Source organism: Copadichromis virginalis, linkage group LG20 (assembly GCF_057382275.1).
Source record: "Copadichromis virginalis isolate Kocher_CV1m ecotype Utaka linkage group LG20, C_Virginalis_male_GT1.1, whole genome shotgun sequence".
In the NCBI taxonomy this organism is placed as follows: domain Eukaryota; kingdom Metazoa; phylum Chordata; class Actinopteri; order Cichliformes; family Cichlidae; genus Copadichromis; species Copadichromis virginalis.
The window spans coordinates 21,478,120-21,720,292 of NC_140637.1; the positions used below are offsets into that span (position 1 = coordinate 21,478,120).

Sequence of the window (242,173 nt, forward strand, 5' to 3'; positions counted from 1 at the left end):
GTAATTTGATCCATTACTGAATTTGTAAGGTTGCTCATTTCCCAAGAAATTAACAGTCAAAATTTAATGTGGATTTTGTTTTAGTGGAGTGAGATGGGATACAAAAAATTTCGAAAAAATATACCATTACACGAAAGTTTTACGGTAGATAGATTTGCATGTCAGTGAGTGAAATTAGTATTTGACGCCCTACAACTCAGCCACAGTTCTGGTGCACGTGCATCGGCTGTGCTCCAACGTAGCACAGTGATATCAATCAATCAGTCAATCTAAGATACTCCTGATCTTTACTCGTGTGTATAAATCGCACCCATCCAAAGAATCAATTTCTCCCATTCCAATCTCTCCAGGCCAAAGAGCCGTCAATGGACGTCAAGGACAAGATTGTAGAGCTGCACAAGGTTAAACTGGGCCGTAAGACCATCAGCAAGAAGCTTGGTGAGAAGGTGGTGGAATCATTTGGTCTGGAGCTATATGCAAGATCTTGTGTTAATCACCTAAAGGCAGTTGGGAAGACAGCCACCAAGATCACCATTGAAGCGCCTTGAGGCGACTTTTGTTGTGATTTGGCGCTATATAAATAAAATTGAATTGAATTGAATTGAATTGAACATTGGCTGACTTGCAAATCAATTTATAACATATATTTAATGTTGGGGTTTTTTTTCTGGATTTTTGATTGATATTCTGTTTCTATTTATTAAAATGAACCAAACTTGATATGATGTGATCAAACTTGATAATTCAGCAGGGGAATAAATAATTATTTACCTCACTGTTTAGCAAACTGCCAACCTGAAATACCAAAGAAAACCCTTGAATGTGTAGTTTAGCATCTAGCTCTTGATGCCAAAGTGACCCGTTTGTAAACAAATATTGCACCTCATCCAAATCAAGATTTAGCTGATGCGTCTTTGTAAACAAACTATTGTAAGTTTATGTGGGCATGTCTCTATCAGATCTGTACATCAAGGTACTTTCTTACCATAACCTGAAGGAATAAGTCCATATGACTCTGCCGCTCCATAAATGTTGTTCTTTTAATCCTTTTTTGTTTTGGCTGTATACTTTGCTCACGTACACATCCATGTATCATAATGCAGAAACTATATTTATTTTGGTTTGAAGTGTTTACACTAAAGATGTGACCAAACTTCAATGTGAATAGTCTGTCTCGTTCTTCTCCCACAAAGCTGTCATTAGTGTTGGTCCAGGTCAACTGCTGTATTCACCGCTTCTCCAGTCTGACCCTCAGAGGCTTCCTTCAGAGTTGCCACAGGTCTTTGGGCGTCTGTCATAGCTGGTGTTCTTTGAATTGATTTATCAGATTTTGACACACCGTTTGCTTACTGCTGCCACATAAGCTTTTCATTAGTTTAGTAACGGATTAGACTCACATGCAATAGACTGGCAACCTGTGCAGGATGTAGCCCGCCTCTCGTCTCTCTCGCCTCTGGGACTGTTGGGATAGTGTCCAGGTTCCCGCTCCCCATTTTGATGAAATGGATAAGTGAGTGGATACTTGCTTGGATTCCAGGTGGTACTCACTTCTAAATGTTTGCACATTATTATCCTTGTGCTTTTCAGTTACATGTTCCTTTACCTTTATTGTGTAGGTTATGTCTTAATAGGCACTCTGCAGGCGTGGACCTCCATGATCAAAGGCAGGGACAGACTTTTGTAACTGTTACGGCCAGGCGGAGAACTACAATGGAAGAGAAACTGGTGTCTCATTAATGTTTTCAGAATCAGAATCAGAAAGACTTTATTTATCCCCAAGGGGCAATTAAGATACAACAGAGCAGCATGACGTTGAAGATAAGGACAGGGCATAAACAGGCTATAAGTGTGAGATAATAAATGCACACAGAATATACAGTATACACACAGTTTTAAAATTAAAGTGACTGAATAGGTGAATAAATGACTTTAAGTGACTAAAAGTGAATAAAGTGTCGGCAGTATAAAAAGAGTGTAGAGTAGTTGAAGTTTCTGGTGTGGGAAATGGTCTTATCGGCTGGAGAGTGGCTTCGGGGACAAAGGTGGCTCTCCTCCTCTCAGTCCTGCAGGAAATGCAGCGGAGGCGGCGCCCAGAGAGGAGCCATTGGAATGCAGGGTGAAGAATATGAGAGGGGTCGTTTTGGTTTTGCTTCCTTCTTCTGGTTTGTTTATTTTTTACCATTGTCATTTTCTACTTATATATACATACATATATAAAAGTGCCCCATGGGCTCTGATGCTGTGCACCAACACCACTTCTGCATGCCTTCCATCGCTCTATAAATATTCTCTGTGGTCCACTTCTTTCCTCTCTTGTCCCCCCCCCCCCCATAACTTTGATGCTTTTCCAGTATTTTTACTTACTGCAGTTGACAGCAATAGTTGTCTCAATGTGCTTTGTATTGTAAAGTATATAAGTCCTGTGATATTAAAAGGAAGGCCCCAGCAATTCCTAAAACACTTGGTGATGGTGGAGAGGAAGATCTCTCTTTTAATAGGAATATATCTGTGATAGAACCGGGCTCAGAGAGCAGCAGGCAACTGCTGAGACCTGTTGGGAGGTGAGAGGAAAGAGAAGTGAGACAAAGAGTGCATAGAAAGACAAGCAGGAGGCATAGGAGAGAGTAGACCAAAGCTTATGACATGCAGTGCTGTATGAATATAGGGGAATGGAAAGAAAAAGAATAAGGGAGTGCTTATGCAACATGGAGAGGGATGATTTAGGCTCACTTGATCCAACCCCAACTATAAGAGTTAGAAAAAAGAAACGTTTAAGGCCTAATGTAAAGTAGTGAAGTTGTTTGAAGTCTCTGTCTCCCACTGTACTTTTAAAAAATAGTATTTTAAAGTTTTTACGTTAAATTCTAAGGTTGACTGGATTTTCTTTGATACTACAAATTGTTAGTTGCCATAAAAACTGTTTTTATTCAATTTAATATAAAGTGATAAAACAGAGGCGACTCTCCATATCAATTTCTGAAAGCAGTGGATTATCCTTAAATATATATTTTGATATAACGCCGGGATTACTACAAGCAGCTCTGTGCGTATTGTATTTCAGAGTGAGCATCATCTCAAGTGTCCCCATTCATCTGTAAGACTAAACGCTTTTTTTCTCACCCCGCGGTCTGGGACTTTAATGAGAGGCGGAGCTGCGGTGGCAGAGATTATTCATGAAAAAACACTGACATTTTTTCAAACAAACGCCTTCGGGTTTTAGTCATTTGCCAGTTAGTGGCGTTTGAGAACACAGAAAAAACAAGCCGACTCCTTTTTTTCCAGCTGATAACCCCACAGGCAGATTTCATGAAACTCTACGGCGCTCTGACGCCAGACAGCAGGAAACCTAACAGATGAGCAGAAAAAACGGACCGCTTCGTGATGACACGACGCACTGGCCCTTTATTGCGCGAATATTTCAACTTCAATATGTTTTATATTCGTAAAATACATTTTCCCGCCGCCTTTACAATTCTTTGCTTCTTAGTGTCTCCGGTGATGCTAAAAGATACCACAACGTGTCGGGTAAGTTAAACACAGAGCGCACTACAAAAGCGAAACGAGCAGGATTTATTTGCGTGAAATGACTGTAAACGCTAAATGAGAGTGTATTATTATTATTTCCAGTCAAATTAATGAGTGTACTTTAATCTTTTGCTTTTATTTTGTATGTTTGAACATCGGTTCAAGTTGCGCAACCGTGTTTACAGAGAGGAAATGTAAATTAAATCAGAACACAATGATTTAAGAATCATTTGAATGACTTATTAAATTTATAACAATGAAAACACACGCCAATCAAAAAAACCAAGACAAAGAATCCTCCCCAGAGACCAACAGTTTCTTGCTGTGACTGATCAAAAATGGGGGACTTTTTTGCTCACATCTTTGACTCTTTATATCGGAGTCACGCTTTTATGTGCAATACCTGATTAATGTGGTTTGAATTAAGCTGACTGAGACTGTCATTGGTCTGGATGGCAGCATATGTTGCCCCCAAACCTGTATATCGCTTATTATAGCACTAACAGTGCCCTCACAGATATCCAGTGGGCCATTTTTCTTTTTAAAATGACATAAATGTCTAAATGTTCTTCCTTATTTCTAAATATTTCCTAAACATAATTTTTTTTATCTTTGTTCTCCTTACTTTAGATTGGAAACCCAAAAGGTAAGTTATTTAATTTCTTTGACTTTTCTCATTGTGAAAGCGTGTGATAGCCGTCCTAACGCTCTTCTGTCCCTGCACAGATCATGTTGATGAAAGATGCCCTGTGGAAATGATAAGTTCTACTATCACTGGGAAGGCTTACTCTGAATGTGTTTCTGTTTATGTCTGGTTGAAAGCTGAGGGTACGGAGTGCAACCATGCCTTCAAAGTTCACATATCCACTTCAAACACACATGTGGATGTATGTCACCACCTATAAAACTGTTATGTGGCACAACTGACAAAGTTGTTTTCTTCCAGATTTTAACAAGAGCCCAAAGCTTAAAATTCTCAGTCCAATTAAGAAGACACTTAAGCCTACCCTGAAAATACTGCCACTGAAAATACAGGTTGGTGTTACCTTTGCAGCTGCACCGAAGAGTGAGAAATGTCAGTATGACTATGCAGTTCATGATGTTAACAGGTACAGTGGTATCATCTCTCATTCTCTCCATCTCAGCGTGAGAATAAAACACGTAAAGGTGAAAAGTTCAGCTGTTGCAACTGTAACATACCGCAATTACCAGAGAGAAATACCAGTCGTCCCATGGTAAGATGGCTTTTTTCCTTTGAACTGCTAAAATATTAAGCATAGTTTTATAGATAAATATAACCTGATTGTGGCTGTTTTTTGTTTTGTTTTTTCATTTGCAGTGGGTGCTTGAATATGACTGTGTCAAGGCGAACACTGGAAACATTGTTTCTGTGCTCTACAGCACAAAGTCACTAAGCTGCAATGTCACTTACAGAGTAGAAGGTAAAGGTGATCTGGAATCTGAAATACAATCTGTGCATTTCTCTACTGGATAAATAAACTGATTGTTTCCAGACAACATGGTGTCATTTGATATTTTAATTGTGGTTGTGAACAGAGCAGTGAACATATAGATTTAGGTTGGTGGCTTCATGTAAATCACATAATTTCCATAGTCATCAAAAACACTTAGTGACTCAACATCATCCAGTTTTTCAAATATTCTGTGGCTTGTTTTGTGTGTGACAGAAAGCCCAGACTTCGATCTGTCTGTGGATTCGTCATCTAAATCTATCACTGTTGATATGAAGAGAAAATCCATCAACGTCACCACGAAGAATGAATCTTTTACTGTTACCATGAACACTGAGGAGGTCTATGTCAGACACTGTTACAAAAATAAAAGGACATGCGCGGGCGAGACCAAGCGGCATCCCCTGAAAGTGAGTATTACGGGCAAGTTTACTTATTACCTTGTTTTTGGTAGTGTTTGCACACTCGTGTGTCATTCTGTCTGTGAACACGATGGCTCGAAAAGTTTTTAAATAATTCTGATGTTAACAATCCAACAAAATTTGGGTTACGTCCACAAGGTCAACCAAATGACCGATTGGTTGAAAATGGGCAAAAAAGAATATAATTTAGAAACTATTACCCTTACAAATGTGGTGTGTATTGTCAAAATATAGAAAGGACCGCATTTGACATTTTACGTCTCTTTCAAGGTCAATATATTTATCTAAAGGTCAAAGTGGTGATAATGCTCTATAAAGCTATTTCACATGACAATAATGTGTCAGGATGGGTTACTTTTTGAGTATAGTTAATCGTAAGTATAGTTATTATGGTGTTGTTACGTAGGTTACGTTTAACAGGTTATAACTGTTTAAATACATAACATACTGAATACATGTACAATGTGCTCAAATAAGTATTATTGTTTGAAAACAACATACACTGGTGATTAAAATCTTTTTTCACTTGATATTTACTACTAAACATTTTAATTAATTAAGTTAACAATCCAATGAAAACTACAGATGCGCTATATTCACATAAATTAAAACTAGTTACACTCCAAATGAGGTAAAGTATATTAAAATGGGTTTCAAGTGGGCAAATTATTGGCCTGCACGTTGCTCTTGTTTTTACTGCACTGCAAACGTCTTAAAATATGTTTAAAAAGAACAAAAAAAATTAAATGGAAACATAAAAAAAAATACAGTTGAATTCCCGCAATACTCACTTTTTAAAAAACAGCAATAGGACTGACCAAAAAATTGTACAGTAACACCAAATATAAGAAACAAACAGGCCAGAGTTAAACAGAGTTAAACAAAACACAAGTCCCTAGAAAGTAACCTAAAATCACAGAGAACATCTCACACTGGGGCAAGGCCGAGGACTCAAAGTGGACTCAAACGTAAATATTCCATAAGAGAGTGAGCTCGGCGCGATTTGTTTTGTAATGTGTTTGTGTGTGCTTTACAGATTGATACGTCCCAGTCAGCTGTTCTCAACATCTCTTACCTGCTGCCCTGTGTGTGCATAGAGGTGAGCTGAGTGTAATCTTCAGTGGAGCAGTATTTTATGTTGTCAGTATTCTTTCTTACACCAGGTCTTGTTTGCATTGGCAGGCATATTACACCCACACCGACGCAACGCGGCGTAAAAAGTGCCCCATTGAAGAGACGGGAGTCATGGGTGAGTGTGACTGAGAACGTTTTTAGGCGTTGTGATGTTTAGAAAGGGAGACAAGAAACTTTTGAATTGAATTCTTTTTTAAAACGCAAAATGTGAAAACAGGACAACACCAAGCAGATGGTCCTCCGATTACATTAAACTATAAGTAAGTAACCAGGTTTTAGGGAAAGAAAGAAAAAACTGCACACAAGCCAGAGGGACGCACTTCTGTTTGAAGACAGCATTAAAACCGCGCACAAGCGAAACATTCTTCTGCGTGTCTGTGTTCACAGCATGATTCAGATAACTTAGGACCTGAATTTACTGGTTCCTAGTTATAGCTGATTCAGTAGTGACACAGATTCTTCAAGATAAGGCAGTTTAATAAAGTAACAAGTCAAAGAGAATAAAGCCCTCAGGGAAATGAGAACTCAAAGGCTGGCATGCAAAAATGAGTCCCGTCACAGTTTCATGGCAATTGAGAAACCAAATCCCATAACTTCAGAGCCCGAGCTTACCCAATACTTCTTATCCAAAATTGACTTTTTGAATAAGTATAAGGGTGTCGTCATTTTGCCCCTTCTCAAACTCCCTAAGACCTGGTAGTACGTCCTCCTCTGAGCTCTCTCTCTCTGATGTGTGGCCCTCCTCCACCTCACATCCTCACAGCACTCAGTGTGACTCCACTTCCACATTTCTGAGTAAAATCCTGTCTGCGTCACTCAGCCCTCTATCATACCATCCATGGTCATTGTTAATAGTGGGGAGCCATGACCTCACAAAACAGGTTTATGTGAGAGTTGGGTCTGCAGAATGGAGTTTAAAAAAAGAAGCTAGACTCTGACAAGTTATTTGTTAATATGATGTTTTAGTAATCAGACGTGTTTCTGTCATCTAACTCTTTTAATTTTCATAAAGTAAAACTTTTTTAGTAAAACTAATTGGAAACAATGCATCACATCATTCTGTGATCAAACAACAACAAAAAACCCAGAAAACAAACAAACAATTTTGAGGAAAAATTGAAAGATGTAACATTTAAATTTGAATTAATGAAATAATAAATAAATATCCAAACATTTTTTCTTCTGGCTCTCACGAGGATATGCCAGTCCTCTAAAGCTAGGACTTCTGGCTTAAGCCATTTCTTTGTATTTGCTTTCCTGTCCATTAAACTTATCAAGAATCAAAGTAGGTCGTTATTTTGTAAACTTGCAGATGGAGAATTTAGAAATTCATAATTGTACAAAACAAAAAAGAAATATGTTATTATTTGTCCTTAATAAAGCAACTAATTCTGCAAATAATAGTAATGTGTTCAGTTTTGGACACGTCCAAAATATGTGGTAAATGCCGGCTTTTTGGAAGCCACAGTTTCTCCAACAACAAGAAGCTTTGGAAAAGGAGCGCTCTACAGCTTTTAAAGTGCTTATCTGTGAAATACTTGATAAATACAAGGCTCTTCATCATTCCCCTTGTCTTACAATCTTTCACAATGCCAAAAAATGCAAACCTCACACAAGCTACAATATCACACTAAAACAAAACAAACTGACTCTTGTAATGCAGGATTCTGCAGCGTACGATGTTGCAGATTTCCGTAAGCACATCTGTGTCAGTTACTCCCATCCTCTTCCATTGTTGTGTTCAAGGAAGTTTTATTGCATTACCAGAAAGTGCTGCCAACTTTTTGTTGCAGTTGCAGTGGTTGTGTTCTCTAAAGTGGTTGTGTTTCATTCATTTAGATTGAATACATATTAAAGAGATTCATTTTTATCCGTATGACAAATACACGTAATTACCCACTTAATTAACTGATTGAACTTATGATCTGAGCTTTGCGACATGATGCGTTTCCTGTTGGAAGCAGCCATCAGAAGATGGGTACAGTGTGGACATAAAAGGGTGGACGTTGTCAGCAACAATACTCAGGTAGATTGTGATGTTTCAATGATGCTCAGCTGATACTAAGGGGCCCAAAGTGTCCCAGTAAAAGGGGCTTCACACCATTACACTCAAATTCTGACTGTGATCCAAAGGTCACAGCACAAATCGAGACTCATCAGATCAGGCAACATTTGTCTGCCATTCTGTTGTCCAGTTTTTTGTTCTTAGCTGACAGGAATAGTATGCTGCTGTAGCCCATCAGCTTCACATCTAGATGTGTTTTGCATTCAGAGATGCTCCTTGGCATGCTTTGGTTGTAACAGTGGTATTTCAGTTACTTATTGTATTCCCGCAGGCTTGAAGCAGTCTGGCCTTTCTCCTCTGACCGCTGGCATCAACAAGGCATTTTCACCCAGAGCTCTGCCACTCCCTAGATATATTCTCTTGTTTACACCATGCTCTGTAAACCTTCCAGATGATTGCGTCGGGAAAATCCCGGTAGATCAGCTGTTGTAGAAAGTTGTTTTGACCCTGTCTGCATGCATAAATACGCTGAATTACTGCCATGTGATTGGATGATCAGATATTTGCATTAACAAGCAGTTAAACAGGTGTACATAACACTCTGGGAGGTTAATGCAAGTTTCAATATGTGCTGTTATGGGGACTTCTTTGTTTGTTTGTTTACGTAAGATAATACAAAAGAATTATGTTGCTGTATCCTTTTAAGAGATAATATTGTTACAGAAGTTATCCAGCAGAGCAGCTGTGACTCCATTATTGATAATACTGCCAGCCTGCTACGCAGTAACTGATACAAGACGCATTTTTGTATTAATATGATAACAGGATTTAACACGTTTCATGGTACTTATATAAAGCTTTTTCTACTCAGGTTGAGCACTTGAAGCACTTACTACAAGCCTCATTCACCCATTAATGCAAGTGCCTTTTGTTTTCTATGTCTAAGCACTTTTAAACTAATATTCATGCACTCACCCTCTGATGGATGCGTCGGGAGAAACTTGCCGTTCAGTATCTTGCCCCGAGCTACTTAGACATGAAGGTTGGAGGAGCCAGAGTTCAATACACTGACTTTCCACAGCCTGTTCCACCTACTGAGCCACAGCCGTCCCAAATGAGTTATAAAGCACTTTTAAAAACAGCAATAAAGTGCTGTACAATAACACCAAACATAAAAGGCAAACACAGGCCAGAGGGTAAAAGACTCTATAAGAGGCCCGAAAGTAAGAAACCCCCAGATTTCTAGTCTTAACCAAACTGAACAATCCTGGTCTATTTCTTCATTCTTTTAGTGTTGTTATTAAGTTGTAGGTTTATAGTTATGGAACAAGAGACTCTTGCAAATGCAAATGCAAAATTAAAAGTGTCTTCATGACGATGAACAAGAAGGTGTTCATTTTTTTTGTTATTATTTTTGTCTGTCTCGTTGTCTAAAACTGACCCTTAAAATGCATATGTTCACATACATCTGTGCGTTCATGCATGTCTGTTTGGTGGTGTTTATTGTGATCCAGTGATACAGGTGATACAGGTTGGCCAACGTTTGCATCCCGGGAATGTTATTGGCATGTTGTTCTAATGTTTTTTGCGTTAACATCGCCTCAACAGATGCCAGAGATGCGTTTTCCTCCTCTAAAATCACTTTCTTCACGGACGGTTTTACGCTGTACACACTGTGCCCCAGCCCGCTGAACATCTCTGCCTCCCTCTGCTGGATGCAGCACAAACACCTCTGCACGCCTGTGCTTAACTCCACCCTGGAGAAGAAAGACAGTCTTGTAAGCATAGCAGCATCCATGATGAATATTTGTGGAAAAAAAACATTTTTGTTTGTTTGTTTTTTAAACACCAATTTTGACTTTTTAACAGAAATATGACACTACTGCAGTGGACAAACACCCTCAGATGTGTGTGCAGGTGAGAAGCACCTAGATGCGTTGATTGGAAACTACCGCTACCTGCCGTTTATTCACAGATGTTAATTCGTTTTTACAGCTTTCTGTACAAGGAATACGCAACATCTCTTGCCCTTTTACAGCAGGTGAGTGGGTGGATGTGGGATGGAGGAATTCTACTAACAGCTCTAATAAGTCTCAGGTTGTTTGTGTGCTTTTCCCTTATGCACTCAGTCTTCCTTTTTGTCCCCCACAGATACGCCTTCTTGGGAGGTCTCTATTGGACCTGGAAGGCAGATGATAATGGTACATGTCAACTCTTTTTCTCCAGCAACGTTTTCAAGCCAACTCTGTGTCCTTACTGAGAGGGAATGCACAGCTGTAGGGAAAGCACATTCAGTTACAATGGTTGGTAAAAAAAAAATATGCATTTTTAATACAGATTAAAAAACAAGGAAAAAATTCATGCTAAAGGACAAAAATGTGAACATGTGTGCATATGTTCTCTATTTTATAGGAAGGAAACAGAAGTGAAAAAATAATAAATTTGCCTCTTCACTTTTATTCTAAAAATCCTTGCGTCCAGGTAAATATACATACACACATACATGTATGTATTTCTGGATTTTATGCATTTTATCATCTATATTCTCGTGCTGTTGTTCAGGTGTGGCAGTCGGATCCTGTTCGTCATGGAAGAAGAATTTTCTGCCTGGACTGTAAGTGTGCTCACAAACCTGAATCTGCCAGCATAAGTTGGTGCATCTGAATGTTCATACACACACACAACTCCTACAAAGTAAATACATTCACCATTATCTGTTTTATTTATTCTTTCCTGTTTTTCTTACAGACACCCACAATAGACGTGGCTTGTATGCGGTGGCAGTTCTGATATTTGTGTTTGTAGTTGCGTCGTTTGGAATTTCTATCCACCGTGCTACAAAGAGGGGAGCTGCAGGTTAGTTCATTTACCTCACTGCAAATCATGTTTTCATATGGAAACCATTTACAGTTTCAAGGCACAGGCTAATTTAAATTGAATGACTACTCTGCCTTGAATTTATTTCAATTCATTTCTGTTATTTTAGCTTCACTGTTGGTCTTAAAGGAGCAACTAAAAGACATAAAGGACATGCTTCCCCCCCCCCCTTGTCTTTTCCGATAAATTTAGGTTGGCTGTATATCCAGAAGCCACTGCTGCTGGTGTGTTCATCAGGTCAGTCGGACCATATCTCTGCTGTGTGTGCATTAGGCTCAATTCTTCAGGAGGAGCTAGGTGCCACAGTACGCACACCTCTGTGGGCCCAAAACTCTCAAAGCCAGGATGAGTCGGGGCCTGGTGTGGCAGATCTGGGCCCACTTCCCTGGCTGTATGGCCAGTGGGATGCTGTCTGCAAGGAGCAAGGAAAAGTGCTTGTAATTTGGAGTCCTGAAGCCAAGAAAACCTATCAGAAGTGGACAATAGAGAGGGCAAACACAGATCAGAGTGAAAGAAAAGAGGTAGACTGCAGAAATGCACACACGAAACATGAGAAAACCAAGGCAGAGCTGGAAGAGGATGTGAAGCAGAATGGAAGAAAATTAGGAAAATTTAAAAAAGAAAAAGCTGTTGGAAAAAAAGATGGTGCTAAATTATGTGACGATAAAGACTCGTACCGACAAAAGGAGGCCTCTGCATTGATAGAGCCAATGTTCACAGCTGTGCTGGCTCGCTTAAAAAGGGTGCTGCAGGAGCACAAAAATCAAGAAGTTGTTCTTATCTATTTCCAGGGCCTTGGCCACAGCAAGGATATCCCAAAAGCCTTCAGGGAGGTCCGTCAGTACTGCTTACCCCAGGATTTCAGGGGTTTAATAGGGGAGCTGGGAGAGATGACAAGAAGTGTTGAATTTAGGTGGCACTGCTGGCCCAGAGTCCTTTCTAAAGTGCTGGCAATATGGCTGGCACAGAAACTATCTCAGAGGCTGCAGACGCTCGTGCCTCAGACACAACGAAATAAAGTGCAATCAAGAAAATATCCTCGATGAAAAAGACATTACATAAGCCTGAGAGCAGTCTGAAGTGGCCTTTAGCTGCCAGACCCTGAACTGTGCAGGTGTATGTGTTTCTACACGGGAGAAACACTACCACTACCGTGGAAAGCAGAGAAGTTTTAATCTCAAGTTTCAAAGTGACAGAAGTGGGGTTTTTTTGTTTTTTGTTTTGCTGGAAACACGAGACACGGGAGCCGGTGTTCCATTGCAAACTCCTGAAACCCTCACTCTGTACGAACTATTCATTACCGAGCTCTGCTGTGTCCAGTATGCCACAAGATGTTTTGCATGTTAAGAAGAGGTAAACACTCTGTCCTTTGCACAGCATTTAGCCTCTGACAGAGGGTTCTTTATATTGCTTTCGTGACTGGAGCCCTAGTGAACACCTGTCTTATCTGCACGAATATGCTAACCACTATGAAAATCTTGTCGCAAATAATACCCCACTTTTTTCATGAACACATTTAATGTTTCAAAGTGTTGTGACAGCACAGGTGACAAACTGCGTGACTGCTGTTTACAAAAAACCGTCAAATTTGCATAAGATTTTCTAAACACAGACATTAAGCCAAAGCTTTCATGGGATTTCCACTTTTACTGCAAATGTAAAATGTGCTTCACTAATTAGAAAGTAACTGCATTCATGTGTTTATCTTTTTAGCCTTTAGTGGGTTTGATAGCTTTTTGTAGTAATAACTCCTATTTATGACTGGGGCTACTTCTACAGCTGTGTCTACAAGTGTGTTTTTTGCACACATACTACCTCCTGCATTTTAAAAGTGAAGAATAATTAACATTTTGGCCTTTTTTTGTTGTTGTTGTATTTTTTCCCCATTGTGTTTTTCGCTATGCTTGTTATTTAATGAATGGAAACGAAAAATGAACATGAATGGTAAGAGTTGGCTGGGGGACTCAATGAGACAGAAACAGATAAAGCCAGTATTATTCAAATTATCCAACGGAAAACATGTAGTGCAGTGGTTACCTCAAAATCTCAGAGCATTAGAACAAGAAAACCGTGTCTGTGGTACTTTCCCATGTCTTATATTTATTGCAGAAGTTTTATGAACTTCAACGGTGAACATTATGCAAAGTGAGTTTAAACAGAAAAGTGACATCTCATCTGGATCTACAGACAAAAGTGATTGACCTTTGAAGAAGTGTTTGTTCAGTTTTAGTTATTCCCTGAAGCTGTTTTCCCTTCTTAAGTATTTTAAGGTGGCATTAGCCTGCGGCACTGTTTGCATTATAAGAATATGTTTTGAATAAAAAACAGACTGCTTGACAAAATAATTACTTTGACAAAGTATCTCTTTAATTGCAGAAATTTCTTTTTTCTGTATTTGTCGCCTGTTTTATGAACTTCATATAATAAGTTGTTTGTTCATTTGAGTTCCGGCAGCACATCACCGAGCAGGAGCTTGAGTGACAGACTTGCTAGACAGGATTAATCGTGAAGTAAACGTCTGCTGCATGATTTAGCAACCCACAGCAAAGAAAACACGAAGGTTTCCATGTAAGTTTCTAGATTCCTACAAGACCTCTGGAGGGTAGTTTGATGTAATACTGTAGCTGCAATAAAGCCACAATTTTATAATGTTACATGAATAAATACATAAAATAAATACGTAAATCAAACAAGTTACATGTCTAGCTAGTATCATTTTGTTTAAACTGCAAAGGAGGGCATTTACTCTGGTAATAGACAAATGTATATATGCATCTGCATGGTTTGCATATCTCTCTTAACCTCCTAGGACCTGGCATCCACATATGTGGACATCAATTTTGGGTTATTTAAACCAAAATAGTCAATTTTGTTCTACAAGGGCCTGATATCCACTTATGAGGACATTATACTGTTCGATTGAAATTTTAAACGAATATCTTCATATGAGGCTCTCATTTCTCTTAAAAACAAAATTCAGGTAAAAAAGAAAAAAAAAGGAAAAATCTGTTATTTCTTTGTTTTTACATTCATCGGGTCCCAATATGCCCAAATATCAAAGAGAAATTAAAAATGCGAGCCATGAAAGAGTTTGGGTCTTAGTTGTTTAAACAAGCAATGTTGGTCATGTTTCAGGTGCCATAAAATGAGAAGTGAAACGAAAGAGTTTGTTAGTGCAGGTGTTTCAGTTTTCTTGATAAGATTACTAATCTAACACACAGTGTGGACCAAATTGGCATGTTCAGTTAGAGAGAAGTTAAAGGAAAACGGAAAAACGACTAAGCAGCTTGCAAGTGAAAACAACAACAACAACAACAACAACCATAAAGGATCCATCTACATCATTATTGTCACGATGATGGCAAAGTTTAACTGAGCAACATAATGAAACTCTTCCCGCTGACTCATTACGACTGTTTTCAATCTGTTGCAAAAAAAACTCTCAAAGAACATAAAAAATAGACCATAAAAATGTTGGCAAACACGTGGTTGTTGTGACCGTTTAAGATAATGAAAACTAAACAGACTTTTGTTCTGATCAGCTTCTTGTTACTTTTTGACTTTCTCTCTTCACAACAATCAGTGTGAGTCATGTTGCCAAGCAGGTTTGTTTTTACAATTTGGTGTGCGTGTCGCTTTATGTTTATGTTGCTGAATGATGCAGAAACTCACGTTGCAGCTGACAGCTTTGCCCCCTCCTCCCATCAAACCTGCGCAGGTGGCGCAGCTACACGCCCAACTCCAGATTATTCAGTTATCAGGAAGGGCGGTGAAGCAAAATCCCAGGAGCCTCACGACGCGTCGCTACTGTCGAGCTAGACATGATCGCGATTTTCTCGTCCTGCCGAGCTCGGTGCTTTAAGTCTAAGAAGCTCTGATTTTTATGTGTCCCGTGAGGAGGGGAGCGTAGCCGTGGAGCAGGAGACGTGCGTCGGAGTGAAAGGGCTTGTGCTAGGCGCACTCCAAAAATATGGGTCTCACACGCCGGTGGGTGCCACACGTGGTCTCCCTGCTGTTATCGCTGTGTTTCTGGCTGTTCGTGTCGGCAGGCGCGCTGGAGATTTTTGACCAAGACACACCTGAGTTCACCTGCAGCAAGGTAAGTGGGAATCCTGGGAACTGAGAAATGTTTCTTTTGGAATCAAGCGGTTAAAGAGTGACTCTTCTCTATGGGGCGAGAGTATTTATGACTGCTCAGTTTTAAGCTTGTAGCGCTTGTATTATGTCTACTATAGCGTCATTATCAGGTCAGACATAAATCTGTCTAATAAAATAAAAACAACGCAAGTTATGGGCGGTTAATGATTTAAGTGATCTAACTATAAAAGTGTGTTACCAAATTTTGTTATTGCTATCTATTTAAAAAAAAATGTAGGTGCAAAGGGAACAAAATTTACTGTGCAAACGTCGTCTTCTTGGAAAATTAGGATAAGAGACACCCTGTCCTGAGTCAGATGTTCATTACTTATTTACTCATCTACCTGAGTCTGGCACCTTACTCCGCCACTCCAATTCCGTGGAAGGTAGCTTGACTTCCCTGAAACTATTGTGTCAGAAATGGCAGTATTTATGCACATGATGCAGTATGTAACATTACTTACATAAATCTTAACTGTCTTTATTCCATGACTTTAAGCGGCAGTGAACATCATTGACATCGACATGACATTTTCATAGGCGTTGCTGATTTGTCAAAGAACAGAGATAAAAGCATTCAAAGCAAAAACACGGAGCATACATAGAAGAATACAACGAAACATAAGCCTTTAAATCCAACATTGAATAAACATAAATGTGCACGCAGGAATGAAAGCAAATAAGTCATTGCAGTAGCATCAGATAAGAGTTAATATAGTGATGGCAGGATGAGTATGGATCCTCTTTAATTCTATAGGTGTGCGCAAAAATAACAGAGTGGTGCAAGACACATATCAGGAGAGAAACCGTGATGGAGAGTGACAGATAGGTTCAAGCTGGTGGTGGGATTTCATCCGTTATGGGATCTGAACCCCTTGTTGTTTGCGATGGTGATGGACATGCTTATAAATGAGATCACACAGGAGTCTCCATGGACTATGATGCTCACAGATGAGTGAGAGTAGGGAGCAAAAAGAAGGGGAAGCTGGATAGGAGAAGGTTTGCACTGGAGAGAAGAGGAATGAAAGTTAGTAGAAGCAAGAAAGAATACATGTGTGTGAATGAGAAGTAGACAGGTGTAGGTGGTTTTAATACCCGGGTTCAACCATCCAAAGCAACAGAGAAGTGAAGGAGAGTGCAGGCAGGTTGGAGTGAGTGGAGATAAGTGTCAGGGTGATTTGTGGTAGTAGCGGATAGTACAGGATGGTAGCAAGAGTGAAAGGGAAGGTTATTAATTTGGTAGTGAGACCTCCTGTCGTCTGTGGCTCTGATGCCAGATGTCAGTGTAGCTCCCAGAGTGAGCAGGTGACCATGAGGCAGGAAGCAAAATACAGCAGCCTGCATTTAGCTTCAACCCGAGGCTATCATCCCCCCCACTCTCTCTCTGCTTTTCTGTCTACTCATCACTGTAATAAAGGCAAAAAGCTCCAATATAATGTTTTAAAAAAAGACAAGAAATTGAGGTGGTGGTAGAGCTGAAGATTTCCATTGGTAGTGAACAGGATGGACAAAATTAGAAAATAATACATCAAAGGAGGAACTCAGGTACAGTACTTTGGAGAGGCAAAGTTGAGTTGGTTTGCACATGTGAAGAGCAGAGAGAGTTGATAAAGTGGGCAAAGGATGCTGAATATTCAGAAAAGAGGATGATGGCGCTGGGGATAGGGTCAGATGGAGGCAGAGGATTTGCTGCGGTGACCCCTAAAGGGAGCAGCCAAAACAAGGGGAAGCAAGATATTGTAGAAGAATTACTCTACTACTACTGCAAGAGAAAAGTAATAACAATAAAAAATAGACAGAACAAAGGAAATATAAATGCATAAAGTTTTTTTTTTAAATAACCGAAATGTTATTATAAAAATATTTGGAATCAGGCTTTCAAATATCTGAAGCTGCTCACTACAGTTGTGTGATAAATTGAAAGCGTTTAACTTAGTTTTTAAAAAATATGCAGGATATGTCTCTATTTACCAGACATTTTACTTACAATTGTTGACATCAGTGGTACCTTTTAGATGTGATTCATTCAACTCTCGTTCACATTTTATTCTTTCTTCAGGGTTTGACTGACTGCCATGTGGATCAAGGTAGCAGCATGATCAGTACTTGCACATCCACTCTCACTGTTATCATCTCAATCTCAATCCCAAATAAACCTTTTTGTCTAAAGCAGAAACGCTCTTGTTTTCACAGCTCCGTTTTCTGATGACTTCCCTGATCCATACAGTAAAGTTGACGTTACACAGTTGCAGCTCGAAAGTGTTCTCTGCTGTTCAAACAAACAGAACTGCAGTCTTTGCCTTCAAGTCACCATCACTCTACAAGGTAGCTTTGCCATAAATCATTTTGAGAGACTACTGGGACGCACATTTCATAATGATGTCAAGCATCATATTTGATGGCAACGCTCTTAATGTTAAAATGTTTTCCTGCATTCTTATCATAGCTGTCGAGCTTGTTAACCTGTCACATGTCATGAACTAATGTTGTATTTAATGTTGCTGACATGATGATGATCCAAGCTGACGAAATGGGTATCGTGACGGATGTTTCTGAGGAGTCGGGTGATGACGGCGAAAAAGAAGGTGTGTGTGTCAAACAGCAGAACAAAGTTTGAGTTTGTTAGCAGTTAGAATCACGTGCTTCGAGCACAAAAAATGTAACATATTTTTCCATGACATTTTTCTCTATATTACAGATTTTGTGAAAGTGCATTTTAGTGTCCCGGGAACGTTAGACTGTTGGAAGATACTCTATTTTAAACAAAGCAACACCACTGTTGGCAAGTCGACATATAAGGTAACATTAGGAAAGAGTGAAGGTATTATTTATTGTCTGATTTGTTTTTATTCGGGATTAATTAAGTAATCTGTGGGGTTGGAGACTATATTTGTTTTGTTTCACTACATGAAAGAGACATTTAAAATGTCATAATCATTCAAACAACAAACTCTTAACTATCAAACATGGCAAAATAGTGTCAATTTTTCATGTTTCAAACGTCTGAGTTTAGGTTTTCCTTCTTCGGTTCCAGTCCAGATAGTAGCACAAGTAAGCATAGATTGGAATTGCGCCTCAAATAACAGGGAATAAGTAACACGTCACACTTTTTTTTTTTTTTTTTTAGGTTGTTGCAAAATTCTATAAGGAAGTTGCTTGTTAAATAAATAACTGGAAACAAGCATGAAGAGGATATTAATACAAAGATTAAACAGAAGGCTAGGGGTATTTATAGACATATGAGGTAATCAGTTAAACACGGAGGGTAACAAGACATGACAGCAACTAATTTAAACAGTGACAAATGAGGCACTGAAGGGTGCAGCAAACTTATGAAATACAAACAGTAACTAGAATTAAACCAACAAGTACTAAAAGCAAAGTAAATTCAAACCTGTACAATAAACTAAAGTAAGAGTAATAAAATCATAATGCAAGCAAACATAGCAGACAGAAACCAGAACTCGCACACAAATTAAAAAACACAAACCCCCAGACACGGCACAACCCCACACCTCCTGGAGCCCACAAATGGCCTGCATTTGTATAGCGCTTTTCTAGTCCATAGGACCCCAAAGCGCTTTACACTACATTCAGTCATCCACCCATTCACACACTGGCGATAGCAAGCTACATTGTAGCCACAGCTGCCCTGGGGCGCACTGACAGAGGCGAGGCTGCCGGACACAGGCGCCACCGGGCCCTCTGACCACCACCAGTAGGCAAACACGGGGTTAGTATCTTGCCCAAGGATATTTGGCATGCAGCCAGGAATCGAACCACCGACCTTCTGATTAGTGGCTGACCTGCTCTGCCACCTGAGCTACAGCCACCCACAAGAGGGCGGGCCCATGTTGCTCTTTTGGAGCTCAGACTATCAACCATTAATTAGAGATATTTTGTTGCTTAACAAGTGCACTATTTTTTTGGGGGGGGGGATCACACCTCATTTGTACTTTGCGCTTCACTTGAGTTGAATATTCAATTAAGGATGTTGTTTTAAACTGTTCTATTTTTATGTTTCTGCCTAAGTAACAGATATGAATGCTTTCTCCATTATGGATAGACTCTCTGCATTCTCATAAACTCAATCTAAGAGCTTTACTATATACAATTAAATGTTTTAAAGTTTACTACATATTTCCTGCACTTCCAGCTGCTGTTGAGAGAAAAAGTGCAGTTCGGCAGTCCTGTTATGGTCAGTGTAGACTCAAAGAGTCAAAATATGACACTTCCCTCTTTAAAAAATGGTGAGTTTAAGTTAATGGGAGCAAAAATATGATGAATTGTAGAGCAGTGTTACCCAACATTTACTACACCCTCTGTTTTTCAGTTTGTGATGAGGAGCCTAACGGAACTATAAAGGAATGTGGTAAGACACTTTCAAAACCCAGGAGTAAAATGCAGGCCTGGTAAAAACGATTTTACACCATTGAGTGAGTTGATCCAGCCAAGTTCTAATTTATGACTATTGAAACTAAGGTCCCAGACTCTGTGTGAAAGATCAGGGGAGGAATGTCAAACTGCAACTTGTAAAAGCTGATGTCAGACAAGGAGATGCAATCACATGGCAGATGGTTTGGGATAAAATTCCTGCAGAACAGCGTGAATGGGTGGGTCAATATTTTGTTCTGGTAATGCAAAATCAGCATCATGCATGTTTATTTGTTTGTTTAACTTTGTTTTCATCTTTGGCAGCCCAAAGAGAAGGATGAGGTGGTCATACCATCAGACTTTGTTGCACCATGCCTGTGCTTCCAGGTAAGCCAAAATATTAAGTGACAGCTAAGCTATTGGAAAATACATAAATATATATAATATAATAAATATAAAATTATTTACAGGCATGGTGGAAGGGATCATTAAGAACACAAATCTGCCCTTTCAAAAACAATGAAGGTAAATGGTGTTGCCTGACATCAACTTCAGAAGACATTTGCATGGGACATTAATTTTCAGACATGGAGAATTGCATGTTGTTGTTGTTGGGTTTTTTTGTTGTTGGTTTTTTTTAGGTGCACTCGAAAATATGCAGCACAGTGTGTCTGCAACTTTGGTGGAGTCTCAGCTGAGGGATGGTGGCATAGGGCTGATCTGGAATGTAAGTGCGCCGTGTATACTGGAAGCAGAGGTGTGGCTGTGCAAGAAAGGCCAGGTGGGAGGCCAGTGTGAAGAGGTGATGGGTTCCAGACAGAGACTACAAGCTAAATGGGATGAACGAAGCAACAGATACTTGGTAAAAACAGCAAAAATCCTGAGTGTGATGTAATGTAGTTTTCATGAGCCACTGTTATAATTTTGGAAATGACTGCTATGAGTCAATATGTTCTTTTCACTGTGTCTCCAGAAAAACAATGCATTGTTAGCACCAAAAATAAACTTTAAACCTTATAGTCAGAAAAACGCAGAAACAAAGAAGCAAATAGGATTTTTTTTCCCCTTCTTCCAAATGTAACAAACCAGAGATAAAGCAGACAGCAAACAGTCAGTTAAGATTATTTTAATAACTGGAGTCTTATTTCTGACCATCTTCCTCATTTTGGGCTTAACTTCATACAGAGCTGCCTTGTTTGCCTTGAAATATCTCTGTCATGAGTCACTCAGTTCAAACCATCCTCTGCCTTTTACATAACTCAGACAAACAGATACCTACAGAAGAATGGCGAAACAGTTCCAAGCTTGATTCACCTCAAGAAAAAACAAAGAAAAGAAAGAATGTGTCCAACATTTAAATAGATATTCAGTTGTACTAGAATTTGAAGTCTCAACATGAAGTTTTAAGGCTTAATTCAGTTTGGGGGGGGGGGGGGGGGGGTTAATTCAACTCTAAAAATACAGTTTTAAACTAGAATGTTTAAAATGACTGGATTAGCCAATAAATTACCAGAAGGTTGATTTAAACACACCAGAAATTTAGACATGCTTAAAAAGCAGAACCATGGGGAACGTGAAGCCATGACGCTTTCTTTTATCATGATCACATAAAAGAGATCACATTCATGAGCGGTGATCTTACAATATCAGAACTAGATGAAAAACAATTTGTAACAGAGGTTTTATAAATGTCTTGAGAATGCAAACTTTCTATTTTTGTTTTGTTTCTTTTAATCCTTGAAATATTTAATGTCTGCGCATCATCCAGTGCCCCAATGTGTGGGAACAAAGCTTTTACAAAAGTTTTTTCAACTGGCTGCAAGCAAACAACAGAAAAGAAAAATGCAAGTCAGGTGATGCGTGAAGAGCCTCTGTCAGTTGCATTTGTTGATTTGAATGACATGCTGCATTTTGTTCTGTTATGATGGTTCACTGAAGTCAAAAGGATCGGTGATGAATCTTCTCTTTTTTCTTTATCGCTCTTTATTGGCTGTGATTGACTATGACTTTTCTTTGAACCCTTCAGCAAACCGGAGAGTTCAATGTGCCATCTCACCCTCTGCTATGTGTTCAGGTGATCAAACATAAAATTATTCATGAAACTGTGAATGCATTTATCACTATACAGACTGTGCTAACATAAACGTCTGCCTTTATTTTTTTAGATGAAGATTAACGGGACAAAATCACTCTTAGAGCCCCAGTGTCCGTTTGCCAGTAAGACTGCATTGCTGTCTATTAGATTAATGGAATAATTTATTTTTTTCAAGCAACATCTAAAAAATCCCACTTTCTTTCATTACTATGTAACAAATAACCAACTACATAGTGACCTTTTAAAAAAAATAGAACATTCCATTTCTTTATTAAAGTTTCATATTTTCACATTTTTACAGCATCTCGATTGCGATGGAGCGTGGTGCTCATCATTGGATTACTACTCGTGTGTTTAGCAATACTGGGAGCGTATTTAATACAAGGGATTCTACAAGGTCAGTTTCCTGTTCGAGTGTCACTGAAAAACAGAATAATTGAATAAGTGTTCTTAGAAAATATCTTGAAGGTATCTTTGTTTTCCATACAGGCTATGTTTGGAAGTGGCTGAAAGACGAAGACGTTAAAGGTAGGAGAAAGCCTGATGTTAATTTCACACTGGGCCACCAGTATTTCCACATTCCTTGTTTTTGTTTCCAAGCTTACTTGACTTTTATGCCATAATCTTGATTTGAGTGATAATTCTCTGTAGATTTCTTTGATCAAATACTGATTGTAGCCATTGACATCTGCTATTTCAGGGGCTGTGGGCGGTGTTCATGTTGTGTTGCTGTACCCACCTGATGATAACCCTTGCCTGCCAGAGCTGTTGTGTCATTTGGGCTCATCTCTCCAATCACTGGGCTTTAGTGTGTCTCTAGACCTGTGGAGCCATGCTGAGCTCAGCATGCTGGGACCTGTGCCGTGGCTCCACTCACAACTTGATCAGCTACAAAGGCAAGGGGGCAAAGTGGTGCTAGTCCTAACCCAGGCCTCCTGGACAAAGGCTGAAGAATGGGGAGCTCAGCGCTCAGAGAGGAAAAGACATGTGAAAGAAGAAGAGGCAGGAAGAGATTACCCTGGGTCTTCTCGCTGTGCAGATGTTTTCAGTGCTTCACTGAGCTGTGTTCTAGCAGACTACTTACAGGGCCGCGCTGGCGAACGGTTTATGCTGGTGCAATTTGAATCCCTCCCACCTGAGCCCCCAGGTAGTTTCCGACCGCTGCCAGAACTTTTCCGAGGCCTGCATGTCTACAGCCTTCCATCCCAGAGCCTGGGTTTCCTGACTGAACTGGCTGGAGCTCGTCAAGTAGCTACTGCATCAGCCAGACGGAAAAGAGCAGGGGGGCTCAGGATGGCATCACGGGCTCTAGCCCAGAGACTGTCAGCATTCACAACAGGGTCAAATGTATTACGCCTTGTGGGAGTGCATCAGAGTTGTGTTGCCGTAGGAGGGGAAGACTCTGGGGAAACTGTGCCATTGCAGCCCAGTCTTATCACACCCCCATCCAGCCCTGACACGGACCTGCAGGGCAGTGAAATGGAGTGGGCCTGACAATGCGACAGGACAGCTATGGTTCAGTTTTGGGATGAGCAAACAGTAATGACACAATCTGAACGGTTGCTCATCATTACCTTTGCTACTTCAGCTTCTTTATTTCAGGAAAAACTCTGGAATCCTAGCCTGTTGAAAAGGAGGCATTAAAAAAATCAGCCCTGCTCTAGGAAAACAATAAAATATCACCACTTCCAAAGAAAAAGGTGACAGCAGATCCAAAGGTCTGTGATGACTATTTTTGAAAAGTAGCATGGCTCAGGAGGGCTACAAAATGAGAGTAAAGTGTGGAGAAAAACTCACTGTGTGCACACACTTCTGTTTCTATGACACAACTACACACTTGTACTACTACTGCAAGTAAAAGTTTGTGAAGTTCATGAAAAAAATCTGCAGCACCTGTCCCATTTTTGGAGATTGACATGCATGTATTTTGGCAATTTTGCAGACTGTTAAGAACAACTGGAATTTCTGCATTGATTATTCATAAAATGTGTTCATCATCATCAACTTATACATGCTATTACATGTCTTTATTGAGCACGGTGAGTAATAACTGGCAGAGCAGACGGGAAAAAAGTGAGTGAACTCTGTTTCTCTACCTTTGTTTTAACATTTCCGATAGCTGCTAATGAGGATTTACCCCCCCCACCCCCCCCCACCCCCCAATACCAGTTCTGTATAACTGCGTATCAATGCGCTGAAAGTAATGAAGAAAAAAGAAACCATAATGTTGTGTTTCTGACTTTATATATGTAAATATATTTAACCAGTTTGTCTTGGCATGTTCATTTTGTTTTATACTGTTTTCGTTTTTTCTTGTTGTCTTAAATAAAAAGCTAATGTTGGTATGTCTTTGTGGCATCAAAAGAATAAGCTTCCTTGCATTTGCAGAATAAGCTCGTTGACATTTGTTTAACATGCATATCTGTGAAAGCTTTAAGAATAAAAAAAAAAACACATTACAACAACAGTTTTTATTAAATAATGGGTTATTTTTTTAACATGTTGTTATTATTATCATCATCAGTTAGGGGGCCTAAATGCATCTAAGCTTTAATTATGCAGTTAAGAGTCAAGCCCGGCATGGTGATAGAGTGGTCACAGCAGGTTTCCTGGTTCAAATCCTAGCTGAGGCCTTTCACACCACCTCCACAGTGTCTGGAGTGGGCTTTCTTCCACAGTCCAGAGGCATACATTGTAGGTTAATTGCATGAGAGGTAGATAAAGTGTTTTAAGTGTCAGTAAGACCACTCAAGGAGTAGATAAATGTGAATGCATTATGTGCCTAACTGGGTATTTGTGCCTGTGCACTTTGCATCTGCAAGCACAAATAATCACACTGTAAGAAAATAATTTAACAATAGCAAAATATAATATATCTTTTTAAAAGATATGATTAAACTAACAGAGATTGAAACCAAGCTCAAAAGAAACAAGGTAGAGCCGATCTGCATTTATTTAATATTTATTGATAAATATAAATGCTAGTTATGAGGATCTTTATGACACCCTCTCCACCTTTAAGGTTAGGCTCAAAACTTTCCATTTTGATAAAGCATATAGTTAAGGCTGGATCAAGTGACACTGAATCTTACCTGCAATAGGCCTAGGCTCCGGGTCATGATGTGCTGAGTGTTTCTTTTTCACTTACCTCTTTTACTCACTCATGTGTTTATACACCACTCTGCATGAATGCATTATCTCTGGCTCTCTTCCATGGTTTGTCTTTTATCCTGTCCTGCTCCCGTTCACCCACAACCACTTCTGGCTGCCCTCCCCTGAGCCTGGCTCTGTTTGAGATTATCATCATCAACATTTATCATTTATTTATTTATATAGCACTTTGGTCTACCAGGTGTGTTTTTAAAGTGCTATATAAAGTGCTGTACAATACTAATATGCACATAGTTAGTTACTTCATGTTAAGAGGGTTGTTAAATTTTGGGGGGGTTTCTCTGTATTATAAAGCCCAATAAGAAGCGCCTCAGTGTGACTGCTGTTGTGATTTGGCGCAATATAAATTGAATTGAACCGATTACTATTTAAACACTATAATTCGATCTGTACTTGAAAATGAGTTTTAGAAATTTATTATGAGGGAATTCATGGTCGGGTCAAAATGGACCTGAACCATAGCATGACGGCACAGAATATGATCAGAATGAAACATTTAAAGAGTTAGTCTTAAATGTTTACATACTGTTTCATACTTGGACGATGCAGCACTGACTTATGTAAAGCTGGATGCTGAATGATTGGTTGATTGTTTAAATCCCAGAAGGTTTGGGTGGTTCCTCCTTATGGAAAACAGAGAAGCGACTGGAAGCTGTTCACTCATTCATTCATCTCACTGCAGCCCAGCACTACGGTACTAAAGCTCCTCTGTTGCGTTGTGAGCACTAACAGCATTAGCTAGCAAACAACTGCTAAAATGACACGACTGAAGCGTTCAACGTGAAGTGGATGTCCAAAATGTGAAGCTCTGCCTGCATTTTTATGAACCTGAATCACCGGGGAATCCGACAATCATCATCATCATCAGTGGCACAGCGACAGCAGCAACGGAGGTGGTGGCTTTTCAGCAAGGTAAGACCTGGATCATCAATAAAGCCTGAAGCTAATTTCAAATTGGCTGCCTTAATGCGGCTTAGTTAGTCCATATTTAACGCTAAATAGCCTAAGGAGGATATGGTAACCGATATCAACAATCTTCAAAGACACACCGGACAGATAAGCAGACTATGATAGACACAGCGTTAGCTTAAGTTAGCAGCTAACTACTGACCTTAGCCAGCTGCTAGTCGGCTAATTGGTGGTGCTGATGCTGAGCTAACCAGGCTAACGATGAAGCTAAGGAAGGCTAAAGCTGCTTGTTTTAAAGACTAGCTTTTAACAAGTCTAACAAAAATTCATACTGTTCACAGATCTAATTTGGACTGCATTTAATGAAACCCGATTTTTATATCAAAAACCTAGGAAGTGAAGGCTGAGATACATTCGAAAAAAAAAAATAAAGATGGGTACTTTGGACAGTTTAAAGTCAATTAAAAAAATGGAGAGGATTAATCCCACCACGCACACGCACATACTTATTACACTCGGTAAAATCTCAAATGTACAGTTAATATTTATGCATATTAGAAAATGAGTCATAAATGATAACATAAATGAATTATAAAATAAAGGACAGGAGTATTTCCAACTTCTTTAACATCTTGTGGAAAGGCTACTCCAGCTTCTTGAATCATACCTGATGAAAGCAGCATCAACTTGTTTTATTTCTGCTTTGTGGCGCAATAATGAGAAGCAAACAACCTGAGAGGCTTTCCTGTTTCATAAACCAATATAATTTCTGAGACATTTTCCAGTGCATAACCTGTTACTGTCATGTTAACAAATAAAAATGTAAATCAAAACTAAGCTTCCAGGCACCCTTGGCTTTAGTATAAGCATGCTAGTTCTTTCCTTCTGGTTTTAGTCAGCACTTATGCAGCTATTTGTAGATCAGAAAAAGAGTCTTACAATATTTTATTTTAGCTACACTAGTGTGGTGAAGGTGCTTGGAGGTTTGCACAATATGACTGCAATGTAGCCGTGCTAGTGCTATTTAAGTAATATCATAATAATATGGCATTGAATCACTCACTACAATCTTCAAAAGTCAACCATCACAAACGTACTGTGTGGGGAGCATGGGGAAAACATGTAAAGCAGTCAGGTAGCGATGAGGTGCATAGCTGGAGTGAAAGATGGGTTCAAGGTGGCAGTGTGATTATATCAGAGATCAGCTGTAAAAAACCTTCTTGTTTGTAGTGCTGATAAACAGAGTGACAGCTTAGGTCAGACAGGAGTCTTCGTGGACTAATTTTGCATACGGCAGTGTGATTTGTAGCAGTAGTTGCAAGCAGGTGGAAGAGAATTGGAAGAGGTGAAGGTATGATCTGGAGAGAAGAGGAATGAAAGACAAATACCTGTCAACTCGTCAATACTGCTCAACCATCCAAAGTAAGTACACAGTATGCAAGAGCGACGAAGAGGACAGTGCAGGCAGGGTGGAGTCAGGGGTAACTTGTGAAATAAGGATAACCATAAAAGTGAAAGAGAAGGTTTACAAGATGGCAATGAGACTTCCTGTGACATAAGGTTTGCAGATGGTAGCCCTAATAAAAAATAAATAAAACAGAAGCCAGAGCTGGAGGTTGAAGATGTTAAGATATTCATCAAGAGTGACCAGAATGCACAAGATTTGAAATTAAATCAGAGGGTCAGCGCAGGTTGAGCTGTTTGAAGACAAAGTTAGAGAGGCAAACTGATGATTTGGTCATATGCAGGTGGATAGTGGATATATTAGGCAAAGGATGGTGAATATGGAGTTGCCAGGCAGAATGAAAAGAGGAAGAGCTCAGAGGAGGTTCATGGATATAGTGAAGAAAGAAGAAGACATGCTGATTCATAAAGGAAGCAAGAAGAAGAATTTTAGTGCGTTTTGCACAGCTATGGGTTCGTATTACAGTTTCTTTTGTATTGTCCACCACATAGTTGTGATCAGATCTCTAGAAACACAGTTTTTTCTGGAAGTGTAGGTGCATTTGATGACACTTACTATGATGTTTAAACAAAACTTGTAAAAAAAAAAAAAAAAAGATTGTTTTTTTTTAAACATTAATTGTTTGTGCGTTTGTTTGTATGCATGCTGTCTATAGGATCATGTGGTGGGCCTGGCCGTTCCTGCCTGCTCTGGTGCTTCTCTCAGAGCTCTCTGTGGTGAGAGTCCAGACAGCACCGTGCCAAACCTGCAAAAAACTCACTGAGAGTTTCATTAAGGTAGTCCTTGTATCCAAAGAAACTGTCAATGCTTGCTTGTCTTCTTTGAGCAAACCTTAAAAAGAATGTTTTTAGGACCCTAACTTTTACTCTTTCTAGGGCTTGGAGAGAACAGCCAATAAGAACTTTGGGGGAGGAAACACTGCCTGGGAGGAGGAGAAGCTGGCTAAATATGCAACCAGGTAAGACTAAATTTTTGTTGGAGTACTTAGCAAATACCTGCTCATATATTCACAATGTCTAATACGACTAGTTCCGTCTTTTTGCTAAATTAAATTCACATAATAACTTATATTACTAGACATCCTGTCCTCTGCATATTTGTATGATAGTTTGTGTAATAGAGCAGGGCGATATGGCCAAAAATATTTATCACGATATATATTTGAAAATTTGCGATAACGATATAACCGACGATATAATTGATGCGAGACAAAATTCAACTCCACAACATTACTAGCGCAAAAAGACAACCTTCCATTTATTTTCACTTAAACAAGAAGCTGGTTTTTATGTACATTAAAGCTTTATAAAAATGTAACAGTGCAAATGCAAATTCCTTGCTGAAAGTTTAACCAAAAGGCATTTCCAGTAGAAATGGGCTGACATATCCTGAGCATAACCATGTATAATATCCACTGAAGTTAAAAAGAGGTGCTTTGCAACATTAAACTGCAGTGTGCAGTATGTATTTTTCGGACCATAAGGTGCACGGGATTATAAGGCACATTAAGCGAAACAAAGCAGTCAGATAAATCAAACTTTATTAAACTCATTCTTCTTGCTTCCTCCACTTCTGTACCATTGATTTATTAATGTTGAATTCTCTGGCAGCTGCTCTATTCCCATGTTGTTGCAGTCTATTAATGACTAACCTCATATTGTGGATGGATTATCTCAGTTGTTCTCCTGACTGAAGTTTGGTCCGTTTACAACATCCTGCCATGCGATTGCATTTGTCTCTAACCATGAAGAACCTTCACGTTAACTTTTATAAGTGGAAAAGTGTTAGTGTTCGTCCTCCAGCTTCACTGTTTATGTTATGCTAACATAGCTGTGTCGCTAGCGATCACGTAGCACATCATTATATACCAGCTAGCCCAACTTCAGTAACCCTACAAACGTCACTGCTGTTTAGTTTCCTGTCTTCATTTATGTTGGAAGTGATAGCAGAACTGTACGTTTGATTTTTTTCAGAAATCTCTCAGTCAGAACATGCTATATCATGCTTAGGTAACTTAGCGAAACTAGCGAGCTAACTTCCGCTAGCTTCCTGCTAACGTCTAACTCCGTTAAATGTAATAACTTTAGTTTTCATGGATGCCTGGAAGTTAAACTTCATAGTTACACCTGGTAAAGCAGCAATGCTGATCGTTTTATTAAAGATGAAAGAATTTAGACAGTTTTTAACTATGTGATGCTGCAGTGTTGTTTGACCTGAAGCATACGGAGTTTAGGACCCAGATTACTCCCAGATTTAAGAGCATCTTAGTCCGACAAATATGACAATAACAACGGCCGCTTGCATGTTCTGCAAAAAAATGTGCTTTGTCGTGTATCTGACGGACAAACACCAAACCAGTTCCACATCACGGAAGTTGCACCATTTTTACAAACCAATTCTGGTTCATCTGTTTCACTCAACAATCGGCCATGTGCGTATGAAAACAAAGGCACTGCGCATGCGCGTTTTACTCCCATTCTATCGCGATATTTCATTTTCCTATCGTTGCCTAACATTATACCGGTATTACCGTGAACGGTATAATATGGCCCAGCCCTATTGTGTAATATATATATTTGCCAAAAGTTTTCTACCGGAAAAGGTGGGGTTAAATCATATTTAAGGGGTAGGGTGTTCTTACTTCATGACTATGTTGCTGTCTCTGTCCAAACTTGTGTTCCAGTGAAACTCGCCTACTAGAGATAGTAGAATCTGCTTGTGAGAAAACAGATTTTGAATGTAATCGACTGCTGGAGCAGATAGAGGACCAAGTGGAGACATGGTGGTTCCACAGGTAAAAAAAGCTGCTTTCATGCATGAACCTGTGTTAAATTGAGATGAATTAGATCAGCAGGAAAAGGTCTTCTGACGCACATTTTGAAATGTAATTTAAAAGAATAAGTTGTCTGTAGAGTGTGTAGGTGGCACCGTCAGTTTCTCCTGTGTAATTAGGTTATGCTGATTTTTTTTAAATTTATTTATTTATTTTTTTTATATCATGCCCCTGTCTTAACTTCCTAACTGATGTGATCTGTACATCCTACAGACAGCAGGAAGCACCAGACCTGTTTGAGTGGCTGTGTATAGAGGAGCTGAGACTCTGCTGTCCACCTGGACACTTTGGACCTGACTGCCAAGGTGTGGCTTTAAACACAAGCTGCCTTATGTCAACACTGACAACCTAGTCGGTCCAAAAAATATTAAAAACGCATGGAACTCAGTGATGATAATCAGAATCATGTTAATTGTAGGTTTAAAGTGTAGCACTGATATCCTGCTTATCCCATACAGAGTGTCCATCTGGACCCGGTGGCACATGTGGAGGTCTGGGCCGCTGTGAAGGGGAGGGTACTCGCCTGGGAGATGGAGAGTGTGTCTGTGATCCCGGGTACTCAGGCCATCTTTGCCAAAGCTGTGCTGATGGTTACTACAGAGAGAAAAGCTCCAATAACAGCATAGCAGCCTGTGCAGGTGCCACAGATTCAGATAATGGTTTCCACGCTGTTAAATCCTGCCTGGGGTCATCTAAACTTGACCCTCACCCTGTGACTGTGTCTTTCATCCTTTGTAGCCTGCTACCACTCATGCAAGAAATGCTCAGGGCCGCAGGACTACAAATGTCTGGACTGCAAACCCGGCTGGATCCTTCATGACAACAAATGTGTTGGTGAGTTTGTGGCTTTAGAGGTCACTCAATAGCAATTCAGTGATTCGGTGCCAACTTTCTGTTGTTTGACATGGCTTGTATGTCTCCTAGACATCGATGAATGCGGTACAGAGCTGGCTCGTTGCCCTTCTAACACCTACTGTCACAACACAGATGGATCATATGAATGCAGAGGTATGCTCTTTTCTCTAGTTACTATTTTCATTTTCCTGGAACTTATTAAATCGTGCATATTTTGTGGTGCTGCTGTAATAAGAGGCAGGTTTTTAGTTACATCTGGAGCATATGTGATAATACAGTTTCAGTAAGTCTCATCACAAAATGTGAGTGGTGTTATTGTATGCTACTTCTCACAGTTCAAGGAATGTTTAAATCAAACTGCATAAAGACATGCACTCATTGGCCACTTGATAGTTATACTTTGCTCTTAATGAGTTGGACCCCCTTTTGCCTTCAAAACTGCCTTAATTTTTCATGTCAAAAAGTCAACAAGTTCCATTGAAATGTTCATCAGATATTTTGGTCCATATTCTCACGCTAGCATCATGCAGTTGCTGTAGATTTGTCAGATTAAAATGACTGATGGGAATCTCACATTCCACCACATTCCATAGTTGTTCTTTTGGGTTGATGCCTGTGGAGGCTATTTGAGTACCGCTAACTCACTGACGTGTTTGTAACATCGTGCTTTATCCTATTGAAACGATGCTCGATGCACAGGCCCAAAGTGATCCATGAAAATATTCCCCTTGCCATTACATCACCAGCGGCCTGAGCCAGTGGTACAAGGCAGCATAGATCCATGTTTTCGTGCTGTTTATGCCAAATCTAGTCCTTGCATTCAAATGTCACAGCAAAAATTGAGTCTCATCAGACCAGGCAGCCTTTTTCTAATCTTATGTTGATCAACTTTGGAGAGGCTGTGTAAATTGCAGTCTGGATTTTCATTCTCAGCTGACAGCAGTGGCACCAGGTGTGGTCTTTTGCTGCTGTAGCCCATCTAGTTCAAGGTCTGATGTGTTGTGAGTTCAGAGATGGTTGGAATTAGTGGGTATTTGAGTGACTTGTTAGCTTCCTTTCAGCTCAAAGTATTCCAGCCATTGTCTTCTGACTTTTGGCATCAGCAAGACATTTTCATCCAGAGAACTGTCACTCATATTTTCTCTTCTCTTGGACCATTCTTTGTAAACATGGTTGTGTAGGAAGATGCTAGTAGATCAGTAAAGTACTCATAGCCAGGCTGGCGTCAATATCCATGCCCAAGTCACTTAAATCACCTTTCATATCCATTCTGATGCTTTGGTTGAACTTGTTTGCATGCTTGAAATGAGTCGCTGCCATGTAATTGGTAGAGATTTGTGTTAATAAGCAGTTAAACGGGTGTACCTGACATCGTGGCTGGTGACTACACCTTGCAAACGCATCTTAATTTGAATATGAAATGCAAAACAGTTTAGTCCAATTACTGGTTAGTTGTTGTTTCTCTTTAGGTGGTGTAGGACAGAGTTTTTCTTCCACAGAGGAATTTGTGGGATTCCCAAAGAGGTTACAATTGTAATATAGTAATTTTAATTTATTTGATCTAACCTCACTTGTTGACTACAAGTTATTTTAAGTAGTAAGAAAAAACTGAAAAAAGGGCGAAGATATTTATCAAGTATGGTAACAAAGCCTCATTACTTTTACAGTAAAATGACTTAATAAATGTGCAGTGGAATTCCTGGTGAAAAAATGTTTATTATAGCAATATGTAATGCTGACCACTGCATTTCTGGCGTTTTGTAGGATGTGACCAGGCATGTGTGGGCTGCATGGGTAGTGGTCCTGCCCGCTGTAAAAAATGTGCGCGTGGCTACAGATTGAAGGGAGCGAAGTGTCTTGGTATGTATACACAAACTGGCTACTGAATCTCAACATCAGTTTCCTTTTCTCTTTTCCTGATGTGTTTAAACTTGTTTTCTTTGTGTCCTCTTACAGATATAGATGAATGTAGTGAACGTGCCATAGCATGCCCGGGACTCAATGAGGCCTGTATAAATGAGGAGGGCTCCTTCCACTGTGACTGTGCTAATGGCTTTATCAGAAGAGACAGCATCTGTGTTGAAAATAAACCTCCTGGTAAGAAAAAGCCATAAGGAATATGCAAACACACACATGCAGCGTACAGCTTTTCAGACCTCTTGGTTTCTTTTCCTTTTACCTCTTCAGCTGGCCCAGAGAAGGGACTCTTTGACGATATGACAGATGATGAGGTCCTTGTACTGCAACAGATGTTCTTTGGAGTGGTAATCTGTGCCCTAGCCACCCTTGCTGCCAAGGGTGACATGGTCTTCACAGCTATTTTCATTGGAGGTGTGGCTGCTATGGCTGGATACTGGCTGACTGAGAAGGGAGACTACATGCTGGACGGATTTCTGAAGGGACGCTAGACTGCATTGGACCGTAGCTTGAATAAAAAGACGGGTCAATTTGGGTAAATAGGAATCAGTTTGAGGCAAGAAACTAGCTTTGCAATGCTAGATTTTCAGGGATTTACTTGTGACTGGGGAATTAATTTAAAGGGCGTGGGTTAATTTATGTGTATGAGTTGCATAACACGGGAAGAAGGGAGAACTTAAAGAACATGAAGCCATGAAGCTTTAAGAGGAGTAACGAAGCATCACTGCACTGATGGAAAGGAACTGAACTTACTTCCCTACCTCAGCTGTGTTGGGAACAAGGGTGACATAAAGACCACTACTGATTGTGAAAATCTTATGCATTTGGATATGATGTCTGGTCTTTGTCTCTCTTGAAAAGATTTTTTTTTTTCATCTACTCTATTCATGAAGTCCATCTGCGTTTTCCCCATTTCAGCTCTCCCTCCCTCCCATAGTTTGAATGGCACATGAGTTGTGAGTGTGTCAGGTTACTAATGCACTTGAACTTACCGCTGTGGGACATTGGGTAGGATGGAGATATCACAATTTCCCAAATTCCCCCAGTGAAGCACTCATAAAACTCTGGGATATTTACATTAATAACAGCCATTTATTTATGTTCACAGAATAACTTTTTACCTCTTTGTCCCAGAATAATTCTTTGTAATAATAATGCATGATAAATAGGATTGGAAATGAAAGATACAGCACCCTATGTATTTATTTGTCCTACTTGGCATGGAAGATAACTTTTTAATAGCTGCTGGGTCACCAACATTACTTATTTAAGTACCAGGATCCTGTTACAGGAAGCAGGTTAAGCCAACAGTGCTGAGTTTGTTAACCCCGAGAAACGTTTTTTCAGTTCTAGAAATAGAGTTAACTACTTTTCATTTCCTCATTCAAAAGGCCACTGTTAAAGGTCAGAGCCAAGCAAATTATCCTGCAGACGTCAGAATAAAATCTGTAGCTGTCAACCTGTCTGAACTCCACTGAATGTTCCTAAAACAATGGGTGTTTATTGTTTAAATCATTTTAATCTGTATAAAGCTTTAGACACATGATGCTGGTTAATGATCACATTTGTCATGTTGTAATCAAGTGAAAATGAGGCTGCAAGGACTTTAAAGGGCACTAAAATGCAATTAAACATATTTTAAAGCGACTTGCTCCACATATTGTTGTTCGGTCATGAAATTTTGTCATCGTTTTGAAAGACAGTTTCTAAAGTTTGGTGTCTGAACCTGAACATATTTTCCACTGAAAATGGCCCAAACCAGTCTCGCTGCGTGTACCCAGATAGCAGTAGTGACCAGAAGTGGATCCATCAGCAATGCTGAATAGTCTAACATTTTCTGATTTAGTGTAAGAGACAGTAAATTGTGCCTTTTTACAGAGTCATCATTAAGCATAAACAAGCTAAATATAGTTGCAACTAAGTAAATACAACAAGGAACAAGTTAAGCTTATTTGTTTCAGTTTTATTTCACGGTTATTTTAGCTGTCTGGGAAGAGTTTCTCAGTTTCAGTTTGGACATATCCATAGATTGGGATACCATTTTTTTTTTTTTTTTTTTTTTAATGTAATATCTGACAGTTATGACACACACATACTGTCTCACTTTTCACCGTATTTTTACTCTGTGCAAAACTGAAAAATAAATCTAGCAAAGAAACAACAAATTATACTGCTGCTTGATTTTCTTTGTGGTACCTTCTATCATTTGATCATGTACCCAGTGAAGGGCACGCCATCACTGGGTACATGCCAGCGCATGCCCTGCAGAACCAGTTAGGCACTTTCTCAAAAGGTAACACTTGAAAACAACGGATAAAAATGCTGTGTAGATCCACATGAATAGGAATATTGCATTATCAGAGTGTAACTGACGGTTACTTTCTTTTTCTACTCATGTGTGCGTTTAACTTGTGGTTATTGTCATCAGAGTTAAATGAACTTGCGGTAAACTTCAAAGTTGCCTATTTCAGAGATAAACAACTCGGAGTTCATTTTTAAACTCAGTTTTCTAAACCTCCTGGAACAGGACCCAGCTCTATTCTACATACAAGCGTTTTGTGTTGCCTTTATTTTGAAGTTATATTTATGTTGTCATATTTTATTAATATTTCCTTTATACTTGTGTGTGTGTGCTATCAGCATATATTTTTAAGAGTTAAATTGTAGTTCTGGGAGATACATTAGAATCATGTTGGATTGCCACTCAATAGAGCGTCACTTTTTATCCGTCCAATTATCTATTTATTTTTATTTTAAGTTATGCTTGATGATTTTCCGAGTGTGGAATGTTGTCCAGAGTCAAAATTCATTAGCGATGTTTGCATTACAATAAAAAGTCTGGCACTGTTTGTTGTTTTTGTTTATTTATTTATTTGATCTTTGTCAGAGTTCCATGCTTGCATCATATTATAAATGACAGGGAAATCGGGAGTAGTTCATCATTGAGATAAACTCTTGGCATTAGTTAATGTGTTTTTATTTGAAAGGTTCTCATTGTTATTGTGTAGTGATGTTAATAAGAAAGTACACGCTCTTTCAATTCTAAGGTTTTACTTACAGGATGTAATGATACAAAATAATCTGCTCCATAAATCATGTAACTACAACCTCAGACAAAAAACAAAGTAAAAATGCTGAAGTCTTTTTTTGATTGAATCCTTTGTAAAACTGTCTTCAGCAGCAATAACTTCAACTAACTGCTTTTCTGTGTGATTCTATCAGTCAGAAGAATTTTGTGCCACTCATTACGTCTTTGCTGCAGATTATTGAGGTTTGCAGGCATTTATTTATGCACAGCTCTCAATGTCTGGACTTTCTGTGGGCCACTGCAACACCTTAATTCTTCTCTTTTTCAGCCATTTGGTTTATTTGCTGCTGCGCTTGGGATCATTATCCTTTCACATGGCTCACCTTAACTTTAGCTGTCAAACAGGTGGCTTCACATTTGACTTTAGAGTACTTTGACATACAGAGGAGTTCACGCTTGATTCAATGACTGCAAATTGCCTGTGGCTGCACAACATGGTGCTTGACAGGTGGTATGAAGTGTTTGTACCAGTGATGTTTGTTTTTCATGTGGCCACCCTTCCAAACAAGTCATACCTGTTCAGTCTTTTTTTTTTTAATTATACTGTTGTGAACTTTAACATTTAACATGAGAACTGAGACAGGCAGAGCCTTTTTGTTTTTGACAGGTTCTCCTCAGTGTTATGCAGTTGGACCCTGGGGTGAATTTCTTGGAACATCCATTTCTGGAAAGCTTAGTGACGGTATTGAGTGTTTTAAACTTTTGAATACTCTTTATCACCATATACTGGTGGACTTCAAATTGTTTTTGATAAGCTTCCTGGTTATCAATAAAGTAAGAGGAAACTGATCAGCTCACCTAGTGTTGCTTACTTTCTGAATTCCTATAGAAGTAATAAGGGTGTACTAAGTTTTTAAAACACTGCTTCTGTATTTTGTCTGAATTTGTGTTTAAATAAATTATGACATTGTATGATATGTAGGTTGTATTGACCTAATTTTAAGATTTGCCAAGGACCAGATTTTGTTTTTTTAATGACCTGATACAAAAACTGTGAATTGAAAGACTGTGTACCCGTTTTTTCACACGACTGTATGTAATCCAAAATGTTTTAAAATTAGTTCCTTTAGTGATTCTGCACTGTACATTTGGGATCCCATTTTTCCACCTGACACACATGCTACAGTGAGGCCTAAGTCTGACGTTTTGACCTCCTGGGGAGGTTTGACCTATTTCAGTGTTCCACTCCAGTTGATGGGGTTGAGGCGCAGCAGCTCTCTTTCATTCAGGGCCTCCTGGGAACGTGTTAGTGCTCTGTCCCTCCAGCTCTGCTCCATTAGCTGTTCACGAGCAGAGAAAGAAACAAGAAGGAAAAAATAAACCCCCACCCACACTCAGACACTCGCTGTATTTTTGTAACCTGAGAGCATGATGAAACATTTCCAGGGCACTACCGGATGGGGCCATAACCACAAAAGCATTAATAGTGGATATATAATGTATGTGTGGGGCTGTACCCTCTTGTTCTCATCTCTGTACACCGCCATTGCTTTGCTGTGTTGGATCCTTTGCTCTCGTTCACTGGCCAGATCGAGGCGGTCTGCTTCTCGGAGAGTCTCCGCTTCCTTTATTTTATTGGCCAGCTGCAGCTTTATTGCTGCACATTTCTCCTCTATTTGTCTCTTCAGCTGTTCTCGCAACTCCTTCCTACGGAGATAAAAAAGAGCAGCTTTTCTTTGCCAGAAACAACTGTTGTTGTTTTTCAATATAAAAAGGTCAATGGTATCCTCCACTATTTTACCTGTACTCTTCTCTCTCACTGCTGGTTCCATAGAAGGGTTTTCGCCATACCTGATGATATCTGACACAGCAACTTTCAGTCATTGTCTTTGAAGTCAGCTCTTCAAAGGAAAGAGGGAAATGGCACAAGTGATTCAGTGATAGTGAAATGATTTAGTGCACCTACCTGTAATGCTCTTTTCTCTGCATGATCAGTGTCCTCTGGTGGTTGTGCTGGTGAACATCTGGTGTCTCCAGACTGACAGTCCGTTTATGAACAAATGGTGGGTGTAAAGGGTTCAATCTGGGAATACTCTAAGAAGCATATTTATGGATCGGTTTGGTTTTTCTTGTTGTTGTTTTAAACAATCTATTTCTATGATAAACCACACAATTAAGAAATCTCTGCTTACCTGATTGCTTTTCCAAAACTGTGCGGAGTCCGAAATTACGGGAAATTTTACGGTTGTATCCACCAGGCAGCGAGCTTGCCGGACAGGAGGTGCGCGAGGAATACAGACTGGCGTGGGAGCTATGGAGATGGCTGCTGTGAGGATAAAGAAGTGAACAGAATTAAAGAATTAAAAGATACTTTTAAATAAAACCAGTAATACTTAAAAAAAGGACAACAAATGGAAAACAAAATCTCTCCTTACGTAGTTTCATCTTATACTTCACACTTCTGTTGGCACACCAGAGGAGTCCAATGAAACTTTCAAAGCTCTACTTTTCTTCTTAAAGGCGTAGTTGCCTTAGCATTAAATCAACATGCAACAACACACAAAAAAAACAAATCCAAGTTTAAATATACCGGATTGCTATAGTGGTGCTAGTTAGAGATTATATTGCCGTACCGATGTATGTGTTTAGTGTTTTGCGGTGGCAACAGTTGCCTTGGGAATCAAGTTACACCCTATCAAAAGAAAGCTGCTGCATTAAGTGGTACGCATCAATGCACTCATAAAGAAAGATTAGACTGTGCCAATAGCTATATTTAGGGGGTGTCCCTGGATCTCATCTATGTAGAAAGCCTGAGGCGAGAAGGCTGAATAAACCACTCATGAATCATTTCAACTTTTAACCAGCTTAAAACATTTTATTCAACACATAGTAAAAGTTCTTAAAGGCTAGCCAGCGTAATACTGCATAATATTGAAGAAATTCACGATTAAAATTTCAAGTCCTCCATAATGCTAATATTGTTATATTGTTGGGTAACTGCAGTTTGTGTGATAGAAGTGATTTTCTTGTTTCTGGTCCTTCAGATTCCCAGTTTCTCATGGTTCTCCCACAGCCAAGCATGGTACTTGTTTAGCATATGATCATCAGGTTTTACCTTTGACACAAGAATCGAAAAAACAACAAATTAAACTTGAATTTAGAGCAAATAAATGAGGGAGCAATGGAAGCAACTGAAGTAAAATAGTTGGGATTATACCCACCTGTCGCCACTCATTGATACAGAAGATCCTGTACGAATCGTTGCCGTACTTTCCAATACCGTGCAACTCAATAGGGTAACGCCACTGTTTAGTTAGATACTCATCTACACAAGAGAAAAGGTGTTGTGAGGGTTTTTTTCTGTTTCATATATTCTTACTAAAACCATGCAAAGACTACCAAAAATGGACAATAAAATTACATTAATATATATAAATAAATGGACATTGCTTCTGCACAAAGGTAGTTGCTGCTGTAATCCACTAGCAGTCAAGAATATCCACCTGAGAAGCGGATGAGTGTTTTGGTTCTAAGCTCATACAGGCCAAGTGGCTTCATAAGTTCAGACATGGGCTTCCAGTCGGCCTGCCGGGTCACCTCTGCAGATGGATAACGCTCAAAGAACTGCCACAGGACTGGAATGGCCATTTTACCTGTATTAAATAAATGCCAGGCTTCAGCAAAGTTTAATGCAACATCCTGAATAATTAAATGTGTGTGTTGAATCCTACCACTGGTTTTGTTCAGAAAAACTGTGGCTACCAGCAGCTTCCAGGGATCATGGAAAAGAGTTTCCTGTACGAGGTTGAAGGGAGACCGGGGAGGTGTCCACTTCTTGAAGGCCTTCCTCCTCGGTGGGCTAAGTCCTGAATGAGGACAGTGCACGTTTCTTTAAATTACACACTTTATTTATTTCGTGAATGTTGATCTACATGTCCGATGTAAAAGCATCCACAGTTTCCTGCATTAAACATTACCATCTCTGCTGGATTTCCCACTGAAATAAGGACTTGTTTTCCGCTTGCCTTCCAAGCTTTTGGACTCTAAGCAGACAGGAAACATTTATAGATATTAGAAGAGTGAAGCTGCTTTACATCTTTTGGTCGGGTCCAAAGTTAAGTACCTCATAAAATGACACAATAAAGAAAATCATACATTCGCTGAGCACAAAGTGGTGGAGTCCTATGATGGCTTCATTAATGCAGTAAGATTACTCAATCAATTCTGTCCTCCCTTAGACTAATGATGTGATGCACTCTCTAACAATGGACCATTATTCTTCGCCCCCTCTTTATCAGATCTAAATGTATGCATTTTTTTTTCTATTTGTAACGTTTTGTGTCAATTAAGGCATTTGGTTTCTTTGATTTTTATGAATTTCTAGCTGCAAATATAGAGGATAATGGGAGACATAAATAACCACTAATGCACTGGATAAGCTCAAAAAAACATGAAAAACTTTAACAAATTGTCAGTCAGTGTGGCTCATACTTACTATTCTGGGATTCTCGAACTGGTGTACAGCTCCCATCAGTGGTATCAGGTAACAACGCATGTTCTTCAGCATCTTGACGACTGTCACCACCAGCCTCCAGGTCAGAATTAGGAGTGTTGTCACCTTTGCTTTCATCACCTTTGTTCTCGCTCTCAGCGGCAGGTTCAACATTCAAAATCGGGGCCGAAGGCTGCAAATCTGCTTTCTTGTCCTCTTGAAGAATAGATTTGTTTAGTTGATTACTTAAAGGAGCCAGTCTGAGTAACTTCTCTCTCAGCTGGCCTCCTCTTTGGGGGCTCTTTTGCAGATGTACATTGTCCACTTTTTCTGAGGTCAAAGCTTGTAAGCAACCATTTAAACTTTCAGTAGTTTTGTCTCCATTCACATTCACTTCTAATACACATGCAGCCTTCTGTAGTTCAGTGTCAGCATCAATATGATTTGTGTCGTTTGCTGTCTTCACTTTTCCACTTTTAGTATCACTTCTAAGGGAGGAAGAGGCTTGTTTGGATTTATTTGGAGGTGCCTCTAGAATTGCTGTTCCATTTTCTGTTTCCTCCTGCTGTCCCTCTGAAGGCTTTTTCTTTCCTCTCCTCTGCTTTACTTTGGAAGGGGGTGCTTGTGATGTGGTGAAATCAAAGAGGCTTATGTCTAAGTTACCACTTCCACTTTCCAGGAGGAAAGTGCGTAGGGATGCTCTGGACCGGAACCTTTGCCCTTCGGGACTTAAACAACAGGAAAATCAATTAAATGGTGATCTAAGGGCTTCTGTGGTGAACTTACAGGTAACATCAACAGAGACAAGATTGTAAAAAACACAAAAACAAAACTGAGTCACCTTGTAAAGTAGACATCTAGTTTGCCTGCTGTTTTGCCTGCTTTCCGCTGCCTCACTTCTCTGATCCAGCCAGGGGGCAATGCGGAAGAAGTGCACAAAATATCCCCTTCTTTGAGACTTTGATGATTCATGTCCACACTGCTCTCCAGTTCAGTATCTCATCTAGTAGGATGCATTTTTAGTTTCTTTGGAGTCCTGTTGAAGTGAAGACAACGAATAAAAAAACGTTGGCTTTATTGTTAAACTATGAACCTGTAGTTCTTGTTTTGTTCGTGCATGTTTACTTGGACAATTACAAAAACAACACATACAAGGCGTTTGCTCATTCTACAGTTTGCTCACATAAAGCCACATTAAAAAAGGATTGCTGGACATTACTGGGCAGCAGATCAACAGCAAAGAGCTAAAACGTTAACAAAGGCGTGTGTAGCATACATGAATACTGATCAGGCTTTAGATGTGCATCTTCTTGTCTCGACGTTGCTTTCCCGAGTACTTTCTGATGTCAACACAGAAGCAGGAAGTAGCGAGCAAGTGCGAGTCTGCGCATTGCGAGCTACTCGCTACAAGAAACGGTACAGAGTGAAAAAATAACCAAGCGAACTGCAGCAACCTGTTGAAAAAAGAGCCTTTGGTGCTTTTTTCAGTTAAAGAGCGGAAATGAGAGCCGTCCTAGCATGGAAGGAAACGATCCGTGAGCAATGGTAGGAATCTGGGTGATTAGGTTTGCGCTGTCAGCCTCGTCCCGATGCTCAGATGTAACGCTAGGTGGTTAGCAACGGTGGTTGCTATGTAAACTAGTGTTAGCCTGCTAACTAGCTTTAGCATCGCGGCTATTCAATTATCACCATTTTTCAAATCGCTCTCATATTAGATGTCGTGCATTATGTATTTTCAATAAGTACAGTAGCTTATGATGGTTCTTTGGTAACCGATATAATCATAGACGTATGATTTCTAGTTCTCATTACGGGGTTTTTTGGGTGCTGTGCAGAATTGCGTGCTCCTAATAACATATTTTTATTAAACAATCTTTTTAAATAAGGTATTAACTTATTTTCTATTATTTCCCATTACATTCTTGTCAGGAATTAAGGTAGTTCTGTTTAGTCCAGCATTTAAAAGATCAGACTTCCCGAAAAAACAAATCCGAGTAGGTGTTTGGAGAGATGCTTTTGTGCTGTTTCAGAGGGAGAATGGAAATCACAGAGTAACTCACAATACTCTAATGCCCACTAAAAAGTTTATATTATGATCAAATCAAATTACAATACTTGATATGTTGCAGGAGTCATCTTGGATAGATGGTTGTATCTGGATAGGAAAAATATGACTCCCCAAAAAGGCAAAAGCAGGACTTTATATACTTAGTATGATAACTGTGTTTGAGTGAGATAGTGTGGGATATGTTAATGATGCTGAGAAGTCACTTGAAACATTTTAACAGCTTTATTTGTTTTCTAATAAAAACATGCTGTAGTTTTAAATGAGATATTTCCAACTTCTTATATGCATAAATGGGAGTTAAGTTTTTTTGGTGGTATGATTCAATTAATTTTGAGCCACAGATCAATCACATTTTTCACTTTGACATTAGACAAAGACGTAGTCCAGTCCATCTAAAGTTTGACACCTATTGGTGTCCCTACCCCCAGTGGACCCACTAGGGATTTTTATTCATTTTATTTATAAAGGTTTTAATTTCCTGGCTTAAAACTCTATGCACGTAAGTACAATTGATCTGGATATAGTCAAGTAAAAGAGTGAACGTTTTTATCAGATGGCTTAACACAGTCTTTGAGCGTAAGAAGATGCCTGAAGAATGGAGAAGTGGTACTGATTTTTAAGAACAAGTGTGCAGTAACTACAGAGGGATAAAACTCGTAAGCCATACCATAGCTATGGGGAAAAGTGTTGTTGAAGTTAGCTTAAAGAGTGAGGTAATGATCAGTGAGCAGCTTCATGCCACAAAAGAGCACTACAGATGGGAATTTTGCTTTGAAAGTGTTGATTGGAGAAGTATGGGAATGTCAGAAGGACTTGAGCTGTGTCTTTGTGGATCTGAAGGAAGCATGTGATAAGCTGTCAGGAAGGGAACTGTGGTATTGCATGAGGAAGCCAGGAGTTGCAGAGAAGTACGTGAGGGTGGTGCAGCACATGTAATAGGACAGTGCAACAGTGGGGAGTTGTGTGGTACAGATGGGTTCGAGGTGAGGGTGGGATTACATCAGGGATTGTCTTTGAGCCCCTTTGAGCTTTGAAAGGTGGAGGTACAGACTGGAAAGAAGAGGAATGAAAGTAGAAGCAAGACAGAATACGTGTGTGAATGAGAGGGAGACAGGTGACAAGTTTTCAAGTAGCAGAAGTAGTTAAGGTGGACCAATTTAAATATCTGGGGTGAACCATCCAAAACAACAGACAGTGCACAAAAGAGGTGGAGGAGAGAGCACACGCAGGGTGGAGTGGATGGAGACGCGTGATTTTCCTTGTTGTTAGGTGCAAACATTTTTTGTATGTTTTGTGTGTGCGTGTGTGATTTTGTTGTTTGCACTTGTTTGTCCTTGCTAAAGATGTCCTCGTTTTCCTCAAACTCTGAATTTTATGTTTTTTTTGTTTATTCGGTCTATCCAAAATGGAAAAAAAGAGAAAAAGTCAGTGTGCTATATTAAAGAAATTCCCTAATTCAATACTGAAAGAAGACACTGGAGGTCCCAAGCTAGTTCACTCCTAATTCCAGTCGCAAACCCCAGATCAGGGAGGGAAGGTTGCATCAAAAGGGCATCCAGCATAAAATCTGTGCCAAATCAAATATGCAGATCCATCCGCTGTGGTGACCACTTGGGAAATAAGGTTGCAGCTGAAAGAACCTATTAAAGAAACATTGGACACTTGCAAATTCTCACACTTATGAAACTGGAAGCCATTATTCTCCATGCTTCACAGTGAGTGTTTTCACACCGAAACAGATTGTGTGCATCCTTGCAATCTAGCAAAACTGCTGAATGTTTTCCCTCTTCATACAAACCAGATTTTTCAGTGCTTTTATTTATTTATCCTTTTTTTTTACACCAGAATTCTTAACATCTATATTTCTAATATTTCTTTCATATTTCTTAACAACATATCTACTAATTCACAGTGTTGCAGTGACATGTTTTGGCTTTATCTTCACTCATAAGTTTGTGAATTCCTCCAAAACTTTCAACAGAGTTGGAGGGTTGCAAAACCTTCCCTGTGTGCACTTTGGCAGACAGCAATAACGTCCTTGTAAAATCCACCTCCATGGCATTGCCAGAGTTCAAAAACTCCACAGGGAACCTCCATTATATGATTTCAGTGATGAATGGATCCTCATAGCTGTTGCTCGTGAACTAATCAATTTATTGAAAAACCATTTCAACACGGATCTGTTATTTTGTTTTTTTTTCTGCAGCGTTTATGACCTTGCCTTCAAACCAGATGGTAGCCAACTCATAATTGCTGCAGGGCTTCGTGTCCTGGTAAGGCTTTTCTGTTTTCTTTAGCCTAAAAATGCAAACATGTAGAGAATACTTTCATCGTTCAACTCAATTTCACCTTTTTTTTGTTTTTTTGTTCCAGGTTTACGATGCAACAGATGGCAGTATTATTCAGCCTTTAAAAGGACACAAAGACATAGTGTACTGTGTGGCTTATGCCAAAGATGGTACTAAATTGATTTTCACTACATTTTTCTGTGTCGGTCATCTTATTTTTGTTCTTAATTCTTACTCAGTAGTGCATTCTTCTGCAGGTAAAAGATTTGCCTCAGGGTCAGCAGACAAAAGCATTATTATCTGGACTTCTAAACTGGAGGGTATTTTAAAATATACGTAAGCAGCGCTTTTACTTATTGCTTTAGTATTACAGAGTTGTAGTGTTACACCACGGTGCACAGTCTGTACTCCTCCATCATTTTTTCTTTTATTTGTTTATCTGTAGTCACAATGACTCTATCCAGTGTGTTGCCTACAACCCAGTCACTCACCAGCTTGCCTCCTGCTCATCTGGTGACTTTGGTGAGTGCACCTTAGTGGAGAACTTTGATAAATGTGACCTAATGTAAGTACATAGAGAAATTAAACATCTCAAACTTCTCATATTTTTAGGCCTGTGGTCTCCAGAGCAAAAATCTGTAAACAAACATAAAGTGAGCAGCAAAATAACATGTTGTGGGTAAGTGAAGTCTGGAGCAGCAACGTTTATGCAGCAGCAGTACATTTTCATTTGTGCATTTATGTTGCTGTGCATCATTTGCTTGCAGGTGGACAAACGACGGGCAATACCTTGCTCTGGGTATGATGAATGGAGTGGTGAGCATTCGGAACAAAAATGGGGAGGAGAAGGTCAAAATAGAGCGTCCAGGTGGCTCCTCTTCTCCTATCTGGTCCATTGCCTGGAATCCCTCCAAGTTAGTCCTAAGTTATTATAGAAATGGAAGGATGTCTCCACAGATTAACACATAGCCATGTATATTTTTGGTCTGTCCTTCCAAGATTTTGAGCCCAAATTGTGCAAAATTAGATTTCTTATTTAGGTGTAGTTTTTGTAGGGCCAGCAGGTGGCAGTGTTCAACCAGTGAGCGGTGGACCTTTCTCAATGATGGACTGAATTATGATGCCTGGGAACAGCTGTCTTTGCTCTATGATTCCCCCTACAGCCAAAGCAGAGAGTACAGCAATGAAAACGATGCAGGACCACAGAACAGGTCAATTAAGGGAAAAAGACGACACAAAGGTGAAAAGATGCGGGAAGTAGGATAAAGATAAAAGCCATAAAAGACAGTAGAGATTTTATTGCTGGGTTGCCTCATATGGGAAAGTTGGTAATCAAATTGTGGTCAAAACATGAGGTCAATCAGGGAACAGCGTTTGCTAGAGCCGCCAGAGATTCAGGGTTAATAGATGCAGAGGTACATGGGTTTATGCTGTATTCTGTCCTGAATTAAAACAGTTCTGGAAAATTAACATTAAAAGGCTTTGCATCCATTACTTTGCATCACTGAGAGAGTGACCGGCGTGTCCCCTAGCTGAAGGTTGGCTGCTCTGCTTTTCACTGTCATCATTACTTAAATGACAGATGCCTCATCAGTGCTGAATCTTGTGATTAATGCTTATGTCTGTAGTCATTTTGTTGTGTTTTCACAGGGATGAGCACAATGACATTCTGGCTGTGGCAGACTGGGGTCAGAAGCTCTCCTTTTATCAGCTCAGTGGAAAACAGGTGAATGTCACAACCTACCATAAACTATCATATTGTATGGCATTGTATTTAATATGTATTTGGTAACTTACTAATCATCATGTCATGGCTGAATAGCTCAGACACAGAGATACACTCCACATAAAGATGAGGTTGTGCTTGATGAAGAATCAAACACAGAACATGAGTTTTTATGTACCATGTGAATCCAAAAGTAAATGTGAAATTATTAATTTAGACACTGTGGACTTATTATTTTCAGTTTTGAAATCAACTTTTCAGTTTTACTTTCTGTAGACATTCCCCTCTATCCCAACCTTTAGGCTTGGCCAGTGGTGTTACCATTAAGTGGCCAAGTGAGGGCATTTAGTCTTTATATATTGATATGTTCTATTATGGATTGGTCATTTGACTTGGAACAGGCCCATTGGTATGTTACGGGTAATGGATAGGGGGTCATTAATGAAACATATGTATATTTTTGTAATGATATAGGCTTTGAGTTTATTGTAATTTTCCACTTGTCATCAGTACATTGTATTGTTTTGCACTGACCGATTGCCGATGGCGCTAACTTGCAACAGTTTTGCATAAAAATGATTAAAAACCACAAACTTAGAAAATTTTTGATTAACTATTATAGATAAAAGAATCAGTGTGGGTATGATAAACACAAGAAGAACTATCCACTATCCATTTTCTTAACTGCTTAAACAGTTTAGGGTCATGGGAAGGAGCTGAATCTTATCCAAGCTATCAAGTGGCTGTCATGCAGTGAAAGCTGGGCGAGTCCTAAGACAAAAAGACCAATTAAAAAACAAAAAAAGTAGTCACGTATAAAATTAAGCATCTTTTGCTCATTTTAGTTGCTCGAATAGCTTGGTCACTTTGTCACAAAATCTCAAAAAATATTGATTCCACACGGTGACACCAGATCATGCCTGCGTGGGTGTACAGACACCATGGTGATTTGTAATATCTATACAGTGTATACAGTATCTTGTTATCGCAACATGTTTGTTTCTAATCTATCTTCTCTGTTACTTTTAACTGTTGAAAAGGCTAAACACATGCATGACTAACCACATTTTCATGGGAAAACACCAGAAGACTTAGAACATTTTGAAACACTGTCAGTAATATGTGCTCTAACTTGCTAAAGCACTACGACGGCAACATCACAAAATTAGTCTGTTTGTTCAAAATATAACGTATTTAAAACTCTTTATGGAGTTTTTCCTGTTTTAATCAGACTGTCAGGGTCTATTGAAACCATAACAGTACATTGGAAGTGGTCCTGCTATGCTTTAATGCCCCCTTCGCAATTCCTCCTTCCTCCTAAATTCCCAGTGGGCGATATCGTAATTATAGACAAATATGCAGTGTTCATTACTCTGCCGTTATGCCTTAGGCTCATATTTTGTCATTGGCCTATTTATCTATTGAACATGCTGTTTTGATTACAACACCAAGAATTGTTCGCAATGAGAGAAAATAACTATGGATCGTCAGGGAAGCTTTATCCCAGAGTGAGGAAAACCAGATGTACCAAATGGGGCGACCTGATATGATGTTGTGCAAATGGACTTTGAAGACTGATACAAAGGAGGCTATTTAAACCAGAGAAACACTTTCTTTTTTGTCTGGCTTTTCATCGAACACTCAAAGGAATTGGTTGAATACTGAGGACTTTGAAGTGTGCAAGCCCAGACGGTGGGGAGTGCCGGCCTGGGCCCTTGGGCAATAACTGCAAGAAATGCTAGTTTTATTTTTAATGTCCTTTTCTCTCTTTGTCTCTCTCAGATTGGAAAAGACAGGACTCTCACCTACGACCCGTGCTGCGTCGGCTACTTCTCTAAGGGCGAGTATATAGTGATGGGTGGCTCTGATAAACAGGCGTCCCTCTACACAAAAGATGGTGTGCGGCTAGGAACTGTCGGAGAGCAGAACTCCTGGGTGTGGACTTGCCGGGTTAAGCCTGACTCCAACTTTGTGGTGGGTCCACAGCTTGTGAAGCCATATATCTAGAGAAATTGCTCTCACTGTGACATACGCCATTATTTAAGTGTTGTGATAGAAGAACAAGAATAAAATGCAACACGCTCAGAGCTCTGACGTTACATTTAGGGTGACATTTGATCCTCTAACAGAGTGCCTCCTTAACTGCACAGATGCACAAGCCGTTTCATTTTAAAGTAACACTTTCCCCGCTTTTCTTTTCACTGTGTTTAACTAAAAGTGACAGGAGAGATTTGGTTGCTAGCAGATTCTCTCAGTTCTGCCGTGTAGAGGCTTTAACAACAGGAACATTTTCCCACTCTCGCAGTCTGTTTTTAGAAGTGTTAATGGGATGTACTGCTACATTGTTGTCTCTTACCTAGGTTTTGGGCTGCCAGGATGGGACCATCGCCTGCTACCAACTTATCTTCAGTACAGTTCATGGCCTCTACAAGGATCGTTATGCTTACAGAGATAGCATGACTGATGTCATTGTCCAGCACCTCATCACTGAGCAAAAAGGTGCGCTTTTGCTCTGGTGTACAGGCTTCTGAGTTTAAGATAGGCTAGCTGTTGTGATGCCTCGTCAAAATAATTGTTTGCACATCTTGCAGCTTCACAGTGAGATGATCAAACAAAGCAATGCAGACAGCATTTGGGGAGATAAACTTCACTGTCATTTTCCTCTTGTCATATTATTCAAATTAATCTAATGTAAGGGCAGATGGCCTGCCTTTTTTAATGAGTAGATATCGAATGTTTTGGTGAACATCTTGCTATAATAGGATTTTCTATTTAAATGAGAGGTGACAGTCTTTAATTTCCTCGCACCAACGAGGGAGGAAGATTTGAAGGAAAAAAACCAAGGGCAAACTTATTCAACAGGATGCATCGGCTAAGATAATTAAACCTTCCTCACCCTCCTTTCATGACTACTCTCTCCCATTTATCTCAATTTTTTTCTTCCCCTCAGTGAGGATCAAGTGTCGTGAGCTCGTGAAGAAGATCGCCATCTATAGAAACCGCCTTGCCATCCAGCTGCCCGAGAAGATCCTCATCTACGAGCTCTATTCAGACGACTCCTCAGACATGCACTACCGCGTCAAGGAGAAAATATGCAGGAAGTTTGAATGCAACTTGCTGGTCGTCTGCTCCCAACATATCATTCTGTGTCAGGTCAGAAGAGATAGAGGTCCGCAGTTTTTTTTGTAGTGGCAAAATATACAAAAACATTCATTTAAAGTTGCTTGCGTCTGCCAGAGCCTGTGTGTATTTGTATTTTCTTTCAGTTATACTTCCTCTGGTCTCCAGTGGGGCTGCTGTTCTTTGTGAATTACACTAATGCACACTTGATTGTGCAAGAGGCTGCAGTGACATTTGAGCGCTATTAATACGATGAAAGCACAGTAAATCAATGTTTAGACATTTACTTCAAGCCCAAACAGTCCAGAAATGGAATGGCTGTTCCCCCAGATGTTTCTGCCTAGTTTGCAAAAGACTCCAGCTGTGCATGTGCTCTGTCTCTCTCCCTTTCTCAACCATCTTCAAACTGGATAAATTAAGCCAGTTGAATCAGGGGGAAGGCACCATAGTCTGTTGAACCAGTGGATGTCTCTTGGGTTTGCTCTCTGCTTCTTGTCTCTGTGTGTCTGACAGTCTGGTAGGGAGGAGGAGCGGCCGTAATGCGGCGGTTATTTCCTTTTAAATCTGTCTATGTGTGACAGAGGTGCTTCAGATCTCTCTATCAGGCGTACTCATGTTTCATGCCTAAAAGAACTTTTAGACCATATAAACGGGCTGTGTTCATGTGGTCTGTGCTGTATATGTCACTGTCAAATCAAATCACTGTTAATCTTTATGGCATTGCTTTCTTTAAACACCTTTTGATGCTTAAAAGAGCACTGTGTTTAGGATTTGCGAGACATTTACGAGTATGTTTGAATTGCTTAAAGGATGAGATTAACACACTGTGAAATGATGAAAACAGAAACGTTTGACAATGCTGCACCAGTCAGCGCTCCATTTGTCAAATATAATTGAAGCCTCAGCCTTCTTACTCTGCTCTTCTGCAGGAGAAGAGACTCCAGTGTCTGTCCTTCAACAGTGTGAGGGAAAAGGAATGGGTGATGGAATCTCTAATTCGATACATCAAAGTGATTGGTGGTCCACCAGGCAGAGAGGGTTTACTCGTAGGGTTAAAGAATGGCGCTGTGAGTACTCCAAGAAGATCCATTCTCACACAAAGTAACCACAGAAGTGGGAGTCATGCTCACATGCCAGTGCTCCTGGAATTTGAACATAAAGGAAACTGCTGTCCTAATGAAGAAAGCATTTTTTTTTGGATATATCTGTTACTGGAGCCAGTTACAACACAACTGATTCTCTATTCTCTGTTTGCAGATACTAAAGATATTTGTTGACAACCCGTTTCCCATCACGCTGCTGAAGCTAACAACGTCAGTGCGCTGCCTGGACATGAGCGCCTCCCGCAATAAACTGGCTGTGGTGGATGAGCATAACACTCTCCTTGTCTATGACATCAAGAGTAAAGAGCTACTTTTTCAGGTCAGCAGGCAGTGGAAAGGGCGTGACGAAGGAACCTAGCTTCGCGGGCTTTGAATTGCATTTCAGAGATGCAGTGGAGTGAAATAAAATGGAAACAAGCATGTGTGCTCAATTAGTTGCACTAAATACAGGAACAGGTTTACAATAGCCCAGACTTGTATGTGTTTCACAGTCACCTCTGACCTCATCTCCTGTGTACTTGCATTTGCTTTCCTTACAGGAGCCTAATGCCAATAGTGTAGCCTGGAACACCCAGTGTGAGGACATGCTGTGCTTCTCTGGGAATGGCTACCTTAATATCAAGGCTTGCAACTTCCCTGTACACCAGCAGAAGATGCAAGGCTTTATGGTCGGCTACAATGGCTCCAAGATATTCTGCCTCCATGTGTATTCCATGTCTGCAGTGGAGGTGCCGCAGGTGGGTATTATCTTGTCAGGCTGCTCATGTCTAGAAGCAGTGATGGCGCTCCGTGTGGTGGCACAGGTCTGTAGCCAAAATGCTTCTGAAATAAAAATGGTCAAAATGTAGTAATTTTGTGTGAAATTGAAACTGATGGTTAAAATTGTTACATGGTTCTTGCTTTTCATCATATGTTACTAGGTCATTTCTAATACTTCCTAAAGTATTCATCTAGTCTTTATGAAACTGGGCTCGTATGAACTGGAATTGTATCAAGTATAAATTCCAAATGTCAAATTTCAAATCTCAGTATATTATCTCTGTTTGACCTTTTGACCTCTACCCTTACCCTGGTATTGGCTGTTATATTAGTGTTCATAATGCCACAGAGTTATACGCTTTTTAAAGCATATTAAATATTAAAGAAGTAATATTTTTCATTCTCTTCCACAATATGCTGTTAAAAGTACTGTGACTCATCGAAATGCGTCCCAGCGAAATGCGCTTAACCTTTAAATTTCCTCCGTTGTTGCTCTGCATTAGTTCTACATGTCTGCAGAAACACGTGCCACGATCCTGGTCATTTTTATCATAAATATGGTATTTATTTGTACTACAAAGAAAGAAATGATATATATGGATGCAATTTATATCAGTTACGGAAAAAAAAGTGTTTCGTAAAGATGTTTTGTTTCTGTTTATTGATTGGTTTGTGGCCATTCTTTTCCACAAATTTGTATTTATAATGCTTTTAACTGTGATGGTGTTGGCCTGCCAGTCTGCACCCATGTACCAGTACTTGGAGAGGAAGATGTTTAAGGAGGCCTATCAGATTGCCTGCCTGGGTGTGACAGATAGTGACTGGAGGGATTTGGCCACAGAAGCCCTGGAGGGACTTGACTTTGAGACTGCCAAGAAGGTCAGCTCTCTCTCTCTCTCTCTCTCTCTCTCTCTCTCTCTCTCTCTCTCTCTCTCTCACACACTCACACTCACACACACACATTGTTTTGATTAAGTAAGGCAGATCTTACCATCCTTCACAATTTACTACTTCTAGTAAAATGAGCAATAGAAATATACAGTACCCTACTCTTCATCATGTTAACTGCAACCACTTAACGTCAAAACATGGACATTACCCAAGTTAGCCAAATCAACAGTGAAGCCACATCCTTAATCAGTGTCCGATGAAGAATTTTTAAGAAGCTAGTAATGCAAATAAGAACACAAAGCAACAGATTCTCAGACGCAATTATACTAAATCTTTCCTCTCCACCTTTTCAGGCCTTCATTAGAATCCGAGATCTGCGCTACCTGGAACTAATCAATAGCATTGAGGTAATGCTAAGTCCTCAGAGGCCTAATTTGGTTATAATTTTTTTTTGTTTTCTGTTTTTTTTTTTTCCTGGCTAGTGTATATCCTGACATCATTAAATAGTGAATCATAATTACTGTCATCATACAATAATGTCAGTAATTGTAAGGCTTTTTTCTGAACTAGACCTAAACCTCAAACAAAGGAGGAACCTGTATCCCGAGTGACCTTTTCCAGTTGAGTCCGCGCTGACATGCAAGCGCACAGCTAAGCATATGCACAAATCCTTAACAATGTGCTTGCTGAGCGGAGCAGAATCTGTTATGGCTTGGGTGTTTCTGCTTGTTCTTATTTGAAATGTGGAAATGTTCATCTTTGACAGTCTGTTTTTGTCAGTAAAATTATTATATATGGAAAGAAGTGTTTCTTTCGTTCAATAAAAATGGTGTTTGTTATTTCTGTGGCTGATGGCAGAAGAGGTTTGTGAAGATTCAACACCCTTCAGTCTTGTGTAACTCTATGTGTATGCAAAGCCACATGCATAACTGTGTGTGTGTGTGTGTGTGTGTGTGTGTGTGTGTGTGTGTGTGTGTGTGTGTGTGTGTGTGTGTGTGTGTGTGTGTGTGTGTGTGCATGCTAATATATGTGACTGTTAGTCTTAGCACCCAACTCAGTGTTTGTGTTGACTGATTTGTAGGAGAGGAAGAAGCGGGGTGAGAACGACAATGACCTGTTTCTGGCAGACGTCTACGCCTACCAGGGGAAATTCCACGAGGCAGCCAGGCTCTACAAACGTACTGGCCACGAATCCAGAGCGCTGAGCATGTACACTGACCTGCGCATGTTCGACTACGCCAAGGTGATTAAATCACTGACTAAAACACATGCTCTTACATATAAGATATTGTATCGATACAGACAAAAACACCTGCGAAGCATTGCATGTTTTCGGGATTTAGAGCATATGGTTTTCTTCAGCATGTGCAGTTATGCCAAATTGGGGCCCTGCACTGTGTTCAGACAGCCCCCCCTTTACTGTCTGTCTTTCATCTCCTCATATATCATCAGAATCTCTACATATATCATCTGATCTGCACACGCATGGCCAACGTTTACACACGTATCCCTGTACGACATATAGTTACAGTTGGAAGTGGGGCACAAAAGGAGAGAAATAAAGCCAGCGTCTGTTCCTACACAAACACTTTGATGAGGGGGTCAGTTGGAGCCGAGACAAATTCGTGCTTTATTATGTTTACATGCGGTGCCCCCACTTTTGATCATCACCGTTGCACTCGCATTGCTGGAGCAGATGACACAGCCATGACTCGTTCATGTATATTTGTGCTTGAGTTTGTATCAGATTGTATGTGTGTTTGATGTGGCTGCTGTATATTTATGTGGCTGTGTGGCCATCTGGTCCCTCCGGCTGTTTGTTTTAGGTAGGATGGACACCGGAGGGAAAGGCCTTGTAGCTGCCTGCTGTTTGTGTGACTCGCTTCCTCCTGTCTCACACTTGACCCACATGGTTCTGCCCATCTGAACTGGACTTTTCTTTCTCTCCTTTCAGACTACTGTTAGGAATCTGCTTTTGATAAACTGTTGGACATTACATTACATTGTTGGTTGTTGCCCATCTTAATGACTAATTATCAGAGGTGTGGACTCGAGTCACATGACTTGGACTCGAGTCAGACTCGAGTCATTAATTTTATGACTTTAGACTTGACTTGAAAAAATGTTCTAAGACTTGTGACTTGACTTGGACTTTTACACCAGTGACCTGGGACTTGAATTGGACTTGAACCGGTTTACTTGAAAAGACTTGATATTTTACCCCAAATATAAAATTTAACATGCATATTATATGGAGATTGAAAATGTGACGTCATTCACGGGTAGAACCGCAAAGGATTCTGGGAACTCGTGGCAAGCGGTACTAGCGCACGCAGGCTTTCAATTAAAATCAGTTACACAGCGATAAAAAGAAACACAAAAATGTCAAGAAGCTGTTGTATTATTAACTGCAATAGCCGGTCGCATGACAGCCACGGGAAGCCGACGGGTAAAGAGATCGGTTGTTATCGGATTACGTCGTTGAAGAGAAATTGTTCGAGCCATGTTTCCGAAGTAACAAAGAGGCGACTGGATTGCAGCCATTCAAAGATCAAATATAACGTCCCAGAACACTCCAGCTCACAGGTTAGTCTGCTCCAAGCATTTACACAAAGGTCAGTCTGCTGTTGTAGTTAATGCGTCATTTTTCTTAACATAATTGGTGATATAGGTTACAAGCAAGTCTGGCGCTGAGCAGAAATTGTCGCGCTATGCTCCTTTGTTTATTGTGCATAAATAGTAAATTGTCCTGACACAATATTGCGTTTCGCTTCTGTTATTATGGTACACTGACAAAAACACATACTTTTATTCACAGGATAAAACAGGTTTTTTGTATCACTAATTGTCCAGTACGATTACAGCATACAATATTATTGTCACTGCTACATTTCTGTGATGCTACCAGAAATTATTTCCACTACTAATTAATTACCGTTGAGCTCAAAGGTCCTATTAATAAACGGTTAACGAATGTGTATTTATGAAGACGATTTGTGAGACTGGTAAACTTATGATACGTACGATGGTCTTTCGTTCTACACGGTGCATTTCAAGGTCCTGCACCCATCCGTCGGTAAACTGTACCTGGGCTTGTTGCAGTGACCGGAAGTTACTAAACTTCATGAGTGTATGCACTCACTCCAAGAACCGTATAATTATAAATATGCATATAAATATGCTAAGATGAGATAGCTGACTTCATCTAACTAGCAAATGTTGTCCAGGCTACGTTGGTGATACAGTTTTTTTTTAATGTGTATGATATTTTTGTCATGCGATTTTAAAGCTGGTCCTACAACCGCATCCAAGAATAACATGCAGCTTATCTCAGAACTGTCGGTGAAAATTATTCTTGGAGCTAGGTTTAATTGAGCTGCATTTTAAAGAGGTGCAATTTCACAATTTGTGTATATTTTCTAAGTTCACTATTTTGTATGTGTTGAGAAAAACACAGATTTTAAAATTACATGGTCTAATATTTACATTTAGCATAACTGCAACATTATTTTTTCGTTTGTTTTTTTTTAAAGACTCGAAAGGACTTGAAATTCAAAGTTTCAGACTTGTGACTTGACTCGGACTTTTACACCAGTGACTTGAGACTCGACTCTGACTTGCCTGACATTACTTGAGACTTGACTTGAGACTTGAGGATAAAGACTTGAGACTTACTTGAGACTTGCAAAACAATGACTTGGTCCCACCTCTGCTAATTATTGAATGTGATGTAAAGTTTGAAACTTTCTCTCTCTTGCTGCAGGAGTTTGTTGGAGTGACAGACCCAAAGAGCTCTCGGATGCTGATGACCAAGCAGGCAGACTGGGCTAAGAGCAGCAGGGAGCCGCGGGCAGCAGCAGAGATGTACCTGTCAGCAGGAGAACATCTCAAAGCTATAGACATTATAGGCGAACACGGCTGGGCAGACATGTAGGTGTCAGTCTCTCTCTTAAACATTTTGAAATCCTGCTGCTCCTGTTTAACTTTCTTTAAAACGACCACATATGTGTGTGATTTCGAAATATAATATAAACTTATCCTAGATCTAGTTCTTCTGCTTCAAAGCTTTACAGAAAGAAAAATAAGTTAATATGCTTTAAATGTTCATTACATACATTCTCAGAGCTCTCCATCACCTTACTTTCTAGGTTTGGCAAAACTGTTGAGCCACCTACCCCATGTTACTTTTTCTTTTCTTGTAATTTCTTAAAGTAGTCTTCAGGAATAGTTCTCCAAGCTTTTTGAGGGACAATCAAAGCTCTTCTTTGGATGTTGGCATCCTTTTGTTCTATTCTCCGTGTAAGCTGATCCCGCACTGCTTTAGTAATCTTGAGGTCCAGGCTCTGAGGAGGCTAATCCATGGCTGATAGTCTTCCAATATGTGTTTTTCTCTTCAGGTGCTTTTACTGCATTGGCAGTGTGCTTGGAATTATGGTCATGCTGAAAAGTGAAGTTACTGCATATCATATAATTTCCAGATGGAATTGCATGGTGGATCACAATCTGACTGTACTTTTCTGTGCTCGTAATTACATCGGTTTTGACAAGATCCCCAACACCACTGGCTGAAATGCAGCCCCAAACCATGACTGAGACTCCAACATGTTTTGCAGATGGCTGTAAACACACATTGTTGCACCTCTGACGATCCCGCCATACTGACGATGACTTAAACCAAAGATTTCAAATTTGGATTCATCACTCCATAAAACCTGTTGCCACTGACTTTCAGTCCAGTTCTTGTGTAGTTTGGCATATATTGTCTTTTTCTAGATCTTGTCAGGTACATTTCTCAGGTCCAGTTTCAGGTTCTTGCGGAACTTGTTTCTTGTTTCATAAGAACATGCCTTTCAAATACTGTTCATCTACTGTAGTATTTTTTTCAGGCCTGCTGCTTCTTCTTTGTCCACTTGTCCAGTATCCTCAAATTTTTTCAAGGATAGGCACACCGTGCTAAGATATGCCAATTTCTTTGTCTAACAGCTCTTTGGAATCACCCTGACGAACGGTGCTATATTTAGTATTTCTTTCATAGATTGAAATAAATAAATGGGGAAGAAATGTAGTATTTTTGCAACAGGCTGCTAGTAACAAAGTGCCTAAAGGTACAATTTAACATGGGTTCTTTTTCAATTTGTCTGTTATGTGTAGATGTAGATCCCATGAGTTAGATAGCTTTTGTTTTTAATCTAGAATGATTCATGGGTAGATTTTAACTGGCTTAACAGCAACAACAATAAAAAAGCAAAACATTCCTCTGAAAATGGTCAGGCACAAGGTCTGACTAAAAATGAGTGTTAAAGCAGCCATTATCCAAAGAAAACGTCAGAAAACCTGGGGATCTATTACTCAAGACCAAAAAGATTACAATAAAGCCTATTCCTTTTTTATTTTTACTTGAGTGCTCTATCATTAGTGAAATGATGATGGGACAAAATACAATAACAGAGCAGCATTGTCCATTTAGATACAGAGACTCCTAATTTTACTTGTTGAAGTTTAAGTTGCAGTTTGTGTTTTAATTTAATAGCACAAGCAATAATAAACGTCCAGTAAATGTCATGAGTCTCAGTCACAGGCCATTAGAGCCAGATATGTGAAGGGGAAGCCATGAGGGCTAAACATGTTCCCAGAAACAAATACCTTTCCATTAAATGGGACTTACTGTGCTTTTCTTCATCTTCCGTTATATATACTGTTACAATGGCTGATGCTTGCAGTAAACATGGCCAAAGTTAATACTAATAATAATAATAATAATAGTAATGAAGTCAGCATATGTACAGGTAATCCCTATAAGCCAAAAGCTCAGACTTCAAACTGCTTTAACTGCTTATTTTAGGCAGTTTGACATCATACAGATGTAAGAGCAGTAATGAGAACCAGTATCCTTACAAGATTGTCTCAGGGAGACCACTCTGATTGTGAACAATCCACCCACTTGCTGCTTAAAGAAGGAAGAAATTTGTCTTAAACCATTCATTTCAGACAACTGATGAGCTGTGAGGCGGCACAAATGGCTATTATTAGATAGATAAGGATTATTTTGAACTGCAAAGCTGCTCTAGTAGAGACTAAGGATAAAAATATGGAGCTGGAAAGGAACATAAGAGTTCTCCTTTAAGGTTCTATCATACATCCATTATTGTTAATGTGTGTTGTGTGTCTGTGTTGTTGAAAACCAGGCAAATTGATATCTGGTGAGCATGTCAGAACTCCCTGCTGACTCCATCTGACCCACTCTCTGCACGCTGTAAGTGTCCTGTGGTGCTACCAGTGGGTCAGCGCAACTGACACTGCTGTTGAACATAGTCCGAGCTCTTTAGCCTGACTCAGATTCAGCTCGTGACCCTGACTGATTCACATTCTTTCTGGGGTCACGAGCATAGTTTGATACAGCAGGGTTCATCTTCTCCCGCCCTCTTTCTGTGTGCTCATTCCTGTCTTCTCTCACCCAGGCTGATCGACATCGCCCGTAAATTGGACAAGGCTGAACGCGAACCGCTAGCAAAATGTGCACTCCACTTTAAGAGGCTGAAACACCATGGCTATGCCTCAGAGACTTACTCTAAGATGGGGGACTTGAAGGCTCTGGTGCACCTGCATGTAGAAACTCTGCACTGGGAAGAGGTCTGACACACTTACGCACACCTGTTCAGCTTATTATAACTTATATATATATATAAAAAGTCCTGAGACAATCACATAAATATAATGTGAAGCATATAGGGCTGCACTTAACAAACTGCTGTGGCACTTGCACTATAAGCCACAAAGTACACTGCTCCATATTTGGGGTTTGTTCAATTTTGCAGGGATCCTCAGAAAAGTCCACTTTATTTGTCAGAGTAACCACAACTGAAAGCAAACAATAAGATAATATGGCTGCCTGATTTCTTTCTACACTGACAAACTGGAGCCACACACACTCCAGAGCTAATCATCCAGCTTTGGATTTCTCTGAATCCATGCCCACATGATGATTAGCTAGTGAGAAGCTCAAAACACTACTGCAGTGAAAGAGTATCAGCTTTAAATTCTGTTCTGCTTCCAATCAAATTCCTCCATCAAGGCGGATCATGGCAAGAAGAAAATATTGCATTTCTTTAATCCATCTGCAGTCTATAATCGAGTTAAAGGCGTTACAGAGATGCACATTGGCGATTTGCATGTTGAAACACTAGAGCCAAAAACAGAACATGAAATTATGATCACATGATTCTTGCTGTTATGTCTGTTGAAGGCTTCTTGGAATATTTAATCCTCAGAGAGGGAGAGACAGAGAAGAAAGAGCAGAGGAGGGAGGCAGAGGTTGAGAGAACTACTTGGCTTTATGTGCTTCAAGGGGGCGGGGTGGTGGACACCAAGACGAGCCAGACGGCACCACAGACTGAGTTACACCATAGGCCATATGGATGCTATTCACTGCTCCCACTCCTCTTTAAAACAAAGTATTTCTTTAAATGAATGGGCTCAAAGGGCTGAAACACACATTTGTTCTCCTTTACTGTATGGTATGACTGCTGTGTGATTCTTGGCTCAGATTTTGCCACAGGACGTTGAGCTAATTAGTCAGCGTGATAGGCGATATGTGTCCACGAAGCACTACAGCAGCTCTTTACAGTTTATACTGTCATTCGAACAGCACGAGACCTGCAGTTGGAGTTCTAATTGAGTGTGAAATCAATTTAGCTCATGCAATTTTCATTGTTCTCGGCTAATAAATAATGGTGAAGAAGTATTTGAACTTAAGGTAACATGTTTGGAAAATGTGCGGTAAGTGAAGTAGAGCCATAAATAGCCAGGGAGTACAGTGTTATTCTCTATATGTGGGACTAAAAACACAAGTCAGGCAGTCACAAGCATATGCTTCTTCTGTCTTTTGTCTCAGGCCTTCTCACTGGTGGAGAAACACCCGCAGTTCAAAAACGACGTCTTTGTGCCGTACGCCCAGTGGCTGGCTGAAAATGACCGTTTCGAGGAGGCTCAAAAGGGTGAGCTTTTACATCACCAGCAGGATTTCACTTTTGCTTTTAGTAAGCCAGTGGGAGAGGACTTATGTCACAGTTTCTTCTGCAATGCATCTGCTAGTGTTTACATATGGAAGTAATAAAGCAAGGCCTGCTCCAAAAACTGAAATGTCTCACTACTTCCTTGAGATTCTCTATATCCACTGTAAAACATGATCCTCTTTGCTCAAGCATAGCAGGACAGAGCTGGGCTGCCTGTTAACTGAATGACATGCTTCCATGCCTCTAATCACCAGTACTACAAGCAGCTCTGATGATGATTACCAACTGTAACCATAGTTATAATCAGCTCATAGATTTATAATTATGATCTCAGCAGGCATATTTCCTCTTCTACATAATCTTCTTCTGCCTGTCTCCACATGGAGTGCATGACTGAGCAGGTCTGGATGTACTGAAACTTGCCTGTGGTCATGCGTTTTGCTGATTGTGTGTATTTTAGTTTAGTATTGTGTTACTAATGATTGTAATGTGTCAAATTCTGGCCTGCCTCCTGTCCACTGCACTGGGACTTCTCAATAAATAACATTTTAAGAAATGATTAACTCTGCTTAACTCAGGTGACTTTGTTTGTTATATATTCTGGAGGTTTTAGCTGGAGCTCACTTGGTACCAAAATCAGGTTCTGATTAGTACTCCCAGGGGTTCAACAAGATTTTCAAGTACATCGTACCTAAAGCATTTCCTATTTCTTAAATTTGAAGTTGTCTTTTATTGCCAGACACGCTTCTCAGTATGTCCCCAAAAGATAATGTTGTTATCTTTATTTTGCTAACAGCACAATGTAAGCTGTAGTTGTCTGCATGGGAGCTCTGGCTAAAAGATTCTGACAATTGCTGCTGTGCTCTGCAACCTTGTCAGCTTGGTTTTTGTGTTTCTGTAAGGGGGAGGGGGAGGAGTGTGCGCCCATTACTAACAGTAACCATCAGTGTCTGAATGTGGTTTTTATTCAGTTAGACTGATGAATGTTTGCCATAATACAGCCTGACCCCTGCTGTGGTTGCAGGGGCAGGGTCATTACTGAGGTCGACTCCCTAAAGCTGTTTCTAATTACCCTCTGATTGGAACATGAAGGATAGTGGTGATGTTTATTACGGCTTTAAAGTCAAAATGTTTTGGCGTTTCATATTAAGAAGCTGCCGTCCTGCTTGGAAAGGACTGGTACTAGTTGTTGCCTGTTTTTTTTTGTTTTTGAAATGGGATGGCACTTCTTGTTAAATACTCTAGGTAATATGTGAGTTTACAAATGTGTATGTCCTATAATGTACTTTCACTTCTTTTTTCTTGGCTGTAATAATGTTATATAATTCTATAGAATGTAGTTTCATCAGATTAGTAGGAAAATTACAGACATTTTTATACATTTTCAGAGGTGTGAAAGTATTTTATTTTTTTTATTTTTTTATTTTTTATTTTTTGCAGCAATGTGGTTAGCACTGTTGCCTCACAGCAAGAAGGTCCTGAGTTTAATTTCACCATCAGGCCGGGTTCTTTCTGTGTGGAGTTTGCATGTTCTCCCCATGTTTGGGTAGCAGATGGGATAGGCTCTAGCCCCCCCTGCGACCCTGAAAAGGATAAGTGGAAGAGAATGGATGGATGGAAATATATAAATGCCCTAAAGTTAATTCTGTTCATGTAGATGTAGCATTTTCAGTGGGAGAAACATTTCCTCACTCATCCAAAAAATATATCAATGGTTTTCAATCCTAAACAGGTAATGAAAGATTTTTATTAAAGCTGAAAGTTTGTGCTCCAGTCACATCTTGATAGACGTTAGCAAGTGCTGTGTTTCCTCCCTTGAGATGCTCTGATAGGCTTTTACTACAGACACTCGTGCTCGTTCCTCCAGTTTTGTCTTCAGTAAAAGAAAAACATTCTCTCTTGCGAGATCAGGTGACTGTTGGGCCATTCCCGTTCTCACATGCCATTTGGAAACTCTTGGGTTGCTTTTGCAGTATGATTTGGATCATTATCCATTTGCACTCTGAAGTGCTGTCAGATTAGTTTTTCAACATTTGGCTGAATCTGAGCAGAGTTTATAGTCCTGTACACTTAAGCAGTCACATCATCAATAAACACTAGTGACCCAGTTCCACTGACAGCCATACATGCCCATGCCATAACACTGCTTCTTGTTCCTGAGTGTAACCAGTGGTTTGCAGCTTGTTGTAAACCCTCTGTATTTACAGTCACAAAGGCGTCTCTTGATTGCAGACTTTGAAAATGATACGCCCACCTCCCCGAGAGTGTTCTTGACTTAGTTAGATGTTGTGAAGTTGTTTTTCTTAACCATGTAAATAATTCTGTCAACATGCACTTTCCTTCTGTGGTCTTTCAGGCGTTTTTGGTGTTGATGAACTGGTCAGTGAAGTCATTTGTGCTAAAAATGAACCAGATTATTGATTTGGCCACTCCTAACACTGTTGCTATCGCTCTCTATGACAGGTTTATTTTCTTTTTTACAGCCTAATGATGGCTTCTCTCACTTGCATCGGCATCTTTTTGAAACTCATAAGCTACGAAATGAAAGCGTCACACTTAGACTCAATCCAGATCTTTTATCTGCTTATTTTGTCCTGGAATAACAAGGGAAATGTCTCACTTCGCTGTGAAACTGCAATTCATTTTGACCCTCTGAAAATAGTTGAATATGTATAAAAATGGTTTTAACTCTTAAACAGGTAACACTGTTTTTATTAAAGCTGAAATTTTGCACTTCAGTCACATCTTGATTGTTTGATTTAAATCTACTGCGGTGGTGTCCACAGGCTCAATTACAAAAAGTGTGTCATTGTCTAAATGGACTTAATTGCATGTGTCCCCAAACATAAAATAACAATTATGCTTTAAATTGTTTCTGTAAATTCAGCATTACCTCAAGAGCAGCCAGTCTGTATTTTACCACTTTTCTGCTTTTATTTTTCAGCATTTCACAAGGCTGGACTTCAGAATGAGGCCGTGAAAGTCTTAGAGCAGCTTACCCAGAATGCAGTAGTGGAGAACAGGTTCAACGATGCAGGGTACTATTACTGGATGCTGTCTATGCAGTGTCTAGATATTGCCAAAGGTAAGATGCACAGGTATCTTGAGAGCAACCAGCCATAACTCATTTTTACTGAAATGCTTAATGCATTTTTTTTTCTTTTCACCATTGTTTGTCTGAATCAGAAAGTGAAGAACAGAGAGGAGAAATGCTGAAGAAGTTTGAACGTTTTCAGCATCTCGCTGAGCTCTACCACGTGTATCGCTCAATCCAGCGATACACGGTAAGAATACGATACACCTTAAGTCAAGACAACTGTGAATCGGTGTTTAAGTAACAAGGACGACTTTTTTTTTTTTTTTTAGCTGTCAGATTGTGCGTACTTGGAAACAATACCTACTATGTAGTTAGGTAGTTTAGGTACAAAGTTCCTTCTGCATTTTCTCTCTTTTCTAACAGTCCACTGTGATTTCTGCGTACTTTTGAATCAACTTTTATACTCAAATTCATCCAGACTGCTGTGTATTTGACAAAATTAGGTCTGGCTCTGCAAGATTATGTCAATTCAAGAGAGTCACGGTTTAAAGAGAAATTAAAATATTCATAGAGGGTGTTGGGCAGGGGACAAAAGAGAGAATTAAAGGCATTCAGGTTGCAGTTTATTGAAGGGAAATATCAGCTTGAAGGAACCTCCATTATTAGATTCTTGAAACCTCCCTGACCTCTATTACCATCAGTCCTCTTTTCCGAGCCTGCAGCTCTAACTTACTTTCAAACAAGCAGTTCTGGCTTATGAGCCCTGTATGGGTGACCTGGCCTGTGTCAGCGTTCTCAGTTTGTTGTTTCAGCTTTTTGCTCTGCTATGGTCACACCCCTGCAACAGAGAGGCATCGCTGTGATCCAGGCCAGAGCAGGAAGCCTCTATATCTCATTTTAACTCTCCCAGACAGGCACTATAGATTTGAACTATCAACTATAGGGATAAAGGGCTGTTAGTGATTTTGTTTTTTTTTTAAGAAAATGCATCTTTTCCTTCAGGGTACTTTGAGCAGGAATGAGGCACTTTGAGTGGTTAGGCTGCTTTTAGATCAGGTTAAAAGATGACGGGAAAAAAAAGTTGGAAATGGAGCTTTTAAAACTTTCATCTGAGATTTCTAACACTTTGTGACCCCTTAAACTTACATGTGTATATTTTTAACTGTCTTTATCTGTAGGATGAGCCCTTCAGTTCTCACATGCCAGACACGCTCTTCAACATCTGCAGATTCCTCCTGAACAACCTCACAAAGGACATACCACCAGGCATCTCTAAAGTGTATCCTAACATTTCAGAAAATGGACTTAACGTAGTGTTAGATCTCAGCAAATATTTAGAAAATGGAGCATTATGGGGGCCTCTTAATGTGGAAAACTCTCTGTGACAGATAGATACCATTCTAAAATCACGACTGGCAGAGGCAGTGATAGAGCGGTGGAAAATAGATAGACGTAGGGAGAAATCAGGAGAGTGCTGCTGAGAGAAAGAAAAGGGGTGTTGATGGGGAGGAGGAGCCGATGCCAGCAAGAAACACATTTTCTGTTATCTAAACAAGTGCTTTGATTGCTGAACTTTGTGCAAAAGTATGCATACCAAAACACACTGAACAATACGTTTTAATTTGAACAAATACACACATACACGGTCGCGTACACCCACATGGGCAAATCTATGTAGGCACACATCGGACTCTGGAATGAGGAAGGAAAGCGCAGCCTTGGAAGAGGAAATCAGGCCGAACAGCTGCAATCCTCTGTGGCCAAGCTGAAATGTTCCAAAAACTTTGAACTTGGATTTATAGTCTCAGCAAATTGCATTCAACTTGGTTCAACACTTAAAACACTGCACGCACACACACAAAATTGCACTTAAACAGCTCCACAATAGGACGTGCACTGATCAAGAGTCACAAAACTGGGTGTGTAGGAGGAGAATCGAGAGCGGCTGGGTAGAGGGGCAAGAACAGAAACGATGTTGAGTTTTAGGTGATGGAGAAGTGCCTTTGTAGTGCTGTTGCAGCTGCAACTCATTGACCTCTGGTTGCCACTCTCAGAGCTCCTCTAGTAACAATATGTTTCTGTATAAATACAAATAAGCAACTCGTCCTCAATTAAAACACAAAAAAACCCTACAAACAAACTAATTTATTACTTTCTGGGCATGCAGTCAGTGTTGCTGGCTTAGCGCAGCTGATGTTCTGCTAATGTAACACAAGTATAAATACGCCCACAATATTTGGAATAAGATATCTACAAAGCAGTAATTCTGTGCCAAATCTTCCCCAGGTTTATTTTTCCTTGACCTGATTATAGAAACACTTTATATGCGCTGGCCAAGCAGAGCCGACAGCTTGGTGCATATAAGCTTGCAAGGTACGCATACGAGAAGCTGCAGGAGCTGCACATTCCCTCACGCTTCCAAGAGTCTATAGAGCTGGGCTGCCTCACCATTCGTTCCAAACCTTTCCACGACAAAGAGGTGTGTGTGTATGTGATGTTTTTGAAATTTTAGAGCTGTGACCTTTATCATATTTGTTAAACACACCTGTGTTTGCTGCAGGATCTGATTGAGGGCATGATGTGCTACCGCTGCTCCACCAACAACCCCCTGTTGAACAACCAGGGGAGTGTGTGCATTAACTGCAGGCAGCCTTTCATCTACTGCGCCTCGTCATATGGTCACTGACACTCATACACACCGTGCGCAGTATATGCCACCAAGGAATCTGCTTGTTTTATTAGAGTTTTTTTAAATGTCGCATGTGATTTTGTACAGATGTGCTGCCGCTGGTCCAGTTCTACCTGGAGGAAGACATCTCTGATGAGGATGCTCTGTCTCTTATTGATCTAGAAGTTCCTCACACAGATCAGAGGGCTGCACGATGGCAGGATATAGATAATGGTGGTATCCTTTGATCATCAGTTATATGTTGATATATAGACAAACAAGGGTTATTAATGTGTTATAAAAGAACTACTGAGCCTTTACTGTGCCGCAAGTCTGTGTTCATGCTGTAACACAGTGCACATCTCCTCAAAATGAAGCACGTGGCTCTCCTCTGCCTTGTGACAGTTCTAAGAAGCTGTTTAGTCTGCGCTGGCCTTGATTCTGTACTTGTGGGTAAGCTGTCAGAACTAAGTCATCTTAGCTCTCGAGCTAATAGGGTTACTGAGGCTCTCCTGTCTCATCTTAATGACACTAACCCTCTGAGAGCCGTAGCCACAGCCCTAGTGCAGGGATTAACCTGCATTAGCCAGCAGACCCTCAAGGGCACTGAGGTATGCTGTGTTCTTCCAGAGCCGTGAAGTGACTGACAGCCACAGCTAATTTTGAACACTTTGCCTCTTAGAAAAGTCTCTCGGGGATAATTTTGTAAGGGGTTTTCCTGCTCTGCAAACATAATTACTGAAGACACATGCGACACAAAATGTGTGAAATGTGTGCATCGCCTTGGTTATATGTTCTCAAATAAACACAATAAGATCTCCAATCTTTGAGGATGGATGAGGGTTTGGACGATGAAGAGGAAGATCCATTTACAGCCAAAATGAGCTTTGAGGTAATAAGAAAAAGGATAAAATAGATGAGGTGATTAATATTCTGCCAAATGGGCAAGCCAGCTGGACAGGGTGAAAGGACGGAGTTTATAATGGTTCATTTTTGTGTATAAACAGCAGGGGGGCTCAAACTTTGTCCCAGTCAAGGTGAGTCGTCCTGTGCTGCGCGCCATGAGCAGGAGGGACGTGCTGATCAAACGCTGGCCCAGGCCGCTCAAATGGGAATACTTCCGCTCCCTGCTGCCTGAAGTCAGCATTACCATGTGTCCTACCTGCTTCAAGGTACGGCGTTTATAATGCATTCAGCTAGCAGAACCCAGTGTTAACCACCTGGTGTCCTCTTTGACGAACAAAGTTTTTGAATTATTTCTTTATTTTCCTGTCAAGTTGCTCACACTCTCGTGCTGTGTTTATTGCAGATGTTTCACAGTGAAGATTATGAGCTTCTGGTGCTTCAGCATAACTGCTGCCCATACTGTCGGAGGCCCATCGACGAACCAAACTGACGGTGAACTGAAAGTGGAGCACCTAATTTATACATTTTTGTCTTCTGATTACATTTTCTTTAAAACTGTGCGGTACGTTTGGCGGGTGTACATTATAGGAGCAGCTCTTTGTTATCCAAGGTTGAACGGCTGAAGTAATACCTAGAGTGTTTGTGTGTCGGTCATTACAGAGTGTAAGAAAAGTGCACCATCAGCCAATAAAGCCTGGATTATTAGGATCAGATTACCCCGGGCCAGTCAGTGATTACATCATTCACTCTGTAAATGTACAGTGTAAACATATAAATAGAAAACTTTTTTTTTTTTTGGATATAATACAAAACGTGTTTGTTGTGTAGAGAATTTTCCTACTCACAACAATGAGATAATATTCTACCATCAAGTCTACAGCTTTATGCACTACAGCTGCACTGTATGTTTGATAACAATACAAGATCATCTGTTATTAAGTCAGAAGAATTTGATTTTTATATGCTTGCAAATATCCTTTGAATAAATTGTATATTGGCAATTTGTAAAACTGCGAGTTTTCTTAATCCTTCAAAGACAATAACTGCCCCTCTTGATTTGTGTTTGTGTCTCCCAGATTCTAATTGCAGTTCACTCAAGGCTATGAGTTGAGCTCTGCATTATGCATTGGTTAGGGATTAGGCTTTTACAGATGCAAATAAGTTGGACCGCTCAAGAAATTTCATTTATAGTTGGTCTACTCTGCACGGTTCAGATCACAGACAGTTAGTTTCCTTCCCTTTCCCTCCTACTCTCTCATCTCATTCTGATGCAGCACTGATGCGCATGACAGTAATGATGGGGTTTGGATAACCATGGCTGTTACCTCTCACCTTGAAATTGCTTAACATACTGCATATCTATTTCTGGAGTTTTCTCCATTGTGTGTGTATCTGTGTGTGCGTCTGTGAGAGAGAGAGGGACTCTCACATTGTGTGTCTTAATTCCATCTTCCCTAACACTTCACTCTTTGCAAGTCCCTAATCCGACCAGCCTGTTTAAAAGGTGCCGCACCTCCTCAGGGGGCTGCAGAGAACACCTTACTTCTACAAGAGCCATTCCACCGTCCATCCTTTCTCCCTCATTTCCACTTCAACTACACCAAAAGACTCCCTCATAGTAGTTTATTCTAAAAAGAGAGAGAGGCACAGATTGTTTCATCCACTTTTAAGGTCTTAGAAGAAGAAAAGGCATCAACACCCGCAGCCATGAATGGCACAGAAGGACCCAACTTCTATGTACCCATGTCTAACAAGACTGGGGTGGTGCGCAGCCCATTTGAGTACCCTCAGTACTACCTGGCTGAGCCCTGGAAGTACTCTCTTCTTGCAGCGTACATGCTGTTCCTCATCATTTCTTCCTTCCCCATTAACTTTCTCACCCTCTACGTCACTGTCAAGCACAAAAAGCTGAGGACCCCGCTGAACTACGTTCTGCTCAACCTGGCGGTGGCCGACCTCTTTATGGTAGTTGGGGGCTTCACGGTCACGCTCTACACGGCCCTGCATGGATATTTCGTCTTAGGTGTCAGCGGCTGCAATATTGAAGGATTCTTTGCCACATTAGGAGGTAAGAGTCAGAATTGTGTAAACTGTGTTTTCTGTGTGGATTTAGAACAAAACAAGTCACACTTTAAATTTGCTATAGTTTTTGGGTCACTCTCATAGGTTTGAATGTATTAAGTCGTTCATTTTTATAGGAAATTAGTTTGTCTAATTACTTAAACTTGAATCTAATATACTGCTTTTATTATTTCATGTTTAATGTCAGTAGAGATACTGTACTTAAACTTACATACATGCTTTCTTTCATGTTTTAGGAGAGATTGCTCTCTGGTCTCTGGTGGTTTTGGCTATTGAGCGCTATATTGTGGTCTGTAAGCCGATGACCAACTTCCGCTTTGGAGAAAAACATGCCGTGGCTGGCCTGGGTTTCACATGGGTCATGGCCCTGACCTGTGCTGCTCCCCCTCTCTTTGGATGGTCCCGGTACAGTTAGTTTCTGTGTCTACACTCTGTTTGATTAATATTCTGAGGACCATTTTCCCAGTAAAGCAGTTTTATAGTTATGTTTTTAAAACCTGCAAACTAGTGTAACTCACACATGTGGCACAAATACTGTGTAATGGTGCTGGCCGAAGTCTTTGAGTTATTGTGTGTTGTGCAGGTATATCCCAGAGGGAATGCAGTGTTCCTGTGGGATTGACTACTACACTCCCAAGCCTGAGATCAACAACACCTCGTTCGTCATCTATATGTTTGTCCTCCACTTCTGTATCCCCCTGTTCATCATCTTCTTCTGCTACACTAGCCTCCTCTGCACTGTGCGAGCGGTAGGAATGCCACTGCCAAAGCAATATTAATAGCAAAGACTTGATATATTGTTTAGCCCTGTAGAAAAATTCCACTTTATTATGTTTTTTTGATTATTATTTTCACCTTGCTCCCTTTCACAAGGGGTACTGCACATCACAGAGTCTCTGGAGATGTAAGGGATTTAGGGGCTCAAGGACACTTCAGGAGGGCAGATCCCTGCCAACATGGCAGCTTACACCCAGGTCCTCTGGCTAAAGGGCAGTCTGCCTGCTCACTGTGTCGTCCTGATGCCTTTATTAATAATAGAATAAGAGCATTTATAATGTATAAGTGATTATACACAATTATAATGCAGATTTTCATTTAAATTGGCTATAATCAGCATTCTTTAGTACATCTGTCAAATGGTAGTTTAAACATGTGGAAACAGATTAAAATAGGTTGCTTATAACCTACAGAGAATTTTTGTTATCTGAATCTGCAGCTCCTCCCAGCTTTGGGGAGATTTAGAGGGAGTTTCAGGGAGACTGTTTTTGGCTGCGTGACCCAGCTTTAATGATCTGGTACACTTACTACTCTCATAGCTTCTCGTGTGTGTTTTTTGATAAGGATACACCAACTGCAAAACACTAGGCCAATGTTTAATATAATGCTTTGGCTGACATCTTATACCAAGTCTAGATTATGATAATTTATTACACTGATTGGCCTACTGCAGTCAACACAATGTCAACTTTGTGTCAATATATCAACGTTTTTAGCAAAAGACCCAAAACTCAGCATCACCTCCCACACACTACAAATACACTTTATTTGTTATTAGCTGCTAAACAAAAAGGAGAACCAAGCATCTAAAGGGGAAGATATGTATAGTTAGTGTAGTGAGAGACAGTCTCTCCTAAAATCTAATCATTCAACATTCGTGTGAAATATGAGCATCTTTACATATGTTAAATTACATTAGCCTGATGTGAGCCTGAGGTAAGTTTTCATGCAGACAAAGTTAAAGATAAATTTAAAACCATTACGATTTCTCTATTGAAACCTACAGCTTAAGCTTGTGCTGCTTGTAGCTAGTTCAGACCAAGAACAGACCTAACAGTACAAAAACAATAAATAAAATGCATTACAATGCTAATGCCTAGCTAACTCTTAACCTCCACACTAGCTATGCCAAAAAGTCTTGTTCTGAATAACGTATTCAACCTTTGCTGCCCCCATGTGGACAAAGAAATTAGTGCACGTTCACAAGTGACAGGCATGAATTCTCATCTGTTTTTGGAGAGAGTACGTGTCTCATGTCAGTGAGAGATCGGTAGAGCTAAGACAAAACTTGAAGTTATTATCTCAAAATTTGAATATTTGAAATAATGCTGCAAAATTCTGACTGGCAGGAAAAAAGAAATTACTTCAGTGGTGGAAACGAGCTTCCATAGGATAATGCGTTTGTTTTTTCCACAACATAAAAAACATAACTAAATAAACAGTGTTAGTCATCTCGGTGGTCTAATCAGTTTTGTTCAGCAGTCGTGATGGGCTCAAGCCTTTTGTTTACATTCGGATTAGAGGTTTAAGTTAACCTGAATCTGTCTGTCAGGCTGCAGCTCAGCAGCAGGAGTCTGAAACCACCCAGAGGGCAGAGAAAGAAGTGACTCGCATGGTCATTGTCATGGTGATCTCCTTTTTGGTATGCTGGGTGCCCTATGCCAGCGTGGCTTGGTACATCTTTGCCAATCAGGGAACTGAGTTTGGGCCAGTATTCATGACTGCTCCCGCCTTCTTCGCCAAGAGTGCCGCTCTGTACAACCCAGTCATCTACATCCTGCTAAACAGACAGGTATGACGTACAAGAGTATTTTCACGAACGCATTTTCACTTTGACACAGTTTTTGCAGGAAATTGTGTGGGCTTCATGTGTCTGACAGCTGTGGTTACTTTTCAGAGAAGCGCTTTACATAGTAAATTTTAGCTTATATAGTAACAAATTTCCTGTTCCCAGCAGTTGGGGTTGTGTGTTTTTTTTTCCAGAGGTGTGTGATTCTACCAGATTTGCCCATTTTCAAATGATTTGGTTTAATTGTCTAGTAGTGTTTCCATTTCTTTATCCTTCATTTCATTGCTCACTTCAGGTTAACAAATCGTTAACTTGGAAACTACAGGGGTACACTAATGTAATCTCTACTTTGACTAGTAGACTAAATCTAAATTTAAGAACATTTCTCTAATTCACACGGGCGATCGTGGCTCAAGAGTTGGCAGTTCGTCTTGTAATCGGAAGGTTGCCGGTTCGAGCCCCGGCTCGGATAGTCTCGGTCGCTGTGTCCTTGGGCAAGACACTTCGCGCCCCAGGGCAGCTGTGGCTACAATATAGCTTGCCATCACCAGTGTGTGAATATGGGTGGATGACTGAATGTGTAAAGCGCTATACAAATACAGGCCATTTCAATAGTTAGTTCGTTTTTTCTAATTAACTATGTCCCAAACAAAAAAAAAATAAAGTCAAATAAAAAAAAATTCAAATCAGCAGATAATGACCTGTAATTGTCTTTTCTTTCATTTTTAACCTTTATTTCATAATTTAAGCCATAAGTGCTGTGTTTATAGGTTTTTTTGATTTAAGCAGTTCTGTCATATAAAGGCTGAGATGTATTGTCGCCGTGTTGTTGCACAAATTGCACTTTTTTTTTCTTTTGAATCCTCAATGATTAAATTTGTAGTTACACTTAAATTTAAATTATTTACACTTAAACAGTTTGCAGGTGTATTTTTATAGGCAATAGTTTTTCTGATCTGGCTCACTAAAAATCAAATTGAGCTGTATGTGGCCTTGCGACGTAAAATGAGTTTGACAACCCGTGAAGGCGTCATAACTCTGATTGTGATTTGTTTTTGTGACCTCCAGTTCAGAAACTGCATGATCACCACGGTGTGCTGTGGAAAGAACCCATTTGGAGAAGATGAGGCCGCCGTCTCCAAAACTCAGACTTCATCCGTCTCTTCAAGCCAGGTGGCCCCCGCTTGACCTGTGCTCCCTTTCTCACCCTCTTCTGTCCCATCTGTGCCTGCCTCAGATGGGGACCCACCACCGCCAAGCAGCACTACCTTCAATCAGCCAATCCTCTTGACTTACCTCTCCTTTTGTCTTCTCTGCAGTGTCGCCACTGCACCTTCAAGTGGGACTGACACATTTAAAAACCAGCATGTGTGTTTTTAATCCATTTAATTATGGAGGGTTCAGCTGGTCTCACAGATTTTAACCTGGCATCCAAAGGGGTGACCACTTGGTGGTCATCCAACTGAGCACCATATGAGCTCTCTACTTTCCAAAAACACACAAACTGGGTAAAAATCCAACTGTAAGTAATTATCACAGCTAATTATGTATCCAAAAACGTGCTTTAAACAGTCAATTATATGAGTGGAATTACTCTGTTTAGATAATCAGATGAGTTTTTAAGCTCTACTCTTGTCTCTCTAACTCTATTCTAGTTGCCGTGTCGATCAAGCTGAGAAGGTTAGCTTCTTGGTATTGTCTGAGATGATTAGTGTAAAGAAATATGGACCTCCTGCAAGAGTCTGTACATGTGTGAGTTGGATGTTTATGTATGCGAATGTCAGAATGCTAGTGTGTGAATTAAGGTGAAACAGGAATATTACTGTAATGGCTCGGATTTGTGGCAGTTGTTCTGTGTCCTGCAATAAAAACAAAGCTAAATGTCTGCACGATCCCCCCTGCCCCTTACTCGTTTTCTTCATGAGAACATTTACAAGGATTTCTGAGAAGTTCCAGATGCTAGCTTGTGGGCTTTTAGGTGGCAGGCCAAATCATAATGGTTTTCAAATGTTAAAATTCACTGTGGCGCTGTAATGCATTTAGAAGTGAACCACTCTGAGAATTAGTATAATAAATGCCATTACTAGACACTTTAAAATCCTAAATACTGTAATTTATTTCACAAACTCTGACAAGTCATTTGGCATCACAAATACAGTCTCTCCTCTGATTATATTGAGCTCACTTTTTTTTTTCTTAAATGTAAATTTCTCTCTTTTAAATTTGATCAGAATCCAACATGATTACCATTCATTGACAAGCACACAGATCAACACTTATATACTGATGCAGCTCTTCCCAGTGAACTACATTACATTTGATTTCATAAATTTCAGTCATTTATATTCGTCGCCCCACTCCTCCGCAACCCGTCATCAACCTGCGAAGCACATTGGGACATATTGTTGAAAGCACCAATGAAAGTCCAACGCCCATCTTCACCAATCACACCTGAGAACGTTGCAGGCTTTAGGAGATGAGAGGAGTTTATCATGGTCCTACTAATCCTGATGAACAGGCCACTTGAAAGCATTATAACACATCTATAAATATTGCTATGGACATTATATTACAGTACAGTGCATCATTGGCTTGTTCCCTTCAGAAAAGGGTTCAGTGCGTTAAGGTTGCCACCAGGGCGAACTGTAGGTCCCAGTAACTGTAAAGACATCCCAAAACCCCCATCTCTGAGCTCCCACACATTCCCTCTAAAGCTTAGTAGAGTCCAGTCGGAACTGCGTCTGTTTCATGGATTAATATTTGGGAAAATTTCTTGGCATCCCCACAAGAAAGGAGGGATACTTTGCAAATGTATGATGCTTAACAGGCAGGTTTGAATCCTTTGCTCTGCCGCTTTCCATCCTGGTAACAGTTTGCTTGAAGAATAATAACACTTAAGACGGATAACTCCTGTGACCGACATTCCCAAGTAACCACGTAAGTGGGAGAAAGGCAGTTAGCAGCAGGAGGAAGAGATTGTGAGCAGAAGATATTGGCAGGTTCAGGCTTCACTGCAGCACTCATAGATGTTGTCCTCCACAAGGGCAATGACCTGCTCAAACTTGTGGTGCAGCTGAGTGCGACGTGCAGTGGGGTTCGACTCCAGAGCGTTCACCACCTGACCGAGGGAGATAGAAAAGAAACACACAACAAAGGAGACTTTCAGTGGCTGTCGAGCATTCATGCATCTATCTTTCTGGAGAGATTTAGAGAACCAGCCAGACATAGAAAGTCGAACAAGTGAAAGGGAGAGGCAGCAGAGGAACAAGTGAAGTACTTCAGCCTCTTCTGCTGCCTTCATGCATGCCTCCACACCACAAAAGCATTCGCTCTTCACATATTTACAAAATCCACATCTGCTCTGTTTTTCATGCCCAATAGTTGTCACCGTGTCAGTGGGATTTATGGGCTCTTAGCGGCAGTGTGCTACCAGGCAGAGCGAACTGAGCTGGGGCGACAGAATAGGCAATCAGGGGCCATTCAAAGAGCTCCCTGAATCAGAGTCTAAGCCCATGGCCCACGTCAGTACAGTAGCTTGACAGAGGAAAGCAGCTAAACGGTATTATCATGAGGGTGCTCCATTAAAGCACAGTCACCACTGACTAAGCCTCTCTAGAGAATAGTCACAGCAGCGAGGAAACATGGGGGAGTACAGCAGGGGCTTGAACAGGGCTAGTTCAACGCGACGCATGAGATACGAAGCGGCACCTTAACAGTCATTAAGCAGATGGGGTTGTGATTAAAGAGAAGGTAAACAGCACGCTGTTTGCCTAAAGTGAAAGGTATCCGTGGGCTGGAAACAAAGGATTGGACAGACTGAATAGCGGCTGCTGCTAAGAAGATATTCCACACGGAGTATTTTCCCCGCTTAAAACATAACACCAGGAAAAAAACAACAAAATACTGCAGGTTTTCAACTAAGGCATTACACGACAGGTTGTGAAGGTGTCTACAGTATGTGACATCTGTCAGCGTGGCTGCGATCTTCCCTACTGATGAGTCACGCTCCGATATCCATCTGTGAAACTTAATACAGCAAGTGGGCTCAACTGAGATGTTTCATCTGCCAAATAGGGGCTGTTGTTTCAACAATAAAACATCTAATCCAAATATGAGATCACAAACACAGAAAAAGCACTGTGAATATCTCTTACCTGGTTTCTGTATCTCTTGGCATATTTGTAGATTTCTGTCAAGGCCAGGTTGGTGTTGAATTCATTTCTGTATTTCTGCCGGAGCGATATCAACATGTTTGATTACATTTAAAAAAAAATAAGAACGGGCCTGTGATTGCAGGCTTTTGTGAAACTAAATGACTCACACACAGAAACTTTTGGAATCTTTCACTTACTCGTGACTCCTCAGCCAGGTGAGCATTCATCTCCTGCTCGCTGAGGGGTGGCATGTCTTGTATCTGCTGGTAATAGCATTGCACTCTCTTCTTATACTCTGGGATCTCCTTGGCATACAGCAGCTTGTTGGTAGGCGAGTCCTGGAAACAAATGGCAGCTTTTAGCCAGAGTACTCAGACATTAAGAACACCTTGCAAATCCAGAGTTGTGAAATAAAAATGGAACAGCTTTGACCTTAAGGCTATGTGGCCATTTTAGCCTGCTTTAGATTTCCAGACTACTACATTTGTCTTTCTTAGTCTCACTACGTTTACTCAAAGTTATGGTTACTATATACTCTGAAATCTGTATCATTATACATTTCACCTTTCAACTGTGCTGCTCTCATGCTAATCTAGCAGTAATAAAGCTTTGACAAGAGCCGAACAAAGACAATGTGCTCACTCACAGTCTGCCCTTATTATTTTATGGGTAAACGCCTGCTATTTCCTGCTGATCCATTTTTTCGAGTCTGCTTTCCCCTGCTGTCAAATTCCCTACATTTAAGTTGTGATATTGCAATTCTTGGCCAATGAGGTTTCTGCTCAAGCCCGTCATTTTCTGGCTGCTCGGCTTTAAATACCATTTCAATCCAGTGTTTCTGACTTTTCGTACCTCCTGCTGTGCAACCCACCTCCCCCTCATCCATGGAGACAGAAGTGAAACTTTATATCAACCACCCGCTGGGCCCTACTGCATCACCGTCAGCATCTGAACTCTGGGATCTTGATGTGGGCCTACGCATAATTACGATGCTTCTCATTGATGAATGAGTCACAAAAAATGTAACCTCTGTTAAAACCTGATTAAAATTTTTTTTATATGCTTCAGTGTTTATTTGCAATAAAACACTCTAAGGACACTTCGTCCAGTCAGTGCTTATGGGCAGGCCAAGGATTGTCTCACATCATGCCCCTCACTCCATTCCCCTACATTTGAGTAAAAGAGCTTCCTCCTCTTGGAATAAAATGAACACTTCTCCCACTTTGCCCTAATGGCGGTTTAATTAAACTGGATGTTATTTGTTGATGAGCCTATCTACACCAGTCTAAAGTGAAACAATGGAGGGAGGGAACCGTTTCCTTTGCGCACAGAAGGAGACTCAAACAGTTATAGCCAGGGAAGAAACAAACCAGTCTAAACAACTCTCTCCACAGTCACTTTAGGCTCTCACACTGGTGTTTATTCAAGCAGGAAGAGAAGTAGTGAGGCTAAAAGGCTGTGGGCATGTTCAGGTTTCAGTTGTGGCTGTTGTTGTGAGCGAGTCTGTGTTGCGTGTGTGTTACTGTGAGAGAGAGAACGGGACAGGGAGAAAGTAGGGCAGGGAAAAAGACGGGGTTAAAAGTGACGGACAGCCACAGCTTTCAGCATCAGTGAAGGTGCTTACAACACACCTTGGCATTTCTATGTGTCATGAGCTATTTGTGTCACCTATTGCATGTTTGTGTGGTTTAATGTGCTGAGGGACTGGATGGCTCCGGCTACAGTTGCTCCTTCTGATAGTGAACCCTCTCTCTTCCTGTCCACAAGGTCACTTCCTGCTGCTCGCCCATCTGCCTGGTAACCCCCCTGTGACCCTATGGCCCTCTATGTCCTGCATCTCGCCAGATAAGAGGGTTTCTGTGGAAACAGCGAGCCATGCTTAGTCTCCTACCCCTCCCTCACCCCTGCTGGCTCCTGCTAATCCAGACCCTACACTCTCTATTCCTGAGGCACATTCACAAACAGGCGACCGTGCATAGAGGTGTGTCAGGCCACCGTCCTTAACCTACAGGAGAAAATGTGGCCATATCCTTGAACCTGGCGATTCCACAGACAGATGTGACACAATAATGAGACACCATGGAAAAATCTGTCATATTGGGAGGTTTTGTGTTCGTTTCTACATCTATAGGTACACATCTGCCCGCAAGTACATGTGAATATTGGCGCTGTGGATGCGCTCGCTTTTTGGCTCGGACCTGAAGTGTATAAATCAGACTGTTTCTCTGTGAAAGAGGAGCATTATTTGATGAGTCCTCGGCTCCCTCCAGGGAGGAAGCCAGTCAGAGAGAGACAGGAAGCAGAGCGTGCTCAGGGTCACGGTGTCTGAAGGATGAGACGGATTTGTGAGCAGTGAGGACATTGACATGCAAGCACACATATACAGACAGATAGACGAATGCACACACACGCGCGCACACACATTGGCGCACAGCACAAAAAGAGATCCCTGGTGCTCATGACCTTGGATCAGCCGACTGGGCTGAAATAACATGAGGAAAGGAGGTAGATGGGGCTGACAGTCTGAAGGCTTTGGGATGAAGGTTCACAGTGGGACCTGAGGTTTGTGTGTGTTAGTTAAATACAGTAGATACATAGAGCTGATGGACAGATAAATACAGTATGATAAATCAGAGGTTTTCAAGGAAGGCAGAGGAAGCCCAGGGGGGATCTATTTCCATATATGAATTTAAACACACACAGAGAACATCACAAATAATGTCAATAAATATACTTAGATAGAAGACTTTTATCACTTTCTCTGAGAATTGTGTTTTGTAGGGATTTTTTTTTCCAGCTTTAAACTTTTCCACTGGTATTCATATGGGTTTGTATGCTGGAAACAGGAACTGCAAAAAGCAGCTTTGAAAACAAGAAAGAGACGTTGACAGAGAGAGATGGTGACAGACTCACTTTGCCTAGTTGCAGGTCAGAAATGGAGCAGGCATCGATGAAGGCCTGGGCGATGACAGATAGACATGCGTCCATGTGATCTGTCTTATCAATGTCAAACACAAACTGAGGATTCTTCAGGATGTTTACCCAGAACCGCAGCGGTAAACTGCACAGACAGAGAGCAAGATAAGCTGTTAAAAGCACTTGCACAAAGAGGCTGACCAAAGAGGATTTTAATCGGACCGTTTAGTTGCCTACCTGTTGGTCTTCCAAATGTGCAGGGTGTCTGGGTCTGTGATGCCCCGTTTGTCAGCCTGTTCCTCCAGGAAGTCAAAAAAGTATTTAACAGCCAGAGGAGGGCGGTCTGGAGGGATGCTGAGGATGGCCTGAAAGAGGTCATCCAAGAACTTCTGAAGAGTTCCCTGTGGAGGAAGAGATAAAATGCGGCTCACACATATGCAGACACATGGTTTCATGCGACGAAGGAATTTCTGTGTGGCTTCTGAAATAAATACAGGTAATAAAATATGGAACAGAGAGATGACTTGTGTTTTGTTTTGGCTTTTGGTCTCTTGACTATAGTTACCTTTGTAGACAGCAGGCGTGTCAGGTAGATTTCAGGCAGGACTTTCTTGCGATGACTCTGCCTGTGTGACCTCTTGTTCTCCATTAGCTCATCGTGAGGTAGCACCTATGAAAAAAAAACCAGTAAAAAAAAACATTAACTGCACATAGATCAAAGCAGTGAACCCCAACATGAGTAGCTGAATGAATGCACCACTGTCTTTGCTGTACAAAATGCCAGAGGGGAATTTTCTGGTTCTTGCATTAGACACATGATCCGCATAAGGGTATTTTGAAGCTCTAAATAATTTACAGAAATAGGGAAGTGATGGGATTTGGGAAATTCTCATGGTTTTCCTCCAGTTGCCGTGCACAGCATCATGTCTGGGACTTGCTCATACAAGTCTACATGGGGGTAGCGGAAAGAAAGAAGCAGTCAAATTCCACCTACTTGTGTCAAAAAATGACTACTGAACTGTCCTGCAAAACTAACTATTCACCCGGCAAATTGTATCCAAGGAACTCATTATTCTAAAGTCAAAGGGCCCATATCTTGGCTGACGTTTATAAAAGAGCTTAAGCGGCATTAGTGCTGTCATGTCCTCTCAGCAGCTTTCCTTTTCACCTCTATTCACCCCCATTCTCTCTGTCATCAGGCCTGCTCTGGGCTGAGTAACACTGGCACACAGAGGAAAAGCTCGGGTAATAAACTTAGACATAGCTCACAGAAACATTCTGATTGCCTATGAGGAGATACTCACCAAGTGTACATACTTCTCAGTATCCAGATCTTTAACTGAGGAGAGAGAAACAGAAAATAAATAACATACAGTAAGAAACAATGTGCAATCAGCAAGGTGGAGACCTGACAGAATAAAGAGGATACGGTAACACAGGGGAGTTTGACAGATAGGAGGAAGAAAAAAAAAAAAACCCGGGAAGATTGACAGGGCTGCAAGAGAGATAGAGTGCATGCAAAAGGAGAAAGTGATTAAGGTGGACTGTGGGCCAGTCGAGGACGGGAGCTGTCTGAGAGAATGAAAGAGAAAGATTACGAGTGAAAGGAGAGAGAAAGGAGAGAGATTAGGGGAGACAGACACACAGAGTCTGTGATTGGTTCTGGAGCCGGTGTAATGAGATGGTAATGCTCGGCCAACGCTGAGAAAAAAGCATTAAACCTTTCTGTTTATATATAGATCTAAACACGCTCGTACACAAGCATGTGTACACAGATATGAGTACAAGGACACATGTAGAAGAGTGTTCAAACACGAGTACAGGCACAAAGACAAATGCAGTAAATTACTGTACACACCCCGGCAAAGACAAAAGAGAGGCATTTGTGCAGATACACACACACAAACACCCTCATAGTAAGTGTGGTCTCATTACAGACTTCATAGCTAGAGATGCTCCTGCCCAGCGGGCCTCAGTCCAGACCCTCAACACTGATCACAGGCAGGCAGGACAGTGTTTTCTATTAGCCAGGGAGCACTACACGCTCATAACACCCCATTGATGCTTTGAAGCGGGAGCCAGGTTTGGTCCACATAAGCCTATTTTTGGCCCATTATGAATGAGAACAGAGGCTTTGATGGACACAGCCTGAGCAGAACTAAGCTCTGGTCTGGTACTGATTATGTAAGGTAGACCTTAGACAATGAAAGGACAAGCCATTAAAGGATGTATGTAAACTCATCTGTCAACAGCCATAGCAGTCATTTTGTTCTGGGCTGAGATTGGACAATGGGCAAACTTGTGTCACATTTTCCCCCCAAGGTGACTCACGCTAATGGAATACATCTATAATGTGGAAAAAGCGGCTCTGAATGAAGTTGTAGAATTAGTACGTGTTATGATTTATTAGGTGCAAGTGTGTTTAGATGTGTGCTTTTGGGGACACGAAGGTGTGGGGTTTCACGCGTGTTTACATTAGTGTGTCATGTTCTCGTGATCAGCTACTGTAAGCATGTTCTCTGATGGAGTGGGTGGTTGTATTTATGCAAGTGTGGGCGAGTGTGTGACAAAGAGACAGCGAGTGGGTTTGTTTGAAGGTGGCGTACCTCTCCCCAGGGTGTTCTCTTTCTTGTCTTGCATGCTCATGGCCAGCGATGCCCCCTCTGGGATCTGTGAAGAGGGAGAAGGTGAAAAGAAGGAGGGAGGGAGGAAAGTAGAGGAGAAAGGGCACGGGGTCAGGGGTGAGCGGGGGTGCACCAGAACAGCGTCATTAAGCACGCCCTCGAGGGAGTGTCCCGCTGAGGGCTTTGCATGTGCGTGTGTGTTGGTCTCGCGTGCATCTCGAGAGGTGGCGAGTTTGCGGGAGCCTGGCAGGGCTCATTAAAGTCAGCCCACGGTGAAATGGATTGAACAGCCTCGCCGATGAACCCAGACTGTTAGTACATGCTGAAGCTCACTGCTTTCACAGCTCTGTCCCCATGGCTCAGCTAAGACTAAACAGAGCACTTAACAAGTACAGGTAACAGGTCAAAGGGCGAGAGTCACTGAACTTTTGTTTACTTATGCACAAATGGACATGGACATAAGCAAACATACACACGGCAAGACATTGTTAATGGGAGAAAAGTGCATGACATTTTACTTTTTTCTTATTTTTTATTTTTTTATAAAGGCAGTTTGAAGCTGTAAGTAGCATTGCTGACAGGATGCAAGATTCTTCCCTTTAGCACTTATTAAATTCTTATATGAAAAGCAACGATTGGCTAATTCTCTGCAAACACTGTAATTAAAAATGTTTGTGTCCTTTAATAAATGAAAATGAAATAAGTACATTTTAATAATGCTGTACAAAACAAACTTCTATTTAATTTCCTGTCCTATAGTAAAGCAGTAAATGAGAAACTGTATACATATTAGTGTATTAGTACACAGTATACATTATCAGTTACTCACGCAATGCCTGTCATTACTTTTACTGGTTTATTTAACAAGGACATTAATAATGCACATGAATAAACACTGGTGCAAATGTGCCAGAGTGAGCAAAGAGACTTTTTTTGTGTGTCTGAGATGTTTTCGATAACAGTTTACTAACTTTTGAAAAAAAATAATTTGCAATTTAAAAAGTGGCACACAACTTTTTCAATAACTTTCACAGCAATCATTTACATAGCACTCTGCCAGGCGTCAAATCCAGATAATAGATTCAAACTTTTACTACAACATAAGCCATTTAAGTCCCCATTAAATCAAACATGTGCTTTATTATTGTTATTTCAGTTTGAATGGTTGACCTCCAGTTTAAAACGATTTATGCAGCAGGTCTTTTCACCTTTATCTGTGGAAGAAGAAAAATTTCTTAAATTGCAGTTTAACACTAGGGCAGGGGTGGGCAATTAGTTCTCCGAAGGGCCCACATGAGAAACTGGGACTGTTGTGGAGGGCTGCAACAGTAAGATGAACTCATTTCTGCTCATTATTAATTTTACTTTATATAAGCTTATTGGTTTGGCCCTCAACAACAACGAGTTTCTAATGTGGATCCTTGGGAAAATGAATTGTCCACGCCTGTGTAGGAAATAGGAGTTGGAAGAAACTCCAACCGATCTATCTTCTTCCACTTATCCAGCTGAAGGTTACGACAGGCTGGAGCCTTTCCCACCCTGGACAGGTCGCCAGTCTGTCACAGGGCCTACACATAGAGACAGGCAACCATTCACGCTACACCTACAACCAATTTAGAATGATCAATCACCAATTAACCTGACCTTACTAACTGCATGTCTTTGGACTGTGGGAGGAAGCCGGAGTACCTGGAGAGAGCCAACCGGGACTCAGGAGAACACGTTAACGCCACACAGATGGTGCATTCAAACCCACCACATCACCGTGCTGCCTTCAACTCCAATCCATTTACACTAAATTATGACTCTAGAGCTGAAATCAGCAACTCTTGTTTTTCAATTTAAAGTTTGAAATGATTTAAAACTAAAACAGCTTAAAAGCTTTTACTAAGCATTTACTAGATGGATGTGTCGAGGAAAAGGTTTTTAGGTAGGCCTGCTCCATTAGAGTATTATGCCAAGTTATTGTAGTTTTGTATTTTTTGAGTTTATGTATTTAACTCAGTTTAGTTTGTAGAGTTGATTTTCTTGTTTCAGTTTTATATTTGTTTGAAAATGCTTCACTTAAGTTTTTATTAGTTTGAGTGTTAATTGTAGTCTTTTTTAATTATTATTGAATGAAGGACACACATCAGAGGCATAATTAGGAAAATCAGTACAGACATTATGATAAAAACAGAAAAAAACTCCTTTAAAGCAGTTAACTCGTCGTCTTGTAGACACCCAGAATTTCTATAAGCACATCAATCAAAGCCTCATCCGGCAAATTGTAAAAACTTTTGACAAAACTAACAAATACTAAAACTATTTCTTCTATTATTTTTTTTATTTCAATTTAGTTAAAGCTAAAGTTCACAAAACAGTTTCAGCTAGTTTGATATTTTTTTCAAATGTCTAGTTTTTATGAAAATTTTACTTCACGTTTATTTTCAGCTTTTAGTTTAGTTTTGGTTAACTTCAATAAGGTTGATCCTATGTTGAAATCGCAAAGAGGAGAGCATGGGAGGTTACTGTATTTGTTAGATCTGTGTGTGAAATCAACACAAGCCAGCGTTTAAACCCACTTAATGCAGTGACTCACGAGGACTCCATAATTCAAACAATTAGAGCGCAGCAGCATCAGGCTTCGCTGAATGACATTTAAGTTTGAACTTTCAGAGGAACCTAAAACACTTGTCTCTTCTGACGTGGTTAAATAATAAAAACACTTTTAAGCATAACCCGGCCCTCGAAATGTTGTAAAAATCACGCACTGTTAGTTAACAACTTCTAATTTGAAATAAATTATACTGTTACAGATATCGTATACTGAATTGAGCCATCAACGGTGTGCTAATGCCGCAGTAAACGATTTGTGCAGTCACAAAGAGAAACATGGTGCAGCAGCGAACTCCAGCACAAACAGAAACACCTACAAAAAACGAGAAAAAAAACCCGCCACAGAAACATCTCCCCACCCGGTGACAGCCAGTGACACCTTTTACACGGGATGCTTTTCAGTATGCTGATTTGTCTCCCAGTTAGGATGACGGAGAGAGAGATGCAAGGTAAGACGGAGCCGATCCTGCCAAATGATAAATCCTTGATTCTGCAGCATCAGTCTAACAGACATCAATTCGGGCACCAGATGTGGAGGTGTGGCAATACTTGTCATACTTCCAGAAGCCTACTCTTTCCTTGAAGTGCATTTAAGAGATATATGATGGAGGAGGAATGATTTCCGGGTCAAGGGAAGGAACGAGGACGCAAGAAAGCACAGGCAGGCATAATGAAAAGCACCGCATGCTCCAGTTCACACTCTCAGCATCCCTGCTGTTTATGTTGCAACATGCAGGATATACAAATTCACCAAGGCAACACCCACCACAATGGTCTCTCACAAGCACACACCTGGTAATGGAAGACTGTGTTGAGTTTCTTTCGGCCGTCCTCCATCACTGAGGAGTTGTCTAGATCCTGCAAAAGCTTACTGTTGCTGCCTGAGTCAAACCACTCTGGAGGAAAGAAAAAAGGAGAGACAGCAGCAGCGTTAGACAATTTCCTTCTAAATTTGGAAAAGAATATGCAAGACGGACCGCAGCCGTGCTCTAACTCTCTGTGTCACGACCTGTGGAAATATTCTCGGGCCATTAATCAAATCAGCACTGCAGGGTCCACAGCTTTTGAAAGCAATAACTCTTTGTGATTATGACTGTACACTCTCCTCAATGCATTCTGTCATTTATTACATTGCAGCCTCAGGTTAGTTGAGCTTCATGAGAGGAATTGACCTTTTGCAAAGGAGATTACTATATCTTGGAGGGCTGGGTAGGGGAGAGGATGAAAATAATCAGAGAAAATGTGCTCTTACCCAGGTCGACATCCTCGGCCCGAGGCCACTGGGAGAATGGGAGGTTTTTATAAAAGGCTTCAATGATTTTTTCCTTAACTTGGCAGATCGTGTCTGTGTTCATGACCCTGACAGATAGGGAGTCCATGCCACAGCCCTGGAAGGACACGTTGATGTTCTGCAAAAAAACAAAAACAAAAGCATGGGACGATTTGTAAAAATATGAGTTTGGATCGTCAGCATGACATTGTCAGCATGGCCTAATTAAATGAGATGTCAGACCTGTGGCTTGGCCTCAATATTCTCACGTAGCAGCCACTCCTCATTGAGGGTGTAGCGGGCTTTTCCTGTGATGGCGTCAATTGAGCCCTTGTTGATCTGCTGCTTGATTGCACACAGCAGCAGGAAAAAAGGCTCACCCACTGTTTCCTAAAGAATTTGCGAAAATCAAAGCTGCGGTAATTCCTTTTAATCAAACTTGTGTGAGTCATTAATTACTCTGCTGAGCATGCTTCTTTCCCATCCTCACCTTGAGGTAGCTATACATGCAGATGGACATCCAGTTGGTTAGCATTTTCTCCACTACGGACTCAGTCCGGCGAAGCATTAGTTTGGGGTTTTTGGAAGCCGACGCATCAATCAGGTCCACCAGCAGATCTTTCATGATACTGGTGTAGTACTCCAGCTTGCCATGGAGGGCGATGGTGAGCAAGGACGCCAGACTGCATCTGAAGGGTGAGAAAACAGATTAGCGGCTGAGACAGATGAGCAAAAACAGACTCTGGCAAACATGCCCTGTCAGTGTGCGGTCAGTGGAGATTTAAAAATAGCTACATTAAAAGAAGAACAACAATATTTGGTCCTCCCTTCAGCACCTGTGACAGCAGAGCCAAATAAAGGTTTGATCTAATGCAGGGAGTGTCTGAGTCAGTACCAGGGGTGCAGGGGATTTCCCTAACAAAGCCCCTCTAATCCATCACAAAGAGGCTACATCACTCAGTAAGTGCTGATGTTGTGCTGGGAAAAGGATGTGGTCTTGCCGCTGGAATTTCTCTCTGATTCACAATGACAGCCCAGTTTTAGGACATCAGGAAAAAACAAAACAAGTAACACTGATATATGTCCGTATATTTACAAAGCTGGAGCAAAAGGTTTTCCACAAGCTATATGCAACAGATAGAGAGAAAAACCTACAGCCTTAACCATGGTCTTGTGTCCTGTGAAAAACTCACTATACATTTGTTTTTAGACCACAGCTTCAGTTTTAATGTTAAGACTGATTTTACACTGAATGTTAAATTGGTAAGTCAGAACTTATTTAATAAGTTAAGAAAACGGATGGATGGAAAAAAGGAAGGACTGATAAACTTTGATCTATTAAAAGGATTAAACTTTAATATAAGCTCATTGCAGGCACAACACCGGCGTAATGAAGCCAATACAAAGTGCCAAAAACTAGAGTTCAATGGCCACTTAAGGCTGGCTGCAGAAATGAGTCAATCTCAATACAGTACTATTTTAAAATGCCCATGTTTACACAAGAAAGACGAGCATATGTAAAGTCTGGCACAAAAAACATTTTGGTCTTAGTATGTAATTATTAGGCTGTTATAACTTAAGCATCATTAGAGACTGTTATTTTCTGGTATCTACTATCTACTATTTGTGGTGTTGTCCCTTTTAGGAGGCATAACGTGGAATACTACGTGGCTAAAAATGATGTGTCAGGATAAAAGTATTTAATTTTTATGCTACTTTCCACTTATTAAGTTGTATCTGTGTCTGTGCAGCGCACTCATACATGGAACCTGCTTATTAATCAGCCTTGTTCACCATTCTTCACTTCAGTTGTTTGCGGTGTGGTCTTTCACTTTATCTTATTCAGTATGGCTCTCTGAGAAAAAAATGTTTCCTACCCGTCTACTTGACAGCAGTTTTTCTGTGTGTCGTACAAATGAATGTAGCTGTAAGAGAAGCAGTTACCTGTCCCGCACAGCAAAGTCTTTCTGCTGCTCCAGGGCATGGACGAACGTGATCAGGAAGTGTTTGTTGTTGAGGAGAGTGGAGAACAGAGTGATGCCCTCTTCTATGTTAGGCCTTGTTGTGTTGGTGGCCTGATGACAGAGGGGAGATTAAACAGTTATGTCTCTACATGACTTCACCTTAACTGGATTACACACCTGCTGCGTCCCCCCTAATCTACTTCACCTCCTCTCATCTTGAGTGACCCATCCACCGAACACTTCATCTTTCTATCACATCTCCTCCCCGTGTACCTTCAGGCACCTCCCACTCTGGTTTCCTCCACACTATCTGCACGTCCTGCTCCAGTCTCTTACTGCGTGTGATAGTCTCTAAATGTGCCGAGTCGACTTAATGAGTATGGCCTATCTATGAGTGCGTCTAAAGCAGCCGTGTGATGAAGTCTTCCCTCTGGACTGCAGCCATATGGTGTGGTTTGCAGCCTGACAGAAGGAGAACAGGGGTGTCCATTAAGATAAATGCCCGCCTATGAGATTTATTTGCTGTGACCTGGAAAACACTTCCTGGGAAGACAATGTGGATCCAAGGCACTTCATCACTGTTAGACAGGCTCCCCCGGCTGCCGACCCAAAACTAGCACTGCAGTCTTTACTTTCTCTCGTTGTAATGTGCGCATGCATGTGCTTTCACTTTCACCACACATTCTCACAAAGGTGTGTGAAAATGCACGCCCCCCTCTTTTACTCTCTTTATAAGTCTTGCTCTCGTCCATCCTTACACACACACACACACCTACACACACACACCACCCACTAGAGATCTATTTCATTATAAAGCATACTGTGAATTTGTCCAAGTGCCTGTAGGAAGTGTGTCTACAGCCTGCTATCAACTTAGCGGGAAGCGCGTTCATTAACAAGCTAACATTTGTGTCCTTTGAAACACCTGAATGACATGCATACATAATGCGGGTTCACACAGACAGTACAGTGGCATAATCCAGACACAAACTTCGCAACCACAGGAAGGAAGGGAAAGAAAAATCACAATACGCACAACAACCTTACCACGAAACCTTAATAAGCTTCAGCGTGACCCAGTTGAAAAACAAGAAAGTGAAAAAGCACTTTGGCAGGAGAAAGCCTAACCTAACAACCTAATGGCTTAACCCCTCACCTGCCAATCCTGCAGCAGCGGGTGGGTCTCTGGTAAAGCTCGAGGCCCCAGAGCATCATTCTCGTAGACAGGTTGGACCAGACTTTTCTCGTAATCTGAGCACATCTGAAACACACAATCACACACAGAAAACTGTCATAAAAAGTCTGCTGTAGTCATAAACACCGGAAGATAAACAGGGGAAACAAAAAGAACTGGCTTTTATGCGCTGGCAGTAAGTTTTGAAATCTGGAGGCAAGGGACAGAAATTCTTGAAAAGGTCCCGAATGACCATGAAAAGGAAACATGACACCGTGACACAAAACGTCATGATCCTTAATGGCTTTGGAGACAAAGTGGCCGAGAGCTAAGAGGCAGCCTTTCAACACAGTCTGTCATTTCAGGACAGCCACGTCTGGCTGGCACTCTAACTGTGTCTAAGTCTGCGTCTAACACTGTTTCGTGTGTGTGCGCGTGTGTAATCTCAGACAACCAGAAGCTCTCATGGAAAAACAAGAGCACAAAGGCTCATTTGCTGTCTTAGCAGACAAATATGACAGAACCCAGACTATGATACATGGACCTAATCAAGCTAATGTCACAGACTGGTTTGCTGACCTCCACAGCGACAGCCCTGAGCTTCAGATTTTGGTTGTGGCCATCTCGTTTATTCAAAGCCGGATGTGACGCAAAGGGTTGAGTCTGACTGAGGATGCACACCCGTATGGTAGAAACTTGTATCTGCTTTTTTTTTCCTGAAATGTCACCATAATTTACGGAATTAACATTATGCTGAGTTGCCTTGAAACTAGCGACTGATTATAAATCAAGGGAGAAGTAGGTCATTAAAAAAACCTACTGCACAATCTGGCCTCTTTTTGCAACCATACATTTGCTGGTATATACAAAAAAAATCCAGCTTTATGAGTCTTTGCATCGGCTTCACTTTTCAGACCTGGAGGCTATGGCCAGCTTTTTTATACAGTCTGTGGGAGAAACGATACTGCAGTAGCAACACTGGAATTTATGTTTCCCTCCATGTAGCTTTTCAACACTCTCCTCCTCTCTTTTCCTTCCCAATAAAAAAACAAAAACCAAAAAAAAAAAAAAAAAACACAAAACAGCGTCCACTGTCCACTGAAACCGACATGGCTGTCATTGCGCAAGATCATTTGTACTTGCAAAACAGCGTGGGTGTGTGAGTGGAGAAAAAAAGAAAACGATGTGTCTTTTGAGAGATCGGGGAGAAAGTTTCCATGTCACAGTGCCCGCCATTGTTCTGTCTCCTTGAAAGTCCATGCCTGTGGTTGGAAGACAAAGCCTGCTGAGCTGTGCCCGTCTGCACTGGTGGAAAAACACCCACCCACAGATAGACCCACTTCGGGGTGGATCGCACATCAGAAAAATGCTTACCTATAGAGAACATATTAACTGTCCTGCAGGGTGCCAGACTGAGCTACACCTCACTGGATTTCTGCTCTATGTTTAAAAGTTCCAAGGTGAATTTTTACCCTGCATATTACAAGCAATGACAAATGGGAAATGGGACATGCAGGGCAGAAATATTAAAACCCCAGTGAGAAAAATGGTATTGTCAATGTGCCAGTCGAAATCAGATAACAGGGAATAAATAGGGTTTCTCACCTTGGGGAAGAAGGTGCGTGTGACAAACTGTTTGTACTCCAAAAAGGGGATGCCCTGGCTGCGATTCAGTTCCTTGGTCAGGTCTGTCATGTCGGTCTGGAGTTCTGCAAAGCCTGAAGGCGCAAAAAAGAAAAAAATCCCCCCAAAACAAAACAAATGAGATTGAATCATGGGTACTGTTTGTACACCGTGGTTTCTTCCTGTTTCTGGCTCCTCGAGCTTCATTTGTTGCTAAGTAAAGTAAGCAAGAAATCTGTTTTCAGACTAATCCAGTAACCATCAATTTTCCCATCCTGCTGGAAGACTGGTTGATTTCACAGGAAGCTATTTTAAATCAAACACAGAATTATATCATTTAATTTCCTCCATCTAGTATCATTTTCTGGTTAAATACCAAATCCTAATCCTCTGATCTTTTTCCCCTCTCATCCTTTCTCCCTGCCAAACTGTGCAGCCCGTCACGACACGCAGGCAAATATTTACCAAACAACAATCAGAGCAGCCAAATCCAGTCTGAGGCTTTTATCCAAAACATGTGTACAGATCGAGGTTTACATGCAGTAACAGCATCAGCGTGTCCAGATGCTGACTCGAATCTGCATGGCAATGTTGTAGCCACTTTATTGGCTAGCATGTACCAGCAGAGGATAATGTTCACATGTAATGACACGCCAGAGATCTCTTTATAGAAAAGTGCATCCTGTTGCAGGATGAGAGACGTATTTGGGTTACAATGGCTGTTTCTTCAGACTGTGTTTGTGCAGAAAGAAGAGAATACTAGACCAGAGGGATTTAAAACATATTTCATTACACCGCCAGGTTATTTATCCTCCTGCTCGCTAAAGCATCGTCTGAATCAGTTCACACTGTCAGCTCCAGATTATAAGCAGCAGGCCTGAATACCAAACCTCCCCTCTGCCTCACTCTTCAGACAAATATCATGACACTCCCATTTGTGTAACCTGGAATATGTCAATTACCCATCTTCTTTAACCCTCTCCCCCTTTCGCCTGCTTTTATCACATCTTCTCAGCAAAAGTATCCAGTGCTTTGTTCACACTCACCCTGAACTCTGCCACAAATTTATCTGTGTCCTCTGACAAAATAACCTCTCCTCTCCTCCTCTCCCTCCCACGCTTCTGCTTCTCCTCAAGCTTGCGGCCCTCACTCCCGCTCCTATCGCTTCCTCCCTCCATTTTTCTTTCTCTATCCGTCCCCCCTATCTCCACACAATAAATCTGGGTGCTCAGATGTGGAGTGGCCTTCATACTGCTTTGGTCTAATGCCCTAGACACGCACACACACAGACACAAAACCAAACACAAACTCAAAGGTCTCGTTCCTATAGGGCAGAGGGAGCAGAGGCGATGTGGTCACTCAGTGTGTCTGTCTGTGACTGATCATTTGGCAGAGACTATGTTTTATGAGTCACGCTTACTAGGCACAGATCTGTCCACTGTTGTTTCTTTCTCGCACTTCAGACTAGAAAACCTCAAAAACAAATATACTTTTCTGCTCGCACGCGCACACAAACACAGATATACACAAACAAGTGTGGTCAACATTTCTGTCTTCATGCAAACTTATTTTTTTTTCAAAATCGCTATCAAAAGTGACTTTGATAACAAAGTTTGTACTGGTGCGCTCATGTGTGTGTGTGTGATGTTCTTATAAACACACCTTTACGGATCTCCTCTCTGATCTGGGACTCCATCTCCTCCATTTGGAGTAGCGTTTTCTGCCAGTAGCGTTCTGCCCTTCGGCTCTTTGTGCAGTACACTACCAGAGCTGAGAAAAAAAAAAAAAAAAAAAACACAAAAGAGTGAGAAAAATACAATGCAACTAATTTACAAAACAACTGCTGTTATCACACACTGTCAACTTCCTGGAAATAATAACAGGGTCAAAATGGGACTGAGAGATTTTCGAATGGATGAAATTATTTTCGTGTTTTTTTAGCTTTTATGAGCTCGTGGAAAAGACTTTGTGCCAATGTTTTTCACAGTGAGAACACGGGACGTTAAAATGATTTACGCACTAATATTTCAACATTTATGTCACACCCACAAAGTCTGGCAAGAAAAGAAAGGAGGTTGGCTTTTTTTTTTTGTTTTTTTTTTTTAATATCTGAGAACAGATTCATACCGGGACACTGTGTGAAAATCCACACTAACACCAATTTTCACCCATACACCTGCCCCAGAGACACACTCAAAGATTACAGTGTATACACACACATAAGCACACAGATGGAGTAAACGGTAAGAGGAACACTGTGGTCTTTGTGCAATGGATACTGAAGAGGAATGAAGGGAGGCGCAGGAATCTATGACCCCCGAATTCCTTTTATCTATTTCCCATCTGGAGCACGCATTGCTATAACAGGCATACATCCATCACGTTCTGGTAAGTATGTGTACACAACTTACCCACAGTGCACAGCAGCAGCAGCACACAGCACACCACAATGGATACCACGATGGCCATCTCGCTGCCGCCGAGCTGCACTGTGGCAACTTTGCGTCGAAAGTTCCCCACTTGCACCTAAAAAGAAAAAGGAAATGACAAATGAAACTGGGTCAAGCTCCTTCAAAAATCGGCCTCCTCCATTGTTCTGTTTTAAGTTTTCCCTTCTCCTTCTATGGATTTTTCTAACAGCGTGACTGTCAACTATATCGCCTCAAGCCCAACATTTACTTTTGTGTTCTTAGAAGCTTATTTAACGATATAAAACATTAAATTCAAAATAAAAAACTTTCAGCTCGTAATCACTGCAAATAAAAATATACTCCCCAAAAAACAAGCTACCTATTCTATAATTATCTGACAATATGTGCATTTTAATATAACGCTTAAATGATCCCATCTCCATCTCACTAGTCCAGAAATTTGATAAAAATGCCCCAGCTGTCAGATCTTTTGAGTTAGATGTTGCAAAAAGCCAACTCTAAAGCTGTGCAAGCATGTTGAAATCCTAGCAGATGCACTTAGAGTAGTGGGAATATGAGCAAATGATGTGTAAAGATAATTATAGCAGCCCAAATGAGATAAAATAAAGGGATTGTTTAAAATGGTTTGCACTGATGAAGGAAGAGTGGCGAGAATTAAACCCCACTTCCTGGATAGTTGGCTAGGAAATGAATGGCTGGAGTCAAATTGTTGTCCCTTTTCCTGCACTACATTGTAACCCAGTAAGGTAATATCCAAAAAGGCAAAAAGAAAAAGTTGAAGGCAGAAGTTTGCAGAACACACAGTAATGAGCAGTAGATGCATTAAAACTTTTCTTTGTAACACAGAGTGAGTAGAGTGCAACAGAAGCAGTTCTTAATGAGAACACAAGTTGCTGCAAACATGCACAAGCACATCATTTTTTTCTCCATAGGCACAGGTGCACATATGCAGAAAAAAAAAATTACACACTGTAGATTTTGAAAAATGGTCTCTCGCTGCAACGAGTCACCCAGTTCAGTCTAACCCAGATGTGACAAGAAAAGAACTTTCACTTCTGCCTTCTGATTAGTCAGCAGGGTCTCTCTGGTCCCTGCTCACATCATTCCCGCTCCTTCCCCAATCTGAACATATTTAATGAAAAGAGACGGAGATAAAAAAGCCTCCAATCCTCAGACCAAATCCTTCTTACAGTGGTCTTACTCTAACGGGGGGAAGCTGGCTCACCGGGCTCCCTCATTTTCACATTCCCTCTTGCTCTTTCTGTTCCAGACATTTATTTACTCAGACCAGCCAGAGGAGGCCTTCTTCCAGAGGTTGCAACAGCCAGGCCTGGTGTAATGGAGGGGAAAATGCCATTGTTCCATGTTCCTGTTTCGCTTGGGGTACAAAAACACTGCTTCCCCACATCCACTTCTGCAGCACTTCAGAGCCAAGCACAACACAGGCGTGCAAAAATAGATCTTCCACCAAAAGTAAGTGAAGTAACACAAATGGCCATGAGCTATGCGTCACCCCAACATGTATGCATTTATTCAAATGTGCCAGCACAAAGGAAAATGTACTTGCACTCTGTATTTATGCCCCTGTCAAATGCGCTTGCAAATCATCCTCAGTGCTCGTGTGCAGGAAGCAGACAGCCCACCCATTTGTGTTATGACATCTTATCTGACCCTTGCCCTGACTTTATGTGTTTGCTAATTGCCAGTGTTTATTCTGAGACATCCTGAGAGACAGATGGGGGTGGAGGTTTGCTTGAGCAAGCCACAGGTACACAAGGAGAGACAGACAGAGAAGGAAGGAGAGGCTTTACTTCTATTTTTGTGTCAAAGTGGGGAAACGCTTCTTACAGTTCACCTCAACCGTGGCAGAGAACGACTAACATATGTTTTCTGAGCTATTTCAGCAAACCACTCGCAGTTTGGCTCATATTTAAATATAGATGAATGCTTTCCCCCTTAATAGAGCCCTATCGAAACAGACCAGAACGGATATCTACAGATGGGGAAGAGAGATGGGTAGGAAAAAGAGGGTCTGGTTTTATCAGGACTGCTCAGGGCTTAGCCATGTCTTGATTAGGGCATTTAATGGAGAATGAAAGAACCAGGAAACAAAAAACAAAGACACAAGTGAAGAGTGAGATCATCGCTGACTCAGAAGTTTTTGGGATCAGTGTGAGCAGTCTGTGCAATATATGATAGAAGAACTGATAAAAGATTAAAGACATGAACAACAGTTGGCAAACACATAACTATTTGTTGTGGCACAGAATGACGACTAACCACCCCCAACTGACTACTATTTCATGATGGAATGAGGAGCGACTACAACCCATTTATAATGCATGTAGAGCGGCACACTCACAAATGACTTGCAGAGCACGCATTCAGATTTTTGCAGATAAAATCCGTTTCAGTGTGCATCACAGGTGGTACAGATTCTGACTAAATGCTTGGCTTGAATACCGTGTAATATTTGGTTGAAACTCTAAAATTATCGAGGTCCAGGCAGCAATATTTTCAGCACAAGTCTGAATTGTATATTTGCATGTTATAGTGTTTTACAAGGTTTAATACTTACAAAGACAGGAAGCTCCCTTTCGCTGGAGCTGGATAGTCCGTTGATAGTGCAGTGGAACAGCTGGTCATTGTGAAAAGTGATGTTGCAGGGATAGGAGCCAATCATCACTGAGTATTCCTCCGGCATCAGCTCCAGATCGCTTGGTACTTTCTGTGCCAGAAACGAATAAAAACAGCCGTCAGCCGGTCAGGAGTAAGATAGCAGAGGGGCCTACTTCGAACAAGCGCAGATAACATTCACGAAGAGATTTACCCCACACATACGTGCAGACACATAGGCATTCTAGTGTGCACGCACAGAAACCGAGCCGTGGCAGGCCTGTCATGCAGCTGTCATGCAGAGAAAGGCAGCGGGAAACTCATCCAGTTTGGGCTAGAGTTCAGCTCGAAGCACAAAACATTCCCACTCCCCCTCTCACATGGCCAGAAAAGTTTCTACAAACAAACCCGATCACGGTCATCCCTGTCTGAGCCCAGAATAACATTCTCAGGGCCTTTACAGAAGCCTTTTGAAATAAGATGCATGGACAATGTTTTCCAATCAGTCTAACTCTGCTGCTTCCATTAAAGCCCGGAATTTCACTGCTTAAATAGATGCTCGTCTGATTTTACACATGAAGTGTGATTTCACTGACTCAGGAGGTGTAGCACTTAGCTTATTTAAAAAGCAGCACAATATCTTCCGAGGATCTAGTGAAGGATTTTTAAATGCTTAAAAATTTATAGTAGGGATCAGGAGAACTCACTTTACAGATGGTGGGCACTGAGTTTGAAAGATTTTTATCAGGCATGACAGAAATGAAAGATGTCCTTCACTTCCAATATGGTAATTTCTTGATTTTGAAGCTTGTCCCGTGTTAGGACCTAAGGCTCAGATCACTTGCACAATGCTAATTACATGTTAATCTTCATTACTTCTTCTTCTTCTTGTTTTGGCTGGTGTCTTTAAAAGTCACCATAGTGGATCATCTTCCTCTTGCACAGCAATCCCCTGCATGTTGCCCTACAGTACATCCATGAACCTCCTCTGAGGTCTTTTTTCAACATTCTTTGTTCAGTTTACCCACTATTACTCCTCCATCTCAACATTCCTGCTCAATCTGACCTGTCCCTAATTATTCCCATTATTTAGTAGAGTCTCTCACATATCGTCAAAATATCTGAAACTCTTAGACTAAAGTACCCTTTTTAACATGTATAACATAAAATCTAGTTGTCTGTTCAAGGGTCACGGTGGTTAAGCGGTTAGCATTTTTACTTCAGGTTCGACCCAGGCCGGGTCTCTTCTGCAGGTTCTGCCCATGTTTTGGTTCCTCCCCTACCAAAATCATAATGGGTCCGTGCTGTCTATGTTGGCCCAGAAGACTCATGCAAAATAAATTCTTAATCTGAAATATTTTACTAATCAGTTAATTAAGGGTTAATGAGTAATGCAAGAAACGTCATTCCACCAGAGTTCAATAATAGTTTTTCTAGTCAGGAATGTAGAAACTTCAGTACACAAAGATCAGACACAGATGATTAAATCGGCTGTAAAAAGTCTAGCTGCATTACTTCAAGTACTTTATTTGAAAGTAGAGATCCAGTCAGGAACAGTCAGGAACGAACTGTAATCTTGCCACAGTGAGCTTTACTGTGAAACAACAAAGAAGAATTTTAATATTCATCTTTGGGCACTAACTCCAAGGTTTGTGTATGATTGCATGACTCCTTGTGTTTCTTGTGGTTTTACTTTTTACTGTGTCACAGCCTTCTCTGTAATTAATTTGCTATGTACAGTGTTATTATTACTAATAATAGACTAACCTACAAACAGAGAGACGTACAAACATATGAGCCTTTTTGTATGAAATGGCAATTTCCCTTCAATATAAGAATGACAAGTGAGGAAGTATGCGTGTGTTTATCCCCAGCGTGCTTCCTTGTTTTGATTACACCCTTAGGACACTGTTCTGTCCCCACTGCAGATTGCAGCCCCCTGGGTCTCTGTCAACAAATGCTTCCTTGAACAAACACAACACACACACATCATACACAGACACAAAAAGCATCAAGCTATCACACCAATATGTTTGAGCATATTCTAAGAAATAGATTTTTATAACCCCAATATGCACAAGATTTTCACACGGAAACTAATAGAAAAGGCCAAAACAATGGATTCAACAGGCCGAAAACAGAATAAAGGATAACAAAACCCACCCACATTCCAGCTCAGGTTCTTAATATAGGCTGGCTGGCTAACAAGCTCCCTATTAAACAAACACATTTCTCTTCAGCCTCTCTCTCCCATTCAGCTCCACCACGAGTGGAATCCATCTTCCTAAATCAAACAGGAAACAACAAATGAGTCGACCATGTAGATGGGCTGAACCCGGCACACACCGACACATAAAGAGGAAGCTGCGTCGTGTTCAAACTTTCCTGTCTGCGCTGTTAGTATGTGCATTTTTTTACGGTGTCACAGCCAGAAACCCTCTAGGGTGATGAATTCATGCAGACAGGTGCTTAGATCAGCCAGAACGTGGAACATGGGACCTCCAACTAAACAAAGCCCCCCTTCCCCCTTAGACCTGCAACATTAGAAGTCAACACATTACAGGGGACAGAGCCTTTGAAGTGTTTTATATGCTTCTGGTTTATGTGAATATGAATAAAGAAACAGTCAGCTCTGTCGGCTCATAACAGTGGGGGCATTCAGGTTTACAGCAGTGATGCTTTTGAAACCACAAAACAAGCCAGAAAATAGCATCACTAGTTCAAGGAGTAGAGTAAGTATTTCATTTTTTTCAAAGCTCGCCACATAACAACATAAAAGGCCTGATGTCTTCTGATGGTACCTTTAAGTCTGACCAGCTTTTTGATGAAATAAAGTTAAAATGCAAATTATTTGTGTGGAAATGTCTGTAGGGACTGGCAGACTTCTGGGGATTTCTGAGGATCTTTTTGTAGACCAGCACAAAGTGAAGCATGAAAGTGATTGAACAGTGTCGCTCACATTGATGATGAGTGTCAGCTGCTCCCCTGAATGGTGTTTGATTAGCTTCTCCTTGTTGGCGGTGAAGAACTGAGGATCCTCCACATATTCCAAGGGAAAGTGACCTATGTGAGGTTCCTCCTCTTCTTCTTCGTCATCGGTATCAGACGAGAAAGGCGGCCTGTCATTCGTGTAAAGGACTCCATTCAGCAAGAACTGCACTGAGGTCGGCTGGGATTGGTTGGATGGAGGAGAGCGGCAGGCAATTGTGGAGGGGGTGAGGACTTCACACTGCTGTAGAAGGACCAGAGAGGACAACAGTTACTTACTTTGAACCAATAATTTATTTGTGTCTGCATGTTTATGACTACATCACAGGAGAAAATAATTATTTTCTAGTGAATCCCAAGATCCCACACATCTGACTATCTGACTGAAAGCGTCAAGCAAAATAAATGAGGAAATAATTAGGATACTCACTGAATGTCCAATTCCCACCACCTGCATGGTGACACTCTGTACCAGATCAAAACCCTGGCCTGTCACTGTGATGTTCCTGCCACCACTGTGACACACACACAACAGAGAGTCACATCTCAGCTGCGACAAAAAAATGTGTCAAATTCATACTGACATGCAAATACTTTGGGACCCTTCTCCAACACGAGACAGAGACAGGACAAGATAATAAAGCACACCAGTTTGAATACACTGAAAAGCCTCACATGTCCTCAAAAACATGCCACTGCCCTGTCACACTGAAGCTGTGCAATTTAGAGAACAATAGGAAGAAGACACTGAGGACAATATTACAGTAATGACTTATGCCTGTGACTGGGAATGCGAGGAGAACTCCAAAGTATTGCATGTGGAGATTTTTAATCCTTGAGATGTGTGTGGTGGTATACGTACCTGCGGAAGCTCATTTTGGGGTGGATGGAGGTGATAGTGGGGTTCCTCTCATAGGTGTATGTGGTGCTAAGCTCTGGACCCTCACAAGTTTTGTTCTCAAACTCTACACACACTGTTACTGGGTCAGTGTGTGCCTGTGAGGCAGGAGGCATGATGCATTCAATTGTTCGAGCTGTTTTCCTAATAAAAGAAAGAAAAGAAAAACAGGTAAACGGTGTAACCTCAGAACTTGCAATGTCTACAACTGTTTAATCCCCAAAATACTTCCAATTACAATTGAAGTCATATTGGCAGAGTTGCACAGAAGTCAAAAATCTGTTTTGGAAAGCATTAGGGATACAGGTAAAGGTGCTGAATTTTATGCCGGCTTCACTGTGCAGCCTGAATAAATAATTACTGTGTAGCTGCATTTGTTATCAGCTACAGAAAAGGGCGCTATTAATATGGGCAAAGCAAAGAAAGCTATTTAAATCCTTTGTGGTTTATTGGTAAGCATTCAAAGTCACAGAGAGTTTAGAACCACTTGAAATTTGGCCAGCTTAACAAAAGTTGCAGAAACTGCTTGACGAAAGTCGCACTCACTTAGTGATAATGCATTCCTGTGTTGTGTTGACCTTGACTTTAACCTCAGATCCAATGTTAAGGTGTTCCCCATTGATGGTCACTTTGGTTCCTCCAGCACGCAAGCCCCGCTCCGGCTCCATGGACAGTAGCTTTGGGATCTGCATGCAGAGGAAAGATATGGGACACTACTAACAAGAAATCACATTTATCAGTAGAAATCTGACAGCTTCTGTCACTGGAAAAGACAGGCTTAGTAAAGACTGCGTTTGTGCTCTATGATGCCTTTCTTGACAACAAATAAAATCTTTCCTTATCCTTTGAGGTTTAAATATTACGTCTTTACAGATGGGCTGAGACAGCTGCTGACTATAACAATAAATTAGTGAGGAAAACTGTGAAGACAGCCCACGCTGCAGTATATTAAAGTGCTGCTGAAGCCAACAGGCATTTAAGACCCAAGTAGCAGGACAGCTGTACTGTACTGCGGGTAAGAAGCAATAATGTTCATGCATACGCATGAGAAACTTCATGCACACGTAATCATACATGCACAAAAGCACCTACACACAAATAAAAAGCCTCCTTGGGCGAAGATGAATATCCCTGTCCGGCTCTGCAGCTACCAGCATCAGCATTCCTGCTCTTTTCAAACTTTTTATCCCCGCTGTGAACCTCGCCTCCAGGGAAACCTCTTATCCTCACTGACAGGATTCACTTCCTCAGTGCACAGGGATGGAGCAGACCTATTGTGTATTTTTGTTTAGGAGGGGGCGTAAGGAGGCAGATGTTTCCGTCAAGAGGTTTGAGGAAGGAGATGCGGTAGAGGCACATATCCTGTCTCCAGAACTGCTTCCCCTTTCTCTCACATCTTCTCCTGCAGTAAAACACCTCCCGACACTGACCAGTTCTGAGATGGATAAGGAAGCTCAGGAGGAGGTCCAACAACAGTCCTTACTATGTTTGTCGTTCTAGATTTTAAAAAAATCCTTATGTATCAAGAAGGGTTTCAAGATTGGGATGATTTCTCTGTGGGATGACTCACAAGGAGATCTGTTTGTAGAAGCTCCAGGCATGACAGCTCGTTCCAGCACTGGATTGTAAAAAAAATTCTTTGTCTATAAACAAAGAGAAACAAATGGCTTACATGGGTATTTCCACTGGGTGAATACTCTTAGAGACTGAGAGACTGTGTGGGTTGAGGTCAATTAACACAATGCTGGCCAGCTCGCCTCGTCCGGTGATGAATTCAGAGCAAGGGGACATTCCAACAATCACCATATTTGTTTTTTCTGGCATTCAATGCTGAATGACAATGGTGCTTAGCTTACAGCTCACATGGATGTTTGAAGATTCCCACACACTAGCATTCCTCTGAATCATAAAACGCATCTGTTAACACTTAACTGACACACATGGGGAGGCTTTCCCAGTGGGGAAGGAGCAAAAAAAAAAAAAGGAGCATAGATGAAGAGTGTGGAGGAAGAGGCAGATAGAACAGAAAGCAAAAACCAGCAGGAGGGTGGATATCTGGAGAATACTCACTAAATATGAGAAGGTCTCCTTTGACTTCCCCATCCCACTCTGCTCCACATCCACTTGGACAATATCGCTCCTGTTATCTGCAGCCCTCCCAGTGACACACACCAGCCTGGGGACAGAACACCACAACAGAGGATCAGTTAATAAAAGAGAACAATATGAATAACAAGCAAAAAAAAAAAAAATGATGCTCACAATTTTAAATCAATAAACTCATTTGAAAAAAAAAAAAGGAGTCGCTCAACTCAAATTGCAAGTGAGGGAAACCAATATAAGAATGAAAAAGGAGATCTCGACCTGCTAAACAAAGACACATAATTAATCTTGGGGAATAGTGTTATGAACTAATTCATCAATGCCCATTGCATTTACATAAGGGAATCCAATAAAGCCCTGGGATATCAGATATTAGGGGAAGTAAAGTTCAAAGCTCCTTAGACCAGATGTGTCTAACCACAGAGGAGATTAAGAAGCTGCCGTGGCTTGTACTCTTACCTCCTGGCTGTGATTATACCCTGTGCCATCAGTGCACACTCTACAGAGACGTCTCATATTAATGACATGGTGGTGTACTGAGGCACAGAGACCTACTGTTCTGGGACCTCACTGGGATAAATGTACCAAAGGGGGAACACAACCTTTATCGCCTCAAATGATCTCCTTCCAGCTTGACACCCTGTCGGTTTATTTAGTCAGGTGCCTGCTGCTACAGTGGTTATAAATTCTCAGCTAGCGATATATGATTGACAGAGGAGACCCATGGAATTTACATAAGTGCAGGAGCTGTGCTTAGTGTGGGAGGACCTGGCAGGACACACAGTAGATGCGGCTGGGCTGGGTCGGTCTAGGCTTGGCTGAGGTCAAGCTGTCGGGGCTTTCTAAATATCAAGCCTTAAACAAAGTGACATGTATTCTAGCATATAACAACCCTAATTAAAACAAATTTTCCCTTTTTTCATAAGCCAGAATAGGTGTTAAAAGGAAACTAAAATAACCTGCAGTACCAACCATCTGTTGATAGCAGGGTCTACATTCATGCTCATTAATTACAGAAGCATCAGGTAAAGAATGCCATTACACTCAAATTACACTCCTCTCAGTTATGTGGCATGAGGGCAGAAGTGCACCTGTTTGGGAAAAAATGCATCGCTTCACATGCTCTAAATTAGAGAGGAAAGAAAAACAAGGACAAACAAAATGAAACATGACTATTCACAGGATCAAGCCTGAGGGAAATAAGAGAAATTGGAGCCTGAATCAGTCTCAACTTGCAGGGTAGCTTCAGGCTGGGAACTAAACTGTTATCAAAACTGTACATCATATCATATGATGTTTGCTATTGAACCATAATGTTGAGGATAATTCTGCACAGCAAAGACACAAAGTCATTTTTTCCTGTGAACTACAACACAAGGGGTTTTCTCAGCAGATAGATGCTATGATGAAGTCAGCCTGTACCATTTAAACTGAAACTAGGTGTGTCTCATAGTTTCAGGAAAGAGTTTAGAATCTTTCATAATCCGAACATGTCAAAAACATTTTAACATTGCCTTCAAACCTGCTCAATCTAAGCTGTCCCTCATCATTCCCATTATTTTTTAGTGCCTCTCACATATTCTAAAACTATATTTAATCCTGAGATGAAATTACCCCTTATAATGTCTATAACATCAGGTTAAGTTGCTTTTTCAAGGGTTAGACAGCATGGTGGCCTCTCTACCTTTGTCTCTGAACCACTCAGTTTGAGCCATCCCGCTCTCATTTCTAATCCTGTATATCCTGGTCACTCCCAATGAAAATCTTAACCTTTCTTAACCGATTCAGTTCTGCCACCTTCAGCTCCTCCTGTTCTTTTGTTATTACTACCATCTTATAACCACACATCATAGCGGGTCTCACTGCCTTCTTGGAAACCTTCCCATTTACTCTGGCTGCTATCCTTCTTTTACAAATCACCCCTGACACTCGTCACCACCCACTCCACCCTGCCTGAACTCTCTTCTTCACCTGTCTTGTACACTGTCCATTGCTTTGGATCCTCTCATTGAACACACTCTGTAATATTTGACTTCACACTGATAAAACACTGTAAAAAAACACCAACAAAATCTTCACATTGGAGAACCTGGAGCCAGGAAACTGCTGCCATTTTTGTTTACAAAAATTTATTTAAACAATTAACAGAATTATCAAAACAGATGTTGAATAATTTGGAATAATTTCCTGTTGATTGACTAATCAATGCAGCTCCACTCGAAGTATATAACAATAACTTCTTATGGCATAATTAAATTTCCACCAATTAACTCAGATGAATTATTTTTAATCTTCTGCTAAATTAGACTCTTGCCAGTTACGAGACAATTAACTTCTCAGAGCTAGTGTGGCAGCAGTGACAGTACTTGCTATATATCCCACAGTGCCAAATGAAACAGTGCAGAAGAAAACTATGCAGCCTCCCGCATACACAATGCATGTTGCAACACTTCCATGTTTAATTTTTAGATATGTACCAACGTGTCCAATGTTCCATCGATGTGCAATCAGATAAAAAAGCATAGAAGTAGACTTTTGTAAGATATGCAGATAATGTGGTGTGTGCATGAGGGTGTATGCTGGACGTGATGTTGATGTGGTGTGATTCTACTCAAAGGACAGGCAGACTCCCTGCAGGAGCGCACAGGGCCTGGGCTGACCCCTGCTCTATATTCCAGCATTGCCCCACTGTGGAGATATTACAGTCGGGAGGGCAACATTTGTTCTAGCACTGAGATGTCTCTAATCATTTCCCTCGAGTGGCTGCAAAATCATCAACAATCCAGTCCGTATGTGTCTGAATACAAGTGTTTTCTGGGGCCGAGCTAAATGGACACAGCGACGGCCACTCAAGGTTCGTATGAAAATGATGAAAAGGAAGGGCAGCATGGAGGACCTGAGCCAAACATCAAGTGAAGCACTTCAATAAATGAGGTGTGCTTAGACTGACTGTGCCATTAATTAACATGTTGACACTGGGTGAGAAGAGCATAGCCTCTCCAGTGCTGCACATTTTCCTTTTGGCACACAGATGTGAACTTTCACCTTTCAGCACACGGGCAGACACCTGTCTCAACAGTCGTGGTAAATGAGGTCACATGCACAGGTGTGTGTATGCTGATGAGTAGGCTGTGTATATGAAGAGAGCAATACTGACGGCTGGCAAGGTCTTATGAATGAGGGGAATTTGAAGCAGACCTTCCTGCTTCAGGGGTGTGGTGTGAATAGCTTTACATTGTACCTCAAAATTAAGTTGTGAAGGTGATGAGACAGGATCACTAATCAATCACCGGAGTGCCCCACAAGGAAGAAGTAGAAAAATGTCTGGTTTCGCATGCCTGCGCGTGTCTGTGCAAGTCAAATGCGCTGACACTGTCAGACGCACTGATGTGTTATGATTTGTCAGTGCCACTTCCAGCAATGACGACGTGCTGTCACAACAACCAGCCTTTGGAGCCAATAAGGAATGACAACATGGGATGAGCTCACCCCGGAGTGAAACGTGATTCGTTGTTTTCTACATGTGTGGTTTGGGGGGAATGTGTCAGGCAGTTGGAGTGACAGGTAAGACCCGCAGGTCACCCTAGAACTGGTCTTAATACAATGATTGGCTTCAGTGGAGCAAGACCAGATAAACAGTTCCATTCAGGGAACATTACAGATACGGAATGAAAGTTCGGATGTAATTGTCGAGTTACTGACTTTTCACTGAGTTCTGCTAGAGTCGGAGTCGGGCTCCTTCTGTCTCCATGGTGACAATGTGACGGTTCCTGAGCTTTGGAAGGATGGTGATGGAGCCATTTAAAATGAGAAGTGTGCTGCATAATAATATTTGTGAAAATTAGCCTCATGAATGCATGAAAACTGAGCCACACGTGGACAGTGGGTATTTTAATTTCATGATTGGTGGGCCTATATAAAGCAGATCTAATCACTGTCACAGATCTCTGTGATGGTGATTAATTAACAAGAGGAAGTTTATAAACTGCCCCCTCTTGGATTGTCTTTAAATAAAAGTTGGTCAAGCACAAAATAAAAAGTATGGATTTCCTCTGCTGCCCTTGATGGTCTATTTCTGTTTCTTTTCTTTGTAGCACGCCAAATAATAGACCATTTTCCACCTGACCTCCTAGACGTTAGAACTAGGGTTATCTGGCCTGGGATCAAAAACTTTTACGTTGCTTTCATTTATACATTTGGCATGTATACAATGAATCCATCACTTTCATATGCTCTGGCTAATCTGTCGGTATCTAGAAATTTAAAACATTTTGCAGAAGAAAAGATAAAACCATTTTCAGTGCATTCTTTTTTCTGAGAATTTGAGGCTCAGGTGTAATTTATATTTCTAGTTGTCGCTAAAATGGCTTCGAGCCTTTATAAACACCTGGAGATCTGCTGGGCAAACAGTTTCTAACTCGTCACCGTGAGATTACCTACATTTCTTTCTTTTTTAAAAAACTTTTGTCCTATTGTGCAAAATTCTTAAGTCTGCCCTTATTTCTTAACATTTTGCTTCCAAGGAACCAAACTATAATGTAATGTTTTTAGCAGGCTTTGTGAAGTCTTCTCTTTACCCATTAGCTGCTGTTTATTCATTTTAACACTGACCTATGAGACATTCAAGCATAAAAAAGCAAAGAGCCTATTTTAAATTGTGTCTTCAGACACTCTGTTACAAGAACTTGGTTGTAAAAATGATTTTTTTTGTCAATTTTTTAAAATTTGAGCTTACAATAATATTGAAGGTAACACAATTTGACAGGCAAAAAAATAATACATTTTCAAGAACAAGCTGATTTCTAAAGCGACGTTAGACAGAAATTATCTGGAAGTATCTGAGAGTGATGTACAGCGTTTCCTTAAAAAATCTGAAGAAACTGAACAAGTAGAGAACAACAGAAGAAGTATCAGGCCTGCAAAATGATTTACAGCAGATGAGCAGCATCTGAAAGTCATGTTCTCAAGAAATAGAAAAAAAAAACAGGACCCAAGAGATGCATCTGGACTTTCAGTTCATTAAGCTACTGTTTGCTGAAGCCTCTCCGGAGGTATACTAGACTGAAAATCAGTGCAACAAATCTCATGAAGCCCATAAGACCGGTTCCAAATCTGAAATTTGGTTCAAATTGTCAAAAATATGTATGGAGGAAGTCAGGAGAGGGGCTCTGTCGTGGTTTAGCCTGTATTTCAGCCAGTAGTGTTACTTACAAAAGTAATCCAAAGAACAGCTTTGGATGTCTTTAAGGAACTATTGGGAACTATTCCTGAAACCATTGAAAAAAATATCAGGAAACTTGCTTAAGAGAGTTTAGGCTGTGGGGGAGCAAAAACATGCTTGTCTCTGGAGTCTTGGACAAAATCAGAATACCTGAAGAGAACCCATGCAAGCACAGAAAGAAAATGTAAACTTTACATACAAAAAGCACCAGCCCAGTCCATCGCAGGGCCAACACAGAGATAGAGACGTGCTAGAGACTTTGTTTCTAATAAGACATTTGCATTCTCATGTGTACCTATAACAGGTGATGTTTAAAAATGTTTGATGTTGCAGTCGATGTCTGTTTAGATAAATATGCTTACATGAATATTCTTTCCCACCTGGATTAGAGGGTTTTCAAAATAGAAAAAAATATTTCCCAAAATCTTTTAAAGCATGGCACCCGTTTACTACTTTTTCATACTTTTCCCAGCTGAAGACATTCCAGTGTAATAGAGGTAGCTTCCACCATCCAATAAAAGTAGGCAGGTGTGACTGAATGATCTGATTTGAGGGTGTTTTAGCACACACAGTGTTCATGTCTGAGATGTCCATGTCAGGAGTCTTTCAGTAACAGTGAGAAATCTTTCCATCACTTGATCTCCGTGTGTGTCTATTTCAGCCTGCCATCCACCTGAACGCTCACCTGCCTGAAATCCTATTAGGTTACCATGACAACACCATGACGACAGGTAATTGTCAGCTATCATCTCACAAGTCCTGACACTAACAATGGTGCATATTTCATCAGGGTTAAAAAAAAAAAAAAAAAAAAAAAAAATCTATCTATCTATCTATCTATCTATCTATCTATCTATCTATCTATCTATATATATAAAAGATATAAACGAGACAAACTGATATGATTGAGCAAATTTACAGGGAGAGGCTGACATACACTGCAAACGTATGAATCATAATTCAGTTATATGTTGTAAAACTTACTCTGTGGAGACAGTGTAGAACTGAGGCAGCAGAGTACAGTTCACATCTCCTATAGAGACTCTCACTGCTTTAGCCCTCCTGCCCAGGTTCCTGCCCTGAACTGTCAGCAGGGTGCCTCCTTCCACTGGACCACTTAGAGGGGAAATCTGTCAGAGACAAAGTGAAAAAAGAAAATATGAGAGGGGAGAAAAAAAAGGCAGTGAAATTGGACAATAAATTAGAGCTCATAAGTAGATTACCGCCCTAAAAACACTCCACTAACGATGGGCGATAATGAATATGACAAAGAATTAGGAGAATAGAGGTGCCGTCTCTGATGCTGACATGGAGTGTGGCACACACACAGAGATAAGGGCCCATGTAAGTGTTCTTCTGCTGAAGACTGAGATCGAATTGAATAGACACACACTTTAGGTATACACACACACACAAAGCAGACTCTTAACTGCAGTAGTCTGAGACTCTTCAGCCTCTAATCCTCTACAGCACATGCAAATAAAGAGCAGACTAAGAGCCCCCTTCACATCCCACAAGAGACAGAGAGAGTGAGAAAGTGAGGGCTGAAGAGCCGAGGTGTAGAGCACAGCAGAAAGGTGGATGAGTGGGGAGGCAATTTAGGGGACTGATTGTCGAGAGGAAAGTGAATGCTGATGGTGGTGGTGAGAGAGCAAAGCCTCAACAGGGGAATTAATGCACAGCACTATTCCCTTTCATCTGTTTTCCTGTGTCTGCTCTGTCAAATTCCTTAGTCCCATTTCTGCTGTTGTTCAGAGGCATACTCTCACGCATCATTTCAGCCCTCACTTTTGGTCTCTTAACTTTCCATTCTGGAGCCACAGAAAGAAAAGAAGAGGACTGTCACTTCTCCAGTCGCCATGAAAACTCAACTTTCTCAGATAACATCTCCAACGCCCAGACAGAAGCAATCTAGCATCATCTTGCCACTGTAGCATAGCTATCCCAGCAGTGCGCATGCTTTTCTGGATGTCCCTCTGGCTGAGCCGAGGTCACGGTGACCCCTCTGTGTTATTAGCCTGGCTCCGGCTCTATCTGAAACTGAGCTGAAAAATGAAAACAGCACTTCTGTTTGGTCTAGGTGAGAGGACAAGGCTCGGCCCTGCATTCAAATAATTCGAAACCCACAAGACTGACAGCACAGATAAATAAACCATATATTTCCTAGCTAAAATGGGAGGCGGTTGAGAAAAGAGTGAATGTGGTACTTTTATTATGGTGTGAAAACAAACTGTTGGAATCCAGCCCATTACTTACCGTATTTCTGTGAGATTTACACTGCAGGAAATGGTGCAAATGTTTTTGCGGTTATATTAAGGTTTCAGACATTAAGTGTGGCCACCCCGTGTCTACTTACACCAAGTATATATACTTCCTCTAACAAAAACATCACATTCTTTCACGCACATGTAATCCACAAACAGCATATAAATGCTTGTCCGCGCAGTTGTGCACACGCACACTGTAGTATGTCAGACAAACACAGAAAAGCAGCCGGCAATATGCAGTTATTTATTATCACTATGCGTCGTATAGCGCGTAGTGCGTCCCTGCGGTGCCATTGAGACCTGACAGCAACATCAGCTTGCATGCTGTTCATTTACACCTCTTACAAGTCTGTGAGTCCTGATTTACAGCGCAAACTCTGCCAGGCCTCCTGGGAGATCACAGGGTGTGAATGTGCCTCAGCAAAAAGCTCCAGAAGGAAAGCTGGAGCTTTTAAACAAAATTACTCCACATTCTCGTATTCAAATGAAACATGCTCCAAATGTACATGCATGTATATAAACCTGCACCAAACAAACCAGCTACCTAATGAAATCCACATGTTTTCCTTTTCATTTTTGGGGGGGGGATTGTTTTGAGGTCAGAGCTTTCATCTTCCTCTCCTCACTCGACTTCCTCTGCATCAGACTAATCAAGGAGGACGTGAGGACAAAAACAGGAAAAAGCTTCTCACTATACTGTACCCTTCTCCACCCTGTCTTTTGTCCAACTAGCTCTCCATCCTCTCTCCCAAACCATTTAGGTCTCACCCAAGTCCTTCTGTTCCTTTTCTTTTCATGTTGTGAGTGAACTATGTTTTGCAGTTCCTGTTTTGGTTGCCAAAGTACCTCTAATCAATGGATTTTTTTTTTTTAATTCCTTGAACTAGTCTAGGTATGACATGAAAATAAAGAGCCCCTGGAGTTAATAATAAATGTCTCCATTGTCTTACGTCAATGAATTGAACAGAGCATTTTTCTCAATTAGGTGCTAAGTGGCAAAGTTTAGGGAATAATGAAATCCTCCTCTGTATTATTGATATTTTGGTGTGAGTACCTTGTGACAGAGATTGTACGTGACAAAGCCAGAGCGATGAAAAACATGTTTCATTATCTTAGCAGCACTGTCGCAAGGACTATATAACAAAGAGCTGCTGCAGTCTGAGTGTGTTTGAATGTTTGGGGAGAGCGGAGCTTTTTTTTTTCTATAAGCTGGAGGACTTGGGCTCTAACCCCTGTGGATTCTCTGGGAAAACACGGCTGCCAAAGCATTGCATCACTCACCCCACCGAACCACAACCCCAGTATCCTCTCTGCAGCCTGCTCTCCTGAGAGAGCCAGTAGGAGTGTGTGTGTGTGTGTGTATGAGAGAGAGAGAGAGAGACATGGAGTATTGCAACAATAGTCTACCCACACATACTGAATCTCAGCCCAGCTAACTTCAGTCATGTAAGAAGTCCACATAAGTTAGACTCTCACAGAGCATCCTGTTAGTCACAGTATGCTGACAGCTACAAAGAATGAAGGATAATCGTGAATGCTTCAATATGGCCTATTTGTGTGACAGATTGTGGGCTTACGTGTGTGTATGTGAGAGAGTGCGTGTCTGCGCGCCTGCTTTGTTCTGCTTGCCGACCAGGTTTTATCTACAGGAAGTTCAGGCCGACTGAGTCTCATGTGAGCCATGCTTCCCATGACCGCCTACCAAAGCTGTGCTGATATATGCTTGGTAGCGGCAGAAAAGGCTCGGAAGATGACTCTAAATAGGCTCCCATTACAGTTGGAAAAACAAATGAATACGATCATGCAAATGAGCTCCGCAAACCCTGGCAGTAATCATGATGACGTGACTGCAGTCAGATCCCGTGTAAGATAAATACTCCTTAATTCCTTTTAGCAGTGCGGTTTTTCTCTTGTTGTGGTTGCAAAATCTCAAGTCCCTCATGGTTCTGATTTGTTTTCCTTTTAGCCTTTGTGGTTTCATACATAAAGGGTCCTACACACATAGCTTTCATGCCCCAGTCCACATGGTTTGCTTATGTACAGCTGTTACATGGTGCAGAAGGTGTTCCCATGGCCTCCTGAGTCATTGCAGGTCGACTCATTTGGGTCTCCTGGGGTCTGTGGCTATGTGACTGTTAGTTTTATCACTGAATGAGCTGCTTTAATAAGGTTCAAACAAAACCTTAGCAGCTGATCCTGGACTGACAGACAATCTGGGTTGCCAGACCATGTGAGTGACCTCATGATTTACCATTACATGGCCTAAATACCATAGGTGTGAGGGATGCAGGAGGATGAATGCAAGCATTTGTGGCCCAAAGTCCTGCACGTTTAACCCCTGAACTTACCTCATGGATCTCAGGATTAGGACACTGATCCCTGATTGGCTGACATTCATCCCTTGGCTTGCAGATGCTGTCACACCAGCCACAGAGGTGTCCCTGATCCTCCCGACCCCAGCACTGGGAACAGTCCGAGCTACCCACACCACAGTTGTACACTTCCACTAGATGAATATGGCAGATAAGGGAGAGACATAGAGGCAATTACTACTGTGAGAAAACATTACTGAACTCTGTTTGCCTTGACTGGTCAACTTAATGTACACTCTTCAAGGTATTTTCTTTTAGAGCTTTTATGAAGCTATGGGCTGCGTGCCCTAAATAAATAGCATAGGGAGTTAGAGGATGATATATTCACAGCTATAAAAATAAACCAGTAAAAAAGGAGAAAGAGCTAGAGGAGTGGAGGAGAACAAAGCCAGGGAAAACAGATGATTACGTTCATGTTCCAGTGTGCCTCCCAGTGAGAACTCCCATTTGTATCACCGCATGTGCATCTGTGCAGCTGACTGTGTGCATATTGCAGTGCGTGCACGCCTGTATGTGTGTGATAAAGTGTGTGTCATTTTAAAATTTGATGACACTGCATGTTCAGAAAGCGACCGTCTTGCCTGTTAACAGCACGGAGTGTCTGGCAGTGGCCCAGGGCTGTTGTTCACATGGTAGACACATGGATTGCAAACAGCACATCTGGGACTGGGATAGGCAAAAACTGGCTTGTAGCTGCACTATAGACAACACTGCCAAGTTCAACAACACACGTCAGTTTTCATCATCTCACTGTTGTCATGGAGCTCAAACTATATTTGCTACAATACATGCGGACATTGCTTGAGAGAGGCATTGATAACACCTTAAAATTGCAGCTCACTATGTTCTCCAATCATTATGTGTAATTAGACGGTAGCAGGATATAACATCATGGTAAATTACTGGTTGTTGGCAAATTATGTGTTGTAATACACAAACTGCTATTACTGCAAGTGAAAGGTAGTCGCACACTGTTTGTCCCTGTAAGGGAATCTTTATTTTTCTACGGATTTAATAAAACCCATCAATCTCATGAGAACACATCTGGGTATGGGTGAAATGCATTCTGGGAGCAACAGTGGAGGCTATGTCACATCTTTTTTCTTGTTGTGGCGGGGATGTAATTACACTGCAAATACATGAGAGGTGAGCAAACAAATGTAATGGAGCAGAGAGCTGTGTTTTCATCTACTCCTTTCTTTTTATTTTTTTTCTGCATGTCTACATAATTATGGGTTTTTATATCTTACCTTTCATAGGCTGGGGGCTGTCAATGAATACATCCTCTCGATGTCTGATAAAGGCTCCTCGCCTCCTCAGGTTAAGGTGGTAAATCTGACTCCTCTGATTAGTGGAAAGCTAAATAGACAGGGCGGAAGACGGCATCAGCAAAAACAGGTATGTCCTCAATGTTCTCGTGTCTTTATTGTATGTAATTTTGCTTCCACTTAGTGATGCTCTAGATAATCATAGGTTTCTAGCCAAGTCTTAAACAAGGGTTTAAAATAATTACATCAAAAACAAGTTACAAATAAGCGTTAAAGCTAACAATAATGAACCCACTGAACCAGTAAATGCACAGTAGATGCGCCGGAGCTTTAAGCATGTTTATTCAGACTTGGCAAACTCGCTCATTTCTGGTAGGTCATCGTCTGTACTTACCGTCACTCCACTACACTTGACAGTCGTGCTGTTCAGCCATGTGGCCTCATATCGCTGCTCTGTTCCAAAGTCACACTCCAGCTTCTCATTCTGTTACGCAAAAACACTTACTTTAAAAAAAAAAGTAAAGCATTTCAAAAACAGCAGAAAAAAAAACCTAATAACATGCTGTTCTCACTGTCTCAATCACTGTCTGGTAACAATTGACAACTCGGAAAGAGAACCAGGAAACTGAAATAACCCACAATAATTGTCCCTGCCAGGAAAAATGTGATCTATTCAAATTTCATATTCATAAACATCTGGACTCCCACATCTCAGCAAGTCATCTGGGAGTCAGAGTAATGAATATGAATTCATTCTTCACAAAATGAAAGCCCCGAGTTTTACTGAGCCAAGATGTGTGACGTTAAGATCGTAAAGAAGCTCAGATAGGTAAGAGCAGTAAAGGATAAGTGCCTAAAGTGGGAGAAGTAATTTGTCTGTGAATCCAGCCACCCTAAATTGGTCTACTTTACTCAGTCTCTCCAGGCCTCTGCTATTTCGCTGTACTTTTTGACACCGGAGAAGCTCTTTTTTTGTGTGTGGGGTGGGGGGGCACTTGCAATGAAATGCTACTGAAAGGCTTCCTGGAATTATGTTCGATCTGAACTAATATAACAGCAAACAAACTTGTAACCTCTTGCTTGTTCATTAATGCTTCAGAGAGGCTGTGTGAGACCGTGTTTAAACATCCTTTAGGTTTGTCCTTACGGAGAAGTGTGGGAACCAAACTGAAATTCTAAACAAAACCCAGAAGGATCCGAGCGATGGTGATGCTTTGGGGAGAATGAATTTGACTGGCAGAACATTTCCTGCTCTGCTGACTTGTCGACAATCTGAAGGCATTAGTCAAACAATGTCAGTTTGGATAAACTTTCATAATAAACAGCGTGAATGGCCAATCACATTCACGCTGCCCTAAGGAAGAGTGTGTGTGCGTGCGTATGCGTGTGTGTGTGTGGGGGGGGGGTGTATGTGACTCAATGTCTGTCACCATAGCAACACACCAGGAGACGGCTTGAGAGGCCAGCCTGGGTTAGGCGTGTGACTGACCACGCCTGGCAACCAGTCAGCACTGGAATTTTTAGCAGATACTAGTTGTGTCCTTATCAGCGATGCAGGATCGGCATCTGGCTGGCTCCATGTGGATTAGGAATGAGAATAAGCGTTTGAACAACTGATCTGGAAGGACTAGCTGAATTTATAATGAGCCCATGCAAAATAAAGCCGCTGCCTTCTGTGTGTGCGTGCTTGCCTCAGACCGACTGCACATTGTACGCTGTGCTGACAAAGACACAACTCAGCGAGTCACCAGAGGCACGGTGGGCCCAGACAGCTGAGCAGCGAGCAACTAAGCATAAAGACAACCGCTCATTCTTCATTTTTTAATCTCCGTCTTACAACAAGCAGATCACTCCAGTTTTACTCACTCGTTGACCCAAATCACAACACACAAATATCCATCTGTGTTTAACTCAGCTTGAAGCAAACACACCATATGCTTGTGTTTTATTCCAATCATTTTCACAACACGCAATTTGGACAAAGTCCAAGTCCAGCTCTATAGCTGGAGGCTGTGTGTCATACCTCCTGGATGTTGCTGAGGGATAACGTGAAGTCTTGGACCATTCCTGATGGCGATGGAGTAACCTCAGAGGAAACCAGGCTGGGGCAGGAAGCGGCATTCTGTGGTGAAGAGGGAGGAAGTGACATATAGGAGTTAAAGAAAACAATAGCTCCAATGCACACATCCGTGCCTCAAAATACCTGTCCTGTTTATCTGTATGAGAAGGAAATGAGAGGGTGAAGCCTTCCTCTAAAGGAAACAACAACAGCTTCAAATAGAGAGATGATGAGGGATTAGAAAAGCAGACCCACCGGACAGTGCGATGAGCTCAGCAGAATGGGAAAAACCCACCTCATCATGTCAGTCTGACCTACATCAAAATAACCTTTTTACAGGTTTAAAAAGAGCCTTGAATTTTAATTATAAAAACTGGCTTAAAAACTAAGAGTTTCTTGTGCTTGGCTTGTTTATTTATCAGTTTCTTGGGATCTGAAACAGCACACCCGACTGGGATTTATTGCATTTGTACAAAAAAAAAAAAAAAAAAAAAAAATGCTGTGATGTCTTTATTACATCAGTTGTCTGCTTCTGTTGGGGATCTTGTGAAATAAAGGCGAGTGTTAAACATTCATGATCATACAAAACTTAAACACTGCTGACCAGCAGCTGACCACAGGACTGAGTCACATCCTTTCATTTTTTAACTGGAACCAGTTGTGTGTGCCCCGAGGCCCAAAGTCTGCTGGGCCAAGCAGGCCATGGGATCTGGCTACACAATAAATTTACACAGGGGACAGAAATAATACAGTGGCTGACCTCGAAGGCCTTGATGATGTCAGGATTATGTCCAAAAGGACAGTGGCTGGGGAGCTTCAATTGGCTTCAGCAATGCTACACTTGAAGCTTTAGATAAATTTCACACTTTTATAGCCATTTCATTCTCTTGTGCCAAACATGTTACACGATTTGATGATTTGTTTGCTTTAACAAAATACTTTACACCCTACGGGAGCTGACATTGGCAAACATACAGTTTCATTTGTACTGTACAGGCAAGCTGCAAAATAAAGGGCTATAGAAACCTACGGTGGAAAATGTAGGCGTTAATTTAACTCTTCGCTGGTATCAAGCAACCAGTCAAATTACTTCCAGCCCAAATCAAAGCACAGCAACTCCATTTATCCTCTCAGACAAACATTTCAAAAACAGAAACTTAAGATGCCTGGTCTGAGTTTCTAAAACCAAACCCTTCTGAGACTTTGTAGCTGGTTTCCACATTCGTACGAAGTGTAATTGTGACACTTGTAACATCACACTGAATTACCACATCATTACTCTTGCCTAACCCGTCTGGACTCAGACCATTACAGAACACTTAGTGTTTTTGGACAGTGGAGTCTGGATTACTACCGAGGCTCTGATTACTAGAAAACTTAATATCATGAGCTCCTCGAGGCATCTGATTGGTGGATTAAACACATTACTCACCTCAAGCAGGTTTTGATTCACGTCATCTTTACTGGAGACGCATAGGTGCTTGTTTTGGTCCCAGTAACACTTCCACCTTGTGCTCAGGCAGCTCATACATCTGTGACACACATACACATAAAGAGTTGAGAAACAAGGACAAAATATTGCCAAATCAAGCCTGTTTTCGCCTCTGTACAATTACTCCCTGTGATCAACTCCAATTCAGGGAAGAGTGTTTTTCAAAAGTTTGGTTTGTGATTCATTTGGAGAGCAGTGCAGAGAGACAGACCTGATTACAGGCATCAAAGTTTAGCTTTAATAAAAGGAAGTAATGATTAGTCACATTCAGATGCATTCATTCCACAGTTACAACACAGCCAGCAGAGAGGTCACACAGGGCCAAATCTGCTGAGATGAAACAAAGCGCTTCTCAATAAACACTCAGACTGGTAAATGATGATGCGTGTGTGAGCATGCTGTTGCTTGTATTTATATCTTTGTGAGATCAAGTCTGAGTGTTACACTGCCTACGTGAAGATATTTTGGCAACTAAAACCATCAGCAGCTTGTAGAGTCTATACAATTCATACCCGCTGATCTGAGACAAGCCCACATGCACAGGTTAAACATGCACAGCACTTGCAAACTGTTGGGTGGGCGTGACTCGTCTGACAGCTGAAGATGTCTGTCTAGGTGAAATAAGATTTGGCTGGCCAGAGCTTATAGAGAGGTTTTTATCTGCTGGACCTTGGTTGAATTTGAAATGATCAGTCTGAATTCTGGTGAAAAGAACAAAGTCAACAATAAATTTATCATACTAGCACATGCTGCCAGTGTTTGCAAAGCCTGTCTTATTTTTTAAAATTGTCAAGCAACTATTAAAACACATTGCATTACTGTGATGAAAATAGTTTATGCACATATATGCTTCCTCCGGCTGTATACTTAGAATACAGCAGCACAAGAAATGGATTCTAATTTAGAGAAGAAGAAAAAAATGAAAGGGCTTTATATTTGTGAACAGTTTTTCACTAAAATCAGCTTAGGGATAGCAAACACACACACACACACACACACACACACACACACACACACACACACAAGGTAGAGCAGTTAGAAAGTGTAAGGAGAATAAAAACACACAGCACAATCACTCTTGTGCTTATTTGCACACTCTGAGTTTATTGTACAGTAGAAGTATCTCAAATATCTGAAATTCTTTATATATTCTATTTTTTACACATGTATTCATTCATTACTTTTTAGGACTCTAGTACCTTGCATGCATGTATTTTCTTGATCTTTTGGCCTTACGTCTACTTTTGTGGTGTATTTGTGTGTATTTGCTGCTGCAACATGGCAGTTTCGTTTTAGGGATTAACAAAGTAAACTATTTACAGTCACTGTATAAATAAAATCCCCTCTTCCAATTTTAAGCTTTTTAACATATCAAAGCATAATAAAAATATTCTTTAGCAGGTTTTAAATTTGCTTGTTTACAATCTGAGAAGAACCACAGCACCCGATATATTTAACTGGGTCATATATAGTTAAGACAAATGCAGAAGTAGTGTGATACAAACACTACCCTCACTGCTAAATGGACTCGATTAACTGATCACCAGCAAGTGTGAACACTTCTTATAAAAGCAGACGCTTTGGTAGAGTTTTTGCTGGTCTGGTTCATTCTGGTGTGTGTTACCATAATGCCAAGGAGGAAACATGAGCAATGATCTTAAAGAAGTGACTGTTGCTGCCCATCAATCTGGGATGTGTTATAAGGTAATATCCAAACAATTTCAAGATCATTATTGTGCAGTGAGAAAGATTATTCACAAATGGAAAACATTCAAGGCAATTGCAAGTCTTCCCAGGAATGGATGTCCCAGCAAATTGGACTGACGTGGACCAACAGATTCTACAGGCCTCAGTCAGGATGTTAAATGTTGAAGTTAATTATGGCACAATTAGAAAATGGCTGAATAAGTATGGCTTGTTTGGAAGAGTAAAAGCCTCTTCTACTCTACGAAGAACATGGGAGCACAACATAGGTTTGTAAACTCACATCTGAGCAAACCGCAAGACTCCTGGAACAATGTCCTGAGCAGAGGAGATGTTTAACCATGATGCACAGCACCACATTTAGTGAAAACATCAGAACAAACACTTTATACAAGCTGTCAAGTATGGTGGTGAAGGGTAGATGATTTAAGCATGTAGTCCTCTTTATACCAAAGTATTCTAGAGTCAAATGTGAGACCATCTGTACACCAGATAAAGCTTAACGATAGGACAATTGTCTGAAGTACAGCAGCAAGTTTACAACAGAATCGGTGGATCAGAAAAGAATCATGTTGTTGCAATGGCTCAGTCAAAGCCCAGACCTCAACTACATTGAAATCCTGAGGCAGCAACTTAAGAGAGCTGTGCATAAATGGTAAGGCCTTAATGAAGTGAAACAACATTCATTTATACTTGATAGCTACATGTTTTGATATTTGCATGTTTACATATTTGAATGTTTACACCTGCACTTTCAAAGCTGTAATAATTATGTGTTGAATTTGCCTAGTTGGTTTTCCTGCATTTACCAAAGTCTAGGATTTCCTGGCTTCTGATTGGTTAGCGAGGTCACACTGGGGCTGAATTCAGAACCACATAACAAACCCTCACATTACAAAGTTATTGGTTCTACAAGTTGTTAAATCATGGGTGTGTTTAATTCCCCCCACACTGCTTCTGCACAGGGTGCACTTTTTTGTACAATAACACAGAACAGGGGCGTAGAAGATCTGCTTTGATAATATAAGTATATCTTACATATATGCTATATTTCAAAATAGAAATTTCTCTTAGAAAATGAAAAGTTGATTTATATGCAAAAATACACATGAGCCTTTCTTGGTCCAGTGTAAGAATGAACAGTGATATTTGGATATGAGGCAGTTTTAGTTTTGAGACCATTTAACATGTAGTCGAGATGATACAGGGTGGTGTTTGTGGATATGTGGATATTAGGTCCTTGCTTTCTGTGTACAGAGTAGAAATATGTCTTTTCAGATGAAGTGCCTAAACTGGAACATCTCCACTGCACATTATGAGCATGAGTAAAGTGTGAGTCACTGCGCTGCCTCTGGGAAGAGACAGATGTCCCACACTAGGAATGATAGTGCCTCCAGTGATAACAGCACTCTAAGGGAGTTTCTAGATTGGGGGGAGTGAAGTGGGTGCAAGAGGATGTAGATATGTAATTGAAACATGTGTGTTCTGATTAAAAGCAGACGGACCCCTCAAGGCTCTTATCAGCTGCACAGTTTCTGTTTTCCCTGACTCCCTTTCTGTCCTACTAAAACACCTATAAACCACCACACACACACACACACACACACACACACACACACACACACACACACACACACACACACACACACACACACACACACACACACACACACACACACTAAGACTGACACACAAGGATTGTTCACATACACACACTCTCTCTGCTTCATCTAACACTGACAGTAAATACCCTGTGAAACTGCCCTCCCCAACTCATAATGACCACACACACAAATAAAGAGTGAGGCTTGCACTCTCAGGGCCTCAGTGGACACAGCGGTTAAACACACATCCTCAATCACATCTCTGTCAAAGAGAAATACGTTTGAAAGAAAAGATCAGTTTCAGGGGGGACGACAGAGAAAGAGGGGGGAGGGGGGGGAGCAAACGGCAAGAGAGACAGAGAGAGAAAAAAAGAGAAGCAGGAAAGAGACATGCTCCAAACTTGAGACACAAAAAGCAAATACAGCGGCGAGAGTGTGTGTGTTTGAGAGTGAGAGCGTGGCTGAGAGACATAATGAGAGCGAGAGGGCAGGATAGGTGTTTGTCCTACTGGGCTGTGTGGTGAGACTGGAATGCCTGGTCTGGTTGTCATTAACACTTTGCCCGGTGACCATTTTGAAAGTGTCGTAATGTTTTATGGTCACTAGTTATTCTAATATTCTAAATTTAGGTGACTAGCATGGGTCAAGCTCAAGCTCTGCTACATTACCCTGAATGCAACTTAATAATACATTTATTTAGACACTGTCACGTAAAGTGGTTTTGGCATGGTTGCAACACATGCTTTCTGCTGCAAATTTAAGGGGAAGTACTGTATAACATCACCAGGCGTGTTTTCGCCTACTTTTTAAACCACAGATGGTATTGCACAAGTGATTTTATACTTTCAGTAATACTCTTTATTGCAAGCGTTGGCTAAATATTTCTTGTCACATATATGCTATTAAGCCTGACTTTCTAGCATGTGTTTTAGATCCAGGCTTTACACACTGGAGCTCAAAACTGGCAGTCTTTCAAGGACAGCTGTCACTGCGGTACGCTCACGACCTCAAATGAGATTGTTTTACTACGATTTTATTTGCATCTTTCTGATAAGAGATTATATTAAGGAGCAAGAGTGCCGAAGAGTTGGGACAGACTAGGGAGAAAGAAATGGGAATGCAAATCATGCAAGGTACCGGGCTTAAATTACACCCACTAACTAATGGATTTCTTGTACGGCTCCTACAGTCTCAGCCTTGTACAGAGTAATAAAAATGCATCAATAGTATTCAACCACCTACTACTTATCATGAATATAAAAAGAAAGCCTAGCATTTGTTTTGTGGTTACGCTATCCAGGGTTAAATCTGTTTTTTGAGGTGTTTTTTACTATTTAATATATTTTGATTATTGACTGAAGATGATGTAAAATGTTTGGCAGATGTGCCTCTGTTTCCTTCGCCTTTAATCTGATTTTCCCCCGCTCCCAGCTAAACAGTGTTGTGTTTTGAACAAAGACAATTAAAGCTTATAATAATTCACTGAACCATTAATTCACTGAACTTGCTAAACCTGAAACAAAAACTCAATTAATTAGATTGAAATGTTCATCAAGAGAAAATTATTGGGCGGCTATTTTGGTAAATGATTAATCCCTTAAATTACTGTTCTGTCAAAATAATCTAACATCAACAGGTCGGCATTTAAATTGTGCATGTTTCCCTTTTCTTTAAGAGTTGATTGGTTTTTATTGACACTTCTGTGAAGCACCATGTGACTGTTCTTTGTCTCAAAAAGTGCAACACAAATAAAGTTTACTTACTTACGCTTCTGCGCTTCACAAACCAAATCAGTAATTGATTATTCAAGAAAACAATTAGCAGATTAGCAGATAATTAGCTCTTTGCAGCACTAAGAATCAGTTTATTTTTGATCACATCAGTCTGGCATTACCACAAAGAGCCAGAATGCCACAGGAGACATTGTCTCACTTTGTTTTGCACAGTGTATTAATAATGAATTGGAATAAAATACCCTCCACTGACACCTTGCAGAAATGTAATTTTGCTTCCACACCAGAGTAGCATGAGACAGCACAGGACAGATTTTCTAATATGAGAATAAGTTTTGCAGCAAATCACTTTTAACGGTGCTTGCGTGACACTGATGGTTTACACAGACGTTCAGATGTCAGTATCTAATAACATAAGAAAAACCCGAGTGATGGCTTTTTTCATAAAGCGTAAAACAAAGACCCTCTACTATCCGGTTTCCCTGAGAATGAGCGGCTCTTTAGGGATTATTAACAAAACAGCATGCAGTGATTAAAACCAGATAGAGTATAGCAGATCCGCACATTACAGCAGAATGCTCATCCTGTGAGAATGGCACTTTGCTCATTATCACCTTCAACAAACCACCATCTAATTTCACACTCCTGGACCTCACCGAGCACTGAGGCCGCGCGCACATATTGGGTGCAGTCTTGCACACATGTACCTGCAACTGCAGTGTTCACACCTCGAAACTGCTTTCAAAAAGCGAACAAAAGGGACAAATCAAACGCCTTCTCAATCTCCGGGAATCAGACAAACACGCACACACACAGATGCCCCTCTAAACCTGAGATCTGCCCATCAGATAGAGCCGATCCTCTGACATGGTCCAACATGCAGGAGGAAGCCAGCTGGATTGCTTCCAGATATGAGTAAACCCTCCCAGTAACCGGGCCATACAAGTCACAGTCTTTCATATAAACAAACACTGACATGATCTGCCAGACACACATATCTAATTTCCCTTGGATTAATGTTTACAGCATATTAATCTCAAATTTAATCCTGCACTGGGAAACCTGGAGCAAGCAAAACACACAATAAGCCTTTGAAGACACGTCGAGAGTATTGAGGCCTAAATAGAGAACAGGGGAAAAAACATGAGAGGGAGTGGCTGGGGATGGAGGTGGCAATCATTTGCTGCTGTGAGATCACTATAATTGTATTTCACTGGGATTTATTTAACATTAAAGGTTTGTTTTGAGGAAATTTATTGCATATTGAAGCAGCTGATCCACTATTTAAGTAAAAGCATCAATATAAAGTAATAATACTCTGTTACTCAAAGGATCTCATTTATTGCAATAATTGTGCAAATTAAAGAAATATTATGAGCAAAATTAAGTCAAAGACCTCATAATGGGGAAATGTGTCCCCGGTGAGTGGCACACTATTAAGCTGCTTCATTATTAGACCATTACTGATGCATCAGAGCCTAATAGCATTTTATTATTCTACCTTCCAGGTGAACTTAGTTTCAGCTGTTTACACGGTTCAGCAGTCTTGTCTGAGAACTCGTGAAAGCTAAGTAACACGTAATTTGGTATCAAAGAAGAAGAGAACTATTCACGTGTTTGAGTTTTTTTGTAAAACACTGAATAATTTAAATGATCAAACAGTTATCTAAAAAAAAACATCAATAACTCTTTGGTGGAACTGCTAACAACTTACAGATATCTGAGCTACTGGACACAGAACCTGTGCATCGTTCATTTTTCGAGACTGCAAGGTGCTGTGCAAAATGAGCTACCCCTCATTTTTTTCACATTTAGCTTCCAGGGAGGCAATTTAGTGACCAGGTAATTGTACCTTTAAGCACTTTGTTACTAACAGCCTGTTGCAAAACACAATTTGCTCCCATTTTTTTTTAGTTTCATCTGTGAAAAATGCCAAAGATAACACAATTTGACAGGCATAAAATAGTATTTTTGTACCGTCAGAGCTATTACCCAAAACCTTGGCATATCTACCTCAAACTCAACACAAAGCAATATGAAGCCCTGTGGGATCATCTTGACAGAGAACGAAACAAAACACAGCCAACGCTGAAAGAAGATCTTTGAATGTCCTGCGAGAAGCCTGGAGAACTACTTGAAGAAATTATAAGAAGGCTTGCCTAAGAGAGTCCAGGTGGTCATACCCACTGACTTTCAAGAATTATTAACACTCTATTTTTTCTTATAAACTGTATTTCCATGTATACTTGCACATGTTTCAATAACCCTGTTTTCCACTTTCCTTAAAAGAAATTAGGGTTAGTTTAAAACCTTTGCACAGTTCAAAAATTAATAAAAATGATTTATCATTGTCACATGATAGTTCATGGTTTCAAGATTGCAAATTACTACACAACATCCTGCAAGCCCAAATTTTATTTTGGATGGATTTTTAATTTCTCCAAGGTATAGCAGACCTAATAAGTTGAACCTGAAAAAACAAGCACAAGCTTTGATTGGAAGTAATTAAAAAAAAAGTAGTATGAAGTAGTATTAAGTATTAGATGTAGAAAAACCCAAATAAAATGTCACCATATGAGGATGAGGAGGCTCGGGAGGTTAAAGGAACTGTTTAGCTGCCTGATACTTGGACAGCAAACAGAACCAAAAGCCCGAGGCCCCAATAATCATGTCCTCCAAATGCAGATGCTCAATATTCATATCCAGATACTTATTTAAACAGATAAGGGTATGTGAAGCGGCAAAAGTGATCACAAGTAAGCAGCGCTTTTCTCATAAGGACATGGAGACACTGATTTGCTCCTTAACAATGCACTAACATAGCATATGCTTAATTTACATGAAAACCCTAATCATGCTAGTATTTTGTGTCTAAATCTGGTGAAAGTTGAAGTGCAAAGGGTTGCATAAAGAACGTAGTGGAGGAATAAATATAAAGTAGTATAAACTATACTTCCTGAAAATTGAACAGTACTTGAGAAAATGTAAATTTCACCACTGCATCAATGCAAATGTGACTGCGTGTAAACGCATCACTAACTGGTTAAATCAAGAATTTGAGATAAACCAAAGTGATATTAAAAGTGTGACTCACGGTGTCTTCGGATGTATTTTTCCAGTCCTCTCGCAGTCATAGATGATGAAGCTCCCAGATACCACAGATGTGCCATTTACTTTTATCGCCACAGAAACCGTCAGGTGATCTGAAGAAACAAAAGAATGTAGACAACAGCGTATGTGACAACCGCTGGAGATGATATCGCCCTCATAACACAAACTAGACAACAGCGTATGTGACAACCGCTGGAGATGATATCGCCCTCATAACACAAACTAGACAACAGTACATCCTGACGTTACACTGACTTTGCCGCTTTTTGAAGAGATGAAAGGGGAAATTGGATTTGTTCGTATAAAAAAATGACTCAAATACCATAACTGTCCTTGAAATGTGTGGAAAAACATGGCTGGCAGCTTAGCAAAAAAAAAAAAGCCAAATGGTTGCCTGTTTGCAGTCCCACCTTTGCCGGGGAGGATTGGTTGATAGCTTTTTCGAGGGAGGAGAGGGCAGGTTTGGATCTGAGAGGGACCGGAGTCCAGGTGCACCGTGGCGACTGTAGAAACCCCCGGCTCGTATTCACACTCCACCCGGGAACCAATCAGATCAGGAACGCTGCCGTTTATCAAGATGCCAACATCCTGTGGCAAAAACACATATAGCAATATAAATAGCTGCTCGTCTTCATCAAAATTAATTAGAAACCTGAATCCCCCGAACGCACAAACATCGACTCCAATACTCCTTAACAGAGAGCGAATGGTGTTGGCATTACTTCAACTTTGTTCAAGAGTTTAAGCAGAAATAAAGAAACTAATGTGCAATGAAGAAACAGATGGCACAGTGCTACATTCACATCTAAATCTGGGTATGTGATGAAGTATGACAGACGTATAATGAGAAACATAACACCTCACTGACATGACTGAATTTCAGCTAAATGATTTCAATGTGAGAAAACTAAGGGTGGGATGGTGGGAGAAGGCAAGGATTGTTAAGTAGAGAGGAAGGAGCAAGATGACATATTCTGCAGCCCAGCAGGTAGGAACTGAAGCAGCCGGCGGCATGTGCTTACTTGTCTTAAAAATCTTCTCCATTGTTTAGTGGAATTGATCATTTCCTGCCTAAGGCCCTGACTTCCTGCCTGCTGCTTCCTGCTTTTGGGGAGACAACCTTGAGTGGAGTTTCCTGTTGATGAAGGATGCCTTTGGCAGCGGCAGCTGGAGGACCAGCCACACTGACCCTCATTACAAGCAAATATCCACAATTAATGAACCAATTAATGACCTGTCGTCTCCGAGTCAAGTCCAATTATGATCTGTAATTAAAGGTCAACTATATCTGAGGTGTCAAATTTCCCTGAGCTAATTATCACATTGTTATCTTTTGTTACGCGATATAATGACTGTTAAGAATTACTGAAAACAATAGTTTGGAAGCTATACCCCATAAGTAGGTGATGCAGTCACTCTTTTAACCAGGATATATTATCCTGCCAAGTCTGATTAAGGTAGTGGTCCATTAAATACCACTTATAAACACCTGCAAAGCTAAGGGAGAAGATTTTAATGGGTAAGCTCATTATTAATGCACAAAAGGTACTAATGAAGCCTGACTAGCTCTCAGGTATACTTGAAAGTTGAGTTAAATGTGTGTTTTCCATTAGTACAAAGGTAAAGGTGATTGGAAACATGCCCACATACAATGTACAAATACTATAGAGTAAGCTGACATTGGAAAGTCACCGCAAATTACTTTTTAAATAACTGATAAAACATATTTTTCTGTCTGCAAAGCAGCAAAACACTATTTACTATTAATCTGCATTTCATTTTACCAATTTTAGTTACAGCTAAATATAAAAATAAATAATAGATGTGGTGCTGGTGCATTTTGGACCATCGCTAATGAAATCTGATAAATATTATGGCTGCCTGTGCAGATCAGCAAAGAAATCAGTGCTTCAGTTTTTTGAGCGTGAAACTCTAGTTCTTTATTAGTGTGTTGCTTAGCACAAATTACCAGGTATCTGTGTCTTTGTGTTGCTCCTATACAGTCTTTTAAATAAAGCTTGTCTCCTATGCTAACAGGTGTCACTGAACTGGACCTCTTTGCCATTTTGATGATGTTGATACCTTTTTTGGAGCATTTATCATGGATTTACTAGAAAAAATACGTTGCTTCTAGGTTATGATCAATTCAAGAAGTTTTTCCCCAAATTTTGTTAAATAAAATACCATTTAGCACTAATTACCTCTGTTATAAACACATGAAAACACAAATAATTTAGAAATATGTGAAAAAAAGTTGTTAAAACTAAAAATAATATTGTTATTTATTAGCCAAAAAAAAAAAGAAAATGATATCATCTGTCATACTCAGATTTTAGCCAGTACACTGAAGTTGAATGAGAAGTCATAAATAAATTAGCGTTCAACCACTAAAGCTAATTTTTCCATTCAGTAAAGGCAGAAAATCCCCACATTTTGGCTTGTTAATCAAAAAATAATCATCTGCTTAAAAAAAAAAGTAATTCATGGGTAATAACAATAATTATATTTTAGAATTAAAATTATCATTTCAATTAAAGAGCTTGCATGTACTGGTGTATTAACCACTACAGAAACATAGAAAATGATTTGGGTAATTACCCGTACTGGTAATTTAGGGTAGCTTTGGCATAAACCTTAAATTGGGTGGTGGACTAATATACACCTGCTAGCACCTATACAGTCTTTGAATGCTGCTAAAAGCCTTTAGCTGATCGGGAGGAGACACAAACCCAACCTCAGGGGGTCACAAGCTAGTGTAGTCTTCATGCGGGTCCCTAGTCCAGACAAATGGGAGGGTTACATGAGGGAGGGCATCCGGCATAAAACCTGTGCTAAATCAAATATGCGTGTCCATCTGCTGTGACGACCACTTGTGAAATAAAGGAATAGCTGAAAGTACCAGACTAGCCTTAGCCTATAACTCTGTACTCCAGCCTCTTATCCATATTAAAACCAAAGGAGGATGTCATTTCAACATTGTTGAGACACCTGGCAAAGTTCTTATTTGAATTTCTTTGCTGGGTCAGTAGAAACCATTAAGGAGAAATTCGCACGGATAACTTCCTGCAACCATGAGCACGAATAAATATAGATGCACTTTAGAGTTTTGACATTTGACTTGTTGTATTTTTCAAAAACCCAGTAAAACAGTGGACTGAGGTTACAGTAACATTTCTGTATCATAGTCCATCAGATCAACTCATGTATTCAGTCCAAGACATTTTCTAGCTTATATCTTTCTAGCTTATATAGATTTCCAGAATTTAGACAGATTTTTTATTTTTCAGGCTCTGTGCTTCAAAACATTCAGTTTTGATTCAAACAGTGATCAGATATTGCCAAGTCCCAGCTTTGATTTTAGTCCGTGTTGAAAGAACTTACGAGGGCTTTTCAAACACAGTAGTCATATATCAAAGGTTCAAAAGCAGTTGAACAATCGACTACCAAATATTTCTGTGTGTCAGTTGTGTGTTGTTCCGTTCAACATAAAAGAGCTTCCATATGGCTCAGAGTTGAGGGTGTAGCTATAAAGAGTGAACACTGACAGCAACATTTTTTAAAAGCTGGAAAAAAAGCAGATGAATGCTAGCGTTACATAAACGTATGCATCGCTTTAAGCAGGAAGTTGTGATGGTGGAAGAAGCTGCAGTAGCACACGCCACTGGCACTTTATTTTATTAGCCGAGTAATAATAATAGTCTGTGCTGTAATGGTGAGAGGTGTCAGATTATAAAGGTGGTCATGAGACATCAGCTTTAAATAAACTGTCCCCATTGCAGCCATAACTTTGTGAAGATCAACAGCAGTGCTTGTCTGACTTGTGAAAAGCATGTGACGGTAACAATAACATACAACGAGTTCACAGCACCTTGATGTCTGCCGAGATGCTAATCTCAGCGGGTGTCAGGGTCATGGAAGGACACTGTTGGGGGCCTTCACCCATGCTGATCCAAGAACGGGCCAGCAGCCCCTGAGCGCACTCCTTCTGGATGGTACATCTGGACAGAAAGAAACAAAATGAACATCATATCTGCTACATCATGTGTGTTACATTTTCATGTTGAATCTGTTGAGATTAGATTACAGGAAGAAGAGCTTCAACATGTTCTGTATGGCCTAAACTTCAAGGCCATGCACATGTTGCTTTGCTCGTCCAGTATCAGATTATGATAAAATAACTGCTTATCATTCCTGCAGCTGGTAATCTAGACCACAAGACAGCCATATGGGTTTGTGAATCCAGAACTTCAAGGTCGTATGTGTCAAACTCAGCGCCTACAAGTCTAATCTGGTCCTTTTTTAAAAAAAAAAAAAAAATTTATTCGGCCTGCACATCACTAGGTTCTCAAAAAATGTTGCCCTGAACAGTAGGTGTCATGGTACTATGCTTTTTGTTGTAGTTTCAGTTCAGTGGCTTTTCTATGTATCTTTATCTTCCTACTTCTGATGGTTGTTTCTCCTTTTGTCCTGTCTGCACCTGCATCTGGTTTCCCTTCTTTGTGACTACCCACCACACCCTCGGGAGTTTCACCTGCGTCCAGTCAGCTGTGCGTGCAAATAGTCATGTCTCTCCCTTTTTATTTGTCCCACTGTTGCTCCCCAAAGTCTTTGTGTTCTACTAGATTCATGATTTTTTTTTAGTCAGTGCCCTGCAGAAGTCAACTCATTTCTGTGAGTTGTTTTCATCTTTAGATAAAGCTTGTCTTTTGTAGGTTCAGACTGCCTCTGGTCTATATTTGGGTCCTACCTACAGAGAAACTTCGAGGGTAAAGAGAAGCCTGGCTATGAGGCGTTTGCGTCATCATTTTGATTCAGTTCTGTGAAATTGGTTCTTGTGAATAGGTTATATGGTAGCCTTGTAGAACTGCACAAGGAACAGAATAATTTTGCTTGACTAAATGGTCTGAAGGTCAAACAACATTTAAGCTGACTGGCTGAGGGCTTTTCAAATTTTAGGCGTGAGGACTATATGGGACATGCATTTTTGATTAAAAACTGCATATAAATAAACCATGTATGACTGTTAAAGTGATTCCCATTACCGATTGTGAACCTTGATGAAACCATGTTTGACACCCCTGTTCAAGGTCAACTTTATATTCTTTGTGAGGTGAGTTTGTGTTTTCATTTCATTCCTGGAGTTGACGAATTCTCTCCACTGGGTTTCATGGTCTGCTTGCTGCAGATTTATGAGGTGCTCTGGTCTCCTAATGTCACATTCAGACTTTGGCTGTCAGTTTGGCTGGCTCGACACAAGAGACTACTTGACCTTAGGTCATATGCATTGCTATGGTAACCCATCCCACAGGCACAGTTACAGATAGCAGAATGACAAAACTACCAGTCTGATTCTTAGTCTGTTTGGACCAACAGTGCATCTAGGAATATGAACGCTGGACACATGGTCAGCAGTACCATACATACAGTCGTGTGTATGTGCGCAATCTGCGAGTATAATGAATGCCTGGGACATAAGAATTGTAAAAGGGCACCCAACAAGCAAGGTGGCCTCACACCCTGACTTCTGCTTCACTAATGAACGTCACCATTGGCACAGAGCTCAGTTCATCTGCAGTGCAGACTGAAAGGACAAAGTGACCTCAGAGTAAGGAGAAAAAGAAGAGGCCCCATCTAGCAATGACCTAACACGGTACATAATGAGTTTGGCACGTCCCACTTCCCTTCTATACTTTCACAGTTGTTTTAAAATAAAGTGTGTCTTTTTGTGCCTGCGCGGCTGTAAGCGTGAGTGTTTGTGTCCGAGAAAGTCAGTGTCCACATTGTCAGTCCCAGCAGCACAGAGGGACTCAGAGGGGCCTGAGGTCAGCTGCTCAACTAAAAATAGAAATAAAGGGCTTTACAAGCCAGAGGTTGTGATCTGTTTTTTAACTTCCTTTAAGGAAAATAAACACTTCTCTGTTTTTCAGTTCATGAATTTGGTCTAGTATCAAATATTCTAACGAGTATGTCCTCAGATAAGGACTCTTAATAACACACATTCATAACACACATATAAAAGATAGTTTTTTAATAATTGTATTAACATCAATGACTTGCCAAATATAAGCAAGTCACTGTGGAAATGTTAGCATGATAGCATTTTACTCAATAGTCAATACTCTCTTCAGTCAAAACTCCAAAGGGACTGAGGTGTGATGCTCCCATCATGTCTTTGAAATTATTATTGCAAACCTATAGTTGCCAGTAATCATTCATATATGTTGAGATTATGAAATAAAACAACTTCCATTTGGGTCATTATCAAGTGCAAACCTCCAGGGCTGAAAAATTAATCTGAGGCTTGAGTACCTCTTGTGCATTTCCATCAGTAGCCACTTGAGGCTGGCTCTCGAAGCGAATCAATCCCCAGATTTCCATTTTAAAATGCCTGACTTCAGCAATTAAAATAAAATGCTTACAGATAGTTTCACCAATTATAGTAACTTTATGAAACCAATGTTTGTATTTTGTTTGATTGCTTGGGTTTTGTAGAATTCATTTCGACTGAGGCAGCTATTTTTAGCACTTTATTTGTCTGCTGCTTCAAACTGATTAGCAGATGTGGTCATGATAAGATGAAACTCCATCATGACCAGCAACACGTCACATATTACACCATGTCTTTATTTATTGAATAAAAATTCAGACAAAATGCAGAAATGGTGCGTGAAAAGTACACCATCACTGCTTCTACAGGAATTCAGAGGGTAGGGAGCAGTTGCTGCTAATCAAATACACTCGATTTAACTGATCATCAGCAAGTGTGAGCAACTCTATGAAAGCAAATGTTTTGGCAATTTACTGGTGTGAAGCACTCAGTTGCCAATGCCAAGGAGGAAAACAATGTCTTTAAATAAGCAACTGCTGTTGCTTATCAGTCTGGGAAGGGTTAGATCACTGTTTGGCCATATTAGCGGACGGTGCCACATATGGAGAAAACCAAACACAGGATATCAGCAAAAACACCTCATACCAGCTGTCAAGCATGGTGGTGGAGGGGTGATGATTTATTTTGCAGCTACACGACCTGGGCACCTTGCAGTCATTAAGTCAACTATGAACTCCTATGTATACCAACATATTATAGAGTCAAAAGTGAGGCCACCTGTTTGACAGCTAAAAGTTGGCCCAAATTAGGTCACGCAACAGCACAATGATCCCGAGCACAGCAGCGAATCTACAGCAGAACGGCTGACAAAGCAAAGAATCAAGGTGTTGCAATGGCTCTGTCAAAATCCAGACCTTATGAAAGCTGTGCACTGATGAACCTCAATGAACTGAAGCAACGATGTAAAGACGAGAAGGCCCAAATTGCTCCACAACAATGTGAGAGAGTGATTAAGTCACACCAAAAAGAATTACTTCCGGTATATTTAAGAGCATTTCATTTTTCACACACTGCTTCTGCATTTCTTTTAGTTTTTGTTAAATAAAAAGTGACGCTGTGTGACATATCCTGTGTTGCTCATTTGAGATTATATTTACCTGATTATGAGACCTATAAGACCGTATCTGTACCAATCTTTTATGGATTCATTTTTCTAAGCAAACTTGTACATCTTAGCTGATAACTTAGTTCTTCATCCTCTTCTCTGTCTAAGATCACATCTGGCATCTTCCTTGTTTATTTTATCCAGTAAACTCAAGATTGTATCTTTAAGTACTGAATAGCTCATAAATACCAGTTGGTATGAAATGAAGCATGCATCCAGGAAACGTACAGACTCGCAGTCTCAAGTGATCATCAGCAAAGCAGCATGTGAGCTGAAACAATTGGTTTATAAAATGCACCAAGTTGCTCAGATCGTATCTTTTTATTCTTTCTTAAAATGGATGCAAACAGTACATAACCTGCTAATTCAAACACCTACTTGATCAAGAGCAACAGTGAGAAGAAATTAATTCAAAGTACTTTTCTTTTCTCTAACAGTCTGGAAGACCAAATAAACATACAACAGGTACACACGCACGCACTCATCATCAGCCCCACTGCAGCCCGCTAACTTTAAAAGCTTTTCAAACAGCTCCTTAAAATAAACAGAGCCAACATATGCAGCTAAAATATGACCTGAGAAAACTCATCACCTCCTAAGTGTCTGAACGTCAGTGAGACTGTTAAACAGCAGGAGAACATATGAGCTTCTAAATGCACAAACAGACACAGACACATACAGGCAGACACACAAAAGTCGCTGTGAGATAAGCACATGCAGATAAGCATGATAATTTGTGAACAGCAAAGACTGCGTGTGATGCATAATTTGATTCAAATAAAGATATTTAAGTGCTTTCTTGTGACATGTGGTAGATTAGACCAGCACCAGCATGAAAAGAGTGATCAAGGACCGAGCTTTATCTCTGGTGGAGGAACTAGCTCTCTTCTTCAGACAACAATGGAGCATCCAACAAGCGAACAGATATGTTTTCATGCTCACTCTACACGCGGACGTGCAGAGAGACGTCAGCGCCATGCGTAAAATCGAGCAGGCACCCACAGAGACAGTGGTGGCTTCACAGATTGTGAGATCTTGACTCCCCCCACCATCCTCAGTGTCTGTAGTTGAATGAGACAGTGAGGTGATAGAGGAAACCATCCACCCCCACACATCAACCCCCTGATCCCCTGGGCTCTGGGGCCACAGCGCCAACCCAGCGGCCAGTACGACTGGCCAAACAGTGCATCAAAAACACGCACACACTCATGACATCAGCTCCCTGGTCTCCGTTAGCCAGACAGCGTCACACACTCTGACACTTACACACAGGCTTACACACTTTGACATTTCCTTGTCAAAAGAACCAGTGTGCGCTCTCCCTCCCACCACCATCATCACAATCAACGCTCCTTTGTAGAGGGATAGAGAAGAGGACAAGGGCACTGGGAGAGGAGAAGACAAGGACTAGAGGGAGGTTTAGAGAGGGATGGCTAAATTCTCAAAAGCTACTGGAAAATACGAGGGCAGGAAAAGGAAAAAAAAAAAACCCAAGCAGAAGACAGCGAGAATCACAAGGGTAAAAAAATGCAGCCAAGCGAGAAAGGGACTGGGATAAAGAGACGACAGATAGATAAATAAGGAGAGGAGACGGGGAGATGACAGTGAGACAGTCTGACCACATACACATAAACACATAACACTCATCAGTTCCACTCTTCCAGCTCTGAATGGCCCCTGGCAATGCAAGAGCCTCCAGAGCCGTGGCACAGCTCATCACAAAATTCACTATCTCGTCTGATCTGCTTTAATCACCAAGCAACTCGCACGCAGACAAACAACCGGCACACAAACACAGCTCGACACAACACATATTCTCCCTGGAAGCCAGTGAATGCACGGCCAGAGAGCCAGTCCTGACAGAACCACATTAATCACAGTGTACTCTCACTCGCTCACAGTTACACTTCAGCCAAGTCACTCCTCGCTGGGCGCTCCCAGCCTGTCACTCCCTCCCCAAACAACTAAAGAACCAGGGGAGCGCTCCAAACAATGATGTTACTCTCGAGTCTGCGGCCTAATGAAAAGCAAATCAATTCTGCTCAATCCAACAACACTCTTCCAACCCCAAAACACACTCGGTTTCTGCCACTGCTCATTCAGCTGGGCGACATTTTGAAACTGAAAACGAAAATGATGAAAATAAGCAAACAAGCCTCAGTGGGTTTGATTCATGCAAATGCTTCAAGTAATAAAACGACCAACGATCGTTATTGCTCTGTGCCATCAGTCTATTCTGGAATCGATGCGCCTTTCATATAAACAGCTGACCTCTTTTTCAAAGCAGAGATTTTTGCTTTACGTCAAAAAGCATGTGGCATGTGTGTGCGCGAAACCGAGCGTCTGATAATTTGATTGAATTATGCTTAACTGGCACCAAAGGAGAGGCTGGGAGGGTCAGACAAACAAGTCTGAGGATGACAGTTAAAGAAACAGAAGGAGAGACTGCGTCTTTGTGCGTTTGTGTGCGTACGTGCATGTGTGTACGTGCTGTGGTTCTTACCTATTCTCCAGTGTGCACCAACCACAATGGGCGTCACCTGCTCCCAAACAGTCACTGCAGCTCTTCCACTGATCACAATCTGCCACTTTTACTCTCAGCATCTGCACATCAATGCACAGAAGCAAACATGAGCACACAATCATCTTCAAGGGCGGCCAAAAAGTGGAAAACAAGTGATTTTGTTACCAAGATGCTGACGGCTGTTAAGAGAACTTAAGAATGATCCTCCTCAAGAATTTTGATAATCTGCTACAGTGTAAGAGTATCACTGCAATTTCGAGTCTCTAGGATTTAAACTACCACCCAGACGAAATGAATATAATATAATAAGCCCACAATGAAAACCAGCTTACAGGCTCACACATAACTTTTGCATGTCATCATTCAACACTTATTGACAGCAGAAAGAAATGAATAAATGTCATGAAATTTTTCTGTAAACACATCATGACATCTAAAGTGTTTATTAATGTATAATAACTGCAGACAGTCTTTCCTGAATAACTCCTACAAAGACATTTGATCTTGTCGTTTTCCAAATGCAGATATATTTCACCGACATCCGCTTACAATGAAGCAGATAAAAAAATCTCAGATAATGTAATTACACATTTGTAAACTCCTACGTGCAGTGTACATCTCCTTAAGTTTCTTAAGGCTAACAACCACCTTTTTTTCTTCTTTTTTTGCTGCTTTGTCTATTTGCAGTGCAAACAAATACGAATACGCTGTAGGTAAACACAGATAGGCAGTTTGAACCTAGGAAGTGAATGCCGGTCTCAGAATGTAAATCCGTTTAAAGGTTACAGCTAAAATAAATGCCAGCCAATAATAGTGCCAAATTTAATTTAAATCTTAACAATGTCACGGCAAATGTTACCTAAAAAATGTCATGCAGCAGTTTTGTCAGAGTCTAAAAAGGAGCTGTAGCATATTTTCTGTGTGCACGTTAAACTTTGTTTCTGTGACAGGAAGCACAGAGATTTAATAGCAGCACAGACAGCTAACAAACTGATGCACTGTCACTGTGCAGAAACCATAAAGGCCAGAGGTGCAGCCATATCCCGCCCTAAGCCCAACTGTTATCAAACAAATTGGCTTTGAAATGCAGGTCTGAAAGCTTAATGTAGGTCTGCATGCATGTCTGCCTTAACCACAAATATGGTAGTGTTCTGTTAAGTGAACTTAAGGAGGATGTACATGACGTGACATTCATGAGGTCTCATTGTGGTTATCATGGTCGCGCTACGTGCTGATATGCCAGCGGGTATAACCTTACATGATGAGAGGTCATGACATAAAGAAAGTTGCTGTCGTTGGGATCGAAGGTCATGATGTGGTGTACTGCTTCGTTGGCTCGCAGCTTCAGCATCCACTGATTGGCTGTGGTCATGTTCGGTAGCAGAGTCAGCTGTGAAAAAGAGAGACGCACATGTTGAATTGCAGAGTTGGAACCACATGCAAAGTGGTGCAATTAAAAAAAAAGAAAAAAAGACGTTGAGCGCCAATTTCTTGGTTCACATTCATGCAGAAGAGTTTCTCATATGTTCACAACTGCTCAGTGCAACCACATTACTTTTCAGTTGATTGAGCAGATCGAGTCATTTGCTCAGCAATACCACAGAAGAAGCAGGTTTTTTCCCACGTCTGTGTTTGGCAAGAGATACACAAACAAAACTTTTACATCGTGATCACTCCTTGGAGACTACGCCCACCTGTAGCAAGCACCGAGATGTACAGACAACCTTGATTGTGTGATTTTTATTGCACCATATTTTTGGTGTCTTATTGTTTGTGTAATGTCAGATGATTTGGCAGTCTACAATTTTTGTCTGCCAGCGGTCCAACTGAAAATATGAAATCTAAATCAGCAGCTGGTGCAGTAAAATAAGCAGCCACAATGACTGTCTATTGTTAGATGGTAAGTTTACTGTGGTAAAAAGGGAGGACACTGGAACTCTGGACTTTTTGTGTGGTGATTCGTATCTTTAAAATGTGTTTCCAGAAGCCATACTTGTATACAATATCAAATAATATAATATGTAAATGTAAAATAATGTTTATATGGGAAACTGTGACGCTCACAGGACACAGATATTAACCGTAACTGACACCCATGTTCATTTCTGTGTGCAGATAAATTCAACACAGATGAAGAGTCAGTGAGCAGCGCTGGAGGTGAAGAGTGACATGAAGGCACTACATGCAATTAAACTAGTTTAAGTTCAGGAATCATAGCTTGCTGGTAGTTCAGCTACATTCATTGGTGTATAGTCTTTCAAAAACACTATACAGCGGTAAAACTTTGGACCGCTGCTTCTCCACAATAATCAAACCCTTTTGGCCAGTCAAATGATCCAAAGTGGTTTACAGCGTAAATAAATTCTGCCTGGATGGATGGTTGTTTTTTAAGGCAAGTATTAAGTTGACCTACAGCTTCCTGGAATACTTGGCTATGACATTTTATGTTTTGAATATAAGTTTGTAAAACTAACCTTCACTATACTATACATAATCAAAGATCCTGCCAGACTCAGTGCCCCACCTGGATTTTGGTTTCTGCTACAAAAACCTTTTTTGTCATGTTTGACCTGTGAATAAGTGGACAGTTTTTACTCTACCCTTACTTATCCTGAACTTATCCTTTTATACTTTTTGTAATAAAATGTGGTATCACATGCCCAGTGCCAGTTTCTTTCTTATAATGTAGTCTGAGCTAATTGGCCAAATTAGATTTTTTCCTAAGGTAGATTTAGTGTAGTTCAACTTCTTCATGCTTTTAAGGTAGCTCCCCCAATACGACCAGTGAGTCACGTAAGGGAATAAACCTGGGACAGTTTGTTTAAACCTACAATGAATGGATGAATGAACAAGGGTACATTGTATTTGAGTGGGATTGGAAGTTGAGACACGGCAGGGCCAAAACATAGTGACATAGTGGATGAGGAAGTGGGTGAGTGGGAGGATGAGATTCAGATTGGCTACATCTGGGTCAGGACTAAATGAGAGACCCATATAGCAGGCTATAATATTTAATCAGAACTGAATTAAGTATCGAACTGTGCCTCAAAATCTTTTCACCCATGACTAGAATGGGCATAGTGAAGCCCGCTGCAGTAATAAGAAGAAAGTACACCTTCTATTATTTCTAAGGTTTTTATATTGGGACAAAAAAAATATCCTGTCCTTGGTAGCTTAAAAAAAAATCTTACCTTACCTCAGGTGTAAAATAACAAACAGATTCTGTGGTTTTATTATTTATTTAAAAAACGAAACGAAAAGTTGCAGAGTGTGAAAATGAAGCACACCCCACGATTCTGTAGCTTGTAGACAAACGTTTAGGAGGTATAACTGAAAAAAAATTGTTTCTGTATGACTTTATCGGGCTGTCACATCATTGTGGAGGAATCTGACCCATTTTTCTTTTGCTCATATACACACAGCTTTTTTGAGGTCCCCCCACAGTGTTTCAGTCAAGCTGAGATCTGCACTTTTTCTTGCCCATTGCAACATCTTGATTCTTTTCTTTTTTACCATTCTGTTGTACATCTTATCTATTGTTCTGATTTTATCTGTTTTGATTTTATATACTGTTTTGTTTGTTTGTTAATTAGTTTGTTTGTTTGCTTGTTTTAATAAATTTTAAATCATGCTTTTTATTTGTTTTTGTTTCTAATGTCTCTGTAAAGCACTTTGAATCACCTTGTTGTTGAATTGTGCTATACAAATAAACTTGCCTTGCCTTGCCTTGCCTTACATTTGCTGTCATGTTAGGGATCACTGTCCTGTTGCATGAACCAGTTTGGGCCAAGCTCTGGCTGTTGGACAGATGGCCTCACATTTAACTCCAGAATATTTTGATATAAAAAGGACTTCATGGTTTACTCAAGATGCCCAAGTCCTGTGGTTGCAAAACACATCATCACCGCCACAACTGGTATGAGGTGTTTGTGCTGATATGCTGTTTAGGTTTCTCCAAACATGGCACTGTTCATTATGGCCAAACATGTCCATTCTGGTCCCCAAAGGGCATTGTTCAGCAAGTCTTGTTGCTGAACGCCCCTCTTCTGTGGAACCAGCTTCCAGTTTGGATTCGGGAGACAGACACTATCTCTACTTTTAAGATTAGGCTTAAAACTTTCCTTTTTTCTAAAGCATATAGTTAGGGCTGGACCAGGTGACCCTGAATCCTCCCTTTGTTATGCTGCAATAGATGTAGGCTGCCGGGGGATTCCCATGATGCATTGAGTTTTTCCTTTCCAGTCACCTTTCTCACTCACTATGTATTAACAGACCTCTCTGCATTGAATCATATCTGTTATTAACCTCTGTCTCTCTTCCACAGCATGTCTTTATCCTGTCTTCCTTCTCTCACCCCAACCGGTCGCAGCAGATGGCCGCCCCTCCCTGAGCCTGGTTCTGCCGGAGGTTTCTTCCTGTTAAAAGGGAGTTTTTCCTTCCCACTGTCGCCAAAGTGCTTGCTCATAGGGGGTCATATGATTGTTGGGTTTTTCTCTGTATCTATGAAGCGCCTTGAGGCGACTTTTGTTGTGATTTGGCGCTATATAAATAAAATTGAATTGAATTGAATTGAATTTGTTCAGATGTAATTTTTCAATACTAAACTGCCATGTTTTTTTTTAGAGAGAGAATAGCCTTCTCTAGGCAATCCTTCCAAATAAGTCATACTTGTTCAATGTTTTTCTAACTGTACCATCAAGAATTTTAACATATTAACGTATAGACCTGCAGATCTGAGATGTAGCATTTGAGTTCTTTTTTGCTACCTCTCTTAGCATTGAATGGGTAACATCCACTCCTGACAAGATTGGCAACTGTCTTGTGAATAATTGTTCTCACTCTAGACTGGATGGACTTGAACCAGTGGATTTCACATGAGCTTAGAACCTGTCCCAGATAGCTGGGCACATTGCTGATGTCTTTCCTCCTTGGCATTATGTTAACACACACCTGAGATCCCAGGTCTGAGATCCCTTCCCAGACGCCTTAACGCCCACTCACATCCTGGGCCATCTGACCTCAGGAATTCGCATGATAAGGTGGGGCCAGGTTTCACAATGAACTCACCCGAAACTCTGGCTGATTGGGACCCACGCCCAGTTTCCCACCTTGGCTCAGGCGATTAGAGGATCATCAGGGGGTCCTTTTGTCCCTCTGTGGGGGTTTACTCCGACTAGGTTTATATCTGGGACTCTCCACCATTTGACCTTAGAACTGAAGAAGCTTCTCGGATGAGAGGTGAAACGTCTTCAAGCAACTTAAAGAAGTCCAGACGCTTTTCTTTGCAAGCTCCTTTGACAAGCTCCTTTTTTTTTTTTGCCACGACTGTATCTCAATTACTCAGTAGGAGGTTATATGAGGGGTGATTGGACTGGTGCTTGGGTGCTTAGAATGCTGTAGCTGTTACTGTGCTGCATATGTTATCAAGAAAAAATATCCAGACAAAGATTAAATTAATTTTTGTCTGAGCTGCCTCACTCCTTCCCTTTTAAAAGGCCAACATGACAGATTAAATTCTTTTGTCTGGATACTTTCCCTCCCCCAAAGCTAACGTGGATACACAAGAGAGTAACCAAAACTCTCAGTCTTAATTAAATTCATGCATGTATGTATAAGCAATGACTGCCAGATTTAGTAAAGTGATTTTAGTTCCTGCCTTTTACTTCAAATATTTTTCATGTTTCCACCTTCACAAATACATTTCAGGTGCTCTTTGTTCAAGCAGTGTGCCTAATCTCGTTCCACTGAGCAGTGATTTATCTGCACACTGACCGTCCTGCAGGTCAAGATCATAAAGCACGTACGCACAAACATATGCACACACAGACACACACACACACAAAGCTGTGCAGAAAAACAAACTGTGCTGAGTGAGACTTCCTGTCACGCCGACAGTGAAAACTCTTATTTCTGCGATTTGTCGGGCCTCCCTTCAATGGAGAGATCCTGGCATCCTGAGGAAGTGGCAAACTGATCAGCATCTGGTGACAAGCACGGGTTGTATCACTTCTCCATCCACTGAACACAACAAAACACTGTCATGTGCACAGGAGCACACATTTATATAGGACAAAACCATTACCACCCACTTAGACGTGCTGGTTAATGTTAAACCAGCGCAGACAGGAGCTAAGTAAACCATTGGCTTAACCTGTGATGAAAGGCATTATCTCAACCTGCAAGAATCACTGTCAGGTTTTTTTTTTATAACACCACCTACCCATCTGCTCGCACAAGCTCGCCTGCTTTTTAGTGATAGTAAGCAGCTGTGCTATGTCCTCACCTCACACCCCAGTGACTACAAACACATAAGCAGAGTGACACAGCGAGGAGTAAGTAAACAGCAGCCCACACACCTGGACAGGGAGCACAATAGGTGCAGAGAGGAGGAGACGTGAAGAGAGCTGTGGCACAGTGAGCCACCAGGTCAGCCAACAAAACACCTGCTGTACTGGCAGGTCGCTCTGACTCTATTCTCCGTCTATCTTCATGCAGATGAAAGACCCTATTCAACCAAGAAGTGCTCAGCTGCTGTGCACTCATTCTTTCTCTCTCTCTGTCTCTGTCTGTGCACGTGTGTGTCTCTCTGTGTGTGTTTGAATGTGTACCTGGGTGTAAAGGAGAGAGAATAAAGATTGATAGAGGTGGGGCAGGAGCGACAGAAAGAAGAAAGAGAAAGAGATAAAGTCTGTTTGTTTGGAAAATGAATCAAAGGGCCTTTTATATTTGAGATGGAGTAAAAGAGGAGCTGAGAAAGAGGGGATGGCGAAGCGATGAACTGAGAAGTGGAGGGGTGGACCCACTGAGGGAGTAAAATTGGAGCGAGAGGGAGCGAGATAAAAAAAGCGGACACTGCGAGAAGCAGAAAATGGAAGTCAGCTGTAATGGGGAGGGAGAGACTTCATTAAAAAATGCATGTAATTACAAATTACTTCACTGAGGGCTCTCTCAAAGACAGTAAAAGAGGCCTAACTTAATCTCAACCACTGTTCCCCTGTGTTTAGTCTGAGCCAAACTCACAGTCAGAATCACATTACACACACTAACAGCACCATTAACCTCTGTAACAGCTCTATCCTGAGGGCACACACACTCACAGACACTACCACACACACACACACACACACACACACACACACACACACACAGGCAAACAGTGAAAGACATAAAGATAAAAGCACAAAGCATGTTGTTTCCCAAGGTCACCAAAATACTGCACACCCTATACAACAAGGTCGACACACACACGTAACACGTAATCACAGGGTATGCATTCATCTGAGTAAACACATGGAATCACTATACCAGTCACATTGGCTTGCAGACAAAGTCAAACACCTAAAAACACAGTCAGACCTGCAATCTAGCAAACAGACGTACACAAACACGCTCATACACACCGCTGCTTACACCATGCCAACCAACGCGGCGCATCCGCTATAAACCATCCAAAAACCAATTACTGCGTGCTCAGCTGGGGCTAAAGCAGTGCCTTCATCTGGGGAGGAAAACAAGGAGTTCTTTTAGCAGGTCTAAACAAAACATCCGACAGCAGAATGGGTTTAATGTTGTGAAAGGTACTAGGCTAATGCAAAACCATAGGGTCAGAAAGCTTTCAGAGTCAGCTTGTGTTGTTTCCACAGACAGCTGAAGTGCAGCTAGTTGCATATGCAGGCAGATCCGCTGCTTAGGAAGCTCAGTCAGGGGTGACGAGGAATGTGGCTGAGACAAAATTAAGGAATGCTGGTAATTGGGCAGGAAAGGTTTTCACAAGCTGGACCTTCTGCAGATGTTTAATAGCTCAGACTGCACACCAACACATGTCGCGAATGAGTCATAAGCCGTCAACCGCTGTTAGACAGCTTTACTGTGATCTCACAGACAATAGTTTAAGAGACATTAAAACTCATGATTAGGACTACATAAGGTTCGGGATGGTTCATGGATCAGCGGAATGAGGGGGTTGGTTGGGTGGTGACAATGCAGGGAAAATCTACAAGGAGGCATTTCTGCTTGCCCTGTGGTGGCTCGAAGTGTTTCATCACACACATAGGTTTGGTTTATTGTAAGAATCGGCAGCCACATCACAGCAGCACTACATACCTTGTAATGTTAGAGTTTTTCCAAGCTTCGGGGCTCAACTACATTAAAAATAATAACTCCATTCAGCGGTTGAGGTTAAGCTTGTTTAGAAAGTTCTCAATCACAAGGACTGAGAGTGTATGCACGCTCATGTGCGTGTGAGACTCACCTTACGAAGTCGTCCATTACTGGTTCCCAGAAAAACCACGGTGTGGTTTTGCACGTTGTCCACAGAGACTGAACTGAGACCCGGGTATTCAAGCAGAGGAATGGCCCTAAGGGGTCTTTGTAATGCCAGTGGGTGCTGCAGGTGGGCTGCACCGCAGTCCAGCTGCTCGGGCTGCAACTAGAATACAAACAGAGTGAGAGAGAAAGATCAATTCTCATTAGCTTTCATATGGAAGCATGACATGAAGCTTAGAAGAAGGAGAGAGCTGGGCACAAAAGGAGGCGTGTGGAAAGCAAGGGCTGATAGAAGCTATCACACTGGCGTTGCTCATTCTGCTAAATCACTTTTCAGACATCTCAGTGAATACTTGAAATGGGCTTATAAGGGTCTTCAACACTCATAAGACTTTGCTTTTGTCAAATCCTCAGTGGGCAATGATAAAACATTAGTGCTGCGCTTGGATGAGCACCAGGATCTATTGGGAATTCTCTGAATATTTTAGAGCACACAAGAAAAAAAAAAGAAATTAAGCACACTAGATATTTGTAGAGTCTTTTCCCACGGGCCCTTCTGCTCGAGGCATCGTCTCTCTTATCATAAATTGTGTCTGGCTTTCCCTCAGTGTTGGCCTTCAAACTGTCGACTACAAAAAAGATCACATTTCAACGGCCACGGCTATGTAAATGAGGAAAGACTAACTTTAGTCTATGAGTGGTAAGTGGGTTGTACTGCAGCAGGAGAAAAAACAAAGGGCACAAATCACTTTGAACTAAGCAGTTGTCCATCTCAAAAAGGGTTTGTGGGCGACCGGAGATGGTATTCAGAAAAACTGGTCACGAGAGGAGTGGCCCCGGGGCCACGGCAAACAAGGCAGTGCCAGCAAGGAGGGCAACTTTCTGACCTGACAGCACAGTGGTGGCGAGACAGTCTCCTTTGACCTCAACTCTGTCAGTCAAAACCACCACAATGAAAATCTGGAATTTCTCTGCATTCCTATGAAACTGTGGAAAGCTTTCATTGCTTGTTATTGTTAGGCACCATGAATCAGACAGCGCTTTTGCAATGCTAAAGTTTCCTTGAGGACACACGTATGAGTAGGAAGATTGTAATAAAATACACGTGATAATATTTGATCACGTGCTTGGAACAGAGGAGCTATTTATCGGTCAAACATTGGGCTAAATTTAGAGTTGAACTTCAGTCAGAAGCACACACTAAATAAAAATGTCTGGGGTTTTACTGGAAAACATAGTAAACTACTGACCCCTTACAATCCTCACATTTGGTAAAAGGGGAGAGTTGCTGGATATGAGATTAGTCTCACCCTTCCCACAACCCTCAGTGTGACTCTAGAGGGTCTTTCCAGCTATCACCTCTACTCCTAACATGGGAGATCCTTTCTTTGAGTCAACAGTTTGAGGGTTAAAGAGGATAATTGTTCGTAAGCATAAATGGAAACTGTCAGAGAGTAGCAGCAGACGTGAGGGAGTAAATCTTATTGCAGCCTGAACAACTGTAATGGCCAAGAGGATTCATAAATCTCAAGCAGGTTTATTGGACGAGCACGTTTTGGCACCCAGTATAACGAAGAGAAAAGAAATAAAAACATATGAAATAATGATGCAGAAAATATCTCAGTGACGCTGACTTATTTTTTTTCCTCACTTTCATGTCAAGAAATGGATAAACTGATCTGTAAAATAAGTTTCGTTTTCAGCAAAGCTTATGCTAAGTTTTAGAGTGCGTTTTATTTGACAGAATGTATATATTTCATTAACATGGCAGCTTAAAATCAGATCAAAATAATTACATAAATTAAGTATTTTTATATTGCCTAATTAAATGTGTACAAAGCCCTTACCACAAGGTTTCCCTTCTGGATGCAGGCTGAACCGGAGCCCTGTATCACACTGTCCAGCACCTGAACGTCGCTGCTGGGAGAGTTTGAGCAGTTCCTGCGGCCTTGCCGTATCCCCTCCTCGATGTCTCCAAACTTGAAAGCGCAAAGTGCAGACTTTCTGTCTCCCTTAGAAAACACTCCAAACAAGTATGGCTCGGGGCTTTTCCCATCACCTGCGTGGATCTCCGTGGGGTACACGGACAACACCCGGTTGTAAAAGTTCCCGTTAAATCCACACTGTAAAGGCATCTGGATGTAGGATTCAGTGAGCTTCCTGCTCTCTGGCCCGGTGGATTTTCGGGGGTTCTCGGTGTCCAGGCATATCCTCGCGAGGATGCTGTTGGGCTGGCTCTCCTTGTGGCCCATTTTCGCATCATTATTGAAGGCAATATATGAGTAAGTCTTCTGGATGAACGCGTGTACGAAGCTTAGTTTATTTTTGGTTTTAACCTCTTGTTTGATCTTGAATACATTATCCTCGGAAGGGTTAATGTCATAGGTGAAAAGTCTGGATAAATCCTTGATGTTCAAGGAGCGGATGGCGATCTCCGGGGTGTTTTCAAAACGCAGATCTTCTTTGCTGTGGTTTTTGGGGAAAAACTGAGTTCCAGCCCCTGTGTATGTCGCCCCAACCAGAAGCCGGGTGTTTCCCCCGTGGCTTTTGAAGATGAGCCCCACGGTGGATGCGTTCGGGTGATTGGCAGCGATGTTCAGCATGCTGGGGAAAACAGTCTTCTCACCCTGGGGTGGGAACTCCACCGCTATTTCTGAAATATTATCCATTTTTCTGAGCTCACAGAAGCCTTGATACACAGATCCGCACGCAACCACGATCCCTTGCTCCCGGTCCAGTTTCAGGAGCTTGTTGTAATTGTCAGTGAGGGATTTGGGATGCTCGCAGGGAGCCTGGGGAAGCTGTGGCGCATGGCACAACAGGTTGTCCTCCACCGGTCCAGTCCTCTTCTCCACTTCAGCTGTCAAGGTCCCATTGAGCTGGTAAATTGTGTTAACGGTAGCCAGGTAGACTTTTCTGGACACTGGATCCACCACGAAGTTATTGGTCTGATTTGGAGACGCGAAAGCCTGTTGGATGTGCAGCGCGCTGGCACTCCGGCGCGTCTCCAAAGCCAGGACGCCGAGAAGCAGGACGGCTATCTCTATCGAAGGAGGCATTTTTCCTTCTGACCGGCTTCCGCGTGTTCTGTGCCGAGGGGTGCATTGAGCAAAGACAAAAATGTGTGTTTGTTCCTACTGCGACAACCCGAGAGGAAAGACTGTTTCCTGCTCAACGCCTAAACCCACAGTGACGCGATAAGCGAGTCGTGCTTCCTTTTCAGGCTGCCTCCTCTGTCCCTCTCTGCCTATCGTGCAGCTCAGCAGTCACTCTCCTGGGGCACACTGAGCCACACCGCCTGGGTGATATTTTAATCATCTTGACAGAATAGACAACAGGGAATAAATAGTTCCAACTGATTTGGTGTTGTGCATTTTCTGGACATCGCCGCACAAAGGACAAACTTATTTTGAGTCAGGTTTCAGCGCTGGTTATTTAAAAATATATACGTATATTTATTTATAAGCAAAGCATTCTTCGATTACAAATATTAGTAAAGATGGACTTTGCTGCGAGCATGGGGCGTTAACTCATTAACCCTGAAAAATGGCACTGCCTCCCTCTTAATGGAACGTCCCATCAAAGCGCTCTGTCAGCCCAGTCAGCTGTGATTGATCTTCGTTCGTTGATTAAATCCTGATTCCTTTCAATCACTCAGGTACAATAACTATTATTTAAGACATAATGTGAAGTCGTGCCATATGAAGTCATAATGATCATCTTCCTTTCAAGGTGAGCCACTTGATGAGTCTCCACCCGTGCGTGGTTCCGCTCATCTTGGGGTTAATGGCGGGTCACAAGCCCACCTCCTGTGCTTCCCGGTCCCTCGGCTCTCAGATTAGTTCTGCAGATCCGGAGGGTTTCGTTTTGGGCACATACGGCACGGTAAAGACCGTGAAAGTGCTACCAGATGGGCACATCAGCACACCTTTCCGGTTTTTGACATTCACATCTATCCAACACTGCTTTTGCACGTTTTACCTCATAAATATTCAAGCACAACACATGTGCCCCCACTCAAAAATGCACGAATATGGTTAGCATCCCCCCCCCCCCTTTTTTTTTTTGCTTTCTCGACGGAGTGTGCATATGCTCACATCTCTGAATAGAAATGAATGACTCCTAGTCGAGGAAAGACAACAAGTGACTCAGACGCTGCATAAATCAGTTTGCAGGGGAGCCCGAGAAAAGTGTTATCTCTGAATACATGAAATAATTAAAGTTGATGCTAAATCGCGAGCAATCGCTTGTGCCTATTTACTGCGTACTCCTCTGGGGGACAAACCCACTCTCTCTCCACACCCTCCCACCCCAACCCCCAATCTCTACTTGCAGCTTTCAGTTGGGTAGATAAGTGCGCTCCGTGTTTACCTTGGCGCACAGCCATGCGCATCAAATCTGGCAGTGTAGAAAAGGAGCAAAGTGCTCCGATAAAGTGCAATATAATGACCCCCCAAGTGCAGAGCACAATGAATGAGCCAAATAGTGTCGACACAGTGCGCGTGCATGTAAGTGCAGACTTTCGTCAGGGAGTAGGGAGCCAGCGGCTACAATGAGGTCTGGCAGGGATGCAGGGACAAGGCGCAGTCTGGGGCAGAACTGTCAGCATCAAATATCCATAGTGAGGCGTGACCGCTGCGGTTTGGTGCAGCTCAATCAAGAAAACGACACTGAACCGAATTAGGCTCCATGTGTGGGTGCATTACAGTGATATAAAGTGGGGGTACACCCGATCTCTCGTTTGTAATAAAAACAATATCTGTTGCTGCACAAGCTAACTTTTGGCATTTAAGACCCCCTCCTCAGAACCTGTTTCCTTCCTGATAAGGAGTCACACCTCTTCTCCCCACCCTCAGAGCACACCATTCACACAAACTGAGCACGGCTTTCATACTGAAGGAACGTCAAGGCTTTTCCAGGTAAACGAGCTCCATCTAGCGGTCAGGAAAAGCATCTGCAAGATGACTTTAAAAGCACACTTTCCACTACAACACTGCGAAGAAGCATCAGACACACAAGAAAATAAATAAACAAAAAGGAAACATGTCTTTTGAAGAAATACGGAATGTGCATAAATTAGTCAGGAATGCACTTTATTTATTCCACACTTAAAAAAGGACATCAGAAGGCACTGAAGTGGTTTAGCACACAACCCAAGATCAGAGGTGCTGCTGCAAGGACAAACTAAAGTCAAAGGTCAGCTCACTCCCAACTTGTCTATTGTACCTTTGATTACACATCACTGACAGATCAATAAATCTGCCTACTGCGGTTCAACTTGAGAGGAAACAAGTTTACTCACATTTTGACAAAAATGCACTGAATTTCCTTGGTTTTTTTTTAATTTCCTGTAGAAAAGCATGTCAGCAGTTTCAACCTGCATCAGCGCTTCACTTCTCAGAGAGTGTCAAGCTTTGTAGTCTCTATCAAAGGCCTGACCTACATGCTGTCTATCAGTGTGCTAAAGTGCAGCTGTACAGTTCAAATGATCACAATGTCTGTTAGGAAATCAGCTTCTTGGCATTAAATACAGTGCAGACTAGTTAACGTGCTAGGTCATCTTGTAGTGTCCTTGACTAGATTAGAAAGTGAGAGTAAAAGAGAGGCCGAATGCCAAGCTCTACTCATGGAAGCAAAATGTGTAGAAACACACTACTGAGCATCTGGAGGCAAGGTCATGTTCAGATTGCGAATTACTTTCCCCCTTACAAAAGTTGCATCTGGCAAGACATTCATGACATATATGGAAAGAAGCCACAGCTGCTTGGACCTTTTGGGTGCTTAGGCATCCCTGGGCAAACTTCAGTTTGGCACTGGGTGATAACACCTTGACATAGCGATACGGTGGTACATTTAAAAAAAAAAAAAAAGAAAGAAAAGATAACACGCAGGGAAACTGTGTCAGTAGTATAAAGTCACATACAGGCAATGTGCATTTGACTGGCATGGCAGTGGAGATGACTTGCACTGTAGATTTGAAGCAGCAGTATTCATGATGGTTCTGAGACAGAACTGGAAAAGCACCAGTGGTCTCCCCTTCTTTCTTAACTTGATCACATCATAATGGTGGGGTGGGAGGCCAATTGTCCTGGCAACCTAATTTTACTTGGACAACAGCCCTTTATCATCGCTTTTAAAAGTAAATCTGCTTTGGAAGTAATTTTCTTCATGACAACGTGCAGCACTGTATACAAGTTACAAATATGGCAGATGCTAGACAGCAGCCAGATGTTCTCTGTAGTATTCATGTGCTGTTTTTATGGTGGGCACACCATCTCAGCTTCCCCCTCTAGTCTTTGTGCCATTCATTATCTTCCCTATTTTCAATTCTTTTTTAACTTTAAAAAAGTAAAAGCGATCTTTGCCATTAGAAATTGTACGTCTGCATGACACTCATTCCTTCAAAATGTTCTATCTGAACAAATTTCATCACAGCAAGAAAGGCGAAACTTCCAGGAAGGTTTTTCAGCCATGGTTCAAAACTACTAATCACAGCTAAGTAAGAGTTCTCTTCCTAAAGGCAATCAACCACATTCTCACATTTGCATGTCTCTACAATTAGACTGGGCCTTTGTGGCAGCTCTCCAGCCCAGTTTCCTGACTAAACTCCCCTTTGTGTAGAGTGAGAGGAGTGTAATGCTACATGGTACTGAATAAAATAACATTGAAAATAAAATAATATTATTAGAAATAACATTATAATTGATTAAACTCTAAGGGTAAAAACAGTACAATACTGCATTCTGTGAGGGATAACAACACAAAAGTTCGTTTTAAAAATGTAAACAGTCTTGTCCTTCCTAAATGTGAATGTTCTCTTCTTCACTCTTCTTCACACTTCTTGCTCTTTATCCAGGCCGCTTCCAAATGTGCTCAGCTGAACCGACTGCAGACTGCAGCTACAGTTACATTTCTTGTTGTCACCAAAGCAACATGTGCTGAATGTAATCTGGTCATCCCGGGGGCTGCAGCGCACGGTGCGTATACCCCGAGAGAGCGTCCCAGTTTCTCCACAAGAAGGCCAGCAGGAGGATGAGGAGGAGGGTGGAGAGCGAGCGTGAGCGCGTCTTCATCAAAGGGACCACACAGTTGGCTACAGTTGAAACAAAGACCAGAAGGACAGCCATTAGGGCCAGCAGCACATTGATAAGTTTTCCCAGGAGGGTCCGGGCTGTGGCATTTTCCAACCCCTCCAACTGGACGACCTGCTGTTGCTGCTGCTGCAGCTCCATCTTAGAGATCCTGGTTTGACAGGCCTCCAAAGCCTCCTGTAGAGGACGACGAGAGGAAATCCATTTAGCTTAGTCACCAGTTTCATAAACATAAACTAATCCAAAGCACAATAGCAAGACACTGATCGTTTTACTGTGATTTAAAGTCAGATATGATTTTGCCTTTCCTTTGTTCTCATGTGTGGAAAAACACTGAACAAAAACATAAAAACTTCTCACTTGCCTGAGTGCAGCCTTTTATACTTTTGATTATTTTAAATAGACTCATGTGATCCACATTAGACCAGTGTGAAGTGTTCTTAATCATGTTTGTTTGTAACTGTAATTGATAAGTTATCCAAAAACACTTAAATATCCTGCACATTATCGATACATGTTACCCATCAGAGATTTTCAGACATTTCCTTCATTTAACTATATCTGCTTTTTCAGTAATCCTATTTTATTAGCTTAGCTTTATTGTACTTATATTGCTTATGCAATTTTACTTAATGATAATTTGTTGGTTTTTTTAGTTATTTGATCTAGATTTTAATCTAGTTTTATTGCTTTTATTACAGCATTTATTACATCCTGTTACTGAAATTTCAGTCATCTGTGAAGCACCTCAGGCTCCTGTTTCAATGAAAGGTGTTTTATAAATAAAGTAACTGCTGGTTCTGTTAGAGTTTGAAGTAGCTGTTGACAGTACATTTCATGGCTCTCTACCACCCCCTGCTGTGTAGGAAGGGAATGCTGTAATGAGCAATATGAGGCGTGAAAAAAGTTTTATGCAGGGACAAAACACACACACCTTAGCCTTTATGGACAAGAGGAAAGGATGCAAGTAATGTGAGACATTTTCAAGGGATAGTTAATGTTTTGAACCCCCCCCCCAAAACAAAGCTGATGGACAGACCAGGGCCTTGAACTCATCTCCTTGTGTACAGAGTCAACACAGACATTTAGATAAGGCAGTTAACTGATGGAGGGTTTGTGCACGACTCAAAACTTCAGTTTAACTTAAAACTGACACAATAAGGTCTCGTCTGACCAGCTTTCTTTAGCTTACTAGTGCTTAAGACAGGAAGGTTGAGTGGCCAGCCACTTCCATTATTTCAACACAGGCCCATTTTAGCGTTGGGAGGTCAAGCGTGCAAGCCATAAGTGGTCAGAATAAAATGCAGTGCTGCAACAGTAATAATAAGGCTCAATGCATTCTAAAATGTAATTACTCTGCTGCAGCTGCTGACACTCTTAAAGCCCAATTCACACAGGACTAACATAACAGTGGACCCCTATTAATATGTAATAATTGCAGCGGCCTTCTGTGATCTCAGTCTGGTATGATTTTGTCATGTTCGTCATTTCAAAGCGAAAAAAAAAAAATCCACCAAAAATGATCTACTGTATTGTGCCACACACAGAGGTCCTGTAATAATATAATTTCAGTGTGAATTGCTATTTAGGGGAATTCAGCTAATTACATTTTGGACAGCATTTTAGATTCAAATTTACTTGGGCTGGTGTCAGTACACAGTGTGGTGACCCAGTCATAGAACAAACAGGTTTAAATCTATCAGAAAGGTGTGCCAGAACATTTTTTTGTTCAACATTTATTATTGGCAGCCTGATTTAGTGAAATCAGGTCTGTAGCTGCCGATTGCAGCTGTTCCAATAAAACTCAGACTTTGCCTGTCTGGGCCGAATGTATTGCACAAAAAACAGGCGTGGCGGCTGATTTTTAAAAATCACACGAGGGCCTCTGATAAAATTAATCTGGCATGTCACTTGCCGATGATGGAGGCATTAATAACAAAAATGGTTGTGAAACAAAAGCACTGCGATGAAAAAAAAACAAAACACCTATACACTACAACCTGTCTCACATTTCTCTATGAACTCATAATGTCACCAGATAAGATAACATTTTTAACTTCCAGTGACAATGACATCTGCCCTTTAATAACTGTAATAGCGACTGTCAACACAGTGACATTTTTCATGTTTACAATCTACCTTCTCCCACCTTAATTTATTTAGGTCTCTTTTTTTTATATTTACATTGCTTTTACATTTGTTTCACATTTTTCCTCCTTGTTTTATTGTTTTTTGCAGAGAGTTTGGTTCTCTAATAGACAAATTAAAAAGCCTCTTCAGACAAATCTGTGTGACAGTGAGAGATGTTGTCACTGGTGTGCATTTATCAGTTGTTTTGCAGTGCTTTGTTATCTATCATTACTTTGGTGTAATCACTACCATTCCTCATGCATATCTGTTAATGAAAATGAAACTGCTTATCATGATAAAAATGGGTGCTGGTGCTTGCTGACATTATCTTGAACTACAAACCTGGATGTCTCTGGCTCTTTCGTAGGACTGGTAGGCGATCTTCTCCTCCATGCTGGCCAGCTCCTGTTTAAGGTTGAGGATCTCATTCTGGTGAAGTTCTGTGAGATCGTTGAGCTGCTCCTCCAGACGTTCACACCTGAACGCATGCGTAAGTAAAAGAAGCACACACGAACACATGTGAGAGTCTGTGGCATAATTAGCTTAGACAAAGAAACGCACGCAGGAATTAGTAGGAATAGACCCTGAGGGCATCTGGCCACATGGCACCTGACTGAGCTGATGACCCGCCCTGACAAGATTAGGATATGCTTGCTCATCTGCTGATTCAACTAGCCTATCACAAGAGACTCGGCAGTATTAGACTGGCCAATGGAATGTGTGCCCAACAAGAGGCGATGAATCTATACTGTTGTTTATTTTGGCAGGCACATAAAGCTGGATGGACAGCAAACTTAGAATAGACATGAGTCAACTTGACTGTTTCTTATTTTTAAGATCTTTTAACAGGTTGGTATAAAATCCAGCAAAAAGTCTCTAAGTAGGGCGATGACACATGATTTATAAGTTTTACCTGTCTTTTTTTAATGTTTAGAAATGATTCCTTAACAAATGTCCGCTATGAAATAACTGCAGATATGTTATGGGTGGATTCAGCTCCTGAGGAGTTTTTAGCAGCATTACTGGTTTCTGGATGGAGTACTCCCTCCCCTGGGAAGGGTGAAAATAGCTCCTTAGATGCCATTTGTCTCTGTTGGCAATTTTAATCTAAGAGGTCAAACAGATCACTCTGAACTTGGACATTTTAGGAAGAAAAATGCACATGTTTCTTTTTCTATTCAAGCTGATCATTAGATCTGTTCTCAGTCCTTGTGCCCTGTGCTTTAAAGCTCATGCACTTTTGTGCTGTTCTCGGCTTACATGCCAACTGCTGCTTTGAGAATGAGTATAAAAGAATTTGAGCTGTTCTGATGTTAATGTTGATGAACTGTAGGTAAAAGGTTTCTTATCTACTGTGAGCTAATGCTGCTAATATTGGTAAAATCTCTCTAATGCACAAGCAGGCCAAGTGTACCTTGCGATGATGAATAGCAATATGCATAACTAAGATGGTTCCAGAGAAGTGTTTCTAACTATAGCAGGTTATTCCTGATTACGCACTGTTGACATTCGCGGGGATTTCTCGTTACACACTCAGGCATGTATGGTACAAACATTCTGGCAAGTTCTAGTTCTTTTTCTCTTTACCTGAAGCGTTCTTCCTGCAGTGCTTGCATAACAACTGTGTAGTCTCTTTGATAGTGGCTCTTCAAACCTTCCAGGCTCTCCTCTAGCCTTGCCTGGCCATCTCTCAACTCCTGCACCTCCTGCAGCAGCATGTCAAAGCTGGAACTCTGGCTCCTCTCCAGTGTGTTTCCCTTGGAACTGGGGGGACCCCCAGGGGCCCCTGTTGTGCTATTAGCCCCCACTGAGCCTGATGTAGCACTAGAGCAGTCATCCTCGCTACCATACTTCGGACTGGACTGGAAGTGATGCCCAGTGCTTCCCAGGGAACGTCCTCCAGTACTTGTCACACCCTCTTCTACTGAAGGGTCATCCAGAGAGTCTTTAAGTGAAGTGATGTTATCAGCGCTCCCGAATTTGTTGCGAATAAGGGAGGCGATCTCTCGTGGTTTGGAGACGACTGCACCAGCAGCAGAGTGGGTAGCCTGTGAGAAGCTGGAGAGGCCACCCTTAACACTATCCACCACGCCCTCACTGAAGCCTGTGACTTTGGCTCCGACATCCTTCAGGCCCTGCTGCATGTCCCGCAGAACATCCTTGGGCTGGCGTGGGATACCGTTGTGTTCCGCTTCTCGCAGCCTCCGGTGGTAGTGCTCCAGTTTCCTTTGCAGCTGCTGGATGGTCTGTGCTGACTTCTGGTTCTTTTTCTCAAAAACCTGACAGCCACAGGACAGGAATTTATTAGTCAGTGAAATGCAAATCAGTCCGCAATTATCCACTTAAATATATTTAGAAAGTTCCCTCCCTGCCTCTGAGGAAAAGCCAAGGTAAAACAAACTGATCAAACAGGTTTGGTGTTTATGCACTAATTGTGATCTAATCTCACCAGCCTACTAAAAGCACAAGGCAATGAGGTGCTGGCTTTAATACAAAAAATCTAACAAGAATTCCTCGTTTCACCTGTTTGATGCGTGTGCTCTGCTGTTTGTCGGCGTTGTTGGCCAGTTTGAGGTACTCTGCAACATTGTCATCCCTGGCTGTCTGCTCGATCTTAATCTGCTCTGTGAGCTTGAGGATTTTCTGTTGCAGCTGGGCGATGGCCTGCTTGGTGCGGTGAGGGTCTGGGGTGATATCCTCACCCCCCTGGAACGAACTGTCTGCCCCACATGAAACAGACAGGGGTGCCTGGCCCAGGCCACTTACTTCCAGCCGGTCGATCTGAAGCGATGAAAGAGGAAAAAAAGACAGATTCAAGTACGTGAAGGGTGAGGGAAGAAATCAAAGGATTTGCGAGGAAAACAAAAAAGGGAGTGAGGCAGGGAGGAAAAAGGATGAATTGCAATATATGAGTTTTTGGTCATTTTGCTGACATGTTAAAAAAAAAAAAAAGGAAACTTCTGCATTTTTGTAGCATGCAGACTGGAACGAGGCTAATTGAGTGGGTTGAACAGGTCACTTGCGGTCAGTTTAACTAAAGAGGAAGATGCCAAGTAAGCGGTTTTTTTATTCATGGACTTGCAAAGAAATGAAAGTTAAGGAAAAATAACTTTTGTCATTTTCAGCACATCCACACAAAACTCAACTCGAAAAACCTGGACTCTGATTTCGTTGTTCTGGAAGCCAAAAAACCCCAAAACAAAACAGGACTAGCAGGATATTAGATTTGGGTTTAAAGCAATTTCACAGATTTTTCTTCTTTGTTTTTCAAAATGACCCGATTTTATTAACAGACCACGAAACATCCGCGCAAAATCCAAACACCATCTAAATTGTGTTTCCTCAATTTTTCTAAAACTAGACCACCCTATCTGAGACAATGATGAATCTAACACCTTCAATCACAGGTCGCTGGTGTGATTCATTTCCTCAAACACCTCAGGGGAAGAACATTGCCAAACCTTTGGGAGAGACTGATGAAAATATTCTTCTCATCACTTAGTATTCACACAAAATAATCATCTGGACCTCACATCACACCATGGGGGCTCAGGAAGCACAGCAAACTTACACACACACACACACACACATAAGGGATTTACACGCACTGGTTATTCATCCGAGTATTTACTACTCAAATCCCCCATACTGCCACACCATAACCGGTAGAAACCAAAACACCGGAGGCTCACCTGTATTCTGAGCGGCATGACTAATGGATGACAGATGCAATTGTCAACAACGCAAAGTACAACGCATCCGGGAGAAACTAAAGCTCCCGATTAATCACTTTCCTCGTAAACATTGAACAAGAATCCAAAAGGAGCACCGAAAAAAAAAAACTATCTTTAATAATAAAAAAAGTAAAGCGAATAAAACATGCGCAAAAAAGCGGCGCTCACCTTTCCGTTGGTCAAACGAAGGATTTTTTCCCAGTGCATTGTCCACACAGTGAAAGCGAGCTGTGCTTTTTCATCTGTTCTGCTCAAATTTCGTTAAAGTTTAATTGTATAAAAACCCCACAACGACTCAGTGAAGTTTCGCTCTGTAAGCTCCAGCTGCTCCAGCTCTACCGGCGACTTGTTGTGAAAGTTGAAGCACACCTGAAACTCAAGTGTACTTGGCAGCGCCTGAAGCTCCGCCCCCTTCTCCACTCCCTTTTCTGAGAAAGATGACATCATCCCTCTGGCAGCTTTCAAAGAGAGCGCAGTGCATTACCTGGGACCTTTTCTTATACCGCGTGACTGAATTTGCAAAAATAAACACAGTTGGGAGCCTCACAATAGATCAAGCCACAAAAGCTTTGTCTGTGATTATTTGAAACAACTGATCTGGTTCAGTTCTTTGTTGTTGCCGATTAAGTAGTAACTTTCTAACCTATTTTTTTACTCAAGTACTGTTAAAACGAGTTTTCGAGAATTTCAGCTTCATGATACCTCAGTTGTTTTGCTTCCACTATATTCATTTTAAAACTCTTGTTAGTATTCGCTGTGCAGATTTTACATATTTTTTTTCCTACTCAGGAAGAAACTGTTATAATTTACTCTGTGTGTAAGTACAATTTAGTGTTGGTCACACTAAAGTTGTGATAAAACGTTTACATACACTCATTGTGGGCATGAGTGTCAAAGTAATTTTGGGCTTTTAATTATTTCTTTAAACTGTTCTTTTTCCAGGGTGGAATGATTGTACAGCATACATCTTTAATCGATTTAGAAAACAAGAATTATTTATAATTATTTCTGTTTTTTTCCTAATCTACACAAGGTCAAACATATACACACAGGATCAAAAGTAAATGTACATGCCCATTAATATTTGTTTATAAATCCTTTGGAAGTACATCTCAACCAGACACCTTTTGTAGTCATTAATAACCTTTTAGCTGGATATTTGACCACTCTTAGCAGAAATGATTCATTTAAATTTGTTGGTTTCCTGGCCCCAAAGTCGGGGCTTTTGGGAGACCATTCAAGATGTGATGTGTACCGGTACCACTGACAGCAAAATAGCCTCAGAGCTTGATGCTACCACCACCACCATGTGTCTGTGAAGGTTCTCAGTCAACCAGGTCATCGTAGTCTAAGGAGCTTGGAAGTGTTCTTAGGTCTGAAAACCTCATCTTTACTCCTCCAAACATGCCTCTTGTCACTGTGACTAAATAGCTCAATCTTTGTCTCATCTGACTAAAAACCTTTTTCTAGAAGGAATTTGACTTTTCCATGTGGACAGCTGCAAATGACAGAAATGGGTAAAAAATATTTGAGATCAGAAATTTAAGAGGCTGTGCAGGAAAAACTAAGAGTTGGGACTGTCTGTCATAGAGGAGTACTTAATGGGAAGAAAAACTAGTTAGACATCTCTTTACAACAGCACGCGCACACGCACACATCCCAGGGCACATTCCTCTGAGTACTCGTCAGAATTACCAGCAAGAAAACAATTTAAACTTGTTCACCAAGTGAATTTAAAATCAAGGTGATGTGTATTGTATTGATGACTATGTGGCAACATTAATCAGAAAAAGACACACATCTATGAGTCCATTTAACTGGCACATTGTGTACGTACAGTAAGTCTAATCACTATTAAAGCTTCCTGACAGCAAGCCAAGGTGATCGAGTGAGCTGGAGAAGTGGAATAGCCTGCTGAGCAAGCACAGAGCGAATGAACAGGTTTCAGAGGAGCACCTGGTCTGTTACAAAGCAGTATTGATAACCTTATAAGGGCGAGCATGAATGAAGCACACACGCTTGATTTGGTTTTCCCCTTTTTCTTCCAGGTGACACAATAACTGCATAATCAAATGTCTGCCCAGTTACTAAAGATAAAGAGAGCAAAGGACAAGTAAGCAGTATACTTTGTACTGGAGGACCCTGCAGTGCAGCACAGATAGATTTTAGACATTGTGATAAGAAGCCCTAGTGACCTGTACACACTGGCACCAAACCAACGTGCTGATCCAAAAAAAAAAAAAACAAAAACCCCAAATTACTATCAGCGCATTTCTTCTGTTAGGTAAAGCGAAGAAACCAGTTCAAGCAGTAATGATCAGCTGTGCGCCTTCCCGGCTCTAAAGACTGGCCATTGCAAGATATGATCTAATGTTACCACACAAATAGCAAAGCAATGCTTCATCCCTGGCTTTCAGTTACTAAACAAATCAGCATTGCCTGTACGATCAGTGTCATCTTCAAATGTCTGACTTTTAGTGTGACTAATCATGCAACAAATTAAAGATCATGAGCTGAAGGATCAGGCTAATTTCCCTCAATTAACATAGCCAAACATGTCGATGTGCTGAGCCACTGAAGCAAGAAGTGACACGCACTGCACCACTGGAGTCTGTGCAGCCTAATTAGGGACGTTTTGTGTGTGTGTGTTGGTAATTTGGGGAGCAGGGTGGTGTGCACCCCCCTGTGATTAGACTTTATCAGTTAAAATGACAAACAAAGGGTTTGTATGGACTTGTCCCCTGCCCTTCAGCTCCTTGCACACACACACACACATACTTCAGAGAAAACCTACTCTACCTATGTCCCAAACCGGGGCCACAGGTTGGTGTGTGTAACAGCCTCGGATCCAGTAAAGCTTGTTAGAGCCATGAAAGGCCACCACTGACTTAGCATGGATCGACCACAGGCCTGGGAAAAGCCGAGCTAAACCTAAACACCGAGACCTGCGAAGTAAACCTCACACAAATAGGCATTTAGGCAAGAATTTACCAAGCTAATGGTGTTAGATGTGCATCACATATAATTAGACACATGCAACAAGAACATCTTGTACTACCCATCTCACTCTCTCTGAACTGCAGAGGACACATGCCCCCAAAATCCATTTTGTTCAATGTAGGTCACCGAGCAGAAATTAGACTGTCATACGTCTCTTTCCTATTTTTTGTGATCAAAATGTTTCACTTCTCCTTTCTTTCTACACCAGATACCTCAGGCGCTCCGTCTGTCTCCTCTGAGTTGAGTTTAATGTGTTTGTTGTTTTGTGAGTTAACTCAGGTGAGATCGAGGACAGCTAGAGTCAGGATGTTCTCGAGGACAAACAGTGGAAATAGACACAGTCTTAGGATCTTGTCGCATGCTGATGATATCTACACCCTAACCAGATCAAGGCCAGAGGAATTTAAAACTCCACACTGACCCTGACTGTAGCTTGCTGTTTAAATATGTATGTTTGTCATAGTAAATGTTTCAGAATGAAACAAAATTATCTTCCCATTTGTTATGTTTGAGAGTCATAGCTTATACAACAGACTTACGGTATTTTATATAAACATTACAATGCAACGCAACCACGGCACAGCTCACTGTTGTACTTTTTGCAAGAAACACCTAAGTGACCATACCACGCTCTATGTTTCTTGCTGTCAAGTTCAGGTTTTCATTATTTGTGTGTGTGTGAAAGTGTGAAAAGTACAGTACCTTGTTATTCATTAAGCCCCGCATTCTAGCTGTGGGCTTCCTGTGTTGTTAGTTTGTGTTTCTTGAGAAGCAGCAGTTTCAAATGGCAAGATGCAAGAGTGATACTCCGAGGACGTTGCAACTCCATGTTTCTGAGAAATCTGCTCTGATCCACACCCCCCCCTATTATAATATTCCCTGAAGTGTGGAAAAGGTGCCTCCCTTATAATTCAAGTCATATCAGTAAGTTGAGTATGTTATCTACAGAGTCCAATATCCATGAAGGATGAGAACTATTGTAAGAGGGAGGATTTTTAGCTATCCCTTTCAGCTCTGTTCATTTTGCACTACACAGCTGTCGCCTCTCCATTTATATGACTCGTATCTCTGTGACTTTATTAAACACCCTGCATCAAAGCCGGTCATCCATGACTGTCTGAACTTCACACTGCTGATTAGTTGATCTGATCTTTAACCGTACAGCGTAGATATCAGAGAGTGAACACAGTCATCAAAGTAACAGCTTAACAGTACTGAGTGATCTTTTATTAACAGATCTGAATTTACGAGCGTTTGAGCATTTGACACTGTGTGCAAACACACGGTCAAACACTTAGTTAGTTGCGGTAGGTTATGTGTGAAATAGGCCTTTAGTGGAACGTTCACGGGCCCAAAAAGTCTGGTGCTGCATTTAATATTTATTTATTGTCATTTTAATATAAAACATTTGTGCATTGGACTACTATGTGCCACATTTAACCCCAACCCTACTTTCTGCTCCCCTGCATCACCATCTTGTGATTTCAGTTGAAATTGATGATTTGATGAAAATCCACTTGTTGTTTCCTTTAAGTGTATCCAACGTGGCAACAATGAACTCCATTCACAGGATATGGAAAATTACTAAACTCCATGTGATGCTGAACAAGGGGCAGTTTACTCAACACATGTACTCGTGAATGGCTGAATCCACAAAGTTTCATTACTAATCACTATAATACAGCCAAAGCCTATCAGTGCACACACTAAGGAAAGGAGAGTGCAAAAAAAAAAAAAAAAAAAAAGTATTTTCACTACTGCAAAAACACTTCAGGATAAAATCCTTTTTTCGAGCAAGACATCTGTGTTTTATTTATTACAGACACAGTGCACACAGCACTCCTACTTTAACTGATATGTAAGCAAGCACCATATCGCTATAAACACCTTTACAAGACTGTAAACAGTCTTTACAAACATAACAAACAACCTCACACACTATATACACATGTGGAGACTCACTGTGGTGTTGGGGGTAGGAAGTGGAGAGGTGTCAGCAGTTACCAGGTTAAGGATGACCTCCATGAGTGGGACACGCATGCGTGCAGCTTGGAGTGGAATATTTGTTTGGTCTCTCTATTTGTTTGTGTGTCTCTCGGGGAAAAAAATACAGTGAAAGAAAAGGAGAGGAGCCTGGGTCTGGCACAGCACACATCAGTCAGGACACTTCTTCCAAACAAAGTCCACTTCACTCAAAGTCCACAGTTGCAAAGACCCCACTGGACAAGGAATTACTGCTGGCTTGATTGAATATCCAGAATCCATAAAATGCACAGTCACTCCAGCAATGTACCATGACTACTGATAGCTGCAGAGTCTACATTATGTTCTGCTGCTGGTTCACAGGGCTGCTGCTCCTCAAAGCCCATGGACGAAGTTTGAGTTCAAACACACGCTTCAGACAGAGAGCCTGTGCAGAGCCAATGCACTTCGACAGGCACGACTCCCACAGAGAGCGTACATTAGTGGAAGAAGAAAGACTCCTCTGGACCAATGAGCCCATCTAACGCATGTTTGGGGGTGGGTGACAGTACAGAGAATGTTAATCATACGAAGGCTCGCTGCGCTGGATGTAGCCTGGGATAAAAGCAGGGAGAGTTTACTGCGAAGTTAAGCGTTCAAAGCATCCATCGGGCATAAAATCCGCAGACGGGGGGAAAGAGCGGCAGAGAGGCAGAGACCCAGAGAACGGATGTGAGGGGAGCAAAAGGAGCACAGAAGAAAAAAAGATCCCACCAGGAGCTGTCAGTGAGAGGGAGACGGAGTGAGAGAAGGCGCAAAAGAGAGAGGGGTTGTGAGAAAGCCTCATGAAGGGAGGGAGGGGGGCTTTTCTTCTGTTTGAGTTTCTAGGCCAGTTCAGCTCCAAAACATTAGCTAGTTCAGGCAGAAAAAAGGAGAGAGAACTTTTCCATTCCCTCCTTTTAATTATCACAGTTTGATTGTCTCAGCCAATCAGTTTACTGAGTGATCACGCTGTAACAGACTGGACTAGATGCTTCTACTGATCAAAAAAGAAAAGAAAAAAACCCACACTGAACAAAATAACTGTCCAGCAGAAAAGCACTAATGCGTGGATAATTCTAGTTTAAGTTGGAGAAATCAAACAACAAGAAAGGACTGACATTATACAGTTGTATGATCATCGCAAGGCTGCAATTCAAAAAATATAAGCCTATAATTGGGTCCCTGTGCTACAAAACAGTGGAGTATTGGTAATTTATAGAGAGGATGGCCATAATTAGAGTGCAAAACAGTGTTTGTTAGTAAACAGTCCAGAAGAACTGAGACGGCACACAGTTGTAATTTTGCGTTCAGGTTGATCATTTTCACTGCATTAAAGCACAAATTGGCATCCAAATATACTACAAACACCTTTTTATGAGCCTCAGAGTCTTTCGCGTCATGATGAAACTGTGGTGTACAATTAGGTAGAAAAAAAGAAAGAAAAAGCACTGGAAGTAGTGGGTGTAGGGGGAATGGTGTGGAGTGGTATGGCAGGACGAGGGCAACTGAAGACTTCTGTGCCCAAGCCGACAGGAGGAGCAGGGCAACAGGAGCGCGAATACAGGGTTTAATGGGAAAGCAGGAGAGGTTTGGGGACCGGAAGAGAGCGGGTAGGAATTAGGGAGAAGAGTGCTTATATAAGAACAAGTCCAACTCGCTGTGAGATGTGTATGTTTGACCCCAGTACTGAATAAAAGGGACACATGGCAGAATCTGTGGTTTCAAATTTGAGCCAAGGCTTTACATTGGAAAATGTAAATATAGAAAAAATAGGTTAAACTATATCTGCACATCTGTAGAGCCACGAATAATAATATTTTCCCTTTACTGGCAACAATTCCCATTCAGACAAACAGTATATACTTTTGACCGTCTCTTTAACTTTTACCCAAAGAAATGGGGTCTCCCACTCAAAGGCTTAGCATTAACTTACTTTAGTAGTTTACAATGATTTGCTAAAAAATCTGGATTACTAATACCAAATAATGTTTGCTGTAGTGTTGTCAGTTAATCTAGTTTTAACTAGGGTAAAATGTTAACCAGCTAACTACCAGTTACCAGTTAAGTAGTTGAGCCTGGCAGTTTTTCAAATAGTAACAAACTTTAAAAAGTAATAATTTAAAGATGGGTGAATCCTCACTTTGTAAAAACCTCTAAAAACAAGACTACAGGGAGCACAAGTACAGATACATTTTCTTAGAGGCGTCTTAACCGTAACCCTTTAGTTGTTCGGGGAATCCATGACTGGAACTTCTGACAGGTGTTTTCCCATCAGTTGTGATTAAATGGCACACATTTTTTTGCTCTACTGTCAGTGTCATACCAGCCTGAAGTCAAATTCTCTCGCACGGCAAATATGGCCTTCAGCGACTCTTGGCTATCCAGAAATGATCAAGCTTTCACAGTGACTCAGCATAAACTTTGGTGGGATTAACAACATGCAACAAATAGCAAAGTTTCAATGACACAAATCACAGGTGGTGGTGCACTCATGCCATGACAAGTGACTGACACCGGAACAGAAATAAATAGAGACGCTAGCCTCAGAGGCAGCTATACCTCATTAGCACCACATTAGCTGGCTAAAATTAGGGGACAGAAAGAACAGCTGTGGCTCACTTTAGGTGTTATTTACATTGACAGAAATTAATTACTAGTAGCTACACATTAACTGAGACAGTAATAGAAGGATTATGTCTTTACAATACATTAAAATGGCACCAAAAGTAAATAATTAATGAATCAGGTTGTTAAAGTAAAAAGCACAACATTACTTCTTAAATTAAAATTCTTTTGGAAAAGTTCAGATTTTTCAACTAACTCTGTCCATCTCCATCCACAAGTGCCCTGGATTTAATTAAAAACAACTCCACAAACGGGCAAAAACAACCCACTGAGCTCAGGAATCAAGCAATAAATAGTGTTATAAAATAAGGCCACTCTGTTCACCAGACCAGAAAATAACCTAATCTTCCACTTTTCACAGTATATTGTCAAAATGTTCAAAAACAGAGGTCTTGACTTATAACAGAAGGAACACAAGCAGAGCAATGAAGACCAGCAGCAAACTGGACTCATGATTATGAGTCCAGTTTGCTCTAAAATGCCCCTTCCCATAGTCCTGACCTAAATCCCATAAAGCACCAATGGGATCGCTTTTTGGGGGGAAAAAACTGAAAGCAAAGCTGACTGAAACTCAGAGGAAACTCACAAAAGCTAATAGAGAGAATATTTTATTCCATTTTGTGTCAAAACACAGTTTTGTCTTCATTTTAGATTATACATCTTTTGCATATTGGTGAATATTTAGCCTTAACTTTATCCTTAACATTTTGATGTCAGATTAAACATAATTTATATATTATTTTGACTTGTTCGAATACTTTTTAGGTTACCACTAAGGAGTTAAGATTAATATGCATATATCAGGTTCACTAAGAGACATCTGGATGGTGCATTGAAGAGCAAAGTTGGAAATGAATGTGAATTAATAAGTTTTATTTAGACCCAGTACAATTACTCACGTTAAAAAAATAACAAAGAACTGCATTGCAGAGATATAGAAAAGGGGAAAAACCTGCTGAACTGGTGATGTTTAAAGTCAGTAAAGAATAAGCATGCGTTTCCAGTCAATGACACACCTTCAGTCTACTATGATACATCAGTGATTTTCCTACATAGATTGATTTGTGACATCCTCTAACTGGTTTTTAGCCAAAACCAGCAGGAAACTCACCACCACTGTAATAAAGTCATCAACATACATTCATCGGCCACTTTATTAGGTGCAGTATGCCACTGGACCCCCCTCTGCCTTCACATCCCAAAGGCGCTCTATTAAATTGAGCCTACTCAGGTAGGCTGTGTGGTTTATGCTCAACTGGTACTGAAAGTGTGACTAGCAAATATCCCCCATGCAATTACACAGTCACCCTGTACCACTGAAAGGGCAGGATGGATCCATGCTTTCATGTTGTTTACGCCAAATTCTAACCTCAACATCTAAATGTCACAGCAGAAATTGAGACCCATCAGACCAGACGCTATTTTTGCAGTCTTCTATTGTCCAATTTTGGTAAGCCTGTATGAACTTAAATTACCATTCTTCTCTATTCTGGTTCTCATTTTGTAGTTCAGCAGGTTATCTCCCTAAAATGCAATGAAGTGCTGCCAAGTGATTAGATATTTTAAGTTAAACAGCAAAATGTATAGGTTTCAAATGCGCTTTCAGAGAATATAATATATAAAAATATTATACTATCTCTAAAACAACTGTGATGGTATAAACCACACCGCCTGTTATGGTGACACTTAAAGCTCAAGTCTGATTACCTCCGCTGTTACTCTAACTTGGTAAAATGTATCTGTATTGTCCTTTTTTACATTTTTAATCAAAAAATAAAAACACGAGTTTAACAGTAAGGATTTTTCTTTCTCTTAAAAAAATACTGTTTTGAACTAACAGTGCTGTGAGCTGATGACATCACACACAAAGACACAGAAAACAACTCGTGTGGATGTGTTTACTCAGCCAGCGCACAGGGCCATAATAATGGAAAGTGTCGTTCAGAGGACAGAGCTTAACGCTGAATTAAAGCCAGGTCTGTGCTCCACAGCCAAAAAAAAGTTCTGGAAAAATCCAGAAGAGACAAAGAAGAGACTGGGTCTGATGTAACTGGACTGTGGTTTAGGAAAGGATAAATTCTCTAAGTTTTATAAACAGAAAGTTATGCAAAGATTAACAATACAATGCAAAACCCTTCCAAACCTTAACCTTGAGCTTTTATAACTGGAGCAACAAGTTAGATGCATTTGTCCTGAAATTTTGCATCTAACTGCAGAATTAAACAAAAGTTGTTAGTTTTTTTATGCAGGGGTAACACCACAGCTCGCTCCATGTGACAGTAAGTTGTGTAGTATGGTCTGGTGGCAGGAGATGAGCAGTTACATAAAGGCAGAAGAGTGAGAGGTTTGTCTGCACAGACTGATGGTAATTCAAGCCTAAAAGAGGAGATAACCATGACTCGGGCCTCTGGCTTTCTTCAACAATACCTTCCCCCATAACAAAAAGCCCTCTTTCCAACTCTGGCTGTCCAGTTCTCACTAGTCTAGGCTCCAGTATAATCAATGGCCCTATTAGCAGTTACATAAACCCCTGAGCACTTTATACACATGGACATTTATAGCTGGTGGCATCCAAGAGTGTGAAACATCTTCATAGCCAGCCAATTCCTGGCTTCGACAAGAGCCAAACAGGAAGGAAAAGAAAGAAATGTCCATAACAACAACCCAAACAATTATCTGTTATCATGTCCTGTGCTGAAACTGACAACTGTGAATGCAAAACATTCGACATCTGACAAGTAATCATGTGTTCAGAATGAATTTAAGTATTACCAGATTTTCAATCAAATCATTAGAAGGGTTTCACGCGTAGATAAATGTATACAGTCGCTTTCCTGAACTACTGATATACTTTACCTTATTTTCACTGGAGCTACTTTTTGCTAAACAAATACTATAAAAATAGTCACAGGCCAGCACACTTGTTCAGGGCCTACTGCAGAGGCCGTGGAAAACTACATATACATGGCATGCCCATTTACCTGCAGTAATGATAGCCTCATAAAGTGGGTGAGGCCGTTACACGGGCTGATATCAGCCTACAGACGTAGCCAATAACTGTCTATTATTCAGCTAATATGTAACAAAAAACTGCAGTACAGAACTACACACAATGGTTTCGAAGTCATGTAGACATCATTAATGTCAACACAGCAGCCATACAGTTTCATAAAAGGCTTAAATATCTGTATTGTAACAGCCTCAAAGGCCTGTATGTTGTAGCACCTGAACCTTTTTGTTGTTTTTTTGGTTTTCCATTAAGTTTCTAAGTCTGAATGTGGATGTGATGCTGTGATGTGAGTAATGGATGTGTCAAAGTGTACACAGGAAAGCAGTGTGCGTATACGTGCAGGAAAACATAAGAGTGGGTTCATGGGGAGACACGGTGTTGGTCTATTGGTGGTAGCTGGCATTTATTGGCCCTGCTTCTGTTTATACTCAGTCATCCTGGTTATGCAACGTGGAACAGAAAGGGCACCGACCCAAAATGCAGACTTAGTCTGGCAGGATGCTGCACAATGTTCGGTACCATGGGGCAGTATGTAAGCCCAAACACAGCCAGCCTATTCATAAGCAGGAAGATGAAGAATCCAGAACAAGCAGTCCCAGCTTTTTGGCCCTGGAGGATTATTTAGTCTGGCCTCTTCTCACTTTTTGCCTCTGTGTTAATCTCACTACTCACTTTTAAGCAGACTTATTGGATGGTCTGGCCTCTGGGTACTGTTTCAGAAGTTTTGCAAGCCTCCACTAAGAAGCAGCCGATTTCATAACAGGAAGACAGATAATGAGTAGAGGCACTTGTCTAGTAGGAAGCTCATGTCGTTACAGGGCAGCTAAATCTAATGAAAATCTTCTTCTCTTGTTTCCAGATTAAGACTATCTTGAAAAACAAAGTTTGGTGGCTCTGGGTATCTTGTGTACTGAGACTAATTTCACAACATATGCACGCAATCAAGCAATACGTTTGCGTGCATGTTATGCATGCATTATCCTGAGTCACACAAACATAATTTTTGTGACTCAGGAAATACACTGCTTGGGTTTCTTTGGTGAAAATTAAACTTTTTTTTTTTTTTTACTTACATGTGCCATTTATTAAGTTAATGATGGCCCAGTTCCATTTAAGTGATTCAATACAACCATAATTTATAACAGCTCTGTCTGCCCCTTTCCTGCCATTGCTACTCTACCTGCTCTCATTAAAGATTGATGCCCCGTATTATCTGACATATTCAACATAGGTCTACATTTTAATAAATAATACCTGGTTTAATAAATTAGTTTCTGCTGCTATTGAGATCAAGAGATCAAAACATAAAACTATAAGAGAATCTCACAAATTTACACAACCAACTACTCAATGAGTAGTATTGCTTATTATCCACAAGGGGGAGCTAAAGCACAACGATGCTACATGATGTGTGTCGACTGCTGTCCCCTGTGTTAGTGCTTTGTCTGGTATTTCATTTCCTGACAGGTTTCCTGTCAATAAACTCAAGGTTTTGTTGTATTTTTATTGCATTCTTCCGCTATCACTTGTCCTGCTGACAGACGTGCAGGCCTTTGTTGTAGCACAATTCAGCTCTGATTAGTGAGTAACATCAAAGCACACAGATGACTTGTTGGCTGATAATATGAACAGAGATGAAGGAGGGACATGTCATGGAGATGGAAAGTAGAAATAATGTAATTGCCTATATTAATTTACAAGACAGGCGATCTAGAGAGGAGATATTGCCAGAAAATTAAAGATGTGTCTATATCAATGAGGAGGAAAAGGCAACCACAATCAAATTCAATATAAACTCTCTCTTGACACAAAAAACACAACTCATTTCAATGATGTGATGTCCAGTACAGACGGGAGACCTTGTAAGAGGTGGACAGTGAGAAAATGGAGATTCCTGGGATTGCTACAAATTGACACACATGAGAATGAGAGGAATGGCTCTGGTTATTAGTAAAAAGGAAAATATGATGAGATTTCCCGAGAGATTCTGACCAGATTTGAAATGTGTGTGCAAGTGGGTCAGTGGAGCAGAGCTGAGCTCAGCGATAAATAGTTTCATCCATAATTCAACAGAGTCAGGCGAATGATATAGACTGCACAGGGAGTGGCAGGGATGCAGAGCACGACCTCTCTTAGTCTGTTTCTCTGCTCTCCATCTCTCAGAATGAGCAATTTCCCTTTGAAAACAATCCGCTGGTCTATCTGAATAAGGAGCAGAAAACTAAAGAAAACACTTCATCAGATAGATGCAGCTAGTTTATTTTGACGACCAAGCTGAAGGAAATCAAATTCAGAGCTAATACTGGCAGCTGGATAAATGAAAGCAAGCAGTGTGCAAACTAAAGATGGACTGGGACAGGGGACGGTGTCCGGGGAACAGACATGTAGGTTAAGGTTGACCCAAATATTCTCAGCGAGTGACTGACCAAGTATGTAGCAACCTTGGAACGGCTGAGAAAACAACAAAGACACACATGCGTGCCCACACTAGTGTCACATATACTCACACGAGGCCAAAGAGGAAGGACCAGCTGCAGGACCAAAATAAATACACAAACGATGACCCACGGAGACTTCTTGCTGACATGTGCACATATATGCACGCGACCTCATGCACAGACACCCAATTAAACCTTTTTTTTTTTTTTTTTTAAATATGGTTAAAGTTAAATCATATTATTTTAAGAGGGGGTGGCGGTGTACTCAAGCAACCACATAATTAAACATAAAAATGCAATTCATCTTTGGAAAAGCTCTAATAAAGAGGTCTAACAAAAGCTACTTTCAACTGCGTCTTTCTCACAAGAGACAAAGAGGTCTAGTAACACACAAGATTATGGAAACCTTAAAAATTGCATAAATATATATTTCTGGGGGGGGGGGGGTTATAGATAAATAACATCATTCAGACACACTTGAAAGTGAACTTGGTTAACACTGGTTCAGACAGTTGTCTATTAATAGAATAGGCAAAGAAGGCACAGCAGGCTTCTTCCTCATTCAGACCCAGATTAGAAAACTAAGAGGGAACTGAGAGAAAAAAAAAGAACCTCAGAGATTTTCTTCTTTTCTCCAAAAGTCTATCCATCTTTCTGATCAACATCGACCTTTACCCATACACCATTGCATCAGTGTTTCAAACATTCCCCTACCCCAGCTCAACACAGAGGTCTTTCCTGTTTTCTTCCTTTCACACCATAACATCTGGAGGGACGTTTCAACAAGAATTTCACACATAAAATGACTTTTTATTCATTAACTGTTAACCTTTGCTGTGAGCATGAGTGCCAGACTAGTGTTGTGAATACTAACAGCATGCAGGACCGGAAAAAAGGCGTTGGCCTATATGTACAACTACATGAATATTCAAGAGCTTAATTAAACAGGTTGAGGATATGCTTCAAAGGGAACACAAACAGAGAGGTGTAGAGTTCAAGCACACACAAAGGAAAACACAGAAACACACACACACACACACACACACACACACACACAGTGCATATGTATGCACACATTGCATACTAAAGCCTAAGCACGAAATCTACTCTAGAGTTAGACATTTACTGTAAAGAACTCCAGCTGGGGTCTGGTAAATTGCCTAATACAAGTAATTTATTCTAACTGCCAAATTCCAACTTTACATTAAAAGAGAATGAAAACAGGAAATAGTCATAAGCAATAAGCGAACAAGCGATATGATGCCATTCCACATGACAAGAAAGTGCTTATTTACATAGTGTACAACATTAGATTGGAAGATCTGGAAAACTGCACAGGAGTCTAATTTTAGGAAGCACTTCTCTCTCCTCTAGGAAGGTGTTATTGCACTACTCAAGCAGATGAGGTGGCTGCGAGATCTGACAGCAAACCTGCAAGCATTCAGCTGAGCAAAGCTGCTGCAAACCTCTTTGAACATCACCCTGTTACTATGGAGACGGGTAACTGGCTACACTGTCTGAGCACTGGACACAGATGAGAGGAAGCCCGAGAGAGTGAGCGCTTAAGAAGGACTGCCTCTAAGACATGAAACAAGGAAAACAGTGACAAGGTAAATGGGGTGTGGAGATCAAAACAGTGAAGTCAGAAAAGCTGCTGAGGAAGTGTGACACATGAGTAACAAGCAGTGTAGCAGATTCAAATGCTTGTTCAGCAAGGAAACTTCGGGTTTAATTTTAGATGCTGGAGGAAACCGCATGAGATTTCCCACAAGTGGAGAAATCTCAGAGTCTGAAAGATAAATAGAGAACTACAGGTAGTTGCATAAAAGGAGAAATCAAATTAATGTAGAACATTTGCCCACACATCCGCAAACGGACACGTGTATTGCATGACTTTGGGCAGTCCAAGATGACAGTTTGAAATATCTCTAAATATATCTTTGGCTAAATTTGAAATGGTGACCTTACCTCATACTGTGCTGCAAAAATTGGACACAAATTCTTCTCACAATAATCATACTTCATTACTTCTACCAGTAATCTTTACAAAGCATCCACGTGGGATAGGGTATGATATGTCATAACACTTACTGGTTGGCAGGTCATTATAGACTCCAAATTTGCCAAAGTGTCAAGAAGTGGGGGAGACCTTACTGCAATCTCTGGAAACACCAAAACACCAGATGGGTAAATATCTTGCCAAAGAATTACATTTATCAGCCAAGTAAAGCACTGAAAATGTTCTGGTGTCTCGTAGTGGTGAAGAACTTGACTAAATTGGATGCTTATTTGAGCAAACACATCAAATACTTGCACAGACACACAAAAGTCACAGCAAGCAAGTAATACAAGTAATGAGAGAGCTCAAAACAAGATGTGATAAAGAACAGAGCATCCATTGTATTAAATCCACTGTTGATATTAGTGTTTGCTTAGGTGATCAATGATCAGCCACAGTATAGAATTTAAATCAACCACGACAGAAACACATCACTGATGTTTTAGTTGAACTCAATGGTCTCAGAAAAAGTAGACAAGGCAATATTTACACACTTACATGAACAAAAGAGAAGACTTTGTTTTCATAGATAAGCAAAAAAAGAAGAGTGAGAGTGAGAGATGACAGGAATGAAAACTTTCCCCTACAATGCTAGGAGGGGAAAGTTAAGGAAGACAGAAGCATTTGAGAACAATTTCAGTGTCTGCCCGAAAGTCAACAACATCACAAGCTGCCAACTGATTGCTTTATGCTGCATCCTAATTTCAGTCAACAACCACATAGTCGTGATGGTGCACTGACAGCACACACACAAACACACAGATAGAGCCTGAAAACAAAATTTGCTACAGGCTGGTGGTTAGTGAACAGGCTGAGATGAGATCACCTCCAGTGTGTACTAAGAGCACATGCTTCATCATCCCCGTGGCTCTCCCCTGCCTCCACACACACACAAACACACACACGCGCTCTCTCTCTTTGCTAAAAGTCAATCGAAACTCAGTTGTTTGATTATACACGAGTCTGACTGCCTGCTTCTGTTTCTGTCTGTGGCAGGGGTTTGTTAAGACTTTACCATTCATTTGCATCAGCACTCTGGGTAAGCGAGACATCATGCTTGTCTTTTGCCGATTTCAAAAAAACTCAATGTCACTAAAATAGTTCTAGGATGAGCTGTTCTGTCCTGATGCAAAGGTCAAAAACGCTTTCATCAACACACAGCCAATAGCCTGAGGAGGTGAGAGACGATGGGAGTGCAGTGATGGGGATGTTAAAGTAGCAGGGACAGAACAAGCCTCGGGGGACCAGGTGAAGTTCGGTTCCTTCCACCGACACTTCTCCCCTCTGCTTTTCTCTTAAACACTGCCACAGCAACACACAAAACTCAAACCCTTCTTTAACAAGTCATTGCTTTTAACAAACACTTTCTAAAAAGCAGTCCTATTAGGGGCAACTGTTAAAATTACCAATCATAAATGCATAATTGAAGTGTAGCTGCTATGGATTTTTCAATTAGTTTAATTTTGATGACTACTTTTGATTTAAGAAGCTAATTAACAGAAAACAAATAATTGTTAGACTTGTTTTAGCAGTAATAAAATGTTTGAAAAAAAAGACATAGGAGTTTAATTTGAATTTTTAAACACTTACAAATTTCAGGTGCACTAAATGAAAGGTTCAAAAGAAAGACAGCACAGAAAGAGTAAAAGACGTATATGACCACAAACAGAGAGATCCACATATAGATGAAAATCTGTCACTTCCTCTATTCAATCAGTGCATTTGCGACTTCCTTGAATAGGCTGAATGTGACCCGGGAGCCCAAATGAAGCTATTACATAAACATCTATTCTTTGCCAGACATCATTAACAACCTGACCACAGAAAACACACTGAAACTGGCTACAACACTCAGTGTTTTAAAAAATGGAATCTTTAGGAGATCAGGAATAAAAACACTGTTTAAAAACTTAAAAGATTTAAAAAGCCAATAATTATTCACCCTCAGATTTTAGCACATGTGGCCTATAGACTACAGAAGGACCAGATTCTCCACAAAGAAAAGAATGAACTCTTTCATTATTAAAAGAGCAGTAATGGAGACTTTTTGGATCTCCAACCAACCCTCAGGTTTGTTATTTTGTGACGCTAAGTTGCAGACAGTTCAGTTCGCACCAGTCCCCAGAGCTGCCCACCACCCTAAGATACTGCAGTTGGTGGGCAGGTATTGCAACACATCCTCCAACCAATGCATCCAAAAACTATAGAGTCATCAGACATCTAGATGGATTCATCATGTACCACGTATCTCCCATATTAGGATTCCTACACTGGCTGCTAGTCAGAGACCAATTTGTCTCTTATCATATTGAAGAAGCTATATATACTAGATACTATAGACTCAACAACAAAAGAAGCTCAGAGCAGGAGCAGCTATCTCTAAACTATATCTCAGGAGAGTAAAAAAAAAAAAAAAAGAAATAGCAAAACCTCATGCTAAAACATGCCTGCATTTCACAGTGTTTGAATGGAAAAGGTGATACTGGTAGATTTAATGAGAGACAATGATACTATCAATACATAAAGAATCACTGTTGGGGCGTTTTAGTCTGGAGCTGATTACATGACTCAATCAATGACAATTTGATTAGTAGAAAGAGCAACCTGTGCTTCAGAGATGCTACATTCCCCGGGTGCATCCATCTTTTTAGAGAAAGATTCATACAACATGATTATGAAGGCTAACATGACTCAACGCGTTGTAACAATTAAATAAAGCCAGGAAAATCAAGGACACTGGACCTTAACCCCACTGAATATTTATCTGAGCACATGGGGACAGTGCTGCAGAGATTAGCAAAGGTCTGGTGGTCTGGCTGGGTTCAAATCCACCAGCCAGCTGGGCTGTTCTGTGTGGAGTTTCCATGTACTCCCTGTTCCCGGTTCTCTCTGGGTACTCCGGATTCCTACCATAGCCTAAAGACATGTATGTTAAGTAAACTGGTGTAATTGTCTATCTGTGTGTGTTGGCCCTATGATATAGTGGTGATCTGACCAGGGTGTACCCCACCTTTCACCCCGTGACAGCTGGGATAGGCTTCAGCCCCCCAGCGACCTTCAAGTGGCTAAAATGGATGGATAGGATGAGACTGAGAAAGACAGACAAGACAACACTGTCATATCATGTTAGGAAAACATTTATCAACAAGCTCACAGTGTCCCTGCCAGCCTGAGAAAATGTTGTCACTAAGGCAAAAGAGCTGCATATATTCTGAGATTCATGTTTAGTTTTCAGTCAAATTGTTACTGATTATTACGACGGGATCAAAATTTTTGTATTAAATTCAAAACAAATGTAAAATATACTCAATTTAATATAATAAGCTAATTTAAACCATTTAATAACTAAATAACTTACCAAAAAAAAGTACATCCTATCTTACAATACAGCTATAACAAAACACACATTTGAGTGCATTTTCAGTTTGAATCAGCAAATTATAAAACTGTGCAGATTTGGGGCTTTTCTACAGAGCACAGCATGCCAAAATAAAAAGATAAACAACAGAAGACAAAGGATGAACAGGAACACAGGTGTGCATGTGGAGATGTGGCTTAAGGGAAAGAGAAGGGGTCACCTACCCGACCTCTTTCCTTTACAGTATTTCCCGACAGCCCACTTTTGGATGGGATGCGGATAGTGAGCATTCGCAGACAGGCCCTGGAGGAGATTATGATCTCCCAAGACAAAGACTGCTTCATCTCTCTCAGATACAAAACTCTTAGTGTGAGAGAAGTAGCCTTAAGGTTTGGCTGGTGTTTTTATTTCTTCTCAGTAGCTCATATCACACCAGAGTCTACTCGGCTGTCCCTCACCATCTCCTGTCCAAAATGAGTCAGCCTTCCTGAAGCTGAGCATTTCGCACCTTGTAGCCTTTCACGTTCTATATCTTTTTACTCCTACTCTATCACTTTGTCTCTCTTTGAATAGGATGTAGACCAGATTATACTCTATCACTCTGGGTTCTAGTCTTTCTAAAAGTGACACCGTGCATCTGTCTGCCCGGAGCATTTGCGCATGTACACACTGACATTTCTTAGCACATGAGCATCTGACAGCCTTATAACATGGTGTTAAGAACAAATAGTATGGGTGTAATCAGTCAATCAATTAATCAGCAGTTAATTGTAATTATAGCTCACAGGCTGAGCACCACCTGCAGAACAGCAGGCTTTTAACGGACCTGCTGCTGATTTCCAACACAAGCCTTCTACTCAGTTTAACAACACTGGCATCAGGGGAGAGATACATTAAACCCATAGTCAGTTTTAGAGCACAGCCAACAGAGTGTTATTGTAAGTGAGTCATAAATGCTCCCTAATAAGCAATAATCAAACACAACATTTACCAATAATTACGTCCCTCTGTAATGGCGCCAGTCGACTTCATGCTACCAATCTCACCACTGGAGAATGAGTTACTGTTTAACAAGAGCGAAGATAAAGTGCAAACACTGATCACTGATCACACTGATGACTGAATTGCTTAACAGGGAATGAAGGATCAAAAGAAAATCAGTTTACTGTAAAGACTGCTGGTATCAAAGAAGTGAGCAAACAATGCTTTATACTTAATCATGAACTGCCTCTGCACATGATAACAGAGTCAGTTTGTTCATTTTGACTGCTCTTCTGAACCAAACTCAAAGAATCCCCAGTTTCTGGCATATTATCAAATAGCAGGAAGATAAAGAAAGGAAGAGAGATGGAAAAATGGTAATGCATGACACAAGTATTACAGAGATAATACAAGGCTGGCAGCAAAAATGTAATACAAACCGGGCTTCAGCTGTAAATGGATCTGTAGCATGGAGACAGGAAGACACGTGGTTTTAGTGACAAGCCAAGTGTGTTTAAGCTTACCTTGGAGTACTGTCTACGAAGACTGAAGCGCTGCACCATCCTGACTGCCTGAGTGACGGACCCACAGCTGGATCCCCTGTTCTACTCCTCTCTGCTGATATCCTACCAAAGTACACACCGCCTCACATAGTACACTCCACACTCACGCCAAAGGCACACATGCTACCATCCTCTCCAAAGATCCATGTGCACACACATTTGTAGTCCACACCGCTCTAGTCATCTACTATGCAAACACAAGTGGGGAGGGGGGTGAAAAAAAGGGAGGGAGAGCAAAAGGAGATAATAACAGCTCAGCCGTGTTGCCCTCTACTCATATTCACAGTGATCCCCTGAGCAAATCTCTTTCTCTCACAAGATACAGTCACTCAGACAAAATACTCACACCACATGGCTGTCTATACACAAAGAATATTCAATAAATACACACACACACACACACTCAGAGAATCTGGAACGCAGATGAAATGAGGTCTTACGTTCACACATGCACACAACCCTCCACATCCTCTTCTGAACACAGGAGTGATTCACACACAGCTCTCACTCATCTAGGACAAGGCAAGGTTGCCTCCTGCTTCCTGTCAGTAGGCTGAAGGGTGGGGTGAAGCGAAGGTGGTGGCAGAGGATGAGAGGAAGGAGGGGGAGATTGGAGAGGAGGAGGAGGAGAAGGAGGAGGGACCAGCTGACTATCTGTATTAACTCTCTCCAGGGACAGAGGAGGGGGACAGGGAGGGAAAGACAGAGGAATAATGAGGGGCGAGGGGGGGGGATGTTCAGAAAGGGAGAAAGCAAGAAAGAAAAAAGAAGTGCGACGATCAATGAAGAAAATTGATCGTTCACCGAACATCCATCATTCTTGATGCAACACTCAACCTCCACTAGCAGCAGACCTCACACACCTCCAAGGTCAACCATGCTGTTACTATGACAACCTAAGCAGGGCGTAGTCCCAAGAAAGCAAGTTTCAGGGTAACCACGGCGACCGCTCGATAACCTTAATTGCATTGCTGTGTTGTAGTGTGGAGACATGACTATGATGGTAGTTAAGAGAAGAGCCAGACAGGTTATAACCTCTGCCAAGGTCAAGCAGCAGAACTCAGAAAGGTTGATGGTCGTCCATCATAGCAGCAAGACTAATGGAGCACAGATGACTGGCTCTCAGCCTTGCTCTGTCACTCAAGGTGAGGTCATTCATGCAGGAATGAAGTATACTTGGTTTTACAGATGAAGAAAGAGGAGAGGGCTTTACTAAATTTAGCTCACACATTATAGCCTGCTGCTTAATGTGGATATCAAGGCCCACTGGCCTAGACTTACTCCCCACCACTGGCTTAAAAGCCAGATAGCCAGACGTCCTTCTGTCTATGACACATTGATGCTTTTTCTTGGCATGGCTTACTTCATTATCCAAAAGGATCAGTCTGGTCTACAACAAACATGAGCTCATAAAGCAAACACTCCCAACACATGAACCAAGCCCAGTGCTGCTCACAGCAGGAAGGCTGATCTAACAGCGCCCTCTAGTGGTAATGAGAAACAACTGGAGTCAGGAACACCAAAGGTGGTTAAAGTCAGAACTTAAGGTCAACTTTTACAAGCAAATTACGTAGGAAGATAAAAGCACTTCCATTAAGAAACGGCAGCTAAATGGCTGAAAACAAGCAAATAAAGAAAAAGAAAAACGAATATCAATGGCTTACACATTGTGGGGTCTGCAGTTTTTTGTTTCTTTTTGCACCACAAAAAAGCAACAAAACAAAGCAATGAGCAATGTCAGTGTAATTAACATACAAGTTAGGGGTTGAGATTTCGTGGTCATTGAACATCGCCTTTTTTGTGGAATAGAAAAGTGAAAAAGTTTAAGAAACAGACACTGCAGAAATGTCACATCAGTCTACCCTTAATGATCCAGTTACAGAGCAATCAAAATATTGCAAATCTATTACACAAGTTTTACTTAATAGGTGAATTTTGAAGCTGGTAACTACTGAATTGCAGCAATTATTAGTCTTCCTTTCCTCATGCAATCCTCAAAAAAGCCACACCTTACAGTACTTTTGTGAATGAACTTAAAGACAGCACAGTAATAAGGTTGGAAAGTTATTTAACTTTTGTTTATTGCTTAGCAATCCAGGTGGCAACCTAATGAAGTTATTTAAGACAGAAAGTAGAAAGCTGTCTTAACCTTTTGTCATGTACATTCAGTGAAAAGGAATAACAAAGTCTAGTAGTCTTTATTCCTATAGGTTTATCTGAAGTTATTATATTGCTGTAAGACAAAGAGGCAAACAGGTCATAAAATAGTCCCATTTTAGAGGATACTTACGTAATCTGCATCACATAATGATATTTTCAGATATACTTTTGTTCTTTGTATAAATACTTTCCAAAGGCTGGATTATGACCTTTATTACTTCAAGTGGATGCATGATAGAAAAGGATTTTTTATAATTAAATTAAAACAAGCTACACCTCTAGTTGTGTTCATATGGGCATGTGTCTATTGTTAATCCTGAGCCTATATTTCAACACTGACTACACCAGCGGTGGAGAACCTGCTTTTCTGGAGCTCATGCAGCTCTTTTGTCCACCTCTTGTGGCTCACTTTGGTTTAGATTTTTTTAACTGAGAAATATGAACATGGAAATTAATTGGATTTTTTTTTCAACATTTGAACTTTTATTCATCATTTAAGTGACTGCAAAAATGTGCAGCCAATACAAGGATTTTAAAGAAACACTTAATATGTCTGTGGCCTGATTGTCTTATTCTTTTAACTTTGATGACCCTCAATTGTCATGGCTGCCATAGATTTATATACAATTAAATGACTTCAGCAACCTCAAGTCAGTTTACATATGAACTCCAAACAATACGTGGACAGATTAATTCGCTTTCACTGCCTCTGTGGCTGGAATTTAGTCAAAATTACAACTGGACGTGGCTTTTTTTTCTTATCAAAGATGGACTGAAGGGGAGACCCATATGGAAAAGAAATAGTAAAAACTTATATGATTTACTCATGAAAGTGGCCACTTTCTCATTACCTTCATATATTGTTTTAGTAAGTATCCAAAACAATAATTTTTCAAGGGATCTTATATCTGTTTTCACTCTTGTATGCTTTTCATACAAGTTTCACACAAGACAGATACAAACTTTATAAGATTTATATGTATCTTTTCCATATGGGGAGATATAGCAATTTTATCCAATTTTGACCCAAAATGTAATTTTATTCTAAGTTTGTGTATAGATACTCCCACTCTACATGGTCAAATGCTTCACATCCAGGGAGAGGACAAACTCAGAGGTCTCAGTGGGAGGAGAATAAACTATGGATATTAAAATACGAGTGGTAGGATTCACAGTGGCCATAATATCTTTATAGTCACTCTTCTTTAAAGGTTGACTCTTGGCTAAAAAATACATGATATTGTTCAGTTTTGTTGGTAATAAATAAGTAAACCTTTTTTGATGCTTTAGACATGCAACACAACATATGTTATTATATTCTTAAATTAAAAATGCATGCATGCAACAGCCCACTGCAGAGTGATCACATGTGGTAAAAGATTTTAATTATTTATTCCTATTACTGAGTTTGATGGGCTAATTTATATTTAATAGGCTGCCACCTTTATTATAATATGTCAAAAGTTGCTCAAAAATGTCTCTCTTGATAGTAAAGTTAGCCAGACCTTGGAGTACACCGTTCTATATACACTCTACATGTGTGTGCATGCCTTGAATAATAGCTCAATTTTACTAGAACAATAGTCAGCATTGGGAAAATCCAACAGCAGTAATGACACAGAGCAGGCCCATCTCAGAGCGTTCACTGTTGAACAGCAGGAAAATTTACATTAGCAGCAAAATGAACCTCAGCTTTTGTTTGACAGTTCACTGACAAATGAGGTCTGACACTACTGAATAGAAAAACAGAGGCACATCAATAAACTTGTGTAATGATTATGATTAATGGCTCCTGTCACCTACCCTGTCTGTCTCTTCTGTGGACTGGTAACCTGATGACAGCAATGCATCGCCGCTGGAATATCCTGGGGCAGGGCTGCTGGGTGTGGTATCGGTGGTGGAGGAGGAGCGTGGGCGGCTAATATGTTGCTGCGGATCATGGGTGTAGCGGCGTTGCGGGGCTTGAGGGCTACCTTTCAGAAGAGGATCACGATCTCCACTCCCAGATCCCGACCCAGAACCCTTACTTCGCCGGCTCTGCAGGCTGGTCCCACGCCTCATCATGCCTGCAGCGGCTGAGCCCTGGCCAGCTGCAGAAGGAACCATAGGAGCAGAGAAGATGTCAGAGTCAGGACAACAAGACTCTGAGGCATCCTCAGGGGCACAAGGGGAAGTGCCACATGCTGACACCACAGAGGAAGATGAGGAGGATGATGAGGAAGTGATGGTGGAGCGAGAGAGGGAGAGACGTTTACGCTGCTGTTGGAACAGCTGCTTCAAACCCTGGCCAAGAACCCCCATGCTTGCCCTGGCGTTTTGGCTCATCTTAATCAAGGAAGGGTGATCTGACTCAGAAAAGGCCCTCTTCAAACCTGAGCCTTGTGACCCCCTTGTCACAGAACCTGAACTGGGTCCCACCCCCTCTGGCGCCATTTGACTTTTGTCTCCCTGCTGCATATTGTCCTGCTGACTCTTCATGAATAGCAGAGAGAATCTGTCCAATCAAACAACCTGCGAATGCCTCCCTTCCTCTCTGTCAGGCATGCAGATGGTCAGACTAGATCACTGACTGAGGGGGAGAAGACTAGAAAACAGCAGAGATCAGCAGAGGACAGTGGAAGTGGTGATTGGACTGTGATGGGAGGGTTGGATCAGCTCATTGGCGGTCAGAGGGATCCAAAAGGGAGCATGCATCTTTGACTCAGGAACAAGTGGTCATTCTGGTCTAACACAGAGAAAGGAGATGGATTATGAGTGGATGAAAAGTTACCTAGATCCAGGTGCAAACCCTAACTTTCACATACACAACATTTGCATCTTAACATTTTTGTTCCAGTGTTTGATAATAATTGATATTATTTCAATGTCAATATGTCATTATCAATTATTGGGTAGGAATAAAGTAAATTAAGCTGGATCTTGGTAAACTAGCACAATTAAAATAACACAAAAGAGGCAAAAAGACGAAAAATATAGACTAAATAAGTGTGCATGTTAAGATTATAAACAGCCTGGATGGGATGCAATCAGAATAGTAAAAAAGGAGGAGATGAAAAGAGGAGTGAGAGAAGGGGAAAAAAGATGATGACTAACATCAGAAGAAGAAAAACCCACCTACCATCAGCCAAACTGTCATTCTAATGTGACTCACTCGTCTGGGTTACCTAAGAGGAAGATGGACAGATGGAAAAAGACCAAAGATTGAATCATTTTTAAGATTCAGAACTTCAATCATCAGTCGTTGACCTTATAAGAAATATCAGCACCGCTTCCTGATTCCAATCCGCTACCGTGAATATGTACGCTCCACTGAACAGAAGACACAAACACATGCAAACACTGTATGTTTGCATGTGTTTGTGTGGTTCTCAAGGAAGTAATTTCAAATCCCCAAAGGCATTCTCTCCTTGCCCTGAGGAAGTATCGAGGGATAAGGATTTCCTCAGCAGAAACAGCATATAGAGTAGTGTCACAGAGTGCATGAAATCCTGTGCCGTCTGACACAATACAAGCCATCGGCAAAATAACAGAGAAGACACCTGCTAAAATAGAAGGAGTCTTTCTGAGCAACCTTATTGGTTGATCAGTGATCACCTCATAGATGGGAAGGCAGCCTGAGTCTCCCTGCAGCATGAAAAGCTGCTCCCATTAAGGACAGCAAAACAAGCAAGCAAGTCTAGATCATTCAAAACCCTGGGGAGGCACAGCTATATACCCAAACTATATCATTCCTTTAGCTGCACTGCCTGCCCATAAAGAATAACGCAAGGTTTATCAGACAGGCACACACACTCACTCACACACATCTCACAACAGACAGAAGGGGGTGGAGGATGAAGCAACATGCAAGTGTCATATCAGTTCTTGCAACAGCTACACTGTCACTGCCAAAAGAAGACGCATTCATGCACATAAAAACATTCCATTCAATTCAGCAAGGTAAAACGCATGCACACAGATGCTTTTACTTTCTCTGCCTAAATCTTATCTCTTAGCTCAACTGACAGATTCAGGCCACAGGGTTCTAATATGATTAATTTGGAGGCTATGAGTTGATATAGGATGGTGCCAATCAGTTAAGTGCAACTGTTGCCTGCCAGAGAGAGAGAGAAAGTGAGAGTGAGAGAGTGTGAGACAGGTGTTAAGCAGGTTTATTTTAGTCACCTGAGTACTCATAATATGGTTGTGCTAACTATGGTCTTTAAATTTAGTACTTACAATCTTTACGCTGGCACGCATTCCATAGTAAATAATAATATCAAATGATTGCAATATCCAATCCTGCCGGGAATAATTAACTTTACACCTCTTACTAAATTAAAAAATATAAATATTTGATCATAGAATTCAGTTCTTAACAACTTTCTTCAGCTGATCTCATGTGGATACAGTCTTCCCATGATGAGACTAAATATGAGACTGAATAAAGATGCATGATGACGTGCTCGAAATATGTTGTTTTCTATGCAACCAAGCTTACCACCTGAGCTGTTTCTCACAGAAGGTGACAAGTTATGCATAAGCTGTACACCGTACTCAATAATACATGCATATTTGAAGACAGATTCGCGCATGCATCGTCCGCTGGCACAGTGAGCGACAGGGAAGTGTGAATCACTGATGATGAAGCATTAAATTTCTTTCAGAGCTTGCGAGTAAAGGCATAAAAGTTAATCCTATCCTGAAGCTGAAGCTGAAGTCTTGTTTCACCCCGGTACCCATCCATCCATCCATCCATATTAATAAATCCCCTTCTTCATCCCCAGGCTGATCCCAACTGCAGGATTGGGTGTTTTCTTGATTGCCTGCGGTTTCATAATCACACCAAATCCTCTTTGAGGAGTCTTTAGAGGACAACGCTTTATTGTCAGACTTGATGTGTATGCTTGCATCTTTATTCAGTTTTAGCAAGCCTTGTCAATCTACCTTTAAGAAGAGAGAACATACGAACACCAGATGGATCTTTAAAAGCAGCTGTGTTCTTCTGACATAAGCTACTTCATTTCATGACTGTATGCTGACCAGGATACTGCAAGAAATTGTTTGTGAAAATATGTATTTTGATTGCTCACCACATAATGATTATCAGTGATCAACAGCGTCAGTGACAACCAGGGGCAGCAGCCTGTGTGAGTCAGCATGTTGCTCAGAGATTCTGCGACGCTGCCAAAGGTAAATCACAAATCACCACATGAACAATGGCCTCTCTGGAACTCTGTCACCCTCACTCAGTCCCTCACATAAATACACACACACATTCTTGTTCACAGCACTGTGTCTCACACCAGTCAACTGAGCTGCCATTTGTCCTCTTCTCATTTGCCAGCTTAACTGGAGAAATGGAGGAAGAGGCTTGGCTCAACCTGACTCAGTTTATCACTTTAAGAAATGAAAGATATTGTGATAAACACATAAAAAAAACTACAATCTTCTATTGAAGTTTCTGTTTCTCTCTGTTCAGTTGCTCTGCTTGGCAATATATTACATACTGTGCTGTAAATGTTCATTTAAGCTCTGGATAGAAAACAGCTGCAGAATCATTCAGACAAAATGACTTTCTAACACAGATTCACCACCAGTTTGCGAAAAATGATACCCATTATTGTTATTATTACACAAAAATATTATTTAAAAAGGGCTGGAGCTCAAGAGCGATAATACTGAGAGCTACAGAAAGTTAAATGATAAAACAGACAATCTGCAAATACGCAAAATGTGAGAAAAATGTTTTTTTCAACAGCTCCATAATTGAAATATCGACATTTAATGAGGACTTTGCCATTAAATTTTGTTCCTAAACAGGACATTGTGCATGAAGAACCCAAAGCAGAGGTCAATCTGGCTTGCATTCACTGACACTGAAGCAGCCATGTTGTTGTTCATTGCTGAACATACAGTTGGTGGACTCAAAATATGGCTATAGCTTAAACAAGAAAATGCAGTGTTTCCAGAAGAGTCTGAGAGCTGGCGTGGAATAGACCGCTCTTTGTTCGCTCTGAGCTCACACATACAGGCCCATTGCTGCTCTTTGTGCTGTGCCTCTTTCACTGACAGACACACATCAATAAGAGTGGAATTAGGCCAGAGAGTTCGCTTGGTGTTTGTGTTTGCGTGCGTGGACAAATATGTGCGTGCATGCTTGCATCAGACAGAGACAGAGAAGGAAGACAACGAAAATAAAAAAAAGATAGCAAGGATTATACTGGGTACAAGTGGATGTATCTACATGTGTGTTTGTGTGTGATGCATTTGACCGATGGAAAATGGACCAGATCTCATTCAACAGCTGTATAATGTCAGCATAGCCAGGAAACAGGAACAATCGTTATTCTATTCATGTGTGCGTGTGTGCGTGCATATGTGTGTGTGGTTGGGTGGCAGAGAATAGCACAGTTGTGTCAGCTGTGACACTGAAGGAGATGACTTCAGCAAACTGCACAAAGTGTGATAAGAGAGACAACTCTTTGTATCAACACAGAGAGAGTGTGTAAGCGAGAAAAGAGAGACAGAGGGTTACACAGGCAGTGGAACGGGCCCGACTGGATCAAAGGCATCCATGATGTGTTTCGTCTGGTCGTGTCAGGTTCAACCCAGGCGCTCAGTACAATGTGTCTAAATGAGAAGGTGTACAGCAGGTAGTTCTATTAAAAAGGCAGACACAACGCCCAATTGTGCAAGATGAAACCCTGGGGAGGCTCTGGTGCCAAAGTTGTTCTCAGCTTTCCAGGAACAGGACAAACCGGAAGATGTGCAATCATCTGTTACTGCTGTTACTATCTGTTTACTTAATGACACAAGAGGCTGTCACTGGACAATGGCACCTTGTATCTGAATTAATGGTCATAAAGCAGCTTCAGGCAACTGTTGTTGTGATGTGGCGCTGCATAAATAAAATTGAACTGAATTAACGTAATCTTTACACACTACTCACAAATATGTAATGAATGCTAAAAAAAAAAAAAGCCAAATTGAGTGTACTTCATAATCTACCTTAATACCTCCAATATAGCAGATTTTATATCTTCTAAAGACAAAACCCTTTGTTACCAAGCTGACTCTTATCAAAAATAAATGAAAAAAAAATGTTAAAAGAAAACCTCCAACACATGCATTCGCACACACACACACACACACACACACAACGGGAACAAGACAGACAGCAGGTGGTATTCGGGTAATAGTCGAGCATGTAACAGGTTGTGAGGCGGAAAGCTACAAATAAAAAGAACAGCAAAGAACAGGGGAGCCATTATGTTGGTCTTTTGTGACTGTACGGGGCCATAAATACCATTTATACTCTGAGGTATAGCTTACACAACCACGCTAGCCAATGAACAAATCTAGGCAGCAAAGCAGTGATGTGGAAGAAAATTGAAGATGAGCAGCAAGTCATGATCAGGTTGCTGGTTTAACATTATGCTGGATGATGTCATAGGTATACTGAGGAAGCCTTGTTTAAGGGACACCTCTGCATCTGTGTTCAACACCACAACAAGTGCCTGAATGAATTATTTACAGCACCCATGGCACTGATAGTCACACTGATATTTACTACAACACCGGTGTGTCTAACCAGTATAGGTACTGAGGAGCTCATTCTCTTGCTGTTTACTAATAAGACAGATGTTGTCATAAGACGGTTTCCAATATATGTAAAACATTTCAAGCCCTATAATATGGCCTTCACTTTCTAACCTGATAGGTGTTTAACAGTAGTAATACATTCAACTTGCCCAACATGTCTCCTATTTCCTCAGCTCTGGCAGGTCGTCATCAGCTGTCAACAGGCTGGAAACCACCTACACATGACCTGAAATCTCATACCAGAGGCTGTGTTAAAGGCGCACACCCATAAGGAATGGTAAGGGGAATGCATGTCAGGATCAATGCACACTTTGTGCAACTGAAGAGCTAAATCTACCAGGTCATCAGTGTGTAGGGCATCTCACTACAGCTGAGAGCAATTTTATGCATTCAGAAACCATTTGCGTTATTACACATCTTAAGGCAAATCTCTGGCCCCGGGTAACCAGACACCCTTTAGCCCACTAGAGGTGTTATTGGGGATCAGCATATATAAGCCGTGGCTTTGAATCTTTTACTCTGACCATGACATCAGGCTCCGCACGTAGACTGTGGGTCAACAATATTAAGTTTACACTGTAGGAGGAGACTTAAGCTGAAAGATGAAAGCCCACCTAACCTTCAAAACTTAACACGAAAGCTTGTAATGATTGCCATCTAAATTCAAGAAGACGTAAACAAACTAAAATGAAGAGAAGGGGGGAAAACATCCATATTTTATTTATTAACACTTATTTAACCATGAACTGAACCTCTTGAGATTAGGTGTGTTTTTTTAAAGAGTGTCCAGACCTAGATAGGCCATATTGGACATACGGACTTGTCTTATGTTGTTCAACTTCAAACATAAGAATCAGAATGCGTAAGAAAGGTGATTTAAGTGACTTTGAACGCAGCCTGGATGTGCCCAATAGGTTGGTTTGAGCATTTCAGAAACTCCCTCATAACCATTTTTCGAGTTTATAGAGAATGATCATTAAAAAAATCCAGTGAGTGGCAGTTCTCCGAGAAAAAAAATGATCAGACTGCTTTAAACAATGGTTCACCAAAATGCCTGGTCTGATGACTCTTGATTTCTGCTGTGACATTCACACGGTAGGGTAAGAATCTGATGTAAACAACATTAAACCAGGCATCAGTCCTGGCTTTTATCAGTGGTATCATTTTTTGACATACTTTGGGCCCCTTAATGCCAATCTAGCATTGCTGAAGCACCACTACCTGAGTATTGCTAATGTCTATGTATAACCAGCGTACCAATCTTTTCATGGCTGTTTTCAGCAGGACAACTTGCCATGTCTCAAAGCTCAAATCATCTCAAACTGGTTTTGTGCACATGACAATGAGTTTGCTGTACGTGAATGGCTATCCCAGTCACAGATCTCAGTCCAGCAGAGAACCTATGGGATGTGGTGGAAGTGGAGATTTGCATCATGGATGTGCATCTGACAAATCCGCAGCAACTGGAGAGGCTATCATGTCAACATAAAGAAAAATTTCTAATGAATGTTTACAGCAATTTGTTGAATCTATGCCACAAAAAACGTTCCACCACTTGTGCTCAGGAGGAGGATACTGTTACGGGAAAGGACACTTAAAGACACCTTTCAATATGTCCACTGAATTTGTTTAAACGTGGACAGCTAAAACCTTATACTAGCTTAAGATTAACTTTATCAAAAAGGGACTGTAACCTATCACCATGGGGTTTATTAGCTAATTTGGGACAGGGACAAGTTGATTGGTATCTAACAACTGCTTTAAGAGAAATTTAGAAAATAAATAAGTTATCCTTTAACATTAAAACAAGGCCCTCAGACACGTTTTAAAGTGCAACCTCTTGTGATTCCACGTGACCTCTGGCTCTTTTCTCCCTCTGCCTTCAAACAGGAAGGGATCAGAGGGAAACAGGCAGCTTGTTGCCACTAGAAACCACAGCCTTTATAAAGGAATTTCACCTTCACTCTGGAAGTGTGGGAGTCAGTCCCACTGGGAAGAACAAACTCAGTCCGTCCACAGATACAGCATTATTTTTGAACATGAACCCCTGGTAGCATCAGAGACTTACTGTAAAAAAACATTATCTACATTAAGCTGCATATGATACCTCTGCTGCTCTGTGGGCTTTCAAACAGCAGACGGAGGCGGAAGAGGGTGGGAGCGGGTGAGTGTGGGTCTATGAGACAGAGAGGGAAAAAAAGATAGTGTTTCTTATCTGAGACTAACTTTGTATTTAGAAAAGGCTCAACCTGTTGTTGAGAGAAGAGAGCCAAATCACTGCGCAAATGATGCTGAGAGTGTTTAGACTCCAAGGGGCTGAAAAAAGGGGATTATGTGAATCCTTTTGAATCCCTTACTAATCATTTTTGATGCATCTGTTTAGAAAAAGGGACAAAGAGACTTAAAGCTGTGCAACACAACTCTACAAAGCCAACATTAGATGAGGGGGCATCTGTTGTCATGTTAGTTATCCTTCGGCAACGACACCGACTAGGGGTATATAAACCCAATATAATTTTTTTTTAGAAGAGCATTAGTGTTTTAACACAGTCCATTATGCAAATAGATATAATGGTGATAATCTTAACCAGCAGCGCGATGAATGAGTACAGCTTTATCGATTACTTGATTAAACACTTAGTCAGTCTAAATCACTTTTTACTGCAAATAAAATATATTGTTGGTGATTTTAGACAAAAGATGACATATCAAGAAATCACTATCGTGGCATGGATCAACTGATAAATTTAAAAAAAAAGTATAATTTTAATCAGGTTTAATCAAGGAACAATAGAGTTGTTAGTTGCAGCTCTGGCATACATCCATTTCCCTCTTGCAATACACACTTCTGTCCTGCTGCCCTCACCAGCTGAATGACACAGGTTCAGCAACAAAGGCATGATTGCTCACCATTTCCCTGCTTGCTGATGGTACTATACACACTTCTAACTGAATGATCATGTTTGAAGTGTGTCACTATTTCTGCACAGCATATTCATCTGCAGCAGAGAGCAACAATTAATAATCAGACACCAATTCTTTTTCTGTGCTCAGTTAATTGTAAATGTTGCCAAATATTCTAGAACACATAAGCACCCATTCATAACTCATCTGTGTAACTTGTTATGTGACAAATAAAATTTGAATTTGAATGTTGGCATTGCGTAACTACATAAGTGCTATATGTACAGTATATACAGTTACTTATGAGCTGCTAGATACAACCTTAGCACAGGGCTAACGCTGTACTCATACATGTAGGGTCAATTTACGGACTTATGTATTTGATTTGGGACAAAAAATGAGAACACCCAAAATAAAAGTAGCACATTCAATCAAGCACTGTAGCATTTTTTTTTAAATTAAAGGTATAGCATGTAAAATTTTCACATAAAAAAAATATCTACAAACAATGATACAGATATTATGTTTTGCTGACTTGTGTCATTTATCCAAAAATTTCCACTTAAGTTGAATGTGTCCTTTCACAATGGTGGCAGCTAGTTAGTTTTAATATTACTCTTATTATTCTTTTTGGGTCACAAAATAAAGTTTAACATATTTTCAGGCGAGAATGTAGCTGTGTAAACTTCAAATATCTGCTCAGTTTATCAAGACACCACATACTTTCAAAAGCGCTCCGACGTTTTCGGAGACATCTGTTACCCACTAGCATGATAGCTAGCTGGGGGAAAGGCTCACTAGAGCCCGTGAGAACACCGGACTCCTGGCAAATCGTTTTCAAACCCACCGCCGTCTTTCGCTACTCGGGTTAAAGATGATATATGTCACTTAGATAACTTGTTATGTTATTGTTTGGCTTTTTTTAGTATTTTATTTGCTCCTGAGTGAATCGGTTTGGCTGAGATTAAAGTTATAGTTTTTACACAGCTGAATAAACATCAAGCAGACAACTGATCATCAGAAGTGTGAGATGCTCGAGAATTTACTCCGGTGTCCTGTTATATTTTAGATAGCAAGGAGTTTATTAAACTTCACCGAAACAATCTGCAAATTTCATTAAAATTTAATAAACTATCATTTTGTCTTTATTTTTAGTTAGCACATACCTTAAACACTTAAAGCTGTAAGATAATGATAGTTATATGAGAGCAGATGGGTGCTGGTGCAATAAGCTGTACGTTTTACATCCAATGGATTTGATTAGTCGACTAATCACAAAAATAATCGGTGACTAGTCGACTATCAAAATAATCGTTTGTGGCAGCCCTAAGTAGCACTGAGCTACAATCGTGAAGTTAGTCACACTTTTACTATTAACTATTTTTACACATTGGAAACAACCTGGAAACTGTAAAACACAGACTTAAAAATATTTATTCTACGAAGGATGTACAGTACTGTGGAAGACTTGAGCCACCACTCTTTTTTTTTTTTTAACTTTACTTCCAAAAAGGCAGACTCTCCTGTAATTTTTAAAGTGGTCTTAAGCAACAGTTCTTCAGGATTTCTGACAGCTGTTTAGAGTTTTTCTTTGGACATTGGCTGCTTTTTACTCATTTTCAGTCCAGTCTTCATACCCGAATGAGTTTGTTTTTGTTTGTTAAGCTACTTGACACTAATCTGTGAATCATTTAGACATTAAAAAAGCACCTAACTCATAAGACACACCAGCGTTGTGCCTACACATAACAGACAACTTAAAAAAGAGAGAACTTTGTTAGGAGCTTGTTGTAAAAACACCAAATGTGTTCTTGTTTTTTCAGTTGCATCTACTAACAATGCCAAGATTATTCCTAACAGCTATTAGCTTAAAACTTACACATATTTCTGCATTTTGTGTGCCATGTCCCTAAAACACTTGAGGAAACTGGATAAGTGGAGGACAAAAAGACAGATTTTTAGGCCCAAACTATCTACAACAGATAAACAGTATCTGAAAATCGCATCCTTAAGAAATAAGAAAAAAATCCAGAAAAGACTTGACAGGACCTGGGAGATACATCTGGCCCTTCAGTTGATCCATCAACTGATCACCAATGGCTTATCAGAAAGGGTCAGTGGAAGGGTGGCTGTCAAGAGGCCATTCTTAAGGAAGAGAAGCAGGGAGAAAAGGCTAGGGCATGCCAGATTACACAAGACCTGGGCTGAAAATCAGTGGCAACAGGTCTTATTGGAGAGATGAATCCAAATTTTTAATTTTCTTTTAAAATGTCATTGTTATTATAGACATTCAGGAGAGAGGGTTAGCTGTCAATCAACCATCTGTAAACATGGTGGAGTCTCTGCCATGGTTTGGGACTCCATTTCAGTCAGTGGTGCTGGAGATTTTGTTAAAATTGATGATACTATGAATACAGAAAAGTGTTGTACGGTGCAGTGCCTTATGGAAAGCATCTCATTAGCAACAGAATTATTTATCAGCATGACAATGATATCAAACACACTGCCAATGGAGTAAACACATACCTGGGTTAAAAAAAACAACAACACACACATAATGAAAACTTCAGTCATGGATTGGCCTCCCACAAGCCCAGACCTTAACATTATTGAAGCATTATGAAATAGCCGTGACAGAGATTAGAATAAAAGACAGCCAACATCCAAAGAGCTTTGAATGCCATCCAAGAAGGCTGGAGAACTAGTCCTGAAGACTACCATTAGAAAAATCGCTTCTTTACAGCACTCATTTCTTTTTTCTTTTTTTCTTTTTTTTGCCTGTCCCGTTTGGCTCTTTTGCCATCAGAATTGTTGTCTAAAGGCAAAGAAAGATGCCCAACGGATTTACTTTACCAAATTGACCATCCCAGCCTTGCCATAATGGTCCATTTGATTCACCTTTTATTGTTTATTTTATTTTCACTTACTGAACATGGGACAGACTTGACTGGGGGAAAGAAGGGGAGAAAGAAAGAGGGAAAGAGAAACAGCTGAGAAGAGGGACGGGGGAGAAGGGCAAAAACCAAAAACCAACAGAATGAGCAGAAAAAGAAAAAAAAGAAGAAGAAAAGAAAAAAAATGCATATATCAATCACCTGGGTCACCTGCTGAGAAAGAAAAAAAGAAAACAAGCAGAAGAGAACAAGAGTAATAGAATAAACAACATCACAATGATATATGGGAATATGACAGTAAATACTAAATATTAAACATTATTGTGCAGCACATAAGATCAACAGAACACAGTGTGCTTTGAGGTAGGAGCCAAAAAGGGTGTAGTTTGTGGGTGTGATCACCCGTGCGTACACCTGTGAGCATGGACGTGCTTGTTTTTTGTTTTTTAAAAGGTTCCTTCATGTAATGATCTGCTAGAGGGTGTGGGGGGGCCACAGCCCCGTCCTCCAGGGCATGAAGCAGGTATGGAGGAGATCAAAACTCCAGACATCCAGAGGCCCCCAGAACACAAGAGACCAAGGAAGACCAACAGAGGGGCAGCCGCGCCACTACAGCACTCATTTCAACCACTGGGACAAATCTATTACATGCATAACTTTACCACAGTCCGATTCATTTTATCTTTCTGATCCAGCGTGTGCAGCTTTGCTGTAGGAAATGCAGCCTTCCTGCATGCATAGCCAATTAATAAACCCCTGTGACAGCCAGACAAGAATAAAGCAGCCTGTGTTAATCTTGTGACCTGATCTAGTATAGGCACATCTACACCACATCCTAAGCTGAGGTGTTACACTAAACTGTGCTAAGATCAGAGGAGGCATGATTTACACCTATAGAAGGCAAGGAGCTGTATTGTGTAAGCATTATGAAAATTAAACACAAACACACGCACACACACATACACAAAAAAGCAATACAAACATGTTAAACTCATAAAATAACTCTAAATTCTAAGCTCCCAACAGGGAAGGCGCAATGTGAGTGAAGCAGGAACAGGAGGAGGAGGAGGAGGGCAACGTCATCGTGGTGGTCTGACCATCCGAGTGAGACATGAATGGCTGTGTTAGCAGTGCCCTGAAGGGGCAGCCAAGCTCTCAGCCATTTAGCAGAGTAAGCTGAACAGATAGTGGGATACATCATGTCACACCAAACCCTTCCAACCCTCTACATCCCTGCAGAGACAGATTCACCTATCAGTATAAAAGAGAAATGATTGAAAACAAACCTTTCAGTCCATTATAATGACACCGGAGTGGTCTTCCTTCACTGCAGAGGAGATGAGGACCTGCTACATCAGGCCCACGGGTCTTCAACAAAGAACACAAAAAGTGAGATGGAAACTGTAATCCTCTAAACGCTTCCTTGGCACATCACTGCTTCTCCCTGCCTGAGTATACGCCTGTGCGGTGCGTGTGTATGGGTGTCTCTGTCTGTCTCCTAGACAATGATAATAATAGGCTGCAGGGGGGGGGGGGGGGGGAATGCACCTCTGCAAAGAATACTAGGCTTCAGACTTAATGAGTCTACAGATATCCATCCTTATCAGACCATGAAACGTCTTTAGGACATCAGTCTGCATTAGAGAAAAACTGACTGAAATTTGATCAAGTGAGAGGTCCTGGCTAATATCTCAAGGCACAGAGGTGCATTAATATGACAGCTGGATAGTAAATTAAAAGTTAATTAACTGGGATTAAGATCCTACAATCAACTTCACAAGCAATAAAGCAAATGATACGATGTTACCATAATGGCAGGTGGAAATTTTTAACTCTGTTACGCTGCTTATTTCCTGCTACACAAGACAAACCTACTGTACAAAACTACAGTATCCCACATATTTAATTATATTCTTATTGACTGCCTCACTTCAAAACAAAAACAAAAACAAATAACGCTCACATACAAACACTAATGAAGAAATCACGGATATGAAATATATAGCGATTATTACGAAAGATAAGTCGAAAAAATCCGAGTTGAGCAACATTTAACGCAGAGACAAAGTTTCTTGCGTAAATAAGTAAAAATAAGCTTTTAAAATCGTTCAAATATTAGTTCAGTGCCGGTGTAGTGCTGTCAGTAAGCGACAGCAGTGTGTTAACGGACTCAGGTTGACAGTCCCGTTAGTGTGTCCTTACACAGAGCTGGTAATACGAGGCAATTTCCGCACCGACACTCTTACGGAGACCCAAAACGCATCACAGACACGCACAAACTGACCGTAAAACAACCCCAAAAAACTCGACTAAAAATATATTTCACACTTACATGGGTGGTCGCAAACTGTTGGAGCTGACGTTCAACGAGCAACACCCCTACTCCGAGTGCCCTCCACCCCTCGGCGCGCCCGCCCTCTCCCGGCTGACGTCATGGCGTAATGCGTAACCCAGCGGGAAAGAAAACAGAAAACTGTGTTAGTAAAGATGACTCACTCGCATGTTTCAAAAACTGACACATTATATTGTTACAAAAAGCTTGTGGGAACAAGTCCATTAGAGCCCCGTGTTTTGCTACAAGCAAGCGAAACGCCACTCTTGGTTGTTGTTTTCTTGTTACTCAAAAGCGTCATCTACAGCACAGTTAGGGTTACAAGGTTATTATAGCTAACGAAAGCTAGATCTGAAAAAAAGTTACCCCAAAAAGTAGGTAGGTGTAGTGAAATATGCATATCACTGTCTGACAGGAGTGAGAACTATGCCATGTCGTTGCAGTCCTGTGGTTCATTCAGTGATTAACAGAGCATCAGTATTCATGATGACTCATAATGAGTTATTATCGGTTGGAAAATATGTCTGTTAAATTGAGTACGGAAAGCTGCAAAAACAAAAACATTTCTTTCTATGAAGATAATTCAATGTAAATAGCTCAAATCATATGTATCATTACTGTTCTGCTCGTGACTTACAAGGTGCTTGTGTGGTATGGCAACAGTAGCTGTTACGAGGCTCTGCAAAGAGACATAAGAACCACAGAGAAAATACCGTACACACATCTCCCTACGTTACAAGACACCTACATCCTCCGAGGTGTAGGTGTACACTCATACCAGTCAGCGCACAAACTGTTTGAACTTTCCTCTCAAAGATACAGGTCTACAGAGATACAAACCACAAGAATAATGGTAAGTACATACCTCAAAGCTATTACCACACTGAACCCAGGATTGAACTCACCCACTTTATAGACAGGCCGTGCAATTGTGCAGGTTTATATTTAGCACTATTATTTATTTATTAGCTCTAGCCCATGCAATACACTCTTTTATGTAATTCTACAATTGTGTATGCTTGTGGTGCATCTGTGAGGCCGTTTCAGGCAATGCACTGTAACTTCACTGTAATCTGTACATCATGCAGTGACAATAAAGTAATTTTGTATTATCTTAGTTTGTCTTTCAGATAAGCGTAATAAAATGACAGCAATAAAATACTGAAAATAGTGTAATGTTTGCACAGTCATATTAAAAACAAGAACAAGTCCTCGATGAACGTGTGAGCACTTGTTAAGGTAGCAAATGAGCTTCGTATAGTGTCTAAGGGCACACTCATTCTGCACTTGTTTCTCTAGATCTCAGTGCAGCATTCTATACCGCTCACCACAATATGATACGCCAAAGATTAGAATAAACTGTAAGTATTACAGGTATTGTGCTGCAGTGGTTTGAATCATATCTGTCTAAAACATAGGTGTCAAACTCTGGCCCGCGGGCCAAATTTGGCCCGCAGCCTAATTACATTTGGCCCGCGAAGCCATACCAAAATACTATTAGAGATGGCCTTCTGGTATTATACAGCTAATATATATATTGTTTAGTATTAAGCTTTGCTTGTTCCATATTCAGTTTTCCAGCAAAACTTATTTGAGTCCATAAGAAAAGATTCATTCTTATATCTGGAGGAAGATTTTTTGTTCAATAAATATTAATGTTAGCCCGCGACTTTGTTCCAGTTTTGAATTTTGGCCCACTGTGTATTTGAGTTTGACACCCTTGGTCTAAAAGACTCCAGTTTGGGACTCTTCTTCACACACAAAGGTTTATTATGGAGTTCCACAGGGTTTTGTACTAGGACCAATTCTATTTACATTATACATGTTTTCCTTAGGCAGTATCATTCGAAAGTACAACATACTTAAACTGGAAAAATGGGTCTGGGTGACCTCCAATTAAAAATCTTAAAAACCAGATACTTACTCTGACATTGCCCTTGGCCTCCATACAGTATTCCTCAACACTGTGAGGAATCTTGAAACCATTTTTGACCAGGATATGACCGTCAGTGTCTTTATTAAACAAATATGACCGCTTTCTTGTATTTGTGCAATATCTCTAAAATTAGAAATATCCTGTCTCAAAGTGATGCTGAAAAACTAGCTCATGCATTTATTGCTTCCAGTCTATTACTATTGCAATCCATTATTTTCAGGCTGTCATCAAAACTCCCTGAAAGCCTTCAGTTGATCAAAAATGCTCAAACGGAAGTACTGACAGCCCATCAAGTACCACAACATGGGAAACCCCCATGATAAACAGCTGGAGGCTTTCCATGATGGACCTAGTGTCTTCTTCACTGACTTATTTTCACCACTTTCCATTTAATCTTTGTTATTATTCATTTCTGGCTTACTTCCACAGTGTGTCAGAGTTTGTCCTTCTCACTGTCGCCAATATCTTGTTCATAGGGGTTATTTGACTGTTGGGGATTTTCAGTAAACCACTGACACACTAAAGCCATGGTGATTACTTTGTGAAAGCAAAAATTAGACTGTGCTATACATATATTTTCTTAGCTAAAATAACAAAGCTTTGAATATTTTGCTTTCTTCACTCATCTGCTGGATTGTTCACTGAGGAGCAATGTGTTGACCCCTAGGCACTTGAGCACTAGGGGTCTCTGTTTCCTTCAAGAACGTGCAGGTCTATGTCATGCAGCTGCTGTTTAGGTCATATGAACAACGTCTGGGCCTAGTGGGCCCTGACCTATAAACCTCCCAGCACCTGCAGACTGTCTCTGATTATCTGAGGGGAGACTCCTGCTCTTTTAGCCTTCATTACAGCATGTGTTTTACTTTTTCTGGCTTTTCATTTACACTGCAAAATGCACATCATTACTTCCAATTTTCATAGTTGAAAAGAAGAGAGTTAAAATGTAAGAAAAATCCTTGTCTCTATGAACTGTCATGTTACTGTTCATGTATGACATAAACTGTGGGTGAACTAAATGTACAGTAGTGCATTTTTTCATGTCACGCCTGCGGGCCTCACAAAAAATTTCCAAATGGCTGCCATTGGTTCACAAGATGCACTTTGAGGACCCATGGTCTAGTGAAATAGCAGCATTATAGTGGCTTTAATTAAGATTGGCTGAGGAAGTATGAATGGGGAGAAATGAATAGCTCTTTTTTACTGAGAATCCCTGTTGAGATGTCCTCGATAATGACTACTTCTCTTTATCCCTGATAGTGGCTTTCATTGAGAACACTGCTGAGTGTGACTTAACCTTTATAACTGACAGACACAAAGGCTGTTAACCTTTGCCAGTTATCTATCAAAGACCACTAACCATTCTCACGTCTCCTTTTTTAGCACTTCCGTGATCAACAGAATAACATCTTTATTCTGCGAATCTTACCATTCACATGCCAGCAGACTGAACCTATAAATCTGACAAATGAAATTTCACAAGGTCTTATTCCAGAGCAAAAGCAAATTCACATAAAACCTGTTTCAACATGACTTCAATCTTTCAGTTCTCACCAGCTTGGAGGACAGCATGACGTGCTGCTAGAAACATTTCATTTCTGGATAATAAGTGTGAGGTTTCTGTCTCACAGCCTTGGTAGCTATGGAAACTTAATACTGTATCACCAACATTATTGTTAAAAATATTCTTTTAATTTGTGGCTTTGATTTGAGACCTAATAGGTGTTGAATGTACTGTAATCATGGCATTTAGTAAATATACAGCAGCCACTTTTATGAGTTTTAAACTATTAAATGTATGATGTAAGGGTAAACTCTAAAGGCAGCTATCATATGCAAAGTATGTGCAGTATATTTCACATTTGATATCTATTCTTCTATTTATAATAAACTGTGAATGTCCCTTGATCATCATCTTTCAATACATCTTCAATCAGTGTTTCTGCATGTTTCATATATTCCGACAGATCCTTCATTCAGTTACAGAAACAATGTTCATGTTTGAAGCACAGTCATTAATTAACTGTTGGTTTATGGTCCTTTTCGATGCTGGTAGTTTTTCCACTAGATGGCAATGTTGAAGCAGATATGCTGGTGACAGCAGCTAATGTCTTAGAGCTAATCTTTCTGTGCTGTATTTTCCTTGCTGTTAAACTATTTTAGATTAAAGAAAAACTCATCTTCAGTATTGAGCTGTAAGCAGTTGCAGGTGATGATACAACCTGCATGACCAGCTCAAAAATTCATTGAAGAAAGATTCCTGGTGGCATTTTGCTTAGTCAGAGTGGAAGGAAGAGGAATAAGGAGCCAGTAGGCATGAGGGTCTTTTTCCTTCTCATTTTTGGAGTATTTTATAGTTTTAAATTAAAAAAATTACTTTGTAATTTAAAAAAAATATTGCTGTTGCACCACATCTTTTTTTGCCATAAGATATAGGTACAAGCTTCAGTCTGCTGGCATCTTTTAACTAATTCTAGAAAGAGATCTCATCGCATCTGCTTTTTAAATGCATTATTCTTTACTTACTTACCATTTCAGCCTGTTGTCGATTCACACCAACAATAAGCAAGTGAAATAAAAAAAAAAAACTTAAATAGTTGTTTCATTTTGCAAATGGTGAATCACACTTTTAATTTGTAGGGGAACATTAACCATTTGAGTCTTTTGGACAATATATCATATGTATATTGTTTGTATGATTCACCTGATGGATTCAGATTCCATCTTTGAATGTCACTGAATAGTTTGTCACTCAAGTCAACATGGAGACTTATATCTGGGACTCTCCACCATTTGACCTTAGAACTGAAGAAGCTTCTCGGATGAGAGGTGAAACGTCTTCAAGTAACTTAAAGAAGTCCAGACGCTTTTCTTTGCAAGCTCCTTTGTCAACATGGAGGAATATTAAAAAGAAAAAAAATCCTTTGGTGGAGGGATAAAATTGATTTGATTTAGTGTGGCATAAATGAAAACAGACCAGAGGAAAATGAGACATAAGACAGCTGTCGTGTTTTCTCTTTTTGTATGTGGCTTTGTGTGTGCAATGTCAGATTAAAATATAAATACAACACAATGAATACATCATGTAGTAATGGTCTGTGTCAAACACCATGCGGACTGTCTCAGATAAAACAAGAATCTGTATCCATCTTTGGTGTTGGAGATGTTATTTAATCAGGCAGCAGATTAATATTAGTGAGTTGCACTTCACTTCCACTTCAGATCAGACTCTGCTGGAAGTCTGAATTCATTCAATCTTCTCATTTTTGCTACTTTTCAGATGATCCAGGAGTTTGCGTTACAGGTCGTGCTGGAGAAATAGCTACAGTGCTGATATCCAGACAGGGTTTGACCTCCATCATCCTCATGTTGGCCTTTTGAAATGTAAATTAAAGTATAGCTTTATGGCTCCAGCCATCCATCCAAAATCAGTGCTTGATCTGAGACATTTCTTCTGTCTCTGTCAGCAGGTTGTTGTGTGTAGGTCAGACTAAAATATCAGTCATCCCCCATTGGACGGACTGCCATTAAATTTAGCACATTGATTTTCGTGTAAGTATGTATTTTTGGCTAATAAGGCGCCACCATTAGATTAAAACAACAACAACAACAAAACAATTTAAAGGGTAATAAGTTCAAAGTAGTGTTGATAATAAATTTGACCAAAGGCCCAAATTTATGGAGGGCCAGGAGTGACAAAATGAATGAATGAAATACTCCATTAAATAATTAATAATGAATGAATAATAATTCATTAATTAATTAAAATTGGAATTACTTAAATGAATATTTCAATAATTAAATGCCTATTCATTTCATTTAAAGCATTTAATAAATTATGCATTTCAAATTTTATTTAATTAAGGACACAATTAAGTAATTATATATTTAATTATTTAAATGGGGGCTAATGCACGTCAGTGTAACTCCAGACACCTTTCTGCACGGACAGAGATTATTCTGCAAGGCATTACTCGCATCCTATGGAGGACTGCAAGAGCTATTCTCACAGGCTATTCTCAGGGGAATCTACACCAAGTCTGTATTGTTTACCCAAGATACATAAACAGGGTGTACCTTTAAGACAAATTGTCAGTATGATCAACTCGGGTCACCTATAACATCTCAAAGTTTCTGGTTTCGATCCTCAACTTGTTAGTAGGCAGCTCTGAACACTACATCCAGAACACCTTGTATTTTGTTGAGGAGGTGAGAGATGTCATTATGGAGGCAGATGACTAATGGACTCGTACGATGTTACATCTCTCTTCAATTGGGTTCCAGTCAATGAAACACTGGAGGTAGTTCGTAAGAGATTACAGGATTATCCCAACCTCAGCAACAGGACCACTCTCAGCACCGACCAAGTGCTGCTTTTGGAACTGTGACTTAATTCCACGTATTTCACATTCAAGGGTCAGTTCTACAGGCAGAAACATGGGTGTGCCATGGATTCCCCAGTTTAACCCAATGTGGCCAATTTGTACATGGAAGAAGTGGGAAAAAAAGAGGGCTTTGTTATCCTATCCTGGAAAACCACCAAGTCATTGGTTCAGGTATGTGGAAGACACTTGGGTGAAAATCAAAAATCAGGACGTACCACAATTCATGGATCACATTAACTCGGTGGATCAAATCATCAAATTCACCAGGGAGGATATGAAAACTGGCAGGATAGCTGAGTGACTGAGATATCCATTAGTAATTTGTACCATAAACCTACGCATATGGATCAATGTTTAAGGTTTGACTAAAACGATTAAAATGACTTGAATAAAATGGCAAGTCCACTCCTCATTTGAAAATCAACTTCCTGTTAGCTCACGGATTAGCTATCATATTAGCTATTGGATTAGCAATCTCATTTCTGAAATCCCAAAGCAATGCAAATTAGCTTGTGCTCATACCTCTGTACTGCTAAGAAGTGTGTGCATTTGTACAAAGGCCATTTAGCCTCGGCACTTGCACTCTGTAAATTTTTAATTTACATGCGGCTAAAATGGTAAAGTTGCAAATGATGTCTATCAGTAGGACCTTTTTAACGTCTGCAACATGCTAACAAGCCAAGTCTGGATTCGAATTTGAAGTTGCTGGTGTGATCTTTGGTTTAAAGCAAACAACTGAGCCATTTACAGTGCAAAGTCATTTTCCCCTCACCTTCTACAACCTGAAAAGTGTTAAGCCTTTCATAAATAATGAGTTCTGCTGTGGGTCTCTCATTGCCTGTCTGTAGAAATAGGATATGATATAAAGTCATGTCTTGACATTTAAATCCTTAGTTTGTTTGATGTCATGTTTGATATAGATGAACTTTTGTTTTCTCGTAGCTGAGCTGGTGAGTCCAGTCAGTGTACGTCAAATGGTCACCACAAACTTGAGGAACAGTCCTTTGAGCTGCACCCTTTTGGACTCCATGATCAATCTAATCCTCTCCCTATACCATGACCTGGTCCAAGGAGTTTCCTCACATTGCAAGTCAGGGGATTGTTTCACTCAGTGCAGCTGATGACACCTTTTATCCAAGTGCAGTAGAGTAAGAACGAGAACACCATTCCATCTCCTACAGAATCACCAGCTGCTATGATGGTGCTACCTGCAGGCTCCCGTTTTCATTCTCAGATCCTGACTCCAATACTTCCAGAGAAGGTGGATATTTATGCACTGTTATCATTATCTTTTAAATTTTTAATAGTCCCTCTCGTACTTGGTTGAGTACTGGGATCTGCCGCACCAGTGCATGAAACATGAGGGCACTAATAGACAGGAAGGAGATAATACTTGAATTCATTCTGAATGAAGACATCATGCCAAATATTTTTTGACAGCCATTTCAGTAATGAGTACACATACTTTATGATTGCTTCTTTCCTGTCAACATATATTGGTCCCCAAATAACCATGGGTCATTGGCTAACATAGTTCCATCATCTTTTCGTCATCTACATTTTTGACCTGAAAGCAGAAACAACCATAACGTGGAGAAATTAAATTTCTGGATTTATGAATGAGGACTGTGTGGAGGAGAGCTGAGTCAGGTGACAGGTTGTTTATCTGACCTACAAGCTGGAGTCAGAACCTCTGATTTTTCCTCCTCTGACCAGGCATACCGAGTGGCACGATCAGCTGTCATAATCAGCGTCATTTTTTCCACTGTAATTGTCAAAGGGGGCTGGAGGCCGGTAAGTTAAACTGAACCCAAGCGCAGTAACCCATAGCAGAGGCAGAGAGAACATTTTAACAAGGTTTATTTAGCTAATACAAGGGTAACACTTGGCAATGGCAAAATACACAGTGGCTTGGCTAATGTGGCGTGGTAACCTGGTTGTGGGGAAACAGGGCCGTGAAGGCAACTGGAGCGTGGCTGGTATGTAATAGTCACACTGGGGAGAGAGGAGAACAGAGTTAGAATGAGAGCCAAGGGTTAGTTTGGAGTTCGTGGATTATGGAGAAGGTGAGTATGACAGTTTTTCCCAGCTTACTTGCAGGAGGAGTGATAGAGGCTGGAGGGAGAGGCGGCGTGACTCCAGGAGAATTCGAGAGTGTGAGACAGCTGACCTGAGTTCTGTTGGTTTCGAGGTGGTGAAAGGGCAGGAGGGCAGGCAGGTGAGACACAGAGGGATTTCCAGAGAGCAGGTATGAAGGTGCGTGTTAATTCTGCACCGTGGAGTATCATCAAGTAGGCAGAGAAGAGACATTTTCTCATCAGCGTAGCACTTAAATCTCCCCAGCTTGATTGCCTCAATTAGCTCCAGGTGAGTAAAGCTGTGGAAACTCACCACTCACACAGACCATGACAAAAATATAGTCTCCTTTCCCAAGAACAAACAGTTTACAACATACATAACTACACCACACCACAAACATAACTAAGTTTCTTACCAAAGCATGACCAGGAATCCCATCAGTAGTATGTTTGCAGGAAAAACAGGTCCATGTGTGAGATGAACAGAAAAAAGAAAGAAAAAAAAAAGAAGCGGAGTTTCTGAGGTGAAGGAGGCTGTAACGGGGAGATTTCTTTCATGTGGACATGGTGCTGGATGTTAGGATTTCCAGTCATGTTCTGTAAGAAACAGTTTTGTTTTTGGTCTGAACTAGGGAGACCTACTTAGCTGTCACTGATTTATTTTTATGTATAAGTTCATTCATTTCATTTAAAAGTTCACGGGTCTGGATAGCCAGTATGGAGGGCCAGGAGTGGCAAAATAAATGAATTAAATAAACCATTAAATAATTAATTTTTTTTATTAATTAATTACAATTGGAATTAATTACTAAATACATATTTCAATAATTAATTAAATGCCCATTCACTATTGACCAGGAAGGAAGCTACTAAAATGGCTTCTTTTAGGCAGAAGATGAACTGTAGAGCTGCTCTGAAGTCCAGCTGCATCATAGGTCCACTTTTATTTTGTCCATAACATTTTAAATAATCAGCCTTCACTGAACCACTATCATTGTGACTGTGAGCATATTAAATACAGCTCTATCCTTAAGCACAGCCCAAAATAGTTTCTAGTTCGTTAGCTTGCCTGTAGAGACAACTGTGCAACTAGGATGGAGGAGGGGGCTTGACTCTATAAAGCTGATATTAAAAAACAGAGGAAGGGAACACTGTGGTAGGAACCTGCAATGGGCTTGCGACATCATCCACAGGGCTGAGACAGAGAAACCGACAGCAGCTCATTTATACCTACAAACACTAGAGAGCCACCAATTAATCTGCACATATTTGGACTGTGGGAGGAAACCAGACACAATGGCACGAAGAACAAGCAAAAGGCACACAAGAAAGATCCCAGGTGAGCTGTGAAGCAACAAGGCTACACTGCCCCCTTGTGGACATCATGTGTTCTGAAATAGGGAAGCCCAATGTTATAGCTTTGAGAAGAAACAACAAAGTACTCACCTTATCCACACTGGTGTGTCTTTACCTTACTGATATAGTCCTAGTTATAAAAAAGATTAATGGTGAAGGAACATTTTAAACTCATTTACATTGCTAATAATCTGTTTGTCAGCATCTCTTTCGAGTTCTGCCCTGACCTTCCAGGACCCAAGTACCCCTTTTCTGTCTATCAATTGCACCCTTGCCAGATAGAGCCCTCGCACCACTGTTGAGTTTCTCATTGGCAAGTCAAAGACTGTAATTGACAATTCAAATTAGTCTTGCCATGCTGCAAATTGCTTTAATTCATAAATTAAAATTTTGAATCATAATGATTATGAGACCTCTGAGTGGTAAAAATGGGAGCAGCAAATACAAAATAAGCCCTTTCTCAGTACTGAGTCCAATATGGGGACAGATATAAGAGATAAACAGGAGTTTGGGTTTTTTACCTGCCTCTCAATTATACAAGCTCTTAATCATGGGGTCAGAGTTGTTCACAAAAGAGTACGTGCAGTACTATCTTGCAAAGCAAGTTCACATGAAAAACATCCTCCAAAGCAGAAAAATAACTAACCTTTTCACACAATAGTCTCAACCAAGAGTAGGCTGTAAACAAGTGTCGTAGATGGGATCTGTTTTTTACATGATCTAATCAGACCTGTGCTCCCATTAGCCAAAGAGCTCAAACAAAGCTTACAGACACTCACACACAAACAGAAACGCACCTGAATGTAGCATCCACACGTTCGACAGGCAGGCTGTTTTCTGCTCCCACAGTAGAGCAGAGGATAATGGGAAAGATTAGTGTGAGCGGCTGATGCCTGGCGACCCTTTCGCTGAGAGGGTGGCAGACGGGGATGCTGGCTCTCAGTGGCCCTTGTCAATTAGAGCTTCCACTCTAGCAGGCCGGGTCTAATGAAGAGTCCGGAGCACGGGAGCAGAGTCAGTCAGGCAGGGATTGATCCCTAGCCTGGTGAGGGCACAGTTGGGGGGCCAACATTGGAATGCCTGGGGACTGAGGGACCACATCTTCTTCTTCTTCTTCTTCTGCCTAAGGGGAAATATGATGCAGTTCCCTCTCTGTCTTTGTGCTCCCATTTGACTTCTCGACATCATTATGCTCCCTCTTCTGTTATAAATTATTCTACATCTTCATCTCCAAAAGTTCTGCTGCTGATGTACGTCAGCAGTTCAAAGTGTGAACTCGGTGTTGGTGTGTGATAACACTCGTGCTTCAACCTGTTTTATGGTGAAAATTAAGCTTCGGGCAAACTGAGTTTGATTCACATTGTTAGAATAACCCTGTCAGAACAGTAACTGTTCATGTGGAGCAGGAGTCACTGAAGCTTTTCCATTCTGTTTGAAATTAATTAGGTCTATTCTATGAATGACAGGTTGTCCTTAACCTACAATGTCAGTTTTAAGGAAATACGCTATGCGTGTCCAAGACTGTAGCAACTTTCACTAGTTTTAACCACACTAGTAGAACAGCATTGGGATGGTGATGCTTGTCAGCCCACCACTGTGATTGAGGCTGAGATATTATATTGCCTATTGCATAGATTGTATGGGAGCTCATAGTCCCCAGCTGACAAATCACTTATACTCCAGAGCAAAGATGGGTGTTACGTGCCAAGAGATGTGGCTTTGCTTTTGTGTTCTTTTTATCTTTCAGGTGTCAAGCCTCCACCTATTGGCCATTTCAAAGTTGATTGGCATGTGTCTATTGGCTGGTCTGGGCACAGTTGGCCAATCACTCTCCCGGGATCACTACAACTGAGCAGCTCCCTGGCCAGCTGGTGGCTGCTGGCTTCTGCTTTATGACAAACATTTGTGTGAAGGCTTCTTTGTATTGTGTGTGATGAAGGCTGGACGGGTAAGCTGGGGTACCCTATACGCTGGCTGCAGAGTTTAAACTGTTAGACACACTAGGTTATGCAGTTGATGCCGCTTTTGTATGTTTTCACTGACCTTTTGTCTAGTAGCTAGGTAGGCCTTTTGTTTTGCATTTTTCTTTTAGTTAGGCCCTGGAAGCTATCGACCTCTTTTTGTTTTATTAATTTCTTTGATTTGGCTCAACCGCCCAGTCCTCGTCCCCCACCTTTTTCTTTTGTTAAGTTTGACTATCAAGGCAAGCAACCAATAAATCCTGCCTGATTCTTAACTGTCCTGTTGTCCTCCATCTTCATTGATTGTGGTTGTCCAGTGTTGCTGTCTCCTGCCTACCTTTGCCTCCACCATGGTGAGGGGGGACGTAACACAAGTGGGGGCTCGTCCGGGATCTTTTTATGCTGTGGACAACCTAAATTAATGAAAGTGTGTTGTGATTTTAGGGTGGCTATGTTTCATGGTTGCAGTTGAAGATGAGTTTTGACCTGCTTGATTTTTTTAATCAACCTAGCGTTGGAAAGATTGACTTGTGTCGCAAAGACGACTTGTTAAGTATTGCTGCCCAGTGTAAACTTTCCGTACCAAAATACGGAGTGAAGAAGGATATTAAGCGGGCTTTGTTGGAGGGGTTAATAGAGTTGGGTATCTTAATTAGCCCTGCTATGACTGAGGTACCTTCTCAGGACCCTTAGCTCCCCCTGGAGCCTCTGCTAATCCAGCTTCTCCAGAGAGAACTGAAGAGCAAGCTCTATTTGCTACACCTCCGGGTGCCCAAGTTAAATCAGATGTGGCTCCCTAAACTCTGCCTCGCTTTAAGCCTTTCTCTCCAGAATCCCAGACATCTAGTAGTGACGCGAAGCTTAAGGTTCGCTTACTACGTTTACAGTTGGAGGCACAAGAGAAGGATAAGGTGCATAAAGCACTAGGGACCAAATGAGACACACCTCAACGACAGTTCCAGTTTCTGATATGGCCCCTTGCTAACCCTACTAGAAGGTCTACCAGATTTTTATTCTAGCACATAAGGTCAAAAAGCTGCAGAATTTCTAAGCACATTATTTATTTTTGTTCAACAGAAAAAAGAAAAAAACCACACACTCTATATTCTGAGCATGACCATTTATGCTCAGCCTTTGATAAGGTCAGGACCCCTCTGCCTTTTCAGTATTTCGGCATCTGTGCAGTGATCAGCATGCTTATCGTGCTAATTGCCATTTGTGCTGCTGGATTAGCATTCAGAAGGAAGGACTTGCCACTAACTGTTATAACATCAAGTCTACAATGTGGAGAACAACGGTCTGTAATGACCAACGCCAGACCAATTTCTCTGTCCAGTGATGGAGTTTGATTATTGCCCAAATTACACCATGATACATTTATTTATTTACAGCTGGAAACCTAAGAATAAGAAACTTACTGACTTTGGTGATACCTTGTTTTTTTTTCTCCTCTTCTAGCAAAATCTCCATATAGTAGCATAAAAAGACTAATGGTAGCTCTTAACACATTTGGTTAATCGTGGCATTTTCCTTTAATGCAATGTGTTTTTGAGTAAAATGTCTCTAAATTACTGAATGACCTTTTGTGAAATTTAGCACAGACATCTCCTTCATGATGAATTGGGGAAATGATTGCTATGATAATCAGACATTGGCAAATCTTTCAGGGTGCATGTACTAGGCAAGAAATAAATGGACAGTTCTTGAGGTTGATGTGTTTGTAGGATGAAAAATTGGCATATTCAGGGATCAAATCAAAATAGTACGTCTTGTAGGGTGAAAGTGCTTCATGTGTGCTACAAGGCTCACTCTGCAACCCCACAGGAGATCTGCAGTAACTTTCTTGTGGGACTGCATTAAGGTTTACCTCAAAACTTGATGGTAGATAGAAAAGTTTCAGGACACATAATGCATTACAGCTTGCTAAGTGCACGGGGTTATATACTGCCAGACCGATGCCCATGCTGACCCTTGCACATTTCTATCAGAACTCGACCGTGGAGTTAAGGGTTTAATGGAAGAAGGTGGCTTGACCCAGTGAATCAGGTTTTCTTTCAGAACATGTAGATTTTTTTAACATGTTTTAAAGAAACACTCTTGTTATTTTCACCTAGAAGGAGCATGTAGGAGTCTGTTTTTATGCACCGCACAGCTACATGCATAATCTGTGTGTGAATCTGGTTTATTACAAATTTTCTGCTGACAAGACCATTCATTTTAATTATTATTTATGTTTATGCCTGTTTAGTGTCTAACTTTTTTTTTCCTTCTAATTGTTGATACCAAAAGAGACACCTAAGTAAATGTCTTCCCCTTTGGAGAATTCACTTTCTGGGATATCAAAAGCTTTTCTTAATGATAATTTTCAGTTCAAGGTTTCTGACAGGACTCAAATATTCTCAGGCTAGACATGAAGTCATTGATAGTCATGGAACAGAAGAGAAGAGGCCTATGAAATATTTTGAGGCATATTTTGAAGACGAGGCCTAATTACTTTTCTTTGAATCTTATTTACAGCCACGGGCTCTTATGGGTTTCCTCATCATTGGGGAATAGTGGTGGGCTGTGATACAAATAGTACATGCTACTGAGTCATGATGTGAGTTATATCTCAAGTTAGACAAGTGGGATTTCCATTAATGAGTCCCCTATAGTTCCTGATGAATATTTGACTGTAATGAGAAAAACAAGTTTAACCAAAACATTCAGTTTCAACGGTGGAACAAGAACTAATCATTTCCCTTAGCAGCACACTGGAAGCAATATTGGAATCTGTTTTCTCTGTGGATTGTAGCATGTGCTCATTTTGTTTTTAACCCCAGAGTGCCAAATAAGAATGATAATTGCAGCTCACGTTGAGCAGCACATTGTCTTATTGATTTGAGATAAAGTAATGAAAATAAACGGAATCCACGAGACCACTATAATAAACCTGTGTGTCCAAGCAGAGCGGCATCCTATTATTTACAAGGTGCAGCCATTGGCCTTTTTTTAGTTAATGTGATTAAGTTAAGAAACACATGAACAGTTAAATTGATATATAAGATCACAATGATTTGTTATCTGTCATCTCACTTAAAAAGTGCAGGTGTGAGCAAAAAAACTGGGTAACAGGAGTAAAAATCAAGACAAAGACAGCTTTTGACTGAGTAAAAACAAACAAGACTAATAGAGATTGAATATTCCCAGTGTTTTTATTTTAATAAAAGTTTTGGGCTGGCAGCAACAGCTGAAGCTAAAGTTTCTGTTTGGGTTCCTCTAATCTGATAACAAACACCAGGACAGCATGAGCTCCTGGCGACCAGAAATCAAACCACAGATCAGAGTGGGATTATACACTTAACTGGATTTACTGGAGCAGTCACTTTCTATGGGGTGTAATCTGAAAGCCCTCTTCAAGGATTAGGACTTTAAATAGCAATTTCAGGGATCTAAACTGACATACATTTGAAGGAAATAAACATTTTTTCCAGTTCTCTGTGAGTCATCACCTATTTGAAATTTGTTTAAATAAGCAGGCATTTCACCTAAAGTGAATAATCACAGAATGGCAGCAGAATAATACGTCTTTCTCTTTCTCGCTCGCTCTCTCTTTTTTTGGAAATAGTTAGGTGAGAAGATTCATGCCAAGCTTGAAAAAAACGTTGCACTACTCCTTTAAAAATTGATAAGCCTTAATTAATAGCAAAAAAATAGAAGTCATCCTCTCTTACTTCATTAAAATGTTGTTGTTTTTCATGCTGATTGCATTTCCTCCAAAAGAACAGGGGAACCTTTTGAGTAATTGAAGCCAAGCTACCGTGAACTTGTTTATAGTTTAGCTGATTTAAGTTATGTATTAATACGATTAAATGTAAATGCATCAGTCAAATGCTAAGAAAATTAGGATAATACCTTCTCTGTCTCATTTGCAGTTTTCAGTCACTGCCTATGTGACAGGATGACTTTCCTAATGCACTTTAGTCCATGTCAATGAGTGAGATTCCTATTCTATTTACACTGTGCTAACAGCACATGCCACAGTCGGTCTTATTAAAGTTTCCTGCTGAAGTCTTGAAAGTCATTTTAGGGCACAGTTGTGAAAGCAATTAAAAAGAACATTCACTGTCTGTTACACTGTCTCTTCAGGTGTTAGCAGCTTTATTCTAATATTGACCATGATGATTACTGCAACTACAGCTCGGGTGACCAGATGTCCCTCTTTTTATACGGAACTGCACAGTATTTTTATTGCTTGTCCCGCTGTTCCACATCTTGGAAAATATTCCACATTTTGATTGGTTGTGTCTGCCCGTTTACCCATACCCAAGTCTGTGAAGGGAAGGCTTTTTTTGTATAGTAAGAAGAAGAAGGTTAGCCTGTGTAATGCCATACTCATCAGAGACACAGGTCACCAAAAGTTATACGTTTTGCTTGTTTTTGTTGAATATGCTGGAAACCACCACAAAGAAAATGAAGCAGCAGTATATTTTGAGAAATAGAATTTTTGTTATTTTTCAGGTTTGTGCGGAAGGACAATATGATATGATGCAGTATATGTGCATCATAATTAGTTGAAAATTCGTAAAATTGTCAAATAGAGCTACAAAACGTATACCAATCTACTGATGCATCCATAGATGTGTCACTCAATGCGCAACACATTCATACATGCTAAATGACAATCCTGTAACATCCATAGCTTGCTATAATTTTAGGTTAGATGTGAAAATGTCAGACTACCTCACAGCAATGTTGGCAAACAGTGTTTAGTTTGTTGACCTCATGTAAACTACAGCTACTGGTACTTACTCTAGTTTTGATGCATCTGCTTTAAGCACAGTGTGTGACTTATGTTTACTCTCAGTCTCTAAAATGGGCTTCACACACACAATACATACAAAATACATAATAAAAAATTTGTAAGGATAAACAAAAATAACCCAGTATAAATTTGCTTTAATTGATATTTTTTTTGCAAACTTCCAGCAGAAGGTGACCTGACGTGTTTCAAGAAGAAGTTAGGTTGTATCTAAGTCTATAGAAAATCAATGCCTTCCATCCTTTGATCTGTAACCTTAGTTAACATTTTCCTAATAACTTCATGGTCTAAGTCACTGGTTTCATGTCAACAATGTGATTTTCATTTTAAATCATACTTACATTAGATTCACAAATCATGATAAAGCAAGGTGTGATTTAGGGCAGGCCTCACTTGTGATTGACTAGCTCTCATATGATGCTGTATGCGGTGTCCTGTGGTTCAAATCTTGATGTCGTGTCTCTTTTCAAAACATGAGGGTAAAAAGGCTCAGGCTTCACAGTGGGACTTAATTTATACGCAGCCAATTCTTCACATATTTCTTCAAAAATATTTTAAAATAAAAGACCCAGGGTATTTCTGATATTCTTACACAAGCACAAAGAAGTACAAGTGTGCGTGTGTGCGTGCGTGCGTGCGTGCGTGCGTGCGTGCGTGTGTGTGTGTGTGTGTGTGTGTGTGTGTCAGCTCTGGCCTTCCCAATGACTTCAGTCTCACACTTGTTGCATTCAGTGCCTCATTAGATGTATTTGTCAGTTAAAGGGAAAAAGAGTGGGTGGCTCCACCAGCAAGCCATTGTGTGCCTATATGTGGGCGTGTACTTGTTGTTGTATATTTTTGTATAGCTATAGCACCTTTTTGCTATGTGCTACAGAGTACAGTTGCAGACTTAGTAGACTGACGCAGATGGTTATTGTACAAAAACAGTTTACAAAACTAAAATCTGCATTGAGCCAAAGATATTGTAAGAAAAAGACATGGCACTAAAATTGACCAGAAAACACAGACCACAAATAAAAGATGGACTTTGTGAGATAACCTGTAAGTCGAGGACATGTTCTGAAATTTCAAAGTGGGCGCTTACAGCTACTCAGTCTTACGCAGCAGGTGTTACACTTTCAGCATTCAAAAGTATTCCAGAGTTCACTTGACTCAAAAAAGTGACAAATGTCTCATAATCGAGGGACAAGGTGAGGTGTATGCAGGACAACTACGCATACATCCATGTGATGGATGTATGCGTAGTTGCATACATCCATCACATGGACTTCAAGCAGACTTAAAAAGTCCTCTTGGAGCTTAATTGACCGCTCCTCTGTTGTATTTGCAGCTGTCCATATCTGTGTCTACAATCAAGAATAATCCCCACCATAGTGCTGTGAAAGCAGACATCATGAGTGAGGGGTGCGTCTGTGAGTGAGTGAGAGAGAGTAGCAATTTGTCCCTCACCATATATATCCAACCTTAAGTATACAGAGCTTTATCCTCTTTTTTACTTTAACTGGGACCATATTTTACAGAAGAAATATCATGCTTTCATCAATAAGACTTGAACCTGGCAACCTAGATCACAGACTTAAAGCTATATAGAAATCTTTCTACATCACCAATTAAATGTTGATCCAGTGTAGATGGGTAAAGGTTTATTACTGTTTTAATGGTGTGTTAGCAGTGCACCTTTGTATTATAATAGTAAAAGTAATAGTCAAGCAGGCCTATGCTCGGCTTACTGTCTGGAGACATTGGTCATTATGGATTTTGGACTAAACCATGAAACTTTAAGCATGCATAGAAGAATGACAACAGAATGACTATCCAATGAAATTCAATTCAGTTTAATTAAACTATATACATATGATAACAGTCCACAACAAAGAGTGTATCAAAGCACTTTTATATTGTAAACTAGAGTGAAAGCATCAGCAATCCAACCCAGTTTGACTAATCATTTGGCGACCTTGAGAAGGAACAGGAATAGAAAGGGGGTGAAGGGAAAGAGAAGAGAAGAAAAGGAGAGCACAGAGACTGAGGACAGCACACAAACTATGGTAGAAAGAAGACAAAAGTTAATCACTTGCAGTAGTGGCATGCTAATTCATCAAGAGTAGGGAATGCTCAGTGCATTTTAGGAAGTTGTAGAGGGATGCTTCAGAGTCACCTAATTCATCCCTTATTATAAGCTTTATCAAAAAAGAAAGTTTTAAGAATAATCTTAAAAGTAGAGAGGGCGTCTGTGTCGAATCCCCAACTGTGAGCAGGTTCCACAGGAGACGAGCCTGATAGCTAAAGGCTCTGCCTCACAAAGAAACTATGAACCACTTTCTGACTGACTGCAGGCTTTCTGCAGCCAGAAAGCCTGCAGTCAGTCAGAAAGTGAAGTGCTCGGTTGGGATAACACGGCACTATGAGGTCTTTAAGCTGTGACTAGTGGTGGGAAATAAATGTTTTTAACTTTATTTTCAAGGAAAAGTTGTCTAAGCTTTTTACAGTTTCCATTTTCACTTGTGAATAGGTGCTATTTTTATGTGCCAATAACCATGGAATTATGGCTCTGCTCTGTTTCATTTATATTACATCCCAAATACATTATCAGAAGCCTTACCAAGATGCCTGCTGAATAGTCAGACTTTCCGGTATAACTAAGGCCAAACTTAGAGATGTTGAGGTCTCAGGAGACCAGAGGAATCCATCGATCACCACAGTGCTGGCACAGTGGATTACAGGCTCCCACATCGTGTCTAACTTGGCTGCATGTCTGAAAGGGGAGAATGCAAGCTGAATTACAATCTTGTTTCCTCCAGCAGTTCCCATTGTTTATTCACACCCCTTAGAGTTGCTCCATTATTTCTCATACAAGTAAATTCAATTCAATTCAATTCAATTCAATTTTATTTATATAGCGCCAAATCACAACATAAGTCGCCTCAAGGCGCTTCATAGATACAGAGAAAAACCCAACAATCATATGACCCCCTATGAGCAAGCACTTTGGCGACAGTGGGAAGGAAAAACTCCCTTTTAACAGGAAGAAACCTCCGGCAGAACCAGGCTCAGGGAGGGGCGGCCATCTGCTGCGACCGGTTGGGGTGAGAGAAGGAAGACAGGATAAAGACATGCTGTGGAAGAGAGACAGAGGTTAATAACAGATATGATTCAATGCAGAGAGGTCTATTAATACATAGTGAGTGAGAAAGGTGACTGGAAAGGAAAAACTCAATGCATCATGGGAATCCCCCGGCAGCCTACATCTATTGCAGCATAACAAAGGGAGGATTCAGGGTCACCTGGTCCAGCCCTAACTATATGCTTTAGAAAAAAGGAAAGTTTTAAGCCTAATCTTAAAAGTAGAGATAGTGTCTGTCTCCCGAATCCAAACTGGAAGCTGGTTCCACAGAAGAGGGGCCTGAAAACTGAAGGCTCTCCCTCCCATTCTACTTTTAAATACTCTAGGAACAACAAGTAGGCCTGCAGAGCGAGAGCGGAGCGCTCTAATAGGGTGATATGGTACTACAAGGTCATTAAGATAAGATGGGGCCTGATTATTTAAGACCTTGTATGTGAGGAGCAGGATTTTGAATTCAATTCTGGATTTAACAGGAAGCCAATGAAGGGAAGCCAAAACAGGAGAAATATGCTCTCTCTTTCTAGTCCCTGTCAGGACTCTTGCTGCAGCATTTTGGATTAGCTGAAGGCTTTTCAGTGAGTTTTTTGGACATCCTGATAATAATGAATTACAGTAGTCCAGCCTGGAAGTAATAAATGCATGAACTAGTTTTTCAGCGTCACTCTGAGACAGGATATTTCTAATTTTAGAGATGTTGCGCAAATGGAAGAAAGCAGTCTTACATATTTGTTTAATATGTGCGTTGAAGGACATGTCCTGGTCAAAAATGACTCCAAGGTTCCTCACCGCGTTACTGGAGGCCAAGGTAATGCCATCCAGAGTAAGAATCTGATTAGATACCATATTTCTAAGATTTTCAGGGCCGAGTACAATAACCTCAGTTTTATCTGAATTAAGAAGCAGAAAGTTAGCGGCCATCCAGGTCTTTATGTCTTTAAGACATTCCTGCAGTTTAACTAATTGGTGTGTGTTATCTGGCTTCATGGACAGATAGAGCTGGGTGTCATCTGCATAGCAGTGAAAATGTATGCTATGTCTTCTAATGATACTGCCTAAGGGAAGCATGTATAATGTAAACAGAATTGGTCCTAGCACTGAACCCTGTGGAACTCCATAATTAACCTCAGTGTGTGAAGAGGACTCTCCATTTACATGCACGAATTGGAGTCTATTAGATAGATATGATACAAACCACTGCAGCGCAGTACTTGTAATACCTACAGCATGTTCTAATCGCTCTAATAGGATATTATGATCAACAGTATCGAACGCTGCACTGAGGTCTAGCAGGACAAGCACAGAGATGAGTCCACTGTCAGAGGCCATAAGAAGATCATTAGTAACCTTCACTAAAGCTGTTTCTGTGCTAATTAACACATTACCACTGTTGCAATAAAATATCATACATGGACTTATGATTATTTTATTGAAATTATTTCATATTTTTGTTATTTTAAAAGAAAAACATTTTCTCCCAGTGCATCACTTTCAATTAACCATTTATCTAATTATTTTATTTATTTATTTTAGGTGCTTGTGTCAATTTCCATGAAGTATTATTAAACAAAACTGGATTTTTGGCCCTAGGCTGGAGCCTATCTCAGCTGCGTTACATCCTGGACAGGTTGCCAGTCTGTCACAGCATATGCATGCAATTTGTCTTTATTTTTAACCTCCTTAATGAAACAAAAAAGTCAAAGGTGGGTTTCCTCTGAACATTGCTATTGGTAAGAAAAATTTACAGATTGTAATGGGTTGTGAAGGGAAACTGAATCTTTACTGCATCTCATTCCCCTACTATCATTCACTACATATCCTGCATAATTTTGCTGTGACTGTCTGATAAAGGCAGTGAATGGCCAAATAAATAAATAAATAAAATCATTCAGTTAGGTAGTGGCATAGTGAGGTAAACCATGGGGACACATGTAAATGGCATCATTTGAAGGCATGCATGAAATCTTTGAGAGGAAACGAATTCCTCATAAAGAATAATTAATTGAGAACATATATATCCCATCTTTTCTAGAAATAATTAACTAGCTCAGCTGATCAAATATCAGGCTTAATATGAGCAGAGGACTCTCTCTCTCTCAAACACACACACACAAACACGCACACCCTTTAACGATGCTGTCCAACAAAATGAGCTATCCTGTTATAATTTGCCCGTTCTATTGATTTATTCATGAATTGGCTCCTTCAGGGGGCTAGGGGGTGACCACAGGCACAGAGATAAATTCTTAAAAACAAGTTCGCCAGCGCAGACAGTTTCTGGTTTTATTGAGACTCAGCAATGAGAAAAAGATGTTGGATGAGAAATGAGTTGTTTAGCGTGAAGTACACAGTTTGGGAGGAATCTTTTTAAGTCAGTTTTGAGTGATGTCACAGCAGACCGAGCCATTTGTAAGAAGCTAAAGAAAGTGTTTCAGCTTTTAGAAGGCTGAGTTCGCGTCACAATAAAGCATTTCCTTACACAATTATTCAGTACCTGTTCCACTTTAATATTAAAGCATTTATCAGCTGTGTTAAGCAAATCAAAGGTGTTTGTGTTGAAGTCTGTGCGTGTATGATGAAGTTCAAAAAAATACCAATGCTGCAAATTAATATGGATTAATGTAACTGTGTAAAGCTAGAAAGAAAAGCAGTGACAAAGAAGGAGATGGACAGGAAAGAAACGAGGATTGTTTGTGTGGAGGAAAAAAGGACGTGTGACTCCCCTCTCGCTCCGCTGATTACAGATAGAGAGGACTCTGTGGAGTTCTGCTGCAAGTTCCTGCTGCCTCAGTGTTGAGTGTGCCGAATGCACTCTCTTCTCTATTACAGCCCACAGCGCTGCAGCCATCACTCACACACACACTCACACACAGAACAACAACCTCATGCTATCTTTATCCTTTTACTTCTCCCTGCAGATGTCATACTGTTGCCTCCAAACAATATGAGCTCCTGCTAGGCTCTGCTCTTCTCTTCTCTTCTCTTCTCTTCTCTTCTCTTCTCTTCTCTTCTCTTCTCTTCTCTTCTCTTCTCTTCTCTTCTCTTCTCTTCTCTCTATAGTTGATGTAAAGTAACATGTGGGTGGTGATGTGGGGGACTGTTGTTAATTATTAGTTATGTGGCGTAAGTCAACCTTACACTAACACTTAGGGTGATGAACCTCAATTACTCCTGTTGTAATATAAAAGGAAATCTGCTAACACTGACAGCAGAAGCTGAGATCAAGATCACTCGTTGACTCCGGATAAATGCAGCCCAAATAAGTCTTCTTCACATTACTGTTTAAAAGTTTAGAGTCACATTAAAAATCAAACTTCCTTCATCTAGTGTAACATTACATTTGTCAGAAATTGCATATCTACATGACGTTTGTTGCATGTTCTGTATATTAGGGCAATTTATCTGAAATATTTCAACAGATTGCAGCTGTGGATGAAATTCAATTTTCTTCTAACCCCCATGGAGAGCACCTAAAAGTATATGAGAGCTGAGGCCAGCTGTGGACCTGCGCTCACGTGTATAACATGATTATGTCCGCACCCTCTGTAAGATCTGCAAACAGACCTCTCTTGGTACATTTAATCAGGCCTACCTCACAAGGATAGGTTCAGATATATATTTTTTAATCAACTTCATACAAATTGCAGTCAATGAAACAAACAAAGAAATAAAAAACAAATAACAGGTCAGTTCAAAATTTTCTGAACTAAACTTAGAAACAGCTTAACCTAAATGGTTTTTTTTAGCAAATATAGTAAAAAACAACAACAACAAAAACAACAACAACAACAACAACACTGCATTTATGGTTTTTATAATAATATATCTTTCTATTTTCTGTAATGTGGTAACTTTTAAGTTGACAAGTGGAACACTATAGCTCAATATTACTGCCTAATTTTGCAGCTGTCTTCAGTTTTCAGCCTCTAGAATCATCATTTTATCTCCTCTCATCAGCACCACTGACTGATGCAACAGGCAGCTGTAATGTGTTCTCTGTATTACTGTAGAGCCTTTACCTTACAATATAGACATTATAGACATTGAGTTGACTGTTGCCGTGATTTGGCACTATTTAAATAAAACTGAATTATTATTTAATATGTCACTACACCAAAATGATATAATCATTCGTATAATTAATAATTAAATAGGTAGCTCAGATGTTATAGCGTCATCATGTTGCCTAGCAACCCCCTTCAACAAGCTAAAATGACCCATTTACTATCATTTATTCTCCTATAACACTTTATGAAAGCCTTATATCATTTTAATGTCAGGACAATAAAATGTCATTTAGCAAACACTGAACACTGAACACAACACATTCTCTTCAAATCATGACAGTTACAGTATAGGTAAACCATTATGCCTATCCTCTTTTACCATATGGGTTTATGTTTAATTGAACAAAATCTTACATACCAAAGATGTAAGATTTTGTTCAATTAAATACCAAAACTACCAAACTTAGTTTGGTATTATTGGTAAACAGTGTCCTGCTGATGAGGACAGTATTACAATGGTCAATGGTCAGTGGTAACTTTATTGTCCCCAGTGGGAAATTGATTTGCAGTATGTCCATACACAAAAAACAAACAAACCCACACACAAAATACTCATGTGTTCCTTTAAATCATACATTTAAAACAACAACAACAATGGGATTAAGTATATCCGTTAGCCATCAGCACAAATCCATGAAGCAGTGCTATAACGTGCATGCAGTAGTTGTTGTAATATTAATAAAGACAGTGTCACAGTGTCTTGTACTACCAGCTGTGAGTACATAAAATATCACAGGTTACTCAAATTAGTAACTTGGACATTTGGGAAGTAGAAATGAAAGTAAAGAACTGACCAGTAGATACACAGAGCAATGCATAGTGCTATGCTGTGATTTTGAATTCCCCCCATACACACACAGATATATTTTTTGTCTATAAATATTTGGGAGTTGATTGTACATACTGGGAGGTTGAGGGTGTTTTTAAAGAATCCTCTTGGGGCTAGTGAGTCACCCTGACTGTCAGCCTTGTTGTTTCTTGGCTCCATCAGCACTGGTCTGTTGGCAGGATGGCAGGCCAGCCGGAGAGTGACAAGGGTGTCTGACAGAGAGCAGAGCTGAGAGGACCGCGGAGACAGAAGATGGTGCAAAAGAGAGGCCACACAAGAGCTATAAACTCCAGAATTTTCCTCTGTGTTTGCAAAGCAAACCACAGAAAATGCTGTGAGGGTATCATAAGCCAGGTCCATGACAGAGTAAGAGAGCATAATTACAAAACACTCTTTGAAAATGGTTGTGTAATTAAGGCAGGATCAAGTTAGGTACAGAGCAGAACAGGTTCAATTTCACTTTTAATGATTTCTCCATTTCTGAAACCAGTTACAGTGAAACAAACCGAGCAACTTTCTGAAAACTATCATCTCTGCACTCCAATAGCTCTCAACGAAAGTCCATCAGAGTTTTGACAGCAGACGAAGAATCGATCTCGGTGGTACTGTGGCCTGAAAGACTGGAAGTCTCTTTCTTTCAAGCTTTGGACCTCATCACAAAGCTATCATCAGTAAAAGCTAAGTCAGATGAACAGAAGAGAATTAGCTGTCAGGCCCTAGGTGTCCATATAACTACAGAATACTACAGGCCACGCTCAGCTCAGAAGATTTTTTTTTTTAAATGATGAAGACACAACATGTAGTACTAGGAATGGTAAAGAAGGTCTTTTTGACAGAATCAGAATTTATTTTTACAGTGACATTTGAACTTTTCCCTCAGGGGAATAACTACATCATGTTTAGACAACGGAAAAAGGTCAGGCGCAAGTAAACAAGACGCCACAGACATAATTCATCTTGAGCATCAGTTTGAGCTAACAAATGGAATTCTGTGTTATTTAAAATCCTCCTTGTCAGAAAAAAAGTTTCTCTCTGATTCATACCATCAATCTCCTGAAATTGTGTATATGTGTGTGCATACATGCACTTCTTGCTGCACGAGTAAACTTTACAAAAACACGTATGGACAAAAAGGAAGCCACCCACACTTCATTTACCACAATTATGTTTCCTTTGGGGGCCTTTTTAGTAAAATCAGCTTAGTTTCTGGGCAACTCAATAGTCCTTCAGCAGCGACAAAAGGCTTAAGTAAAGTGATTTTGTAATTCAGTTGATGGGATCCCATCTGTCACACCTTTGTCAGTCTTCCCTCTTGTAACTTCCTGTCCTTAACGTAATCATACCCATGTCACTCAGCCATACAAAGATTCAAAATTAGAGTCTTTGTTATGATCAGTCATTTAATCCATTATATGTTCAGGTTCCTTCTAAAGTCCTGAATATGCCAGTGATTGATTTCCTATTGTTGCGTTAAAATTCAATGAGCAGGAAACAGCAGATAGTTACAGACAGCTGGTCACGTTCTGCATTTTCCTTATGATTCGAAGCCATGGTGTTCCAGCACCTCACAAACTTTTTATAAATGGAATTAAAAAAAAAAAAAGATAGGACATTATTTCAAGGCATACTGCTACTCATATCTAACAGGCACTGTGGCATTTCATATGTCATATTATAAGATGTAGCATTTATGATTGCCTATTTTTGATACAAAAGTATTCACTCACCGATTCAAATCATTGAATTCAGTTGTTCCAAACACTTCGACAGACACAGTTGTATACAATCAAGCAACTAGGCATGCTGACTGCTTAAGCCAAGATTTTGCAAAAGAATGGGTTTCGTTCTGGAGCTCGGTGAATTCCAGCGTAGTACCTGGATCAGATGCCATCTGTGTAGTCCAGTTGTAAACCTTGCTAATAAATATTCTGCAGTGGTATTATAACAAAGTGGAAGTGATTGGGAACAACAGCCATAAAGTGGTAGGCCACATAAAATTAGAGAACAGGGTCTGCAGATGCCAAGGCGCGTAGTGCGCAGAGATCGCCAACTTTCTGAAGAGTCAGTAGCTACAGTTATCCAAATTTCATGCGGCCTTTACATTATCTCAAAAACAGCTTCATGCAATGGGTTTATATGGTGATCTGCTACTTCCAAGCCTTACGTCATCAAGCACAATACAAAGCATTGGATCCAGTGGTGTAAAGCACAACACCGATGGAGTCTTGAACAATGGAGACATGTTCTGTGGACGAGTGTAAAGTTTGGTAGAGGGGGAATTATGGTGTAGAGTTACTTTTCAGGAGCTGAACTAGGCCCCTTAGTTCCAATAAAATGAACTCTAAATGCTTCAGCATACCAAGACATTTTTGGACAAGTTCATCATTCCAACTTTCCAACAGTTTGGGGATGGCCCCTTCATGTGACATGACTGTGCATGCGTGCAAAGCAAGGTCCATAAAGACATGGATGAGAATGTTTGATGTGCAAAAAGTTGACTGGCCTTCACATAGTCCTGTGTCCAACCCAATAGAACACCTTTGGGATGAATTACAGCAGATACAATGTATGTCACGGGACTAACACACTCAAGTATCAGTCCATTCATAGCTTTTGTACTGTACTGAAATACACACATTTTTGTTTATATACCCGTAATAACAAAGAGAAAATAATATTTTATTGTTTGCAATGCAGAGGAAGTGAAGGAGACTTAGGATCTCTAATACAATATTCCATGTAGGGTTACTTAAGACTTTCTAATTGTAGCTGTTCATTTTAGGCTTTTGAGGAGCATTCCCTTAGGCCACTATACAATTATACTTCTGGCAACATGAGAATGATAATTAAAACATACATGGGCGTCTTTTAAAGATGTACGGTTTTATGTAAAAAGACAAGCACTGAATGACACCAAACTCTAACACAGCAGAGACCAGCAACTCTTAATGCCCAAATTTTCCTAAATGCTCAGTGTTAATTCATTTTTTTATTGTCAGGTTTCAAGAAAAATGTAACAACTAGTTCACAAAAGGCAACAAAAAGCTGAGAGTAAACACACTTTTCATGCCTCTTTCAAGAGAATGGCTTCACTTGAAGCAGCTGGCACTCCTGATGAATATCCCTCTGTCTTGTCTCACTCCCAAGGCTGCACGGCTCTGTCGGCATCTTATGGAGCCGTGACAGGACTTTGGTCATAACAAAGCATTACTGTGTGCACCTACACCAACTCTTTGCAGTCTGACCTTTACAGTCCCTGTAAATCTCGCAGAGAGACAGTGTATCTTCATCCATACCTGCGGACAATTAGGCTGGTGGAACAGATGGCACTGTCAGTCCTGCTCTTTACTCTAAACAATGGCTGTTTTATAATCCCGGGAGAGAAAACTGATGTGAGAGCGAAACAGCATGGCCCAAATTCAGATGGAATGATAAAAGAAGTGGGAGATGGCAGCAACCCTCAACTGAACTAAATGTCATTAGCAAAGATAAAGCAGGAGAACAATTGTTGCGACCTTGTAGGTTGTGCTTTTTATCTGACACTAACCTAATGAAAACAATGTTATTAGTACTGATACAGGTGCATCTCTCTCAGCAGTGACAGCAAATGAAGATGTTGAGCAGCCTCGCCACATCTGAGAGAGCAGACAGCCCCTTTTTCCCTCTCATGTCTCCTGGGAATAAGTCAACAGGGTAAATGACTACCTGCTGCTGCAGTCACATATCTAAAGGGGTTTCCTCTGTGACTTGGCTGACTACCTCTGTGGTTGTTCTGAGCATGAAACATCCTGAAAACAGGAAAATTTCTTCATTAGCTGTATAAATGCAGGCCTGAATGTAAAACTGAAGGAAGAAATGGGGAGCACGTGAGTCACAGCAGTACTTTCATAGTTGTCATTTTTGGCTACATGGATTGGTTTAACCTAACAGGCACTTGATGGCAGCCACAGGGGTTAAAATACTTACTGAATACTTATGTCAAGCCTCTGCACTCTGTATCTAATGAAAAATTGACAACCCCTTTTTTTGGCCTATTCTTGTGAAGGTGATGTAGTGAAAAAGATCAGCATTCCTGATCTGACACTAGATGTTTGGCTCTATGTGTTGCTCATCAAGGATGTCGATAGAGCTGCTTCTCCCACTGATCACTGTGCCAGACATAAACAGCTGCAAGTACTCTATTCTACAAAGGCACTATCAAGTAGTTCTTAGCACGTCTCCCTGAAGACCACCTTCAGATTAAGAGCTCAAAACAGCCACAAAAACAAGGGAAAGGAGTGAAAACAGACAACAGGATGAGCCAAAAATAGCTATGTTTCTTGCTGAATACGTGTTAAGGCATAAAGTATATACATATACATATATATATATATTAGGGGTGCAACGATATTCGTATCGATATTGAACCGTTCGATACAGTGCTTTCGGTTCGGTACGCATATGTATCGAACAATACAATTTTTTTCAATTTTTTTTTTCAATTTTTTTTTTTTTTTTTTTTTTGTGTCCCGTTTGGATCTATAGCCATCAGAATTGTTGTCTTGAGGCCAAGAAAGATGCCAAGAGGATTTATTTTAAGTGGATCATCATATTGGTCCATTTGATTGACCTTTATTATAATTATGAATTTATTTTATTTTCAGTTGCAAACGGGACAGACATGACTGTGGGATAGGACAGGGGGAAAGAATGAAAGAAAGAGGGGGAGAGAAAGAAAGAAAACCAAAGGGGAGAAAAAAAAAGAACAATACAAAATTTGTAATTTATTTTATCAACTTTCCTTCTGACGATGCTGTCTGTGTTGAGCGCTCAGTGAATCTGCATTTGACTACTCCGCCTAGGCTCGAGAGTGCAGCCTAGGCGGAGTAGTCGAACGCAGATTCACTGAGCACTCAACACAGACAGCATGGTCAGAAGGAAGAGCGCAGGGCAAGCTAGCGAGACAGAAGTGGACCTCCCCACCCTCATTCAGATCTGGCGTTTGGAATTATTTTGGTTTTCATGTGACGTATGACCCTGAAGGTAAGCGAGTCATGGACTAAAGTAAAACAGTATGTTGGATGTGCCATGCAATGCTCAATTACATGGGTTGGAGCTAGTGTGTTAGCGCAGTTAGCTCGTTAACGTGTTGGCCGTCTAGCCCCTCTGTATAGGGTAGCTCGTTAACGGAGATTTGCCGTGTTGTGGCGTTAAGGTTATTTCAACGAGATTAACCTGAAAGCACTAGTGGGAACACAACGAATATGACTGCACATTTACACCGACATCATCCTAGTGCAAAGACAAAAACAACAAGCATGCATGCTACAAACTTTAGCCGAGTCATTTAGACAGCTGTTAGCACAGGATTCTCCTTATGGAGACCTGATATGTTTAATATGCTGCTGAGAATATAGCCCAGAAGAAGCGGATAGTATAGCTTTTATTTTGGAAAGAGACATTTCTCTGTAATAAACTCTCTTTTCCAAAGATGAGTGATTCCTCAATCAGATACAGGGCTCGCAATATCGCTAGCCCGACGTCCCGGGGCTATCTCTGCCCTGCCTGTCGGGCTATTGTAGGAAGGAAAAATATATGTCAATGCTTTTGCATTCTTTCAGAAATGTAGCTGGGTAATTATGTCATTGGGTGAGCCACTGTCAATATGTGACATATTGAAATCGTGTTTGAATTTGCGCTTGTTTTTTTGCTTTCACTTTGCAATCGCGCGAACTGTGTATAGAGAGCGACAGCACTGATCTGTGAGTGATGATAATTTGTGCACCAATTCCTCTGACATCGTCTTATTAATTGTTAGCTTACTATGCAAACATGACAAGTGAAATCTCCCGCAGCTTAAACATGTGAGAGGTTGATCGCGCAGAGAATCGCTGAGCTTATGTGAGTGCGGCAGGATATATATTTCACTACGATGACCTGGATGATTGAGAACCTTCACAGACAGATATATATTTTAGTTCTGCTGAGCCAAATAAGACAGGTCAGGGTGAAGAAGTGACAGCCAAAGAAAAGCTTACCACAAAACGGAGAAGTTATGACAAATCAGACTATAAGGCAAAAAGAAAGTGCAGCTTTATGGTTTCATGGACAAAAGAATTTCTGTGGCTGCAATATGACGAGCTAAAAAACAACACGCACAAGGGTTAGGGTTAAATTTAAAAACTGTACTTTTGTGTTAAAATATATATTTATAATTTTAATAAATGACAAATTAAAAAGGCATGAACATTTTTTTTTGTATCGAAAAAATATCGAACCGTGACACCAAAGTATCGAACCGAACCGAACCGTGAATTTTGTGTATCGTTGCACCCCTAATATATATATATATATGTATATATATGTAGATAGATAAACATTACCGAAGGATATAAACATTGTAATATGACAACAGAGATGAGACAAAAAGACTTAAACATTTTAGAGGAGGTTTCAGTGTCTTATACTCCAAATTTTTTTATTGTTCTTGAATGTCAAATAATCTGACATTATATATTTTAAATACTTTTTACAAAAAACTGAGAATGATCTCATCCATTGTATCCTTAATTGTATGTTTTTAAAAAACAGAAGCCAAAGATAACACAGACAGGTACAAAATTAAATTTTTGCACCAACAAGGTGATTCACAAAGAGCTGTTAGCAGAAGACTTGGGGTATCTCAGCACAGTATATAGTATAAACTGTTCAGACTACTTCCATCAGGAAGGAGGTTCTGCAGCATCCGGTCCCGTACCAGCAGACTGAGAGACAGCTTTTTCCATCAGGCCATCAGACTGCTGAACACGTCATAGACACCTCACCTCCACTACTGGAACTTCAACATTATGCACTCCATACTGTACAGTAATGCCACTGTTTTGCACATGTCTCAACTCTGTATATTTTTATATATTTTATTTATTGTTGACTCTATTTAATTTGTAAAATATGTGTATACACACACACACACACGCGTAGAAAAACATTTAGTATACACATCCAGAAATAATTTTTTTTTTTGCATATACTATTATATATTGTACATATATTTATTAGTTTCAGATTTAGCCATTCGTATATTTTGCCTGTTTATGTTGTTGTATTTTGCACAACTCTGTTGCTTGTGAAGCTCGCACACAAGAATTTCACTCGCATGTGCCTGCACATGTGATGTGACAATAAAAGTGATTTGATTTGATTTGATTTATAGTGGACAAAAAGAAGAAGTGATTGAATAAACAACAACAAAAATAACTATCCAGATCAGATGAACTGTATCTGAAAACCATGTCCTTCAGAAATTGGGATTAATCAGCTCCTGTGCCAGAAAGGCCTGACACAGGACCTGAAAAATGCAGCTTGCCCTTAAGTTGATCAAGCTGAACTTCACCAGAAATGACCACTCTTAAGGAAGTGAAACAGGGGGAAAAGGCTGAAGTATGCCAAATTACACAGAAAGTGGACTGAAAATCAGTGGCAACCAGTATAATGAAATGATGAATCCAAATTTGTGGTTCAAAACATCTTTAGCATGGATAGAGGAGGTCAGAAGACAGGTGAATGTCTACCGCTGTCTGTAATACATAGTTTGAGCCATTGGTGAAATTTTATAAAATTAGAAGGTCAGAAAAGTCCCACTCTAAATTTGTTTGGAACTAGTAAAAACCAAACCTGTATATCCAGGAGTGCACTTTCAGACACAGACTTCCTGCCACATGTGTTGCTTTCAAGTGGAGAGATGGTGGCTGGAGGTCTCATGAATGCTTACAGGTATTTTGTCACTGCTGCCAAGGTTGATGATGGTTCAGCTTGCCACCATGACCTGCTGTGCATCCACGGCAGCTACAGAAACCACACAGACCAAAACAAAATTGGAGCTAATGTTACTGGCATTTGAGTTTCCATGAATTATTAACCTTGTTAAACTGATCAGAGTTTGGGAAACTGTCTTGCTCAGATCATTATCAGCTTCAGAGTTTAATTATCTGGTCTGACATCATTTGGTAAAATCTGCTAAATAAGTCATGTCACATTGCTTCTATTTTAAACTATGTGCTTTAAGTAGACTGCATCCTGGTCGGGGTTTTAATGTACAATGTAGGGTCACTGTTTGTCCAGTTTGTCCACTGTGACAACAGTGTTGCACAAAGACATTTTCACAAAAAAAAACAAACCCTCACAGAGCTACTAAATTGGAACTACTGAGGAACTACGTAATTGCACGTAAAGATGTTCCTGTTTTATATAATTTATTTGCTGTTGTTTAGATGTTATTTTATTGAGTAGGGAAGCCATCTATTTTTATTTGAAATGCTATGAAAAAGTATTTGCCTCCTTCCTGATTTCTTTTTTCCCACATTTGTCTCATGTTTCAGATTAAACTAATTTTAATATCATACAAAGATAACCTGAGTAAATACAACATGCATTTTTTAAATAATAATTTCATTTGTGAAAGGAAAAAAAGATATGCCGTATTACAAAACAAACAAGTAATTGCACTGCCTTGTTGAATTACAAATTAACTGTGACTGCCAGACCTGCTGAATCACTTAAATAGAACCTGCCTGACAAAGTGGCGCAGACTAAAAAAGATGTCAAAAAGCAACACATCATGCCACAATCTACAAAGTCAAGAACAGCTGCGAAACAAAGTCATTTACATCGTCAGTCTGGAAAAGGTTACAAAGCCATTTCTAAAGCTTTGGGACTCCAGTGAATCTTAATGAGAGCCATTATCCACAAATAGAGAAAACATGGAACAGTGGTGAACCTTCCTACCAGTGGCTGGTCTACCAAAACTATTCCCAAGAGTGCACTGAACCCTCATCATTCCATCCATCCATCAAAATAACTCGGAAAAACAGGTAAAGAACTGCAGGCGTCACTTCCCTTAAGGTTAGTGTAGCCCAGTTAGAAAAAAAAGAGCAGTGGAAAGTAATTTTTGGGTGTATGATGTAAAAAATTTGGTCATTTCTTTTTTTCTTTTGTTTAAAGGAAGATGTGGACAAATAAGATTATTTGTTGTTGTGTAACTTGGCCAATCAGCGCTGAGCTCCCAGCGACCCCTACAGTTGACCTTGATCACATGACTTTCCGTAGTTCCCATTGAAGCTTCAGATACCTGCAGGACTACAAACTTTCTTCCTTCACCTGAGTGTGGCAGGACAAACGTTAGACAAACTGAATGGGCCCCAACAATCCATCAGTTACCAGACATTATTCATTCATACATTTGACTCAGATAAAGCTGTATGCGTGCACTTTTATTTAGTTTTTGGGCCAAATATTTTGTATTTTATTTTATTGCTTTCAGTACATTTGTTTGCAGCTGCTGTATGTCAAATATGACAACTTGTGAACTGTTTACCCTGGTGTGGTCCCTCCTATCGATGTTTATACCTTGGGCTCCTGCTGATCCTAGATTATCTGATACTGGCCTAGTGGGAGTTTGGTCATTCTTGATAATAAACTGTAAGTAGGGTTACATTCATGTTCACGATTCAAGAAGGAGACAAAACAAATAGCATACATAGGCAACTTCCAAGGAGAAAACCACTGCTAAAGAACAAAAAGAACAATTGCTTGTCTCACATTTTCCAAAAAAACCAAAAATGTAACGAAAAATTATGAGAAAATACTCTATGGACTGATAATGAAAAAGTTGAACTTTTTTGAAGGTTTGCGTACTATTACATCTGGCGTAAAATAAAATGATGGTCACAATTTGTCGGGGGAAAACTCTGTAAAAAACCCAGGAGAAATAAAGACACAATGAGACAAAGTTACTTTCTTTATCAAACGTGTACACGGGTGAGCTGCTAAGAACAACTCACACCATGCACAGTGGCTTGGTAATTTTTATAGGCACAGAGCACAGAGACAGTGAGAACAGGATAACAAATAATAAACAGATAAAATAAAACAACTCCATATATGGTGCTAGTCTCGTCAGCAGAGAGCTAGGGAAGATAAAACAATCTAAAACAATATGTCCCAGAAACAAGATGTGTTTGCTGGGAAAGTCTAAAAAGATAATTCTAAACTAATCTAACCACAGGCAGAGGGCAGACAAAAGGCATCTTTGTACATTTAAAAGAAGGTAAAGAAACATAGAATCATTTTTCCTGTAACACAATTCATGCAGCAGAACAATGATCTGAAACACACTAGCAATTCCACCTCTGAATGACTCAAAAAAGCCAAATGAAGGCATGACCTAGGTCATGCCTTCATTTAAAGAGCCTCTTTAAGCTTAAAGAGGCTCTTCATGAATGAATGAATTAAAACAATTCTGCACAAAAAAACTAAATTCCTCCACAGTGATGTGAAAGTCTCATGGCCAGCTACTGTTAATCTTTGCAGTTCTTTCTGCCAGGGCTGACACAACTAGTTATTAGGTCTAGTGAGCATTTACATTTGAGCAATTACAGCTGATTGAATTTGGATAGCTTTAAAACTTTAATCAACAAAATCATCATTTACAGATTTTACTTTGTATTTATTTGGGTCATCTTTGTCTAATATTAAAATTTGTTTGATGATCTGATCCCTTGCAAAAACATGTTCCAAAATGCTTGGCCCATGAATTTCTGGTGTTGAATTCTTTATGGAGTGAAAGATGGAAATACTGCACATAGCAGTGTTTTTGATCAAGGCCTAGCTGGAGGCTGCTGGGTCAATATAGTGATAATAGGATAGCAGTATGGTATGAAGTATTGGATAACATTACATTTTGCAGACAATGTAGTACTGCTACTACATGGCTTCATTAGACCATGTCTGCCAAGGCTTCTAGTGCACAGTACCAGGTGTTGAAATAAGACTCAGCACCTTTTAGGCTTGGGCAAAGGAAACTCAAAAATGGCAAATTCAGTCCCCAAAGGGAAGGAAAGAATATTGGGGTTTAGTTCCTAGGTGTGGCAGGTTCAGTGTAATTGTGGCAATAATGTGGAACTCCACAGAAAGCCTGTTTTTATTCTCACTTTCCACTGGTAAAAATCCTCTATAGCATTTTTCCCATGTCGACTGCTTTATATTATAAATACATAAATCACACAGTAATAATGCAATAATTACTGTTGTTGTGCACAATATGAATGTTTTGCACTTGTCACTGGGCATGGAAACAAAGTTCAGTTGTCATGAACCGACAATTAGACTTAGAATACAAAAATAAAAGTTCAACGGATTTTGTTTGCACACAGATGTTTTCACAGGCAATAAAGATTGAACTGCAACTAGAAAACTGTTTGAATGTCTTCTTTCTGGGCGGGAAGCATCGATGAATAACAAGTCTGTTTCTACACAGCTTTCCCTCGCTGAGTCTCTTCCTCTCCACAGACTTCCATTTTTCCAAACACGTTTCTCCCCACATATCCACCATGACCGGAGTCATCTGCAAAGAGCAGATTCAGGTAAGTCAAAAGGTAAAAAACTGACTTTTTTTACAAACTCAAAAAACCCCAAAACACCAGGAACAGATCTACACTACCACAATAGATGCAGCAACTGAGGGAGCTCTTAAATAGAACTCACCTTAACTAGTGAGTGACTTAAAACATTCGATTGCACACAGGTGAGTGATTACTGAACTGCTTCCAGGAGCAAAGAGAGGGCAGGAGAAAGAGCCGGGAGAAGGCGCTGCCTCTGAAACACACAAGCAGAATTACAAATGTGTGAGCACACACAGAGAGGAGACCATCACATTAATATTGTCAACAGTGCATGTCACTGCAATCAGAAACAGAATGCACATATTTTTCTTGCATGAGAGACATGCCAGGAACAGGCCTTTCCTGTCCAACAAATATCAAAGAAAAATTACAGGTTTACTAATAAACATGCAGAAAATGCTTTAATTAATATGTATAGCAACAGTAAAGAGAAAATTTCTTAGCCACAGTCACCGACATGTTTATAGTCCAAAGGCAGCTTTTCGGGGCAGGAACGTCATACCAGCTGAAAAGCACTGGATTGGACATGTTATGTTTTGGTGTTTGCTCAACGTCTTCAGGGAATGAACAGCTTGCAGGGCTTAATTCAGCAATAATTTCAGCATGATACCAAGAAGTGTTTTAAACATTATGTGAAGCCATCTGTCGAGGACTTGAAGATGATCAGGAAGTGAACCTCTTGGTGATCCTAAGCACACTGGTAAATCCAACGAGGAAAAGAAGAAATCGGGGGTTATGCTACGGCCTAATAAACATCCAGATTTTAATTGTTTTCTTTCATTTTTTGGTTGGTATTTTACAAGTGGGTAATTAAAATTAGACTTCTTGCAACTGACTGACTTTTGCACGAAGCGGGTAGCTATCTTTGTTCTCTAAAGAATGCTTATTACATTTCAAATAGTCCTGCATAAGAACAGTATGACTATCCATGTTTGCTAATGCATATTTGTTAAAAATATTTTCCCATAGGATGGAAAAATTACTGTATTTGATTAGGATACAAGTGAAAGGCACAATAACGTGCCTGGGGATACACGTGGAAATCTACACTGTTAAAAAACACATCCTAAAACAACGGTAATGTTCCGGCAGCTGGGGCGCCAAAATACGACCGTAAAATAACAGAAAATAACTGTCCCATAAAAATACAGTTATTTTCAATAATGAAAATAGAGTTTGTTGCGCTAATTTGACATGGGATTCTGCCTTTTCCAAGTGTTTTAGACATTAAATTAGGAACATTTTTACGTGATCAAACAATGAAATTACCTATAAACAAGGTCACTGAATGTGGAAATATGAATCATAATACGTAAATGTACAGAAATATACAGTTAGCAGTTAGTTTAAATAATAATTGATTGCATGCCCTGGGACAGACTGACAGAGGCGAGGCTGCCATATCGCACCATCGGCCCCTTTGGCCATTACTAGTAGGCAGTAGGTGAAGAGTCTTGACCACGGACACAACGACGGAGAGTGTCCGAGCCAGGGCCCGAACCGGCAATCTTCTGATCACAAGGCGAACTGCCAACTCTTGAGCCACGAACGCCCTAACTAGCAATGATAATAATACTTATGTGATGTAACACAAGCTTATAGGGATCATGTTATATACTTTTCCATAGCATTACATTTGAATTCAACAGTTCAATCTTTCAAATAACGGACAGATATTTGTGAAATCATGATACATTTGTGAATGTATTTTAACAATCTAAATATACATATGTACAGGCAGACATTTAATAATCATGACAATTATGTTGTATTACATTACAGTGATTTAACGTTAATTTACATTCAAAATGTGAAGTCAAAGTCTATTTACGTAACTTTAATGATATTCTAGAAGAACAGAACATTACTGTAAAATACACAGTAAAATACATTCATATTAGGGTTTTTTCCTACGGTCACAGCCATACCTTGTTGTTAGTTGACATTCATTGGCCGATGCTTAGCGTCATGTTATTTATATCAATTGCAATTCCTACCTCTACATTTCTTTTTCAAAACATATAATTAGCACAGCGTGTCCGTGCAATATTTTACATTGTGGCATGCAGAGAAATCTTAACAAAGAAGCTCACAGAGAGAGATTGAGCTTATTATTCAACCCCAAGCTGGCAGGGGGAGCTCTTTATTAAAACACTTGCCAGTGTTACAATGTGCCTCAAGGTTCAACAACAGCACAACAGAAGTCATTCATGGTACAGCACTCTCTCTACAAAACAACAACTGTCAGTGACGCTGCACCACGGCGTAAACACAACATTCAAGATAACAGTTAAAAGTAACGTAACCATAAACAATAAAGCAAGAACATCTAAACAGCAGCACATGTCCCAAGGCATGATGGGAGACATTTCTGAATGTATTTTTACAATCTAAATATGCATATGTACAACAAAATATATTTAACAAACAAGTAAATTGTGTTTTATTACATTTACAGTGATGTTATGTTATTTTACATTTGACGTGTCAGATCACAGTGTTACTTATGTAAATGTAATGATATTCTAGAAAAACAGTACACAACTGTAAAATACACAGTAAAATAATTTGACTTTACTATTTTTTGGAACAGTGTATCTAAACTTACCATCCATACTGATGATGTTATTAGCACGCTCACCCATAAGAAGCATTGAAAAATTAATGTTGAGTAGTGTCGTAGGCTTAGCTGTAACAGCAACTAGTGGGTAGTTACTTTAGAGGTGTGACAGCAGTAGAGCAAATTAAGAGAGCATGGTTTTATTGACTGTTTTTCCCCATCAAATAGGTTTTCTTTTGCTTTCTATTTTATTGCTCAATTTCACTTGAGCATCTAGGCCATTTTACTAAAGGGCAGAAAACAGACTGAAAGATGAAAATGTGATGCCAAGATATGCGGTTTCCAGTATTTCTAGAAACAAAATATTTTAAAGCTCCATTGAGCTTCTGATGAGCCATTTCTAAAAACCCAGTGGGAGCATTTTTCTTAGTGCGCGTGCAATAAATTTGACATAAGTGCTCCATTCTGCGTAGGGGGAAATGACAGTGAGGAAGATAACGGCATTTGCATGTTGTGGCATTTACATCTGGTGATAAATATACTTTTAATATGCTTTGTGGCTGCCTACCATTTCTCCCAATTAGATTAACTACACTGAAGGATCTTTGGGGGAGATACTGGAGATGGACTCTGCGGTGTGTCTGCAATCCCCCTCTGTTACCTACAGAAGATGAATGGTTTGCATGTTACAGCTAAACACCTCTCAGTTACAGCTCAGTACACATACAGATAATGATACAAGGGAAGCACATCGCTATTCTGTTTCATCTTCATACATTTCCACTTTGCCACGAGGACCACAGCGGGCTGAAAATACAACTAAGTGACATAAAATCTCTGAGCTGTATGTGGAAATTTAATGAGAGGATATATCTTAAGATTTGATACCAGGAGCCTTTGAATCTGAAACTATGACACTGCAGAAAAGGTACGTAGAGTCACTTTTAGAAGAAAAATCTGGTCTAACGTTGTAGTGAAATGAACAGAGTTATTTATTTCACCTGTGACTGGTTTTATTACTTAAACTAAGTGTTTCTTCTTGGGGTTCATCAAGATGGCAACCACAACAAAATATCACCATCTTGGTATTGATACAATTAACATTTATGAATGTTAAAAAATTTTTTTAAAAGTCCAGCCAGGCTGTCCCAGCACACATGTCCATGCAGGGAAACCCACATTTTTATACCGTGTGGGTCCCAAACGGCACATTATATATATATATATATATATATATATATATATATATATATATATATATATATATATATATATATATATATATATATAAGGAAATATCATACAGGAAATGTAGCTATTGTAAGATGAAACTACAGAAAATGCTTTATTACACTGTGAGAAATGTGAGTCTGAGAGACAGCGAATGATTCACAAGCTCAGTAAAATGGAAGTTAAACTGGATCTTATTGATATATTCTGCAAACGAACTCAGAAGTGAAAGTTATCAGGCCATATTGCATTTTCTAAGACAGACTAACTTATTTGATAGGATTGGAGGGGAACCACTGTGAACCTGTCTCTTGTTAGAGTGGGCAGCCCACAGTCAGGCCATACTAAGGACTGCCTCATTTGGGCCCATGTGTCCTTTGTTTCACACTGGTACTGGGGACCACAGTGGGCTGTCCACACTATGCATCTGCCCACAGTGGCTTCAGATGGGCCTCAAGGGGGGTATGCTTCCTGGGATGATAGTAACTTTTTCTGTATATGTTTGGTAGCAGTCTGCATCACTGTGCTATTAAGGCCAGATGTAAAATTAAAAAATAAAATAAAGATATTAAGTTCAGTAAAGAGGAAATGCAATTTGGGTGTCAACCAGTTTCCATATTGGATTTGGGAGACAAACAGCATTTTTAATTTTAAGATTAGACTTAAAACGTTCCTTTTTGCTAAAGCATATAGTTAAAGTGACCCTGAATCCTCCCTTAGTTACACTGAAATGGTCTAGGCTGCTGGGTCATTCCCATGATGCATTGAGTGTTTCTTCATCAGTCACCTTACTCACTATGTGTCTATATACCTCTCTGCATTTAATCATGACTTACTATTAATCTCTGGCTCTCTTCCACAGCATGTCTTTTGTCCCGTCTTATTCCCTTATCCCAACGGGTCGTGGCAGATGCTCACCCCTCCCTGAGCCTAGTTCTGCTGAAGGTTTCTTCCTGTTAAAAGGGATTTTTTCCTTCCCACTGTTACCAAAGCGCTTGCTCATAGCTCATACGATTATTGGGGTTTTCTGTTTTCTTTGTATTATTGTAGGGTCTTCACCTTACAAAGCACCTTGAGACAACTGTTGCTGTGATTTGGCGCTGTGTAAATAAAATTGAAATGAACTGAATGGAAGTGAATTGAATATTTGGTCATTGCAAGGCCCCTTTGAAATACAAATAGTCATGTATTATAAAGGTGGGTACTATAAAGTGTCCACTCACTGGACACTTTATAGTACTGCCATAATTTTTCATAGCACAGATTCAACAATGTGCTTGAAACAGTTATATTCTCAGATATTTGAACAGCTGAGCCAGGACAATCTGTGGTTAAATGTTGTTTAGGCCAAACTCTGATCCTACCATCAAAATGTAGCACTGAGACTTAAACTCATACAAGATTTAGTAAAAATAGTGAATACATACACCTGTGATATCATTTTGAAAATTCTACACTTCCTTCTCTAGTAATTGCATTCACAAACTTAAGCGTGCTCAATGGCTGCCCGGTGGGGTTACAGCAATACCCCATCAGCCTTTTACATTAGAGGAGTAAAAACAGCTCAACCAAATAAGCCATTTGTTTCTGTTGGAATCTTATCAGCTAATGTTCGTAAAGCAATCTACCTCAGCAGAAGAAATCATGATCAAATAGACCCAAGTTCTGCTATTAAGAAAATATACTCCACTCTTAGCAAGGTTTTAAAGCTATAAGCACCCTGATATTTTTTTATTCAACTGTATTTCACTTTAAGGACTGAGTTACAAAGAAAAACGATATATATCTTCTCTTTAGTGCTGTTATCATTCTATTCATTTTTTTCCCAGAAATATTTTCGCTTTCATAACTCTTGAAATACTAAATATTTAAAACGTCACATTTGCAATCGAGCCAGGCGTGAGACTGAAAGATCAGCTCAATCTAGCACGATTACAACTGGTCCCAGACACTACCTGACTGAGGCAGAGGGGAGAAAAGACGAGGGGGGATAGACACTCAGGAGAAGAGAGAGAGCACAGTGATAAGTGAGCTGGAGCATGTGGTAGTAGTGCACTAATCACAGTCTCCGGCTGAAGAAACACACAGGCGCCTCACAGGTTATTGAGAGATAATAGGATTCTCAAGGCTGCAGACACACAGCTAAAGACAGAGATGAAATTTGAAAATAAATAATGCAAAGTCATCCTGCTCTCTCCTCCTGTGTGTGTGTGTGTGTGTGTGTGTGTGTGTGTGTGTGTGTGTGTGTGTTGGAGTGTGATGTCTGTGCATATTGTGACTTCAGAGTAACTGTTCAGTGCAATGAAAAATGAGGAAATAAGGCAGCAGTCAATATAGGAACAGAAACAACCCCAGCTTTCAGAGTTTGAGTAATGATTTGAAATTCCTAGCCACAGAATGGCAAACTAAAAATTCTGTGACACACCAGCGGCTCTCGTGAGTATTACCTTTAGATTTGGCACTTGTGGGAAATGGGAAAACTTTTGTAAATATGTGCATGAAAGTTAAATAGGCTTGATGTGAAGATGTGTGCTTCACTTTTATTCCAATACCGTAACATCGCCTTAATTAAAAGATTCTTTTCTGGATCCTCACACGTGTACATTTATCACTCTGTCCACAGTGTAGATGGCACAGCTTAGCTATGCAATAAACACTGTTTCAGCTGATGCCACAGCCCCCTCTACAGCCATTTCATAGCTGCAGGGTTGTCATCACTGTGATTGATCAAGGTCTTGAACAGCTGCTGGGCGCTGCTGTAAAATCACCCACTGTGGTAGGGCTTTAAGATCCCATTTTTGTATTTACTTTGAGCACTTTCTCCATGAACACCGTCTTACTTCCTGAAAATGACTGTAAGTCAAAGATAATTCACCAATTCAACTGGCACAGCTCTGTGATGGAGCATGGCAGGCAGACCGTCAGCTCTGGCAAGTCTTTAAATGAACTCCAAAGTGAATCTGTTAAACAGTAATAGTACGAGTGATAAGTCGCCTTGAGTGAATGTGATGATATTCCCGCGTGACATTAACATGCAAGGCGAGCTGGTTACGAAAGCTGGTCTGTGTTCCTGACCTGTGACACACTCCTCTTCCACACATTCACTTTCACCAGCAGCACACCCTGTGAAGCTGTCACTCATTCCCTGCCACAGTGACCTCTGTCAGGCCACTGTCACTTTTGGGGGACAGGGTTTTCATGCCGTCCACACACGAATTGTTTATTTATTTGTTAGTGTCTCTGTTTGCTGTTGTCTGTCTTCATTGTGCTTGTCTCAAGCGCTCCTAACACGCCCTTGGTGTCAGAGTCAGACGTCTTGTATTTTTACTCGCCACCTCTGGCTGCTTTCTTCTCGACTATCCATTGGCAGTGAGGTGTTGGACTTCACCTGTCAACAGACCCACTCTCTCCTTTCTGGAACTTTCTGGAAACTTTTTCACTGGCTCTCCTTTTCTAGATTGATACACGCTTCATCCTAGGGCTGATCGATATAACGATATATATCGGATGACGATATAAAAACGTCTATCATTTCATTTTACGCTATCGTTTGTTTCGTGGTGTCGCAAAATAAACTGTTTACGGCAATATTTTTTCATCGTTTTGATGGTCACTGTAGTGGCTATATTAATTTCTTAAAGTTCTCTCTTTCTCTTATATTTAATATAACCACACTACAGACGAACAAGCGCCTGTTTTTATGCGTTGTGGTTAGCAACAACTAACACCATCGCGTGTCTGCTTGTTTATGTTCCACATAAACCTTTCACAATAAAGCTCAAGATCCTGTTGAGACTTTTCACAATAAACTGAATCACGTGAAAGAGCAGATTATTTACGGATGAGAAGTAAAAAAGAGCCGCCAGGTGCTAAATAATAGACCTTAGACTCAAACGTTAGAACAGGCTTTTCCCCGCAGCACGCCGTGTAATAAATACTCACAAAGAAAACGGCGGCCGTTACAACTTGTGTCTAAAAATGTATCGTTTCATGCATCGGTTAAAACACTCGACTCCAGCTACATGACGCGCAGCTGGAAACACTTCCCGCAAGTCGAGCTGCCCGAGATTCACAGAATTTACAGAAAATGTTACATTTTTGTGATTTATATCGTTATCAGACGATAGAATTCTTATATCGGGATATGAGATTTTGGTCATATCGCACAGCCCTACTTCATCCTAAAAGAAATGGTACATATTTATACAGCTTTTCAAAGTCTCTAAGAGAAGAGCACCATTCACCGTGTGGCATATGTCTTCCTGTTGTCCTATCATTTTTTATTAACCTTTAAGATATGTTCAGAAAACGATATTAGCTCCCGAGGTAGATATTTTGATATTTTGGTTTCACATGGGTACTGTAGCTAAAATTACACAAATCAGAAGCTGTAAGCCCACTGGAGCCTCTAAAATGTTCAGTGGAGTATCTCAGCATCTTGAACTGGTCACTCAGCTGACCTTTCAAGTGAAATATGTTCAGACCTCAGTCTTCTGCTTCTTTCCTCCAACGCTGTCTGTGCCAAGTCAAGTGTCAAGCCAGTTACTCAACCAGCATTTTTAATCGCCTTATCCCTATCCCTTTTGTTAACTGAAGCTGGAGTTTTGATACCAATGCTGCTTGTTCTCCCTGTGCGTACATGGTTTCTCTTTGGTTATTCTGGCTTCTTTCTACAGTTCAGAAACATACATGTTGTGTTAATTAATGATTCTAAATCAGCTGTAGGTTTGAGTGTGACTGTGACTGTTTGTCTGTCTCTATGTGTTAACCCTGACTGGCGGCCTGTACAGGTTACAGCCCAACTTTTGCCCAGTGACAGCTAGGATAAGCTCCAGCCCCTCAGGCTATGCTGAACTGGATAAGCATTTAAGATAACAGAGTGACAGATAGGAAATAATCTGGTCATTATTTCTGAAGTTGACAGCATGTTTTCCCACAATCTGGTCATTAACTTATGAACAACAGCCTAAATCTGTACCCCTGTCTGCTTAACTCCTATGTATTGACACCATTTCCTAATGACAGCAACTGTCTTATTCTGCATTATCATCTATGAAGAAAAAATGCTTTAGTATTGGTGCATATTGGACAACATAAGGCCGATACCAGTTATATGTTATAGATCACTGTCAGCTTCTACTTCTGCTACTTCTCTGATTCCTCAAAGACAAAACATTTAAAAGCTTATTCCTCAAATGTTACAATCTTAACTCCTGATTAAATCAACCATGACCTATTCAGGGTTCTGGTGCTGACTGTTTTATGTCATTAAAGGCACCCAATAAATGTAAACACTTCATTAATAACAAAAAATTGAGATTTTTTTCTGTTACCATGACAAATAATTAGAAAACATAGGTAATGGCTTACTAAGATGTAATGATCTAAAATTCAATCTGAACAATGTATTGTTGTCCCCACATCCACTGCCAAGTCCTCCCTATGCAGATTGTCACACAATAATAACATGGGCATTATCACTTAGATGTAAAAGTGTGTGATTTGGGCTTCCTTGTTGAGATGCCTGACTAAAAAATCTCAAATAAAGAAACTAATATTTGCACTATTTTGCAAATTACTTTGAAGATGGTGTCATTCAACCAGAAAACAAAGCACCGTGAATGTTAGATTTTCAGAAAGATGACTCAAAAGGAATCTTAATGTTGCTTTTTCACAGGTTTTTAAAATAACGGTGAAATACGAGTGCTTCATTTTAAAGTCACTGCTTTGTTTAGCGTGCCTGAGGAAATCAGAGCCGACAGTTAGACATGTCTGTTTTATATATTTATGCTCATTTGTAGCAGATTCTTTTTTTACTCTTGTCTCACCGCTCAGTAGGTCCAAAAAAATACACGTGATGATCTAAATACAGATCACATCCTGCTGGATGATATCACGGTCAGCCTAACACTTGATAAATCACCCTGCTGAAAGAAATTTGCGTCAATGAAAACCCATTATTGAAAATTTGGATCTCAGGAGATAGCAGGTGAAGCAATTTAAGTGAATGTGAGCAGTATTTGTCTAGGGGCTCTGTGTGCAGTATTCATGATGGTATATTGCAGTATACATGATCTGAGTGTGTGTGTTTGTTTTCCTTTACCATAAATGTTGACTTCCAAACAGACACCAAGTCGACTCATGAAAAAGACTCTCCTGATCTGCACACTGAAGACACACAACAGGAGCTGGGTTCTGTTTTACAAAACAAAGTAAACTCAGTCTAGCTTTACTGAACTTAATCATCCTGAATAGTCAGTGTTATAACTGGTTATTAATTGGCTGTGGTAAAACAAACTTTGTATAACATATAATAATCAAAAATCTCAGACTGAACAATAAGCCATAGTGTTACAGATTGTATATACTTCCTTAGTTTATACCCAGCCTTTTGTCCTTTTACTTATTGCGAAAGCATACTGGATTACTGCACTTCTTCCTTCTGCTCCACACCCTTATTTTTCTTATGCTGACTCATTGGCTGCCTTGGGGAGTTTCCCTTTAGTAACTGTCAACTTGAGAATAAAAAGTCATCTATACATGAAATATATTTTGCGTAAATGGCAGCAAAATATATAAATTTACACTTTGGTGTATGTCTTTTTCATTTAATTTAACTGGTTTTATGTTTTACTGTCCTGTGGTATGACCTTTTCAAAGCAGACTTTAATACTTTAATAATAGTAAAATAAATCTGATAGGGGTTTCTCATCTCTGCAGCCAAATACAGATAGACAATCAGGACAACACACAGCAATGCATCAAGTTTCTTAACAAGAAGAAGAAGTTCATTGTGACTATATACAACCCTAAACCGAACCAGGCTGGAGCAAACACAGTGCAGAGGGTAATGAGTCTTATTATTTTCTCCCAACGCACAGGGTGTACACTTAACCTATCACCTCCTCCTGAGGTACGTAATGCAGCCCAGAATTCTAATGCTGTGATTTCCCACCTCTAAAAGTTTTTCGTGTCAAGTGTTTGTGGAGGATGAATGAGAGTGAATGAAAAGAAAGGACGCTGTGTTTTATTCCACGTCTAAGAGGGATAAGAGGAGAATATTTTAAATGCCGCTACACCTGCAGCATTCACTCCATCTTCTTTAATTGTTTCACATCTGCACTCACGAGGACACCACATTCACTGAACACGTTCTGTGGAATCACAAGACTTTCACTGATCGAAGCACATGCCACCCTTTTAAACTGCTTAAAAACCAACTATGTACACTCTTGGGCAATTAATTGGTTCCTTCAGACTTGTAGTTGCCCTCTCAGCATTATACGAGGGAGGGAACTACATGACAGGTGTAAGGAGGTGCCTATACAGATCAGACATGTCCTAATTGTACTACTGTCACTTTATGTGTCAGTTTGAAGCAGCGCAGTAAGAACACACTATCAGACAGAGACTGGTCCTTATGGGAAATTATCCTTCCTTCTTTACACTGCTCATGGAAAGAAGCTTCAGTGGTGGGCTTGTACATTCTGTGAACACTTTTAAAACCTTTTAACCCAATCATTAACCTCATTTTGTTACTGAACTAACAATATCATTATTTCAGCGTCACAGAAATATGTAACTGAGACTGATAAAAATTAAAAAATTAAGTTAGACTTTCGGTAAAACTCATTAAAACAGTGGAAAGAATGATTTTAAAATTGATTTGCTATTTTTAACCATGTGACTTCAAACCTGCTTGAAGTATTGGACGTGACAGCACACTGAAAGCAGGCAATTACAGCATTACACACTCAATTCAATTCATGCTGACATTCATCACAGACAGAGTGAGACTGGAGAGGAGTTCATCCAGATGATGGAATGATATGACTCTACATAATGGACACAGGCAGTTTTATACAGGTAGTTTAATGAGATCTGGAATGTAGTCCAAGACAAGTCTCATAAAAAACGGCAGCACAAGCGCAAAATTTACCTGACAATAACTATTTTCTTGAAGAAATACATAGTTTCATAAACAATCCAGAGTTATTGCTGTCAGCAATTTACTTAAAAACGTCTTTGAAGTCAAGCCCTCATAACCAAGACCAGCTATTATAAAAGCACCCAACTGTATTTGCCTGTCAGCTATATGAATGATATGAATTTCAAGCACTGCAGATATTATTTTGTACAGAAAGAAACTTTGGAAGCAAATGTCTGCAGCTGTTTTCAAACACTTGCAAATGACACCTGACTGTGAGAAAAGGGCTGATGTTGCATTTGCATGAAATGACCCATTAATATGTAAAGTTCACCTGTGGGTTTTTCACCTGTGGAAATACTCTAAGTATAGCCAGCTCTGGTCCAGTTAATACAACCAGAAAAAAGTGGACTATTTTCACTTTCTGAATGTGATTTGAAATGTGAAGCAATGAGTGAAAACCACCTATAGCTTTAGTGAACCTTAGATACTGTAAGATCACACACTAAAGCAATTGATGAGCTATAGCTATATATATGATAGTGCCAGGCAGAGTGGAACAATCAGGTTTGGGTAACATTTAATTCTGTTGAAAGAGAAGGGAAAAACATATCTAGAGGTTATTAAACAATAAAACTGCTTCAGAAGACTTCACATTCTGCCTGTTCTGGTTGCTTAGTGAGTCAACATCCCACTCAGCCATGTAAAACTTGTTAGACCCACCTCTGATACATTCAGCACTGCTGCTTCGTGACCAGAAACCACATTAGGCTATACAGTATGTGCTCAGAAGAACCAGATGGGGTGATCCCACCCTCCTGAGCCCCATGACCTAAGGGTATTTAAGAAAAGCATGAATAGCCCACATCATGCTACAGCCCTCGTTGGCACACCATGGGAGATGTCCACATTTTATGATAAGATACTGACCGTTTATGTAATCATCTAAGAGAAGCAGTAAAAACAGTACATACTAAAATAAAATGAAAAAAGCACGGAATACACACAGAGACATATATATATTATAAACTAGTGCATTACACTCAAATGAATTTTGCAACTTTTAAAAATAAAGTTGTTCTTTTTTTCACATATTCATCACATAAATCTCACATAAATCCTGCCTTCTGTCAGTCTGTCATTGTTTGTTTGTTGTTGTTGTTGTTGTTGCTTTTGTTTACATTTCACTGCACACACACACACACACACA

At 40.5% G+C, this 242,173-nt stretch overlaps 9 protein-coding genes and 1 long non-coding RNA gene across 16 annotated transcripts; 5 read left to right on the top strand and 5 right to left on the bottom strand.

The window, feature by feature from the left end:
* The first annotated feature begins 3,216 nt into the window (after positions 1-3,216).
* Positions 3,217-14,099, top strand: LOC146684751 (uncharacterized). Its single transcript, XM_085443316.1, has 17 exons — positions 3,217-3,525; positions 4,156-4,171; positions 4,252-4,353; positions 4,472-4,560; positions 4,671-4,760; positions 4,865-4,967; positions 5,214-5,407; positions 6,456-6,518; positions 6,602-6,668; positions 10,167-10,336; positions 10,428-10,475; positions 10,554-10,599; positions 10,710-10,861; positions 10,971-11,039; positions 11,121-11,172; positions 11,307-11,414; positions 11,628-14,099. Exons 1-17 carry the CDS (start codon positions 3,382-3,384, stop codon positions 12,479-12,481), a joined length of 2,367 nt encoding a protein of 788 aa, XP_085299442.1. The 5' UTR covers positions 3,217-3,381; the 3' UTR covers positions 12,482-14,099.
* Positions 14,100-15,208: 1,109 nt separating this feature from the next.
* LOC146684752 (interleukin-17 receptor C) lies at positions 15,209-24,386 on the top strand. The gene is made up of 16 exons (XM_085443317.1): positions 15,209-15,534; positions 17,632-17,659; positions 17,766-17,897; positions 18,095-18,157; positions 18,271-18,371; positions 19,729-19,822; positions 19,906-19,944; positions 20,055-20,185; positions 20,271-20,333; positions 20,417-20,471; positions 20,588-20,808; positions 21,973-22,020; positions 22,112-22,163; positions 22,343-22,438; positions 22,531-22,569; positions 22,742-24,386. Exons 1-16 carry the CDS (start codon positions 15,406-15,408, stop codon positions 23,533-23,535), a joined length of 2,085 nt encoding a protein of 694 aa, XP_085299443.1. The 5' UTR covers positions 15,209-15,405; the 3' UTR covers positions 23,536-24,386.
* A 1,289-nt stretch (positions 24,387-25,675) lies between these two features.
* On the top strand, positions 25,676-35,240 carry creld1b (CRELD disulfide isomerase 1b). Of its 3 annotated transcripts, XM_085443861.1 has the most exons (12): positions 25,676-26,124; positions 27,870-28,038; positions 28,242-28,362; positions 28,462-28,544; positions 30,270-30,380; positions 30,633-30,724; positions 30,878-31,057; positions 31,158-31,253; positions 31,344-31,427; positions 33,039-33,134; positions 33,231-33,371; positions 33,462-35,240. In XM_085443861.1, the coding sequence occupies exons 3-12, from the start codon at positions 28,246-28,248 to the stop codon at positions 33,680-33,682; spliced, it is 1,221 nt and encodes a 406-aa protein (XP_085299987.1). In that variant the 5' UTR covers positions 25,676-26,124; positions 27,870-28,038; positions 28,242-28,245; the 3' UTR covers positions 33,683-35,240. The 3 variants fall into 3 exon arrangements, with proteins under 3 accessions (XP_085299987.1, XP_085299985.1, XP_085299986.1); XM_085443859.1 differs by lacking the exon at positions 27,870-28,038 and having other exon boundaries at positions 25,677-26,124; XM_085443860.1 differs by lacking the exon at positions 25,676-26,124 and having other exon boundaries at positions 26,139-28,038.
* Positions 35,232-35,519, bottom strand: LOC146684754 (uncharacterized). Its single transcript, XR_014917150.1, has 2 exons — positions 35,439-35,519; positions 35,232-35,387 (listed from the first exon to the last, which is right to left on the bottom strand). It is a non-coding gene; the product is annotated as an uncharacterized LOC146684754 (long non-coding RNA).
* Positions 35,520-36,057: 538 nt separating this feature from the next.
* On the bottom strand, positions 36,058-38,920 carry LOC146684755 (uncharacterized). Of its 2 annotated transcripts, XM_085443864.1 has the most exons (6): positions 38,655-38,920; positions 38,412-38,545; positions 38,186-38,313; positions 38,021-38,080; positions 37,737-37,926; positions 36,058-37,559 (listed from the first exon to the last, which is right to left on the bottom strand). In XM_085443864.1, exons 1-6 carry the CDS (start codon positions 38,662-38,664, stop codon positions 37,449-37,451), a joined length of 633 nt encoding a protein of 210 aa, XP_085299990.1. In that variant the 5' UTR covers positions 38,665-38,920; the 3' UTR covers positions 36,058-37,448. The 2 variants fall into 2 exon arrangements, with proteins under 2 accessions (XP_085299990.1, XP_085299989.1); XM_085443863.1 differs by lacking the exon at positions 36,058-37,559 and having other exon boundaries at positions 37,579-37,926.
* Positions 38,921-39,083: 163 nt separating this feature from the next.
* mbd4 (methyl-CpG binding domain protein 4) lies at positions 39,084-42,052 on the bottom strand. Its single transcript, XM_085443857.1, has 8 exons — positions 41,988-42,052; positions 41,553-41,747; positions 40,715-41,439; positions 40,197-40,262; positions 39,951-40,085; positions 39,723-39,872; positions 39,441-39,544; positions 39,084-39,334 (listed from the first exon to the last, which is right to left on the bottom strand). Exons 2-8 carry the CDS (start codon positions 41,681-41,683, stop codon positions 39,260-39,262), a joined length of 1,386 nt encoding a protein of 461 aa, XP_085299983.1. The 5' UTR covers positions 41,684-41,747; positions 41,988-42,052; the 3' UTR covers positions 39,084-39,259.
* A 139-nt stretch (positions 42,053-42,191) lies between these two features.
* ift122 (intraflagellar transport 122 homolog (Chlamydomonas)) lies at positions 42,192-68,290 on the top strand. Its single transcript, XM_085443856.1, has 29 exons — positions 42,192-42,256; positions 44,986-45,052; positions 45,153-45,237; positions 45,325-45,403; positions 45,513-45,589; positions 45,680-45,746; positions 45,835-45,981; positions 46,718-46,793; positions 48,576-48,767; positions 49,154-49,292; positions 49,744-49,946; positions 50,843-50,980; positions 51,171-51,335; positions 51,556-51,753; positions 52,514-52,654; positions 53,020-53,073; positions 53,748-53,909; positions 56,430-56,596; positions 59,125-59,296; positions 60,558-60,660; positions 63,623-63,763; positions 63,865-63,962; positions 64,894-64,994; positions 66,029-66,194; positions 66,276-66,393; positions 66,492-66,620; positions 67,199-67,275; positions 67,391-67,555; positions 67,693-68,290. The coding sequence occupies exons 1-29, from the start codon at positions 42,213-42,215 to the stop codon at positions 67,777-67,779; spliced, it is 3,558 nt and encodes a 1,185-aa protein (XP_085299982.1). The 5' UTR covers positions 42,192-42,212; the 3' UTR covers positions 67,780-68,290.
* A 73-nt stretch (positions 68,291-68,363) lies between these two features.
* Positions 68,364-73,829, top strand: exorh (extra-ocular rhodopsin). The gene is made up of 5 exons (XM_085443862.1): positions 68,364-69,357; positions 69,608-69,776; positions 69,955-70,120; positions 71,701-71,940; positions 73,006-73,829. Exons 1-5 carry the CDS (start codon positions 68,997-68,999, stop codon positions 73,123-73,125), a joined length of 1,056 nt encoding a protein of 351 aa, XP_085299988.1. The 5' UTR covers positions 68,364-68,996; the 3' UTR covers positions 73,126-73,829.
* A 199-nt stretch (positions 73,830-74,028) lies between these two features.
* plxnd1 (plexin D1) lies at positions 74,029-145,625 on the bottom strand. The gene is made up of 36 exons (XM_085443855.1): positions 144,258-145,625; positions 142,397-142,573; positions 135,404-135,535; positions 134,125-134,225; positions 127,997-128,126; positions 124,539-124,716; positions 124,112-124,220; positions 115,917-116,016; positions 114,449-114,547; positions 112,820-112,909; positions 112,408-112,516; positions 111,134-111,291; positions 107,503-107,648; positions 101,265-101,370; positions 99,741-99,880; positions 99,159-99,338; positions 98,727-98,811; positions 98,268-98,540; positions 95,271-95,420; positions 92,672-92,786; positions 91,923-92,030; positions 90,243-90,355; positions 88,620-88,724; positions 87,444-87,574; positions 85,990-86,188; positions 85,743-85,889; positions 85,482-85,638; positions 85,022-85,125; positions 81,614-81,677; positions 80,312-80,346; positions 79,573-79,677; positions 79,245-79,408; positions 79,005-79,152; positions 76,289-76,429; positions 76,092-76,166; positions 74,029-75,055 (listed from the first exon to the last, which is right to left on the bottom strand). The coding sequence occupies exons 1-36, from the start codon at positions 145,467-145,469 to the stop codon at positions 74,939-74,941; spliced, it is 5,703 nt and encodes a 1,900-aa protein (XP_085299981.1). The 5' UTR covers positions 145,470-145,625; the 3' UTR covers positions 74,029-74,938.
* Positions 145,626-147,485: 1,860 nt separating this feature from the next.
* On the bottom strand, positions 147,486-193,363 carry tmcc1a (transmembrane and coiled-coil domain family 1a). 4 transcript variants are annotated; one of them, XM_085442856.1, is made up of 8 exons: positions 193,278-193,363; positions 192,232-192,313; positions 180,682-180,727; positions 179,367-180,288; positions 154,155-154,412; positions 153,219-153,910; positions 151,974-152,109; positions 147,486-149,678 (listed from the first exon to the last, which is right to left on the bottom strand). In XM_085442856.1, the coding sequence occupies exons 4-8, from the start codon at positions 180,039-180,041 to the stop codon at positions 149,364-149,366; spliced, it is 2,076 nt and encodes a 691-aa protein (XP_085298982.1). In that variant the 5' UTR covers positions 180,042-180,288; positions 180,682-180,727; positions 192,232-192,313; positions 193,278-193,363; the 3' UTR covers positions 147,486-149,363. The 4 variants fall into 4 exon arrangements, with proteins under 4 accessions (XP_085298982.1, XP_085298985.1, XP_085298983.1 ...); XM_085442859.1 differs by having other exon boundaries at positions 179,367-179,653; positions 193,278-193,361; XM_085442857.1 differs by lacking the exon at positions 193,278-193,363 and adding an exon at positions 193,148-193,252.
* Between the last annotated feature and the right edge of the window lie 48,810 nt (positions 193,364-242,173).

Coding starts and splice junctions, on each gene's coding strand:
- tmcc1a (XM_085442856.1), bottom strand. CDS start 180,041: ATGAAGAGTCAGCAGGACAATATGCAGCAGGGAGACAAAAGTCAAATG. Junction 154,413..179,366: donor CCACAGAAGAGACAGACAGG/GTAGGTGACAGG, acceptor TCATCGCTTCAG/ATCGACCGGCTGGAAGTAAG. Junction 149,679..151,973: donor AAAGAGCCAGAGACATCCAG/GTTTGTAGTTCA, acceptor CGTCCTCTACAG/GAGGCTTTGGAGGCCTGTCA.
- mbd4 (XM_085443857.1), bottom strand. CDS start 41,683: ATGAATCATCAAAGTCTCAAAGAAGGGGATATTTTGTGCACTTCTTCC. Junction 41,440..41,552: donor CTAGATGTCTACTTTACAAG/GTGACTCAGTTT, acceptor CTGTTGTTTAAG/TCCCGAAGGGCAAAGGTTCC. Junction 40,086..40,196: donor TGGGAAATCCAGCAGAGATG/GTAATGTTTAAT, acceptor GTCCTCATTCAG/GACTTAGCCCACCGAGGAGG.
- LOC146684755 (XM_085443863.1), bottom strand. Junction 38,314..38,411: donor AGTTTTGGAAAAGCAATCAG/GTAAGCAGAGAT, acceptor TATGCTTCTTAG/AGTATTCCCAGATTGAACCC. Junction 38,081..38,185: donor CAGAGAAAAGAGCATTACAG/GTAGGTGCACTA, acceptor TTGCTGTGTCAG/ATATCATCAGGTATGGCGAA.
- creld1b (XM_085443861.1), top strand. CDS start 28,246: ATGTGGTGGGCCTGGCCGTTCCTGCCTGCTCTGGTGCTTCTCTCAGAG. Junction 30,725..30,877: donor CTTTGGACCTGACTGCCAAG/GTGTGGCTTTAA, acceptor TATCCCATACAG/AGTGTCCATCTGGACCCGGT. Junction 31,428..33,038: donor TGGATCATATGAATGCAGAG/GTATGCTCTTTT, acceptor GGCGTTTTGTAG/GATGTGACCAGGCATGTGTG.
- LOC146684751 (XM_085443316.1), top strand. CDS start 3,382: ATGACACGACGCACTGGCCCTTTATTGCGCGAATATTTCAACTTCAAT. Junction 4,968..5,213: donor TGTCACTTACAGAGTAGAAG/GTAAAGGTGATC, acceptor TGTGTGTGACAG/AAAGCCCAGACTTCGATCTG. Junction 10,600..10,709: donor CTCTTGCCCTTTTACAGCAG/GTGAGTGGGTGG, acceptor TGTCCCCCACAG/ATACGCCTTCTTGGGAGGTC.
- plxnd1 (XM_085443855.1), bottom strand. CDS start 145,469: ATGCCTCCTTCGATAGAGATAGCCGTCCTGCTTCTCGGCGTCCTGGCT. Junction 142,574..144,257: donor TCCAGAAGGGAAACCTTGTG/GTAAGGGCTTTG, acceptor TTTGTATTCTAG/TTGCAGCCCGAGCAGCTGGA. Junction 116,017..124,111: donor AAAATACATCCGAAGACACC/GTGAGTCACACT, acceptor TGTGTGTCACAG/ATGTATGAGCTGCCTGAGCA.
- ift122 (XM_085443856.1), top strand. CDS start 42,213: ATGAGAGCCGTCCTAGCATGGAAGGAAACGATCCGTGAGCAATG. Junction 63,764..63,864: donor GTGTCTAGATATTGCCAAAG/GTAAGATGCACA, acceptor TGTCTGAATCAG/AAAGTGAAGAACAGAGAGGA. Junction 66,621..67,198: donor GCAGGATATAGATAATGGTG/GTATCCTTTGAT, acceptor AAACACAATAAG/ATCTCCAATCTTTGAGGATG.
- exorh (XM_085443862.1), top strand. CDS start 68,997: ATGAATGGCACAGAAGGACCCAACTTCTATGTACCCATGTCTAACAAG. Junction 69,777..69,954: donor CCTCTCTTTGGATGGTCCCG/GTACAGTTAGTT, acceptor TGTGTTGTGCAG/GTATATCCCAGAGGGAATGC. Junction 70,121..71,700: donor TCCTCTGCACTGTGCGAGCG/GTAGGAATGCCA, acceptor TCTGTCTGTCAG/GCTGCAGCTCAGCAGCAGGA.
- LOC146684752 (XM_085443317.1), top strand. CDS start 15,406: ATGGGTCTCACACGCCGGTGGGTGCCACACGTGGTCTCCCTGCTGTTA. Junction 18,372..19,728: donor TTGGCAAGTCGACATATAAG/GTAACATTAGGA, acceptor CTGCACTTCCAG/CTGCTGTTGAGAGAAAAAGT. Junction 20,334..20,416: donor CACCATGCCTGTGCTTCCAG/GTAAGCCAAAAT, acceptor AATTATTTACAG/GCATGGTGGAAGGGATCATT.